This window comes from Ursus americanus, chromosome 9 (assembly GCF_024610735.1).
Source record: "Ursus americanus isolate L20-20 chromosome 9, mUrsAme1.1.p, whole genome shotgun sequence".
Lineage (NCBI taxonomy): Eukaryota > Metazoa > Chordata > Mammalia > Carnivora > Ursidae > Ursus > Ursus americanus.
In genome coordinates, this window is record NC_142135.1 from 42762290 (window position 1) to 43026947 (window position 264658).

The 264658-nt window shown below is 38.1% G+C and overlaps 1 protein-coding gene and 1 pseudogene across 2 annotated transcripts; one reads left to right on the forward strand and one right to left on the reverse strand.

Annotated features, from left to right (window-relative positions):
* The first annotated feature begins 112718 nt into the window (after positions 1 to 112718).
* Positions 112719 to 113060, forward strand: LOC123797976 (elongin-C pseudogene; annotated as a pseudogene).
* An 18752-nt stretch (positions 113061 to 131812) lies between these two features.
* Positions 131813 to 243420, reverse strand: SLC26A7 (solute carrier family 26 member 7). Of its 2 annotated transcripts, XM_045805987.2 has the most exons (19): positions 243283 to 243420; positions 242831 to 243138; positions 217699 to 217809; positions 215739 to 215911; positions 196826 to 196990; positions 184200 to 184352; positions 180414 to 180496; positions 178172 to 178319; positions 176043 to 176156; positions 167893 to 167970; positions 166787 to 166882; positions 160149 to 160255; positions 159043 to 159109; positions 155339 to 155476; positions 151026 to 151074; positions 140654 to 140754; positions 136109 to 136163; positions 135923 to 136026; positions 131813 to 134877 (listed from the first exon to the last, which is right to left on the reverse strand). In XM_045805987.2, exons 2-19 carry the CDS (start codon positions 243021 to 243023, stop codon positions 134842 to 134844), a joined length of 1971 nt encoding a protein of 656 aa, XP_045661943.1. In that variant the 5' UTR covers positions 243024 to 243138; positions 243283 to 243420; the 3' UTR covers positions 131813 to 134841. The 2 variants fall into 2 exon arrangements, with proteins under 2 accessions (XP_045661943.1, XP_045661944.1); XM_045805988.2 differs by lacking the exons at positions 131813 to 134877; positions 135923 to 136026; positions 136109 to 136163; ... (1 more) ...; positions 151026 to 151074; positions 155339 to 155476 and adding an exon at positions 155484 to 158299.
* Positions 243421 to 264658: the final 21238 nt, after the last annotated feature.

The following is a 264658-nucleotide window of genomic DNA, read 5'->3' on the forward strand; positions in this document are numbered from 1 at the left end:
AATGGAAGCAAATAACTAAGAGCTCTCTTCAAAGGCCAAGAGAAAGAAGTGGGATAATAAAGGAGAGGCAGAGAGGTTGGGAGTTTTAGGGGGGATGGTAAAGAAGAGAGATGGGGACGAGGGAAGGACTTCCCTGGACTCTGAAATTAATAAGGATCCGTAGATTTCCTGAAGGAGAAAAGTAAATTCTTTCACTTTGTTTTCTGAGGTCTTTGTGTAGGCTTGGTTATCTAACTAATGGATTGTCCCTTCCCGTCCTTCCCAAGGTGAAGGGCACAGCTAAGGGGCTTAACTTTCATGTTTAACCTCAAAGCTGTGTCATTAAAATGGCTGTCAATTTATATGGGGAATGGGATCAAAAGGAGACTAGATCTTTTGTTCTAGTCTATGCTACCATTCCTTTGCCATTTCCCTAGGCCCTAGGACAAAACGGAAACAACAACTCTGGATTTGGCATCCCAGGAGAGTGTGTTCACTTTCAGTCCTACAGATACTTGCATGTGTGCGACGACATCTGGACCTACGTAGGCAATGCTAGCAGGTCTTTACAAAAGCAGATGTGGTGTGAACCATTTTGCACTACTCACCAGTAAAAGGGGCAGGCAAGCAGAACGGTGCCATTCTTTGCCTGGCATTTGGCAAAAAAGAGAAAACAAATGCATTTTTGACATCTGTTCCTGTTCTTTTTTATAGCTTAGCTCTGCCAGCCAAGCAGGCCTGATCAGGCATAATTGATAAATTATTAAAAGCAACTTGACAAGGAGGGCAGTGAAAACTAATAAGAAGAAAAAGGAGAAATGAATTGACTCATGTTTGTCAGGTGCTTTGAAGAAAAAAACTAATAGGACAAGACCAATTTAAAAAATCAGTATTGTTTTAGGAAAAGCCCTACAGTGCCATGGTGACTAAAACATAAATAACTTTGTTCTTCTTTTTTTTACCTCCCACGAGTTATTGGGAGCAGATTAAAAAGCTAAATTCTTCTTTTCGCAAAATGATAACAGCTACAATTCACTGAATGCTCTGCAAGGCACTATGGCATCTCTAAATCCACAATAGAAATTATTCCCATTTCAGAGATTGGAAAACGAATGCCCAAGAGACTATCACACAGCTGACCAACGGGCAAGATGCCTCCGACGCGCCTTTTCAGCTGACAAACCCTCCCACGTACGTAGCTATGCACATGGCGTGGTGGCAAGAGCATGAACCTTGACACAAGAGAGTTTTGAATCCTGCCTCTGCTACATTGTAGCTGGTAGATTTGGTTTCCTCATTTAACTTCAAAATTCAGTTTCCTTGGCTGGAAATGGGCAAAAAAAAAAAATCTATCTCACTGAGCTTTAGTGTGAATCAAGAGAGGAAATATTTATCAAATACCTTAGAAGTCGTAGACACCTAGTAACCTCTGCTCTTCTTTCTTTTCTCATTGAATCGTGCCTTCTGTACCCAGCTCAAAATAGCATTCAGAGAAGACAAATAGTGGTATGTAATATATCGTGGTATAGTTTAAAAAAATATCTCAAGCTGTTGTACTTGATAGAAGATGTTTCAAATAAAAACTTTTGTCCGCACTGGTTCCATTACCCAGTCTTACCACCAGTTATAGTACCGGTCTTAATGAACGCTTCACCCATGTATCCTAAAATATCAGAATTCTAAAATTTTACCAGAATCCTAAATTTTAAAGTATCAGAATTTCCAAACTATCTTTCTAAATGAGTGCTTGAAGGTAAGATCTAGAGTAAGAGAAAGTCAGCCTCTCACTGTCCCAGCAGAGACACAACCAGCACCTGAAAGCCAGTCCATCTAGAATTTATACCTTTATTTGACAATTGAAAATTTCCATCACATGCTTTTTGCCTCTGTCTTATGGATTATCCCATAAGAGCTTTTGATTATACTCTTGTTTTTACTATAATTGCATATATCAAATGGGTGTTTAATTATTACTTGACACATAAGAAAATTAAGAAGTCTTGTTATAAATGACTTTTTAAGAAATCACTTTCTAAGTGTAAAGCCTATGAGAAATCCGGCAGAGGCGTGAGGGGAGGTTCAGGGAACGCTCTCATCTTTTAAGTTCTAAGTTGACATTTGTCCTTTAGTCTTTCTGTAGGTCCTATGGGAAACACTTTTGTAGCTCTCCCTGTTCTCCTATAATAATACCTATGATGATTAGACAAAGAACAAGGCACAGCTGTAAATGTTCAGCAAGGTTACATTTTGCAATTTGAATAGTATTAGAAAAGAAATCAAATATAAGTGGAATCAATGCATATAAGGAGACTGCAAATGAGATGCTAAGTAGTTCCCTTTCTATTTGGATTTCCACTGTTTCTAATAGTAGTGGAGTTAATTAATCAGGTGTTCAGCATTAATTTTTTGAACTCAGTGATGCTATTTTTCAAACAGACATCCTAGGGAATGAGAGCAAAAGAAGATCTAGTCCAGATGAGCTTGTGAATGATTTGAACTTTCATTGAAAAGAGAGATTGCTTCATCACCGTGGTGGCCTGAAAATATTTTCTTTATTCTAAAAGCCATGGAAACATCTTACCCATGAACTTGTAATTTCCCAATAAAGAGTTAAGTGTAAAGATCTGTAGATGAACCTGAGAGAAAGCAACTACCATCAAAGGCCAACTTTCAATTCTGTCAAATAGTTATTCAGGAACTATATATATATATATATATATATATATATATATATATATATATATACACATATATTCAGGAACACTATATGACATGTATGATATATATCATATATGTGTGTATACATATATGTATATATGTGTGTGCATGTGTGTGTGTGTATATATATGTGTGTGTGTGTGTGTATGATATATATGTACAGAAATCGGACAGAACTAGGGGTCAAGCTCTCCCGTTTACTAGTTCTGTATCATTAGTCAAATTCCTTATTCACTATGAACTTCAGTGTCTCATCTGATGAACTTCAGTGTCTCATCTGAGAAATGGAGATAATACTTGTGCTAGATATCTATTACTGTCAAACAAATCATCCCAATCATTAATTTTGTTCAGGAATCAGCAATTTAGACAGGACCCACCAACAACCTGTCTCTGCTTCATGCAACTTCAGCTAGGGTGAGAGGCTGGGGATAACTTGCTAGCTGGGGACTAGAATCATCTGGAGGCTCACCACTCATATATGGCAGTGGCTAGCTGATGACTGGAACCTTAGCTGGAAATGTGGGGTGTGCACATGGGTTCTTTACCACATATGGTGCTTGAGCTTCCTCATGGCATGGAGGCTACGTTTCAAGAGTAATCTCCATAAAACTATGCAGAAGTTGGAAGCTATATACCCATATTATGAGTAGCCTTGAAGTTGATATACTGTAAATTCCATCACAATCAAGAGCCTACTCAGATACAAGGGGAGAAAAAGTAGACCCACCTCTCATTGGGGGCTTTCTGGAAAGAAGAACAAGTAGCATTGGAGATATTGTTGTGCTATGTTTGGAATATAAGGTCTACCACAATAATAAAATCTACCATCTAACATATATTCTGTTCCACTTCTTTCAACAAACTTTTTACAAACCTTTGCATATATTTCACAATTTTTATCAATTTCTCAAAATAAAAAAAAAATAAAACTTAACACTGAACTTAATTTCTAATTTTACATCTTTCTCCCTCCGATAATGGCTTCTTGAGTGAGGATGCATGGTAGCTTCAGTACCGATAAGACAGAGAGGAGGGCCACATGTAAAGCAGCCCCTTTGTTGTTATCTTGAATTGTAAGAGCATGCTTTGAATAAACTTTGTTAGTGGAACAAACAGAACCACACCTTGATCAAGACTATGCTTGCTTTATGAAAATGTCCTTTATATCTAATATCCATGTGTTAGACACCTCTCCTTCTTGTGCCTTTTTGTTTTTTATGAAGTAAGAGCGTTAAGAAAGGGCTGTGTTACTTACTCTCTTGCCTAAGTGTTGTCGTAGGTATTACATGCTACGATACAAAGTATATTAGGGCTTTTACCCTTCTAACCCCCTGATTGAATAAGCAGCTCTTTCAAAAGAAGTAAAAAAAACAAATCTCGTGCAACAATCAGAAGAACCAAGTTTACTGATGGGCAAATTAACAATACAGTATTAATTTTGAGTCTCAGCATCCTCAATTCTTATCAAAAGAATTACTTATAAGGCCAGTTGGGAGACATAAAAACTAGAAAATTTCCCCAAATGTCCCCCAAATGTTTCCCAAATGTTGCAGAGAACCCACAAAGAGAACTCCTTAAATATTTGTCTTCCCATCAGAAAGCTGTTATAATACTCAATGCCAAATATTCAAACAAAATAGCCCCCCCAAATTATTTATAATTCTACATTTTCCTAATTCCCACATCTTTAACATCACAAAGATTCAATTAAAATCTGTTTACCTCCAAGTTTTATTTTGGCATTGATTTATTAAACAAGAAACTGAGAAAGTCTTTGAGAATAGTAGCAAAATGAAGTGCATTACTGAACTGTCAGCAAAACTGCCAGTTTTCTAATTTGTGGGGGAAAGCGAAAAAAATAATGTAGTAGACAGAGTTTTCATTACTTCCATTAAACTGTTGCTTTCGTTGTTGCCAAATCATACTATCTGGATGCAGCGCGTGAAGGCGGAGTAGACACCAAAGATCCACATTAGCAGCCAATACTTCGCCCCAGGTGTTTCCACCCTCTTCTATTCATGGCTGTGTGTGCAATTGCCATCTTCACAGTCATAAGATCAGTGCTGGATTTTCTGTTGCTGTCAACAGGAATAGCCCCGGAGGTTTATGTTGGAACCTGGAAATCAATGTTGGCTTTGAAAAAGATGCATTTTAGACAATGTGGGGAGGGGGGGGGAGTCAGTTATATCCTAGGTATGTGTTGTCCAGTTTAAATCACTGGGCACACTTTACCAGTGCAAATATAACAATCAGGTTTCACTAGTGATGACAAGGTAATTACTTAATCCTTATGAATATCTTAAATCACTAGACTGAAGAGGCCACTTTAGTGAACAGACACTTTATCTGGAAAGAAAATGACATAACATAAAGTAGCCTTAAGAAGTGCAGTATCTATACTTTTATGCAATTTCTTTGTTCTGCCATGCTCTCAAATCTGTGACTACACTCCAGGCCTAAGTTAAAGATGTAAGACTATTGCTTCAGTTAACTCTTAGTTATTCTTGAACATAGGAGAGTATGGGTAAATAAAAACCACAGATAATGCAAAATGTCTCTCACAGTCCTGCCTTTGAGGAAAAAGCTGATGGATGGATTGTTACAAGGGCTCATTTTAAGTCTGAACTGGGCTGTGCTAATTGGTGAGTCAGGCTGCTGGGATTTGATTGACAAGCAGAACAGGGATTTTGGAAGTACCCCACTGGGAAGTATTACCATAATCTACTACTATGTAACAAACTTCACAAATTGAGTGGCTAAAAACAGTACTCATGTATTACCTCACAGTTGCTGTGGGTCAGAAATTTGGGCACAAATTTCTGGGTCCTCTGCTTCAGTTTCCACAAACCTGCAATTAAATTGTCAGCCAGGGCTGAGGTTTCATCTGAAGGCTCAAAAGAAGAAAGATCTGTTTCCCAATTCAGTAGTCATTGGCAGGATTCAGTTCCTCGAGGGATGATAGACCCTTGAGGATCTTAGTTCTTTGCATGCTGTCAGACTGAGGGTCTTAGTCCTTCACTGGCTATCTGCCAGAGGTCATCCTAATTTCTTGCCATGTGGGCCTCTCCACATGGCAACTCATTTCATCAAAGTTGCAAGTCAAGAAGACAATAAAATCCGCTAGAAAAATGGAGGTCACAACATTTTATAGCCTCATGATGGAATTGACTTCCCATTACATTTATGGTGTTCTATTGGTTAGACACGGGCCATTATATCTAGCCTTCCCTCAAGGGGCAAGTAGGACACTTCGGCATGAATAACAGGAGGCAGACCTTATTGGGGCCAATCTTATCTGCCTACATCAGGGTGGTTGAGGACAAAAGGAATGGGATAGAAGGAGAACCATGTGTCTATCCTGGATAGCGGTTTCCGGACCTGTTCCCACATTCCATGCTGAGATCCTCAGCAGGCTGAAGTTGGAGGGATTGTTTTCACCTGGAAGGATTCCAAGCAACCCGAGAAGTGTGGCCTTCCTTACTATGTGACAGCATGTGACACTGGATGGGTATAAAGTATATGCTCCTCTCTTCTGCATGTGCCACAGCATTGTTTTGTCCTTATAGAACCTGTGTTCTTTACAGTAAGAACTCCAGTAGTGGAGCTTTACTGCCTCAAGAGTTTGAATTATGACAAGTGCTGGGAGATTGTGTCCTTGGGGTTTTATGCAACCATAAAAGGAAATGTTAAGCATTACAGGATTGGATGACTCTTGTCTGAGCAACTTTGTGCACACTGGATCTGGATACGTAGCTGAACACTTAATTATTTTAAGGAATATATATGCTCTATTTTGCAGTTCTTTTTTTTTTTTTTTAACCTTTCTTCCTTTGACTCAGTGACCACATTTTCTCAAGGCCTTAAGCATCCTAATTTGTATGTAAAATAATAAGGGATGCCAAACATAAGTTAATTCTCTAGGTTTCACAGCGGAAGGCTGAGGGGGTGGGCGGGCAGGTGATAGCTGCTTAATCCGACCTCTACCCTATATCCAGAGGTATGCTTTAACTTGATATTCTCATATTATTTTGGATAGGTAAGTGCTTATCTCAGCATACCAATTTTATACGTTGTGAACAATATTCCGGCCATGAAATGTATCTACCTATCTGTCCACATGCTAGATGCACAGAGAGGATATACGTGTTGATACTGAGCAAGTAATAATAGGCTAAAGAAGAATATAAAAAAGAAAAAGGAAGAGGTGGAAGCAGAGGAAGAGAAATGTGAAGCAAGTAGGGTTTTTTTATATATAATCTTTATCAGATCTCTCCTGAAAGATATACTCCAAAAGCCACTACAAAATGTTCATACAGTTTGTTTTTCTCGAACAAAGCACCTCAGACTCTTCATGGAATGAAGGGAAGGACAACAGGAGACTGAAATCTCAGATGTGTCTATCGAATTGGCTCTATATTTATTTTGTAAATAGTTTTGTAATGAGCTTATGATGGACTATTTTCTTTGAAATCCTAGAGATTTCAGGATGCTGTTTCAGTACCACCTTATGTCTAATATTTATCAAAACAGGAGAGACTAAAGGATTAAAATGTCTAAACTTTATCACACATTTGTGTCTGCTGGCAAGACTATAGAACAGTTGTTAATATTGAAAATGAGATGAAAGATGTTCTAAATTTATCTTATCAGCACTGTCTTTCAACATAATGATAGTTACTTGACACTATCACATTGCTTTTCAGCCAGTTGAAACCAAGTCTGCAAAGACACACATTCATTCAGAAGGCATGGCTCAGAAATATAGAGTGATGCCAAATGAAACAGATAAGTGTTCATTCACCTGGGAACCATATTTTGACTGCGTTATGGTGCAAGTTGAAAAAAAAAGCAATGTTCACATCAGTTTAAAACTCATACTTAAAAGACCTCAGATGGAAACCATATATTTTTCCAATATCCATATATAAATTAATATGTACCATCTGGGTTACATCTGGCAACATAAAAATGTTGTCTTAAGAACACTAAAGGTGTGAGAACCATCAAGCTGATCCAAGTTGATTTGGCACATTTGTTCACGAAAGGAGGCAGTTCTTTATGTGGTAAGATTTAACCTAGAAAGTAAGTAGAAGTTGAAGAACTCATCTCGACATAACAGTTTTATCAAAGATATAAAGAGATGAATTACATTAATAGTCATAAGATAATCAGATTGCATTCTACATTAGAAGATCATAAAAAAGAGGAGTGAATGTTGGAGAATAAATCTGCATTTGGATCTTTTATCAAGGCTAGTTTGCACCCATTTTAGAAATACAATTTTGGGGGCGCCTGGGTGGCACAGCAGTTAAGCGTCTGCCTTCGGCTCAGGGCGTGATCCCGGCGTTACGGGATCGAGCCCCACATCAGGCTCCTCTGCTGGGAGCCTGCTTCTTCCTCTCCCACTCCCCCTGCTTGTGTTCCCTCTCTCGCTGGCTGTCTCTATCTCTGTCGAATAAATAAATAAAAAAAAAAAAGAAAAAAAAGAAAAAAAGAAATACAATTTTGTATATAGAAATTGTGACTCTCCTAAGAAGGAAAACCAAGATTTAGCCCTCATTCCGTCTGTCTGCAGGTCTGTGCCCTATGCTATATGAAAGTTCAAAGCTCACCAATATATCGTGTATGCTGACCATCACACGGAAAGTCTCAACTTCAACTCTTACCTTTATACTCTAATACCAACATTAAGAAGAGTGTTTGATAAGCTGCCTATGCCTTATTGTTGTTTGGAAAAGAATATTTATGAATAGGTTGCTAAAACGAAAACAAAATTCTTTCCAAATTAACATATTGCTCCCATTTATTAGGAGATATCCAGGCAAAAAGCTAATATGTTTAATTAAGAGCCCTTATTCAATATGAACAACAGATAGATAAAATAAGGGTAAGCAGGTGTATGATTTAATATACAAAGGATGAAGTTAAATAATCCTGATTATTCCACAGGTGCTGAAATTATGAATGGAAATATACTAAATTACAAACGGGGTAACAATCGTGCCCATACTTACAATTGGAAGCACTTATTCCACGGAACCGGCAAAGGCAATACAATCAAGTAATCCAATACGCTCAGTTTTTTTTCAGTCTGAGGGCTGGAAGAAAATCTTGTTAATCTGTGCCTTCGTATCTGCCCTGGGACATGGCCCTGGGTGGTCAGCTGGATCTGTGCAGTTCTGGCAGGTAGAGAGCAGGGCAGAGAGAGAGTAAGAAGCAGGGGGGCATCTGGGAAGGCCTGAGAACATAGCTCCTGGGCTTCCCTGAGCCTGTGGGCTATATTTCTGGGACTCTCAGCAGAGTGCTCAAGCCAAGCCAGCCTAGTGGGGAGGTTCACAGATCACCTCCATGAACTTCCATTAACTTGGTCTGCATAATTTTATGCAGGTGAAATCAATTCAAGTTTAGAGCCAAGGGAAATAGTAAAGGAAAAAGAAGTAAAAAAGGGTATCACGGGAGTATCAAAAAGTTAACAGAGACTGTTCCCTGGCAAGACGAAACCTCCCAGGGGCCTCACAGGCGGGCAGCACTATGAGAAAATCACTAGAATCAAAAGCATGCCTGCCAGAGCCATGCAGACTCAGAAACCCAGCTTTGGCCACACCTTAAAAAGAACTGTCTTCTGAGGCAGATTCACATTAACTAAATCCATGAGCCTGATGAGGACAGCAGGAAGGCCGTGTTAGGTCTTCAACGGTCAACAAGGCTCAGCCTGTCTGCATTCCTCCATATCACATTTCTGAGTGAACATCCTTCTACCCTACCTTTTGCACACTGTGCACGGGCCACTCTGACCCCCATGATCTTCCTCAGACACACCAGACGAGCTTCCTTCTCCCAGGGCCCTTTTCCTTACTTATCTTCCCAACTTGCTCCCTCAGCTCTTATGGACCATTTCACAAATGCCAGCTTCACTCGTGTCCTTGTTTAAAATTCAGTATCTCCCCATACCCTACACCATTCTCACTGCTTTCCCTTCTCTGCTTTTTTTCATAGCATCATCTGATGCAATTTTATATTTTACTTATTCATTATGTTTATTTTTTTATTTACTAGAACATAAATTCTGCATATTTACCAGAAGGTTAACATGAAGGCAGGGGCTTTTGTCTCTTTTATTCACTGCTGTAACCTCAGAATCTAGAACATTTGCTGGAGCATAATAGGTTTTCTATTAAAAATACAATTAATAAACCTAAAATGGGGGACCTCCCTCAACAATCACTCACCAAAGCAGTTTCCCTTCTTTAATCCTATTGTAAAGCTGGTGGCGGGGAAGTGAAGTATTGGTGAGTTTCAAAGAACTCCTGATGGGACAGGATTTAGAGCTTTATTTTTAAAACACAGCTTGGCATGTGAATATGTTTGTGTGTGTAAATTTTAAAAAAAGGAAAAAATATGTTTAATTAGTTAACTAACTTATGCAGAAAAATATAACTAAAACTGTGTGTATTAGGGTTCTCCAGAGAAACAAAACAGAGTAGTAGATTTAACATGTGTGTGTGTGTGTGTCTGTGTGTGTGTGTGTGTGTGTGTAGGTTCTTACCAATTGCATGTATGTATATATATATATATATACATATATATATATACATACACATGTACATTGGTTCTTACCAATTGCATGTGTGTGTATATATATATATGTATATGCATGTATATCTATGGAGAGAGAGAGGAATTTAGTATAAGAATTGGCTCATGCAGTTATGTGGGTAGAGATGTCCCGCCATCTGCCATCTGCAAACTGGAGAGCAAGAAAAGCTGGTGGTGTTATTCGGTCTGAGTCCAACAGCCTGAGAATGGGGGAGTGGGCAATGACATGAGTCTGGGTCCAAGGTCAAAGCCTGAGTACCAGGAGCACTGATGTCCAGGGACAAGAGAAGACGAATGTCCCAGCTAAAGCGAAGAGAGTGAATTTGCCCTTCCCCCACCTTTTTGTTCTGTTCGGGCCCTCAAGGATGAAATGATGCCCACCCATCTCAGTGAGGGTGATCTTCCTTACTCAGTCTACAGATTCAAATGTTCATCTCTTCCAGAGACAGTCTCACAGACACACCCAGAAATAATGTCTTACCTGTTATCTGTGCATCCCTTAGTTATTATCCCTTAAAATTACCCTCATAATATTATCAGTCACATTGACACATAAAATTAACCATCATGCTATGTAAAAATATAAATGTGAAAACTTATGTTACATGATATATGGCATGATAAATATGGTGTTTTCTTATATACAAAATATAAATATTATACATATGTACAGTTTGACTACTGTATTTACTCACAGTAGACAGTGGAGCATGGCAAGAAAATTAAAAATTTAAAATTGTTTGGGGAGTATGTAACCAGACCAAGACAACTGATTATACCCATTGTGGCTACTAAGTCTCAACCCGTAATCTTGGGTATGCTCCTCAAAATAATTGTATTTAATTGCACTCAATTTTTAGCTTGAGTTCCATTCCATCTGGTAGCAGAATCACCTAATTTCTAACAATTCCGAGTAAACAATTCAAGGGAGTCTCAGTCAATCCAGAATTGTTCTTTCTCTTTTGTTTATTTCTAAGTCTCGGGGAGTTTACTTAGCACCGCTGGTCTGAGGCGCGAGGCTATCTGGTCCTCACTCGTCTTTTGCTACCTTGCTGGCATCTGCTCAGACTGCCACCTTCCCACACCCCAACCCCTTGTATGGCTCATGGTAGCATTCCCTGTCTTCCCTTTATCCCACCCTCAGGACCTCTTCACAACTGCCAGCCTTTTTCCATTACCTTTGTGCTCTTTTGGAAGAGGCTCTGGGGGTACCCAAGAAAATTTCCTATGCTCTCCCCTACCACTCTGGAGGCATAAGGGACTTCCAAGGAGGGTACTGATGAGGGTGGTGATGGGTAGGGGATGACTTTGAACTTCCCTGACTCAAGATGGACTGCTTCTTGACTGCTACCTCATCATTCTAGTGTGTGGAATCGTCTCAAATCTTGCCACTTTGCAGAACCACAGATGGGAAATGGGGTCCCTGTTGATTTTGTCTTAGACCCCAAACCTACATGATAACTAGTGGCAGAGATGACCAGCTTTCCACCAAAATGTCATGCTTCTCCTTCCATAGTATGGAGTTATGGCTGGGTCTAGGCTGTGTGGCCAGGGGCTATATGTCCAAGTTCTCCTTGCATCAGGTTGTGGGTATATAATTCAGTTCTTGCCAATTGAATAAGAGTAGATATGATGTGTATCGTGTCTATACCAGGGTTTATAAAAAGCAGGTGTGGCTTTCTTGTCTTCTATTTTTTTTCTTTCGCCTGCTGGATGCCGAGGTTCTAGGGACCGAGGAACTACAACCTGGGAGGAGCCCGAGTACATGAGTCTTCACAATGAGAACAGCTGCCTACCAATCAGACCAAACTGCTTGGACCATTGCATAAAAAAAAAAATACTATTGTGGTAAGCCTTCAAAATGTGGTTACAGCAGCCAACATTACTTCCTCAAACAGAGAGTTCCGTGGTCTTCCAGAACAAAGTCTGGAGATGGAAGGTAGACCCTTTCATAGCACACTCGGGGGCATCTGTCTTGTTTTCTCTCATATCCGTCTTTCTCTTCCATACAGGATAACCCTGGCCCATGGGATCTCCATCTCATCTGAATTCACAGGAAAAATTGTTGTTCCTGGCTGATATTTATTCTTTTATGAATATTACTTAGCACAGGGCCAGCCCTGTTCTATGAAGAAATCACAGTCTTTTCCTTGTGCTTCAAGAGTAAGCTTTGAAATTTAAAGTTGAGTTTTGCTTGAAACTTTGTCTTTGCATTTCATTGCCCTACTACCTCTGAGGCCCTGGAAGCTTCTGGCTGGATGCAAGTCGGAGAGGATAGCTGCTAGTTGGGGTAGTTTGCGTAGAGGAGGCAAACTTCAGTCAAGGTCATCTCTTCTTACCTCCTGTAATTTATGCCACAGCATGAACATCAGGGGGACTTCCCATGGAAATGTACAGAAAGTACATAAAATATAAGAATTAATATTCACTTTTCCCTGGAGAGTACTTAGATGAGCTTTGCCAATACTTGCCTTGATGACCTTCCTTCATCTGCATTTTCTGGGCCAATCCTCTCTGCTGACCAACACAGGATTTCTTTAGACAGTTCATCTTTTCAATCAGAGTATCTTCAGTGCTGAGGGTTAGGAATCATTTGAATCCTTCAGGTGACTGCAGTTATCTTTGTTTTTACCAATTGCACATTTATTTTATATAGCATATATCAGAGAATTATCAGATATTCCTTAATTCTAAGATTTGGGGCACAGCAACTGTCTACTCATACTCCACATTTTTAAACACCGGGTTTTGGGGGAGGCATTTCTTCTCTTGTCATTTGGCGACAAAACCACACTTTCTGGGAGGCCAACTAAATCTGCTCCCCTAACCTGAATACGAGGCACAGTCCAAAGTTACAGAAGTTACAGAAGAAGGTCGTCCAAATGGGAATGGATTGAAGAGTTGTGGTTATATGCACTTTACCAATGCACTCCTTACCAACACACTTTTGGTAAGGAAAGAAAAAAGCCCTGACAGTAGATACAGGGAACTGAGATCACATGCTGAGAACCCCAGCTGTTTCAAAGCTGGGTCAATACAAATATGACTGCTGTCACTCAGTGCAAGGATTCTGTTAGGACAGTGAGAATCCAATGTTTGCACGATGAAAGATACTTGTATTTGATTTTTGAGTTCAGACTGTGAAATTTTGGATAATGAGGGTTATCTTTATTTCAGGATTCTTCTTTATAGGGAAAAAAGTTCTACTAGATTCTCTAAAAGGGCATTCTACTAGATTCTTCTCCTTGTTATGTCAACAAATGTCCTCCTATTCATTTTGGAGATAAAGCAATTAACTTAATAAATATCAGTATTAGGAATTGTTCAAATGTCTGCATGATTAACAGGAACTTAAACATCATTGACCTTAGGAAAATGGATATATCTCTTCTAGAAGTGGAAGGCATTGCCTCATGTTTTCCCTGTACTTCTCAGATAACAAACTGAGATTCAGAAAGGGAACACGCTTGCCTAAAGTTATCCTTCTTTGTACAGAATGAAAAAGAACTGTGAAGAAATGCACACTAGCTAGGAAGGATAAGAGGCATGGGAACATTGTCAATAACCGGGGATGTGTTTGTAACACACCAAATAAGATACACACACACGCACTGGGTGGATATAGCACTCGCCCTCTCTTTCTCTCTCTTTCTCTCTCTTTACATACAGACACGCGCGCACACACACACACACACACACACACACACACACACATTTGCTTCATTAGGCAAGAAGCATGGAATACCAGCATATTAAAATGCAAGAAACAGCACACAATTTTTCTCTATTTTTGGAACGGTGTTATTTGTTAGGGACACATGTTCAGAGGCCTTGGCAGCTGAACCACCTTCTAAATTGAAAACAAGTAAATAAATGAGGTGCTCAAATATGCACACCAAAGCAGTTTGAATATTCAAGGGAAAAGTTGTAGTAACGATGAACTAAATTATAATAGCTGCTAATATGCTAATCTTGATGTTCATTGAATTCTTGTAACAACCTCATGACTAGTATAAGGATTGCCATTTTAAAGATGCAGAGACTGAGAGGCTAAGTGGGACTAATGGCCCCTTCTACACACCAACTAAACAGCAGGGCAAAATTTGAACACAATTTGTCTCACTCCAGACTCTCCCCTCCCACTACAACACGTTGCCTTCTTAACCATCCAAAGAAAAGCAAGTTTAGCCTTTTTCTAACTTTCTTTCCCCCTTTTTGTCTAAACCTACCTCTTACTGTAATGGCAGCTTTACTGATGCACTTGTCCCAATGTTTGTTAGGACCCCGTACACATTCAAGGAGTCACTGCCCTCTAGTGCACATCAGAGGCACTCAAATACATGGGAAATCAGTTCCTCTTGTAAACTACAAGTTCAATACCCAGACTGAGGGAATTTTCCTTTGGAAAAAAACTTTCAAGATCAAGCAGTCCATAAAAATTAAAAAATAATAATAATAACCTGTCTCAACAATCTTCTTACTGATCCCCAAAGAGCCACAGAGTGAAAAGGTGTGGCCATCAATAAAATACAGTGGTAATTTGAACACTATGTTCCGAAATACAGATCATTGGTGATGTTATTGCTGCTACTCCTTCTTTGTTCCATTCGTGTGGTATGCACAGCTATGTGAATGGTACTAGAATTTGAGGTTGGGCTCACAAGAGAAACCCCTGTCTGAGCAGAACGAAGGCTTCCCAGCCTTGCTTTCACACACTCCTCTTTAGCAATCTTCTCAGACAACGCTCCTCAGGCTCAATCTGCATCTAGATGTTTTCACTAAAAGGCAGGTGGAGTTGGAAGAAGACATGGAGGGATACATGCCCTTTTCATTCAGACCTGGAGCACTCAGTTACAGCGTACCAGCTAGGCGCCATGCCCCTTGTCCAGGCAAGGAGCACCAGCAAGAATCGGACAAGGCTGCTGCACTCACGGACCTTACAGTCCAGTGCTCTTTTATGCTCTTTTTCTTATTTACATTCCAATGGTTGAATTGGCATCTCCAAGGTGGGCTCAGCATTATAAACTAGGGTGGCTAGCTCTGTGAAAGAGATGGCAGCGTGGAAATTCTAAGTCAGACCCCGAGGACCATGAACCCACGCAAAATAAATTTCCTAGCCCGGGTACATTGGCATCTCAAGAATCACACACTAATAGCCAATTGCACATTTCACGATAAACATTAGACTGCCTTCTAGATGCTGGTGTGCGCTGGAGGATAGAGTCAGACTTTTATCATGATGACACATTTGCGCAGAGACTCTTCCAGACAAGTAAACACTCCCAAGTTTACTTTGGTCCCTTCACTGACCATCCGCTCTAATTATGCCTCTAGACCATTTGCATGGTGCGTTTCATGCAAATACCCTTATTAGAAAATGAGGTGTCGCTTCAAGAATCGATCCAGTTTCCTTCCCTGCCTGTAGCCTATAGCTTTAGACTTCAGCCCACAAACTCTGTTCTCCACCCACATGTCACATCCCCCCATCGCAGTGAAATAGAATCTCTGAGCGCAGGAATGTCAAAACAATGTGCTAATGTGGAATGCAGCCACCCAAGTTTGCTCTGAGCACTGCTATTGCGAAATCCAATCTATTTTATCACTCTGTCTTCGTGCTGGATTTAGCAGCTTCATAATTCCACACCTCTGTCAACGAGACCCTCATTATGCAGGCTTCTAAACATTTTACTTGGGGAAAGAATAAACAACATATTTAGTACTAATGAGGTGAGATATTGCTTTTTTATTTGCATTACTGTTTAATGATTGTGATATCTCCAGCACTTTGAGCTCTGGGAGCTCGTTTTGATTGATGCGATTTTTCAGCGAGCAGCTCTTGCAGACAACCAGCTACTTGCACAGCACAGCGTGTCACACGTTCTGGGTGTGTGGCCACAGGATTGCGGCAAAATGGAGCACCTGCCTTCCGCTCCAGGGGTTGCTCTACAGGTAATAATGCTCCTCACGTTGTTTATGTTTCAGCATAAACATTTAAAATGGGGTGTCCGCCAACCACGGCAATTTAATCATAACATTTTTTTCTGGTATGTTTCTCCTTCTTCTCTATGCTGTGCAATGACTGTGAAAGGCCAACAAGTTCGAATGTTTTCTCTGATCCTAATTCATCCTAATTCTTCCTGTTTCAGTGTGCCTTTCAAAGATCATTTACTTGAACAAACTTCGTTTGGGCTCTCTTGTAGAATGAGGCGAAATACTCCATCCTCGCTCCAAACAAAGCATGACCTATAGCAGCAACGTTGGGTCTCTAAATGGCAAGGGTTTGGGAGCAATTAGAATAATGATGAAACTTCAGCACAGGTCAAATGCTCAGGCAAAATGGAGAGAAGAGGGGCTTTGTGGGCAGGCAGTGCTGAGTTCGAATCCCAGCTGTGCCACCTGGCAGCCTGTGCTAGCTACTTAATATGACCCTCAGGTTCTTGATCAATAAGTGGGGATTTACAAATACTGCCCTCGTTGAGTCCTACAGATTCATGAGATAATGTATGTAAAATTCCAGTGTGCACAGGCCTGATGCATATGAGACACTCAAAATATTTTTTTCTTATTATTATTAAGACATTCAGGTGCGTGGGTAATCGATGCAGAAAACGGCGGTGGTGCTGGAGCTGAGTGTTCTCAGGGAGACCAAGGAAAAGTAGCTTTTCTTTCACTGGGTTTAATCCCTGAACTTTGAAAGCATAGGCTATTCTCCATTTATACCCAAACTTTACTATGCCTAAGAGACATTAAAGAGTTTCCCAATTACTCCCCTACCAGGAGGCAAAGGGTCTGTTCTATTTACTGGAGGCAGGCCTCCAATAAGCCAGACAGTCAGTGCCTTGCAACAGACCCTTGCATCCCAACGGAAGCCATATGAGCCTGGCAGAGACCCTTATCCAAAGGAAGAGGTAAGAAAGGCCTAGAATTAAGCCGGGAAACTCTTCATTCAACAGATCCTTTTTCTGCCTCTATGCATGGAGTCTGAAGACCTGGATCAAATTCTGATTTTATCACTCCCCAGTCTATAAAAGGGAGCTCTGTCCTATTGACACTAAATAAGTGAGGTCCTGTCATGGAGGCCGCTTAGCAAATTCTAAGACACTTTCTGTACGCCGAGTACCGTATTCACTAGCAGAGATGGATAAAATAAGATGCTGTTTAATGAAAAATTCTATTTAAATGTATTTGTGGTTTCACTTAATTAGTAAATGTAAGTCTTAGGAGTACTCAATTTGTTTTTGCTTTCCCAAATGCCAGCGGTGAGATGTCAGTGCTGACATCACGAGACCAAATGCCTCTAGGGCAGACCACACTCTTGTATCCGTGGATCTCTTCATTACAATCTTTATCCAGAACACCTCTGTGGCCCATGAGGTGTTACAATAGAGAAAAGAGGATGCTAGGAATTGAGTTAAAAGAAGGTTTCACAATGGATGAGCAGAGTTTTGGAAATGTTTTAAATCCTACATGGATAAGAATTTTGGGTTTGACCTCAAGAGGACATCCGAATTCCTTCAGGAAAAAAATTGACGACCCACTAGTGCCTAAAAGAAATAATTTTTATTTACTGCTTAGAATCATTCTCTTTCTCTTTATTTGTGAAAAGCATCTTTGCTATGTCATGTCATGCAGCAAAATACACTCATCAACGTAGCTGGCATAGAATTAAAACATGATCATCAGTTTTTTCTACTTCCTCAACCCTTCTACATCTTACCTTTTCTTCAAATTTGTCTGTGTAAACACATGAATCACAGTCATGTCTCATGAAGCATCGTCTAATTTCATTTTAAAATTAGCATTGGAAACCATTATTCTGGAGTGCAACAAAAAGTTCTTACCAAAAAAAAAAAAGTTTTTTTTTATTTTAATGTTTTTTTATTATATTATGTTAGTCACCATACAGTACATCGCTGGTTTCTGATGTAAAGGTCGATGATTCATTAGTTGCGTATAACACCCAGTGCACCATGCAATACGTGCCCTCCTTACTACCCATCACCAGCCTATCCCATTCCCCCACCACCCTCAACTCTGAAGCCCTCAGTTTGTTTCTGTCCATAGTCTCATGCTACATTCCCCCTTCTGATTACCCCCCTTTCTTTATCCCTTTCTTCCCCTACTGATCATCCTAGTTCTTATGTTCCATAGATGAGAGAAATCATATGATAATTGTCTTTCTCTGCTTGACTTATTTCACTTAGCATTATCTCCTCCAGTGCCGTCCATGTTGCAGCAAATGTTGAGAACTCGTTCTTTCTGATAGCTGAGTAATATTCCATTGTATATATGGACCACAACTTCTTAATCCAGTCATCTGTTGAAGGGCATCTCGGTTCCTTCCACGATTTAGCTATTGTGGACATTGCTGCTATGAACATTGGGGTGCACATGGCCCTTCTCTTCACTACGTCTGTATCTTTGGGGTAAATACCAGTAGTGCAATGGCTGGGTCATAGGGTAGCTCAATTTTTAACTTTTTAAGGGACCTCCACACTGTTTTCCAGAGTGGCTGTACCAACTTTCTTGATTTGGGGCTAGTTTTGAGAAATCCCCAAATATAGTTTAGGTTCTTTCTCTGATTTGAATGGTATATTTATTTATTCCCGTGTATACAGGGAATTCCTTCTGTGCTCCAGGCACCGTGCTGGGCCCTGGGGTACTGAGGTGATAGGAGTCAGGCGCCACGCTGCTTGCGCACAGGTTGGCCCGATGAAACCGTGGCCTGGGGAGCACCGTCAGAACCCTGACCCGTGGCATGAAGAGGAAGCAGGAAGTAGAAGCAGGAAGATTTGAGAACAGATTTGGGAAGGCATGTAATAGAAAGAGTGGCTGAGAGAAGAAACAGCAGAGGTTTGAGGCCTTTCAAAACTCTCACTGAAAAAGAATTTCAGATGTCACTGACTTTCCATAAATAACTGTTTATAGGTGAGTTTTAAATTTTTATAGCTCCAAGGAAATGCCAAGTTCAATGTTTTGTATTATAGAATACACAGTGAATTGCTTCATTAAAATAAGGATTGGCTAGAGATTTGAAGTTGTGAGAGTCTGTTTTTATGCCTTTATAATGTTTTGGTGTACAGTAATCAGGCTCTGCAGTGAAAATAGAGTAAAACAAACCTTTCATAAAGGGAGAATTAAATAAAAATTTTGGTACTGAGAACTATAATTACAAAGCATTAGGTAGGTATTTGAACTTGGACACGATGGAGAATTATTTTTACATATGCTTGGTTAAATGCACACAACACTCCTGCAATTTATTGTGATTATAACCAACCTGGTTGGCATCCCATAAGCTAGAAATATGGGTTGAAGCACCACTTAACTTAAATCTTTTCCAAGTCAGTGGCAATGAGTTGCCAATTCTTACTTAAAGAAAAGGCAGGGAATTAGTTGAAAGAGATTACTCACAATTCATCTGAATGTTATTGTGTTAAAAATACATCTTGGAAATTTACACATTTTATGGAATGCGTTTCTTTCCCTACAATATTAATAAGTAACAGATACAGAATCTGGGTTCCTTTAATAAAATATCATGTGTGTACCTATAAAGGCATGGAGAAGGCAGGAAAATCAACTTTTCTGAGAATTAGTTCCTGTCACCCCCTCCAGCTTCCATGCATTGTGCTTTTATGAGCCATCTTTGTGCCCCCGCCTGAGGCAGGGTCACAGGGAGATGGTGACACTCTCATGCCGAGAATAGCAGCACTGCTGTTAGGCAGAACATTTTTCATCTCACACATGAATCTTGACAAATATAGCTACTTACTGGTCTAGTGTCTCTTGATTCTCCACCCGCTGCCCATTTCTTTTGATGCCTACACGCAGCCAACCTTTCTTCTTTTCACCAGCAGTACCCACTGGGGCTTACTTAAAAATGCCCACATTTGAACCCAAGCCTGAGAGGCAAGTTTCCGTTCATCCTATTTTCTCTGTGATTCTCTGAATACCTGGGTAGGAATTATTACATGTTGCTTTTTGGAGAAATAAACGGTGAAAGGCTCATACAGAAATTACAGGCTCCCATGGAAGTTAATACAAAGCCTGTTTTCTGTAGACAAATGGAGCGCCATACCATTCATGGTGAGGAAAGGAACAGATCGGATGAGAGTAACTAGCAGTCTTTGAAATATACTAAATGCACCATGGATGCATTTCCACAACTCAACGTAATGTGTTTCAAGTAAATGGGCAGAGCACTGCCCATTTTGTTTTGGTTTAAAAAAATCAATTTGTCCAGGGACAACAACTCGTCAGAAGTAAACTATGAGAGAAGAAGAAAGAGGAGAGAAATGGAGAGGAAGGGCCCCTTTTGGTCCTAACTCAGTAGAAGTCAATATTTACAGTGGGCATTCATTTCCTGTTGACTTTTGGGATTTAGGAAAGGTATCTACACAGCAAATGTGCCTAAAAGCTGAATGTGAATTTCTGTTTGATTTTTATTTTATTAATATGCATCAGTAGACTCAACTCTAGTTTGCATTTTGAGACTTGACATTGAGCTCAGTGGGTAATAGTTATCCATCATTCTATGCTGTTTCCTTCTTTCCACCAGCCCTGTGTATCTCCCATGTATTTTCATTTTCTGCTGGTGTATAAGGATTGCGTGGGCAGGAGGGTTACCCATCATGGCTCTGCGGTCAGACCTGGCTGGAAGTGGGGGTGAAGTTGGGATGGAGTATTCCTACTCTAGACAACATCACTTGTTAACAGTTAGTCATAGACGAGATCCGCCAAGAAGTGTCAACATCTAAATATCAACATGACAGAGTCGAAATGCTAGCAGACACAGGGATCAGAGTAAAAAATCTAGTCTATTATTACTGAACCAACAGTTCCTACCAGGTGAAGAAGGCTCACATCACGATTAGGACAGGAGTAAACAGAGAAGCTTCCTAAGTAAATGACCCTAACACGTGTGAGTATTCATAATTTATCTTTAGGTCTCAGGAGGTGAGATCCAGAGAGGTAAAGAGTTATTAAGACAGAGCAAATACACCTGTTAAGCATATGCTGATACTACTGGCATCTCTTAGCAGCTAAAACTGTAGCTATTATTCCCTTCATATTGTTAACTTGTTTTTCTTACCCATAACCAACATAGTTAAAAGTCAGAATTAGAAAAATTCTTGGAATGATCTAGTTTAGATTAGATTGGGGTGAAGCCATGCAACAAAAAAGTTGGTGAGTTTCCAGAGCATTTATGGAAGTCTAATCCCCTGGCTGTACATTAGATTCCCCTGGAGAGCTCAGTTTTTGTTGTCATCATTGTTGTTTGTTTGTTTGTTTTAGTTTGATTTGACTTGGCTTTTAAAGTCTCTGAGTCCTGGGCTCCATGCAAACCAATTTAATAGAATATCTGGAGGGTGGTCTCAGGCATCAATATTCATTTAAAAGTTTTCCTGGTGATCCAAATTTCCAGGCAAAGTTGAGAACCACTAACCTAATTCTATCAGTCCTGAAAGTCAAGTTCAGCCTTTTAGGGAAAACTGAGACAAGTCATTGACTGAACGTTCAAGTGTAAAATATGAAATGAGGGAAGAATAATTCCTATTTATAGTTACTATACATGTCCTTCATTATGTTAATTAATTCATCCAATAAGCATTTATTGAATGGCTACTCTATACCAAGCACAGGTAGTAAGGAGATGAGCAAACACAAAATCACAAGCAGAGACGAGTCCTCTGTCTTTTACGGAAACCCAAAACACATGACACCTCTCTACCCAGTCAGGATCAATTCAAGGTCATTTCAGGAATTTCCCTGGACCTCATTGTTTGCTTGCATCCTGGTCTTTCACAGATCTTTGTCTACTTGGCTTGAGATCTTCTGCTCTGTGACCCCAATTCTTCCTGTGGAACTGTGACCCTGGTATTTAGATATGATCTCTCCATTTCATTTTTAGATTCCTCTAGTACCTTCGGTCTTCACATGGCTTCTGATTCTTCCTACTCCAGGCTGCCTTCGATTGGTTTTTACTCTTCAAAGAATAATATTTTCTATAGTCCTAGTTCTCTAGTAAAATGGGAGAATTCCAATTCACACATATTTACTCCTATATCCCAGGAAATAAGAAGTTAAGTTAAAATTACTTAAAAAAAAAAAAACACCAGCATTTTCTTTGTTACCAGTGTAAGAGATAACTCGGTGGCAAGCATCACCAAGTCCTAACTGATCAATTAAGTGTACATGAAATGCCACAAAGTTTCAGTCTCTTGAGTGATTCCCAAATGTGGCTCTTTGTCAGGATCGACTAGTATTGAGTGTGTGTGGGCGGGTGGGGTTGAAAGTAGCATTCTTAGGTACCACTCAGAGCAAACGAATCAGAAACTTACAGGGATGGTGATGGAGGATGGACACCTTGTTTTTTAAGTTTGCCAGATAACTTTGAGGCATGATGAGCGTTAAGAACCACAGCTCTAAAAGAACATACGAAGGTGGAAGGAAACCCCATCTCCAGAAGCTTTTGTTAGCTCACCAGGAACCCTTATAAACTATAGGACTTTTTCTCTTTGGGGCCTACAGGAAGCTAATAAAATGAATTCCATTGACCTTTCATAGAGAGGAGGAAGAAAAGGAAATTCAGCTAAAGTACACTGATTTTGCAAGGGGGCCATGGCTTAGGTTAGTACCTCAAAGTTTCCTTTGGGCATGTACTTTGCCCAAGGGTTTTTATCTTTTAATGACATACTTTTGACTATATTATTTTAAAGATACTTTATTCTCCAAGACCATCACCATAGCTCTCCCTTCAAAAACAGCTGTTCTCCCCAAACTTATGTGGCTTTTGGAAAGCAAAAGAAAACAAGGTAATATCAAAAACAGATCAAGCGACAGTCAATAATGGATCAGCACTTTTAGTGTGAAAAGAAAAATAAGTGTCATCTACTTCTAAAGATTAACAGGTACCCTTTAATTTATTTTGAAAACCTGGTGACTGGTTGTATAACTCCATCACATCTCCCTAAAAGTATTTGTGTTCTCTGTGGACACAGTATGGGGCTTCTCAATCTTTCTAACATCTCTCTTTAATTACACAGCAGGCCGTTGTGTACTTCCCTCTCATACGCAGGCTCCCCAACTAGTGGTACCATTGTGCTGAACACAGTATGGGGCCTCTCCATTTCTGCAAAATAGCTTTCTCATAGAAATTTCATCCATAGACTAATGGTTTCACTACAGATTGTCTTTCCCCAAGTGGAAATGCCACATTTTTGTTGTTAGACTCTTTCTTCTTCCTTTTACCTAAATCACAAATCCCTTCCTCTGCAGGGAAGTCCATGAAAAAAACAAGTGCATTAATGGACCAATATCCTCTTTTTGTGAGAAAAGCCTTAAGATATGTTAATCCTTTATGTATCAGAAATTCCAGATCATTTTTCTTATCTCCACATAAAAATTTCATATTTTGTTCCTCTAAAATTCTTTTTTTATTTAAAAACTAGGAAGTCTTCTAGGATTTTCCTAATTTGCACATGGCTTTAAATTTAGACGTATTCATGTTTGGAATCAAGTCTGAGTCAGTATTTTTATCCTGAAATTATAGAAGGGAAACACTTTTTTAAAAAAGCAATGAACAGGCTGGCTTGTCTAAAAACTCATTTTCAAATTTTCACTCAAATCACCAATGCACATGGCCTCAATTTATTAGCAGGAAAGGTATGGCCGCGTCAGAAAGTACACTAGAACTCCTGTGTTTTTCATTCATTCTTTTCTTTTGTCATTAATCACCTACTGTTACACGGTATTTTGCTACAATTGCATGTAGACAATACAAACACAAGTAGCACATTGTTTCTGTCCTCGGAAATCTTGAAATTTAAGTGGTGTGAAAGGGATGGAGGAACTAAATAAAATACTGCTATCAGAATTTGATGAATGTCGCAAGATGTACAAAGTGCTATGCAGTTTCACAGAAGAAAGAATAAACACCTTTCACTGGGGTACATAGATCAGGAAAGTCTATTTCTCATTCACTGAAGATTGTCAACTCCACCATCCTTCATGGATATAGTGAACAAAATATCTTTAAGATGCAGAAGTATTCCTCAGGTGTAACCCGTGTTTGTTTTACAACAAAAGGGAGTTACCATTTCCCACAAAAGATCCAGGCACACGTAAACATGGCTGCCCCTAGTCTCTCCTTAGGTCCCTGAAGGTAGGGCATGGATGGCTGAGGGCAGCCTACCCTGCTGGCATAGATGTGCCCCCTTTAGGTCACACCAATCATCAACCCACTTAGCATACTGCCAGTTACCTTCACAGACTGGGAGGGACAGGCCAAATTATTCTTACCCAAATTGAATCTTAGCCTTATTAGAAAGGAGGCCAGTTTATCTTCAGAATTTCAGACTGTCCTTTCTGGATCTTTTTCACTCCTATTTAATACACTCATTTCTATCAACTTGCCTCAGAAACCCAGGGATATAACCTATTAAAATATACCTTTAGGTCACTCCGCATCACATAAATATACGAATGACTGATAGTATGCAAATGTATGCTATGAGTAATTAAAAGAAATTACCAATGATAATGAGAATAACTCATTAGTCTTGCATATATTTTATACTTTGCAGAACCCTTTGGCCTTTGTTTTGTAATTTGCTCCTTGCACGAGCTCTGCAAAGTAGTCATGCATTTATTATTGTCTACATTTTACAGGTGGTGAAAATAAAGCTAAACGAGATTATCTGGTTTTTCTGAGCCACACGATCATCCAGTGCCATTGCCATTTCTCAAGCACCAGCTCTCTGACTCGAAATTCATTGCTAGGGACACAGGGAAAAGTGCAGGCACCCATTCTGTTCTGAGGGAAATATTTAGAAGCTTTACCAGTTCCCGAGACAATAGACCACAAAGACAAGTCATTTATTTTGCCTTCCTATTTGACAAACCCTGGTTATATTACCAGGGACAATAAGCTTTCTGGTAATTTTCACTTTTTCCATGAACTTAAGTCTACTATTTGTCATTCAGAGTGCATTAAACCAGGAGGAAAAAACCCACAGGAAATCAACGTTTAAAATTCAAGACTGGAGCGTGATTTGGACAAACTAAGGATGCCACGTGGTATCTGCTGATACCGTAGCTGTCACTCAGCAACTTTCTCAGGATTCTCCTCCAGCAGCAAAACACAAAGTGTCTAAGCTTAGCCAAAGTAGGACCAATGATGATAGGAAGTGACAGAGCTTTCACTGCACGGGAGACAGTTTAGCTAGCTCTTGCATTGGACTCCTGAAAGATGCATATGGAACACTCAGTCTATGAATGAAGCATGTGTGATCTTCGGGGAGAGCCGGCCAAAGCGCTAAAGTGCATGGATTTTAGAGAAGTCAGTGTGAACATGTGGCACTGTGTGAATAAAATGTGCTAGTGCCGATCAGAATGAGCCTGTGTCGTATTCTTACTTGACACATTAAGCAAAGCGTTTAGTTCTGGGTGTACTGATGATGGAATTTTGTTCACAATTGTCTCATGATAGCTTGTTCAGGGATTTTAAAACCAAAGGCTCTTTATCTTCCCATCGGGAGAGACTTCAAGGGAGCACCGTACACTTAATAGTATGTACTCCGTGCCTCCAAGGTCGAGAACTCATTTGTTCTCGTCTTTACCCAAAGAGCTCAGCCTGTTGAGTCCTCCAGCCAATGTTATACTTTACATAGAGAACCTTTTCTTGCCACTGCCCAGTCAAAAGCACTGGACCAAGAATTGCATATTTGAGTTGCAACACCACATTCTTCCACTGCAATCCTTTGGTCTGATATAATAAAGGGATAATTGTGTGTGTGTGTGTGTGTGTGTGTGTGTGTGTGTGTGTGTGTGTGTGTGTTCTCCAATATATTTGTTCATATGTACTGAGCTAAACAAATGGGGGTGGTACCTATGTTTGTGTTTATTTGTTTCCATCTTATTTTGAAACCTTGAATTTATACTAATATAATTCTTCACTATATTATTCATGGATCATTTTAAGGTCAGGGTGTCCTAGACTGGGTTCCCCAGAAATCAGGACCTAAAACAAAATGGAGGTGCTTTACTGGGAGATGGGATCCAGGAAGAAGAAATGAGAGATGGGGGAGTGAAGAAGGGAAGAAGGAAGAACCAATGCAAAGACACCTCACTGCAATGGCCGTTGCTGTGGTGTAAATGGTTCTTCAATACCGTAAGACCTCTTGAAGAACTTTATAAAGCACACTTTAGGACTCTCTTTAGAGTAGGAAAGAAGGAAGCTCCTATCCATGTGCTCCTGTCTCCCATCAGTCAAAGGTCTGTCCTTCAAAGCACTTCCAGATGGCCCGTGATAAGTGTTCAGAGGATCGTCTCACTCTAAAGCTGTACCACATGGAAAGCTTGCAATGCTATGAGGATATACCCGGATGCAACTCGCTTGAGCCAAAGGAGAACTGGTTGTTCCCATGGCTGCAAAAAGAAGGAATCTGTGGTGGTACCTAAGAGGTGTCTGATACAAGAAGGCTTCATGATTTATGAATAGGCTGGATTCCAAAAGTTTATTTGGAAGTCTGTTATATGACTATTTTTTTCTTCATACTAACTATTAAATCTCTATATCCTGCTCTTCCTATGGACATATATAAAGAAATTCTCAAGGTAATCTATAGAGGCCCATTTAACCCATATAGGTAAAAATATTCACCTTTTTTCAATGAAAAAAAATGTGCTGACAATACTAGCATAACTCTCTAGCACACTGTTTTAGCTAAACACGCTATAAGACATCCAGTAGCTCTTGGGAAATGGCTAACAGTCTCAGCCAAACCAGGCTGACTTCTGAAATTCATTCTCACCAGAGTCATGGTGAATGATATCAGATCAGTAAGACTTAGGGGAAAGGAAGAAAAAAACATGAGAGTGAAGTCTTGAGGGAGAAAATTGGCAAAGGTGAAAGTTTCCTACATTGCTTTTGGCCACCTGACTGCTTCCCAGCCTCCCTGCCTCTCCCTTCATTGTGTCCCATACATGGCTTGTATATCATTTCCACTCTGACCACAATCTTTGAGTCTGGGTCTGCAGGGCCACTCAAAAAAGCGTGCATAGCACTGTGAATCAACAATGAGTCTTTTATTTTTCATTCATTAATTGTCAAGTCATTATTTGAATGGCTAGAGGAGAAAAAAATGGCAGACAGTACCAATTCATTCTGTGTTTTTATGATGTTTGTAAATCAAGCTGTTGAAAATTGGGGAATGCATCTATTTTTATTATGGCCAAATTTTATTCTTTAATTCTATGTCTTCTTGTTTTTATTTGTAGAATGGGAAAAAATTCTGGTTTATTATTTTGAAATCCTTCTCTAAAAATTCTTTTAAGAAGAGATGCTTTCCTTAGGAATTTATCCACAGTTATCCCAAGAGGAGAGACTATCCCTTTGATATTTTGACTCCATGCTTAATCATTAGATTATGAACAAGCAATAAAAACTATTTAAAAACTAATTGAAGAGTGATGTCAGTGCAAATCATGGAGGAAGGAATTCCAAAAGTCCATCCCTCCCTAAAAGCAATGAATGGCCAGAAAATGGCAAAAATGGCCAGAATCAACTTTTTTTGGAAACTCTAGAAACTAATCAAAAGCCTTTCATAAAGGGTAAAAACTCTATCAAGAAAAATGAGGTAAATCTTGCTAAGAAAAGTGAGAGTTGTGGCATTTTAATTTACCAAGCCCGTCTCCCACTCCCCAGGGCAGTGGTAGTCTTGGAGAGAACAGCCCGCATTTCTAGTGCCTGGAGGGAGCAGAAGGGATCACATTTACAAGAACCTCCCTCCAGTTGTTTCTTTTGACCTGTCCTGTGGCTCTGTGGAGGACCAGCTCAAAGGGGCTTCCTTAATCTCACCTAACTCAGGACTCTATAATGCGGAGGGGGTACTTGTCAAAACATTTATAGGCTGTGCGTTAGCTGTTGCTATATATGGCAATGGATACCAGTTGGGGTAAACACCAGACTAACCAAACCTTAGGAGGAAAGGCTGGGGAATTAGACACTTTGAGGATAAGGATATGAAAAGCTCTGACATATTCCTGGAAATCTAGAAGTTCCTACACATGCCCAGGGCTAAGTGCATGCTCAGAAAAAAAAAACAAAAAAAACCCCAACAAAGCCCATGCTTCACCTCCAGTTGACCTTCGAGCTTAGCACAAGCAGGAAATGAAGGCTAAAGCAGAGTTGTAAGTGGCTTAGCTGTGGGTTGAAGGTGTATTGCAAACCACGCACAGAGCCCGTCTGCCAAGCCTGGAAGATATTTTTTGTTGCTTGGTGCCTGAGATAGTATCTGTTCAGTCACTAGCTATCCACTAAGCTAACAAAATAGAGATTTCAGTCACCCCACACACCAAAGAATATAGACATTAAAAAACTGCTCAGAAAAGTCAGTAAACAAATACATAACTACAAAGGCAAAGCAAAAAATAAACCCTGGGGGAATAAAATAAAAGATAAAAGGAAGAAAAATTTTAAAAAGGAAACCCTGAGTAGGATGTAAAATATGTTTCCCAGAATTGGTACATGATAATATTCAGAATTTCCAGCTTTATACAAGATAAAATATGAAGTATACAATCAAATAAGAGGATACAACCTGTACATAGGGGGTCGAAAGTAAGTAAGAGAAATTTTTTCTGAGGAAGCCCAACATTAGATTTACTAGACAATGACTTTAAATCACATATATTTTTTTTTAGTCTAAGATTTTATTTATTTATTTGACAGAGAGAGAGAGCACAAGCAGGGGGAGTGGCAGGCAGAGGGAGAGGGAGAAGCAGGCTCCCCGCAAGGAAGGGGAGCCCAGTGTGAGACTTGATCCCTGGCCCCTGGGATCACGACCCGGTCCGAAGGCAGTTGCTTAACCAACTAAGCCACCCAGGTGTCCCAAATAACATATTTTAAATATCTTCCAAGGGCTAAAGGAAGCCATGACCAAAGAACTCAAGGAAACTGTGAGAACAATGTGTCACCAAATAATGTTACTAAAGAGACAGAAAGTCAATTATTGATTGCCAGAGTCTGAGAAGAGAGGGGATCCCAGAGTAATCACTAGATATGAGTTTTCTTTGGGAGTGATGAGATGTTCTGGAATTAGATAGTGGTGATGTTCGCACAAAATTATAAATATAAAAAAATCACTGAATTATATACCTTAAAATGGTTAAAATGATGCATGTTAATTGTGTAAATTTCATCTCAATAAGAAAATTTTGAATTTATTAAAGAAAATGTGTCAAATATTTATTTTTGTACTCTTAATTATCAGAATTAAAATATTATGTTGTTATAATACATATAATAAACATTTAAATTCCCATGAGTAAAGTAAATGGCATAGTTCTTAATTTTGCAACACCTAGGTTATTTTTCTCATTAAATATAAAGAAATGGATTGTAAGGTTATTTGAAAATCCCTGTTAGGCAGCTGCCTGAAGAGAAAGAAGTAGGCTTTTCTGTTTAGTATGAGAACCAGGCTATTCCTTTGAATTAAACAAATGTAAACATTTTTATCTCAAATCATTGGATTCCCAGGAATAATGGACTTTAACTATAGCTTCCAGTTATATTCATTTAAATTCAAATTTGGGACTAAAATCAAAACTCTTTCAAGTAAATTAAATAGACACACAAATTTATGTGTATGTCTCTAGTACTGGAGGTAGAGCTCCTTGTTGTAATTAAATCCTTCATCATTTGGAGCCATTCTAAGAGTGCACTAATTGTTCTCACACTGAAACTTTCTGGCAATAAATCATGAGCGAGGGTTCTCTTCCCGCAGTCTGACTACAGCCCTGCATCAGCGCCAGTGTGCTTTCTCTCCGGGCTCGCGAAAGCCTTCAGTGCTTGCAGGGTATCAAACGCCTTCTGAACCAAATCATACTGGAATACATGGCGCATCCTTCAAGATGTATTTGTTTCAAGGTATTTAGGAGAGGCTGGATAAAACAACATTGATAAAATAAACACTAAAACTGATTGTGTCAATATTAACCGTTTTTCACTACGATTCATTCATTCACTCGACGAACACTTACTTAGCGATGATTCATTCGTTAGCTAGGCGCTGCTTTTGATAAGGAATTAAAGTTTAACATTCACTGCTTTCAAGGAGACCATAGTATCTTGGGGGATATAGAGACGAAAATAGAAATAATGATAATTCAATGTGGCAAGGACGATGACAGAAACCCAGAGGAGGACCACGTAGCATAAGCCGGACGGCAAGGGAAAGGCTTCCAAGGGAAGTAAAGTCTATTTCCGTGCCTAACACTGATGATTGGAGGAAGAGGAAAAAAAAGGAAAGGAATTCTAGGATAATCATTCATGAAGACACACAGGTAAGAAACAATATGGAGTGCAAGTAAACTGCGAGATGTTTTGCCTAGAAAGGGTCTGATCAAGAAAGGCTTTGTATGCCATGTGAAGGAGTTTAGATCCCACCGTGTTGGTAGCAAAAAGCTACTAACGATTTTGAAACAGCAGCAAAGTACAGATTGACTTGTATTTTACACAGTCCGCTCCTGAAGGAATGTGGAATTTCAGGGGGTGTACTAGAAAATGTTTGAATGAATCATCTGTATGACACGTATTGTATGCATCATAATAAAAAGCTTACAAACTCATGATATACCTTTACTGAAAATTAAAGAGGACTTTTTGGCATAAATGGGTATGGGTTTAGAAACTGAGGGAGAATGCCATTTGTAAATCTGAGCGCTATTTCCTCAAAAGGAATTTTTCCTAAGGCAAGAGCAGATATCAAGCCGGTGGTTAGAGTTTAAGCCTACGATCAGGGTTTGGGTTCGACCACTGCTATCATGAAAATACTGATCTTCGGTCTTCGATCTTCGGAAAAAAGAAAAGCAAGGATCCCTAAACCTCACATATTAGGTCGCTGATACTTGGCTTTAGTGGTATCTAGAGATCCCTCAATTCCAAAACAATGCCCAACCCAAAAAGTAACATTTGATTGGATATTTTCTAGTAAATTTAAAAAGTTTAATAAAAAAGTAAAACCGAACAATCAGATGACCACAAAATCCAATCAACACGATAGTTTTTGTTTTGCTTTGTTTCTAGACGGATTTTAGTGACTGCATCAGATTGGCCATCAATGTGGTTATCGCAAACATTGTAAAGATGACAATGCGTTGTAAAGACCACAGTGCACAACCATTTGGCAATGCCATCAATTGCTCTGCAGTAAATTGTGAATATGGATATGGCCAGAGGACAAAGCAGAAAAGAGTTGAGACAAATCCCAGATAAAGCATAAAAGCAGAGACTCCTCTTTTTTTTTCTCCTTCTCTCTCTGAAAACTTTCATCTCATAAATTGAAACAGTGTCTTATTGTCCTGAACAAAATCCCTCCTTTCTCAGAGGAAAACACCATGAAAATTAACGTCCACTAACATCAATGTTTGTTTGAAGTAAAGACTCTATTATAACTCCATTAGAAGAGAATTGCTTGTGGCATCAAATTACTGTGGGAAACCAGCCCATGCTCCGCCTTCCCATACACACATTGCTAAGACCCCGTAGAGAATCCATTAGTGGGACCCAGAGTCACACTAGCATATAATTTTTCTTTGCCTTAGGAAAACAGTAGCCTGTAATTTTTCTTTGCCTGAGGTTTTAAAAAGGCCGTCCCCGGCTGTCTCGTGCATGCTGTCAGAGTCCTGAGTCCAACCCATGTCCTAGTCTGGACACCTTCTCAAGAGAAGAAGACTCAGTGGAAACAACTTTTCTTGTTTTATGGTTTATCTAGTGAGGAAAGAATTCCTTTGAGTTGAGCTCTTTTACATGATTTTCCACTGTAAATTTGATTTTAATTTTATAAATAAATATTCTCAAATATTTGGTTTTAGTTTAATATTAGATATAGTCTATCATCAAAAGTTTGCATTTGACTTTCTAAGCTTTACACCAATGATATGAAAACTTAACTATGTTGTGTTAAAACAGACTCTTTGTAGTTATGGAAGGCTATATTTTTACGAGCATACTATAATGCTTAAGTACATTCTACTGAAGTATCTCAGCCTAACGTTACTTTAAAAGATGGCATTTATCTCGATAAGGACACAAAACGTTAAAGTAATTGTTAGAGTAGGTCAAACATGGACTATGTTTACTCAAAGAGACAGTAATTTCTTAATTACTTAGGTGAATGGAGAAAAAAGAGACATAAATCTTAGATAAGGACAGTCTATATATTTAAAAGACATAATTTTGATTCAGTAATTTTTTTTAAAGATTTTATTTATTTATTCGACAGAGATAGAGACAGCCAGCGAGAGAGGGAACACAAGCAGGGGGAGTGGGAGAGGAAGAAGCAGGCTCATAGTGGAAGAGCCTGATGTGGGGCTCGATCCCACAACGCCGGGATCATGCCCTGAGCCGAAGGCAGACACTTAACCGCTGTGCCACCCAGGTGCCCCTAATTCAGTAATTTTTAAAAAACTTCCCCCAAATCTCAAACATGTTATAGTTCCTGAGCAGAATTATCTGAATCTTCTCTAGGCTAGTTCATCTAGGGCCCTGGACTAATGATAAAGCAGCAATGTCTTCCCAAGAGGGTCTTCTGTCACATTTTTAGATACTTTAATATGACACAATGTTGCTTTTTCTGTCTCTCATGATTCTGACATATTTTGTGGGCTAGGAGTTTGGTGAAACAAAGGAGAAACTATCACCAGACACATTGCTTTGGGTGTGGGAGTATTACTCACCACGTACATAAGACTTCACCTCCTGTGACCTTTGAACCTTGGAAACCGGCTCCTTTTGACCATATGATCTTGTTATCCAGGATGGAGGTACTGATTACATAGTGATAGATTATAATGATACACCAACAATGAAAAGAAGAATTCTAGATTATTTAGATACTACTACATATTCAGCCCATGAATAGTTAGGATCAGAAGCATTTGGCAGAGCTCATCACTCCATTCTTCCTGAACTGTATCTTTCACCTGATTCTTTAGGTTCTCCTCCTACTTTATTGCTTATCTAATCTCCACTTTCTCTCCTGTCTCCAACTTGACTTTCCAAACTCTGAACAAGGGAACATTTAGGACTCAGTCGTGGTATCATTTTTGTAATCTACACACCAACAAACTCTTGGTGGCCTCATCTTGTCCCATGGTTTTAAGTGTCACCTTTATGCTAATAACCCTCAGGTTCATAAAGCCACTCCGATCTCTCCTTGAAATGTGTCCATCTATTCATCTCCAATTCAGTTTTCGACACAAATTCTTAAAAGTATAAAAGGCATCTCAAAGTTAACTCTTCTAAAACTCAACTCCTGATTCTTCTCCCCCTTAAACTTACTTTTCCCTCATTTGCCCTGCATCAATAAACAGCAATTCCATTCTTACAACTACTCAGGCCAAAAATGTTTTAGTCTTCCTTGTTCCCTCTCTTTTCACAGCCCAGATCTGATCCATTAACAAATCCTACTGGTTTTTCTTTAAAATATTTCCAGAATCCAACCATTCCTCACCAATACCACTATTAGCCAAGCCACCATTCTATTTTGCCGGGATGTCACAGTAGCCTGCAATTGTCATTGCTGCTAACTCTACTCTTGTCTGTTCCTTACGAAGCAATCAGAATCGGTCTTTTTCCCAACAAGCTCACGTTCTCACTCTTCAGCTCAAATTTTCCCGTGTCGTTTCATCTTATTCAGAATAAATTCCCCAGTTTGGTTACTGCTTACCAGTGCCTACATGACCTGGCCTGTTCAACTCTCTCTGGCCTCTTCTCCCACCACTCTCTTCCTCTCTCTGCCCTGCTACCTCACTGTGTTGTCTTTCCAGCCACTCCTGGAATGTGCCAAGCACATTCTCACTTCCCAGTCTTGGCCTGGAACCTCTCTGCCTGGACCATTAGCTATATCTGTGTGTTTGTGGATTCATAAATATCACTGTGTCACTTCATATGATTTTTGTTCACATGTTACCTAAAAGGGGACCTTCCCTGACCACTCTGAATGGAAGAGCGCACTCAACCATTCCCTGTTCATATCTGTTGTCCTTGCTCATTTACCTACTAGTACTTCAGAGCACTAACATTACACAGGTTCATTTCTTTATTGTCTACCGTCCCTTACCCAGATGTACATTTCTTGAAGGCAGAGATAGTTTTATTCTCTAAAGAATCTTCACCAACTAGGACAGTATGTAGTAGGTCCTTCAACAACATGTGAGAGTCAATAAATTTGTTATGCCTTATACTAGGGAACATGTTTTACTGACTTCATGTTAAAAGTAATTTAAAAAGTTTTCTCTGTTTTGAAGAAAGAAGTGTCAGCTTCCCAAGCTGTCTTTCAATTTCTCAAAAACCTGCTTAAAATATAAATGATTACATAAGCTTTAAAAACAAGCCTGCTACTTTGGCAAAGAGACAGCCACGGAATCTCTTGCCATTTATGTGCTAGTGCTGAATTTCTCTTCTTCAAACTATTAACTCCTTTGCTGGTAAAAATATTCTCATAGAATCCCTCTCAGTCTTCAAACATTTGTTCCGTGATCTGGTCTGTGATTGCAGCCATGTACACAACTTCGTACTTGCTCTTGAATTAAAAAATCTTCAATCTTCATTAACTGGCCAGGCTATTTAGCAGCAATATTTAAGCATCAGACATATGTATATGAAATAAATATATTGCTTCTATGATTTTTAGGTAATAACTTAGTTGGGTGGGCATTAAAATTTAACAGAGATGAGTTTTCACGCCATGCATAGTCTTTGGATTAAAGGTTTCAACACTATGCATTTCACCTAAGGCCAATTATATCCCTTACTGCAACCAAACAAGACAAGTAATAGACATCTCCTTTAAGATACACATTCCACAAGAATTAAACTTGCAAGAATTTCCCAAATCCTTCCAGAAGGTAAAAGGGATAAAAATATGTGAAAGAGTTTTACATTATCACACACACACAAAAATATTCTGTAAAGCATTTGGGATTTTCTTATAAGGAAATTCAAGGAAACTCTCCTAGAATTCTCTGTCCCTTGGACATTCTTAGTTACAGATACCTTTTTTACCATTAATGACACCTTCCTGGCATTCGTCACATTGCTAGAACTCTGTTCTCCCCCACTTTTGTTAAGTGTGGGAAAAGCAAAATTTGACTTCCTTTTCAGGGTTCAAATATTATGTCACTGTTTATCAAATATCCAGATTAAGCACATATATTCCCCCAGGTATGTTTCAGTCAAACCTAATATATCTGCTTAGTGTCATCTATCACCACAATAATATACTTGGGGTTTTTCCCATATATACATTTCAGAATCAAACATAATTTGAATTTGGCAAATGGTGAGTGGTATATGGTCCAGATTCTTTAGAGTACTTCCTTCTTTCTGGTGTCAGAGAACTAAGAAATCCTTCATATAGAGTATTTCCCATTAATAATATCTTTTTGGAAATGCCCATTTGGGGATATACTTTTCTGGACTCATTTCTTTGGCATGCTATGGACTCATGTATAACATATTACAACGGTACACTGCAATCTATTTTTCTGCCTTCCTGATCTTTGTCCTATTTTGGTCAATAATTTACTTCCACATATGTTATATACCCCACTACACATTGTAACTCACTTTGTTTTAATCAAATATATTATAATGAAGTTTTGAGAAAAGAAGCAATCTTTTATGTTTACCCACTATGTTACCATTTCAGGCTATTCCTTCCTTTGGGCAGGTAAGAGTATCTATCTGCAATCTTTTTCCTTTAGCCTGAAGAAATTTTTTGAGTTCTTTTAATGCAGGCCCCATTGTGACAAATTCTCTCAGATTTTGTTAATCTGAAAAGGTCTTATTTTACTTTCATTTTTGAAGGTTATTTTTGCAGGATATAGAATTCTAAATCAACTTTTTTTTCTATCTTCAACTCATTAAAAATATCGGCCCATTTTTTCTGGCTTGCAGATAAGTCATGAGAAGTCAGTTTCTTTCCTTTGTTCCCTTGTATGTAATGCATCATTTTCCTCTGAAGACTTTCTCCTCATTACTAGTTCTTAATAGTTAGATTATGATGTGTCTATGTGTGCTTTTACTCATACGTTTCCAGTTTTGGTTTCATTGAGTTTCTTGAATTTGTAAAGTTATGTATTTTACCAAATTCAGGAAATTTTCAACCTGATTCGTTCAGAATTGTTTTATGCCTTATCTTCTTCTCCATCAACAACTTCAATTACATGTGTGCTAGAGAGCTTATTATTGGTCAACAGGCCATTGAGTCTCTGTTCACTTTTCCTGTTATCATTTTTCCTCTCTGTACTTCAGTTTTGAAAATTTCTAGTGCCCTGATTCATTGCATGAAACATTTTCTTCTGTGGTATCTCATATGTAGTCAAACACAGCCAATGATTTTTTGCCCCCCAAATTCTGTTTTTTATCTCAAGAAGGTTCATGTTCTTATTTTGTTAATAGGCTTCATTTTGTCTCCTAATTATGTTTATATTTTCTTTTAAATTGTTGAGCATATTAAACCTATTTTAATTTTTTTTTCATTCCATCTCTCTATATACGTGCTCAGAAACTCTAGCCCATGGGATTGTTTTATAAGTTCCATGAGCTGAGAATGGTTTATATATTTATAAAGAATTGTAAAAACACATATGCATAAATACGCAATGCAACTTTGCAAAGAAAAACATATGACAGAAACTATATGAATACTTCAAAGCCTAGGGGTGCCTGGGTGGCTCAGTCATTAAGCATCTGCCTTCGGCTCAGGGCGTGATCCTTGCGTTCTGGGATCCAGCCCCACATCGGGCTCCTCCCCTGGGAGCCTGCTTCTTCCTCTCCCACTCCCCCTGCTTGTGTTCCCTCTCTCACTGGCTGTCTCATTCTCTGTCAAATAAATAAATAAAACCTTTAAAAAAAATAAAAAGAAGAAGAAGACTTCAAAGCCTAAAATGTTTCTTTTCTGGCCCTTTACAGGAAAACATTGTTGACTCAATCTGTATTGTTTCTGCCGATCGACTTATCTTCTGGCTATGGGCATCATTACTTCTTCACATGTATAGTAATTTTTGGTTGAATGCTGGATTTACTTGATTGGTTGGTTGTCTGAATTTTGGAGTTTTTTTTAAAAGAATGTTGAGTTTTATTCTGAAAGGTACTATGTTTATTTGTGAACCATATGATCATTTTGAGAATTATTTCACAACTTCTTAGGGCAGATTTAGAGTAACCTTCATTTTAGAAGTAGTTTAGCTCTACTCCCAAGGTGTGGTCTTCTGAAGTCTCTCCTCAATATCCCAGTTACTCAATAAGTTCTCTCTACTCTGGAGAGTCAAATTTTGAATGTTTTCCAACTCATTGTGATCTCTGATAGGTTTTTTTTGTTTGTTTGTTTGTTTGTTTTTGTAATCTTATTCTCTATGTGGTTGTTCTTTGCTCAGTCTGATTAATACCACCGTAGTATTTAGTCAAAGACTTTGCCCAACTTATGCACATCGACTTAGTATTTAGCTAAAGTTAAGGGACCATACTGATTTCTATCATTCTTCACTGACATAGCTTTCTCTTGACTCATACGGTGCAATTATAAACCCATCTTATGTTAATATGAATGATGCATTTTCGTGAAAACATCTGTATTGTTCAAAACAAATTTCTTTAAAAACACATATTTATACCCTTAAACTACTATCTTAGATAATTCTAAAAAACAGGAATATGCAAGTACATATTCCATTAAGCATCGTTACAAAGATGTAACCACATACACTATAGTCTCTACATTTTCGAGAGAATAAGGTCAAAGGTTAACAGAGTACTAATTTTTTTCTTCACGTTTTATTGAGATTTAATTCACTGACTATACAGTTCATCCATTTACAGTGTACAGTACAATGCTTTTAGTATATTCACAGAGTAGTATATCCATCACCACGATTAATTTTATATTATTTTTATTACTCTAAAAAGAAACTCCACACTCCTTAGCCACCACACCCCAAGCTCCCATCCCCTACAACCCTAGGCAGCCATTAATCTACCTCCTGACTCTATAAGATTTGCCTATTATGGACATTTCATCAAAATGTAATCATATAATATATAGCCCTTTGTGACCGGCTCCTTTCACTTAGCATAATGTTTTTAAAGTTTATCCATGTTACAGTATGTATAAATATTTCATTCCTTTCTATGGCCAAATACCACATTTGTATGGCTAGACCACATTTCATTTTTTTCATTCATCTGGACATTTGGGCTATTTTTACTTGTTGTCAATTATGAATAATGTTGATATAAACATTTCTATATAAGTTTTGTGCATACATATGTTTTCATTTCTCTTGGGTATATACCTAGGAGTAGAATTGCTGGGTTATATAGTTACTATATGTTTAACCATTTTCAAAGCTACCAGACTGTTTTCCATGATGGTTACATAAATCTACATTTCTATTACCAGTGTCTGAGAGTTTTAATTTCTCTATAACTTTGACAGGACTTGTTATTATCTTTCTTTTTTATTATGGGTATGCTATCAGGTGTGAAGTGGTATTACACTGCAGTTTGGGTTTACATTTCCCTTACGGTTAATGATGTTGAGCATCTTTTCTTGTGCTTACTGGTCATTTGTGTATCTTTTTTGAATAACTATCCAGATCCTTAGCTCATTTTTTAATTGGGTTGTTTGTCATTTTATTATTGAATTTTAATACTTGTTTATATATTCTAGGTACAAATCCCTTATCAGATATAAGATTCGCAAAAGTTTTCTCCTGGGGACCTTGGGTGGCTCAGTCCTTTAAGCATCTGTCCTCAGCTCAGGTCTTGATCTCAGGGTCCTGGGATGGAGCACTACGTCAGGCTCTCTGCTCAGAAGGGAGTCTGCTTCTCCCTCTCCCTTTGTGATCTCTCTCATTCTGACTCTCTCTCAAATAAATAAATAAAATCTTAAAAAAAAAAAAGTTTTCTCCCATGCTGTGAGTTGGTTTTTCACTTTCTCCATGGTGTCCCCTGAGGCACAAAAATTTTTAATTTTGATGATGTCCAGTTTATCTATTTTTCTTTTTTTGGTATGTGTGGTTTTAGTGTCATATTTAAGAAACCATTAGCTAATCACAGGTCATGAAGATTTACATCATTATTTTTTTCTAAGAACTTAATAGTTTTACACTTAGGAATTTAATCCATTTGGAATTAATTTTGTATATGGCATAAGGTAGGGTTCACATTTGGATATCCAGTTGCTCTATTACTATTTGTTGAGAAAACTATTCTTTCCTCCACTGAATTGTCTTGATACCCTAAAATTCTTATTTTTTTATTTTGGATCCCAAGAAATTATCTCAGTATTTCTATGACTCTCCAGAAAACACTGGGAAGTGCTATAGAAAATAGACAATAGAAATTGAAAATACAGAATTCTCTCAGAAGCCATTTTAAAAAGTAAGCTTTCAATGTGTCCTAACTCCTCCTCCTGAGATAAAATGTTTACATAGAGTAACATCGTTATAATATAAAACTGAACAAAATATAGTTTCTAGCCTATTGAATGGCCCCTGGCTTCTTTAAAATATTTAAACCTATCTTCATCACCCATTGCCTATCTCAAGTAGGATAAGACCCAAATACCCTTCCATACAGTTTAGGTTTCACTCACCCAAAAAAGATAAATTTAAAGCTTTACAGTAGTCCCCCGCTTATCTGTGGTTCCAACTTTCCACCATTTCAGTTACCAGCAGTAAACAACAGTTTGAAAGCAGATGATTCTCCTTCCGATGAATTGCCAGAAAGTCAATAGCAGCCTAATGCTATGTCACAGTGCCTGCATCATTCACCTCACTTCATCTCATCATGCAGGCATTCGATCATTTCACATCACAAGGAGGGTGAGTACAGTGCAATAAGACATTTTGAGAGATTACATCTGCATAATTTAATATAGTATATTATACTTTTTCTATTTTGTTATTAGTTATTGTTGTTAATATCTTACCTAGTTAAGTGTTAATATCTAGTTAATATCTTACCCAGTGCCTAGTTTATAAGTTAAACTTTATCATAGGCATGCATGTATAGGAAAAAAACAAAGTATGTATAGAATTCAGTACTTTTTATGATTTCAGGAATCTATTGGGGATCTTGGAATGTACCCCCTGTGGATAAGGGGGACTAACTGTATTATAAAATCCTGAAAGTTATGAGTTTAGGTTCTCAGGATAGATAAATCTCTGCAGTTGAATTTTGTCCCACAACTTACTGTGTGTCCTCAGCGTATTTCTAAAACTCTTTAAGTCTCAATCTAAATGAAGATAATAATTATAATCTATAAAATGAAGAAAATAATAAAGCTTCATAGGATTAGTGTAAGCACTTGGCACAGATTTGGACTTATAGTAAGGACTCAATACATGTTAATTATAATTAATCAATAAATATTCACTGATTATGGAAGGCACTATTAAGCACTGGAAATAATAAGATAAATAAGAACCAGTCCTTGATTCCAAAGCAAGGACTGATACATGTTGTCTTTACCAGCTTCTTATATATTTGCTTAAAGATTCCCTTTTTGGGTATGTTTTTACACTTTGAGTCATCCTCTTTGGTCTTCAGATACTCAATGGCTTCTTTGTTTTAATCTACCCTTCCAAAATACAACCCCCAAAATAAAACACAAGGTAATCAAATATCATCACTTACATTTTGACTTAAACTCATTTACACCAAAGTGTGTTAAGGTTCATTCAATCATTAATTTCCTCATTTATTCACCAATCAAATCATCAAAATTGATTGAGCACTTACTAGGCACTGAGCAAGATACTGGGGAAATCAATAAGACATGATTCCTAAACCAAAAGAAAGAATATAGGTTATGAATATGAACAAGAATATAAGACAATATGATAATTACTTAATAATAATTATAATAAACGCTATAAATGTTCAAAGAAAGATGAGGCAAATATGTTTGAAGGTACCATGTCAGCCATCCATGCGTAGAGATATCACAGTCTGTATCTCACTAAAGAGGTTATCTGCTTACAAGATTAAGAAAAAATAGGAGAAACTTGACCACTAATTCATAGTTGAGACTATATTCCAACTTTGTACTATCTTGCTTAATGGATCAGACAAATGTTTTTATTTTCAATTTCTTTCACTCAAATAGACTGTGATTCTTGTTTAACATGTCATGTTTTTGAATCATTATAGTCTCTTAAAAACAATTAAATACTCATGTCATATAGACAAAGTCTGAATTAGTTTCTGTTGATTGCCAATAGATTAATGATCTCTCCAGCATATTGATTAGGTTCATAAAACTTAACCAGATAACCTGCAATTTTATGCCTTAACTTCTTATAACAAGCACCCGTGTTTATTGTAATATCTTCTTTAGCACTGCTGTTCTCACAGTTATTCATTGTTTGAGTATAAGTTGAGTAAGGCCAAGTTGCTTCCTGAAAGCAGAACTGATTCTACTTTGTCCAACAAGAATAAAAAAAAAAAAAAACTCAGAATATAAATAGTTTAAAGATACTTTTTTTCTACTGTAAATGGCACACAGATGGTGCTTAACTGTTCTCTGAATCAATTCCAAAAATGTGCAACATCCTTAATAGAACTGAAGATGGTTGAGGTTCTATGAAAATCTTTAGAACTTGTAACATTTTTCTAGATTTTAGATTGAAATTTTATTACTTGTAAAGTTGTTTGGAGGAAAAACCATTTTCACAGGAAATGACTTTGAATGATATTTAACAATGTCTGTCTAATAAAATATTTTAATTTGCCTTGTACATTATTGCATGGATAGTTAAGACTCTAAAAACCCAAATACTTCCGACTTCACCCCCACCCTCTGGCTAGCTTGTATGCTCACAGATGGAGCTTTTAACAATTTTATTTGGATTTCACTCTTCTTTGAAAGATGTATCATTCTGTTTCCAGAACTCTATCTCTACATGTTTTATTTTCTTGCATTTAATTATTCTTTCTTCTCTTTCATATTCCTTCTTTTATTTCATGCCTTATCTTTCTTCTTATCCTTATAATAGGAAGTGATAAAAGCAAGGGAAAAGCAGGTAAATGAGAGAAAGAGAAAAGAATAAAAGGAGGAAGCACAAGCTCTATAAATCACATGATTCCTGCAGAAGGCCTGGCACACCCCCAATGACTCTCATACACAAGCTCACGTCCACATTTATGAAATGACCTATAGGATATGCCATTTTCCCATCATGGAGTCAAGGAGGACTTGAAAACAGTCCTGGAAAGTCTTGGGCTCAAGGAAACATAGAAGTACGTATCACTCAAGTAGAATAGTACATTGTTAGAGAGCATCCCCATTCTCAAATGAATGCCCAGAATCTAAGTGTCTCATGCATCCAACATTAAAAAAATTCACAGACCAGCATAATTGAAGGTGGTGTTTCTATTTGAATCATCTCTCTAAGAGCCCTGAAAGAATGAGTATGTTTCTGTTCAATACTACTATGTGCCAGTCATTTGCCTTGGTCTTACCTTGCAGAGACAAATGGCAAATGGTCCCTGATTACAAAAACATACAGCACAGAGGCAAGTGCATAGAAAGTAACAAAGAATCTATAGGGTCCAATAAACAAAGAGTTATTTATTCTGCCTGTGGGCTGAGATGCAAACGGGCCAGAACAGATTGGTAGACTCAGAATATCTGAAAGGGGCTTACAGATTGAAGACTGCCACCCTACCAACAATTACTATGGATAATAATCACAATGAATTGGTTTGACTTCAGGATCTTATGTACAGTAAGAATCAACTCAAGTCTGAGTGTTAACTTTTTCTTCTGGCAAGACAGAATTGTGCAACCTTAAGCTATGTCTGAAGATGCTCTGATGGAATCTTTCAAAGAAAAAGAAAACATAATTATAGGCTAGATGTTTTACTCCATAATTTTACTTGTGGCAGGGCTGGCACATTCAAATACCCATAAGGGCCAAACAGAAAGTGTAAATGAGTGAATGGAACAGGGTAGAGATTAAACACATATGAATAGAGTTCATTTCCATAAAGAAAAACACAAAGCTATTTAGGCCTCTTATTTTTTTTTCACTTTTGATAAATACACAGGTTCAGAGAAATAATTCTCTGACATTTGCTCTCAACTTGGGGGAACAATAGGCATTGTTGGGAAATGGGGCAAACTGGAGAGCCCTTGAACTGCCTAAAGAGGGTAGTTGCTCCTTAGTTTCAGGAAATTTTTGCTATTCCAGAATATGGGGCAAATATTAACAGATATTTGAGTTTTTGAGAATGGGAAATATTAATTTTTATGTGAAGAATCTTAATTTTTATAAGGCATAATTTACGTAAAATGTAATTCACTCTTTTCAACTGTGCAATTCACTCAGTGTTGGCTACTTTATGCGGGCACGTTCCCGGCGTCACAGTCAAGATACAGAGCATTTCCACTACACCTGGCCCTTGACAATTGCTCATGTTTCTTCTAGCCTTATCGTTTTCCCTTTAAAATTCTTTCATATAAAAGAAATCATACAGTATGAAGTTTTATGTGACTTGCTTCTTTCACTTAGCACCATGATTTCAATTACTTTACCCATTTTGTTTCATGTGTAAGTATAGACGTTAATTTTTATTTCTGAGTGGTATTCCATTGTAAGGTCATACCACAACTTGTTCATTCATCAGTTGCTGGATATCAGAGTTGTTTCCAATATTAGGTATTATGAATAAAGCTGCATTTTTCTACAGGTCTTTGTATCATTCATTTACATTTATATCTAGAAGTGGAATTGCTGAATTTTGTGTGTGTGCTTAATAGGAAACTATCCAACTGTTTTCTATAGTGGCTGAGACATTTTGCATTCTCTCACCAGCAATACTTCTTGTTGCCCCACAACCTCTCCAACTTCTGGTATATTTATTCTTTTTTGTTTTAAATTTTAATTATTCTAATGCATTTGTATTGGTATATGATTATGACTTAAATTTTTTTTTCTAATGACTAATGATGGTGAGCATCCTTTTATGTGCTTATACTACTGATGTATCTTCTTTAATGAAGTTTTGGTTCAGAGCTTGTGCCCATATTTTGGGTTGATTATCTCATTATTGAGTTGTAAAATTTTCTTATAAATTCTGTATATAAATCTTTTATCAGAATGTGACTTGAAAATATTTTTCCCACTTTGTTGCTTTTGTTTTGAGTGTCTTTTGAAGAGCAGAATCTTTTAATTATCATGAAGTCGTATTTGCCATCTTATTTCTTTCATGATTCATGCCTTTATATCTTAACTAGGAAATTATTGGTTAACCCAAAGTCACGAAAAGTTTCTCTTATGTTTTCTTTTAATGGTTTTGGTTCTTATGTTCAGGTCCATGGTCATAATACTAATATTTTTATATTGTCAAAGTTCATTTTTTTTCCATATAGATATCAAATTTACCAACAGTTACTGTTAAATAGATTATCCTTTTTATTGGATTATCTTGTCGAGTTAGTCTAAAGATAATTAACAACATACATGTGAATCTATTTCTGGACTCTTATCTGTTCTATTGATCTTATGCCAATTGATTGTTCTCATGCCAACACCTCACTGAGTAATGTAGCTTTGTAAGTATTTAAATCAGGCAGCATACGTGTTCAGACTTTTTCTTCTTTCTCTACATTGTATCAGCCATTCTAAATCCTTGGTATTTCCACATCAATGTGAGAATAAAGTTCTTAATTTCTACAAAATACTTCTGATTTGACTTTAAGGAAGATTGCACTGCATCTACAGATGGAGTTGGGAAGAAGTAACATTTTTAACATTTTAACATTTTCATTCTGTGTCTTTCAAACACACAAACACATGATATATTTTCACTACTCAGAAATGTTTGTAATGTTCACTATATACATCTTACATATGTTTTGTTAAATTAATAAGAGGAATGTCATTGTTTTGATACTATCTATACTGCAGTTTTTTTAAAATTACCATTTCTAATTATTCATTTCTAGTACAGAAATTCAATTTTTTATATTCACTTTATATCTTGTGACTTTGCTAACTTATCATTTCTTGGTTTTAGCAGCTTTTTTGTAAATTTATATTTAGGACTTTCTATATTGACAACCATGTCAGCTATGAATAAAGAAAGGTTTTTATATTTCTTTATGGTAAGTACGCTTTTCTTCCTTCTTACCTCTTTGTTTCCTTTCTTAATTATTCATCTGTATTTGATAATATGCATCTTTAACTTATCATAGTTTTCCTTCAAATTATAGTATATCACTTTTTGCACACTGTAAGAACCTTATAACAGCATGTTTCTATTTCCTCCCTCCTACCATTTGTACTATTATTGTCATATATTTTACTTCTACATATGTCATAAAAACCATAATATTTTGCTATTCCTTTTGTTATAGAATGTCAATGATCTTTGAAAAAGATCAAAACTAAGAGAAAATGTCTTTTATGTTTGCTCATATTTTTTTACCATTTCTGGTACTAATTCATTCCTTTGTATAGAAACAGGTTTCCAACTGGCTCACATTCTTTATGCCTATACAATTTATTTTTACATTTCTTGTGGTAGAGGTGTGCTGCTGATAAACGTTTTCTGTTTTTTGTTTTTAATCTGAAAAATTATCTTACCTTTATTTTTTAAAGGGATTTTTGTTGGGTATAGCATTCTCTGTTGACAATTTGTTTTGTTTCTTTACTGAGCCAAGATGTCACTTCAATGCTTTTCAGCTTACTTAGGTTCTAATAAGAAGTCTACTGTCATTATTAGCTGTGCTCTTCTTTATGTTTCGTTTTTTCTTTTTTTTTAAACACCTTTATTAAGAAATCATATATCATACAGCTCACCCACTTAAAGTATACAATTCAGTGGTTTATGGTACAATTACAGAGTTGGGCAACCATGATTACAATCTAATATTAGGATATGTTTATCACCCCAGAAAGGAACCCCACGCCCAGTAGCAACCACTGCTCATCCTGCCCAGCTCTCAAGCCCTTGGCAACAATTAATCTGATTTCTGTCTTTATAGATCTGCCTATTCTAGACATTACGTATCAATGGAATCATACAATATGTGGTCTTATGTTTCTTTTTTTCTGAGTGCTTTGCAATTTTTTTCTTTACTTTTGGTTTTCAGCAGGTTGACAATGATGTGCCCAGGTCTACTAAACATGCTTAGGGTTATTGGTGAAGGGTAGCATAATATATCACTGTAAAATATAGTATTTGATATATTAATTATTTTAAGCTGTAGACACTTGAAAAATAGCAAATTCAGGGAGATGCTTTCTCTCAGATCCTCCAAAAGGAACTCAATTGTCATAGATCCCTTCCCTGAAAGTTTCATCAACCAGGGAGGACTGACTCATCACAAGGGAGAACAGTAGAAGTCCACACCACACCCAGACAAACTTCATCACAAAGGATCATACCTACCGTCTATTCTTCTAAGGGCTCACTCATCTTTCCTAAAAATCATTTACTCTCCCCTAAGAGCCCTACAACCCCTTCCCTATTAAGATGGTATTTAATCTTAATTCTAAAGCCACCTCTTTGAGTTACTCATTTTTCCTGGGTATTTCCCACATATACGTGAAGTATACAAGTTAATAAACTTCTGCATGTTTTTCTCTTGTCTTTTATTAAGGGGTCTCAGCTACAAACTCGGAAGGGTAGAGGGAAAATTATTTTCCTCTCCTACATTGGCTTCAGTCGATTTTGGAAAATTCTTGGCCAGTATCTCTACATATTATACTGTACTCCCACTCCTCCCTCTTTTCATTCTGGAATACCATCCAGGTATTTTAAAGAGTTTGGTAATGTCCCACATATGCCATAAATGCCCCGGTAGATATTTTATAGAAATAAAATAATTTTATTTCTTTAATGTAAATAGGCTCTATGTCCAGAAATTACTCCACTAAATATTTTGTTAAGTTTACCAATATACAATTTAAGTCTAGGGGGAAAAAACAGAATTTCACCTTCACTTTATGTAGGGGCTGAAATAATTATCTTTCATACATTCTGTGAAGGGGAATATTATCTTTCGAGATTTGCACAAATTTCCTGATTATAGACAGTGTCACAAGGAATATCCAGACTGGATTGCAGCCAAATACATGGAAATATATTTTTCCATACAGGGTTTTCTGACCCAAATGACTCTAATTTGCTTTTAGACATTTGGTGTTTTAACAAACAAAATGTCCATTAATTTAGGCCATCTGGGAAGTACTTCTGTGTTTGGGCCATAAAGTCAGGGATCTCTCTGCCCTGCTATCTTTAACCAGATTATTTGTGACAATGAGGTTCACACACTCAACATTAAGCAAGATAGTCCCAACATATGACTGTCCAATCTTTTTGATAGCAGATCTTCCAGATGGTCTTTTAGATACATACAAGTTTATAGTAAACCCCATTTTTTCCCCTTTCCTCTTTCTTTCCTCTTCATTTTTTCATTTGTTGTCCACTGTAGATTCGTGTCAAACAACTCTTCTTACATTCCTACCCAGGAGAGCACGATTTTTAAACTTCAGTAATTCAAATGCTGTCTTCGTGATATCTGTCACCTACCACTTAGAGCAGAATTTATTTTTAAATTAAATTTAAATAGATTTTTTTACTTAGCCTTATCCTAAGTACTTAGAGTGATAGAATCAGTGGTTCTCAAACTTAAGTACACATTGGAATCACCTAAAGAGATTGTTGAAACAGATTGCTGGGCCTCACCCTGAAGTCTCTGATTCAGTAAGCCTAGGGATGGGGCTTGATAAGATGCGTTTCTTACAAGTTCCCAGGTGATGCTGTGCTGTTTGTCTGGGAACCACACATTAAATTGTGGTTTTGTTGGGCTAATTATGCGCAAACATAAACATAAATGTTTTCTAATATAATAATGGACATTCAATATGTAACCATTAAAATCAGTTTGCTTTGTGAACCACCAAGAAATTTTCTCACCTATTGCACTTTCTTAAGAAGAATATTCTAGCAGATCCGACTTGATTCTCCTGATGAATCATCCTCTGTCTAGTTAGTCTTCTCAATTTTTTTACTTTGATTGTAAAACTCTGGATGCCTATAATGTTATCTGACTGCAGATAAAACATCACCTGGCATACCCCATACTTCCAGCATAAATATATAGTGGCTATCAGGTGCCCATTAGTTGTTGCAGTGGGGGGGAGGTTTGTCTCAAGAAACCAAGGGAAAATTGCCCACCCAACATTCACTAGCCTGGTGTTCATAGTATGACTTCGAACAACTCCAGACCCTCCTTTGACTCCCGAACTTTTCCCCTAAATCTGGTGGAATTGCATCATTATTCTGGCTCCCAGAAGGCCATGTTCTCTTCATCATGTTACATGTAAACTACTACTTAAGTAGTAAGTAATGGATTTGGAGAACTGCATTTAAGCATGGTTGTTTATTGACATACGTTGACACTGATGAATATTAAGTGCGGATTAGACAAATAATATGACAAGCAGATTACTGAGATATCATCATTATTATTTTTGTTATGGTCTACATGAACATTACTGCCACTAATGCTCTTAACAAGTCAACAGTGACAAGGTCAGCAAATCAGAAAGAGACGGAAATTCAAGACATTTTCTAAAGCCATCTCTCAGCCATTCGGGTTAAGGCACTCACATTATATTTTCACAAACAAAATGAAAATGCACACCTTGCTTACTTTCACCCTTAGGATTTCCCTTACAATGCCGTTCTCATCTGGAATGCCTTCCTTTCTCACCTCTATCAATTCAAACTTGACCTTTGCTTTAAGGCTCAGCTGGAACACCGACCCTCTAACAGAGCCTTCATCAATCTTTTATTCTTGGGAACACCTAAAGCAATTATGGAATGTACAGTCGCACTTGTATGCTGTTATGTATTTTTCAACATTGCTTAATAAATATTTTTTCCCTCAACTGAAGAGAAAATGGTATCCTTTCTAGTCCTTATAACTGTACTAAGTATTTTCCCATTGACTCCTCTTTGACTGTGTTTATATATTCTAGCGACTCCTAAAAAATGTCTAATTATACTGCTTTTCTTGTTACTTAAATCCATTTCTTGTTTTACTCATAGTTGAAAATAGTCTGAGCCAAAATTCTGCTTTTAATTTATTGTGCATTCATAAAGTTTATATATGTGTATATTTTACCTATTGTCTTCTTAATAATTTTCGTTTAATTTACTAGAGCCAACACGACATAGTTTTATAGAGAATTGGTATTTTAACTCAAAGCCTTTAATATGGAGTCTTATTTTTAGATTAGTTGCCTAAATGAATAAATAGGCTCTTAATACTGACTACTTCAAAAGTGAAGAAAGTCACCCCCAATTTTATATCCATAAGAAAGAAATTACAAAGCATGGTATAATTTTCCTGCTTCGGGAAAAAAAAACACACACTAGCTAGCATCAGGAAAATTAAAGTTATGGCTATACAACACCATATAACTAGTTTATTTGCATTTCTCTTTTGTCAACAGCCGTTTGGCATCATCTAGACAATGCTAATGTCTAGATGATGCCAAAATATTTACCATAACAGTCCTGACATGTGAGGGAAAAGCATGATTTCTTTCATATACTTGATGCTAAACCACTGGCTCGACTTATTTTTCTAAACAGAAACAGCTATATTAACTGGAAGTTTATATCCTAGTCCCTCCAGTTTCGGCTAAGAGTGGGGAAAACATGGGTATCTCTTTTGTCTTTGCCAGGAGGCCCCTTGCCGCGCTATAAAACCCACAGAGGAATCCTGGCTTCAGGGAGATGGGTCAGGTCGGGTGTAGAGGCAGCCTGCTGAGGACGAGGGGGAAATGCTTTATCGATCACACACAGATATTGTCTCAAGAAGCTTCTGCCCTCACCCATAAAAGCTCAGCTGAAGACTGTTGTGCTACTGAAAGCATGGTAAATTGATTCAGAGGAGGGAACAAACCACTTTTTGATCAAAAAAGGCCACCATTCAGCATTTTCCCTTTACTTAAAGGTACAGAAAAAGAGTATTAAACCAAGCAATCCTAAATTAGGTCCTGCCATATTCTAATTACACACCACAGTTTGTTTTGGGGGTTGTTTTCTTTCTTTCTTTCTTTCTTTCTTTCTTTCTTTCTTTCTTTCTTTCTTTCTTTCTTTCTTTCCTTCTTTCTTTTTTCTTTCTTTCTTTCTTTTTGTCCTTGCACTTGACAAGAATTCAGATTCTGATGGTTTCCACTGAGGTGTAAGAACATTAAATTGCGAACTGTAAAACCTATTTCCCAAAAATGTTCTGAGGTAAAACCAGTACCTAAATCAAAAGGGAAATAAACTGTGGAGCCAGAAGGCTTGGATTCTAGTCTCCTTCCTTATTAACCAGTTCTGCTTTACCCTTAACTAATTATGTCAGCTTCGTCGAGCTGCTTTAACTACCTGAACCTAATTCTCTCATCTGTAAGATGAAATTACTAATACCTGCTTTACCATTCTGTGGTGAGATTAAATGAAATAGAACATAGAAATATTCTTTGTAAACCATAAAAAAACAAAATAAAATGAAATAAAATAAAATAAAATAAACCAGTAGCCCAGATCACTAACTTCTTTGTTGTTATTCATACCATCAGGGAACAAATGGGCTGTAGGGCTGTCACTCTCTGTCATATACTCATCATAGGTGCATCAATTCTATCAGTGTCCCCTAAAAATTTGGGTGCTTCAAGTCCCACCCTCTTGTGAATATTTAGTGTCAATTTAAATAAAGTATCTGCATGATGAATTTAATTTGTATTTTCTTTTGAAAGTTAGTAATGTGTGAGCCCCAAAAGAAAAGTTGTTTTGTTTCTGTTTTTTAATGCACTAGAAGGGGCAGCTGGGTGGCTCAGAGGGTTAAGCGACAGATTTTGGCTCAGGTAGTGATCTCCAGTCCTGAGATCAAGCCCCAGGCCAGACTCCACACTCAGCGAGGAGTTGGCTTACAATTCTCTCTCTCCCTCACCTTCTGCCCCTCCCCCCCAAAATAAAATCTTTTTAAAAAATGCACAAGAAATAAAGGGTGCTAAGTAAAGGTGGCAATCACATTAAGAGCTAAACAAACAAATAAACCTACCCCAGTGTAATTCAACCTGCGGTGGTGGATGAGATTGTGAAATCCATAGAATCTTGAGAGTTGGAAGACAGTTCAGAAATCAAATCCTCCCCCTCCTCCCTCATGAGAGAATCCACCCTATGGTTTTAGGACCAGCCAGATCCTCTTCATTCCATCCCTAGTCAGGAATTTTCTTCTCTCCCCTATAGCTAATGTGTCAGCTGATCTCACAGCAGTCCCTTAAAGGACATGACAATTTTTCTAGATTCCTTCTGAAATTTTTCTGGAAGTTGTCCCAGATGATGATGTCTGCTCCTGACATGAGACATCAGAGAATCTTTTAGGGGTGGAAGGACTGGGTAACATGAAGACAATCTCCTTTGCCCGCTATCTAGATGACGTTGAAAGTGCTAAATATTTTCAAAAGTGATTTCAATCTGATGGAGATTTACACAGTCCTAAATTCATTTCATTTCTATTTTTTAATATTTCCATGCCTCCATACAATTTTTTTTAACTAAATGGGATTTTTTAGTAGATATTCTGATGGTTTCCCTATACTAGGTATTTTTAAACTGTATCTGTTTAGTAAGGTTGTGATATTGTAAATATAGTTTGGTTTGTTTTACACATGAAATTAATGCATATGTAACACATTACCTTAGATTCAGAAATTAATTTATAAAAATAACGTATTTTCAATTTTAAGTTAGTGCGCCAACATCATTGTTCTTCTTCTCCTTTTTCTCAAATGTAATCGAGGACTTTACCAGAAATATAAAACTGTAAGTGTTTCCACCTACAGGTGGAAAATTTAAGACATTTGTTTTATCAGGAATTGAATTAAGAACAAGAGGAATTGAAAGGAGAAAAAGAGAAAAATTGAAAATATGTTTTACCTCATAGTCTCCAGGCCTCAGAAGACTATGACTTCAAAGTAAAGTACTTCCTTTTTTTACTGATTTGTTTTGGTAAGGCACTCATCCTGTTCGACTCAGGGATGCTAGTCTTTTTTATTAGGTTTCCTTCTCCCAGGGACCTCTGGGAATCCTGAGAGCCTCGAAATCTTTTCAGGAACTCACCAGTCACTTAGAAAACCCAACATCTTACTTGGACCTGTTCCTTACTTCTGAGTTTAGCTTCATTTCACGTGTAGGGTGAGGGTGGTTCTCCCTCTTCTTCAGCTTCGCCCTAAGCATAGTGGTGAGCTCATCCCTCAAGTCTCTGAAGTGCAGCAAGACTATATAATTCTTAACAAGACTACTCCGAAAAGCAACCAGAGAAGAGAACTGTAATACAGAAGACTTAGAATTGGTGGTACTTGTTTTCAGAACCTATAATTCCAAGCCATAGTCAAGGGTCTCCTGGCACCATTTTTCTTTTCCCTTTGATTTTAGCCTGCCTCACGGTAATAAAAAATCAAACTCCCTGCCATGTCTTTTCTATTTTATAGAGTCCTGCTTGACTCCTGGTGGATAGGCAAGGTGAATTTCCTAAATGCACCTCTTCTCCCGTAATCTACATGCCAACCTGCTGAGACCAGAGAACAGAAATGGCTTTTCCTTACCCTTAACTCCCCCAGGCGTCCTCAATTTCTGCCCTTGACTGAGCTCTCCTCAGCCTGATTCATGGCGAACACGGATTCTCTTCAGGGAGAATGCTATCCCCTACCCACAGGTGTTGGTGTCCCCGGGCTTCCTTCCAGATAATTCCACAATACAGAGTTCTCTGTGTATTTCCCAAAGTGTAAAATGCTAAGCATTGAAAAAACGTCAGTGGAGTCAAGGAAGTTAGGATTAGGCAGTAAAGCTTTAGCTTCTGTTACTAGCATTTTGTGAGCAAATGCTTGCATAAGAAAACCCACAAACACATACATCCCATAAGAACAAATGAAGACACCGTAATGCTAACAAAGACCGATCTAGTCAGAATCATATAGACAACAAGAACATTTGCTATTTAAGTCCTAAGTGTCTGCATGTGGATTATTTTTCTGATTTCAGGATTTTCTCAAGAAGAAAACGTAGGTACCTTGCTGTGTGTCTGAATAACTTTAAAATTCCCACAGTGGTAAACCTGCCCAGAGTAGAGAGAAGGATCATCAAAAGACGATACGGGGGAAAAAAAAAAAAGCCCACCCTAGAAAGTAGAAATTAGGTTCTAGCAACTTTTCTAAGACAAATTGTTTGGAGCAGTTTTAGGATCACAACAAAATTATGAATAAGGCACAGAAATTTCTCTCATACCTTCCGCCTCCACACGTGCATAACTTCCCCCATTATCAGCATCTCCACCAGAGTGGGTACATTTGTTATAAGTGATAACTCTATGCTGATGTTATAATCACCCCAAAACCACAATTTACATCAGGGTTTATGTTTGATGCTGTCTATTCTATGGGTTTGGACAAATGTATAATGACATATATCCATCATAATAGTATCATACAGTTTTCCCACCGCCCTAAAAATCCTCTGCCTATTCATCTTTCTCCTCTCCACAATCCCTGGCAACCACCGATCTGTTTATTGTCTCCATCACTTTTCCAGAATGTCATATAGTTGGAATCATACAGTATACAGCCTTTTCGCATTGGCTTCTTTGACTTAGGAATATGCATTTAAGGTTCTTCCATGGACTGTTAATTATAACTTAGTAAAATTTTTATCTTATAATTTTCCTAAAGTGGTGTGAATAGGTTTCTCTATAAATATGTGTATATGTTGTGTTATACTTACTCCAAATCCATAAAAAATAGGACAGTTTAATATTTATTTTACCACTTGTTTAAAGTTTTACTAATTCCTTTTTTGGGGGATGGGGGCTAGAGAGGGAAGGCAAGAGGGGCAAAGGGAGAGGAAGACTCTAAAGCAGGATTCCTGCCCAGCACAGAGTCTTACATGGGGCTCGATCTCACAACCCTGAGATCATGACCTGAGCTAAAATCAAGTCAGACGTTTATCCGACTGAACCACCCAGGTGCCCCAAGTTTTACTAATTTCTTAATATCACTTTCTAAATCTAAACCTTTAAAGTCACTAAAGATATATCATACTAAACTTCTAGGCAGTCACCAACTCCATTTTCAAATAATGTTATGTAGCTGTCTTTTAAAGTATAAGCATATTTTCAATTTTTGTCCTTTGTGATAGACAGAATTCTTAGTAACATCTAATGAGTAACACTCTTGTATAGTTACCTCCCCATGAGTGTGGGCAGGACTTATAATTGGCTTCTAACCAATGGGATATGGAAAAGATGATGGGATAGTCATGGCCTTGGTTAGGTTACATTTTATAACAAGAGTGGATGAATATTTTGGATGTAATTAGGTCTATAATTAGTTGACTATAAATTAATAAAATGAAAGACTGTATTGGGTGGGCCTGACCTAATCAGCTGAGGGTTTTGAAAGCGGGTCTAGAAGTAAAAAACTCTTTCCTTTTAACTTTGAACAAACCAGCTACCATGAGTTTTACTATTGCAAGGGCCACATAAGTTTGGAAGAGGACACTGAGACTCAGATGAAACTCCAGCCACAGGTAGCACCTCAATCACAAAACTTCATGGGATCTTGAGCAGAAGGCATAGCTATAGTGGTCATTCCCAGATTCCTGACCCACGGAAACTGTGAGATAATAAGTGTGTGTTGCTTAAGCTACCAAGTTTGTAGCAATTTGTTATGCAGCAATAGAAAACTAATACATCTTTAAAGAACAAATATTTATTAAGCACCTACTATGTGCCAGGAACTCTTCAAGCATGGGGGGTACAACACTGAAAAAAGACAGGAAAAGTCCTTGCCCTCAAGAAAATTCTATTATTCACTGACGGAGTGGATCACTGCTATAGTCTATTTAATACAGCCAGCCTTTTCTCTTTTTCTCCGGGTCATGTCAGTTATTCAGGTGTTTTCTGTTTCATTAAGGTAACACTAGCTGCTACAACAGATAAATCTCCATATTTCAGTGTTTTAATGTAATACAAGTGTGTTTTTTTTTTTTTTCTTGCACAACAATTCAGTGAGAATGTCTGGCACATAGCCTTCTGCCTGATGATTCAGGACAAAAAATCTTTCCATGTTGCAGCACCACCGTCCCCTAAGAGTCTCCTGGTGTTTTGCTTACAGTTTAAGCAACACACACTTCTCTTTCTCATGGAGAAAGGGAAAGTGAAAGTGGAGAAGGCACATCCTCTTCCTTATCAGTTTGGCTTGGAAGTGGTATACCTCCACGCATATTCCATTTACAGAGTTACTCTCATGTAGTCAGCTACACAGCAGCTTCTTAGCAAATACTCTCCTTCATGGAAGGGGAACATGGGTATTTACTAGACAGCTGGTTGTGTCTGCCGCAATTCTTAACAGCTTGCCATTTGGCTTCCGGTAGACAAAACCATATTGTGGTCAGTGAGTGGATAAATAAAGGTGCTTATGTACACATTTGGGGATATATTATATTAATTGAGCCCATAGAGGGTAGAGTGAACATCAGTTGTTTTGGTTTGTGCAATATTCCTTCCCACTTCTGGTAACACATTCTTTATGCTTTGGCTAAAGCCACAGAACCCACTGCCAACCCCCAGTTGGGGGACACATTGACCAGGCCTAGTCATTCAGAGTGGACTGGACCACTCCTGCAGCAGCAATAATTGGCTCATGAACCAATACGGGCCAGTCAGTGTTCTCCAGGGGGCTTAACAGCTGGAAGGATGCAGATCCAGGATGAGTAGTGGCTGTCATGCCCTTCATAAGAAGAGAATCTATAAGAAAGAAAGCCTCAGAGATTGCTAGAGAAGACCCAGCGCAATGTTATCTTTATTTTCTCATTTTCATTTATCACACATCGTTCGTACTTATACTTTCCCTGATCTGGTTCCGAAAGAATGGGCAGCAAGAAGAGAAAGGAACTAACTAACAACGAAGACAAGTGTGTGAAGAATGGAGGGGAGCATGGGCAGAAGACGCTGGCCTGGCTGGATGACGGGGAGGACGGAGGCCTAAAGGAACATGCAGTTGCTCCGGAAGGTGGGACGATACCAGAAAATGTCTTTAAAGCTGGAAAACCTTGTGTAAGGTTGGTTTCTTCTGTGGGCAGTAGGTGAACATTAAAATTTGGGGGGAAAAAAGTTATATGGGATCGTAAACCTAAATTAAGAATCTATGAAACTTCAGAATTGGAAAGACAGAGATCGTTGTATCAAACACTTTTATTCTCTCTATAATTAAGTTCAGGTTCAAAGTTGACAGTTGGATAATTGGAAATTTACCTTGTGGGAAAATGAAAAATGGAATGGTGCAGGATGAAGTCACAGTAGGCTTAGGCTAAGAAAGTGGTCCTGAAAGAGTAGGGATGATTATTAAAAGCATTCCACAGAGAGTTCCAGAGTAAGGAAAGTGACATGCACGGAGATTGTAAGTGAAGAAGTGGAGAGACATGATACCACCAACTGAAACACGGAGGTTGAGTGAGAATGCCAGTTCTAGGGAAATACCAGCAATTCTATTTTTGAGATACACATTGGGAGTATGTTGAGTTTCTGAATATGGCATATCACCCAGGAAAACTTTCCAGTAGAACAAGTTATAGAGCATATATTATGGGCTAAGCACTATGATAAGTGATTTACAGACATTATCAAATTTGATCCTCATAACACTTCCTCGGGTGTTTAACAAGATGGTTTAGCAGCTTTGCCTAAAGTCCCCCAACCACAAAGGGCCAGGGCTGGGAGTAAAGCCAATATTCAGCTGTTTCCCAGGCTCATATTCTCAATAATGATGTCTCCCATATTCCATCCTCCTGAAGTTAACCAACACCATTCAGTGGCTGCCTACATACAGGCGTACAGGATCTGAAGAAGGTGAAAGGGACAGATACTTCCAAAGCAGCGGTGGACGTATAGGGGTTTAAATTATTCATATAGAGGTAATGTGGTTGCTTTGAAAAGGACATGAGCCAGTTCTCAAGTTGTGATAATGAAATGAGAAAAGGAGTATGGAACAAAGACAAGGTCTTAAACATCCATACTCACAATAAAGTCCTCAACCAAAAGAAGAGCTAGTAACAGGGCAAAAAAGGAAACTCAGAAAAATAGAAGACTTAGAAATGCCAGGTTTAAAAATATGCAATAGCTTAAAACCAAGGAAGAAAAAGGTTTAAAGAAGATGGATCTGATTACTTAGGTCAAAAAAAAAAAAATCAAGCTAAAATTGTGAAAAATAGGTTTGGCCATTACCATACCACAGTGATCTTAGAGGGTGTAGTTCCCTAGTAAAGGGGAACTAGTTTGTGGTGGTTAAATAGAGTTAGGGATATGGAAATAAGAATAGTAGGTCGAACCCTGCTTTCACGTGGATTTTTTCTTCATCTGTCTCAGTATCATATAATCATAACTGCGTATAATCTATATTTCTACATTTGACGCTCTGTCAAAATATCTATTTCATTTAGACTCTGATCCTTTGCTGTTTGGTTCCCTCAAAAATTCTCGGGTCAGCCATTAGTTCACAGACTTCTACATGCTCTAAAAAGAACAGGTATTGCTGTCTGTGTTCTAAATCACGGTGACTTAGAACAGGCAGAAATCCATTACAGGGGAAACCAGTGGGAAAGAGCTGTGTAGCGATAAAGGAAAGAGGACAGATTTGATAAAGCTTTCTAAGGAATTCCTTCCTTTCCCTACTGTTACCTGTCTGGCTGCAAATCACTCACAGCCAGATGGAGTGAGGCTTGCAAGAGCTGACTTCCTGGCAGAGACCACAATTGTGTCACTTCTCAAAGCGGAGGTAGCCAGTCCTCTTGCAGAAGCAGTCCTCCTTCTAGATCTCAACATGGAATTTTTATGCAGCTGTGCTTGCTCCTCTTTGGTGTTATAAAACAGTCAAGCAAGATGAATATGGCTGGTAATTTATACTAGAAACTTGCATTGAATTATACTTGGATGACTTATTAAATGAAGGATATTATCAATATTACATCTGTCATAAATGAAAAACTCCACGTTTGAATGGATCTAATCCATTCATTGTTTTATGAGCACACTGGCCTCCAGAGAGAATCACAAATTCAAATGATGTTCCTGAGTGATGGGTTTTATGTTCTCTTCTCAGGCATGGCTGAAAAATGTGTGAAATCCTTATGTAGAATGAGGGTTCCCCTCTGGCCAAGCATCGAAAGAGTCTTTTATAGAAAACTGCAAAGATTATGAAAGGCAAGGTGGTAAATGGCATATGGGTAGATATGGCCGCAGACAAGCAGGACTGCATAAGACCTCTTGTTTACTTACTAGTCCCTATAAAGTCATTTGATAAAAGAGGCTGGATTTGGAAGTCTAGGCTTCCTCCACTCAGTGATTATTGTTTAATTCACCCATCGTGTTTTGCAACAAAACCCAGGAAATTAAAAACTGCAACAGTTTCCTCATTTCCTTAAGCAAATTCCCTATCATATATGATATTTTGCTCTGATTTGTCATGCTTAATCTCTCTTTGGTGAACTGCAATATCTTCCATACAAGGCACAATCCATTTTGTGTAAACTCAAGTCTAAAATAAAAAATGGATGATTGACAATGTTCTAGACGCTTTACACATTCTCTCTTATTTAATCCTATAAGACCTCTATGAGATAGGTTATATTATACTAATTTTTAGATAAGAAAACTGAGGAACAGAGAAAGATTTAAAAATTGCCTAATGTTAAACACTATGCTTCAGAACTCTGGAACTCTCTCTCATAACCATTAAATATAAATTCCTCATGAAAACACTTTAGAAGAAAATTTCCCAGTGTGAATATACATTTCTCTACTGATTGAAAGGGTGCATCAAGTTCCCAGTGCAACAGAGGAAAAAGGGATCTCAGCAAAGCATATCTTTTTGAGATTTCATAGTAGAAGTGAGGAGTAGTAACTAAAATCTTCGGAATAAATAAACATCAGCTACACAGGAATGGAGAATCATATGACATCAGGCATCTTAAAGCAGGTTTCATTGCTCGAAGAGCGTAGAGAACATGATCAGATTTTAGAGAAGTAAATTTTAGCCTTGAATTTTATACCCTGCCAGACTCTTAACTAGTAGTAATTAGAAGGAAAAGGTTTATGAACAAGTATGGTCTCTGAAAATTTACCTGCTATGTATTCTTTTTCAGAGTGAACTGCAGCAAAAGCAAATGAGCACATCAAGAGAGAAAGAGACCCTGAATTTGGGAAACCATGACTGAATATAAGAGAGCAATAGTGGGCCTTCCCAGAATGATGTCCAGGCCCGATGCCCTGAGATCCCCGAGTCAGTATTGAAGCCAGAAAAAGGAAGAGCTTCAGAGCAAGGTCATTAAGGGAAAAGGTTAACTCATTAAAATTTTTTAAATGATGGCAAGTTTGTAAAGAAAAAAAGAAAGAGGACTCTTTTAAGTCATTGACAGGGGGAATGGAAGAGAAGGGATATTTCAGAGGGAGGAATTAATAGTATGATGATGAATACATGGGAGAAAGAATCAGGAATGGGCAGAAGACAGGAAAAAGTTATTTTGAAACAGAAGTAATTACCAGATGAGAGAATTTATGTTATTTTCTAAGATGACGAGGTTAGAAATTTATTTTATCTTTCTGATTAGGCCACCTCCGAAATGTCTTTTTGCTAATCACAATTTTCTGCCTGGGAAGGCTTTTTTGTGGGTGATGCAGAGGAGGAAGGATACTAAAAGGGCTTTCTCTCCCCATCCCCATCTCCACCCTTATGGAGTCACCAGGGAAGTCAACTGGATGAGAAAGAGACTAGATCTGTAATCTGTTTACAAACAGGCCAGGATCTAAAGAAACTTTTTCTGCAAGTTTCCAAGTCTAATAATGCTGGTACTGTGGGTGGGAACTGGAGAAAGAGGAACGAGGAGAGATACCTTTAACAAAGGAATCAACATTGAAGCCTGGAGTAGGAATTAGTCAAGTTAGTCAAGCCAAAGTGAGCAGTAGGGAAAACTTTCCAGGCTGAGGGAACAGTTTGGCAAGAAGTGAGAAGACCATTATCACATTCTGGAAACTGATAAAAAGTTGTTCTGTGTGAAAGATTGTGAAAGATCTCAATTCATGTTTGAAAAACACACCAAAAAGGAGGAGAGCAGTTCAGAAAATCCTTGCAGAGGGATGGACCTTTCAAACCTGAGCTGTTCAATGAGAAACAGTTCTGAATCCATGCCCAAACATGGGGAATTTATGTTCCAATACAAATATATTTTAAAAAATAAGAAAACAGAACAAACCCATGTGAATAGAGAAGTACAATTTTACATATAAATTCACAAAGCAAGAAAAATGGTAGAAAGCAAATGTGATCAGACTGAGTAAAGATAATTTCCATAATGCTCAGACAGGATGAAGAATTAGCTATAGACGTGGAAGACTGCAGTAACAGCAAGAGCATTTATCAACTATTTTCTCATTTTGAAAGTCATGAATGTTGGATGTTCATATTCAACCTGTAGGATTGGTTCCCCCCCGGGTGCATGGGGCTATGGCTCTAGGTAATGCTTAGCGGGAAGAGTGTGTACCAGGACCGAGTCAGGAAAGGAATGGCCCTTTCACGGTCTCAATTCATGCCAAGGTAGCTGGGCCAGTAGACAGAGACCTGAAGTGAGGTTCACTAAGCTAGAGAAGATCATTTGAAGTCTAGTCAATGTAACTATCACTCAAAGAGAATAACTGCCCTCTGAAATTTGAACAGTGAGAGCCAGGAAACAAAATCAGTTTAGGACATTTTCTGATCCATACCAGTATTACGTCAAAAGAACTGTGTTTCTTACTCTAATGGTATGCGAGCATGTGTGTCTTTCACACAAAGGTTGTATTGCTGCTTATGTTTTTCTTATTAACCACGTTCCACATATTTTGGCTGCCTTTATACTCTGCTACCATTCCATAACCATGAGATGAGAGAAGAGAAGAAATTATTCAGGAAGTGAGTCAGCTATCATTTTTGACAGAGTACACTTAAACGTCTTATGGGAGCCCTTCCACCCTCCAGAAGGAGGCACAGTCGACTTTAATATCAAAGTCACAGTTGTGGGGAGTATAGCTTTTAGTAAGAAGAAAAGGCTAAGACCTAGAAAAAAAGAAGGCCAGGGGGAAGCAATGTGGAGTTTTTAGGAGAACAGGAAGCTTTTGAGAAGCACATATGGGCAATGGATTTCCCTGGGTTAGGAGTTTGGGGACAAACATTAGTATGAAAAATAACATGAGCATTTATCTGTAATGCAATCTCTGCACATATCCCCTGAAAAGCCAAGTGGTTGGGGATTCTGTGACTCCAGGCCTCAGTCATTTCTCTTTCCCTCAGGGACATAATTAACACTCATTATCACTAAGATAAAACAACCAATAAATACTTTTAAAGTACTCACTTGATATCTACGTACAATGGCTCCAAGATAGAATATATCTCTTTGAAATCACAGAATTTAAAAAAAGAGTAGAATAAGAGGTAATTATTTCATAAAAATAAAAAAGGGAAGACAAACACACAAACTCTACTACATTTTTTTTCTTATTACAAAGATTATGAATTCCTTTTACAAAATTAAGGAAGTACAGATTAACAAAACTATATACAGATTTTCTTACAAATTTGAATCACATCCTATATTGCTTTATAATCTGCTTTTTTGCTTAATGCATGCCATGAATATACTTATTTGTCAATAACTGGTCCTCCACAAAGTCATTTTTAATGATTGCTTAATACTCTGTTCTATGAATATCTTGTAATTTATATTATCAATTATTAATAGCTGGATATTTGGCTTCCTTTTGCTCCCTCCTCCTCTTAATTTATTGCTTTTATAACCACTAAGGCTGGTTTCTGATATTTTCTAGCCTTTTTTTTAATTTATCAAAGCTCAAATGATAGCAAGGGAAAAACACTGTATCTATATACATCTGTGTCCACAATCTACGTACATCAACAATGAAAAACTAAAATTAAAACTGCCCTTAAAAAAATTACCCTTGCTTTGGCCAAGAATTAAAACACTTAAAATGATTATGAAAAGAAACATAAACACTTCTTTTGGTTAAAATGCTAATCAATGTGCAATTATCTAGGGGAGGGGGATGGAAGTTGGGTGTGATGAGCAATATCCCAACTGTGTTTTATATTAAGACCTATTAGACACCTACAAAGGAAAAGAAGACTGGACATCCTCTCTTATCCCACATTCAGATTTATGTTATGAAAATAAATAGATTACTTAGGGTAGAGAAGATGCTGTCATGTTTTTCTAAATTCAGTCTGACAGAGAGGTGTTAAGCCTAGGAGTTTATTAGGAAACCTTTAAAAATAAACTTATTCTCATTTCTGCTTGAATAAAACATTATTTTGAAATAAATCTCTTAGAGCTGCAATTGTCTAATTGTACCAGCCTTAAGCTTATTTATTTATTTATTTATTTATTTATTTATTTATTTATTTAGAGTATATCCTGAACTGGGCGGTTCTTCACGGCCTGAGGTTGATGAACTTTCATGGGTGAAATTGCTGACTCAGTGAGCAACTGGGCTTCTGGAATATGAACTCAAACCCTCTCACTTTACTCTGTCAGCCTACGGTGCTTACATATATGAATACATCTGCCATTGCCCTAAGAGTGTATTATACTCTCCTGCTTATCCTTCTTTCTCATTAGACTGGAAGCTCCTTGAGGACTGGGACCTCATCTTTCACATCTTTGTGTCTCACTTCTTATCAAAATGTAGCAAAGCAGAACAAATATTTGCTAAACAAATTAATCACCAAATTACCTTTTTGTTGAGTTGGCAGGTGTGCACCTTCAAACACATTCAGTAGAAAGAACACCAGCTTCTGAAAAGATATGCAGCTATTCTAAATGTTCAATTTTATACTTTATCACCACCTTATATATCTCAAGGACTTATGGCTAAGGCATTTTAGGCAAGAAAATAAAACATGACAGGACAATGAAAATAGTTTGAGATTTAACTGACCCTCACACTTACCCCATGCAAAATCAGATCGAGCACTCCATCTTTGATCTAGTTATTGAAATGGATGGTACATAATTCCACAGTAAGATGATACTAATAAATAAATTTTAGGCTCCCATGATGAGGGAGGAAGATTTTTCTGTATTTCTCTCAATCTCTTTTCTGGTGTTTTTAGAACTTACCTTCTATATTTGGGTCCATTAAGTTGGAAAGACTCAATGACCCTCAAGAATAAAGAAGCAAATAATAGGGTGGTTGTGAGACTTGGTAGACCATAATTGAAACCCTTACTTTTTAACGGGAAAATTATTTTTGCCCACATTTTCCCTTAGGTCTAAACAGACTATTAAACCGTATTTGAACCCCTCATTTTAAAATAAGTATCAATACTATACACATCAGGCCCTTGCTAAGAAGTCTGTACTATGCGCGTATCAAAGATGACGTGCAGGCCTGGGTTGAAATGTGCATCAAAATGTGATTCTTTGTAGACAGCACATTGTGCAGGTTGCGTTACCCGTACACAAGGAACTTGTTTACTTCATTTCTATTCATTTAAAGTATCTAAGAAACCATTTGATGGCAAACCATTTTCACTAAAAGGGAAATAGTGACATCTGGTGGAATAATCCAAATTTATCCCAAAGTCCTGTCATTAGCCTTTCTACTCTCTCAAAGTAGGTGTTTAAAATACACATTCTCTTTCTGGAGAACAAATATGCCTTCATGATGGAACTGACACCTGCCATATATCATGATGTGACTTTACGGTACCAATACCAGTAACAAATTCCCTTCTTAAAATAAAAATATGGTGATTCTTCAGTAGCTGTCCAGAACATAAATCTTAAAAAAAAAAAAAAAGAAAGAGAAAAAGAGAAAAAGGAAAAACACCCTGATTATAAAGATTTGAATCTTCTACCTTACTAGTTATTTGGAAATGCAACCTGAAAGCAGCAAGCAATATGCTATGTATAAAAGTATGGAAACGTACAAATATAGTTTCCATATATGTAGGTACATGTACAAACGTAGGTACATATATACCTTCATAACATATGGACATGTGCATATGTACATATGTATATACATGTACCTACGTATATGGAAACTATTTATATGCAGATCTTCCTCAATTTAATGATGAGGTTTTGTCCCCATAAATTCATGGTAAGTTGAAGAGGTATTTAATACACCCAACCTAGTGAACATCATAGCTTAGCCTAGCCCAGTGTTTAAATGCTCAGAACACTTACATTAGCGTACAGTCGGGGAAAACCATTGAACACAAAGCTTATTTTATAATAAAGTGCTGACTATCTCATGTAATTTACTGAATACTGCACTGAAAGTATAAAACAGAATGGTTATATAGGTATAGAATGGTTGTAAGTATACTGGACGTTTATCCTTGTGATCACGTGGCTGACAGGGGGCTGCTGCCCGCATCACGAGAGTTTTGTACCACATACTGGTAGCCCAGGAAATGATCCAAATTCAACACTTGAAGTATGGTTTGTACTGAATGCATATTGCTTTCACACCATCATAAAGTCAAAAATTCGTAAGCCGAACTATCATTAAGTCAGACACTGTCTGTATTATATATTTAATTATATATGTAATTATATATAATGTAATTATGTATGTATAATATATAAACGTAATTTGTGAGGTCAGGCAATATGGAGGAAAGTGCAATGCGGGTTTATAATGTTCAAGAGGGCTTGACCCAGACCATCATAAATTTACAGATCTTCAAATGCCTGTGTAGTGTATATTTTTTTAATTAAATTGTAAATGAATACGAATAGTGAACCACAAAATAGCCATAAATTACAGTGCCCAGCGCCCACACAGCAGCCTCAAAGGGTTAACGTTTCCACGATTTCTAATCGTACTAGATGTCCTGGAATGTGAGTTATTTACAACTATTGTATACTACAGTTTCTAAGCCAAATAAATGCAGTGGTCTCCCCTAGGTTCAGTGGAAAGCAGTTTTGAAAGACAGCTACAATCTTCCCACAGACCTGGGCTATAATCCTGGTTCCACTAGAGGTATAAAATTAGGCAAGTTATTTAATTTCTCTGTATCTTAGTATCTCCACCAGTAAAATGGGGACGCAAATCAATTAATTAAAAAACACAGGTAAGATATTTTAGCAGAGTAACTAGAAAATAGTGCTATTTGTCATAGGTATGGCTATTACATTAATCCCTTTCTGTGTCACTTATTGGTGTGTAATATACTGTATGACGTATTATGCTATGTCACAAATCTATTGTTGCGTAAAAGTTTCTTGGAAGGTACTGTTTCTTGTTAATAAGAAATGTCAGAGCTACACAGTATTTTAGAGCCTGGAGTCTAGAGTCAGATCAGAATGTGGTTCAAATCCTGGCTGTGTCACTAACTGTGTGATCTTGAGCAAGTTACTTAATTTCTCTCTGACCCAGTTTTATCAGCTATAAAATGCAAATAAAACTTTATCTCATATAGTCTTATCATGAAGATTTATTACAAAATTTTATTGTGAGGATTAAATATGTTTATGCATATAAAGCTTTAGAGTACTGCCCGGCCCAAGGTAAGAGCTGTATAAATGTTAGCTCTTAGTATTGCATTATCTAAAATCTGATAGAAAGAAAGAAAGAAAGAAAGAAAGAAAGAAAGAAAGAAAGAAAGAAAGAAAGAAAGAAAAAGAAAGAAAATGCTAGTCTACTTTTCCAAATACTTTCAGAGGGTGTGGGTAGGGAAGTTTATCTAAGTTTGACTCCTAAAGTATAAATAATCTAAAAGAGGTAATTCCATGGCCACTGATCACTTTGGCTCCCCTGTCCATTTATGACTACATATACTCAACCAGAATATGTAATTCATTTTTCCTTCCTATATAAATATGACCCCAGCTGGAGCCTGAATTGTGTTCTCTATTGGGATTCAGACATGGTTGGGTATCGCTGGCTGACTGGAAGAACAGGATGAGCTTGAGTCTATTTGTGTAAAAAATTGAAAAGTTTCTTAGGAAATAACCCATTCTTAGAGAAAAAGAAATTTACACAGATAAATATGCCCAATGACAAAGCCTGGGTTCTCAAAAGGAGCAGGTAAGACTTGAGTTTGCCCCACTCCACATCTTAAGGACTTACGTGACTTTTGTTTGACTCCCGTGAAAAAGGGTGGTGGTCAGTAATATTTTAAAACTCCAGGAGCCAACAGGATTCAATTGGTTTTAGAACCAACAGGATAATGTGTAACACAAAGCAAGGAGAAATGTTAAGAGATAATAGCCTTGTCACGGACATTGGAATTCTCATGCCAATTCCTACCATCAGGACAGTAATAAGTAATGAAATACCTGGAAAAGCAATGGAGACACAAGCAAAGGACCACCAAAGGAGCTGCGATGATGAAAATGGGAGATAAACAATAGGAATGGAAAAGATTTAATATTGAGTGAACATGAGACAATGAATGGGTTCTTAGAAATAATTGATGAAGCTTTGAGAAAGACTGGAAATCTGTAACAGAAAAATAACGTTAGAGCCAGAAAATGGAAGTATGTGTTGATATTAGCACAAGAAAGTTTCTTAATAATTGTTGAGTGAAGTAGAGAGAGAGGAAAAAGAGGAAAGGAGTTGAAAAAAGAAAGAGAGACCAATCATCCCATGCTTTAATATGCTGATAAAAAAATACATAAGCTTATGTGATTAAAAGAATGTTTTAATGAAAATTTTAAAACTCTTCTTGTGTTTCCAACTAATTTTGCTGCTGATCACCTATGGGCTCTTGGACAAGTCACTTGAACTTTTTCAGACCTGAGTTCCTTATCCATTCATTATTCATGCATTAATTCAGCAAAGATCTATTGAGCTTTTACCATTTACTAAGTACTGTGCTGGGCACAAAAGCTCAGATGACATATTCCCTATGTCCAAGATCATTACAGTCTAGTCAAGAAAATACAGAAAAGAAGTAACTAAATAATATTGGAGGTAGGCACTGAAGGAAGGTTTTGTGTAGGAGGACACTCTTAGGCTAAGATTTTGAAAGATTCATAAGAGTAGTCTTGACAAAAAAAAAGAGAGAGACAAGCACTCTAGGTGTGAGAAGCACATGTGAAGGCATTGCAGCATAAAATACCGTGATACATTTGGGAATCTACCAGAAATTCTGTATAACTGAATCCAAGAGTAAGTTGAGGAAATACTGTGAGTTGTAACTAGAGTGGAGGATAGAAGCCAATTCAAAAAAGGCCTTGAGTATTAACCAATCTATCAAATAGAGAGTTGTGTTACATAGTCACCTTTTTTCTGGCTTCATGGAGCTTTGCCTCTCATGGAAATAAAGCCCTTTCTCCTACCTCATATGGAACCATAACGGTTCAGGCTTGGGTGACACTAGCTCCTGATTCCAATCTCAGGCAGGAATCCTGTCAACATTCCCCTTGAGTGATTGTCTATTCTCGGCTTGAACACTTCCATTGACTGAGACTTCATTACCTCTTGAGACGGTACGTTCTGCCTTTAAGAAAGTAATTACTAGGACTTAAAGTCAAACATGAAAGATTGAACAAACCATTTATCCAAAAGTAAAATAAGTAAAGAATTGCTAAAAAATGCCATAAGAACAAAAAGCCAGGAATCTCAATGAAACTTTGGAAGCTGATTTGGCAGAATAGAGAACTTGAAACTTACCCCAGCAAGGGGAAAGACATGGAAAATCTCGGGTATATCTGAGGGGTGGTGTGGGGTTGAAAATGGGAGAATTTCTTGAAAGGCTGTATAAGAAGAATCAGAAACCCAGATTCTCTCCCTCATCTCATGAAGCCAGGAAACTGCCCTCCTTCCCACCCAGACATGTTGGTTTACTTTCTGAAGATGTTGAACCATAAGATTGTTCACACTTGGACACCTGCAGAGTGGAGGGTGAAGGTGAAGCTCTTCTTGAAAGAGAGGGTGAAGTATAAGTTTGCACATTGAACACTGAGCCCCTCTACTGGCCTTCCAGCACACTACCCAACTCCTTCCCCAATTAAATGTACCAGCCAAAGAGAAATATCTCTAATACTGACATTTGAGGTCTCTTTTCCTAAGTGATCTCCCTCCCAAAATGACCACCTTGTGAGGTCTACCATTTTCCTAACCTCTCCATATCACAGCATTTTAGCACCTTCTTATAGCGGATGCTATAGTGTATCACCCAGATTCCCCCCTCAGGACCATAAGCTAGTACTCCCAACTGCTGGAAGTGTTAGTGGCTAATGGATCATAGCTGATTCACTCTCAGAGAATTGCCCTCAAGCAAGAAGGGTTGCATTGCCCAAGGTCACACCCCTTCCCAGGGAGCAGCCCAAATCCAATGACTTGTAGATGTGAGGTAAATAGGTCAGTTTGGTACATCTCTGAGGAGTCATCCCAGCCCCAGAGCTTTCCATATGATTGCATGATAACTAGCTTAAGCCATTCTCCTATCCAATTTCTCCCTCTCCCTCTCAGGTATTGATCCCAAGAAAATCCACAGTAAACCTGCTGTACAGAGTCTATTTCCCTGGGAACCCAATCTAACACACATAATGCAGAATATGAAATGATATCCCAGCATTTATTTCTTAGGAAAGGCACTAACAGGAAGAACTGAGTTCCAATCAATGCACATTGGGGGAAGGAAGGAGCTTGGAGAAGATAATGCAGAGAATATTAATACTAAATTATTCTCAAAGAGATGACACCTCATTCATAAAATAAAAAACAGAATGCTATAAGAACAGAATTTTTAAAGAATAAGGAATAGCTCTTGGGAATTCAAAATACATTAATGGAAATGAAATTTTCAATAGACAAATTGAATGATAACATTGTGGAACACTCCAGAATATAGAAAAAAATACAAAAAAATGAAGATAAGAAAGACAAGATAAGAAAATTTGAAGATCCAGGAACAACATTTGACTAATAAGAGTTCAAAAAAGGAAATAAAACAAAACAAAACAAAACAAAATGGAAGCCACAAAATTAGTTTTCAAAAAAAAGTAATAAAGAACATGAAAATTTCCCAGAATTGAAGGCTAATTGAATTTGCTAAAGTCTCCCATACAATAAGTTTTAAAAGTCCATATTAACGCATATTAATGCATTAATGCAGTCTGAGAAATTTCAGACTAATAAGAATAAAAAGAATTTATTGAAACCTTCCCAGAAGGAAAATAAACAAATATAGCTTATATGCAAAGAACAACCTCAGACTTCTTAATAGCAGTCATGGAAATTAGAAAACAATAGTGTAATCCATGCCTTGTCACATTCAAAAAAACAAAGCAAAACAAACAAACAAACAAAACCCCCCTGAGGCTATCAGCAGTTTTCTCAGCAGAAACTTTGCAAGCCAGGCTAGAGTGACATGACATATTCAACGTGCTGAAAGGAACTTCTTCCAACCAAGAATACCCTACCCAGCAAAGTTATCATTTATATTTGAAGGAAAGATAAAGTGTTTTCCAGACAAGAAAAAAACTAATGGAGTTCATCACTACAAAAATGTCCTTACTATGTGGAAGGGATGTCTTTCAGCTAAAAAAAAAAAAAAAAGGCACTCATTAATAACAAGAAAACACACAAAAGTAAAAATCTTGCTAGGAAAGGTAAATGTATAGTAAAGGTAGTGGATTAATTACTTGTAAAGTTACTAAGAAGGTTAAAAGACAAAAGTAGTAAAATTAACTAAAACTACAATAATTAGTTAAGAGGGGGCGCCTGGGTGGCACAGAGGTTAAGCGTCTGCCTTCGGCTCAGGGCGTGATCCCAGCATCGTGGGATCGAGCCCCACAACAGGCTCCTCCGCTATGAGCCTGCTTCTCCCTCTCCCACTCCCCCTGCTTGTGTTCCTTCACTTGCTGGCTGTCTCTATCTCTGTCGAATAAATAAATAAAATCTTTAAAAAAAATAAAATAAAATAAAAATAGTTAAGAGATACATAAAATAAAAAGATACAGAAAGTAACATCAGAAAAACAATGTAAGCAGGGGAGTAGGAATGTAGAGTCCTGGAATATGTTTAAATTTAAGTTTCTATAAACTTAAAATAGACCGTTATAAATATAGAATGAAAACATGTGAACCTTACCATAACCACAAAGCAAAAACTTATAGTAAATACACAAAAGAAAATGAGGAAGTCATCTAAACATAACACAAAGAAAGTCATCAAAGCACAAAGGAAGAGAGAAAGAGAAGAAAGGAATAGAGAGGAACTATAAAAACAGCCAGAAAACAATTAACAAAATAGCAGTAAATACATACCTATCAATAATTACTATAATTTAAATGGACTAAATTCTCTAATCAAAAGACATAGAGTGTCTGAATGGCTTAAAAAAAACCAAAACAGGACACATCTATATACTATCTATAAGAGACTCACTTCAAGAGTAAGGATACAAGGATGAAAAAAATTATCCCAAGCAATGGAAATGAAAAGAAAGCTGTCATAGCCATATTCAAATCAGACAAAATAGACTTTAAAGCAAAGACTCTAATAAGAGACAAAGAAGGACATTGCATAATGATAAAGGGGTTGATCCAGCAAGAAAATAAAATATTTATAAATACATAGGCCCCCAACATAAGGGCACTAAAATATATAAATCAAATATTAACAGCCCTAATGGGAGAAACTGTTAGCAATTCAAACATTTTTTTTTTTTTTGCCACAGTGAGATAAAACTAGATCTGAATAGTAAGAAGAAAAATGGAAAAAGTTCAAATACATGAAGATTAAACAACATGTTCCTGAACAACTACTGGGTTGTAAAATAAATCAAGGGAAAAATCAAAAAATACCTAAGACAGATGAAAACAGAGATATGACATAGTAAAATCCACGGGATGCAGCAAAAGCAGTTATAAGAGAGAAGCTCATAGAAATACAGACCTACCTCAAGAAACAAGAGAAATTTCAAATAAGTAACTTAACTTTGGAACTAGAAACAGAAGAACAAGAAAGCCCAACTTTATTAGAAGGAAGAAAATAATAAAGATCAAAGCAAAAATAAATAAAATACAGACTAAAAAGACAATAAAAATGGTCAATGAAACTGAGAGCTGTTTCTTCAAAAAGATAAACAATATTGGTAAACATCAACCAAGAAAAAAGAGAGAGAGGGCTCAAATAAATCAGAAATGAAAGAGAATGTACCACTGATACCACAGAAATATAAAAGGATCATGAGACTGCTATGAATATGCCAAAAAATTGAATCATCTAAAAGAAGTGAGCAAATTACAGAAACTTAAATCTCAGACTAAATCATGAAGAAATAGAGAATCTGAATAGACCAATTACTAGTAAGGAGATTGATCCAGTAATCAAATATCTCCCAACAAACAAAACTCTAGGATGAGATGGCTTCCCACTGGGGAGTTCTACCAAACATTCTAAGATTTAGCGGCTACCCTTCTTAAACTCTTCCAAAACTTTCAAGAGGAGGGAAGTTCCCAAATTCATTTTACAAGACCAGCATTACCCTGATACCAAAACCAGAAAAGGACACCAGAAGAGAGAGAGAGAGAGAAGGGAAGGAAGGAAGGAAGGAAGGAAGGAAGGAAGGAAGGAAGGAAGGAAGGAAAGAAAGGAGGGAGGGAAGGAGGGAGGGAGGAAGGAAGGAAGGAAGGAAAGAAGGAAGGAAGGAAGGAAGGAAGGAAGGAAGGAAGGAAGGAAGGAAGGAAAGAAGGAAGGAAGGAAATGACAGGCCAATATTTTTTATTAGCATAGACGCAAAAATCTTCACCACTATATTAGCAAACCAAATTCAACAATGCATTAAAAGGATCATACAAAGTGATTAAGTGTGATTTACTCTAGGGATGCAGGGATGGTTCAACATCTGCAAATCAATCAATGTGATATACCATTAACAAAGTAAAAGTTAAAAATTATATGATCATCTCAACAGATATAGCAGACGCATTTGACAAAATTCAATATCCATTTATGATAAAATTCTCAACAAAGTGGGGATAGAGGGAACATTCCCCAGCACAATATATGACAAGCCCATACTCAACAATGAAAAGCTTTTCCTCTGAAATCAATAACAAAACAAGGAGGCCCACTATTACTTTTATTCAACTTAACATTGGATGTCCTAGACACAACAATTAGGCAAGAAAAAGAAATAAAAGGCATACAAATTGGAAAGAAAGAAAGAAAGAATACTGTCACTATTTGCAGATCACATAATACTACATATAGAAAACCCTAGAGTTCACCACAAAACCATTAGAACTAATAAATGAATTCAGTAAAGTTGCAGGATACAAAATTAATATCAAAAATCTGTTGTATTTCTCTAAGTAACAAAAAAGTATCAGAAAGAGAAATCAAGAAAACAATTATATTTCAATTGCATCAAAAAAAAAAAAAACCTAGGAATAAATTTAATGAAAGAGATGAAAGATCCATACACTGAAAACTTTAAGACGTTAATGAAAGAAATTGAAGACACAAATAAATGGAAAGATATTTTATGCTCATGGATTGGAAGAATTAGTATTGTTAAAAGTTTATACTATACAAAGGAATCTACAGATTAGATGTAATCATTATCAAAATTCCAGTGGCATTTTTTCCAATGGCATTGTTCACAGAACTAGAACAGATAATTCTAAAATTTATATGGAACCACAAAAGACCCTGAATCATCTAAACTATATTAAGAAGGAAGAACAAAGATGTATCATGCTCTCTGATTTCAAATTATACTACAAAGGTGTAGTAATCAAAACAGTATGGCAAAAAAAGCAAACACATACATCAATGGAACAGAATAAAGAGCCCAGAAATACACCCACATATATATGGTCAACTGTTTTACTGCAAAAGAGGTGAGCATATGCAATGGGGAAAGGGTAGTCTCTTCAATAAATGGTGTTGGGTAAACTGGACAGCTACAGGCAAAAAGAAGGAAGGAAGGAGAGAAGAAATTGGACCACTATCTTACCCCATATACACAAATTAATACTCAAAATGGATTAAAGATTTGAATGTAAGACCTGAAACCATATAACCCTAAGAGAAAACATGGGTGGTAAACTCTTTAACTTTGATATTAGCAATGTTTGTTTTGGACTTGACTCCAAAGGCAAGGGAAACAAAAGCAAAGGTTAACTATTGGGAGTTCATCAAACTAAAAACCAGTGAGGGAAACAATCAACAAAATGAAAGGGCAACCTACTAAATGGGAGAGGATATTTGCCAATCATATATCCAATAAGAGGTTAATATCCAAAATATATAAAAAGCTCATACTAGTCAATAACAAAAAAATCCATTTGAAGAATGGGCAGAGGATCTAAATAGATATTTTCCAAAGTAAGCATACAGATGGCCAACAGGCACATGAAAAGATGTTCAACATCACCCATCATCAGGGAAATGCAACTCAAAACCACCATGAAATAACACCTTGCACCTCTCAGAACAGGTACCATAAAAAGACAAAAAACAACAGGTGTTGGCAAGGATGTGGAGAAAAGGGAACCCTTGTGCACGGTTGGTGGTAATATAAATTGGTACAATCACTATGAAAAACAGTGTGGAGTTGCCTTAAAAAATTAAAAATAGAACTAACATATAATTCAGTAATTTCACTACTGGGCATCTATTTGAAGAAAATTGAAACACTAATTTGAAAATATATGTGCATTCCTATGTTTATTGTAGCACCATTTACAATAGCCATGACATGGAAACAACTTAAATGTACAATAGATCAATGGATAAAGAAGATGTGGCACATATACAGTGGAGTACTACTCCGTCATAAAAAAGAATGACATCTTGCCATTTGTGATAATACTTTGAGGGTAATTCTTTTAAAAAGCAGAATGTGCATGGCATTTTGAAATAGAGGGAAAAACCAGAAGAATAAGTGAAAATAGTCCCAAGAGGTTGCCTCTAGCAAGCAAGGAGTAGGGTGGGGAGTGGGAAGATAACTGTAATTTGTAATTACATGCTTCATAGTATATTTACCTCTGTAAACTGTGTGTGTGTTTATCACACTACTGTGATAAATATATATATATATTTTTTTAAGAAAATGTTTTTCTTTTGCTGACCTAACATCTGCCTTTTAACTTCTGGTCCTAATTATACTCTCCAGCAAAAAAAAAATAATAATAGTTTCTCTCCACCATGGCTATCTTTCAAGTACTTTAAACCACAGCTTATGTTCTTCCTTCAACTTTCATTTATAAGGACTAAAATTGCTCAGTTCATTCAAGCACACCTCATCTGAAATCCCTCCCCTCCCCAACCTGATTTCTTCCCTCTACTCAAGAGAGGGGTGTCCAGAACTGAAGCTGATACTCTAGATAGAGTGTGGCTAATTTACAGCAAGTATCGCTGTTCTCATTCTGGATATTATACTCCATTAAGGCAACAAAGACACATTCACTTTCAAAGAAGCTAAACCACATGAATGCTTCGTATTGAAGTCTTAGAGCCTTCTCTGCACATGTGATTTTTAAGTCACCTGTCATACGTGGAATTTGTTTTGTGAGTCTTTTTTTTCACCTTGGTAGAAGACTTTACATTTATATCTATTAAAGTGGAACTTACTAAAGTCATCTTATTGTCAAACTGAAAAGAAAACGTATCTGACTCTTCATTTATTCACAAAAGATATTAGCTATTTCTTCCAAATCTGTGTCACTTGCAAATTTGATAACTGTACTTTCATTCAGGTCTTGAGTAAAATTGGTGAACACCAGCGAAGCACAAAGGCCAAGCCCTTCAGCCACCAGAACATGCGTTTCAGGTTAGCCACCATCTGTTAGTGAGCTGTACGTTGCAAGTTATCCAACCATTAGAGGTTCATCAGATCTGGCCAAGGGCCAGATGCACCGAGTAGATGACAGTCCTCTGTGGTAGCCATTTATTAACTTGGTCATTAAAAAGATAAATTAAGGGGCGTCTGGGTGGCTCAGTGGGTTAAGCCTCTGCCTTCAGCTCAGGTCACGATCCCAGGGTCCTGGGAGCGAGCCCTGCATTGGGCTCCTTGCTCAGCGGGAAGCCTGCTTCTCCCTCTCCCTCTGCCTGCCTCTCCCCCTGCTTGTGCTCTCTCTCTGTCGAATAAATAAATAAAATCTTTAAAAAAAATAAAAATTTAAAAAATAAAAATAAAAAGATAATATAATTAAATTATTACTTTTTTCAGACGTGCATTATTATGAAAAAAGTAGAAGCAGCTACTACGCTTCCTATTTCACTAGGTACTCAGAACAGAGGTGTCGTTTGACCTATCTAGGTCTTATAGTGACGGACCTGGGATGCAGCCTTTGATCTGGCTCCTGACTTCTAGCCCTATTCCTGGAAGTGGGCCAGTGTCTTGGGAAACATTACTGTTGGTGTCGTTGTTATCTTAGGGTCAGGTTTTCAACCTAAAATTCGGGGCTTTATTTTTATACCCTGGAATCAAAGCCGGATAGGGAATAGTTCAGTCCTGGAAGTCATGCCACAGATATTTAAATTATAATGGGCAAACCCTGCCCCCACCAGACCCAGCTATTCCCATTGCTTTCTGCCAACTGACTGAGGATACAGCTTTAAGCCTTTAAATATTCCTAGGCAAAGAGTCTGTGCTTTGACATTTGCATTTATCTCATTATGTTTGATTGGCATATTGAGATCCATAAGCTTGTGGTTAATATATTGCCAAGGATTCTTAATTAAGCTGGTTGTGCAAAAAAGGCATCAGAGTCTCCCGAGAAATGTATAATCTTTGCCAGTCATTCACTTTGAATTTGCCTTACTGCCCTGGTGGCACAGCAGTAGCACTACCGGGAGGATTGGAGGCTTGACATAACAACCACAGGCTTTCCGAACGTGCTGCTGCCATTTGAGTTTGGAGGAAAGGGAGAATGTGACCACAGAGAGAGGAGGCAAGCAGGGTATCCGAGTCCATAGCCCCAGCAGACAAACAAAGCAGAACGAAATATAGGACAGGCATACTGCCAGTTGTCACACCCCAAGGAATTATTAAACATTAATATGTTTACTTTCTCCTTACTTTCTCCTACTAGTCTTTTCATGAAATTGATCATTGGGGAAGCCCAGGCAGGAAAACAAACCTCTTCTGAATCAAAACCACCTGGAAACACTTCCCAGGCCCCTGTGTGCTGGAAGGTAGTGGGTCTCAAAGCTTGTTGCCCAGACCAGCAGGATCTGGACAGCCTGGCAACTGCAAAATGCAAATTCTCAAGTCCCAACCAGTCCTGTTTAATCAGAAGCTTTAGCAAGCAAACTGGGGTCAACAGGTACAAATTTCTAGTGATAAATCAGTCCTGGGGATGTCATGTTCAGCATGGTGACTGCAGGTAAGAATACAGTATGGCATATGGGCGAGCTGCTAAGAGGCGATCTTAAATGTCCATGTTAAAAGAAAAAAAAACTGTAACTCTGCACAGTGATGGATGTTAGGTAGACTTATGGTGGTGAACACTTCACAATACATAGAAATATCAAATCATTACGTTGCACACCTGAAACTGCTATAAGGTTATATGTCAACTATATTCAGGAAAGAAAAGACAAGCAAAAAAACCCAAGCCATCCATGTCATTCTGATGCACATCAGTTTGAGAACCGCTGTTGTAAAGGAACGACTCAGATTTTCCAAGGTGGGAACCCCTCAAAGGAGATGAGTGAGTTTTTCTGAGCAAAGCAAGAACAACTCGGGTCACGCAGTCCAACGCTACTCGTTGGCTCGCTTTTCCCCTTTCTGCCTGCTTGGCTGTCATCGCATTGGCATCTCCCATGGGGCAAATGCCCCAGGGACCCCGGTGACCATGCAGTGTTTTCAGGAGTTCCTTTCCGGCAGCTGCATTCCTACAAAAGCATGACACATCTCTCCCTGTGACCCGTTACCTGCCAAGGTAACTTCGCCTTTGCCTTCAGCCTTCTTTGCCCTGCGCCGTGACCAGGAGCCTGGCAAGAAAATTTTGTTGACTTCGGACATTATGCATTCATCTCTTTCCCACCTTCCCTCTCCTTCCTGCTCAGGATTCCTCCAGGCATCCCCTTCATGGCCTGACCTCAGCACGATGCTACGGTTTAAATGGGGGTCACGCCATGAGCGGTGTGCCGCTGGAAGCTAGCGTGCTCTGCTTTCCACCTACCCTGTTGATTTCAAATGATCCCACCTGCAATTTTATTCCAAACCTCTAGCTGATGCTTCCCTGGCACACAACGGCTGAGACATCTCAACACTGCTGTGCCCCCTGAGCATCTGTGAAATACAGAGAATATTTATTGGGCTTTTGTCCGAGAAGGGTTTGGTGAAATTTCCTACTTGTTATAGACACAAAGTATCCCTATGGCAGCTGCCCCTGCACATGGCATTGCTCCATTAGGAGGCATTTGGGGGCACCTGCTGTAACAAACCCATTTAAATTTTTTTGATCTGTGGATTCTTAGATTGTTTTTCTTCTGCTATTCACTCGGTGCACCTAGCCTTTGTCAAACAATTGCAGAGCTCTGTCCTGACCACAGGTTTCATTTGCTGCCCTGAGTCATTTTCGATTCCTTAGCAGAAGCAAATACAAGGGTAAAAGTCAATGGAAAGTAGGTTTAGGTAAGCTCCATTCCGTGCATACCTCTTGCCAAGAATCCCTGCATGCACTTGAGGCAAGGAAGGAGTTTCGGTTCTGATTTGGAACACCATAAATCAAATAACTGCAGCTCAACCACCCCTAAGACTGCTGACACGCCCTCCCCCCCAGTATTTATTGCCAAATGTAAGGGCTTACAAATGCCAGCAGGAGTACACTGCCTGCACCTGGCAAATTATTTCTGGTTTGTCAGAAAAATCCAGGGGCGACTTTAGTCTGAGGTTAGCATTGTTCAGTGACTATTTCGGGGACGTTTGCCTGACAGTCATCTCACGGCCTCAGAGAGGGTGGGAATCACCTGGAGAACCTCCAGGCCTCCCGTTGCATAGTTCTTTTCTGCATAAACACACACTGACAAGCCTCTCTTCCTCTGTGCCAACGGTTAAACATTTCCAAGACAGAGGTGGAAGGTGAGAAAGTGTTTTCATGGCTCTCTGGTATAGTTAGTGGAGTTATTATTTCCATGGGCGAGAAAAGGATGGATGTGTTTGGTGACCATTTCACGAGGGTCCCGTATGTGTCAGCCACTCTGCTGGGGACTGCGGACACAGACCCCGCCCACAGGAAGCGTACAGCCTCTAGCACCCTTTAGGAAGACAAAGGGAGATTGTTATTAATCCACAGTCACATTCCAGTGGCCAAGTGGCTTTCTCCTGTCTTGTTTATAAACCCACTTGTGTACTCAGGTCTGAGAAGTTCTAAGCTGTTCTCCTTTGCACTGAGCTCTGTGGAAAGGCGTCAGTCATACTGTCCTTGTCGCCCAGCTAGTGACAAGGCACTTGGAACTCTTAACTGACAGTGTCTGATAGCATAACCAAAGTTAACTAGGATAGAGTTTTCAGAAGACAAAGATTTTTATGAAAAATCTGTGGTAAACAATAGATTATCTACTTAGAAAAATATGACTATTAATGTAGAACCACATGATATCTCTCTCCCCAGAAAGAAGCTGTGCCATTTGTTATCACTGTATAAATATACCTATTTATAAACATGGAATATGGATGGAAATGAGCATACAATTTGGAATCTGGTTTCTTCCTCTGAGTGTTTTGCGTATTATTGAAGTTATAATGGTTGGTAATATTCTATTATTTGGACATGCCATGACGTTTTTAAACCATTCTCTTATTGTAGTACATGTAATCTTTCTGATTTTCAACAGTTCTTTTTTTTTTATGTTTTTTTATTATATTATGTTAGTCACCATACAGTACATCCCTGGTTTCTGATGTAAAGTTCTATGATTCATTACTTGCGTATAACACCCAGTGCACCATGCAATATGTGCCCTCCTTACTACCCATCACCAGCCTATCCCATTCCCCCACCACCCTCAACTCTGAAGCCCTCAGTTTGTTTCTGTCCATAGTCTCTTATGCTTCATTCCCCCTTCTGATCACCCCCCTTTCTTTATCCCTTTCTTCCCCTACTGATCTTCCTAGTTCTTATGTTCCATAGATGAGAGAAATCATATGATAACTGTCTTTCTCTGCTTGACTTATTTCACTTAGCATTATCTCCTCCAGTGCTGTCCATGTTGCAGCAAATGTTGAGAAATCGTTCTTTCTGATAGCTGAGTAATATTCCATTGTATATATGGACCACAACTTCTTAATCCAGTCATCTGTTGAAGGGCATCTCAGTTCCTTCCACAATTAGCTATTGTGGACAATGCTGCTATGAACTTTGGGGTGCACATGGCCCGTCTCTTCACTACGTCTGTATCTTTGGGGTAAATACCCAATAGTGCAGTGGCTGGGTCATAGGGTAGCTCAATTTTTAACTTTTTAAGGGACCTCCACACCGTTTTCCAGAGTGGCTGTACCAACTTGCATTCCCACCAACAATGTAGGAGGGATCCCCTTTCTCCACATCCTCTCCAGCAATTGTTGTTTCTTGCCTTGTCAATTTTTGCCATTCTAAGTGGCATAAGGTGGTATCTTAGTGTGGTTTTGATTTGAATTTCCCTGATGGCTAATGATTTTGAACATTTTTTTCATGTGTCTGTTAGCCATTTGTATGTCATCATTGGAAAAGTGTCTGTTCATATTTTCTGCCCATTTTATGATTTATTTGTTTCTCGTATATTGAGTTTGAGAAGTTCTTTGTAGATCTTGGATACCAGTCTTTTATCTGTAGTATCACTTGTAAATAGATTCTCCCATTCCGTAGGCTGCCTCTTAGTTTTTCTGACTGTTTCCTTGGCTGTGCAGAAACTTTTAATCTTGATGAAGTCCCATAAATTCATTTTATCTTTTGTTTCTCTTGCCTTTGGGGATGTGTCATGAAAAAGGTTGCTTTGGCCAAAGTAGAGGTTGCTGCCTATGTTCTCATCTAGGATTTTGATGGATTCCTGTCTCACATCGAGGTCTTTCATCCATTTGGAGTTTACCTTTGTGTATGGTGTGAGAGAGTGGTCAAGTTTCATTCTTTTGCATGTAGCTGTCCAATTTTCCCAGCACCATTTATTGAAGAGACTGTCTTTTTTCCACCAGGTGTTTTTTCCTGCTTTATCAGAGATTAGTTGCCCAAAGAGCCAAGGGTCCATTTCTGGGTTCTCTATTCTGTTCCATTGGTCTATGTGTCTGTTTTTGTGCCAGTACCATGCTGTCTTTGTGATCACAGCTTTGTAGTACAGCTCGAAATCCGGCATTGTGATGCCCCCAGCTTTGTTTTTCCGTTTCAACAATTCCTTGGCGATTCAGGGCCTTTTCTGGTTCCATACAAATTTAAGGACTATTTGTTCCAGTTCTTTGAAAAATGTCACTGGTATTTTGATCGGGATAGCATTGAAAGTGTAGATTGCTCTGGGTAGCATGGACATTTTAACTATGTTAATTCTTCCGATCCATGAGCATGGAATATTTTTCCATCTTTTTGTGTCTTCTTCAATGTCTTTCAAGAGTGATTTATAGTTTCTAGAATATAGGTCCTTTACATCTCTGGTTAAGTTAATTCCAAGGTAACGTATGGTTTTTGGTGCTATTGTAAATGGGATGGATTCCCTAATTTCTCTTTCTTCAGTCTCATTATTCGTGTATAGAAATGCAACTGATTTCTCAGCATTGATTTTGTATCCCGCCACATTACTGAATTGCTTTATAACTTCTAATAGTTTGGGAGTGGATTCTTTTGGGTTTTCCATATAGAGTATCATGTCATCTGCGAAGAGAGACAGTTTGACTTCTTCTTTGCCGATTTGGATACCTTTTATGCCTTTTTGTTGTCTGATTGCTGTTGCAAGGACTTCTAGTACTATGTTGAATAATAGTGGCGAGAGTGGGCATCCTTGTCGTGTTCCTGATCTTAAGGGAAAGGCTTCCAGCTTTTCCCCATTGAGAATGACATTTGCTGTAGGCTTTTCATAGATGCTTTTTATGAAATTGAGGAATGTACCCTCTATCCCTACACTCTGAAGGGTTTTAATCAGGAAAGGATGCTGTATTTTGTCAAATGCTTTTTCGGCATCGATTGAGAGAATCATATGCTTTTTTAATTTTTCTTTCTGGATAAAATCTATGACACTGATTGATTTGCGAATGTTGAACCACCCTTGCATCCCAGGGATGAATCCCACTTGGTCATGATGGATAATCCTTTTAATGTACTGTTGGATTCTACTAGCCAGGATCTTGTTGAGGATTTTTGGCATCCATATTCATTAGGGAAATCAGTCTGTAATTCTCCTTTTTGATGGGGTCTTTGCCTGGTTTGGGGATCAAGGTAATATTGGCCTCATAGAATGAGTTTGGTAGCTTTCCTTCTGTTTCTATTTTTTGAAATAGCTTTAGGAGAATAGGTATTATTTCTTCTTTGAATGTTTGGTAGAATTCCCCAGGAAAACCGTCCGGGCCTGGAGTTTTGTTATTTGGAAGGTTGTTTATCACTGTTTCAATCTCTTCATAATTAATTGGCCTGTTTAAAAAAACAATTTCTTCCTGTTTCAGTCTTGGTAGTTTATAGGTTTCCAGGAAGGCCTCCATCTCTTCCAGATTGCTTAATTTATTGGCATAGCTGTTGATAAAAGTTTCTAATAATCCTTCCAATTTCATTGGTGTTGGTCATGACCTCTCCTTTTTCATTCATAATTTTATTAATTTGGGTCCTTTCTCTATTCTTTTGGATAAGTCTTGCCAGTGGTCTGTCAATTTTATTGATTCTCTCAAAGAACCAGCTTCTAGTTCTGTTGATCTGCTCTACTGTACTCCTGGTTTCTAATTCATTGATTTCTGCTCTAATCTTGGTCAACTGCTTCCTCGTGCGTGGATTAGCCCTGTCCCTCTGTTGCTGTTTCATCTTCTTGAGGTGAGAATATAAAAACTGCATTTTAGATTTTTCTATTCTTTTGAGTGAGGCTTGGATGGCTGTGTATTTTCCCCTTAGGACTGCCTTTGCAGTATCCCATAGATTTTGGACTGTTGTGTTTTCATTCTCGTTGGTCTCCAAAATTGTTTAAATTGATTTTTGATGTCCTAGTTTATCGAATCATTCCTGAGCAGGATGGTTCTTAGTCTCCAAGTGTTTGAGTTTCTTCCAAATTTTTCCTTGTGGTTGAGTTCCAATTTCAAAGCGTTGTGGTCTGAGAATATGCAGGGAATAATTTCAGTCTTTCGGTATTGGTTGAGACCTGTTTTGTGACCCAGAACATGGTCTATTCTTGAGAATGTTCCATGGGCATTAGAATAGAATGAGTATTGTTTGGTTCTGGGGTGTAGTGTTCTATATATATCTGTGAGATCCAACTCATTGAGTATGGCATTCAAAGCCCTTGTTTCTTTGTCAATTTTCTGCATGGGTGCTCTGTCTATTTCTGATAGTGGAGTGTTGAGGTCCCCTACTATTAACATATTTTTATCTATATGTCTCTTTATTGTGGTTAAGAGTTGGCTTGTGTATCTTGCTGCTCCCCTGTTGGGGGCATATATATTTATAATTGTCATATTCACTTGTTGGATACATCCTTTAAGAATAATATAGTGCCCTTCTGCGTCTCTAACTATAGTCTTTAGTTTAAAATCCAATCTGTCTGATATGAGAATTGCTACCCCGCTTTCTTTTGAGGTCCATTGGCGTGAAAAATGGTATTCCATCCCTTTACTTTCAGTCTGAATGTATCTTTATGTTCAAAATGAGTCTCTTGTAGACAGCAAATGGATGGATCATGTGTTTTTACCCAATCTGCACCCTGTGGCATCTTATGGGAGCATTAAGGCCATTTACATTGAGACTGATTATTTAGAGATATGATTTTAATGATGCCGTGTTGCCAGTAAAGTCTTTTTTTCTATAGATTGTGACTTTCTGTTCTGTATCACTCTTGGGGCATTTTTACTTTTATAGAACCCCCCTTAATATCTCCTGTAGGGCTGGTTTCGTGGTTACGAAATTGGTCAGTGACTGGTGATTCTGGAAGGTCTTTATTTCTCCATCAATTCTGAATGACAGCATTGCTGGATAAAGGATCCTTGGCTGCATGTTTTTCTCTGAAAGAGCTTTAAAAATGCCCCCCCAACCCTTTCTCTCATTCCAGGTCTGTGTAGACAGGTCTGACGTAATTCTGATACCTTTGCCTTGGTACGTGAGAAATTTCTTTGCCCTGGCCGCTTTCAATACTGTATCCTTGGATCTAATATTTGCGAATTGCACTATGACGTGACGTGGTGTAGGTTTGTCGTGGTTGAGCTTGGGAGGGGTCCTCTCTGCCTCTTGGACATGAATGTTTGTTTCCTTTGCTAGATTAGGGAAGTTTTCAGCTACAATTTGCTCAAATATCTCTTCTAGACCTCTGTTTTTCTCCAACCCCTTGGAGATGCTGATGATTCTGACATTGGAACGTTTCATTGAGTCAGTAATCTCCCATAACCTACATTCCTGAGCGTGGATTTTTTTGAGTCCAGATTCTATTTTAGCTTTCTCTTCTACTAACCCATCCTCCAATTCGCTGATATGTTCTTCTGCCTCGTTCACCCTGGCCGTCAGAGTCTCTAGTTTTGACTGCATTTGGCTCATAGAATTTTTAATTTCTGCCAGATTCGCTCTCATTTCCACCCTTAGAGATTCTATATTCTCATTAACATTTTCGTTAATAGTTTTTTCAAGTCTACACATCATCTTGACCATTATTACTCTGAATTCCATTTCTGATAATTTGGTTATATCCATATCCATTAGTTCTGTGGCAGAGGCCACAGACTCATTGTCTTTTCTTTGCTGTGGGGGATTTCTCCTTCTCGTCATTCTGATGAGGAGAGGTTGCAGGGTTGTCCAGAGCCCAAATTATTGGCCGGACACAGGCCGTGCGCACTTGTTTTATAGGGATCTTAGGGATGTGGGCTTCTTGATTTTTCCGCCTGCCTTCTGGGGGAGGGGCCTGCTGCGCTGATACTCAGGCAACCCTGTTTGGGTAGAGTCTCCGTATCCACTGCGAGGGGAGATGGAGATGGGCACGCTGTGAGCCGGTATTTCCAGGCTTTTGTTCTCTGGCGGCTTTCCCTGGTGGTTTGCTGTGCCTCTTCTGAGAGTCAGAGCAGCAGTGGCCGAATCTCAGCCTCTGTCTCAGAACAGATGGATCGCGGACTGTTCTCCACTGATGTTCTGGCCACTTTAACTCTGTTTCTGTTGGTGCTGCTCAACCCTGCAGCGTCCGGGGATGTGCGCCCCACACCCAGTGTCCCAGCCCTCACTTCCAGGGCTGGCACGTCTCTGTCCTGTGTGTCTAACACCGCCAACCACCAGCCACCAGCCGCCCCCGCGTGCTCCCGGAGCTCCCGGTCCCAGTCTGGTTCCAGTGAGCACACTAGAGCTCCAGAGCTCCGTTTCAGTCAGTTCACGCGCATTCCCCAGCTCACGGTCTCAGTCTGCTCTCTCATGGGTGCCATCCGCGAATCCGCCCGCTCCCCCGTGCAGGTGGCTACTGTTTCCCAGCACCCCTGATTTTCATCAGTTCTGATATTCCTGTGACAAACATTCTTACATGTTCTTTCATGTATAATAATTGCCAATTATTTCCTTAGGATGCACACTTAGAAGCAGATAAACACCTAGGTTAAACCCTATGAGTTCTTTTAAGTCTCTTGGTTACAGAATGACAAAATTATTTTCCAGAAACGTTATACCAAATTAAATTTCCATTAGAAAATTTTAGGAGCACCTGAGACCAAGATGGTTTTTGTTTTTGTTTTCAAAATCTTATATAAAACAATAAAACATCTTACAAGTCAAAAAGTGTATTCTTTTCTAAACAATCTTCCTTCCAACTGAATATTTTTAATATTATTCTTTGTATATTTCTTTGCATGATATATAAGCTGCACTACAAGAAGACAATGTTTTCTGGAAGAGTAGTCTTGACCCTGTAATTGACTCTGAAAGCTATGATGTTTGCTATTACAGTGTGTCTCCTGCTCCCCTGCTTGGCTTACCGCACCCTGTTTTTCCTTCAGAGAATAATGTCTCTCTTATCCCTGTGGTCCCAGTGGGCTTTCATTCAAACTACCATACCTTTCTCTAGACACAAAAAGGGGAGAACTACACCCAAGGCTGGCCACTCCAATATAATCACATGATTCTATTCCAGCCAATCTGTATTTCCTAAGGCTTTTCACTTGAGCTAACAGGGACTCCAGTCCCGTGACTGCCACATGGAGAGAGCGTGCGTGGAGAATGAAGTCAAGCAGAGATAAGCAGAACACCAAGAAATATACCTAATGATACTCTCTGATTTCTAGGATCCAGCTATGGCTGAAGTTGGCTTTATTCCTAGAATTCTAAGTTTCATGAGATGATAATTACTATTTAGCACAAATTGGCTCTAGAATTTTTTGACACTTTCAAGCAAAAAGAATCCATTTGAATATACAACTCCAAAGTATCCCATAGAGCTAAAGGATATATAAAATCTTAGGCCAAGTCAGGGCCACATTGAATAAAATATGGTTCAGGGAGCTGGTAGAAGAATGTATCAGTTTGAACAGAACTACCTATCTAAAGAATAGAAACAATTCTCAGGTTAAAGTAAATGAAAAGGCACATAGAAATGTCCTCATTCAATCTTACACAGTACATGCCTGCTTTTCTATAAATATTCCACATTATGATAGTCACTGGAGAGGGAAGAATGTAAGTGGAAAACATGGCCTTTATGTACAAGAATTACTAATTGAATTTGACAAAATTCACATATGCATTTTTCTCTTGCTGGACTACAACCTAAAAGAAAAGTGATCAAAGTAGCCTGCCCCTCGTAAGCATGGTCAGAACGTTTTAGAATATAAATTATATATAAAACTACATAGGATCCACACTTGCTCCCATTTTGACTCCAGTTGAGGCTAGCATCATTCTCTGAAGGTATATAGTATGTAAAATCTACATAAAATATCGTGGAGTGATAGAAATAGCCCTGAACCGACAGCCCAGAGGTGTGTGTGGCCCAGGCCCCTAGTGTCATGGGAGCTTGTGTTGATCATTTCTCCGAGTCCCAGTTTATTTACATATATAACAAGTGATTTCAACTTCCTTAGGCTCTAGCACTGAGTCAAAGATTCAATGTCAAAATATAATACCTGAGAATAGAAGTTAGAGTGGTCCCCAAGAACCACGTTTTCTTCCACACTCCGCTCCTGTCACCACCTTGGTGAACCCCTTGAGCTCCCTAGACAGAGCTATAACACATCGGAGCATTCAAGACGGTTGAAAGTAAAGAATGAAAAAGATAAAAATAGGCAAACACTGAACCGCGAGCTGGTGTAGCCATGTTAATAACACTATTAAACAAGCATATATAATTTGGCAAATTACTATGAAGTACACATCTTGTACCCGCCATCCAGATCAAGGAGAGGGTATGGCTGGTACAACACACCCCCATCTGAAATCACTGCGCGTCTCTTACTGATCACAATGGTTTCCTTCCCTCCTGGAGATGTGATGGTGACTTTATGGCAATTATGCTCTTGCTATATTTCATATATTTACCACCATTGTTTTTCAACTTAATATAAAATAGAATCATAGTATATCCATCCTTTGCAATTTGCTTCTTTAAGGTAACAATGTATTTGAAAGATGTTATGGCCAGTTGCAATTTGTTTACTTTTATTGCCATATAATGGTCCATGCATGCCAGTTATTGGTTGATTGTATCTCTTGCCCTTCCTCGTCCTTGCTCTGTGATACCAAAGCTGCACCGTGCTCATAACTCTCTTTTGTCACCGGCACAGCGTTAAACTTTGTGAGTAGAGAGCCCTGGGGGGCACTGCAGGAAGAAGGGCCTTTTCTTCCTGGTTCCAGTGTTTTTTTTGTCTTGCTCCTATGGCTTACAGCCTCCAGCAGCCGCAGGGATGCCTGATGATGCACACCCGACAGTGAGTCGTGGTGGCGGCTGTTCAGGGAGATCCACAGCACCCCGCAGTCAGCTTCTTCCTGAGTTTCACGGGCACTTCAAGGGCTGGTTTCCTGTTTGCCCACTTTGGCCGATGTATGGCCCCTCAGCAAATTTCTCTGACATGAGTGGGCCATGGCCACACCATCTCCCTGAGGTGTGAGCCTCATCCTTGCAGGAGGACCCTCTTCCAAAGCCCCTTCTTCCTTGGGTGACTTCTCTCAGCTCGGAGCTGTCCCTGTACTGGTTAGAGTTCTCTTTACCTCTCTTAGTAGTTTATACCCCACCACTAGGTAATCTTTTCTATTAAATCTTCAAATTACTGATATGGTTTTTGTCCCCTGACTGACACACTTTATATATGCTAAATATTTGTTAATCGTACTAATTTTTTCAAAGAACCAACTCTTGTTCTTGTTGATTTTCGCCATTGCTATGTTCCTATTCTGTATCGCTATTTTCCAATCTTTATTAGAATCTTTTTTCTGTTTTGTTTGGGTTTGTTTTGCTGTCTATTTTCTAACTTCTGAGATGGGTACTTGTTTTATTTGTTTTAACCTTTCTTATTTTCTAATATAAATGTTCAAGGCTTTAAACTGCACTCTAAGTACCACTGTAGGCCCAGTATGCATGTTTCTCCATGTTATGGTTTTATCATTTAGTGCAAAATATGTTATTTCCATTTTTATTTCTTCTTAACTCATGGAAGATTTATTCTCAAATATTTAGGAATTGTCTGGTTCTCTTTTTTATATTGACTTTTACCTTTATTTGCCTTTTTATCAGATAATAGTCCTTACATGATGTGAATTCTTTGAAATTGTTATGGCTCAGTAAATGGAAAATTTTTGCTTTATATATCTAGAGGTTATATTATTAGATGCATACAAATTTAAAATTGGTATATTTTCTTAATTAATTTAATCCTCTCATCAGTATGAAGTGATCCTCTTTATTTCCCCTTAATGTTTTTGTCTAAAATCTAATTTGTGTATTATTAACGTAGCGACAAAAATTTTCCATTGGTAAGTATTTGCCTAGTATATAAATTCTCACTTTCGGGTTTTCAATCTTTCCATACCCTTAGGTTTTAAGTGTCTTTCTGTTAAGTCATATCATTGAATTTTTTAAAAATTCATTCAGAACATCCTATCTTTTAACTTTTTTTCTTTTTTGCATTTTTATGAATACTGATATATTTGGGTTTATATCTACCATGCATTTGATCTGCTTGATAATTATTCTTTTTTCCTCATCTCTATTGCTTACTTTTGTATTGCTAAAAATTTGTACCATTTGCCTTTTTTTTCCCTTTTAGGTTCTCGTGATTATCTTAGGAATTAAAACTTGCTTATTTAGAACAACTAATCAAAACATTTGCCCTCCTTGCAGATAATACAAGGGCCTAAGAATATTTTAGCTCCACTTCAGTCTTCTTGACCGGTATTTTATAGTTTTCCAGGTATTTTTAACACAATACATTTTAACTCAAACATTATTCTAACTGTTCTGTACAATGTTGATCTTTGTTTGCCCACATATTTAACCTGTTCTCCATTAATTCACTTTTGCATTTTACCCCGTCCATCTGGGGTCACCTTCATTCCTCCTTAAGCATCTTTTTTTTTTTTTTTTAAGATTTTATTTATTTATTCGACAGAGAGAGAGACAGCCAGCGAGAGAGGGAACACAAGCAGAGGGAGTGGGAAAGGAAGAAGCAGGCTCCCAGCGGAGGAGCCTGATGTGGGGCTCGATCCCAGAACGCTGGGATCACGCCCTGAGCCGAAGGCAGATGCTCAACGACTGAGCCACCCAGGCGCCCCTTTTCCTTAAGCGTTTTAAGAATATCTTATTGAGGTACTGCTATTAGTAAGTTCTTTCAGATTTATTTCTTTGAAGATATTTTATTTTTATCCTTAAAAAGTATTTTTTTTAAGATTTTATTTTTTTATTATTTATTCGACAGAGATAGAGACAGCCAGCGAGAGAGGGAACACAAGCAGGGGGAGTGGGAGAGGAAGAAGCAGGCTCCCAGCGGAGGAGCCTGATGTGGGGCTCAATCCCAGAATGCCGGGATCACGCCCTGAGCCGAAGGCAGACGCTTAACCGCTGTGCCACCCAGGTGCCCCCTTAAAAAGTATTTTTTATGGGGCACCTGAGTATCTCAGGCTTGGCGGACCATCTGCCTTTGGCTCAGGTCATGATCCCAGCGTCCTGGGATCGAGTCCTGCATCAAGCTCCCTGCTCAGAGGAAAGCCTGCTTCTCCCTCTCCCTCTGCCACTCCTCCTGCTTGTGCATGCTCTCCCTCTCTCCCTCTGTCAAATAAATAAATAAAATCTTAAAAAAATATTTTTTATGGGTGCAAAATTTTAAGTGGGGACAGTTTTTCCCTAGCAAATTGAAAATATGATTTCACCGTGTAAGTTTGATATGAGTCCATATGTGTAAGTTGGGTAAATTTTTCTGATCAATTTTTCAGTTCACACATCCTCTTTTTCTTTGTCCTGTCTGCTGCTAAACACTTCCATTGAGTTTTCTTTGTTAATTTTAATTATTTATATAGAAATAGATACAATAATACAGTAAACTTAATATTCACACAGGTTCAACCAATCTTGCTTTATTTATATCTTCCTTCACTTATCCCATACCTGTAACATTTTGAAGCAATTCTTAGAGAACATTTCACTTCATCTGTGAGTATTATAGTGTGTGTTTTTCTAAAAGAAATAATTTTTCAAAAATAATTGTAATAATATTACCACAGATTAAACTTTGTGAGTCTTTACCATGATCAAATATCCAGAGTTAAATTTCCCATTGTCTTGTAGGTACACTTTATTTTGGTACTTTTTTATTGTTTTCTTTTAAATCCTTGAGGTTACTGAGCTTATTTATAAGAAGTCTTTTAAAATCCTTGTCTGCAAATTTCATCATCTCTGTCATTTGTAGCTCTTTTTCTGTTGACTGCTTTTTCTCCTAGTTAATAGGCCTTTTTTTCCTTCCTGCTTCTTCACATGTCTAGTAACTTTTATTAGATCCCAGACATCTTAAATCTTATTCTTCAATACTGGATTTTGTTGTATTCCTTTAGAGTTATGGGTTTTGTTCTAATAAGGAGTTATAGTATTTGTGAACTAGCTTGATCTTTTCTAGGGCTTTTTTAAAACTTTTGTAGAACCGAGTTAGAGACTAATATATTCTACAAGGTCTCTCCACTATAATTAGTGGAAACTCAAGTGACTCCCAGTCTTCGTGGACTTTTTTTTTTTTTTTAAGATTTTATTTATTTATTTGACAGAGAGAATGAGAGAGCACCAGCAGAGGGAACAGCAGAGAGAGAGGGAGAAGCAGGCTCCCCGCCGGGCAGGGAGCCTGATGCGGGGCTCCATCCCAGAACCCTGGGATCATGACCCGAGCTGAAGGCAGACACTTACCATCTGAGCCACCCAGGCGCCCCCTTTGTGGACTTTTAACACTGTTCAGTTTACTATTCCATAGTAGTTGTTCCTTTTATACCTTTTTTGTTGTTGTTGTATAATCTTTGGAGTTTCACCTTACATGTGCACAAATGACTATTAAGACAAAGGCTGAAGGAAATCTCTGTGCAGATTTCTACAGCTCTTTCTTGTGTAGCTCCCTCCTCCATGGTACTTTCTACTTGCAAGTTCTCTGTTTCAACTAAGTAAATTCGCTGAACTCCGTTTGGGTTCCCTAGCTTTGTATCAATTCGGAATTGCTATCAGACATGTAGCTGCTGAGATTGTAGGGCTCACTACCTTTGCTTCCCTCCTTGCAGAGCACATAGTTCTGAACTATTGTTCAATGTCTGAAAACAACTGTGTCATATTTTTTTCCAGTTCTCTAGTGGTTTACAATGATGAAGTAAATCTTACAGAAGTTAAACTGTCATAATCAGAAACAGAGTTCTATTTGTTATTTTTTTAACATAGAAAATATAGATGCTTTATAACCTTTGGATAAGTTTAATACATGAGATCTCTTTCTCTGCTTGTTCTCACTTATAGTGCTTTGTTTCCTTTTAATTATCTTCGGCAGGATGATGAACAATGCTTTTGTTTGTTTATTTTCATTACCTGGAGATTTCCTAAATCCTAGGATGAATGTGTCCTCTATTAGAAATATCTGACAGTATTACCCATTAAGAATCACCTCAAACCTGGGGCAAATAATAATGATGATGATGACGATGATAATAATAAGGAAGATTCACTTAAGTTCTTAGATATTTTCCCCTTTCTTTTCATATTCTCCCATTTCACTGCTCCCTAGAGCAGATTTTTCTGTGTCTAGGAAGAAAGAAAAGATAGTTTCAATTATGGGTTGCCTTTATCTCCTCAGACTGAGACTTTTTAGGTCCTAACCTAATGTAGGAGAGAAAGTTGTAAATTATGGAAAGATCTTTAAAAAAACAAAAACAAAAATTTGATTTTAACTTCTGTTTTCCTTGCCCCGAAAAGCCCAAGAATGTGTCATTCTCACATATTCTCACAACGCAAAACAAATAAGCAAACAGCTTTAGTGCTCTGATAGTCTGTTTACCTGCTTGCTTCTCTAGGTTTAGACTTTTCTAAAATATTTCTTATTTGATGTGCAGTTTCCCACTAATACATATTACATATAAGTTAATAATTATAAAAAACATATAATCAACAATGCATAATCAATAATGTGTATGGTCTACATAATACAAATTATATAAAATATATACAATATATATGGAATGAGCATATCATTTAACTCTATCTTACTGTTTTCAGCAAGAGAAGGTAATCTAAGTAATCTAACTCACTACTCCCAGAAATAGAATTCTTTCAACTAATTTCTTAAAAACCTGAAATCAGGGGGCACCTGTGTGGCTCAGTCGGTTAAGCGTCTGCCTTTCGCTCAGGTCATGACCTCAGGGTCCTAGGATGGAGACCACCAATGGTCTCCCTGCTCGGCGGGGAGTCTGCTTCTCCCTCTCTCTCTGCCTCTGCCCTGACTCATGCACTCTCTCTCAAATAAATACATAAAATCTTTAAAAAAAAAACAAAAACAAAAAAACCCTGAAATCATAAAGGGTGAGAGGACTGTTCTCATCTTCCTTCTCGGCCGTAGTCCGGTAAGAGGCAGTGATTTGGGTATGCGTGTCTGCTCTAACGATCAAACTCTCCCTCATGTGGGCTGTTCTAGGTCCAGGCTTAGGGGAAGAGATAGTATTAACAGGTTGATTTATTTGCAGATCTACAGCCATACTCTTCACTCAGGTTTCTCGGTAATAAAGTTTATATTTGACTCTAATTCTCTGTTTCCTATGTCTTATTTCTCAATTGCTTCCCAAACTTGGAAAACAAGAATAGTTACCCATCCTACCCCCCCTGACCCCCACGCTGGCCCAAGAGAAAAAAGAAAAACACAACAGTATGTATTAAAAAATAGTTTTCCATTTAGTTCCTGGCTAAATTTATAGGAAGAGTTGTGAAAAGATAGATAAGAAAGAGGCAACCAAGGAAACGCAAACAAATCCTGTTTGCTGCTACGGTAGTTGAGATGGGAAAGAGGACTAGTTAGTTCTTTTTACTCCTCTGCAGCCCAGAGAATAACTTGACGGTCCCTACTACCCTGTCAAATGGTGCCCCAAAGCGTCTTGCTGCAGTTTGTGGTTTTACAGTTTGCGGGTCCACCAGATAAATGTGTTACATTGTTTTATTTCCAAGGACAACTAGGTCATTACACACGTCCGTGTCTCCTTCTAGCGCTTTTTCATTCAATGACCGCTCTACCCCTCACCAGTTAAGTACTCATTTGAGGGGCCTTTGCATTTCTTTAACTTCTCCAGCCAGACAATTAATAACAAAGAAACAAAAACACTTAAGAAATAACTAAAGACATTTCAGTGAGGTGAGAATTCAAGAAAACTGTGTAGTCCTTAAATACATCTAAAATTATTAGCCGCAGAATGTCTGCTCTCTGCGCGCTCTTCAAATCTCGGGTGTCCGGTGCCTGGGCCCGGCTGAGAGCCGCCCGCGCTGTGAGTCGGTAATCAGGCCGCTAGCATCAGTTACGTACTATGGGACAACATCGTATCGGATGACTACAGAGTCTGCGCTGGAGTGTAAAAAGTTAAAAGGTCAGAAAGGTAAACAGAATCAGGGCTATTGAGAGCTTTATAGGTCATTAAAAGGATTTTAAAAACCATATGCCGTCTAGGAGGCAGCCAAGATAGAGACTGTAAGATGGGAGAAATACGATCTGTAGATCAAGTCCTGGTAACAACGTTGGCAGCGGCAGCATTCAAAGCCATCTGCAGCCAGTTTAGCAAACAATCTGGAATGCCACCAGGAACAAATTAAAATAGTCAATCCTGGAAGAAATGAAAGCCTAGCATGGATGAGTGAAACACTGCTTGCTGGAGAATGCAGAGCCTGTAATCTTACAATATTCTAGAAACCATAAAAAGAATTTTTCACCACCAAAGTAATATGGAGATTGAAAGTTAAATTGAAGACCATAAAAAGAAACATGCATGGCAGAACTGCCACTCCGAGCAATGAAAGTGAATCCCAATCCCAGTGGTCCTGCTAGTGTAAGGATCGACCAGGAAGGAATGAGTTGAACTCTGCTACACTCTGTAAGGGACATTGCTCACCTGGCCAGCCCCAGAAGCGCAATAATGTTGAGGTTGATTGTTGCTTTTAGAGCCAGCAATTTGAATAATATCCCTTGATGATACCTGAAGTGGACTCTTGGGTCAGAACTATAGAATGATCACAACATGATTTGTTAACATTTGTTGAGAACAAACTCATGTCATTCGGTAAAGTTAGGTTGATTCTTAAATAGCAATTAAAAACGAACAATATGATCACTAACATTTATTAAATGTTATTACATGCCAACACAATTGTATGTGCTTTGTATAAAGTCTAAGGTAATTCTTTTTTTAAATTTTTTTTTATAGTTTAAATTTATTTTATTTTTTATTTATTTTTAAATTGCTATGTTCAGTTAGCCAGCATATATAGTACATCATTAGTTTTTGATGTAGCGTTCAATGATTCATTAGTTGCATATAACACCCAGTGCTCATCACCACATGTGACCTCCTTAATACCCATCACCTGGTTACCCCAGCCCCCCACCCCCCTCCCTTCTGTAACCCTCAGTTTGGTTCCTGGAGTCCAGATGTAATTCTAACACCATGAATTATTGTTATGTTTTATATTGTTTCATTTAAGCTGAGTGCCAAGGTGTCCTATAACTCTTCTTTCTAACCCCTTAAAGATGCTACTCAGAAAGAAAGTTCATGTCCTGCCTATTGCAATCATTGGAGCAGGCAACTTTTAAGAATGAGCATGGGAATTCTAGCATTGCAGGTGTATGTGTGGAAACTGATGGGACCAAATATCTCAAATAACATAACGTTATTGGTGAAGTAATGTTATCATCCCCATTTTACAGATAAGAAAGCCAAGGCACCATAAAATGTCGTAGTTTGCACTTTCATATGTGGAAGAGCCAGAATTTGAACTCTGCTGCTTTGAAATGTTATCAAACAAATCTAACCACACTGTGGTTCTGGATTTAATCTCAGAATCTGTCCCATATCACTGCAGCAATGACAAAACGTGAGACAGGAACAGCTGAAAGATTTCACCCATCCTGAGCCTTGCCTAGGTTCCTCCTGAGTTCACCAAATTCTATACTAGTCACTGAATACCTCTTGTGCCAACCCTATTCTCAGCCTCTCTTTCTCTTTTTCTGTCCTCCATTACTCACTTTTATCAGGATACATGTAGAAACCAAGGTGCATTTGGATATCTACCTGAAATTGTTCACAATCCAGAACTTTTAAAGACAAGGTCTTCCACAGGAAGATTGAAACATCTCCACTTCTTTGTCCCATCTTTTTCTGCAATGTTAGAACTCCCATATTCTAGTGGAGAAGTTGTCTGCTCCAGTGGCCTGCAAAGAGCCAAGTGGAGCCTCTTTTCTCTCTTGGCAATGTGACTAGGGCGTTAAGCAGAGAAGTTACAGAATAAACTTGGCAGTGATAACTTTCTGTTTGAGCTCTGCCTCCAGAAGTTATACCCCATTGCAGTGACTTTTCAAAAGCTGTATGGATACTTTCTGTGTTATGGTCATAAAGCCTATTCCCCTTTATTGCAGGAAGGAGTTACAAGTGTTAACCCGCAGTACCATCCTGCTATTTAAGATTTCATGCTCACTGTGCTGGATTTACTTGCAGGCCTCAAAAGAATATTAACTATGAAGGATTGGAGATTTGGAAGTGGGCTTAAATCTCTTCAGAAATAACACCCACCCAAGCATGAAGGGGCAGAAATACATATTACAAAATAGCAATATCTGGTTAAACCACACAGCAATCATGAAAGGTTAGATGAATGTTTAAAGGTTTTTATTTGTTTTATCATGATTCTCAAAAGAGGAACAGTAACAGAAATAACCCACTTGCAAGAAAGACAAATCTAATATGTAAATTTTGAGAATGATTCAAAAGTCAGTTAAGCATTATATATGATTTTGATATTTTAAGTAGGTGCTTTGTAATTTTGCTCTAAAATACGGTACAAAGATTATTCTAATTTTGAAGAGTGCTATTAGAACTGCATTTGGAGCCAAATTTATGAACATTGAAAGACATTTTGGATTCTCAAAAATGTAGAGTATCAAATTTACATATAGAGATGTCATTACTGACATTGACAGCAATTGATTTGGGAAATAAAATTTACAAGAGTCATGACATTATTTTTGTCTTTATTGCCTCTGTACATATGAGACATATTAGGGATTAGAATTAAGTGTTTTAATAGCTAATTCAATAGAATGCCTTTGATGATTATTTCATTTAAACTAAGTACCAAGTGTTGGTTCCATAATTTAACAGAATTTCACAGCAAAGAAAGAAACTCGGGCATGAGACTGAAAGATACTGAAGAAAAAGAGATGTCATGTACTCAAAGCTTAAAATTTGTTAGCCACATCCTAAATTCTTTACATTCAGTGTCCATCTGATCAATCCTGCTCAATAAAAAATGTTTTAGAGATGAAAACTCCAACTATAGTAGCCAATGGGTAACAAGAAGTTACCATTTAAAAGTATAAAAATAGACAAATACAATAAATGTCTAAGTCAATACTTCGTAATCCAGGATTTTGACATATTCCGTAGATGGCATTGTTGTCCTGATGCAATGTCTAAATATTTATTTCAGTATTTTTTTTCAAGAAATATTTTCACACTCTTCAAAGCTAAAGATTCTATTATAAATGCACGTTCATGTATACACACACACACACACAAATACACATATACTACACTCTGAAAATAACTGACATTAATCATGCAGAAATTTGGGCAAATTTCCTTTTCCATGATCCAGTGAATCCACTCCCAGCTATAGTACGAAAACATACACCCATATAAAACTTGTGCATACACGTGCATGCCAGTATTAATCATAGTAGAAAAAAATGGAAACAACCCAAGTGTCTATCAACTTATGAATCGATAAACAAAATACAGCATGCTCGTGCAATAGAATGTTATGCAGCAATAAAAATGAGGAAGTACTGGTATATGCTACAACATAAATGACCCTTGAAAACATCAAGATAAGTGAAAGAAGCCAGTCACAAAAACATGCTGTGTATTTTCATTTATATGAAATGCAGAAGAAGAAAATCCATGGAGACACAAGGTAGCTTAGTGATTCCAGACACTAGGGAATAAGGAGTGACCACTAAGGGGTACTGCTGTGATAAAATGTTCTCATATTAGATATTGGTGATGGTTACATATTTCTGTAAATATACTAAAAACCTCTGAATTGAACATTTTCAAAAAGCAAATTTTATGGTAAATGAATTAAATCTCAGTGAAGCTATAAAAATATATAACTATGATCACATTTAGAATAATATAAGTTCATGAACTTATGAAAGCAACATATGTCAAGAGAAAAACATTGGTCAGAGGTGTGTGGCAAATAAAATTAGACAATTCCAATGCAATTCCAGTCTAGAGGTTATTAACTTTTAAGGGTAGATAACTAGTTACCAAAAAAGAGAATATGTGAAATTAGTTTTCATAGGCAAATGATTACAAATCTAGTTTGAAATTTGAAGGTTACTTTAGTAAGCAATTTTTAAATATTATGCAGTATCGTTAGTAAATATGATCAGTCTGAAGTAGTAAATAAACCAAAACGAAGCTAATATATGTTCTACCTTTTATGAGAAGATGTCATTATTTTGACTCTCACATTTAAGACTATTTAAAAGAGGTCCATATAATATTGTGTGTGACTCTTTAGAATAGGTTATGGTACACGAGAAGAAGACTGATACTTAGCTGGACCACTGGTATGACAATACCAGTTGTTAAAATAGTGAAATAGTCCATACTGGCTGGTAAATAGCCTCTGCCTCTAGTTTGTTAGTGCCTCCCTGCCTTCCAGTTGACCTAAACTCTACCCTAGACCCCAACCCCAGACCTGTATACGAAGCAGCTATAGGGTTGAAACACTGGCATGGTTCATGCCAAGCTCCCAAGCAACCTTCCTCCTAAGACCATTGGATATAGAAACCGTGTGATGCTGTACACCTCAAGGATTTAAATGTATTGAAAAGTAGATAAATGAAAGTGGAAGGGGGAAATATTGGAAGGAAATTACCTCAACATAATAAAGACCATATGTGACAAACCCACAGCTAACATCACACTCAATGATGAGACTAAAATCTTTTCCTCTAAAAACAGAATAAGACAGGGATGCCCACTTTTGCCATTTCTACTTAACATAGTCCTAGAAGTCCTAGCCAGAGCAAACAGCTAAGAAATAGAAGGAGCCCAAAATGGAAAGAAAAAAGTAAAATCATCTCCATTCATAGATGGTATGATCTTACATACAGAAACTCCACAGGTTCACAAAAAGTGTTCGAAATAGTAAATGAATTCAGCATTTACTTATAAACATACAAAAATCAAAATCAATACACAAAAATCAGTTGTGTTTCTATACAGTAACAGTGAACAATCTGAAAAGGGAATTAAGAGAACAATTACATTTATAGTAGCATCGAAGAGAATAAAATGCTTAAAAATTTACTTAAAAAGACAGAAGACTCGTACACTGAAAACTATAAAGTATTTCTGAAGGAAATGAAGACAGAAAAGGAAAGATATCCTGTGTTTATAGATTGGAAGACTTAATATTGTTAAGATGTCAATACTACCCAAAATTATCTACAAGTTCAATGTAATCCTTATCAAAATGTCAATTAGGTTTTTTTTTTTTTTTGCAGAACTTGAAAAATTCATTCTAAAATTTATATGGAATATTAAAGGACCCTTAATAGCCAAAACAACCTTGAAAAAAAGCAAAGCTGGGGGCTTCACAATCCTGATTTCAAAAATTACTGCAAACCTAAGTAATCAAAAGACTGGTACTGGCAATGAGACAGACATATGGACCGATGGAATAGAATAGAGATCCCAGAAATAAACCCTCACTCATGGTTAAAAGATTTTCAGTGAGATTGCCAAACCCCTCAAATGGGGAAAGGACAGTCTTAAACAAATGGTATTGGGAAAGCTGGATATCCACATGCAGAAGAATAAAGTTGGACTTCTCTTATACCATATATAAATATTAACTCAAAATGGCTCAAAAACCCAAAAGTAAGACCTGAAATTATAAAATTTTAAAGAAAACATAAGGGAAAAGCCTTATGACTGTGGATTTCGTGATGATTTATCAGTCATGAAACTCAAAGCATAAGCAACAACAAAAAATAAATTGGACTAAGTTAAAATCCTTTGTACATCAAAAGACATTATAAACAAAGTAAAAATACAGCCCACAGAATGGAAGTGAGTTTTGCAAACCATATATCTGATAAAGCACTGGTATCCACAGTGTATAAAGAACTCCTATAACTCAACCATAAGCAAGCAATCCAATGGAAAAAACTGGGTAAAGGACTTGAGTAGACATTTCTCCAAAGAGGATATACAAATTCTCAGCCAGTGTATGAAAAGATGCTCAATATCACTAAAAATTAAGAAAATGTAAATAAAAACCATAATGAGATATTACTCTATACCCATTAGGATAGATATTATAAAAAAAATAAGAAAACAACAAACATTGTTTAGGATATGTTGAAATTTGGATCCTTGTGCATTGTTGGTGGGAATGTAAAATGGTACGGGCATTGTGGAAAACAGTATGATGGCTCCTCAAAAAAATCAAAATATAATTACTATATGATCCAGTAATTCTACTTCTGAATATGTATGCAAAAGAACTGAAAGCAGGGACTTGAACAGATATTTGTTCATTATTCATAGCAGTACTATTCATAGTATTCATAGCAGTATTATTCACAATTGTCAAAAGGTGGAAGCAACCTAGTATCTATGGAAGGATGAATAGTTAAGCATAATATATTATATACAATATATTTTATTTTACTATATTATATATAAAACACACACATATATAAGATGATATATATACACAATGGAATATTATTCAGCCTTATAACAGAGGAATCTGATACATGCTATAGCATAGATGGGCCTTGAAGACATTATACTAAGTGAAATAAGCCATCACAAAATGATGAATATTGAATGATTCCACTGATATGAGATACCTAGAATAGTCAAATTCATAAAGAGAGGCAACAGAATGATGTTTCCTAAGGGGTGAGGGGACAGAGAATGTAGGAGTTATAGAGTTTCAGTCAGAAAAAATGAAAAAGTTCTGGAGACAGATGGTAGTATGGTGGGGATGGTTGTGTAAGTAATGGTTGTACAACAGTGTGGATATATGTAATGCCATAAAATTGTACACTTAGAAATAGCTCAAATGGTAAAATTTATATTATGCATATTTTACCACAATAAAAATTTTTTTATGTTTATTGTGGTAGCAAGCATGGAATTTACTAAATCAAAGATGGCGTCACTAGAAAACAGAGCTCAAGAAGCTCAAGAAGGTTATCCTTGTGGTAAGTCCAGAACTAGGTACTCAGGGAAACCAAGAAGAGTTGAAGCTGTAGGCAACACCCTGAAGTTGATATCTCATAAGACCCCATGCAGCAGTTTACGAAGGCTACCATAACAGAATACCATAGACTTGGTGACTTAAACAACAGAAATTTATTTTCTCACAGTTCTGGAGGCTGGAAGTACAAGATCAAGTTGCCAACAGGGTTGGTTTCTGGTGAGCCCTCTATTCCTGGTTTGCAGATGGCTGCCTTCTCACTGCCTTTCCTCCATGCATGCACACTCCTGGTGTCTTTTTGCCTTCTTTTATGAACACAGTTCTTTGGATTAGGGCCCCACCCTTATGACCTCATTATTTCTTAATTACTTCCTTAAAGGACCTATCTCCAAACACAGTCATCTTGGGGGTTAGGGCTCCAACATAAAAATTTTGGAGGACACAATCCAGTAGATAACAGATCCCTATGTACTCTCACATGGCACCATCATCATAGACAAACTGCTGACAAATTCTATTATTATGCTACCAATTATACAAAATTATTTATTTGATAATAAAGTAACTGATTATGTTGCCAACTAAATAGATATTTTCAAGATAGTAAATTAGTTGAAAATGCAGTGTCTAGTTATTCTCTCGGGGAAAATTCAAGTTCAATTATTCAATAAGAAAGCACAGAGCATTGCACCTTTGCGAGACCACATCCATCAGACCAGATAACCGCATCTTCATCCATCATCTGGTACAGTCAAAATAACATTGTTATAACAGAACATCAATGTAGACTGCTTTGAAACTAAATACTTCATTTCAATAAATGTCTTGGCTGCTCCTACGATTCCATCTTACAACGCATTAACATTATCTGCGGTCGACATCCCATCCCTCTCCTATTCTCTGTTAATTAAAGTTTAAGAACATTTGATTAGATAGACAAAACAGAAGCTTCTTCAAACCCAGAGGCTGTATACTAAAAGCATATTTTCTGTCTTGGACAGTTTTTTACTGTCCAGCTTTCAGAAAGCGGTAGGTTGCTATCTCGCAAGTCACGGATCCATGCCACATAGTCTGCCTCGTCTTAGCCGCATAAACCTGAGGTCCAAAAACACGGACTCACTCTTGTCACTTAGGACCTATCCAGTTTTTTTAGTTCATCCCAAATATTTAAAGATCCTAAAGTTATTCTCTATCATATCCAACATTATAATATTTTTAAATCAGGATTTGCCAGTCGAGTGTGGATAATTATTTATATTAATAAAGCAATTTTTAAAATTTACTTATAGGAAGAAATAAAATACAGGAAATGCTTCATTTCACAACTGACTTCTCACTACTGCAGCAAACTTAAAATATTTCTTTCTGGATAGTTAGGTTTTTGGGGGAAAACTTTTAAATGCTTTTTCTGTAGCTATGTTATTTAAAATAAGTTTATTTTGCAAACAAAACTAACATTACCACTAATATGACATCATTATGTTATCAAATTTTGGAGTACTGATAACAGATGCTTGCTGATCATTCACTTTTTTCCTAAGAAATTAACTGAGACTTCTGGAAAGCCCTATTATTATGAAGAAATACCCAGTAATATATGCACATTACAATGCACATTACAATTACAAATTGAAGGCACACTTGATAATTATAATAAAATAATTATTATTATATTGCTCTTTCATTCTGTTCTGTGACTAAGATTCAAGTAAAACATTATTTTTTATATAATATATATATATAGATATAGATACAGTTCCTGTCTTCAATAAGAAATCATTCGACATAAAATTACTGGGCGTCCACTATGAGCTAGTCTTAGCAATGACCCCTGAGAATAAATCAGTACATAAAACAACAGCTTTGGAAATGGCTAAGAAAAAAAAAAAAAAAAAAACAAGATTCATTTTTCTATTTACAGATCCTTTGGAACCCTCTTTGCCCTCATACAACTTAAAGCCAATCTGCATGACTCACAACATAATATTCTGAGTGGGATTTTTCCCTCAGTACTCCATCACCTTCACTAGTACAAAATTACTACCAGTATCTATTTCTTTATCATGTGGTTCTATCACTGCTGGAAAATATTAAAGACATAAAGATCTGGTCTCCGTTTCTTCTTGAGGGCTCTTAAATTTGACTCACTCTTCTTCAACTCCTCCAGCACTTCCTGAAAGAGAAAAATAGAAGTGGTTGGCCAAAGGCAAGAATATCAAATGAAGAAATTGTGCTCGCTCAACTCTTTTTAGCTCACTGACATTTCACATACATTAAAAAAAAAAAAAAAGAGGAGAAAAGAAAAGTGATAAGAGAGAAAGAAAGAAAAAACCACCTCTTCTGAGCTGCAGTAGCCCAGTTAAAAAGCGTAAGAACAGTCAGCTCTGCTATAGTTCTCTTCTGAGAATTTGTAGTTGGAGAAAAGGAAGATCAGAAAGGAAGAAGTCCTCCTCCAACATTATGTTTTGTAAAGAATTTCCCAATAAGATTTCCAGCTTTCCTATAGAAAAGAATCAGGGTTCATTGATTCAACTGGTCATCTCTGCCTTTGGGATTAAAATCTGAAGAACCTAGATCTTTATTTTAGCTAAAAACCTTAAAAGGTGGTGGTTGACTACAGATGAGAGGGGGGTACTGGTTTGATTCAGGGCTTTTCTGCAGTTCAATGAGAAAAGTTTTCTATTATAATTCCATTGAACTCAGCACTGTATTGTATTACCAGGCCAAAAATATCTTCAGGCATGCTTTAAAATGTAAGAATGTTGTTATTAGAGTTAAATTATATAGTTTATTAGTATTTAATCTCAATCTAGTTGACTAAAATTATACACATTTATCAATTTGGAGATTAATTAATCTCAAGTACAATAAATAGCATTAAATCACCAAAATGATTTCTTTGGATCTATTGCAGTGAACAGTACGACAGAATTTGAAAATAAAATACAGAGGCTGTCTGATGCAATTTCACATGGACTAACTTAGAGTTTTGTTTTAAATATCAGGAAACTGACCAAAATTGGGATGCTACAGAGCTTTCTTTGAACGATTGCGCAGAGGTATGCTTACTTATCATTGTTAATCTTTGAGAAAAATGAATGTGAAGCTTAACTCTTAGGCATTTATACATACCTTGTGAAGCTGATAATCACAAGGGTATTTATTCTGAAAACTTTGCCTCAAGACTTGGCTGAGTCTCCGCTGGATTGCTGCATGTTAATATCAATCTTCCTTTACAGTGCCCAGAAATCCAAGTCCTAAAGGAGATCTCCTTTCAGTTTTAGTCCCATTTCTTTTGTTAACTTATATTTTTGAAAAATTCTATAAACTGATTTATTTATACCTTTTATAAAATAGGAACAATAGCATTTGGTTTTTTTCTTTGCTCAGATAGAGCATAAATGAAATGATAAAATAGGGAGTTTCAAAAAGTACTATCCCAAAATCAGTAAGACTTTTCTCTGAGCACAAAAATGATCCCTCTCCAAAATAGTGAGCATAAATCATGAAATCATCCATCATTTAACAAATATGAGTTGAACACTTTCTCTATCTCATTGTGATTGATGACATATTATACAAAATGAATAAGGCAAGGTCCCTTTCCTAAAAATGTCACCACCTAAAAAGGGAAATACATAAATAAATACAGGGTGGTAAATTCTATAGCTAAATTTAGGCCCTCAGAGCTTAATGGTAAGCTTAATCTGAAGGGATCAAGAGAGAATTTGGTAAGAAGTGATGTTCAGAGTCTTGAAGGATAATCCTCCAGTTCATCCACAAAACACGAGGAGGAACGTTGTGTGCAAAGGCACAGAGACACGGGGCATTGTGAATGCGGTGTGGTATGACTAAACATTAAGTGTGTGTGGGGGGATTGTATGAGTCAGTGCTCCTTTTTTGCAAGAGACAGAAATATAGCTCAAATGAACTTAAACATAAAAAGGAAACCTGTTGACTTAAAAGCAAAGGTAACCTTTGGGACAATGGGATCCAGGGACAGAACTTCTATTAGGATTCTGTTTCTCCATCTTTCTTTCTTTCGGTCTCTAATCTCTGCTTTGTTTTACATTTTGTGAGTCTTTTTCACTATACAGGGGGTTTCCCAAAGGGTAGAGAATGCAACCACGGGGAGTTAAAGGCTCACATCCTACCCATTCCACTAACAGAGAAGAAAGCCAGGTCCAGAAAAAGAATTTCCACAGAAGGACTCATAAAATAGGCCCAGTTTTGAGTCTTATAGAAGGGAGCAAACATAAGAGCTACAGCAGGATAATAGAAAACAGAATTCCAAAGGTAAGCCATGATCAGATCTTCGAGAATCTTTTATGCTACACAAAGTTTGGATTTCATCCTCTAGGTTAAAGGGAACAAGTGAAGGATTTTAAACAAGGGAGTAATATGATCAGATTTCCAGACTTAGAGCATGGAGGATGATAGGGGATGGGGAGAGGGTATTGGGTGATGAGAGATGGTTGCAATGATTTATGTGTGAGATGATAATGGCTTGAACTGAGAAATAGGAGTAGTAATGTAAAATACATAGAACACATGGAAATGAGTATTTACTAGTCATAGGTATCTAAGAGGGAAAGCTATATAGAATGACTAAAAGATTTCTGATTTGGGTGCTAGGTAATTAATGGTACCCTTAATCGGAATGAGAAATATGCAAAGAGGAGGGAGATGAATTCATTTTGAACAAGCTGAGAGTCATGTGAAATATCAAGGTGATGTCCAGGGTCATCTTGCATGTCGAAGCGTATAGCTCAAAAGACAAGTCAGCTAAGTTGGGTGTATAAAATTGGGGAATATTCACTTAGAAGTCAAGGAGAAGGATGAGGTACCAGAAGAATATGTAAGTTGAGAAAAGAAGAGAACAAACTATGTAACTCTATAGACTTAAAAGATGAGTGTGATGAGCCCTCTTGACTAGACTGAACTTTATTTTCCAGAATTCCTTTCTCTCGTGTATTTCCAGTTGGAGTGGACTGGAGATTCTCCCGCTGTAGCTACGGGGCAGAAAAGAGGTGGTAATTATTTTATTTTTGTGGCTGAATGTGTGATCTATCATGGATAATATTCTCTATGTGCTTGAGAAGAATATTCTGCTCTCGTTAGGTGGGATGTTGTACTTGTCTATTAGGACCAATTGGTCTATAGTGTTGTTCAAGTCCTCTGTTTCCTTATTGATCTGTCTGACTAATCTACCCACTATTAAAAGTAGAGCATTGAAGTCTCCTACTGTTATTTGTTGCTCTCTCTACCCCCCTTCAATTCTGTCAGTATTTGCTTCATTCATTTGGGCACTCTGCTGCGAGGTGTAAATATATTTACATGTGTTTTATCTTCCTCGTGAGTTGATTATATATGATTATATAAAGTCCTATTTTGTCTCTTGTAAAAGCTTTTGACTGATTTTGTCTGATATAAGTACATCCATCCCTACTTTGTTTTGGTTACTATTTGCATGGAATATCTTTTTCCATTCTTTCACTGTCAGCCTGTGAATGTCATTATACCTAAAGTGAGTCTCTCAGACAGCATATGGCGGGAACTTATTTTTTCATCCATTCATCTATTCTATGTTCTTCATTTGAAGAGTTTAAACTGTTTATATTTAAAGTAGTTAGTGGCAGGAAAGGACCTTATATTGCTATTCTGTTCATTGGTTTCTGTAATTTCTAGTTATTTTATGCTTTTCCTCTCTCTTGTTGCCTCCCTTTGTGTTTTATTGATTTTTTTTGTAATGACATATTAAATTCCTTTCTCATTTTCTTTTGCATGACATCTAAAGGTGTTTTCTTTGTGGCTACCATGCAGATTATGCAAAATATCTTGTAGTTATAACAATCTATTTTAAATTGACAACAACTTAACTTCAGTCACATGAAAACTCACTCCTTTTCATCTCCCTCCACCATAGTATGTTATCGTCACAAATTATAGCTATTTAATGTTTTGTATCCATTAACATAGTTTTATAGTTACATATTTGTGTTTTTTAACCTTTAAATTCTATACCTAAATTGAAAATGATTATGCAGCACCATTGGTGTTACGGGAGTCTTCTGTATTTGTCTATAAATGCACCTTTACTAGAGAGCTTTATATTTCATACCCTTTCATGTTGCTGCCTAGCATCCTTTCATTTCAACTTGGAGGACTCCCTGTAGCAATTCTTGTAAGGCACGCCTAGTGGGGTGATGAACTCACTCAGCTTTTTTCTTTTTTTTTTTTTAATCTGGGAAGATCTTTAATTGTCCTTCATTTTTTGAAGGACAATTTTGCCCAATAGAGTGTTCTTGGTTGACAGGTTTGTTGTTATTATTGGGATTTTTTCTTTTTCTTTTACACTTTGAATATATCATCCCACTCCCTCCTGGCTTGCAATGTCTTCTCAGAGAAGTCTTCTGAGAATCTTATGGGAGCGCCCTTGTATGTGATGAGTCACTTTCCTTTTGCTGCTTTCAAGATTCTTTTTCTTTCTTTCTTTCTTTCTTTCTTTCTTTCTTTCTTTCTTTCTTTCTTTCTTTCTTTCTTTCGTTATGATATGTCTCATGCATTTGTCCTCCTGAGTCGCATTACCTATGGATACACTGAAAAATAGAATTCCTGGACTTACAAACCCAAGAACCAGACCTACATTCCTCATCAGTTTACTTTCCTGAGTGGCTCTTTCCAAACAGCAACCTGTGAGCATCTTGAGGGTCTTCCTTCCTTTTACTCGCCTCCTTACTTCTCAGGCGATGTTTGTTAAATAAGGGAATGAATGAATGGCCAGACAGCATCTTTAAATGATTGTTCTGTAGTCCAATTCAACAATATGGATTATATTTGTAGGATTTTGAGCTTCTTTGAAAGAAGAATCATTTGAAACCAAGGGAGTGTAATGAAACAGGGCATAAATAATATTGTCCTAGAAATATTTTTCTAACATCTTGCTTTCTTTATGAAGACAGTTCTCGCAAAAATAGTTCAGGCACTGACAATACTGTTGCTCTTCTACACTATTCTCAGAGAGAAGCACTGAACCAGAAGATGGTTTTAGCAGTTGTACGGCATGATGGTATCCTCCCCAAGTTCTGAGGTCTCATGTCCTGACGGGTTTTGCGTACAGTCATGGACTTAACAGGTTTGGCTCACCTAGGTATAGATGTTCTCCCAAGCTTTCCTTTTGTAGGAGGTTGCTTGATTTCTAAAAAACAAGATCTTATCATTTTCATCATATGCAAATAATACCGGTTGCCAAGTATTTGTTCAAAATATGTCCTCCGAAATACTTACCCTGGCTCTACAGTTCATTTCAGAGTAATATCAGGTTATATCTATGAGTAGATCAAGTGATCCACATAGTGATTTTCCTTAAGTATCATGACCATAGATAAGAAAATCTCTTATTTAAGTTTTAAAAATAAAATAACAGAAAACAGTGGTTTCTTGGTGATATAATCTACTTAATATCCTCAATCTTCAATACAAAACCCGTATTTACCAGGATATGGATAAATTTTCTATTTAGAAAAAAGTCAAGTGCACATATTTTAGAAATCTCAGTCAATTTGTATTAAATGAAATAAATATAGAGATCAGGCTATCTAAACTCCTCTGGTTTAGTTAGTGTATGCAAAGTAAGTTGATGCAGCTGAATTAATCACAAACTCAAGCTAATTCTTTTTGCATCCTTATTAATCAAGTTAGGGTTTCTGTTCTACGAATGTAAACACAGAAAGGTCAACAATTTTGCTAGGGGCATGTTGCAGGGCATGGGAATTAAGTGAAAAGTCATCTTTCATTCCCTTGCTCGACTAAAAACAGCCTCAAACCTCAATACTGAATTTTAGATAATATGGAATGTGCTGTATTCACAGAGCATATAAGTTTCTGAGCAACAATGAAGATAATTTATTAGAGGATTGTCAGCCAAGTCCGCAATGATTCTTTGATTAGTGGAAAGTGGTTTTGCATGTTATGCCCTGGGATATTTCTTTAAATATTTTTTTTCCTCCAAGAGGATTCTGTGGATTGTACTAATGCTCCACAAGCTGATTTTAGTATAAGATTTGCTACATGATGTGCCAAAGGTGATGAACAATAAAGCTTAAATTAATTTGGAAAGTTTGTGTTTTTCTCTAAGGGAGAAAATATTATTTTAGAAGCCCTCATAAAAGACAGCAGTGGGAAAATTGTCTAAAACAGAGATCTTTTTAACTCTTAAAGTTTTAGAATGTGACCATTTTGAAAAAATTATAATACAGGGGGTAAGTTTCTTCATTTTAAACTTCTGCCACCTGCACCTTTATATACCATAAACCCATATTGCTCTCTTAGATCCATCAAACAACAGCTTCGCTTCTTCATTGTGGGGAATACAAGGCTTCATCAGATCAGACAAAAGAATTTCAAGTGAAAACACTCCTCAGCTCCAAATCTGTGCAGTAGCTTTAGACAACCTATTACTTTGGGTCAAATAATTAAGTATGGCTTCTAAGAAATACTGTCTGCCTTTTGGGTTGGGTTGCAATTCCCCTCTAATTTCTACAACATTATGGTTTTGTCCAATTTTCTGATATTCTAGTTATTTAATAGATCCCTGAACGGATAACCTGCAGTTAAAGTCCCCCAGGGCATTTGAAAACCAATATATTAGGGGTGCCTGGGTGGCTCAGTTGGTTAAGTGTCCAACTCTTGCTTTAAGCTCAGGTCTTGATCCCAGGGTCATAAAATCGAACCCCACATCGGGTTCCACACTCAGCATGGAGTCTGCCTGAGATTCGCTCTCTCCCTCTCTCTTTACTCCTCCCCCGCTCACATGCACATTCTAAATAAATAAATAAATAGAATCTCAGAAACGTAGTAATGCTTGAAAATGATCCTTAGTCTATTGGACCCTTCATCAAGCTAGTCACCATACTAGGTATTTGAGGTATGCCTATGGATGTAGAGTCAAAGGAGGCATTATCCCTATTTTCTTGAAGTTTATAAATTAACGGGCTTACTAGTGAACATGTATTTTCCCAAAGACCTTCAGAATGCTCTTCCATGGGAAGTCTCAGTTCTATGTGACCCAAGTGGTTCCCTCAGTTTTGCCAAACACATGTTTCTCTAGAATCCTCAACACTGGTGAGCACAACTCAACAAGGACAATTGCTGCTGTGCAGTTGAAATAAGCTGTCTTATCACTGTTGTTACATTGCTTACCCAATTCCCCCTTGAGATCCAAAATAGTTCCCACAACTGAGCCAAAGGACATTCCCTTTATCTAAACAAATCTGTGGAGTCCTGTGTCTTTACTGTGCCCAATGAGCCATGAAGCCAAACGTCTGTCCAATGAGAGTTAGAGCCTCTTCCTTCCCCAGCTTCTAAAAGACACTTGCTAGCTGAGCTTCCACCAGCATCAGTACTAGTGAGGAACTATTGCTGTCTTGGGATGGAATCTGCTACTGCTGAGACAGATATCACAACTTCTGCCCTAGTGGGTCTTATAGCTCAGTTCAGGACTTCAGTGTCACTACCACTGCCCCTGCTTTAGGACTTTCTCTCATATCTATGTCTAGAGCTTCCTGATACCCTGATTGGCACTCCCTCTTGGATCTGATCACTGGAATATGGACACTTTATCCCAGGGTTCTGTTTTGGGAGCAGACCTGATCTCAGACACTTGACATCCAGATTGGCAATATGGAATAGATAGACCTATGGGCAATTGGTCAAAAGGGATCTTTGCAGGCCTTGCACTAAGGCGTCCGAGTAACTGGCTCACTTGTCATGGCTCTAGGAGTGGTACATGACCCCTCAGCTTTACTAGGCTGAAGGCAGTTCATCTGTATCACCCTGTAACCTACAGCAAATGTAGAGTGCTCACCTATTCAATGCCTACCAGGAGCCAGGCTCAGTGCTAGGAATTCAGCATTCATTAGTAATAATCTTCATTTAAAAATTCTTTTTTTTTTTTTAAGATTTTATTTATTTATTCGACAGAGATAGAGGCAGCCAGTGAGAGAAGGAACACAAGCAGGGGGAGTGGGAGAGGAAGAAGCAGGCTCATAGCGGAGGAGCCTGATGTGGGGCTCGATCCCATAACGCCGGGATCACGCCCTGAGCCAAAGTCAGACGCTTAACTGCTATGCCACCCAGGTGCCCCTCATTTAAAAATTCTTATACAGGATAGATACAGAGAAGCATTTGTTGCCCAAAGACACAAACCCAAGATTCAAACCGGCTTCAGTTTTCTGGTTGTGGTTCTAATTCCCTGGTGGGGACAATGTGCTATCAAGAAACCAGCCCATTTGCTCAGACATGTTTAACTTTCCTGGTTCTTGCCAGTTCCTTTCCCCAAGACTGAAACCTGTTCTCTAGTACCCCCAAGACATTCTCAAAGATCCTGCTTTCATTTGTAAAGACTCAATTGAGTCCTGGTGCTGCAATTTACCTGGCTGAATTTACCACCATCAGCTGGCAACTGCTGCTGAGTCCACCGCCCACCCTCTGCCGGATCTGACTCTTTGGATAATGTAAACGTGGGTGATATTGATGAGAGTCACTGGTGTTGTAAGTATCAGACTCTACACTTTACATTTAGGATCTTTACAATTAGTAGGTAATCAATTCCTCACAAAACTTCTAGATTATAGTCATTGTTATCTCCGGTTTACAAATGAGGCCCAAAAATGTTAAGCCATTAGCCCAAGACTTATGACTAGAAACTGGATTCAAACTCGGTTTAGCTTTCTCCACAACCCATGTTCTGACCGTTAGGGATTATTGTGATACAGGACTCGATGTAGGATTTAGGGTGGCAAATCATCCTTATTCTCCTAGGACTTTCCTGATTTTAACTGAGACCTACATCTTGGGAAACCTCCCAGTCTCAGGAAAGCCAGGCCTGCTGGCCACCCTGGCCTGTGTTAGAAACCTTAATTCTGGCCCATTCTCTCCTCTCGGTGGTACAACAGGGCCAGGCCTGTGGTAAGCCCAATGCAGCAGTGGGCATTTGAGGGCAGAAGTTACTCCTTCTGGGGGTAATTGAGAGAAGATTAGAGGCTTCTAGGCCTCTGGCCTTGAGAGTCACCAGATTTTGAGTAGTAATCTTCAGGCTGCCATGGCAAGGAACTCGGGGAGCGTTGAGAAGAAATGTCTCTTTACTCACATATTTGTTCTTTGCACTATTGGTTTATTTCTTCAGTAGTGAACAGAAGGGACAACAGTCTCCAGCTGAGCCCAAGTTGTCACTCTTGCCAGTCTTCAAATCTGAACCAGTCCTTAGTGAAATGGCCTAACTTACCTTCCTTTTCTCCCTTTCTCTGTCCCATGCAAGGTTAAGAAGGTTCTGGAATGTATTATCATGGACGCCACCTACAACTTCAGAGCCCGTATGCTCTTTGGATTGCTCATGGCTAGATCCATGCTCAGGTGGGTAGCAGATGACCATTTACCAAGAAGCTATTGTACCTGCAAGAGTCCTTTCAAAGTCCCCGAGAAAGACTTTGGTAATGTGTTGACGTGATGGAAGTTTGGGGTTCAACAATGACAAAAGTAAGATATATTAACCTCAGCTGATGAAGACTGGTGTCTCTTTCGTGCCTACTACCCCTTCATCACACTTCACCTTTAGTAGTTCACTTCATCATGGCTGTGACTATCTTTTGGGACCTGGATACAGAGAAATTAAGTTGGGAATAAACCATATTAAATGAAATATGGAAGGATGTTTTGGAAAGTTTCAATAAAACAAATGGAAAGTTCAGATAATTTGGCTTTCTTTTTTTTCTGTTTTAAAATTTATGTACAAAGTCAGTTTTAAAAACTCAGATAAAAATCAGTGGTGTAAGACAGAGAATCAAAAATATGTGCAAGGAAATCAAGAGCAACATCCTACGATGAAAACTGAGTTGCAGCACGCAAAAATTCACAAATATCAAAAACCGTATTTTTTATATGAAGAGATCATTTCCAAATAGAAATAATAAGTAGGCACTTGGTTTGTTTGAGAATCCAATTAACTAAAAGAAGTAAATCATAATAAAACATTTTTTAAAAGCTGTGTGAAGTCTGTTATAACCAATGTGAACACAGCGACAAAGATAATAAAGTACTCAGACTTTCCGTAGATGGAAATGGGTGACAGACTCAGCGCGCCCCCACCTCACTTAGAAACTACTAAAGTTCCATGGAAGGGAAGTGGAATTTCTTAAGAACATAACGGGTGGAGAAGAGAAAACTTACTGTGGCTGTGAAGGCCCTGATGCCATGTCTGTCAAATCGATACCTTTGGATGGTCATGAATTTATTATAAAAAGACGACATGCACTAACATCCGGAACAATAAAAGCCATGTTGAGTGGCCCAGATCGGTTTGCTGAGAGTGAAATTAACGAAGTCAATTTTAGAGACATCCCTTCACACGTGCTGTCAAAAGTACGCATGTATTTTACCTACGAGGTTCACTACACGAAGAGCTCCATGAAGATTCCGGGATTCCCAACTGCACCTGAAATTGTAGGGGGATGGCTGATGGCCGCCAACTTCCTAGATTGTTACACAAGATAAATTATAATAAACTGTTATCTTCTTTCAGTACTTAATACCTACAATTCAGTTAGTAATTTTTTCCTACCTAGCATGTTGCCTGTGTGCAGTTGAACCTTAAAGTTCATGGCAAAGCAGATTATCCTCTGTTCTTTTGCAGAGCAATCGAGTTGAAATTTGTTTGCTAAGTTCATTTTCACAAATTGGGAAATAAACCAATATGCCAATTTATTAAACAAAGATAATAAAACACTCAGAATATTACACTACAACAAGAGCGCCAATAACATAGTAGTTAATGCTAATTGTCAATTCAAAGACTGCTTAAGAGTAGTCATTGCACCAGAAAACTTGAAATGCCCTGAAATAGTTCAGCTGACACAAGAAAGAAATTTTGATAGATATTTTCACAACTTTGACAACTATACTAAATATCCACATGACATTTCTAGTATCATATTGGGAATCTGAAGTATTCTAAATATTATTAACACAAAAATACAAATTTTACTCAACCATGCTGAAGGAAATAATGAATTTTCTTTTTTTCTCTTTAAAACAGGTTACATGACTGCTGTCATATGAGAAGGTAATCAAAGGGTACAGCAAAAAAAAAAAAAAGTGTTGTAAAAAATAGTATGGACATCAATCCAGAAGTGAATTAATTAAAAATAATATTATTTTTCCGGTTCTGAAGGTATTTGTAGTTGTCAGTTTTGTAATATTTTAAAAATGTGATTTATTTTTTTCGTCATTCTAAATATCTATGTTCACACCTAATTTTGTAATCTTTTCTGAATTAAAGAGAACAGTTCCAACAGTGTCGGCTTCAGATCTCTTGGCGCCTAGACCTGCCGTCTCCCCGCGCAGCGCCTGAGCGCTGCAGACCCAAGCACGCAGGCAGGCAGGGGCTATTTTTGCATGCGGAGTCAGAATCCATCTTATGTAACTGGAACTCCCACGTCTCTTTTTTTTCAGGCACTGGCTTGAGAATTGCAAGTGCTCAAAACTTTCCAATTTTAAGACAGTGCTTCTCCAAAGCCACAGTTTCCAAGTATCCTTATTTGTTCGCAGGAGCGCACCGCCGCTGCTATGTCCCACAGTACATTTTAGAGTCCGTTGTTATTTCATAAAGTTTTGGCCTAAATACTACAGAGCCCCAGTAGAGGCTCAATCATGTATTAATTATTTGCATGCAGTTAGAAAATGTGATAGTAAGCAAAGTTCTAAAATGTAATCAGATTGACTTAGTGGAATCAGCTGGTTTTGCTTTATTTATTGTAACTATGCTATTGTAGCAGTTCCAGCCAGGGGCTTTAGAAATGGGGGGGAAAAAAAGGCACAAAACCCTAAACATAAGATATCAAATATGCCCAACAGGACTCCTCCTCCCCATCCGCCTCAGGCCATCTGGTCCCTTGCTTGGCCTGGCTTCTACCCATTTATCTATAGCGTCGAACAGTCTGGCAAAACTAAATACTATTGTATGGAAAAATAAAGCAAATTAAATACACCATGATTCAGTTTATTTAAAATAATGTCAACCTTTTTGGGCTATCTAGTTATTTACTAGTATGAACAATCAAGTTTATTTGAAACACCTTATCTTTTTCATTAGAAACAGCCCAGGTCCCATGATACCCAAGGAAGGCTCAAATGATGACTTAAAATCCTGATTTTACTCCAAGTGTCTGACTTATGATTTCAGAACAACCATGCAGCAGAGTGAAAAGTGTGAAAGAGCCACCCCTGGAGGTAAAAGACTATACTTCTAAGAACAAATGTTTTAGCACATAAAATTTATATCAGGAAATAAAACTAACACTAAAATACTGACAGCAGTTATTGGTCTTAAGGTAGCTGAATTGGGACACTGGATTTAGGACCAAACAGACCTGGGTTCAAAAGCCATCTAATACAGGCAGGTTAGTGCATGAGCTAAGCCTAATTTCCCTGGTGTGCAAAAACAGCATAATAACACAGATCGTATAAGGCTGCTGAGACAATAAATGAGACAAATGTGCTCAACCGATTCCAGTAAATGGGAGTTATTTTTAACGCTGCTCTAACAAGTTGATAATAATTTCTCATAATAAGGGCAGTGTCTGTATTATCTATTTTAGAATACATTCCATTGTTTATTATACTTTGCCAATCTACAATTTTTAAATGTTTCGAATCAAAACAATTTTTTTGGAGGATCTTTCTAAACTTATTTGTCAGGGAAGAATCCCAACCTTATGGAAGAAGGGAGGGAACAAATCTGAGACCATTCCTTAGATGTTAAATGTAGATGAGACAGTGTATTGCTCACAGCACAGCACATAGAGGGAGCATCAGCATCACCGTGCCAGGTCCTGGGTCTCCAAGTCCCATGGGTGACACCGTGGGGCCAGATGGATGCTACGCATGTAGTTGGTTGTACAGCAGCTGAGCGACCGGGAGCCAAGGGACCCGCAATTCCTGAGCAAGCAGCCAACAAGCCTGTCCCCTCCATAGGTGACGTGGAGGCCATGCTGTGGTCATCTGCACCTGCGTCGTGGCCCATGTGGCTAACTATGAGGACTGCTCAGTATCAAGCGATCGCTATACCTTGCCGTTTATGTACAAGAACACACACGGATGATCACGGCTCAGGATGAACTGCTTCCCCTAACAATGTTAGTTTCAAGAAACCACAATCTTCCTTTGAACTTAAACACTAACTTGAGATGCTATTGTTTACATAATCTGATTCCGATTCAATGATCTTAACTGTCTTGAAAATCTAAATCATTTCACCTTTGTACAAATTAAAATTTGTGAAATAATGAAGAACCTTCTTCTTCCATTCCCACTTATCCAGAATTCTCTAGCTAATTAGCCTTTACAGTGTAGTGCCATATTTCAAACTATGCTATTTGTAATACAAAGTAACCATTTCACTTTGGCTATTGTGTTACTCTGTAACATCTACACCTGTTTTTTCCAGATCAGTTTCTGCCTCCGTCCTCTACTCAGCCACAGAAGGGCATCATACCAGATGACACAAAAATACAAAAATCTAGTAAAAATCTACAAAACATTAACAGCCCCAAAACAAGTAGGTTGATTCTAGGTTTTCTCATTGCTCCTGTTCCATACCTTAGTAAACTGTTGACAACCAGAAAACACATTTTTTCCTCCAAAGTTGCTGGAAGACTCAGCGCCATTTTTAACTTCTACAAAGCAAAAGATGGAAAGACTATGTAAGATTATGCTAAATATCATTTAACACCATAGATTTTCAAAAGATCAACCGCCTGATATGATGTTAAATATAGTTGAATGTGGTCCCACATCTCTGTGCCACTTTGCCAAGTTTCCGTCGGATGCAATTTGCAACAAGCAACATATTAAACCCCCATAAATAGTCATTATAACGTAAACACTGAACACTCCTTATTGTAGCAGTGAAAGCAGCCTCTCCAAAATATAAAAAACAGAAAACAAATCCTTGAATTTCATCTCAGGGCAGAAGGTGGATTTGAATTTGAAGACATGCCAAATGGTAATTTTGGGCACAAATATTTCAGACAAAGCTGATCTATTATGAGTAATAACAGCATATGTTAGTTTCTAAGTCAGTTTGCATATGTCACAGGAAGCACACCCAATTAGCATGTGAGGCCGGTTACACTTCAGCAAAGTTACTAACAGTAAATCATAACAAAGTAGGTATGATCAAATTATACATTCTATTTTAAATATGCATGAAAGTCTGACACAAAAACAGCAAAATAGAGACAGGTAGAATCTTAAATGTATTAAATCAGCATATTAGCTTTTTTCATATTATTATTGATGATTATTATTATTATTTTCACATAGCTGGTTGCTGTAGCTCTTGACAGTTGCCTTTTAGCTAGCTAAGCCTCGGAGGATTAAAGAAGACATTTGGCCTTTATGGTTTTCTGTGTCTGAATGTGTATGTCCGGAGGAGAAAAAGAGCTGTGCAAGAAGCTATTAAGCACCAATGAGCGAGCATGGATGTGGAAAGCCTGAGTTATGTTCACTGAAACAGATGTCGCGTCCCACAATTCCCTGAGCTGCCTCAGGCTTTTGCTGGTGTCAACCCTGTGGTAAATGGGTTTTCATAATGAATTTACTGTGAATTCTCACACACACACAAACCATTAGAATCACATTAAAGGGCTGACTAAATGCCACCAAGACTCTGAGCAGGCCTGTCTTTTGTTCATTTGGAAGAAGCTCTGAAGAATCCAGAATCTCAAATCAATCATTCATGAGAGTGTGGAGAGAGTAACAGGCCTCTCTGTGCCTGGAGTGGGACAAACACATGTTTTAGGAGGAGGAGGGCTCTTGAACCCCACTCAGTGCAGGGCTCCCAATTCCTTCTTCCCAGATAGCCACAGGAATGGTTACTACTCTCAATACCAACGGCGAGTATTTGATCAAACTAACCTGAGTTTTGAATTATTTTCTTTGGTCGCTTCTCTTTTAAAAAAATGTTTTAGTAAATAAAACGAAGAACTTTGCAATAAATGATGCAAATATGTTGGAGAAACAAATCTTCCAAAGGGGCTCCCAACCATGCGTGGACTGTCTAGAGGTTATGACAGCTTCATCGCGGTGCTCTGAAGGGATGGATAAAAAGCTCCAGGAAGAGTCGGAGATTATGACGAAACAAAGATACATAAGAGCGTGATCAAAAGGAGAAACTTGAAGTGTGATCTGTTTTTCAGAAAATAACCAAGCTACATGTACTGCTAAAAATAATAACCCAAACAACAATATTCTCTATTGGTTGAGCACCTGTTATGTCTCAAGCGGCATACTCTATGTTTTAAATACATTGTCTTGTTTTTTCCTCATAAACACGTCAAGAATAAAAACTAAAAGCATTTGTAGACGCTTCCTTCCTGCCAGGCTTTGTTCTGGGGGCCTCCACTGATGAGGAAACAGAAAGCTGGCTGAAGACAAAGCCGAATCTGACACTCCCCCCCCTTGGGATATGTGTGACATTCCTCAGGCACTCCTGGCTGCCCTAAAGCTAAGGAAGGGAAAAACGAAGAGTTAATTTATAGAGATCACAATCCTGCAAGACGTGAGTCTCCCTCAGTTTACAAATGTGTTAGCAATCTACAAGGACAAAGCATTTCTATCAATTACCTAGCTTCCAGAAGGAAATGCAGATACAATTAAATGTCCTTATAATCTGCAGCCTTTGACAGATACTTGAAGCAGGCAGAGTGTAATGTTTCTCCAGGAAGTTCCCAACTATCTTCATGTTAATGCCTTGCTAGAGGGAAAAACAACCTTAACTTGACAATGGCAAGGCCTCCAGTATCCTGTGAGTCTTCTTTAAAGTTCGAAAGTACTTTCTCAACCTCCCTTTTTCCTTACCTCCCCCAATCCCACAGTATATAATCAGCAACCCCTCCCAACCCTGGGGCAGCAGCTCTTTCTGCCCACGGGTCCTGTTCCTGCACTTTAATAAACCACCATTTTGCACCAAAGAAGTCTCAAGATTTCTTTCTTGGTCATAGGTTCTGGACTCCACCCCACTGAACCTCACCTATATTCCAAAACCACATCACCACCATCACCCCCGGGCTATACTGTTGTTCTCTCAGCCTTTTAACACTTGAGCTCTTTCCTCCTGCTGAGAGTTTGTGCCTCAGTTTTCCTCTTTTGGAATCCTCTCAGTCTGCTTCCCTTGCCCTAACCTTGCTTTATGTTTGGGTGTCATCCTTTCCTCCATAATGTCCCACTTAAAAATTGTCTCCTCCAGGAAGCCTTCCTGGAGTGCCTTAGTAGGAGTCGGTTCCCAAGTGTTTCACCTAATCCCTCCTTTACCCTCTTCCTTCCTGGTTGTGTTCTTCTCTACCTTGGCCATGCATTGCTTAGATCTCCAGGGCATTTTCTCAATTGGCAAGTATTTATTTGCCTGTTGACTTGCCTGATTTTTGTCTCTTCCTTACTAGGGTAAAGCACCACAAAGTCAAGTTCCAGCTCCTTTTTATTCGCTGATCTATACCTAGCCCATAAGCAAGAATTTGGCTTATGGCGGGCACTCAAGAAACATTCATTAGATGGAAAAAAATGTGCTAAATGCCTTGAATTAATTCTTTCACTTAATGAGTGATCCTCCTGTTAGCTTACTGAGGGCAATGCACCCTAAGCCTCACAAAGAGTAAATGCCTACGTGAGACCCAAAACCAGTTCTGCAGGACTTCAGACCATGACTCTAACCATCATATGCCCATTTGACCGGTCTCACAGACTTGCAGTATCAGTTTGATACAGACCTTTAGAATTGGTGTGTGTGTGTGTGTGTGTGTGTGTGTGTGTTTGTGTGTGGGTGTGTATGTATTTTTAAGTCTCTTTCACCATCACAGTCTTGGCCAATGCACAAGCCTTTCAGTGTTGCTTAATACCACTGCTCTTGGGCAGCCATCGGCTACAGTCAGCCCAGTAGCGCTTCAGCAGCTGGTGGTCAGGCGGCTCAAGCAAGGAAAACGCAAAAGCCTCCCACCAGATCTGCAGCTCTAGTTGTACACACGGCCAAGCAAGAAAGACTTCACCCTGCGCTAACACCTTGCGTTGGCTTAAAGCCACATGAGTGGTAAGGGGGGCTTTGTTAGGTGGGGCCTTGGTTGGATCTTAAAGGAATCATCATTCCATTTTGCTGGGGCTTCTAACTAACTTTCAGCTACCATGATATATGGAGAAAGAAAGGAAGGAAGAAAACAAGGAAAGGAAGGAAGGAAGGAAGGAAGGAAGGAAGGAAGGAAGGAAGGAAAGAAGGAAGTTTCTGCTATGGACTGAATCGTGTCTCCCCCCAAACTCATACGTTGAAGGCCCTAACCTCCAATGTGCAGATATCTGAAAGCAAAGCCTTTAGGAGGTAATTAGGTTTACAGGAGGTCATAGGGTGGGGCCTTAAGATGGGATTAGTGCCCTTACAAGAAAAGACAGCAGAGAGCTTGCTTCCCACATCTCTCTCACCCCCTTTGTGCACTAAGGAAAGGGCATGTGGGGGCATAAGGAAGCAGTCACCAATAGCCCAAGGAGAGAGCTGTCACAAGACACAGACCCTGCCTGCACACTGATCTTGGACGTCCAGTCTCCAGAACTCTGAGAAACAAATTCCTGTTGTTTAAGTCACTCAGACAATGGTATTTTGTGATAGTACCTCAAGTGACTAAGGCAGTTCGTCTACCAAAAGTAAAACCCAGTAAGTGTGATTACTAGCTTTCGCTTCCCATTACATCATTTCTCTGTGACTTTGGGTCATGTCTTTATGGTGGTACATTTTCCTTCTAGTCATTGACCTTTGAGATATTGGGGAAATTTAAAGAAACCCTTAGACTACTTGTACATTGGCTTCTAAATATTTGTTTGGTAACAGAGCATTATCCATGTCACTGGACCCAAGCATATTTCTATGCTAGGAAATACCACATACAAAATTTCCACAGAAAAGTTGATATACCACAATATTATAATACTATCTCTTTTTTTTCCCCCCAACCCCATCTTTATTTCACCACTAATGGGAGAAATGAGCAGAAGGAAAGATTTTTTTTTAAAAGATTTTATTTATTTATTTGACAGAGAGAGAGAGACAGCCAGCGAGAGAGGGAACACAAGCAGGGGGAGTAGGAAAGGAAGAAGCAGGCTCCCAGCGGAAGAGCCTGATGCGAGGCTCGATCCCAGAATGCTGGGATCACGCCCTGAGCCGAAGGCAGATGCTTAATGACTGAGCCACCCAGGCGCCCCAGAAGGAAAGCTTCTTAAATACACTCTTATCTCCCCTAACAGTCCAAGATTTTTATCTCTGAATTTGTACATTATGCTTTGAAAACTAATGGTTTCAAGCTCTGTAAATCCATAACTTAGAAATTGGCCTCAGGTATAAACCAATTACATAGAAAGAGAAAAAGCAAAAACTAAAGCAAAATCATGTGCAAAGTCCAGCTAATTTTGCCCTTAGGGTAAATAGATACATAGACACAAGTACAGACAAGAAAACGTGGATCTTCTTGAAATGTTTACAGATGAATGTTCAGATTTTTGGACATCTTAACCAGGGTTTAAAAAGATAAACTCCAAATAAGATTTCTACCTCACGGAGTTGCTTTACAACTCTATGCTATATAATTTATTAAATCATATAATACTCGCCAAGTATTTAAGACAATGCTGCCACAGCGAGTCATCAATAAATGATCATTTATATTTCACTTTTAAACATTTTAGACATTGTCCTATAAGATGAATCACTTAGGTTTACCTCATAACCTAAGAATATATCCAACTCTTTGTATCTTCCACCAGGTTAGGCACTTTCAGTGTCTATTTTGCCTCCTCTTGGAGATGGAGGTGAAGGAGAGAATAATCTCTGGACAAGTTTTATTGCCCTTTGACAGTGGCTTAAGTTAGGGCTATTATTATTATTATTATTATTATTATTAGTTTTTCTTTGATGTGCCTTTTCATTCTTTGTCAAGGAAGGAAGTGGGATACAATGCAGATTTCCTGGCCAAAGAATTTTGCTTAGAAATTCATGAGATGGGGCAGTGGCAACTAATTGTTTATGTCAAAGATTGGAGAGTGGGAGTTAGCAGGTGGAGAGGAAGGAGGGGACCGAGGGGGCGGGAAGGTAGCTTTTTAGTGGCCGCTGGAGGAGCGGTGAGGAAGCACAGTCAGAGCCTGGTAAAAAGGCAACTCAGTTATACGGAGGCAAACAACTGAGACAATCTTGCCTGCGGAAACTTGGAATGTAGAAAATGAATTTATGGTCTGTCTAAGGGGAGTGTCAGGCATTATTGAAAGTGCCATTTGGTTTTTTGTTTTTGTTTTTTGTTTTAGCTGCTTCGGATAAGGTTGGGGGAGAGAAAGATGAACTAAGAGAAAGCTTAGCAGTTGGAAAGTAGAATTTAGAGGAAATGTGGAAGAGCTAGGAAGTGCTGGGTTGAAATATAACAGATTCACATTTCCATCCCATAGAAGGTTCTTTGTAAGAAATGATCTTTGCACAAAGACCTGTTTAAGTCTTTATAACTATACTTACAAGACCCTTTGTTAAGATCGCAGACAGACTTCAGTTGGTGACTAGTAGACTTCTCATCAGTCAAAAAGGTTTCTAAAGTTTGAAAATATTGTCCCACAGCACTTCTGTATTCCCAAAGTTGATAGAGGTTGTCCACAAAAGAATCATGGATGTCACCTTTGGGGCATGGCATCAACCCTGGTAAGACTGATGAAAATTTTAAGGAAATGGTACTGACACAAACCCTGCCTCCTTGGACCAAAAGAAACAAAAATGGGGAAGAAAATTTAAATCATAAGAAAAAAAAAGTCCTCTGGATCTTCTACGAAAGAAGCAGGCTGAGAGAGCTACCTAGCTGCAAACACCAGCCACTTTTGATCAAAAAGAGAAGGCATCTTGGAGAGCAGAACCAAAAAGCCAGAGCATGGAGCCAAGATCTGAGAACAGTGGATTGATTCATGAGTCGTTCGCAGACTACAGGGCTGGACCCTGACCGAGGAGCAAGTCTTAGCCGCACAGAAGGGAAAACTGGTGATGTGTACCCAACGGCTTTTCCGAATGACTGCAAAATCCTGACTACTATATGCTTCTCACTCTTCACTTTTATTTATTTTTTTTAGGATTTTATTTATTTATTTGAGAGAGTGAGAGAGACAGCGAGCATCAGAGAGCATGGCGCGGGGCGGTGGCGGGGGGGGGGGGGGTTGTTTGAGAGCCGGAGGGAAAGGGAGAAGCAGATTCCCTGCTGAGCAGAGAGCCCAATGGAGGGCTTGATCCCAGGACCCAGGGATCATGACCTGAGCGGAAGGCAGATGCTTAATCCACTGAGTCGCCCAGGCACCCTTCCCATTCTTACTTTTTGTCTATTTTTTTTTTTTTTTTGGTTTTAGTATTTCCTGGGAAAATTCAAAGATGATACAGAGTTCCCACATACTCCTCATCCATTTTCCCAAACTGTTAACATCTTACAAAACCATGAAGCATTTGTCTCAACTAAGGAACCACTGTTGGTACATTACCATTAATTAAAGTCTACAGTTTATTCAAGTTCCACTACTTTCTCCCTTGTGTCCTAATTTCCCTACTCTCCTAAGGCTCTATTTCAAGATACTCCGCAGGGTCCCACAATACATTTCAATGACACCTGTCCTTCGCTTCCTCGGCTGTGACAGTATCTTAATCTTTCTTTGCATCAGATACCCTTGACAGTTTTGAGGTGTGTTTTGAAGGTATTTTGAAGACCAATTAGAGGTCTCTGACCCTCAACTTGGGCTTTTATGATGTCTGGCTTGTTTGTTTGTTTTTTACGCTTAGCCTGCTCCAGCCCTAACCAGATTCTCTAATGGAGAATCACCCATTTCTCCAAGGAGCGCTGGTTCCCTCTCCTGGATGGTGGTCTTTGAACCCAAGACCTGGGTACTGGGTGTTCTCCTTGCTCCATTCTTACTGTTTTTGTGCACAGGTGTCTATCGTGGTTACTCTGCCCCTGTCTTACCATTGTATCTTGAGTGTATAGCTGGACGGTCACTTGTGTTTCTAGTTGGCGTCTCTCAGCATCGGAAGAAGCTGCCTCTGAGGAGCTTCCCCCATACCGAACTAGACACCGGTCATGAGATCCTGGACCTCAAGCCTGTGCAATAAGTGGTGTGAGCCTTGGAGTCCCTGCATGAGAGTGAGCGTAGTTTTCATATTGAAGGAATGTGCGTAATTGGTGTCATCAGAAGTGGACTCTGAAAAGACTTTGGTTTTAGAAAATAAACTAAAAGTAGGCATATTATTTCATGGCGACAACACTATCCACAGCCCTCTCTGCAGAGTGGTTTTGCTGCCCCTTCCACCCAGAGGTGGAGTCTGTTTCTCCTTTTGCTTGAAACTGGGCTAGATTTGTGGTGCACGTGACATGTTTTGAGTTCTTGAGCTGAAGCCTCAAGAGGGCTTACAGCTGCTGCCTTCCTTCTCGTAGAATCCTGAGACCACAGGCTGATGAGGAAGCCCAAGTGCAGACCACGTGGGTGAGCGAGCCCACCCCTCCGGCACCCCAGCTGAGTGCAGCGACCTGGGTGAGCCCAGGGGAGACCAGCAGAGTCCAGCCACTCGCACAGTCATGAGAAATGATAACTCACTATGTTTTGGAGTAATTTGTTAAAAAGAAATGGATAATTAATACGATACAATTGACTGCTAAAAAGTTCATCTTTCTATTGATCCCAAATCTACTACCCGATAGGTTCCAATGACCCAGGTCAGGGTTGTTAGTAGGTAATGAAATATAGTAAATTGTAATGGTGAGTTAATACCTTGATTTTCTCTTTTTATATGACAAGTCACCCTTTATCTGTGGTTTTGCTTTCCCTGGTTTCAGTTACCAGTGGTCAAAGTCAAAGGCTGTCCAGAAGCAGATGCTCCTCCTTCAGAAAGTCAATCCTTAGCCTAACACTATGGCTAAGTGTTGCCAGAATGCCTGGGTCGTTCACTTCTCTTCATCTTATCATGGTGGTGTTTTGCCATCTCGTGTCGTCTCAAGAAGGGTGTGAGTCCAGTACCAGGAGATATTTTGAGAGAAGGACCACATTCATATAACTTTTATAGAGTATATTGTTATAATTGTTCTATTTTATTATGTGTTGTTAATCTCTTACTGTGCCTACTTTTTAAATTAAACCTTATTATGGGCATTATGTACAGCAAAAAAAAAAAAAAACAAAACCAAGGTATACAGGATGCGGTGCTATCTGTGGTTCCAGGTGTCCACTGTGGGTGTTGGAACAGATCCCCCCATGGATTCAGGGGGGTGGCTTCTGTATAGTATTTTTACTGAAGACATATGGAATTAGTGCTTTACTAGAAAAGAGTTTTATCAGTAGACATGTTGAGAACCGTCACAAATTGGCAAAGTATTTGAAGAATTGAAGCTTCTGATTCCCACTCAGATGGCACCTTAGAGATAACTACTGACTCCACCTGAAAGTAGAGATTAGTTCTCTAGGAGGTAAGGTTAGCAAACTGCAATGTAATTGTGATTAAAAACTGGCAAGCTTAAATTGCTCAACAGAGATAGCAACTTTCTCATGAGGAAATTTCTATTTCCGTCTCCAGATTTACCTCAAGGCACTGACCTTGTTCAGCCTATCCTACATACACTGACCTTGAGTTTTCTTTTTTTTTTTTTTTAAGATTTTATTCATTTATTTGACAGAAAGAGAGACAGCCAGTGAGAGGGAACACAGGCAGGGGGAGTGGGAGAGGAAGAAGCAGTCTCCCGGCGGAGGAGCCTGATGTTGGGCTCCATCCCAGGATTCTGAGATCACGCCCTGAGCCAAAGGCAGACGCTTAACGACTGAGCCACCCAGGCGCCCCTGACCTTGAGTTTTCTAAAGAGACATGTCAACCTCTTTTCTTTAGTTGATTCCTAGGTTTTTAATATCTTCATATAGTTTTAGTTTTGATAGATTGACCATTTCATTCATTCATTCAACAAACACATATTAACCATCACATTTAATGGGCAGGGAATACAATAATAATTCCTACATAGCTGATGCCTTTAAAAGCATATAAATGACCAGTTCGGTAAAATATTATCAGTGTAACATTAGAGGAAAGAACAGGAGGGCATCTAATGTAAATTGGGTGAATTGTAATAAAGAATCTAAATCCATTTTTGATGTCTGCCTACTGCTGACAGCTTTTAGGCCCCATACCTCACTCTCCCTTCTGCCCCACATCTGGGAAAGCTGATAAGAAAGCCTGGTGTTTCTTCCTTTGTTGTGGGAAGTTTAACCTTTTCCCCAGCCACACCCCCTAACCACCGTAAAAATCTCGGGCTAGTCTTCTTCGCTTGATCTCTTCAATCATTTCTGACCAGCTTGGGAGGCCTGCCCTGCTCTCTTCAGGAAGCTGATTATGTAAGTAATAAACCTTTCCAAACCCTTTTGGTGCCTGTGTGACCTCATCATTCTTTAACCAAATTTTGGATAAGGGTAGCCATCTCGTCTCTAGAGAATGATGACAAAACAGGTGCTCATAAAGGGTAGGATTATAATTAGGATTTTAAGAAGGCGATCATGGTTGAGTATGAGAAACAGAAAATCAGTAAGAGGAGGGTTGAAAAGTAGTCACTAAGTTTGGGAATTTGGAAATGAATGATAATTTTTTCCAGAATCTTTTAAAAGTGTGATGGGGAACAAGACCAGATTGCAAAGGTCAGAGATGAGCAAGTCAAGGGAGCAAATGTTGACTCGTTTCAACAAACTGGAAATTATTGGAGTGGAAATTATTCAGCAGAAGCTGAAGATGAGTGGAGGGAAAAGGCAGAGAAGGAAGCAATAAGACAGCAAAGATTTCTTTATAGTCCAAGGTTACATTCAATCAAGTAAAAGAGGTTGAAGACACCGGAAAGAGGGATTGATAGAACAAGATGGAAAAGCAAGGTGAAAGTTTTGATTTAACAAAAAAACAAAATCAACTATCAAAGCAAGGCGGGGAGGAGAAAAACTCCATGTGGCAGATTTAATCTTGATTAGAAGAAAGAAAATTCACTGGGTGTTATACACAAACAATGAATCATGGAACACTACATCAAAAACTAATGATGTACTGTATGGTCACCAAGATATTATAATAAAAAAAAAATTCACCCAGTGATACTCAAATAATACAAGTGTATAAGGCCTTGGATGTATGTATCTTTGGGTGGCCAGGATCAGTAGGAAATTGATGGAGAAAAATGCATAACAGCTTCCTAAAGGTGGAGGCATGGTTACCTCTGGAAGACCCTTAGGAATGGGATTTAGAAGGGGGTTAAGGATGTGGTGAGGGTTGGAAATACTGGAAAACAGGGATGGTGGAATGAGCAGAGAGAAGGGAAAGCATTGACAGACAGCTCTAAGGCCCACCTCAGGCTAGAGACGGGGGATTTTCAGACACCAATCTGCAGAAATGTGATCATTTAACTATAGGGAACAAACTGAGGTTGCTGGCGGGGAGGTGGATGGGGGGATGGGGTAAGTGGCTTAATGGGCATTACGGAGGGCACTTGCTGGGATGAGCACTGGGTGTTGTATGCAACTGATGAATCACTGAATTCTACCCCTGAAACTAATAATACACTATATGTTAACTTGAATTTAAATTTAAAAAAAATATAAAAACAATTTAAAAAAGAAAGAAAGAAAGAAAGAAATGTGACCATCTTCCAGCTACTTCATCTGGATACCAAACAATCTGGTGGTCTGTGTATACCCCAGGGTTGGGATCCAGGATGTCAGGACCACACAGATAAGATACCCCTCCAGTCCGCAAGCCATTTTTCTAACAATTATTATGTCGTTTTATTTTACTCTCTCTCTCCCTCACACTGGCATCAGCCTGGATGGTTGGCCCGGGGCAAGAGAGGCAGCTGAAGTTGTGCAGTGGGGCCCTCCTCACAGCTCCTCCGGGACGCGGGTTGCAGGACATTGTTACATAACATTTACTTTAGAACAATTTCTGATTTCTTTCCTTTTTTTTTTTTTTTTTTTTGATTGTGAGATGGAGTCCAAATACGTATCCTATTAATTTTTGATCTTCGGCATATGGAGGGCAATTAAATCTATTACCCGTAGAAAGAGAATCACTTAAAAAGTAGATAAGGAATACACTACAATAAGCGGATTCCAGAAAAATGGAACCCGAAGACATACATTCACACATCTGGCAGTGATTCATAATTGAATATTATTTTCTCTCTAGTTATGATGGTTTACATCAGCCTCAATCCCCAAACTGAAAGTAGCTGAGTAATATTGCTGGCACCATCTCTTTATCCCCGTTCCATATGTGCAGAATAAAAGGTTTAACTATAATTCACTCTGGTAGCATTACACAGGGAATTTCAATGAAGGTGTTGAAAGAAAATAATTACCCACGGAGCCCGAGGCTAGAAGGGAAATCTCTCTCGCTCTCTTTTACAATATGTTTCTAATGGCTAATGTGTGAGCAGCAACCTGGACGAGGGGACCATTTTCTTACGTGACTGCAACAGTACCTGCCAGAAACAGTATAAATTTGTGAAACGAGAAGGAGACTAAAATTTTCCATGATGAAAGGTATTAAATACAAACTTCCAGTCTTGGGAAACTCAGCCAAGAATATATGAATAGGAATAGTATGTTTCTGATACTTTATGAGTCTCACGGTGAATTTGACACGGTCCTCTGCCACGTGACGAAACGGTACACCCAGTTCTGCTTCCTTAAGAATGACACCACAGATGCCTGGGTGGCTCAGTCGGTTAAGCGTCTGCCTTCAGCTCAGATCATGATCCCAGTGTCCTGGGATCGAGTCCCTGCTCAGTGAGAAGTCTGCTTCTCCCTCTCCCTCTGCCTGCCACTCCGCTTGCTTGTGCTATCTCTAATAAATGAATAAAATCTTAAAAAAAAAACACAAAAGAATAGCACCACAGATCCGCTATATATCTAGAACACATAGTGACCAGAGCACAGTCCCAAATAAAGCCTACCAGAGTACAGGGTTTCTTTCAAATACCAGACTAAAGACAGCCTTTGTGACTAGGATTACAAACTGTAGGGTGCGAAACTAAAGCAGATGATTGTTAAAAATCCTTACTCCCAAGCCCAGCTCAAAGAAATTCTGATTCACGAGATCTGGGGTTCTGTGCTTGAATCGGCATATTTAGCAAACACCCATGGTGATTCTGGTGCAGATATCATCAGGATCACATTTCAACTAAGATTTAGGAGAAATCTGGCACCATCGTTGGATTGGTTTTAATTGATAAAACCTCTACTCTGTTGAGCGAGACCCTTACTACTTCAATATTTTCATTGGCAGTATGAAGAGAGGCAACTGAAAAAAAGAAAAGGTTTACACAAGACAAGAATGGTATGTCAATCCGGTTTTTGGCAGCCACACTGCTATTCTCAAATTTTGATTCCAGAGCCAAAGCAGAAGGCATAGGTCCAAGCCCCAGGAAAAGCTGCTATGTGGGAAGAATTGTTTGGCTTCGTGAACTCTGCTTCCACTGTGTCTGCGTCTTTGGGGTGAGGGACAAGGAGGGCCCTGATTATCCCCAAACGCCAGGGGCATAAGGCTCAGCCTGCCTCCCAACATCACCCTCGGGGCCCCCTTGCCACACCGCCTGCATCCTAACACCACACCAGTACTCCTAACCCTGCCCTCAGCAGCACCCTGAGCTCCAAATTTTCAAACCAGCCTTCCTCATCGAAATTATGACAGTCTTATAAGCTGATAAGATGAACTAGTCCTTCCTGGGGCTCACACAATCGGTGGCAAAATGGCTTGCATGTGTTTTTCCTTTCTTATAATATTTACTCCAGCTTAAATAAATGACTCATGATGAGAACTTCAGACCCCTTAAAAGACTGGTAAAGCAAATAACTAGACTCAGGAGACATCTAGATACAGCTGAAATCATACCCCTGTAGAGTCAATCATGTCAGCCAACCTCCTCCTCACAGACACACTCCCCTCTGCAAACCTGCCTGATCCTCCATCTTTCTTTCTCCTCCAAACCCATCTCGTGCACTGTGTTCCCTGCCCTCCCTTCCCCGCACGCTCTCAGGCTTTGTTAGCCTAAGTAAAGTCACCTTTATTTAAATAGTAACTCCCTTACTACAAATATAAGAAAAGAGGGAGCTTGGGAACCCTGGCAGGATGTAAATCAAAGTGTAAGGAAGTATAGAAACAGGGGCCTTAACTGTGGAAGTTGACCTGGAAAACACATTATAGCCCAAAGAGGCTCTCTCTCTTTCCTCACTTTTCTATCCTCGCAAGGGCAGAACTTACTTCAAAACCAAGAAGGAAAAAAATAACTCTAGAAGCAAAGGAAATAAAGATAGAACTCTAGTTTTATTTTCATTTATTTTACTATTGAAGCATTTTTTTTTTTACTGTAGCAATTAATAAGTATAAATTCTTACTGGGTTTATTAATTAGCCAATTTCTAAATGTGGCCATAAGAACCAGAGGCTCAAAATAGGAAAAAAATACTACAAAGCTTCCTATACTTAATAGAGAGAATGGTCCTTTATAATTTAGGACCAAAAAAAGGTACATTTGAACAAAGTGACCTTCCTGTTGCTAAATCCAGAGAAAATGAGTAAGCGTTTGTATGTAACACTTACTCTGAAGGAGATCATTTCAGAGCACTTCGCTAGTTTGTAGTCACCTAGCATCCTTTCCTTCTTAAAAAGAATAAACAACAACAAAAAACTCAAAGCAAAGAAACAAACAAACAAAAAAGTGGAGCCTCTCACTGCAGTTAGCATCCAAACTCTGTTCTGTGCCAGTCTCTCTGACAATGGGTAGAATTAAGCATGTCTCTCTTGGTATTTTCTTTAAAACAATATGATAGCTGAAAGAAAATTAACTAATTCAATTCTATCTTCTTTAATTAGATGGCTAATCATTAGGAACCATCACCAAAATATATGGCTCAACTTCTGAATAGCCATTGGTGTATTACAACCCATTTCTGACCGCTTCACTCAGAACCTTCTCTAAGTAGCAGATATGGCTAGCAATGTCTATGCTACCCTGCTGTCTCTAGTATTGGAATGCTTTAACCACATAGTTCTGATTATCACGGTTTTGATGCAAAACCATTACATTTTATTAAACATAAAATTCTAGTCAGCCTGTTTTTTGGACATCAAAAAGAAAAATTTTTAAATGTATAAGAAATTTTTAATTCCTTACTACGGACTGAACTGTGCCCCCCCACACACACACAAAGTTCCTATGTTGAAGCCCTACCCCCCAATGTGTGATAAGGGTATCTGGAGATAAGGCCTTTAAGGAGGTAATAACAGTTAAATGAGGTCAGGAAAGTGAAGTCCTAAGCTGATACGATTAGTGTCCTTATACAAAGAGATAGCAGAGAGCGTTCTCTCCCCCTCCACGTGCAAGGACCCAGCAAGAAGGTGGTCATTTGCAAGCCAGTAAAAGAGCGCTCACAAAAAACCTGCACCTTCGTCCTTATCTTCTCAGCCTACAGAACCGGAAGAGAGAAATGTGTATCGTCAAAGTCCCATGGTCTGTGATGTTGTTACAGTAGCCTGAACAAACTAAGACACTCCCACTACTCACTGTTCCTGTCACCTTGTCTAGGACACCCACTTTCTGCCATTCTTCCTATCCTCTTTCCTTGCTTTATTCTTATTATTAGCACATATTATCATCTAACTTACAATAAGTGTATTTTACATTTATCCATTTACGTCCTGTTTTCCCTTGTTAGAGTGTAAGCTCCACGAGGACAGGGATTTTTGTTGTTTTATTTACTGCTGTATTTCCAACACCTAGAAGCATACCTTAGCTTCTGATCTTTGGAGCAGCAACCTTTAAAATGCTGAAGAATATGGCCTAAACACTCTGGAAAGACAAACAACACATAAATGAAGAACCCAAACAAATAGAAAATGAGTACAGACACCTTAACGACAATTAGAACGTAACGGATGGAAACCTGATGAAAGGCTTGTGTAGATGTTGTCCCGCAGCAGAAAGTGCCCTAAATATTATTAGCTGTCCATAAATGAAGGGATAATATCTTACCACCCTAGCTTGATACTTTGTAAGAACAAATTACCAAGCATAATGGATACTTCCAAGAATTTTCAACACACCCTGGTCAGTCTAGGAAAGCAATATGTATTATTTGCTTTGCAGGGGAGTAAATACTTTGAAATAATGGACGCAAATCTATTCAAGCATAATAGTTATCATATTTCAATTTATTTCCATGTAAATTGCTTGTTACATGCTGAGTTAGTACAAAGAATTATAAAAGAGATAACTGAATGCATTGAAAAATATAAAAAAATAAATGTGGCATATTAGACTACATGATTTTTAACTAAAAATCTTTGGATTGTGAAGGCATCTCTTAACTCCCTATTTGAAATCTGGCAACAAACTCACTGCCAAAGAGCATATGCTATATCGAATTAGATCATCATCCCACAGAATACAGAACGTGCATTTTTAAGGCATATGTATGTTCAACAACATACTAATATATTTTGGTAACCACTAAATGTCAAACATTATCCATACAGGGTATTAACACATTAATGTTTTCATTAAAAAAGAAAGATCTCTTTCCTCATTACATTACGCATTTATAGAATAGAGACCTGTCAAATAAATTACCGCAAAGTAGTTCAAGCTAGACCTTATAACACTTGAATCATATAATCGGGGGCAAATAACCTTTAAAATGAAAGACAAATGGTAAAATTTAAGGGCATTTAATTTGCATAAATGTAATGTTAATGGTCTTTTCCTGGTTTCATATTTTATGCTTAATTTATATATGTCACTCTATTAGGTCCTTAACAGTCTTATAGGTCAGTTTTAATTTTTTCTAATTTTATTTTACCATAATAAGTAATATGGAAGTAGTTTATCATATATAAAAATAAGGTGATCTCATAAAAATAATTTAGCATGACTAGAAACATTCTAGCATCAAGACCATATTATAGTTCCTTCGTTAATGCTTGCTTTGAAATAAATATGTGTATTTTAGAATCTCGTGTGTACAAAACTCATATTCAACTTTGGACTCTCAGAACTTAATTCCAAGGAATTCTTCCAGGGTAACAGTCATTGTGACTTTGGTATACCATAGAAGACAGAACAAAGAGCTCTACCTGGCACGTGGTTTGGTCTTCCTTTACTTTGAAAATAACATAAACATTTGACACTCAAGTTCCCGTCTTTAAAGTTTTATCTATTAAACTTCTACTTTAAACACTGAAACACATTCAAATACACCTGCTCAGACAATACTGTGTCACCCTTAACAATAAAATAGAACAAAGCATCCACTGATTAACTATAATGATTTTAAGGTCATCCATGGCCCATAATCTCTAACAAATTGCAAAATGCCCTCAGTGCATGAATTTAGCTATTGGCCAAAGTTGGACAGCAAAATATCAATTTATACACAGCAAAATATATTTTCTTTTCTTAACTTTCTTTGACTTATCTTTTTGGGCCAACATCAATGGATTCCAGATGGTAAATGTTGCCACCATCCACCACTGGAATAATTTAAATGGACAAAACAGAGTGAAATTCCTTTCTTTAAGGAAATTTTACCTCCAACTATTACCTCCACTTTTTCTTGAAACAATATTTGATGAGAATGAAAGTTGTCCTCACTCATTTCAATCCAAGTCAGTGATGAAAGGATTGAACCTTCCTTTAAGACAAAGACTTTTCTTTTTCACTTGTGTCAACCAAAATTAAAAAGGGGGGGGTAAGTTATGAGATTGAAAACCCTTATTATTCCCCTTCATTTTATTACACTGTCCTACCTATGACTTAATGTGAAAATTAAGGGCCACGTGAATGTTCACCACACATTTGCTAGGGACCGTTATATCTTGGGCAGGCAAATTCTCATACAGATGCCCACAAAAAATACCCAAATGATCATCAGTCTTTAAGTTTTATTTTCAACCTACTTTTCAAATTCGCTTTAAAGTACTTGGCTTTTTGTTACACTGGTAATTTCAAGAACAGTTCCAATACCTTCAAACTGAAACGGACCTATCTTTGAAAATGAGATTTCATCATAAGTGTATCAAATTGCCTGATAAAAATATGAAACTCTGTGTAATTGTACATAATTGAAAATACATGTACAAGCATGAAAATAATAATTTATACAGGTCACCCTGGTCTATGGTACTTGTGAATTATCCAACTGATAGTTTTACAGATAATCACATATCTAAGTTCTACTCTAGCAAAAGAAAAAGAAAAATATACTATGGACACCTATCTATCTACCTAAATGGATAGAGAGATAAATACATTATATTATATTGACTGTCTCTCTGAAACAGGAAAGTCCCAAACTACTAGAGTTCATTGTATATTAGAATAGCACACAGCTATTCTATTGGTGGTACTTATTTTCTCCTCTAAACATCATATTTGTTACAAAATTTAAAATGTGCAACTTCCATATGCTCTGGCTCCAACAAAAACTAAGGTAAAAACAGAGACTTTATGGAGTTGGAATGTAGAATTTAGGGCTAAGCATTTCCAATATTCAGAGTAAAACAGACGAATATCAAGAACTTGGTTTCACTGGAACACGGGTTATCTTGAAAATAATCTTGAAGATTTCCTTTCACGGAAGGACATGAAGAACAATGGTTTCTAGTTTGTCATTTGTTTTTGTTTGACTGAATTCTGTGAGTTTCATATCATACTGTATAAAGAAACATTTAATCTTATTGATGTTTGATGGCTCTTTTGTTTTTTGGAGGAGAACATGGCACATTTGCTAAGTTGCTTTTATGTATTAGTTACAGATGATCCTGGATTTTTACAAATGGCTTGTAAATGTTCTAAATCTCTTACAACAAAGTGTTTCTCAGTTTTGCAAGTTTACTTACAACAAAACAGAAATAAAACAACACAAAATACCTTGGCAAAGGAAATAAATTCATGTTTACCTTTCAGTACACTAAAACTAAATGCATACCAATTTTTATAAAATAACTCTACAATAACCTACGAAGTAAATCTGCTTACTAACAAAGATTAGGAAAAATTGCTGGTGAATCTTGACCAGCGGCTACATGGTTATTAAGTCACATCATCCTTATAGTTGAGGTCTTCTGTAGGATCTCAACAACAAAACAGGTTGTGCAAAACGCCAGAGTATGGCCTCTGCAGGGCAATTGCTAACGGCAAGAGCTGAACTGCAGCAAAACGGTCTCAGACTTCACTGTGATCACTGAGTTTGCTCAAATTCTAGAATAGAAGAGGAAGAAATAAGCACATGTTCAGCTCTTACATTGGTACTATAATCAAAGGACAGTAGGAACTGATGCAAGCTGTCCAGTCAAATGAAGCAGACAGACATTCTGTGAGGCATGGGAGTATGGTGGTTTAAAGCTCCAAGTCCAGGGTCAGACTGCTGACTCTGAAACCGGCTCTCCCACTTACAAATGGTATAACTTCTGTGGGCCTTAGTTTCCTCATTTCTAAAAATAGGTTAAATAGTAATACTACCTCATAAGGTTGTGGCAAGTCTAATGAATTAATATAGGTAAAGCTCTTAGGATATTTCTGCAATATGAGGAACAGTCGATAAATGTTAGGTATATAATAATAATAATATTAATAATAAATAATTAATAATAATTATTGTGTTATTCTTCTTATTATTTTGTAAATAGTGTTCTGGTTGAATATGATAGGGATGACTCTGGGAAGCACCAAATGCTGTTCTAAGGATGAGGAAAAGCAAAACGATCCAAAGTCAAAGAAAAATTGCAGGAAATCAAAGCTCTAGGAACAGCTCTAAGACTAACTCTAAAGCCCAGTATTTGGAGGATAATGGTGACACTTTATATCATGCGAGTGCTGGGCTCTGCAAATAATATTTCCAAAGACGGCAATATAAACTTAGAGGCAAGGGCATCAGAGCAGAAAAAGCTATGTAAGGCTAATATAAAGGTTAGCACTTGACAGAGGTGGATTCAAATTCCCAGGATAGTAGATCCTGGAAGAAGCATTTATTTTACAAGCAAGCGTTTGCATTTAATAGGTGATCCCCAAATCCTCTAAGCCGTGGTATCGCGAGAAGACCCAAATTATTAAGCAATGTTCACAACTGATCCAAGTAAGGAATGGAAGCATTCCTGTACTGTAGCAGAGGACTCTGGGAGGGGGAAAATTGTAGTTGATTTCAAATACCAGTGAGGTAATACGCTAATACAAAAAAAATGCAAAGCCCTTGATTCTACATTCTAATTTTTCTTATAACTCCTGCATGCCAACTTGCATGGCTCACCTTATTTGAATAGATGTTACTTAGTGCAGCAGATACTGAGTCAAAAGAAACTGGTTTCTCTGAGTCTGGGTTTCCACAGTACTTCATTGCTTTTATCAAGGAAGCTACAAGAAAACACAAGTAATGTAAGGCTAGCTGGAGCGGCAGAAGGGTCACGTTCAATGTTGGCCAGGAGTCCTCCCTTACCTGCGCAATGCGCCAATGATACATCCACACTCCTGCTCCTACAGTCATTGTAAACCTGGAGGAATGAAAATAGCATACCCGTAATTAATTCAGGAGAGCAGGCAGGAAAGAAAAAGTTGGGCTTAAGAAAGGAGCATTACTAAGTTAAAACAACAAAAAGCCAATGTTTACGATATCACACCAGCAGAGGGAGGTATTGGTACACAGTCGAGCGCACCCTGGCAAACTTGTAAAAGACTGCCTCAGCCAACCATTAATGCAGCAGGAGGGTATTTACCTTTCCTGCAACTAAGTCTGGCTGCTTATATGCTCGTTTAATAAATGAAATTTCATTTAATGGAAGTTAAAACACCACAATTCCTTCCCTGTAAGAATGATAGAAAGCTGTTCTCAAACTTCTTTTACTGGAAGTCAAGGATCCATTTATAAAAGTGATGAAAACTGCCGACCTACTGCTTAGTTTAATATTTTACGACAAGTTGTGCCTATTCATGGACTCTCAAAGCCCATCCATGGATGGTAAGCTGAGAACTAAAATAATCGAAGCCCAGTTTGATTGTCCAACTTCCATTCTTAAAGGTCCATCAAGATGAGAGATCCTAACTAACGTGCTTGGCGTATTTTAGAGTCTTGCCTCATTCACGTCCTAATAAACACCACAGAGGAACAACTTATTGAAGGCTCGGATTTTAAATTCACCCAGAAAAAAGTCAACCCATGAAACTCAGTGAAAATAAATTGAGAAGTTTTAGCAACCGTAGGACGGATTTGGTTATGTAATAGAGAAATATCTTACATATAAAATATAGAAAGCATTTACAACACATTCTCAGAGTATGCACGATAAATTCAAAATTTTTCCCTTATGTTGTTTCTGAGTAAGCAGTTATACGTTAGAAGAACTGCAGAATAATGGGAGATGTGCCACTCTGAGCAGGAATAAACAAGCAAACAAACGAACAATACACGGACTGAAACTCTGCCAAGGTAAACGGCTCCTGTTTTTATAAAGTTAAAAGGATTAATTCAAGGTGACTGGTCAGTGTTTGACTTTTTCTCAAGCTCAAAACATTGCTACAGGTGGTTTATTGATGTTGATAAACCTAATCTCCAGTTCACTGACCTTCCCAGTGTCCTAAGCAGAAGAATAAATAGAAATCATTCCATTTCCTTCAACCTATAACTCATGGGGGAATATTCCCAGCACCACAGTGACTACGGAAATAATCCAGGAATGTTAGGAAGCAAGAAGACAAGCAGGACTCAAGAGACTCTGTGGTTCTTTACTCTGGACCCTCTTTCAGGGGCTGAAACTAAACAATAATATCAATCACAATGATATTTGCATTTTAAGAAATGACATTTGCAAAATGAAAACAAATAACAAAAGCTAGAATTGTTGAGTTTTTACTAACTTCTAGAAACTTTGTTCTGTCAAAGCTTCACCATTTGATGAAGTGGGTATGTCTACTTTAAGCTTACAGAAAAGCAAATATGTAAGCCCACATCATGGAACTAGTTATGTGGCTAATATTAGGACCCGGGATTTATCTATCTTTAAAGCCAGTGTTCTTAACATACATCATAATTTACTGTAACCATGATGAAATAAACCAAATAGTAACAAGGAAACTGAAAAGGGCAAACTGACACAAAACTGCTGGTGTCCTACATACAGATAGGAAACATCAGGCCAAGAGCAAATGTTCTGTTTTGCTAATCTAAAAACAAAATGCATCGGTTGATTTATCCCATAATTCCATTGTGTAGTATTTTTTTTTTTAAGATTTTATTTATTTATTTGACAGAGAGAGAGACAGCCAGCAAGAGAAGGAACACAAGCAGGGGGAGTGGGAGAGGAAGAAGCAGGCTCCCAGGGGAGCAGGGAGCCGGATGAGGGGCTCGATCCCAGGACTCTGGGATCACACCCTGAGCCGAAGGCAGACGCTTAATGACTGAGCCGCCCAGGCACCCCATTGTGTAGTATTTTAAAACTGTGAAGATGAATGAAAAAAACAAAAACCAAAAAAACCTCTTTCTCGACATGCCTAGTACCTGAATTATTTGGATTCCTTTGAATTTTCAACTTTAGATCCTAAGCTTGGTGGGAATAGGTAACCATGTCCTCCTATTTACTAACTCTAATCCTGATCTGCAGTATCTAGAGAGAGGGACATTTGAGCAAATTCAAAATAAATTTAAAATACAATTACACAAAAGCTGTACATCCTGGTCTTTCCCAGTAAAGAAACAATCCTAAATCTAGTGTTTCTCAGAATATGATCCTGGACCACTTGCCTCAGAATCACCTGCGGTAAAGATTCCTGGACCAAAACTAGGACCCTGAAGAGTGCATTGTCGATGAGCACCCCAGGTGAGCCTTCCTTCGGCACATCCCCTGAAGACCCTGGTGACGCAGAGGAAATAGAAAGGCCGAACACAAGGAGCCCTCCAGTCAAGAACTATCTGTCTACAGTCCAGATTTGGATGCAAGAAAACATGACATACTCAGGTTGAACTATGCCAAATTGTGCAAAGTTTTTATAGTGAACAACAAGAAAACAAAAGCATATTATATGGAAAAAAGGGGTCACATACCAAAAATAGCCACTAGATTTAAGTCTAGGATATCTAAAACAACCGTTTTTGCATAATTTGCTTTCTAAATATCAGCTCCTACTAAAACAAAATCATCCCCTCGCTTTTACGAGGTGAATAAACGGCGATCCAGGAGGGTGAATGATTTCCCCCACGCCTCACACCTCATCCGTTCTAGTGGGGCAGCACTGGAACGACACCCACTAGTGTCACACACTAAGCATTCTCCTCCCCATCTTCTTACCCTTATCTTCATAGGAAAGCGATACTGAAGTTGACCTTTGCACTGTGTTTCTTGTTTTTGTTTTTGTTTTTACTTTTGCACTTTCTTGAATTTGGAAGTTCGGACATTTCAAATTTATATTTATAAATGAGTAGAGGCACAGTTATGCAACAGCACAGAAAACAACCAACACGCATAATGTGAAACCTTCTAGAAACTACTGATCTTAACTCTTTAAAATTCTATTTCCAATTTCTGCATCTCGCCCTAATGAGTAACTAACACAACACTCTCCCATCCTCCATGAATAAGTAGACAACCGAACACAAATATATGAACAACTGTTTTCAGTGGGAAGAAGGAGCACAGGACTGAACTCCCTGAGAGGAAGAAGACAGATGAGACGAGCTCTCTACGAGCTCAGCTGCCGGCACAAAGCAGCTTCTGGGCCAGAGCGTGATGGGTGCCTGAGTAAAATGCAAGAGCTTCACTGAGCTGAGCAGACGGAAGTAGAGTTCTGGAAGGATTAGGCGGGTGAAATCTGTGGGGAAGAGAAATGGAAAAGAGAGAGATAAGCAGAGAAAGAGCCCCAGAAATTTTCACAGGATTTTTAAGTTTTTGGCAGAATACAAAGCTACCCATGGGGGAGACTATGAGGCGAGGGTAGAGAACCCCCGGGGGGCAGACACCCAGAGACAGGCAAGCTGAGCTCCATGCAGCAGAAGCTGGTGCAGGACAAAGGACAGTTGAAAAACAGATGTTGCTCCATCCTCAAGACCCTTGCCCAACAAATTTGAGACACTAAGGGAGAGAGCAAATGAAGAAAGGAGGTAACTTCCCTGTTGACACAGTATTTACTAAAAAAAAAAAAAAAAAAAAAAAAAGGGACACCTGGGTGGCTCAGTCAGTTAAGCGTCTGCCCTTGGCTCAGGTCATGATCCCAGAGTCCTGGGATTGAGTCCTGCATCGGGCTCATTGCCCAGCTAGGAGTCTGCTTCCCCCTCTGCCTGCCACTCCCCCTGCTCATGCTCTCTCTCTCTCTGACAAATAAATAAACAAAATCTTTAAAAAGTAAGTGGAGGAAAAAAATTCCAGAAGTGTCTGAGTTTTCCTTGAATTGGAAAAATTAGGTGTTTGTCTTTCTGTGGAAACGTCCTGTGAGCCATGTTCATTTTAAGGAAATAAGCAGTTTTATTTTTTGCACACCAGGACCATGGAGACACCACGAAGATTATGGGGTAGAGAAGTAAGCACCACCATCAGATAGAATGGAGAAAAGCCCCTGCACTGGGGACTGCCTGAGAGGTCAGATATGGTATCTGGTGAGACTACACCCATCCATGAGGGCAAGAGAAAACATCCTGCCATCACCAGGGCCACTTTCTCATGGAGGGGACTTTTCTTTCTAGAAGCCTGTGAGCTGACTGCCCAGCAGGCACTATGCTCACTACATCTCAACCCTGTGTTCTGTTCTCTCTGACTACCTGATGTGACTACCCCCACCGCGCCCCCACACATACACACACCAGAAGCTTGACAGGATCTCCTGAAGACAACTCTATGGCAGTGGGAAGGGTCAAGTTCTATGTCCTTTGGGGAGAATGGGTGAGACGAGTATTGAAACAAGGGGCATCAAGACCCCAGGGCTGAGAGAGTAGCTGGTGAAAACCCCTGCTACTACAGAAAAGGGAAAGAATCAGTCCAAACACAAGCTATGCAAATACCTCAACAAGCATGGAGACTCCAGAATAGTCAAAAAAAGTCACTCCACTGCAATCCAGGATTAAAAAGCACTTCTCATTTGGGCATGGCTGGGAAGCTTCCTCTGCAGGAGAAACAGACTCGAGTTAGGGAGATTCTTAGAAATTTCTGCTGCTGACTGTGTTGAATGTGGAAAGGTAACAGTGGCCTCCCGTGTAAGAAGACTGATTCCAAACACTTCCATTTTTATATTTTTCACTTAATTACAGATTACTTCTGAACTCTTTAACTTTTAATTATTCAGACATGATTTCAGGTAATTATGACAGAACTCAGAGAGGAAGATGGGATGGGTTAATTACGTCTCATTTCACAGGGAGACAGACTGAAACTCAGCAATCATTTTAAAGGATTTTGAAAGAATAGTGGCAAGTCTGTGCCAAAGACAGGCTAGAATCGAGACCTCCAGGCATTCTGAATAGCACTCTTTCCACACAATCACATCATTTGCTTCATGGGAATGCCCAGAGGTAGAGCCCTGCTTTGTGGTGTCTGAGCTTATATAGTTTGGCGGTCACATTTTAAGGAAAAGATTCATTGCAGGGGCTTGTCTATTGGCCTTGGAAGGGATCTGTGTGAGAGACTCTAAAAACTAAGCTTTATTTGGTTCACAGTAAATCTGCCTCTGAATGTACCCAAGGGGGAAACATTTACTCAGGACATCATGGATCATGACCTCTTATTTGCTGATGTCTTCATGGCCACAGTTCCCTCAAGTGAAATGACTTCTTTCTAAAGAATGACAGGCCATGTCCGAAGTCCCTCTAAGGAGTGATATGGCTCTCAGAACAGACCATGTAAGGTAAGATTCCTCCACTGTTAATAGGCAAAATCTGTCATATAAACTCCAAATCATTAATGATTATGAAATTCTCTGAAGAAATAAATTCTTAACTGGAATAGTGTAGATATTTAAAATACCCATGATTTTCCTCTATAATGGCTACAAAAATGTGGGAATATCGTTGTTTCTCAGTTAGCACCGGAGGGAAGTGTAAGGGAAATTATGTATTTTTTAAACCTGCTGCTTAAAGGTAAAAAGAAGTGGAAAATACAGAATACATACTGAACATTTAGTTATAGCAGTAACTGTTAGCACAAAGAGAACTGCTACAGAGTAATTTTAATGTATTTGAAAAATGGTATTCAAGTAGAGCATTTGCTTCCAAATTTCACCTTTTGATCTATATTTACATTTATCATTTGAAATAATAACTATAGAGCAGGTACGCCTTCAGGGAATATTTTTGAACATAGTTGCTCAACCCTAGTTCCAACTTCGAGGTTTCAACATTGTAGCAGGGGATACAAATGTAAGCAAAATACTACCCCTTTCTTCGAGGAGCTCATCCTTGAATGCCAAGAATAGCACTGGTATGTACATGACATGATAAATGAAGACGAACGGGAATTTACAAGGAGAAGTCTCTGGAGTGATCACTCAAGGCTTCGTGCAAACGTAGACTCGTAGGATGTGTATGATTCCAAAAAGTAGAAATGATGCACTGTGAGTATGCCATACAGACAGCTGTAATTGAACACTAAGGATAGTTTGAGATTCCAAGCTCCTCCTTCTCCCAGTCAGCCAGCATATACTGAGGACCTACTGTGTGCCAGGCACTCCAGGGGTGCCTTCTGTTTTCCTGCTTCTCTCATAGAAAGGAGGGCTAAGAAGTAAGTGTAGGTTCAGGCTATGCTTCCATTAGCCTAAAACAGCAAATTAGAACTTTAAACGAAATTGAAGGTAATAACTTAGCTCATCCATGGACTGCTCAGTAGTAATCATTATCATTCGCCATTTGCTTAATTAAACATAGGACCTACCTCTACTAATGCTCTTATTTATATCCTCAGATATAACGTGCCCTGCTTGTTATCAGAGATAGTAAGGGATTTCCTGTAAGAGCACAGGAAAAAGAAAAATACATATCTGAAGCAAAGGTAAATAGTGGCATGTTGATTGACATTTATTCCTTCTATCTCCTAGTCCCATAAATAGACACACACACACACGCATATGTTGGCACTATAATAACTGGTGTACATATAGTGTTATTTCATTTTGCTCAGAGTTACAGAGACAGAATTACTAGATTAATATTAAAAGAGTTGCTAAGACATTTGGCTCATTATTTGATCCATGACATGTATTTCCTTGAATATTTTTTAAGATTCATAAGCACACTTTTATCCAATTTGAACATTTTACTGAATTTCCAGAGGATAAAAATTTCCTTCTAACAATTAAATTATCAGATAAGCTTTCTTCCAAATGTTCGATAATTCAGATATACAAATATAAAATATATACACTAGATGAGATATTTTCTTACGAAGGTAGATATGAAAAGTTTTAGTAAGACTAATGTTTGCAATGTACCGTGGAATTCAATATTTAAATGGTTCCTATGCAGATACTTTTGAGTATATCTGTCTTAGAAAATAAAATTTATGTGGGGCGCCTGAGTGGCTCAGTCGTTAAGCGTCTGCCTTCGGCTCAGGGCGTGATCCCAGAGCTCTGGGATTGAGCCCCACTTCTGGCTCTTCCGCTGGGAGCCTGCTTCTTTCTCTCCCACTCCCCCTGCTTGTGTTCCCTCTCTCGCTGGCTGTCTCGCTCTCTGTTAAATAAATAAATAAAATCTTAAAAGAAAAAAAAAGCCTCTGGCCAGGCCAAAAAAAAAAAAAAAAAAATTATGTGATTTCCTTAAAGGCTGTAGTGGGGCGGAGCCAGCTCATACCAGCTCCTTTGACATCTCTTCAATATGTCAATGTGTACCTATCTCCTCAATTCCATGATTAGGGACAGCATGTTGGTAGTTTGGAATCAGTCATGGTAGAAATATTTACACCATGGAAATGGGCAAATACTACACATCAGTACTTTTCCACTAACTTACCTCATTGCCCCCTGTTCCAAGAGTTGCTTGTTAAAGATTTACTAGCGCATCACTGTTTAAAGGTAGAGATTCTTGTTAAATTAAGAAATACAATCAATAATTTTTAAAAAACCCAATGGCTTTGACTAAATACATTTCTTAAACCACTGCCATCTTTAGCAAGAAATCTTAAAACGACAATGACACAATTTGATATCAAAATTTCGATAGCCCATTTTCCATCCATTTATACAGCACCATTCTTAACAAATGCCATACATCTTTTACAAAATAGTATATATTTCAAAATAAGCTACAATTTAAATTCTTAGTTCAAAAAATTCTGTTGAAAAAATATCATTAATATTTAATCCCAAAAATTAAAAATTAAAAAAAATGAATTTTTCTGAGATTTTTAAGACTCATTCTTTACTAGAAAACTTAATTGTCGTTGGTACTCTCTACAAAGAGGCTTGAAAAAAGTAATTATAATCGGAAAAAATATTAGCAATCATTGTATTGAGAAATGTCCAAAAAATGTCAATGCCTTGCTTTTCCTGAAAGAAGCCACATAAATCATAATCTATAACTATTACTACATGGCATGAGTTCTATCATCCACATTCCTTAGCCAGACAGACATGGCTAATCAATCACGGTACTTTTTCCACTGAGTTCAAAGATCTTAGAATTTTTATCAACTCACTGCTTCAGAAGGCCACTAGCTAGTTCACAAGAAACATACCTGTCAATCTGATCTCAATACTACTGTGAAAAAACAATCTATTTAGATATTTAGAGGGACTGAGTATTGGATCTAAATGACCAGAAAATGGTGGTAAAAGGTACAGAAAATTCTTTAAGAAACAAGTATTTCTTCTTCCCTAACCTATCACACTTACTTCACTTGTAAATTGCACCTGTCATTCTCTATATTTTCCTATAGTTATTTCATAATTTAAGTGGTGATAGGCTGTTAAGTATAAAAATGTTTGCGTTTTATCAATAGCAGTACAAAAATTTTCCTTCTATTGTCTCAATATGCTTGCTTTGTCTTTCATTTTTATACCCAGTTTCCTCTTTCCTTTCATCAAAATAGGGCATATTTTCAGGCCATTCAAAATGAAACAAAATAAAATAAGAGAATTGTGCCATGTAGTTGTAGATAATAATTTAAGTAAGCTATTTTAAGAGAAGCAATTCATGATGCCTCTTCCAAATAAAAAAGACATCTTAAGTGGTAAAGTTACCAATTCACTCAAATGAAAATTTAAATACAATGGACACTTCTGAAATCTTTCCACAAATAAGTGATGTTTTCTTTTACACAGCACCCTCTCAGTTCTGCCATTGTACTGATTTTATGGCTATAACCTTGTGTTCTAAGCTTCTAAGTAAATCAACCGGTGCAATAAAAATCACATCATCGTAGAAAAGAGTAAAGTGAATTCACAGCTAATATCCTGCCTTAAGCAAAATGAGGTAAGCTTGGAGCATGTGCAAAGGAGACAACTAATCTATACCCATGTGGGATGTGGTAAATGATGGGCTTTATCTACAAAAAACAACATTTCAGAAAGAAATTAACCATCAGGTGTGGGTGGGCAATTAACTCCAGACTGTGGAAGCCAGCTCTTTCCTGTAGAATATTCATTAACTCCTTTAATTAAAAAGTATTCATAGTTGCATAATTTAGGAGTGCTTTTCATATACTTCAAAAGGTTCTTGACAGTCTGTGAGTCACCCATAATTTTTTAGGAGAAGGAATTTTCTGTTGATATCAATTAACTATTGAGAAGCAGATTTACATCTCTAATTTCTCAAGAAAACAAGGAACTATGAAATATGTAAAAAAACCACAACATTCTCTTTGGAAAACATGTGCACATATTATCAAGCATCTCATTTGTTCATTCATTCATTCAAGCAGTCAGTCAATACAGACATAGTTGGGGCTCTGAGTGCTGTCCTAAGTAAGGCAAGTAGAATGGTAAACAAGAGAGATGATGTTCTCTGCCCTCATTGGACTCACAACCAAGCCAGCAAATCAGCTGATTGAACTAGTAATTTGAAATATTCTGAAGGCTGGAAAAATTAGGCACAAAGTGCTAAGGAGATATAGGAATGACCTGGTGTGGGGGACAGAATAATGGCCCCCAAAGATGTCCACATCTTAATGCCCAGACCGTAAATAGGTTGTATTATGGCAAAAAGAATTCTGTGGATTTAAGTTAAGGACCTTAACATAGAGATGTTATCTTAGATTATCCAGGGGGTCCCATGTAATCACAAGGGTCCTTATGACAGGAAGGTGGGAGGGTGGGAATCAGAGAAGATGTGGTGGTGGACGAAGGGGTCAAAGAGAAATTTGATGATGCCCCCACGAAGCTGGTTTGAAGGAGGAAGGGGCCAGGAGTCAAAGAATGCAGATGGCTTCTAGAAGTTGGGAAGAGAAAGGAAATAAATGGACTTTCCTCTAGAGCCTCCAGAAGAATATAACCCTGCCAAAACTTTGATTTTCTCCTGTTGGATTCATTTCAGCCTTTGTCCTCTAAAGATAATATATGTGTGTTGTTTTAAGCCACTAAGCCTGTGGTAATTTGTTACAGCAGCAATAGGAAACCAATATAGCTGGGTTGCTGGTTTGGGGAATGGGGAGTGGAGGTGACTGCAGGGAACTTGTTTTAGACAAGTTTTAGGATCTGTGATAGCAGAAATCACGCCTGCTTTCTTCAGCCTTGAACACGTAGCCCCTGTCATGGTGCCCAGGACTTAGTAGATGTTCAGTAAATACAAGAAACATTTGCTGAGGGAACAGGACATGAAACAATTAATGCAGGAAAGAAGAGAAGAACAGAACATGTGAGCGGAGATCTGGAGGATAAGTAGAAGTTAAGCAGGTGAGAAGGAAGTGAAGGTACAGCTGGCAAACCAGAACCCTAAGAGAGACATGCACAGGAGTGCCTCTTGGGAATGGCATAACGTGACTACAATGTCTTGGGGACACAAACCTCCACATGATAATGGAAGATTTCTTCACATTTGAGTAATTTTTGTTTTCATTCAGATAAATATGATGACTGTGATCTTATCATTTATATAGCTTGTTTCACATATTTTGATTATCAATCATGTGCTCAACTATAAATCTTCCCCTTCTGTGAAAATTATTATGGGGGGATGGATTTTTTTATTCTCTTCTCTGTTTCCTATTCCCTTACTCAGCTATGTCTCCCTTTGATTTAGTTACTTGCAGATCTCTTTGGTGTTCCCCCCAAACCCGCTGGATGTCTCTTGTATGACCTCCCAGCATCTTATATTCACCATCCTCCAAAGTAAACTTATCTTCCCTTTTCCTTCCCCCCATGTTCCACGTCATCCCAGTATGAGAAGTTCAAAGCTTCAGAATCATTTTTTGTTGTGCCCTCTCCCCTCCTCCAACACCCAAACAGAGCCAGCTGTGTTCATGACATGTTGAAATCTCTTTCAAGTTCATCCTCTCCCTCCATTTTCTTAGCCTTGTGACCAAAGTAGAGGGATTCACAGTGCTTGTCTCCCTGCAGACTGCTTTCAGACCAGGCTCTCCTGTCCCAGCTCTGAGTATCCCTTCCTATGCCTGCCCACCTGCAACAGGGACCTGAGTCCTGCCTCTGTTCCTAACTAACTGCATGATTCAGAGCAAGTTAGTCATCCCCTATGGGCCCCATCTTCTTCATCAGTAAAATGAAGAGTATCCTATCACCTGTTTGAAAATGGAAGTATAGTATTTACTTAATACCTATTTCAGAGTTATCAAGAAGAATGTCTTTTGAAAACTGTCAAGTGCTGTACAAATATCATCTATCATTATAATTTTCACTCAGTGACCAAGTGTTCATTGGACAATGAAGGATAATGTGGTGAAAATTCAAAATGTATTTCTTGCCTTAAAAATCTAATTAGAAGGAAAATTTGCAGAAAAAGAACCACCCTATAACCATATAAGACATTATGTGACTGAGTGAAGCATGTGGTATCTCTGCTTTTCTATTACTATGATCTCCATTTCACAGCTGAAGATACTGAATTTCAGGCTGTGCTGACAGCATGTTCCCCTGCATGGGTCTGGTTGACTTCTTTTTCTGCCTAATGGGATTGCCAGGCAGTGTGTCCTTCAATTTACTTTACTTCTCTATGAAATCTTGAAGACAGTATAAGGTTTGGATTGGCAGATCGAGGAGATGGTTCTATTTGGGAGAATTCAAATAAAGGCTCAGAGCCAGGGATGACTGACTTAGATACAGGGACCATGAACTGACTTATCTGACTTGGATAGAGGACTGGTATGATGTGGAATAAAAGGGAAAGCAGTTCAAGAAGAGAAGGAAGGGCTTTGCTGAGGAGGAGGGGGCACTTGATCTACAGAAAGGAAACTTTATGATGAATCGTAAGACAGATTTTAAAGTACAGGTGATTTAAGATTAATCTGTCATTACATCACAAAACAGAGTACAACCAGGATGGCAATTACATCTCACCTTGCATGTCAACACCCACCATCTGCAGTAGCTTCCTGCAGCCCCCGGCTGAGAAGATTCTCAGGCGACCCTGGCTCGTAGGAGGAAGTGCCTTGATCTGCTAGTTCTGTCTGAAGTGAGCATAGGACACTGGATATTTCTCTATCCATGGATTAGAACCAAGAATGTCTCATAGCAGAAAAAAAAAAAGGACTAATTCATTTTGCACACGATTAAAGACAGACTCAGTCACGGAAGTGAAAATATAAAGGTAATAAGACCAAGAGTTATAGGTTTTAGTAATTAAATGGGAGGAAAAAAATCAAGAACATGAACAGTAAACACATCCTTAGCATTTAAAGTTCAGGGAGGGGAGAGGAAGATGGTGTTTCTGAACAAGAAGGAGAGATGGGAGGACCCAGGGCTGTCAAAAGAGGGAGAGGAGGAGGATACTGGAAGAAACATTCTTTCTACTAGTTCTAGTAGAAGAGGATTAACTACTGAGCCAGACAGAAGGGACCCAGCAAAGGTGATGGTGCCCATCAGTCACTGCTCTGTGAAAAGGGGGCCTGGTCTAGTGAGGCAGAAGTGAGGACACCCTTAAAAAGTTTCCAGTGAGCAGAAGAATAAGACATTCAAGAAATGATCATTAAATCAGTACTATACCAGTGTTACGCAAGCGTTCTTTGAGAGGATAAGGCAGGAGAAAGTCAATTTGCCACAAAAAGTCAGAGAAGACCAGAAAATGACATCTGAGCTGCATCCATGTCAATATGGGTCAATGCCGTTGATTCATGTATTTATATAACATTTACTTTATATGTGATATATTCATTAAGAATAAACTTGGGATGTACTGTATGGTGACTAACATAATAAAAATTATTATAAAATATATTTTATACAGTAATACAATAAGTATTATAATATGTTACCTCTTATATAAACATTCCACACATTCTTTATCCATTGTACTGGTAATGGCTATTTCAGTTGTTTCCAGATTTGGGGGAATTATAAAGAAAGCTACTATGAACAATCTTGTAAATGTTTTCAGGCATAAATATTAACAGATTCCTATTTTATTTGTCTTTAGAAATACAAAAATTAATATGTCAGAATTTTCTAAGTTTATGTAAGTGGACTTGGAATTTTATAATACGCTTTCTTTTGTCTTGCTTTTTTTCGCCCTATTATGTTTTATATAAGACTTTTTCAATTTTCTTTATTGTAGAAGTATATCAAATAATAAATATATCAAATAAAAACTCAAGAGCATAATATACCATCATTTACATGTATATTTGCTACCTTTTTTGGAAATATAAGTTGTTTTCAGCTTTGGACAGTTTTACAAATAATACTGTTGTGAATATTCTTGTTTGTATAATTCGCTATACACAAGCTCTCATTTCTGCAGGTTGCATAAGTAGGAGTGGAATTGTTGATCATAGGGTATGTATATCTTTAACTTTAAACAATTCTGCCAAACTGTTTTTCAAGGTAGTTGTAACAGTTTACACCCCCACCAGCATTGTAGGAGACTTCTTGTCCTACATTCTCACTAACCTTTGGCATTGTCAGACTTTGAAATCTTTACCAATTATACACACACACACACATACACACACACACAGTACTGCAGCAATATATATATATATATATATATAATTTGCATTGCTCCAGTAACTACTGTAATAGGTGAGCATATTCTCATATGTTTACTGGTAAATTTGAAAATGCCTGCTCATGTCTTTTACCCATTTCTATTGGGTCATCTCCCTTTTTTTATTCTTTGATTTGTAGAGGAGTACAGTCCTTTCTTGTTATATATTATATCTATCTTCTCCCACTCTGGCTTATCTTCTCATGCTTTATATGGTAGCTTTCATTAAACAAAAACTCTTAATAATGATCTAGTAAAACTTAATGATCATTGTCTCTATGCTTAATGCTTTGCATTTCTTGTGCATTTTCTCCTACATTCTCTTCTAACTTTATATTTTGTTTACCACTCTTAGGATTTCGATTCACCCAGTACTGATTTGGTGGTATGGTGTGTGAATTACAATGAATAATTTCATTCATTGTAGACACATGATTTTCTCAACATTGTATATTAGTAAGACTGTCCTTTCCTCATTGCTCTGCAGTGTCAGTTTTGTCACAAATCGAACACCAATATGTGTGAGAGTTTTCTCCCCTTCTGGGCCCCCTACTTTGTCCTATTTATCTGTTCATTTATCTTGGAACCAATACTATACTGCACTGATTATGAGAGCATTATACTATATCTTGACAGTTAAGAAGACATTCGCTCCCCCTTGTTCACATATTTCAAGAGTGTCTTGGCCTATTCTCTGTCTTTTGAATTTCTATACAAAATTTAGAATCAGCTTGTCAATTGACATTAAAATGTCCTATTGGAATTTTAATAGGGATTAAATTTATATTTACAAATCAATTCAACATAAATAAAACTGGCACCTTTTCAATATTGAGTATTCTAATCAAATGGACATTGTAATCTCCTTCCATTTATTTATAAATACCATTTCCTTAAGTGTTGCAAGTATTTTTTTGTTATAAGTATTTTTAATATCTTGTAATAAAGTTTTACACTTCATCCTGTGTAGGTCTATACATCTTTACTTAAATTTACTTGTAAAAGAGAGCATGAGGTAAGATAAAAGGAGGAGGAGGACGAAGGGAAGGAGGAAAAGAGGAAGGGCGAGGAGAAGGAGGAGTGAGTGAGGAGAGAGAAGACAGAGGAGGAAGAGAGAAGTAGAAATAGGAGGAGTGGGGAGAAGGGCAGAACAGGGAAGGGAGAGGAGATGGAGCGGAGAGAACGAAGATGAGGAGGACAGTACAGGGAGGCAGAATGGCAGGAGAAGGAGAGAAGACTTATCCTCTGGTCTACATTCAAGTCAGGACACTTAGAGGTTTTTTTTACACTAACTCACCATTGCAGTTGCCGTTGGATAGAGAATTGAGCAACGTGTTTTGTTCACACTGAAATGAAAATGAATATAGAGAAGAATAACATTATAACGATTCACTTCTGTCCCTGAAAACAGCACACCTTTCTTTTCTCCATAAATATAAAAAATTAGGCTCGAAATATCATTTTTCACTAGTCTTTTTTTTTAGAATGATAAATACAACACATTGAAATAATAAAATGACCATTGGTTCTAAGTATTTATTTATTCAATTTTATTACGCTATGTTAGTTTTTGAGGTAGTGCTCCATGGTTCATTGTTTGCGTACAACACCCAGTGCTCCATACAATACGTTCTAAGTATTTATTAGCTCAGTAAATAACGTACATTACCAAGTCAGACTATCTTGTTTAGAACATTTTCTGCAAGACCTAGCTTGTTTTGACTTTTGATCAGGAATTAAACATTTGCTTCTGTTTTCATGTAGTGTATCCAATCAGAAATTAACCTCATCCACACCACATTCTCTGAGAGAGAGCCACTAACCATGTATTTCATATTACATGGAAGTGAACTGTTCATCTGCAGCTCCATGGAAACGCCTGAGAAACAGTCCCGATTTATGGAAATGCTGGAAAGTGAAAATAACCTGTATCCTACAATCAAAGTTCTTTGAAATTGACAATAATTGATGCCTCTAATGAGATCACATGCTATCTACCTCTCAAATGTTGATGATGAGAGTAATTGATATTTCTGACTACTTGCTACATACTAAGGACTCTATATTAATTATTTGATCCTCAGAAAAATCCTACGAAGATACTAATCTCATTTTTCATAAGAGGGAGCTAAAGATTGGAAAGGTTAAATAACTTGACAGAAGTCACAAAGCTAGTAAGAACCTCGGCTCAAACCCACGCTCATGCTTTTTCATTCAGAACTTCATGCTCCCAAGCACCACATTATACCACTTCTCTGAGACATCACATCAGTTTCATCTTCAAGGCTGACTAGAGAACATCTATTTTCTCTTCTTGATACCCAGTGTGCAGCTTATATACTTTAATTCTGGGTCTGACAGTTATCAGCTGTATTTCCACCAGGTAATTTTACATTTCTAAGTCTCAATCTTCCTTTTTTGTAGCAGTCAGGTTAATACCACTTACATCATGGGGCTGGTGATGATTAAGTTGGCCTAGTTAAAGGGACTAGTCCTTGAGAGACATTCAATGCATGTGAGTTCCTTTTCCCTCCTCTTATTTTTAATCTGTGCAAAAGAATTTTCAATAATTTATGTAGATACTGCACCCTCAAGGAGGTGAAGCATAACTCCACACTCTTTACGTGTGGGCTGCTACACCCTGATCTTACCACGCTAAATTCCAAGAGAAGGATATTCTACAAAACACCTGACGAATACTACTCAAAACTGTCAAGGTCAACAAAAAAGAAAAGTCTGGGACATTGTCACAGTGAAGCAGAATCTAAGGAGACCAAACATAACGTGATATCCTGGATGGAATCCTGGAACAGAAAAAGGACACTGAATAAAGCATGAAGTTTAGTTAATGACAATGTATCAATATAGGTTCACTGATTGTAACAAATATGTCACACTAACCCAAAATGCTAATAACAGCAAAAACTGTATTGTGCGGGGTGTATAGGAACTCTCTGTACTAACACTTTCCCATTTTTTTGTGTGTCTAAAACTGTTCCAAAAAATAAAATCTATTTTAAAAAAATACCTGGTCTGAGCAAAAGAAAATTTTGGATAAACAGCAGACTGAAACTTCCTTTGTAAAGTGAAGTCACAAAATGGTGATTATTATATGAGTATCCATCTGTATATAACCTACGTAATAATGAACATGAATCCACTAAACACTAGCACCCTGAGATCATCACCCAGAAGCTTCTACATTCAGGAAGATATTTAACGATGACATGTAGGAAATATATTGTCACAGTATAACAAAGCAGGAAATCCTTTATCAGTTTGAGTTTTGAATACAGTATGATTCTTCTTGCCCTAGGGTGTTTTAAATGCCCTTCCATCACTGCCATCTGTTGAAAATACAGCTGGGAGAGAAGACCAAGGCCCCAGCAGAGCACCCCAGTTTAAGATGGTACTGTGGACCACTGTACAAAGTGCAGTGAAAGGAGGTAAAGCTGTGGTAGACGTTAACTGATGCAGACTTGTTACTCTAAAACTGAAATTGGAACAAGCAGGGGCCTTAGAACAAGAAGTAGATATCTCAGACAGACAGTGTATGGTAAGAATAATAGGAGATGTCCCAAAGAGCATCCACACTGCTCAATCCACCCATTTAATCATTCTGAATAAAGGTTTATCTCTGATTCCTCAGACAGAAGAGCTTCCAGATTACCATGTGAATCCTTAGTGTATCCTTTAAAACTCACAGTCTGTAAATACACACAATATTTGCATTATTCTCATTATAGCGAAACATACTCTCAAGAAATCCTTTCTCACCACCATAGAGTTCTGAGTTAAAGAATCCCTTTGGATGTCATTATGTACCAATAACCTAGATTCATGAACACTCCTTGATTATTAGACTCAAAGTTCCTAAGTCCCAAGTAGGTGGAATCATATATGTGGAACCTCCTCCCAGAAGGCTCCATTAATGAGATTTATTTCTGACTTGATATGCTATGAGAGAAACCATATGCCAATTTTCAATTTCTGAACACACGTTGGAATAACCTTAGTCTTGCAGGAAAATGCTAAGGAAAATACTATCAGCTATCAATAAATAACTGCTTATAAGAATATTCAAGTCGGATACTCTACTAGACATGATAAAGCCTACAAAGAAGCATATCATTTCAAGAAGTAAACTTATATTTTGGTAAAATAAGACTACACATTTCTTACTGGTTAATTCGGTTATTTGGAACTGTGGACAAATTTTCCCACAATATTATTGTGCATGGTAGTTGTGAGTTTACGTCAGCCACAAGAACCTGCCTATCTCACAACAGAGCTAAACACTACTATGAATTAAGCATGGCTTTGTAAAAGAAAGAAGACTTGCATCCAACTTGAACAACTAGGAATGTATGTCCATCTTTGGCATGAGTGCAAGTTCTTCTCAACCCAAAATCGCAGGTGGGGTTCCTAATAATCTGCTGAAAATGACACCCTAAAGAGTGAGGGGAAAAGGCAGAGCTGGAGATATACAGGCAGGACCAGTCTTGTAGGCATGCAACCTGTGTAGTCATACAGGTTCCCATGCTTGGAAGGGTCCCCTACTTGGTTTAATGCTCTGTGAATGCCATCTTGAAATTCTCAATAATTGTTAAACAGGGGACCTCACATTTTCATTTTTCACTGTGCCCAGTAAATAATATATCTGATCCTGGGTTTAGGGCCTCTATAGTGTGGATATGAGGCCCTAAGATAGAAGCATAAAGCTGCAAGGAACAGGAATGTGTTACTGGACAGCTCCTGAGATGCTAGAAATGAGAGAGTCAATACTTCCTATGTACTTGAGCGACTGGGGATAATATACACTCAAGGATACAAGAGAAAGAGACCTTTGTAATCTGAAGTAGTCACAGAAAGCTTCATGGAGAGGGTACTACTTGCACTCAATCAAACTAACAATATTAGTTAAGATTTTATAGTATTGAGTAGGACAGACAATATTCTGACTGCCTTGCATATTTTAACTCATTTAATCATCCTGATTATAGATCAGGAAATCGAATCACAAGAGGTTTAAAATCTCAGTTAAGTTGCCACAGATCATCAACAGCAAACCCAGGCAGCTTAGCTCCAAAGTCCATGCTTATGGGCTTAAGGATTCAGATAATCACAGAGAGCTTATTTACATAAAATCAACCCGAAGCACATTTGATGTCTCTGTTAATGAAGATAACTTGTGGAGATAAAGAATGCTAGTCTTTTTATATAATAATGTTATAATGATGGCAACAGTTTATGCTTCTCTGAAGTCATTTATCAGATTCTATGTCTTTTAGATTTGGATCTGACTCTTCTTTCTCTTGGTAAAAAGGTCCTTTAAGCTAAATGATTTGTCTTATTTATTCTTTTCAGGGTTATAGTACCTAGTACATATGTCCACTAGATAAATGCTGAATGAATGAATGAATGAATGAGTGATTACCTAAAAACTAATTACAAGAACCAAATGAAAAGTATAATACAATAGAAGGCTTTGCGGAGGGAGACGTTCCTAAGCACTCTTATAATGTATTATATTTCATGATTCATACCTTAGTATCATGATATAAGGGTATTTGTAGTACATTATTGTAATCATGAACTAGCTGATCCTACCTTGCTGACATCATCCAGTAGCTGGTTGCTTGCATTGTCCTTTTGGATTATGTTCATTAGATCAGTATGAAACTTCTTTGCATTCAGGAAAACAAGTGGATTGTTTATTGAGATAATTTTCACCTGCTGCAGGGTTTCCTTTTGGAGGAGAATAGGAATTAATTCAGAGTTCTGAATGAAATAAAAGAGGATAACTCTATCTAAAGAGTCTAAATCTTACAAATCCAAATGTCACTCAATGATGAAGCAATCTCTTAGCCAAGGTTGTCATTATTAAAACTTATTTGGAGAACTTACTATACTATCATGCTTCTTGGGAAAAATACGTACTTCCTCTTTACTACGAAACATTAACAACTATGAGATGAGTCTGCATCTTTTCAGAAAGTGGCCCTTATTCTTACTGATTTGGAGAGGGTAACACTCTAGGATATCCAAAAAGTACCAGGAAGCCCTGTCCTCCCAAAAGTACCTCTTTCATACAATCTAGAAATCAAAAATTTATTCACTGGGTCATCAGTATTTTTTCAATGAAAATATGTCCTAAAGGGTCAACTCTCAGTCATTTACCTCATAATGACATAGCTTTCTTTTGGCTAGAATTATAACCTTACAAGTGACTGATAGTTCTAAATAGGAGAAAGAAACCAAGAGGTAGTATGGGGAATGTGGTTTCACTTTGGGCAGGCCTAGGTTACACTGGATTGCCAGGATGCAGGTAAGAGATGCAGGAAAGGACAAGAAAACGCTTCCAAACAAAAGTGACTGCTTTGGCCACCACCCAGGTCTTCCTGGCACCAATTGTTGGTGTGCAACTGAAATCATGTTCTCCATGATCTTTGGGACAAGGGTCTGACCTAGAAATGGAAAAGATGGGAAGTTCTATGAAATAACTCCTTACCAACTAAATAAAGCATACTCCTTCAGGTTTTAGTACTTGCATAGAAGAGGAAACTCAGGGAATAGTGAAGCATACAGTCAGAGAAAGAAAGATAAAAGAAAGAAAATATTATGTATTACTCTCAGCTTCCTCATCTTTTTTTTTTTTTAACATTTTATTTATTTGACAGACAGAGAGAGCACAAGCAGAGGGAGAAGCAGACTCCCCGCTGAGCAGGGAGCCTGATGCGGGGCTTGATCCTGGGATCATGACCTGAGCCAAAGGCAGGCACTTAACTGAGCCACCCAGGCTCCCCCAGCTTCCTCATCTCTTAAAGTAGACATATATTTTTTAAACTACATAATCTCAAAATGTTTCTATGGCTATACAACTAATTAAACTCTAGAAAGTGAGATTTGCTATGAATAAACAATTCCAGAAAACAAAAACCTTAAGTTATCAAATTAACTTTTAATCAAGAGTAAACTTCTTACAGAGAAAGACAAATCAAGAAACAGACTCTTAATTATAGAGAAGAAACTGATGGTTACCAGAGGGGAGGAGGGTGGGGGTTGGGTTAAATAGGTGATGGGGATTACGGAGGGCACTTGTGATGAACACCAGGTGATGTATGGAATTGCTGAATCACTATATTGTACACCTGAAACTAATATAACACTGTATGTTAACTCACTGGAATTAAACTTTTTAAAGAAGAATAAATCTCTTACAAACAAAAAATGAAACAATTCTTGGACCTGTCATATTTAGTTATCATAAAGCCCCACATCAGGAGCAGGTGGCTCAGTTGGTTAAGCATCTGCCTTCGGCTCAAGTCATGATCCCAGGGTCCTGGGATGGAGACCCACATTGGGCTCCCCACTCAGTGGAAAGCCTGCTTCTCCCCTACCTCTGGTACTCCCCCTGCATGTTCTCTCTCTCTCTCTCTCATGAGCTCTCTCTCTCTCTGTTCTGTCAAATAAAAAAATAAAATCCTAAAAAAAAAAAAGAAGCCCACATCTAAGACCAACCCACCAATCATACCACATGATTGGGCCAACGTGTTGTTTAAAAGTTAATTTTTTTTTAAACAAACAGGCATTTGTTTAGGAATAAAGATTCAAATTGTGTCAGAAAAGAAATTCTCAATGGGGTTGAATTCACCCCAAAAGAGGTCTCCCACACTGAGGACGTGTGTTTCATGTGAAGAAGGTGGAAGGGCATGAACTGAGGAGGGAAGTGGCGGACCCCTGCCATGCTTAAAGTTGGCTAAAAACTCCACCTGACAGCTCATGTTCAAATCTTGCTCTGAGCTTTCTTTCCCTTTATTTTTAATACAAAACATTAAATGATTAGTGAAGTGTAATGTTCTAATAAAATTAAGATTTCCATGTGACGCGGTTATTATTCAGGTATGTGACTAAACCAGAACCAGTGTTTAAAGACATGGAAGAATTCTAGCATTTCTATCTTCCCTCATTCACATGCCCACATGTTTAGCCTGAAGAGAAAGAACAGATTAGATAGAATTTATCTTCTGAATAGTCTTTAAGCTGGAAAATGGTCAAAGTGGAATTCTCTTTCAAAGCTACGAATGTCGAGGCTAATGTGCATAACTGTTTGTGTAGGGTGGATACAGAGAGGCCTTGAGGGGCTCAAGAGCCAGCCTGGGACTTTGTGTGAGCACTTAATTCTCATGGAAAATTTAAAGAAAGAAATGAAAGGCATCACTGGTGGAAAACTTGAGTCTGGGACACTCTTGGGGTTCTGGATTCTAGTAGCTCTCTATGAAGCAAACTTTTTCACACTTATTAAAAACACAAGTGATAATGTATATAATATTGAATCGCTATGTTGTTTACCTGAATCTAATACAGTAGCATATGCTAATTATTCTTCAATTTAAACACATACACACAGGCACACACAGGTGCATGTGTAAACACGTGCGCCATTTCCCTGGGTGTCACAGAAAGACTCCTGGTGCTACTTCCTACTCCCAATCTACTCAGAAATACCCTGACAACAGGTCCTTCTGGTGGGAGGCCAGTTCTCTTTGTTCTGAAGGCAATCATGAGGTACTGAAACAAGTAAATATCATTAAATAGAGAAAAAAATGGTTAGCCAAACATTTACAAAGCAGGTTCAAAGTGAAGCCAATTTTTTTAAATTGGTAAGATATTTAAGTCAATTATTTTTTTCCCTCACTTTAAACTTGTTTTGGTCATTCTTCAGAATAAGAAACTAGAACTGGCCTGTCTAAGCATGGACAGGGCAAGACAATTTCCATAAGCTGTTTCCTTAAAAAGGTGCCCACTGTGCAAGAAACGAATCCTATTGGCATTCCATAACCAGTGGACTTAATTACCCTCTGCTAATAATACAATCTCATTGACTCTGTTAAAAAAAAATAAAAGCATACCATGATCCAACCTTGCTTTATTCCTTTCCCTATTCCCTGTCTTCTTCCATCATTTAATTCAGAATAGACTATTTGTTTAGTTTGACTATTTTATGCAACTTAGTGAATGGAAAAGAGGTTTCCAAATGCCTGAAGTAATCTGGACCACGATTCCACTGTGAGCTGTAGTTCTATGAACCATGCTATCATCTTAGCTGAATGCTAACATAAGATTTTTGTTGTTGTGCTGTTTATTTTGTTGCATGTCCACTGCACATGGATGGTGGTTACATATACCACTGAAAGTTCATGCTAATTAAAAATAAAATTATTATGTCTTTAAAAACATACCTTATCTACTTATGATACCTTAAAACTAGCTGAATTATAAGAATTACACAAAGGAAAAGAAACTAAACTTACGCCATCGGTTTCTATCTTCACCCTCAATTCCATTTCTTTCATGTTTTTTATACTCAGAGTCTTTGCCCTAGAATTCAATCAGATAAAAAATAAAGTGGCATTTCCTAATCACTACAGTAACAAAGAAATGTAAAAAGGATGTTATTTTATTTTAACAATTAGAACATATCCATAATGGTTAAAATCCTATATTCCATTTGTTCATAAAACATTGGTAAATCTGTGTTTCTCTGGGATCCTTGGGAATAGAAAGTAACACTGGAGACATCTAAGAGATTAATAAATATAACTTACCTCATCTTGGTTCCCAGAGCCCCATATGTCCAAGCCACAAGAGGTAGATTGACAAAAAGAGTTATAAGAAAATATATAGTGTTTGGGAAAATCTTGTTTTAGGATAAAAAGAAGTAAAGAGGGAATCAATGGCAAGATAGGACCAGACACTGATGATCTACACAGGTAGATTTCTACGGAAATCTCTTTGTAGAATCTATAGAAGTGAAACTTAAAATTTTTTGAAGTATGTTATTTCACAGACAATTTCAAGGGAAGAATGAGAAATGAATAGAACCATTATCAGATGATGAACACTCAGAAAGTAGAGAAAGCACTGGTCAAAATAGGGGAATGGTTTACAGACGTACAGTAGAAATCTTCGATAAATTATCTAGAGTTCTTCAAAAAATTATCTAGAAGAAATTTATATAGATATATAAATCTGGCTTCTGAAAAATTAAATATACTGGTTATTTAATTTTCTAAATGATTAGATTTTATGTAGCGATTGGAAAATATATCCCCATCACTTGATTAAAAAAAAAAAAACAAACCAACTCTGTGACACAGTGTATAGCTATAGGTTAATTTATTTACTTTGATAGAGTTTATATATTATACTTTATAGTGTGGACAAGGTATTTCTCCTCATTAAGACCAATACTGTTATAGATCATATGTTGATAAACCTTTTCTTTTTCATCTCTAATTCTCTGATTCCAACTAAAACATGAGCGTAGCACTAAATATTCCACAGAAATAAAAGTAACTGGCAATACCATTTACGTTTCTGCTGTGTCAAAACAGACAGCATTTAAGTTAGATCTTACCTTGGGAAGCGACCGATTACGATAGCTATGGTACAGACCACACCGAACAGCAGCCCCACATTGGCAGCAAAGCATATTGTAAATACATATGTACTGACCCAGATGCCCTGGAAGAGAAACAGGAAACAAGATGCGAGCCCTCTGATAATTCTCATCTTTGTCATGATTGTTAAAGTCCTCACAATCTTATTCTACAACATTCCTGTGACCAAATCTCTCGCCAAGAATAGATTATTTAAAAAGTGGTAAACAGAAGCCCGGGAACGGAGAAACAAATCCTGGTCCCTTTGGACTCCCAGCGCCAAAGGTGGGGAAAAGACACATTCTTTCATTTCTAGAAACTGCCAGCCCTTAGTTCAATCCCCAACAACACTTTCTTTCAGATCTGCAAATAGTTAGTTGATGTGTATGGTTCAAAAGCATGCCATCATTTTCCACTGTTTTCTCATTTAACGTAATAACATTACAAGCAATTGTAATTGGTCATTCCCCACAATTTCTAGGATTGCTATACAAAGAACTAATGTAGTTTATTACTACATAAGACCCTCAAAGCCTAATGGTTAAAATGACCGAATCTAACACTACCAATGCCACTCTTAGATCAGCCACTATAGAGATTGTTGTAATTTTATTTGGAAGGGACAACTTCTTACGAAATTGTGAAAGCTGAAAAGTCTGGGCCAATTTAGGCCTTGGGAATATTTCAAAAGATGGCAAGGAAATTCTTTTTCTCCTTTAGTTGGGATTCCAACATTATTACAGTTTTGTCCACCACCTGAAATGACAATCTATCTTAAAATATTGTATTATAGTTGACATTTCTAAGTTTATTACTGGCAAAAAAAAAAAAAGATCTTTAAAAGTAAAATAATTTGTGAAATCCAGAAGGTCATATTTTCTAAACACAATATCCTGCATTTATCAAATGCAGACCAACAAAATGTTTAAGCTCTCTTTTCCCCAAATTATTTGCACTACTTTACCTATGCATACAATTCTAAGTTGATTTCTTTCTGTCCCGATGGCTATATTAGAGCTTTAAAACATCTTCAACAAACTAATTCAATTTCATATGCAAATGAAAAAGTTAGAAACTTCTCTATAATCTGATGATAGCACAGATTTTTGTGGGGCGGGGTGAGACAAGTTTGAAGTGAAAGTTTCTAAATAGCATTTTTTACTCAAAATGCTTCTCCTTTGTATTATTTATCTAAATGGAGCTTGAGTGGTTCTTCATGATGGGCTATTTTGAAAAGCTAAGCTCTTGGAAGCAAATGGAGGGATTTTTATCTATAAAATTCCTTTTGATACAGAAGAAACAAACATTCTGGAGTAAAAAGAGAAAATATATTTTAAGTGTTCTCGTGTTCAGATCCATCACCAAGAAATGTAATGCTAAGTTAGGACTTATTATGACATCATCCTCAGCCTGTCATCTCATAGGTTAGACACAGAGATGCTTTTCCTCTATTCAGGTGAAAAGACAATCATTCGAGTCTTTTATATGTATACAGTGTAATTTTTCTTCCCTAATGTATTACATTATGCTCCATCACATACAAAATAAGGCTGCAAGTTTTTGATCATTACTTCAACTTGCCATGATTGCTTTGTTTCTTACTCATCTCTTAATGCTGACTGACCCGCCTGGGTGTGGCAGGATAAGACCTCACCAAAAGCTTAAAAGTCCAATTCTTAATGGCCGACCTCCATGATTCAATATAGCATAGAGAACTGAGGATCCTGGTCCCTGCCATTTAAAAAAAACCCACAGAGCCCAGAGGCCATGATTCATCAGAGCAACCAAAAATTTTGGTACCATCTGGTTCTATTTTTAAAGCATATTTACTCTCCCACAGCATCATCTATTGTAAGTTGGGTTCACAATGCTTAGTTATTTCCTGGGGCTATATTTATAGCTTTGAAAAAAATATCAAATGTAAATTATAACAACATAGACCAGTAAACAGTTACATTGGTTAAAGTAAGTCCCAACACTATTCTGTAACAATTTCTATTAAAGATCCAAATGTTGGTTGTCACAGTTATAAGAAATTAGTTAACTCCCAGGCTCCTATTTTTTTCATTATGTGTTCCCACTTGATCCCTCCTCTATTAACACGCACAGCCCCTAAACACAAGCTAACCCCAAAGCTGACCTCAAGTAGGAAATACATAAACATATAAACCCTTACACAGCTGTGCAGCCACTCAATCACTTCACCTCTTCCCGATCTGTTCTGGTGATTGATATATATTATTATATTTCTGTAGATGTGAATTCTAACTCCACTGTTCAGTGACTCAAACTCAGCTCTGAGCCCGTGGCCTCCCTTTTGGATTCCTATTTCCTCATTACCTCAGACAGGGTTTTTATCTATAGCTCAAAGTGGAATCATTATTAAACTATAAACCATTTAAAGAAATAAAAATTTCTAACTTTTCATGTGATGACTGCTCACATAATTTTTTTAGACTTTCAACTTTCAAATTATTTTACATATATACACATCTTTGGTAACTTCACTTCCGTGATATTTTAGGTATATTCTATCTATTGAGTAATCTGGACATATTCTGTCTACTGGGTAATATAACCTATACCCAAAAAAGTCTGTGCAATATTCTTACTATAAATGCTATCCCCAGCTTGTATCTCAATCATCCATGGCTTCTCACTGTTGAATTCCTTAGCAACTAAGAAACACCTGTCCACTTCAACCTTAGGAAGCTTTGCCAAGCTAAATGAATGAATGTCTCATTCAACCATCATGCATCTGTTACATTCGTGTCACCTTACTCAACCATAGTTTTTGCCAACAATGTACTATTTCCTCCAAAATTTTAACTACCATCTGTATATAGGAGACTACCAATTCTGAGCTATTAAACCACTTTTCAAACTGTCTATCAATACCTTCAAACTCAAATGCAAACTTACTAACTTCACCCCAAAGTCTCCCATTCCTTCAATGTTCTCTTTCAGTTATAATACTAATATTCTTTAAGACACTACAATCAGAAACTGTGGGATCATATTTATTATTTCTCTTTTCTCACCTACTTGTCCAATCATTTCCTATCAATTTTTAATAAAAAAAAAATCTCAAACCATACCCTCTTCTTTACTATGGCTTGCTCAAACTATTCTGACAGCCTCCTACTCAATTACCTGCTGTTGTTATCAGCACTGCAAGCCATTTGCTATACTGCTGCCAGGATTATCTTTTTAAGTATAGATTTAGACGGGATAGTAAAGGCACTTTTACTCTACTACCTTCTGTTGAAATCCATCCAAAACAATACAAAAAATGAATATATAGGGAGGAAAACCCAGCTTCAATGAAACAAGAACATGGTCACAACTCCTAACTACAAAATATGGTGTAGATTTGCCAAATACTGTGAAAATCTGTAAGAGATCAAGGAGGACACTGGAAGCCAACACATTTACCCTCAAATTTCAATCAATTACAGATTTCTTCATGAATGTCACAGTTTTAAGAATTCTATATAATAATTTTCCGATAAGAGTTCTAAGTTCTTGGGGCAATGGTGGACCACCAGAGAAGAAGGAAATGTACCCATATGATATCTATTTTATACCATAGAAAGAAAAGCAGTAAAATGAAATGCCAGTTGTATCACTTACAACCTAACTTCCTAACCAAAGGAGACTGACAGGGGTGAAGCAACAGGAAGAAGGGAGAGAAGACAGTAAGTGTCAGGTCACAAAAGAGCCTGTGATTGTGAGGCTTTGTTTCAACAAGGGACAAATCTTCTGATGATATACCTAAATCAGAGCTGTGGGCTGCTCTGCCTTACTTCCTACCTTCTGCCCTCCCCACATTACTTTTCAGCAAATAGCTGGGTCCACTAAAAATGCATTATAATCATAGAAGAATCATCAAGCGACTTATTTATAGAAATGGGGAGGGAAACAAAAGAACAAAACAGAGACAGAGGGTAGGTTTAGACATGTAATAGGCAATATAACCCCCCCACATACACACAAACCCTCAAAAATAGATGTGAAGATTCAAAGAAGAAAAAATATATTTAAAAAAAGGAAAACTGAAAGAGATTTTTCAAAATAAGCTGGAAGAATTTAGGAAAGGACATGGATGGAAATAAAAACATTATAGAGATAAAAAAGCCATCTTTCTTCATCAGAAAGATGAAGAGAGAGAGATAGAGCTAGAAAGAAAGAGAGAGAGAGATAATCATAACTAGAAATCCGTAACAGAGATACAGTAAATAGTTCAGAAAAACCACACACATGCTCCCAAAAATAAGCATGGGAAAATGTATAGATACAAAGAAAGACAAAATAAAGTCAACAAATACATAATTCATTAAAAGAACATACAGATTTGAAAAAATATAAAGAGATGTATTAGAAGAAATTTTGTATATAATCCTTAATTCTGAGATCAAAAGGATACATCACTCTCATAGAAACTTGATACTGGGTGTTCGACCACAAGAAATATTCTGATAATATTACCAGACATCACAGGCATGAAAGAACTTCACTGAACATCCATGCAGAAAAACTAATTCACATAAAATAACAAAAAAATCATGTTGACCTGTGATTTCTGTCTCATCCCTCAATACCTGAAGATAGTGCCAAGTCTAAAAAGTCCTGTGGGAAAGCATTTTAGACTCAGCCAGTAACCTCCTTCTAGTATGGGAAAAAAAAAAAAAAAGACATGTAGATATTTTTACCATCAGCAGCTCAGGGAATATAAAACATATAAGCCTTTCTTGAAAAACTACTTGATGATGACATACAGAAAACAAAGGGATGAATTGAAATAAGTAACTCAGGAATGAGAACCTGTATTTAAGAGAGAAAAAAAAACTAACTAAAGCTAACGACTAAATACACTTAAACAATCTTCTATGTTCTATAACTGAATGACATCATCTTCCTTCAGTGATATTCCTAACCAGAAACTTAAAAGTAGTTCTAGACTGATGCACTTTATATGATGAATTGGTGGTGAGGACAAATTAATGCAATCTCTTAAATATTTTTCAACTCTATTTCTTCCTCTTGAACCTCCTGGTCTCAGTTGTGTTCCAGGCCTTCCTCACTTACTTAGCTGACTTACTAAAGCAGTTTCATCCATCTTCCCCAAATTACTCAAGCGACTCTTCTAATACATAAATCTTATTCCTATTTCTCCCTTTGGTGATGTCTCACTGCCTTCAGGATAAAGTCTCGTCTTCTTTACAGGACATGAGCAGCCTTTCTGAGTCCCACTCATTCTAAACTTTTGCAACCCCATCTGTTACTACTCCCACCCTCACACTACATGTTGTACCCATCATTTCCTGGAAGAAGCCTTCCCTGACATCACACCCCTTCCAATATGGTAACATGCTCCCTCTTATGTAACTAGTGAGTTCTTAGAAATACCTTAATCATAGGGTTATCAAATAGCTTGTTCAGTAAGTCTGCATCCTCTAATTTCCCTATTTCCATGTGTTACCTCACATATATCACCTTAAAAAAGTCATGATCTTCCATGAGTCTGGCTAATTTTAACCCTTTGGCCTGCCTATCAAATACTGTTCCTTCAACTCTCAGTTCACATTTCAGCTCTGCTGTCAGACTCTTTCATATGGACCCAGTCCAAATTAAATGCTCCAGCCTCCATTTTCTTCCCCCAGAGCTAAGTTTGTACTTCTGCTTCTAGGTCATATTGTGTCATGCCTTGCATAATAAGTTGATGTTTCTATGTCTGCTTCCTACACAAATATAAGTGTCTGGAGGGGACAAGTAGTTCTTTATTTATCTCTGCATTCCCCATGGCACCCAGCCTTGTACTTTGGTAAAGTAATACTGAGCCTTGGGAGAAGTATTATGAAAATAGGCACCAGCACAAATAATCCCCCCAAAGTCTCTCTGAGCAAAGAATCTGAAGGAAAGAAAATATATAGATAACTGCGTTTCAATATGGGGAATGTCATAATAGAGCTAAACAGAGGGTACTTATGAAATACTTTACCCATATTGGAAAGCAAAAGTATTTTTGATGCTCCTGCATAGATCGATTCCTATAGAATAAGTATGTTACACATTTCTGTTAGTAGAAGCCACATTTAATCATCGCCCAGTAAAATTTAATCTCTTGCTGGCAACATCCTATTAACAGAATGCTCCGCTCAGTGTAACCCCTTTAAAACTAAATTCATGAGACTTTATATTTAGAAGGAATATGATCGCTGTTAAGATGTTCAACCTATATTAATGCAACACATTTCTTAGCAATTAATGGTGGTTTTTCATATGTGTTCTATTAGTGTGTACTGCCTTGATGAGCTTCATTTCCAGAATCAATGCATAATGGATACTGAGAATCCCCAATCCATTCAAGTTAGCTAGCATTTCATTAAAAGTTCTCAATCAACACCAGTCAAAAGTTGACAAATTTCCATTTGTTTCTTATAAAGACATTTTATATTTTAATGCCTTTATTACGAGCTTGAAAAAAAATGGTAGTTTATGAAGGGCACAAGTCTCAAATGGCAAAAACTATTTTCTGCAAATAAAAATATTAAAGTTGATTTTGCAATACATGTTAAAGCCAAAGAGGGAAATTCCAGGTCAAATTTCTACTTACCCAGTCGATTTTATCCACTTTCCAATATTTTTTTAGGTCCCGAAACTGTATTAGCATTCCCTTCAGTCCCACGACAATAATACTTGCAAGAACACACTGCAAATAAGAAATAAGTTGATGAAGAAGATAAAGATTTTAATCTGAATTTAAAAGGACCAAGGTATTTTTAAGTCTTTGTTTGTTTTTCAAGTACTTACTAGAGAAAAGCAATCATCATTTAAAAGACTAAAGTAATATTCAATTTGTTTAGAACTAACATATTATTGTACTTTAGGAATATAATATCAATTCTAGAAAATCACAGTGTAAAATTTATGCCATTGTAAAACACAAGAAAGAAAAAAAGAAAAGTAATGAATTATAAGGGTGCATTTTATAAAGCTGGATGTCCTCTTAACTTTATAATAATTATCCACTGCCATTTGAAGTTTGTTACAAAAAATTAAATATTTACATTATATATTTCTTCATAATTGCCTTTGACACCAATTATCTGGTTTCACATGAGGATATTTATAACTCTCTTGAAAAGTGAACTTGATTATTACAAGATCCTGCTGTGGAAATGACTGATTTGTCACTATATGAATGAAGAATTAGAACAGGACAGGATTGAGATGGTCTCTGACTCTCTGAAGACCAGGATCTTACTTGGGTCACTTTGGTGCCCCAGGTTTATGAAAAGCACACTGGTGTTCTGAGTCACTTTGTATAGAGATATCAAGGATGGCAAGATGTATTTTGTTCCCTACTCTTTTGCTCTACACACATTTTTCTAACAGTCCAAGTTCTGACAACATTCTTCCAAAGTCTGCTTTTTATATCAGAGATTGCCCAGTTCCACCCTCCAAACAAGCACAGACTAATTCTAATTCCACAATGCCATTTTTACACATGAGCCTAAGAACAGAAAACAGCCATGGTCCCTTCCCAGTCCTCCCTCATCAAATGTGGTCTCTGTCCAGCACCCTCCATTCAATCATTACTTCTGTCACATGGTTTTCAGATGTCGAGCCATTGAGGCTACTCTTCTAAGACATTTTAATATACAATGATTTCATTAAAAGTAAAGTTAAAAAGTAGATAATGAAAAAGTACTACTGTACCATGGGCAGCCAGTAAAGCAAAGGTCCTACTGCATAGATGACTATCAGGACAAGAATGCAAGATATTAAACAAGCCACCTGTAAAATACAAGACAGATGAAAAAGGAAGACTTGAACTTTACTATTCCAAAGTTATAGGGGGAAATAAAATTCTTAGTTCATCTTGATTATAAGAGACCAAATGTCGGTGCATGATTGCTAAATTGCATAGACTACCATTACCTATATTTTGCAGGTCAGGGAACCCAAACATGACAGACTGACAGCTGACAAACTGGTGCAATCAGATTAAGTCAGTGATGGGAGAAAAGGAATTCCACACAAAGAAATAGGACACTACCAACTTGTATCACACATCACAGCAATGGCTTTTTGTTCAATAGTGAAAGTGACATTTCAATTAGAAGTCCGTTAGCCTGTTGTCGTTCAGCTTGACTCTCCTCATTTCCTAGCGAGTTTGAATAATAACTGAATATGCAGCTTGGGGTTTTTCTCCACTGATGAAAAATTTCCACTGAAGCATTTACTCTCTTTGGAGTTCTTTGTTTGGAAGGGTTCTAGGATGAAGCAGTTATATGGGATTATAGGAGCAGTCTCCGCAGTGAAGTAGACTTAACTTTATTAATCCTGAAGAGTCACTAGTATCATGTTCCAACCAAGTCAACCTGCTGACAAAAGGCAATTCAGAACACCTGACTCCTAGCTGGGCTCCACTTGATGGAGAACCTGATTCCACATAAGCAAATGTGCATGACTTAGTAAAAACATTTGGCTAAACTGTCAGCCTCACAAGAGAAAGAGGGCTTTCACAGGACCACAAAGATGCCCAGAATATCATTATGGAGATAGCAAGGGAATCAGGATCTAGTAGGTGGCTAAAGTTAAAAATAAGTATATGAACAATCAATACCAAGGATTGGCATGGACACAAAGCAACGGGAGTGACATTGCTGGGGGGGGGGGGTGCAGTAGAGTACCACCACTTTGAAAGGAGTTTGACAGTTTCTCATGAAGTTATGCATACACCTATATGTGTCCCAGAACCATCTAAGAGAATGGAAAACATATGCCCATGCAAATACCTATATGTAAATAGCTACAGCATCTTTATTCATAAACACCAAAAACTATAACTGAAATGTCCACCACTTGGTGAATAAATAAGCAAATTGTGGTACATCCATACAAGAGACTATCACTCAGCAATAAAAATAAAAGAACAGACTATTGATATATGCAACAGCATAGATGAAACTCAAAACCATTAAGCTGAGTGAAAGTAAGCACAGGTTCCTTTCATATTTAGTGGAACTCATCTCCAGTACTCCCCAGCATATAAGAAAAAAATCCTTCTGTGGGAAACAAGTCATTAGGGAACAAAAATCACTCATAAAACAAGTCATAGTATACCAAACTGTTACGGTGATCATTTAGGAATAACTGGTGATTTTACGTGAGAATTTTTAAACAACAAACTATGTCTGACATTCCACTGGGTAGTGTCAGAGAGCAGCTGATCGTAGGATTCATTCAGACAGCTCAGTTAAAAGTGAAGTATGTTTATGGAAAGAAAAGGATACCGAATGCTAAGGTTTATTTATTCCATGACAAAGGATAATGAATGGCATGTACCCCCTTTTGTGGGACTCTTCAGTCAATACACTTACTGTACTTGAAAATAAGACTCTGAATCTTAGCTGCAGATATGAACTTTGGACAGCTACAGCTAAACTCCTTTGGAAGGGTTTGAGGCACAGGGAGGCAAAGTGACTTGCCCAAGGTTGTAGAGCTTGGGAATTAGAAATCATACGGAGTATGAGCCAAACTGGGATCCATAAAGCCAAATGTCTTTTAAGGTTCCTAAATATCTTATAATACATTGAAACTGTTATAGAAATTACAACCAAAGTAAATAATTCTATTTAATTTTTTAATGATTTTTTATTATATTATGTTAGTCACCATACAGTACATCCCCGGTTTCCGATGTAAAGTTCGATGATTCATTAGTTGCGTATAACACCCAGTGCACCATGCAATATGTGCCCTCCTTACTACCCATCACCGGCCTATCCCATTCCCCCACCCCCCTCCCCTCTGAGGCCCTCAGTTTGTTTCTCAGAGTCCATAGTCTCTCATGTTTATTTCAAAACAGTAAATTACAACTACCTTTGGGCTTTTCTCTAATATTTAATATTAATTTGTTATTATTTTATTAATTATTAATAATTAATTTTCTCTAATATTTACCTTCGATCTATAATGATATAGACCATATAAGCAAATGGCTTAAATCTTTTAATGCACTTGCATCAATCCTGCTGATGCCCTAGGTCTAAAGATAAGTGTATCTGATTGGACAAGAAATCTTTATCAGTTCTGCCCAGTGTATTTACTCCTCAGGCATAGAAATCAAGAATATAATAGTTTCTGCCCTCAAAGCTCTCAAAATACTGACATTCACTGTGTCCACAATCAACACCCCCAGATGCTGAAATGTAGATTTGTAAAAAAAAAATCTTTGAGACCATGCAGTCCAAGTCATTATTCATAGATGGCCAACTCAGTAACTGTGCAAAGAGGTTGAACAGAGATCAGATATTTGCAGTGCTATCACAGACTTCTCTAACTTCAGCTTTCTGGAATAACACAAACTATATTGTCAAGTATTACCCAGTTTCTGAATATCTGTTACTTTGCATATGAAATGCTGCTTTTTATATATTTCTGATCTACCAAGAGAAACATTTTAAAGGCAAGCTGCCACCAAGAGAGAACCTTGTTCCTTTTTTTTTTTTTTTAAGATTTATTTATTTGAGAGAGAGTGAGAGAATGGGGGCAGGGGGTGGTGCACAGGGAGAGAGAGAGAGAGAGAGAGAGAGAAAGAAAGAGAATCTCAAGCAGACTCTCCGCTAAGTGCAGAGCCTGATGCAGGGATCAATCTTGTGACCCTGAGATCAGGACCCAAGCCAAAACCAAGAGCTGGATGCTCAACCAACTGTGCCACCCAGGTGCCCCCCCCCTTGTTACTTTCTTTCAAACCTCAGAAAACAAATGCCACTGAAGCGTCCTCTTCTTAATAAGTTTCAGGTTGGCTTATATTGTTAACCAGTAGCGAAAAGTGTTCACACCCCTGGTTATGCACAGGGCAAACACTGTCTAGGTATTTTATTCTTCTTCAACTCTTTCCACATCATACTAGCTAAATGGCTAGAGACATTTTTTTTTTTGCTCTAAAATCTAACTACCCATATCGAGTTAATTCTGCATAAAGGATAATGAAATCTACATTTTCTTCTTGCTACATTATTAACATATTGTATATGTTGTAGGTTGCTTACAAAGATGATTCTGCAGGCATTCCTGTTACCCATAGCTATATAAACGGCTGGAGGATGGGTGAGATGCCAGCCATTTCCTCCCTAAATAGTTGCTAAAAATGCAAACTCGGTCAAGAGCTCACTGTGTGCACAGCTTTGTGGAAAGTGGTGGAATGGCAAAAGTGATAAGAAAGGGCACTAGGGAGAAAGAGGATACTGGGTAACTAAAGCTAGATTTTAAAAGCTTTAAAGAAGTTGGAAGCAATAAGCCAAATTTGAAAGAATAAAAGAATATAGCTTGGCAAATTAGAACCTGGAGGCAATCTCAGTGTTGCAGAAAAACACACCAGCTGTCATTTCCGGCAGTGATCACGCTTTGCCTGCAGCCAATGCTGCCTCTCATCCTTCATGGTTCAGTTATGCCTCCCAAACTGCCCACAGAGCACCAGTATATCTACTCTGTTGGAAGCAAAGGGAAAGGTGTAGGGGAGAGAGCCAAGGCATACTGTGCTCCCTCCCATAATTACCATTCCTTAGACGGAAGGATGGAAGGAAGACTTGTAACACTTCTTTGTGCTGTATGTCTAGGCAGGACCAAGACTTTCTTATTCCTAGATAGCCATGCTCAGCATGTCACATCTCAAGGGAATCACTCTAAAAATGTTTTCTACATGTGGAGGACGGAAATGTATTGGCCTCTTGGGTGCCTGGGTGGCTCAGTCAGTTAAGCTTCCAACTCTTGATTTCTGCTCAGGTCATGGTCTCAGGGTTCTGGGATCAAGCCCCAGGCATGGGTTCCATTCTCAGCAGGGAGCCTGCTTGAGATTCTCTCTCCCTCTCCTTCTGCCCCTCCCCACCCAACTCTCTCTAGCTTGTGGGCTCTCTCTTGCTCTCAAATAAATAAATAAAATCTTAAAAAAAAAAAAAGAAATGTGCTGTTTCTCTGACCATGGCTCTTGGTATTAAATGATTAGTATCTTTTCTCATTTCAATTCAAATATTTTAATTTAATTTTTGAAAGCACTGAAAGGTTTTACCACCAACTCTCTTGTATGTAAAATGTTCCTAGATACACTAATATAGCCACATGTAGCTCTTGGGCATTTGAGATGTGGATAGGCCATATTAAGATAGGCTGAAAATGTAAAATACACACCAGATTTTGAAGTCTTAGTACAAAAAGAAAATAATGTAAAATACATCATTGGCAATTCTTAGATTCTTCATTGAAACAATATTTTGACTATATTGGGTAAATCAAATGTATTATTAAATTAATTTTAGCAGCTTCTTCTACTTTTTAAAATGTAACAACTAAAAAATTTAAATTACCTATGTGGCTCCTGTTACTGTTTCTATTGAACAGCACTTTCCTAAAGTCTGTGATCCTAAGCCTGGTTTCCAGTGGGATTTTCCTGACTTCAAACATGCTGTATTAAGTCCCAATAAAAACTGCATGGCTTCACTTGTCCCTCTTTAATGTCAGCAAAACCAACTAGCTTTAACATTATCAGATACTTTTATTTTTCATTCATTCTTATCACACATAGTTACCAAACACCTACTATGTGCTGAGTCCTGGGCTAGACACTGAGGATGTAGTGAACCAAAGCAGACACAGACCCTGTTTTCTAGGAGCTTCAGTCAGGGGTAGAAGGCAGGCATCCATCATATAAATCACAGTGATGAACGTTTAATGTGCAAAAGAGCTTAGGACCCTGAAGATAAGAACAGTTGTGCCAGAAGTGGCAGTGGGATCTGAAGGACGGGAGAAGTTATCTTAGAGGGGAAGGGGAGGCAGCCACAGCAGAGGACACAGACACTTGTGGCCCACAGGAATGAAGAAGGGTCACAGGCCCGAGAGCTGGGAAAGAGGAAGAGAAGAGTCCAAGATGAGGCTGTAGAAGAAAGCACTCAGAACCTTGTAGGTAACATAAAGGTGCGAATTCTAAGACCTATGCAAAGCCTTTTAAGGGCTTTAGGAGAAAATAAGTTCATATTTACATTTGAAAATGGTAACTTTCTACAGATATACCAGGAATATTTCCAAATAAGAGTCTGTTGGTGAAATAATTAATAATGGAAGGTGGTTCCATTGTTCCTTTAATTAGTTGTCATTAGCCTGAAAGTTAAGAGTTTTTAGGTCTTCTAGATTAATTTACTGGGGATAACTCTAGTTCCTAAAAGAGACAGAACCATTTAAGGGGTTGTTTTGTGAAGTCTTGTCACACAGAAAATGGGTTTCACAAATAGCCTATTTAAAACAAAACTTTTAAGACTTGGCTTCCCCAACTGCCTTTTTCAAGTCATGTCAGTTACCAGTTATACCCACATGTTGAAGGACTAAAACGACTTCAATGGGAAAGCATCCTCAATCTGGGTATGCCCATTAAATCAGATTCCTTCTCTGTGCAATTTAATGGGAATTGTTGAACAGATTAGTGACCATCTCAACAAGCAGAACAGCATGAAAATACTCTCCTGCTGAGCTTCGTTTCTCTGAACTTGCGTTTTGTTAGATTTCTTTCATTTCTTCTGAAGTCTAGACACCATGAGAAAATAACCCTGAAAAGTAGTTAGAAAAGTTCTGTTGCTCTTATCATTCAAACATGTGGCCCTCAGAGCAGAGAAAGTGCCTCTCCATCCCCACCCTATTAGTCGAACACATGTACGTCCAACTAAAATGAAAAAAAAATCCAAGACTTAAAAATAACTACGTTTTCTCAATGTATTACCTCCTTAGACATTCAATATTTAAAGTTACAAAGATTAATGAGACAGTTTTGTTATTACTAAAACAGCAATTGGAAAAGTAGTAAATGCCTAAGGAAACTCCAGGTGTGATACAGATTCAGGTGGAAGACATTTCACACATTCTATTCCAACCTTCTCTTGTCCATGTGATGGATGAAGATGCTAACCCGTCCAACATCTCCAGCAAGTTAGAAGGACAACTTGGAATAGAAACTGCCTTACTGCACCACCACCAAACCAGGATGTTTTAATATTAAATGTCAAATGAAAGGTTCTGGAAAGATTTTATTATAATAAAAATATTTAACAATAATAATAATGCAATCAATGATCACTGTTAACATTGAAGGAGTATTTATTTAGCGCTCAGGCTTTGGACAAACTAAGCACATATGAACTCGTGTAATCCCTATAACAAATACTTTACCAGCCAAGTCCAATTAGGCTAGAAAGGTCAAGTTAGTTGTGTTAAATCACTCCACTACTAAAGGTGGACCTAGAACACAAGCCCAGGCTCTAGAATCCATGCGCTTAGCCACTTATTTTTATCTAGCCTGAACATGAAGAGAGCAAATTGAGTATACTTCCCCCTGGTGGGAAACCAGGTGGAAATTACGATAGAATTCTAGAATTTTATCGGGAAGAAGTGTCCTCAGAGTCTGGGATGGTACTTGAGTACACTACATATTAAACATTCACATCTAGCCCCAAACACTTGAGAGTCCTGTTTGCAAGTGTTCATGCCAGTGCTCGTGATAAACCTAGGCTTGAAGTCTCTAGTTGCATAAAAGCCAATCAAATTGTCATGTAAAACAAGGTTGAATGAGAACGTCACATCTCAGCTCATGAGTTGCGGCAATTATCTCTGAAATTATTATACATTTTGAATTTGTTGCTGCTTCTTCTCCACTCTGTAGTACATTCATCAGTAATTTTATTAGTTACTTGTATGCTGTATTTTAATTTCTATTTAACCATCTTTCTCTTGCCACTTGCCCCCAAGGTCAAGAACCATATCTTTTTCAAATTTATTCTTCTACGACCCCCCAAAATGACTAAATATAAGGTAGATCCCTAATAAATGTTTGAATCATCACATAAAAAGTTTTACAAATTCTCATCCAACTCCAATGTTAATAAACGTGAATTATTTTAATAATGGTTAGCTGTTAATATTAATTTCTTGTAGTAACATGTGCCTAAATTTTCATATATGAAACAGTACTTTCAAGTGAAAGATAGGAGGTTGATCTATCTGGGTTCAAATCCCAGCTCTGCCACTAACGAGCTCTGTGACCTGCGTAAGTTATTTTAACCCTCCTTTCCTCATCTCTCTCATGTGGAAGCTGAGGATAATAATTATACCTCCTTCATAGAGTCGCCTAAACGTTAAAAGAGTTCATTTATATAAAAAGTATGACATATACATATGACATATACATTTATATAGAAAGTATGACATATTCAATATATGTTTCCACCAACACTCCCACCATCATCATCATCATCAAAACAGCATCTTCATTATCACCACCGTCTGCCTACCAGTACCTAACATAATGCCTGGTATATAGCAGACCCTCAACAAATGTTGAATTGATGTAAGTTCCTAAAAATATATAATTGTTTCTTTAACCTAAAATGTGCACAGACGAGTTATCACTGGTTTATATACTTGTACATCTCTACAGACAGAAATTTCAGCATCAAGGACAGATTTTGCATATAATTGATTTCATTTTATACAAAGGAAATGAACAAGAACGGAAAATTTTCAAGTTGACTGGTTAGATTAGCAAAACACAAAACCAGCAGCACCACTAGAGGGAGCATTCTTCAAACGCTGCAAACAATAACGCGGGCGCTAGTAGGACTTCTGTCTGCTCACTGAGTCACTGGGCTTCTGGAAGGATCATTCATAAGAAAGTGAGAGAGATGACCTTCTCGAAACTAGTTAGAAAAAAACTGAAGGAGTGAAAATATTTTCAGGACTTTAGAGAGAAGCTCAATTCTCCCCCCTTTCCGAAAAGGAGAGTAACCAGCAGTTTTCTGGTCCATTCTAAAAAATGAAGTTACCTGCGTCTTCGCCCCTGTGCTGTACAGGCCCGCAGTCCTTCCCATGGCAGCAGCACTGGGTATGCAGAAGAAAAATGAAGGAATCACATTGCTGAGGCCATGGGCCAAAAATTCCTACAAGATTGATAATAAAAGAATATATTACTTAATCACAATGAACTTCTGGAGACCACAAGGACATCTTGTCAAAGGATGAGGTTTGTTTGTATTCAACTTCTGTTCTCCCCATTTGTTGTGACTTAACCATTATGAAAAAAAAAAAAAAAAAGCTAACTTTTATTGAGTGCTTACAATAAGCCGGAAACTGTTCTAAGCATTTAATGCTCATAGCCACCTTCTAGGGAAGAACTCCCACCACTCCACCAATGACCCCCACAATGCTAACTCCAGTGGTTATTTCCTACCTATCTGGCCTAAAAGTGGCCTTTGAGATAGTTAGTTGCTCACATCCTCCTCCTTAAAGGTTCCTTCTAGGTCCTTCTAGGACCTCACACCCTCCTGTTTTCCTCCTACTTCCCTGGCCACTACTTCTCCACTTTCTTATGGTTCCTTCTCATATAACCAATCACAAATACTGGACCACTTCTCTCTCTCTGATCCTAGCTACCCAAATACACGTTGACAACTCTCAAATTTACATCTCTAGCCTGGGTCACTCTTCCGTACTTCAGACTCATATGGCCAACCTGCTACTTAGCATCTCCATTTGGATGGCTGACAGGTATCCCAAACTTAACCAAATCGGGCTATTGCTCTCTACCATTCCTAACCAGGTCCTCCCACATTCTTCCCCACCAAGTTCCGACTGCTTAGACCAAAAGCATTAGAGATATTTTTGACTCCTCCCCCTTTTCCCAGATGTCATCCACATGCAACCTAGAATCTGTCTTCTTCTCATCTCCTGCATTGCTACATCCAGGGCCAAGTCTTCAAATGTCACCTGGATTATTGCAAAAGCCTCCTGATGTTTTCCTGCTTCTGCTGTTGCCAGTAAACAAAACAGACAAATATCCCTGCCCTCAGAGAGCTGGCACTCTAGTGAGTGAATGCTGACAGGAAACAAGATTAATACAAAAAGCAAAGCAGAGGAGGGAATGGAAAAATTTAGAGTTTAGGATTTTAGTTTACCAAGGAAGGCCTCCCCAAGAAGGGAACATTAGAATAAAAGAGGCATGCAGATGTCTGAGGGAACAGAGTTCCTGGCGAACAGGAGCAGCAAGTACAAATGTCCTGAGCCAGAAACATGATTAGTGGGACCAAGGTAAAGCAAGGCAGTAAGTGTGGCTAAAACAGAGTGTAAAAGGGATATGAGATCAGAGAGGAAAGGGGAAGTGGCAGGTCACGTAGGGCCCTGAAAGCCTTGCAAAAGAGGCATTTCGTCTGCACATGATGGCAAGTCACTGGGAGGGTTTGAGATGAGGAACGACATGGTCTGTACTGTAGACCATTGCATCCCTTGTTCCCAGACCAGTGTCTGGCTCATGGTAGAGTTCAATACACATCTGTTAAATGAATAAATCTGGTTTTTGTTTTGTTTTTGTTTTTTACAGATGACAAAACTGGGACACAGAACCGATTAAGGGCACATAGTGTCAGAGTGAGATTTAGACACAGGTAATATGCTGCTCATAACCCCCATTCCACAGCTGCCTCTGCAGACCTGTGCAGGAATGTAGGTCCACAAGGACTGAAACAAGAAACTAGCAGAAGTAGATTCAGAAACATGATCAGTAAAACCTTCATTCTTTGGTGTTCTTAGAATGAACCCTTGCACCCTTTAGTTTTTTGCTAACAAGACTAAGTAATATTAGTGTTATTTTTACTTTGAAATCCATGATTTTTGAAAGTCAGCATGCAATGATAAATATATATAGATTCTATCCTAAAATCAAAAAGGACATCAAGATGTCCTTCTCTCCAAGGGAAAAAAAAAATGTATATTATAAACCAAACCATAAAAGCCAGATTTTCAGCTTTCTATGAATGATTTAAAGATTTTTGTTTTGTTCTACCCATTCTTGCTATACACTTTGGAAAGTTATATTTTTCCTAAGTTCAACATTCTCAGGGTCTGGGGTACAGAGTACCATGACACAACAGTCATGGAGGGGGGCTGGGTCATACTCCACCTGGTTGTCATCAACTGAATATTTGTATTTTTTGGCAGATCCTTGAGCCAGAGCCAGGGAAGCCACATAGCCGACCAGCGCTACTCCAAAAGCTTCAGTAATTACTGCAGAGAGGACATTCATCGGGGGAGCTCTAGGTGAAGGGATTCTGTGGAAAGAAGGACCATACTGAAGTCATCAATTTTCATGTAATTTCTGTAACAACTTGCACTGAATTCAACTCTGGTCATGATCATGAAGCTTACACAGAAAAAGTGAAACACTCATGGGAAAACCAAGCAGCCTTGCAGTTTGAAGCCCTTTGTTTTCAATATTATTTAGCAGAAAGGCAAAATAACAAGGATCGCCACGGTGATGGGCTTCATGAGTCCATCAGCATTGATGCCCAGGTTACCTTACAGAAACTCCGACTTGACAAAAATTTCCTGTATCAGAACAAAAGCAAGTCTGGAGTGTTCTTTCATTCGAACCTTTCCAAATATGTAATTGGCAGGCATTAAAAACTGTACTTCCTGCCCTGAGTACTGCAGTGTTGTAGGCAAACAATGGTTTACTGTGAGCTACAATTCTTGAGCTACTCCCTAAATTTGCCATTGAGTTCATAATCTTAATTACGTTTTTAACTCAATCCTTTCGTAATACACTTAACTATGCATCACATATGTTAAGAAAAATGTGTCTAAAGGCTCCATCTACCCTCTGTTGCAAAATACAGTTCCCCGCTTTTAAAGAAGTGTTTTAAAATATTTCTTTCAATACCCAGCCATTGTCTCCTTGTCTTTTGAAAACCACTTGAGCCAAGGGATCACTGTTTATTTATTCCTGATGATGCTTTGGAGGACGACTTCCTTCTCCTCTAAAAACAAACAAATGAAAAATCCCTCTGGGGAAAAAGTAGAAAAGGGAAGATAGATCATGTTGGCTTAATATCTAGCAAGAAAGTGGAATGTTCAGCCCTCTCAATTAGCTGTTTCATTTAATCGTCCACACAACCCTACACTGAGTGCCGCTCATGCACTCTATGGTGGAGAAAACATTTTAAGAGAGTTTAGAGAAAGCATTCAGATCAAAAGGTGAATGGCAGAGCTGGGGTTCACTGTCTCTTTTCAATGCCATGCTCTTTCTATAATTTCTTCAGAGAATGGGTCTGGAAAGGTCACTCGAAATAAAGGAGAATTAAAGCAGGTGGGGGAGAGGCATGATTTCTTTTATCCACTTACTAAAGTTTACACCCAAGAGCAACTGATTCATAACATTACAGGCCTTAACATAACTTAATATGATATACAAGAGTGCTGCCATTTCAAAGTATAAGAACTTCTGTGTCATAAAAATTGAGCTTGCCTAATTATTAACAATAAGCTGACCCAGAAACAATAAATTGACTTTTGAAGGTGGAAACATAGAGAACCCTGCAGAAAACCCAAGTTGATTTAAATAATAACCATTAGCCTGCATCTACATAAAGGTTGAAGACAGGATTTTTTTTTTTAATTATCTTTTAACTTCTGAGAATTTTTCTACTGTTGCTCCATTTGCATATAATTAGAAACCAAAATTTGGGACTGGAAGATAAAAACATAGAGGAAACAACTGTAACTTTGCCCCACATTTATAAATACCAGTGTATATACAGCCCATTAAGACGGAATAACCCTAGGACACCCCTCTCTTCCCTAAGATGTCTTTGTGTTCCTTCAGGCTATATTTGGCTCAACGTTTTGCCCTTTTAGGGTGAACACTTTTGTTAACCTTCCTCTTAGGGTCCAGAGGAAGGCTTTGAGAAACCATTCCCTCTTCTCTGCTTCTACCCTCTCTCACCATTATACACCACCCAGGCCGATGGGGTTGCTATTTCAGATGACGCTTGTGTGCTTTTACTATGTTTTAAGTGAAATAAAATAGGGAACAATAAATCCCAGAGCATGACTGTAATTTGGAAATTCCATGCCCTCCTTTTTTTCCCAAATAATATCTTTGTAAACAACCTCCAAATCTTTTACCTGAAGCAATGCTGTATAAAATAGTTGTCAACTTCCCTAGTAATAGGCAAACAGTTTAAGAAGTTACTCTTTCTCCATATGTGTATTGTTTGTTTCTATCATCTTCAAATAGAAATTAATTAGAATTTGTCCTACAGAGGGCCTTTGAAAGAAATGAAACCCATAGCCGCCTACGCCAAGACCTTTCCTCCATCAAAAACAAACAAACAAAAGAGAAAGAAAGAAGAAGACTACATTACCCTTTTGGAATATGACCAACTACTTCTAATCCATATGTGATTTCCATATTGGTACAGTAACAAGCAAAAGATGCAGCGATAATCTGTGGGGTTCCATTTGAAAAAAGAAAAAGAAAATTATTACTGGCCTCTCACACCCCTTGAAACTATTTCTAAAAGTAAACATTGTTTATGTGTCCCATGATTGTCAAGAGGAATGTAGTAGTTGCACAGACTTTTAAAAAATTAAGAACATTCTAAAAATCAGAAAAATGCCTCTAAAATTTGAAAACACTTGATTTACAGTCTCAAAAATCAAATGGCATCCCAATAATAGGACTTTTCTAATATCCTTCCCAACATGTCAATCCAATTATGACTGATTTTGAAGGGGCGTGGAACAGAATATGGGAGTGTACGTGTGTGTGTATACAGATACCACAACCAACCTAAATCCTCGTGTCTCAGAACACGAAGGAAAGCTTTATAACACAGCATGATTTCCCTCCATGACACCAACTTTTCAAGAGTTTGAGATACTGCATTAATATACCTATATAGCTTAGTAACCAATGATGATGTACAGTCTCCTTGAATAATTTTGAGTTTTGAGCTTTTCCTATTTCTTGAAGTAAATTACACTAGTTAATAACATACTGGACTCACTGTTTTTAAAATAATCTCCATGGAGTCTCAGGTTCCCTATGCTCTGTTAAATAACCTATGAGAGGCAAGGTCAAGGGTTCTTCTGCCTGGAAGCATAATCACCTTTAAAATCTATGTTCAGAACCCACTTCAATCTCTGTTATTCTACCATGCCACCCCCATGTTTTCCAGCCATTTTCACATTCTCTTTTCATTCTTTTTTTTTTTCTCATTCTTCTGATAATTTTAATAGATACCGGAAATTTCACATGGTTATGGCAGTTTGGTATTGGCTTGGAACTACTGATATACTATACTTTTTGTTAAAAAGAGACATACCAATTACCTATTTAAAATACAAATTTACCATGCACATGGCCAGAAAACAGGTATAACAAAATCACACTAGCAAATTAAGACATATTTAACAATTAATGCCCAATAATATGATTTTGTAGAGATTTTTCCTGTGTATTTCCGTACTCTGTAATGATATTTAACTGAATTTGCAGAGGGTTTTAAAACATCAAATACACTTAAAAAGCAAGATAGCCTTGAGGATTTTTTAAAAAGGCAACAAAACTGTACAGGTTATACTGTTAAACTTAAAAAATATTGTGATGTAACAGTGTTTTTAAAGAAGAGAGTAGTAGTTAAAAATTCAGGCTATTAGGTTAGAATCAGAAGCATTAACATATTCAAAAATTTCTAAGATGATTAATAAATTTTAATTGCTAATAATTTCCATGAAATATTTATATCAGGTAAGAAAATGTGAGCTGTAAAAGAAAAACCATAGCCACAAAATATTGGTTCCTTATTGAAAATGGAAGAATACATGATGTTCAATACCTACAGCCAATATTAAAATTAAGTAATTCAAGCCACTGAATTGGATTTCAGACAATGTCTTATTGCCTCACTCTATCTCTTTGACAAAATTAAACTTCTTTTATCAGCAGAATCATTGGTCCCTCTTCAATATGATTTTAATATTATATGTGTATATAAGACCAGCACTGCCCTTAGACTTGGGCAACAGGGTATCTCAGTCCAGGCAGGCCCAATGCTTTAGGTGGTTCTAATCTGGCCCTCCCCTAACTGTAGCCCTCCTCTAACTGTAGCCCACCCCATAAAATGAGAGCTTTGCAGGGTCAAGGGGATGTGCCTAATTCACCTGTACTCGTCTTTCTGAACCACACTTTGGGTACTCAGGAATCTACAATTTCCTGCTCCAATGGCCCCAAGCCTGCTCCCCCAGGTTCATCCTCCCTGTGTGGCCCATGAAAAGGCCAGGGGACAGTTTTGGTGATGAAAGAGTGGGGATGTGTTTGGAGCATGGATACTGGGGCTGGAATAGCCACACATATACATACAAATCCCCTTGTGGGTGGGACAGAGCTGGTGTAGGAAGAGAAGGGCCAGGCCAAAGAACCCGCTCTCCCCATGCTGCCTCATTCTGGCAGAACTCAAAGGAGAGGGAGAATTCTCTATTCTGACCTTTCAAGGTAATCACTATGGTGTTTTAGTCAAAATAGGAAAATAGAACCTGTTTTTTTGTTTTGTTTTGTTTTTTAAGAGAGAGAGAGCGTGCAAGCGGCGGGGGGGGGGGGGGAGAAGCAGGGGGAGAGGGAGAAAGAGAATCTTAGGTAGGCTCCACACCCAACATGGAGCCCTACATGGGGCTCGATCTCACAACCCTGGGATCATGACCTGAGCTGAAATCAGGAGTCTGCTACTTAACCAACTGAACCACCCAGGCACCCCAGAACATGTTTTCTTTAACACTTTGATTTATAACTTTCAAGTATTGGGGCCTGCATTAGTACTTTTACCTTGGATCTTGCAAATATTAGGGGCAACCTTGTGTAAGAATTACCTCTCCTTTTTTTTATAAGGATAAAGGATAATTCTTACTATTTTTGCATTGAATAAGTAATTTTTTTATTACTAGTTCAAGGGCCTTGTTACCTAAGGAGATTTTCAATTTTTGGTTTCATGTAACTTACATAATAAAGCTTCCCAAGATATAATAAGATTTCTTAATACCTATAGGATTTTGGAATAAAATGGTATATTTCACAGTTGTTGCTGTGAAAACTACTAATAATCACAGCACCCTCCACTTTTATGGCTTATTTGAAATACACACAAACACACACACATTGTGACATATGTAACATAAGTTACATGGATCTCCATAAATTCTCAGGAGTACAGAATCATACAAGGTCTAGCTATGGAGAACAACCATCCGTCTTAGTTCTTCAGAAGTAAGTCACAGTCCTCAGAGATAGTTTCCAACGTGCTAGGCTTATCTATTTCTGTGAACCTATACCATTGCAGCAATATGACTGAATATTTCAAGAGGTGAAATTATTTTGACACCACTTGTTCTGTACATGTGTAACCCAAAGACCATTAAAAAACTAAAGCCAATTAATGATTGGGTTAGTAGACTGTGGTTGTGTTAACATTTCATTCTCTACTTAATGCTTTGTTTAATTAAGAGTGCCCATTAGAGGCTCTTAAAATTTCAAAATGTGTTTTTTAAATCATAATCCATAAACCTTAAACCATAAACCTTACTCCTTAATGCAAAGTATAATTCATTGTTTTGCTAGGTATAGCAACAAAAATATCTTAGAGAATCTGCCCTGGCCAGTGAAAACCATGAGTATCACTTCAATAAAGCAAAATTAGTTTAGTAAAAAAGTGTTAATAACTTTACCAATTATTAATGCACATTTGTCAACTGATAATACTTCTGTGCATATCATACAGATGCCACCTCAATAGGATATGATATCCCTTTTTATTGCTTCACAGAGAATCATTCCAGAAATCTTTTGAGTCTCACCCTCAGAAATGTCTCCTTATTTAAAATCTGAAGCTATAGGTTCTATTATTTATGTAAAAAAATTACAAGCGCATGAGAAATGCTGTGCAAATTGAAAACATGTGTTTCTCCTTTTTAAAATTATTGACTCACAATGTTTCCTGTTCTTACATTAATGTATAGCCACGCAAAATTAGCCCTCCTTTAATGAGAGACAGGAATAGCTGTGGGTTACTGCAGACAATAGAGTGAGCCTCTGCAGGTTACCCCAACAACTGGCAAGCGTTGTAAGGCAGAATGCTAAATGCTGATTTCATACTTACCAAAACTAAATCAACAGGAAGAACAACTTTAATTTTCCTTTTAAACTGTTGGTTCAGCTCTTTAACCAGAATGAGCACGACGATACTCAACAAGGATAACAGCAGTGCTTCCAGTCGCACAGACTTGATGTTTCCAAAGACGTATGCGTAGGTCTACAGCGACGAGGAGACATACAAACAGAGCTCAGGGTCATCCACGACAGACCAACACCGAAATCCGGCTCCAGATGAGCTCAGTGATGTTTTGCAAGAATATGTTAAGGGGTGAGGTGTGAAGGGTGGGGCGTCAATGGTGGTCAGTGCTAATGCGGAGCAAGCTATAATTGATTTGCATGCACAAAATTGCTTTGTCGTTGACTCTTCCACTAAAGTCAGTGTTTGCTCCTTCCTACGTAAGGACGCTGCTAGAGAGAAGACTCCTCCAGGTCCTTCAATGGACAGAGATGCTAAAACTCATTACCTACATGCAGAGTCATCAGTAAGAACAGTGAGGACACGATAGGCTCTTCCTCAAACTCCAGGATCAAACATGCACATGCACTTTAAATATCTACGGATGCATCTGGAAAGTTAAGAGCTCTGCATAAGGAGATATTTGCATTTATCTCTATCTTCCAAATTCTCTCTTGCGAAGATATATCACTTGTATAATTTTAAAGGTTTTAAATAGGCCCTAAATGCTTATCTTCAACATGTCCCTTAACTCCTCCTTCTGTTCGATCATCCTGACTCTGAGTTTTATAAGCTCATTTCTATTTGTCCACAACGGATTCTTCAAGTCATTTCAGGTGATAAAAAACTAGCTTTTACTCCTGCTCACAGGCCTCTCTGTGACCTCTCTTTTTAGTATCTCAAATATAAGTTGACCGCAACTAAAAATACTGGATCAAAATATTGCATACACCATAGATCAAAAGAGCTCATATAGACTAGGTTCTTTAGCATCTCCTAAAATTCTGCTCATGAGGTTTCCTAATCAAAGTACTTAACCTGTCTGGTCCAGAGATCTGGTCCAGAGATGGTGTAAGAAGGTACATCAGGCTGTCTGAGCCTGAATTCTGGATGTTAAATGTTATCATTAACACTGTAACTCTTTCAAACAAACAAACTAAATAAACTCAGTTAAAATGGAGCCTCACCGAGTGAAAGGGACCAGAGTATAATGTAGGTAATCCAGAATTCCTTTTGTCCACACAGTTTAAAAACAAAACAACAACAAAAACCAAAGCAAACAAAACAAAAACAAAAATAAACAAACAAAACCTCCCCACTACTTGTGTGTCAGACACATTAAGGAATAATTAGGGATCAGAATAGCTTTACCTGTTATCTTTTTTTCGCAGTATTCTATTTTATCTCACACTACCAGGAAAGAAAATTAGGTACTACAATATCATAGTTATCTGAGGCGTAGACAATATTTTTTTCTGTCTATGTTGTGGATGATAATTGTCCACAGAATTCCTGCAGCAAATGAAGAAGTCACCCCTTACTCAAAGCCAAGGACTAAAATCCGAAATGCTAGTCCGTGAAATATATTCTATAGGGGATGGGGTTAGAGGAATGTCAAGAAAATTTTGTCCAAATACATAGCTTTCTGGTGATTTAAGGACAAAAATGAGAATATCGTTCGGATGATTTGTCAAGAAAAAACACAAACATCCAAATGTTTTTAAGCATTTAGAGGATTATTCCTTCTGTTTTATCCATGGTATTAAAAGTATGCCATGAGAGTGTCTGTATAAGAAAGGGGGGGACTATGCTCAATTGCCAAGCCATACCAAATTTGCTGTAATGTGCATTTTGAGAACATGTGTTTGCAGTAATAAAAATGACCACCCCAGAATGAAAGGAATGAGAAAAGCCCCCTAGGGTTTTTATTGTCTGTCTGGGTTAAACAACAACTTGTAGAGCAAAGCACGTCCCACAAGATGCTCCAGAAGAACATGGGGGTGGGCAAAGGCTTGTTAAAACCAGCATGAAGAACACAACAGAAAAGCAGGCTGAAGAGAAGTGCCATCCTAATGCCTGCCATGTGGTCCCATGTCGAGAAGTCACAGCTAAAGTCAGCTTGTAGGCCATGAGTGGCATATGGAGACAGAGATGGGAACAGGGATAGGGATACAAACACGCATACACATGTACATGCCCGTTTAATGCAGGTCTAGGCATCCTAAGCACACATTAAAATTTCTCATTTCTCATATAAATCCAGTCATCTGAGAATGCTATCGCACACTAAAAATTCCTCCTGAAGAACATCTCTTACTTCTCGGACCTCAGAAGTGCAGAGGCAGTGTATATGTGTATGGATAAATAAATAAGCTGCTTCATCAGAACTGACCAATCCATTTAATAAAATAGGAGTTTAGCTCATTTTGAAACTATAATACTAGTTCTTTAAACTGACCATTACCATAACTTGACATAAAATGAAAAATATCGATATGTATAAAGAGATCCATTTGAGATATTTCAAAGAAAAAAAGTAGCCGATTCATAATACACAGTTTCTTATTATTTTCTTTACAGAATAGACTTTTCTGAAGCACTTAACCGACATTTGCACCCCACACACAATTTTTTTAAAAGATTTTATTTATTTATTTATTTGAGAGAGACTGTGTGTGAGTGAGACAGCACAAGCAGGGGGAGCAGGAGAGGGAGAGAGAGAAGCAGGCTCCCCCACTGAGCAGGGAGCCCAATGCGGAACTTGATCTCAGGACGGTGGGATCATGACCTGAGCCACAGGCAGCTGCTTAACGGACTGAACCACCCAGGTGCCCCAACAAGTTTATTTATATAATGTGTTCTTATCTGAGTTGGCCATTCCTGTTTTTTTTTTCCTTCGATGAATTCTCAACTTTTAGAACAGTGTCTGGCAGATGGACACTCAATAAATATTGCTAAATGAATAAATACTTTGGCCTAATGTAGTAAAAATAATAATAAATCTGTAAATAGGAGACTTTAACTTGAATAAGCAGAATGAAGAAGAGAGGCAGGACCCAGATTCTTCTTTTCTCACTATCAATCCTTGAGCTATACCACATTAAGGGCATTTGTAGTTATCATTTATTAATTCACTCAGCATGTTTATTGAGGTTTTATTATGTGCAAGGTCTTGAACTAAATATTAAAGCTACTATTGCAGGGATGCCTGGGTGGCTCAGTCGTTAAGTGTCTGCCTTCAGCTCAGGGTGTGATCCCAGAGTCCTGGGATCAAGCCCCACCTCAGGCTCCTCCGATGGGAGCCTGCTTCTTCCTCTCTCACTCCCCCTGCCTGTGTTCCCTCTCTCGCTGGCTGTCTCTCTCTCTGTCAAATAAATAAATAAATAAAATCTTTAAAAATAAATAAATAAATAAATAAATAAATAAAGCTACTATTGCAGTAAATTTCAAGTAATCAATTTTTTATATCTTCTATCATCCAAATCATCAGATTTTCAATAACTCCACTTTTATAAGAATGAAGCAAAATCCAAAGCTAAAAAAACTCATATTCAGGATTTAGTTAAGGGAAAAAAAACAAGCAAAGGAGGTCATACCCTTTCAATAGTTACTGAGGTCAGATCCATTCAATAGTTTCTCATTATGTAACTGAAAAAGCTAAATTATGTCCATTTTGTTAAACTTCATAACACGAAGAGAAAGATCTTAAGTTTAGAAATATTAATAAGTATTAAAAATGAATGGATTTTCTGCCCAATACTCAATTAACCAGAAATTTCTATCAACCAAATATCCTTTTCACCAGCATTCTTTTTGCTTTAGGTTTTGCTATCATGAAATCTCCATGACAGAAAAAAAAATGAATTTAATATTTTAAGTATGTAATCATTGACAATTCTTCATAGCAACGATGAGTATATTTCTGAACTATCTATATTTCTGAACTATATAATATGCTAACATATGTTTTATGCCAAAAAGAACATATAAACCCTTTTGTATTATTATTAATCGTTCCTGTGCTATTTCTGTATTAGGAATCTGTCATAAATCACTTTATGTTTCACTAGAGAAACAACAGAGTGATGGCACAATCAGCAAACCTTAATAAAGCTGTCAGCATGCTCCTTTATAGTAGGTATAAAGTACTAATCTGTGATCCACGAGTCTTAATTCCCAATATACGACTTTGAGTCTGTTATCAAACACAAAACCAGGAATATCTCCAGAAAAAAAATCGTCACATTGATAAACGCTTGCTACCACGTGTTCAGACTGTGGTCTGAAAACACTTGCGGCATCATCTGTGCGCAGACGTGTGTCTCAGATTCAACAAGTGTGTCTATGAGAGACAGAAGAGGAGGGGACAGGAACACAGAGCAGAGGGCCCTTTGTGGTGACAGAGGCACCGTTCAGTTGACGTAGCCACTAGCCAAGGAATGCCTGGAGCCACCAGAAGCTGGAAGACAAGGAAGGGTTCCCCTAGAACCTCCAGAGAGATCATGGCCCTGCTCATACCTTGATTTTTGGACTTCTGGACTCCAGAAACATGAGAATAAATTTGTGTGTGTGAAGTCACCAGGTTTCTGGTAATTTGTAACAGTAGCCACAGGACACTAACATAGTTACCAAGTCAAGTGCTTCTCCTTGCTGAGACAACTCAAAGAGGGTGTTAGAACTCAATTGTATTCCCCTAGAATTCATATGCTAAGGCCCTCATTAAGGTGACTGTATTTGGAGAGAGGGGCTTTAAAGAGGTAATTAAATTAAAATGAGGCCATTAGAGTGGGCCCTAATCCAATCTGACTGGTGTCCTTATAAAAAGAGGAGATAAGGACATACAGAGACACAGGGTTGTGCATGGCCAGAGGGAAGACCACGTGAAGAGGCAGGAGGGTGGCCATCGCAAGCCAAGGAGAGAGGCTCCAGAGGAAACTCCCGGTGCTGGCACCTGGATGATTGATGTCCAGCCTCCAGAACTGTGAGAAGATCCACTTCTGTTGTTGGATCCACCTAACCTGTGGCCCTTTGTTACAGCAACCCTGGCAAATGAACACAGAAGGTATAGGCGACTCAGACCTTTCGCCTTTGGGATGTCATATATACTAGGAAATTCCGCCCCCCCACTTCAAGTTAACTAAGACATAAGTCTTTTTAAAACACAAAGTGAAACTAAACAGAAAGCTTTTAATGACTGTCACTAAATGATTAGCACCATTAAGAGAGAAGCCAGCTGATGGAAGCATCTATCCCAGACAAACAGGTCTGGTGGACAGCTGTGGTAAGGATCTCAACAAAAGTGCCTAATAAAGGCAGTATTTAGAGGACACATGTCAGAGCCTAAAAGGCCTCAGAAATCAAGCTGTTGAACACACTCATTCTATTGATGTAGAAATCAAGGCTCCAAAGACTAGGGACTTATTCCAGGTGACTTGGCTTGCAAGTGACAGAGTCAGGACTGCGGCACAGCTTCCCCGAACAATAGACCAACACATTCACCATTTTACCAATGCCTCCCTCACTGTTCTCTTCTTTCAGTCCAGCAAGCAATTGTTCCAAACTTCCCTGGTGCTTCCAGTTTGCCTTGGAATGTGGGGGGAGGGAGACGTCACCCCTTTGAAGGGGAAACCACGTTGCAGCATGCAGTCTTCGATTCTGGTTGTTAGTGGTGGGATTTGGTGGCACGGGGCACTTCTCAGGCAAGCCAACTCTTCTCGCCCTTGGCTTTGCATCTTCAACATCAGGAGCGGAATCATGCAAGGCAAAAAAGCCTTCTAACTTGATTTTAAAGCTGTGAGGACTGGGACCACGGCTGTTTTTTCTTCACATATTCATATTTGGCGAAAGTCTCCTTGCATCCAGTGCGTTCATCTTAACCCCTTCTCTCCACACTGAACAGAGAGCAATTTCCATATTTTTACTACCACATGCAGATGTGGGGAGGGCAGCTTGTGGTCGAAAGAATGGGAGAGGCTGTTTCGATATCATCACTCTCTAGAAGAGTAGGGGGACTAACATTTCTAGGCACTAGGCTATCTTATATGCAGTGACTCATTTAATTCCCAATTAATACAAGGTGAGTATTATTGTTTCTCTTTTGCTCTATCCCATTTCCCACCTTCAATTACACGACCTGGCTTCCTTCATTAACATTATCTGGGATGATCTTGTCCACCAATCTCTCTCCTCTTGCTGTATTTCATGCCCTCCTCAGTATTTCGATAAAACTCCACAGGAACGGGGATATTATTTTTCAACCACATCCGCAATGCCTAAGAGGCAGTCAGTTAATATTTGCTGAGTGAATCTATTCTAGTGGTTTTTGAACCAAGGATGCATGCATACTAATCTCTTCCCATCCATGTGTAGTTCCTAACATCTCCCCAGATTAGTCTGTTGAAGATTTCTGGTTTTGAAGCCTCACACTTAGTCCAACTCTCCCACCTGGCAGGTGGGGAGACAAGCCCGCTCAGCCCTGGCTTTTATTCTTAAAGGCAGCTTTCACATCCTTGGGCCCTTTAAACAAATGCCCAGACATGCCCTCTTCCTGCCCCAACTCACTTTCAATTTCATTATATTTGAATCCCACCTCTAAGCAGACATAGATTCTGCTTGGAGATCCCTAAAGCCATATCCAATCCCTGCAAAATTGATGTTGGTACGAGTTCTCTCTGTTCTTAAGAATTTGATGTCTCCTATAAACTTTGCCTACATATCATTGTATCATTAAACATTTTAGGATACGAATTGTTAAATCAAACTCCTCAAATCCCTCTACTTCTTACAGTAATGCAAACAGAAAAACAAGAGAAATATATTAAGCTGAAAGCTTAACCCTAGGCTGTGTTTTCATGAATACAAACAAAACCTCCAAAGGTAGAAAAAAAAACATTCTATTATTTTTTTTTTACACAATTATATGCAAACTTCTGATCAACAAGTGCTTGTCACACTGGGAATAAAGCCATTCACTATTGCTTTAAGTGATAAATTAAGTCTGCAACCAAAATGTGAACTAGGCGAAGTATGGTATGTTAGACACTAGAAACAACACAGCACATAAAACTCATGACACGTACAACCAAGCTCGCACGGCCTTGGTGGCACCCAGCCATCCCTTGTTTAGAATACAAAGTTTAATTTGAATTACTTGAGCATGGATTTTGTAGTGCTGCATTTTTCAGTGAATTGTGGGGCATAGAGAGACTCAGCCCAAGATGGTTGAGTTGCAAAAACGTCTGCCCTCTGATTTAGAATTTTAAAGTAACCTTTGTTACAAATTCCCATATAATTGTTCCATATCCAAATTAAACCTGCCACATTTTCTAAACCCAGCATCACTGATTGAATCAAGCTGCAGACAAACATTCCTTTCCTCTCCTCTTCAATTTATTCTGTCCACTTTTCAGGGTATATTGAACATCCCTGCAATTCACAATAGACATGTTACAGTAACTGCAGAGAAAACATAGGCTTTCATAAACCACCAAAGCGTGTTCTTGATTCAGAATTCCCAGAGGACCTAGGTCTTCAAAGTAGATTTATTCTCCACATATAAACCTCATTTGTACATATTTAATTGTGATCTCATTCGCTGTTAAAAAAATGTTTCATTGGCTCTGATTTCCTTCTGACGTTTCTATCCCATTTTATTAACATTCTTCGTTCCTGCTCTGCAGCCTTCAGGGATGTGCAGACTAGAAAAGCGCTTTGCTTGTACTTCAGGGATGGGGTGGGAATGAAACTATTTTTCAGGCCTGAAACTCCTCAGATTTAAGGAAGGAAATAAAAACTTCCAAGAAGGGTAATTGAATATATTGCCAAGCTTGCCTTGTGCTCTTGGGTTGAATGTACAGAACTGTACATAATGATTGAGAACCGTACTCATATAAAGCCATGCCAGTGAGGCTGACTCTGCCAAATTTATCACATGTTGCTACAGCCTGACACACTGGCGCCATCGCAAAGAAACCCACATGTGCTAATAGGAACTAGGAATTTTTGTAATTTTTATTGTGCCTTTCAGGGAAACATCCTTTCTAATAAAAGATACATCATCATTTCTCAACTTAAAAAAAATATTCTATGGAAGAATTAAACTTTTCCCTCTTCTCTGTGTGGGGAACCAACTATCAGTCAAATATTTGAATCTTAAGAATGACAGGAATAAAACAGTGTTAACTGGTGAGCCCGAGTCCCAAGACAGAATGTTATTGCTTCTGCTTAGTGTGAAATGTATGCCGGCACTGTTTATCATTTGTTAAGTGAGTTTTTAACTATTGGGGTGGTGAGCTGAATAGATGGAAATATTTTTAAATAAAAATAAAACTAAAAAACATAGCGTTTCTTCAATTCCGATGACTAACCCTTTTATGAACAGCAGATATAGTAATTTTTTTTAAGTTTTATAAATTTTGAAGTCATCTTTCTAAGTTGCAAAAAGAGGTATAAGTTTGTTTTACTGTTTAGCTTTGGTTATCTGGTGGAGTCCTCTATAGATTACAGCAAAAGCATCTATTACTATCTTATTATTATTAATAGATAAAAGTATCTCTTACATAAGTAGCACTTTAAAACATCTTAAATTTGTTACATCCAACTATACATTACTAGTACAAAGATAATGGGTTCTATTTAATGAACACTTATTATGTTCCAGGCATTTCATTTAGCCAATGAATCCCAATAAGTATAATTATCACCAATTTATGGAACGGGCAACCAGAAGTCAAAGATAGTTGGTGGTTTGGTCAAGGCCAGAGTTATGACCTGAATTTGGGCTTCTAAGATTCTCAAGTTCTTTCCCCTGTTGCCTCTTTCTAAGGAAAAGAAAAGATCAATTAGTGTCTACCTGATTGTGTGGGCCCTAATAAAATCACCAGAGCTAAAAGTCAACTCAGAGAAAAAAACTGATTTTTACCCAATAAGTAACTAAAAAAGAATGTGCAATACTTCAAAGATCATTAAGAAATGGCCATAATTTAAAATTCATTAGAGCCATATGAATTTAGAGATAAAACTTGCAGAACAAAGGGAAAAGTAAAACATGATGTGTGAAGGGATTTAGGAAGGTTAAATAAAAAGATGAATTTGACCTAATTCTATCCACTTTTCTTGGGAATCAAGGAGCATAAGGGTGTACCCAGGGATCTATCTGCATATGAAGACCCTAGGAATTCTGAGAGAGGCGCTCAAAGGACCAGGGGCTGAAAGCTTTAGCAGGCTTTAACACTTATGGAAGATCCCTCATCTGGTGAAGCTCCTTAACAGGTAGAAGAGAAGTGGCCCAACTCTCTGATCTTAGCGGGCGTGGTGGCAAATGATCTACATGCCAGCTGTAGAAAGGGGAGAAGCATTAGGGCACAGCTACTTCTAAAGACCTATCAGAGGTCTGTTCTATAACCTGACAGGGCAGAACCTGCCACCACCTGTATCTGACTCAAACTGCCCTCTACAAATGTTCTGCCAAGGCAAGAACACCCAACAGCCCAGAGCATCCAAAGGGATGGAGATTTTAGATATTCAAACCAGAGAATCAGATTCTTCTAGTAGCACAGCATCAGGCATTCCCCAAGTAGAAGACACTGAAGAAACCATCCCAGTGGCAAAAAGGAGAGACCCCAACCTCCAGTGACCTCAGAACAGGATAAAGGCAGAAGGCTGTGTTTTCTCTCCCAGTTGACAATAAGGATAGCAACTATCAAAAGATATCAATACACATTTTGATTGGCCAAACTTGAATTCTTTTAAGAAAAATGAGTGTTCTGGCTGAGAAAATGAGGAGTGATCACTGGCTTATTGTGCAAGAGTCTCAAATAGTCTAGATATTAATTTATGTTCCAAAGATGATCAGCTAACATATCTTTATCTCCCACCAGCCTGAGTAGCTTTCAAAAAGGACAGAACAGTTGGGAAACCTCAGAGGTAGGAAGCATTATCGAGAAGTGAAAAATCCCCGAATGTGTTAATTCGCTCTCCTCTGGCTTCTCTGGTCTAATGGCCAAGGCCTCCATTTTTCCTCTGTTCTATACCTCAGTGCTGAGCTCAGCTCTGCTTCTGCACACCCCCCCCAAAACGATCCAGGGTCAAGTTAACATTTACATTATCATCATCAGGTTCTTCAGCCTAACTACCCCAAAGCTCACTTTGCAAATGCCCCAGTGCAACCTATGCATGATGCAAAATTTATTTCTTAATCTAAAGCTCAGATCACCACAGTTTTTGACATTAAAACATCCGCATTCGTTTTGAAACCCTGGCAAAGAATCAAAGCACCATTCCAACCCAGCAGCCTAAACAGCACAGGTCTCTGTGACGCTGAAAAGCAAAAGCAACTTTCTTCATTTTCAATCAGCACAAATAATAGCGATTTCCACCAACTGCATACTGTGAATTTCAAGCCAGCCATCTATAAATATTTTAAAATCTGATTTGGTTTCACTGTGAGAACTTAACCCCTGTCCCCAAAAGCTACACAGTATTTGACAGACAAGGTAAAGATTAAGTAGCTTGCAGTTTTCCTCACAAGAAAACAAAATGGAAAAAAACAAAAAAAGTCATACACAAAACACTTTAACATGGCATTTTATACACCTTACCACAAGAGAAACAAGCTGAAAGACTTAATGTCATTCTATCAGGCTACCCTGCTTCTTTTAACAGAACTAGAAAAAGGAGGAATGATTATTTGTGTGTGAATATTACTGAAAAGGCTAATTTGTAACCCGCTCACATTTCCTTACACTACACATGCACAGATGACCCCACCATTCAAGGAGGTCAAGACAGAATCCAATGCTGGTATGGTTCTCTGGTGTAGACCTGGTGTCACCAAAAGTCTTAACCGGACCAGTCACCTGAGGACTTACAGCTACTTTGGTCTGCTTTTGTTTGATCTGGAGCTTGGAATTATGTTGCCTCCAGGCTCAGTTCCAGGGTTCTTGTTTAGTTTAAAGCTCTCTATAATGAATGAATCATTGAGCAGGATATTACCTAAATAACAAAAATTCAGAACCAGCTTCCAGCTCCATGTTGCCAATTGCTGTCTTTATTGACTGCTTTATCAGTTACTCAGAGAAACACACATTTACGCAGATAAATAACACTACTTTTCACATACCAAAATGACAAATTCTAAAAAACAGTAATAATTAGAGTTGACAATGATACGGTGAGAGTGCAGTATTAATTAGCACAACTTTTCAGATTGAAATTTGGCAAAAATCTTACACCCTTTTGATCTGGTAATTCCATTACTAGGAATTGATCCTAATGAAATAATTAGTGATGCAGAAAATAACATACAAATAACAAAGACCTCACGAAGCCATGTATACTAGTGAAACACCGCAAACCACCTCAGCATCAGGCATTAGATGAAGAAATTCTTGTACTTATGTGTTAAGCTAATATTTAGCCTTGAAGATCAAGAAAATTGAGGGGAGGAGTACTCTCATTATAAAACATTACTGTTATTTAGAATGCAGCATTACATTGTGGGAGCTCAGAATGTGCCATCCCAAAATATGCCGCTTCGACATAAAGATGATCTTTAGTTTATTTTTTTGAGAAACAGCAGACACAAGGAAGCCCTGGACACAGCATATAAGTGACTCTTTTGTAAGAGGAATTTACACTCATAAAGGAAATCTCCCCTTGTAAGTGTCTCCCTCTCTGTACCAAGAAGGAAAGGATGACTCTAAGTCAAAAAGACTCTGATCAATGAAGAAGGAGCAACTTCCATCACGATAGCAAACCTTACCCTTGTTTACAGTACTTTTCCTGGTCACCTTCCCATAACCTGGCTCCCCACACCCTTGCCTCCTTTGTGTTAGATGAAGATGGTATTTACGCCCCAATTCGAGCCCCCTCTTTCAAGTTACTCATCTCTGAGTTTCTCCCTTGTATATACAATATACACGTTAATAAACTGTTGGTTGTCTCTTGTTAGAATCTGTTTTTTTGTGAGAGGGTCCACAGCTCAGAACCTAGAAGAGTAGAACGAAAATCTTTTTTTCCTCCTCTACTACATAAAATTAAGTAAAATGAATCTTGCTTGCCCTCCAGTTAGTTTATTAACAAAACATGCATTTTCTTATAAAGCTCCATAGGATGTGACTCCCTGTGCAGTCCAAGAGTTTAGGTCAGCTTTAGAAAGAGACAAAAACAATGAAATATTATCAGGGTAATATTTTGAAACTGGCCACAGGTTCCTCCCTCAGGTTCAAGTGCCTTTTAATAACTGATTGTTGGCTATTGGGGCCCCAGCCACCAACTGTGACCAGGCCTGTGACTGGAGCCAAACCAGAGCTCACAATCCTGAATGAATGTGGTAGAATGTACTGTAGTTAAATTGGGCACAGTCCCAGTAGATGGCTTCCATTAGAAGTTGGCAACATTATCTGGCTCTCAAAAAAAATTCCAGTTATTTTTTTTTCTAATCATGACCCCAAATTATATCATACTCAATTTTTATCAAGAATTGCTTCCAAAATTAGTAGATAGAACTCATTAAGCTAGTTTCACATCCAAAATTACATTAAAAGTATCCAAAAGGTTGTATTTAAACCCACGCTCCCTTCATACCGAAAAATCTCAGTATTAGAATTCACCAAAATTCTACTTTGTGAAACACACTCCCAAAATATACGAACAAAGACATATGGAAAGCTCACGTAAAAGAATCCAAGTGGTCCAGATATATATGGCATTTTCATTCCCAAGAGATACTTGACTTGTGAAGTCACGACGTGGGTGGCAGCCCCGGTTGTCATCGCACTGATCACGGGCTCCGTAAGCAGGAATGTGGCACTGCCCAGTTGCAGCACAAACATGGCCACCTGAGAGGACAAAGGAAAATGACATTTCCCAGGGTCCCTAGAGGAATTAACATCTGACACATTTTCATTTTCATTCCATACAGACATAAAGAACTACGCGAAATGGGATTCTTAAATCTTATATATTCAATATCTTGAGTTTTCTTGAAAACATAATTAGGTTCCAAGACTTACCCAATGTTATTGGGTACAACGTAAGTGCTCCAGTTAAAAGGAACACATTGTCCCCCCTGAAAACTGACTTCTTTTTTTTCTCTCTTCCTAATCACATAAGTCACAAAAAGGGGAAATAAGCTCAAATCAGTTCACATATGGGGCTCTGTGGAGAAAAATTAAATTTGCATTATCATATTTTAATTTAAGAAAAACTCAGAAGGACATGATTCATGGCTCCACACCCAGTAGGCTTAAAACCTCAAAAGCACTGCAGAAAAAAAGCTATTTCTTGAGTTTCTCCCAGGTTCTGAGAAATGGAAATACTTTTTTGACTAGAAACTCTGTCAAGTAGCTCTAAATGGCCAATACTAATAAGAAGATATGAGGACTTGTTATGTGGAAAAGAGCAAAAGACAGAGACAGATTAAAGGGATGTGAATTTAGAAACCCAGGAATCAGGAGAAAACTCATTTTCCTTAAACAGTCCCTTGCTACTCATAGCATCACGCTCCATGGCAAAACCACGTCATGACCAGACAAAACGATTAAGTCTGAACAGAAGCTGTGCATTGAGTTCTGCTGGGCACAAGACGACCGGAAGAATCAAAACTCTCCTCTCTCACTATTAACACAGCAGCAGTTAGTGTTCTTCCTTCACCGGAGAGAAAGCTTTCAGAAGATGGCCCATCCTTTCACTGAATGCAACTGTGTAAACTCAGAGAAACTACAAAACATAAAATTTAGTATTTTGAAAGTAACATTAAATTACATCCATGAGTATCCCCACACTGGAAAAGGGACATCAAGTGGGTCATGTTGATAGAGGCTCTCAACGTGTTAATTATAATATTTAGGTCAGGTCTTAAAATTCCTGCTGGAAAATAAGATTGATTACTAAAAATCAGAGGAAAGACTAGCAATGAGATCTCATTCCCTGAAAAGCTCACCGTGATGACAAAGAGAAGTATAAAGTGCTGATAACCCTAGAGAATAAATTGCAAAATACATCACTGTTATCATGTTGCAAGGGGCTTTGACCAAAAGGGATCGTGCTCTAAACTGCACCAGAGTACAGCTTCCCAGGCTCAAATCGGAAAACCTAAGTCCTAATCCTGGCTCCTAGCCTGACAGCCTAGCTGTGTGACTATAGAAAACCTCCTGAAATTTTCTGGACCTCCTCACCAACTATAAATCATCCCAGCAATGTCTATGCTGTCTTGTAGAATCATTATAAAATGAATATGAAAGAATCTAAGAAAGGGCTTCCAAACTGTAAAATGTGCACCAGGAACACCAGGAGGTGCCGTGCATGTTTACCCAGTATGGAAAACCAGCCACAGTTTTGAAAACATACAAGGGGCCACACCACCCTTCCCAACTCTGGAAAACTTGAGAGAATTTATCAGTGCAGAAGGACATGTATTCAAACTGTTTGCAGTTTAGCACCCCCCTTTTATTCAATATGCAATAGAAAAAAATAATACGGATCGCCAACACAGGAATCAGGCAACGTGCTTCTGCCAACATAGGAGACCAGAGTAGCAGCTTCTGCTACTAACATTTTTTTTCCAGAAACTATGTGTGTGTTTGTCAAAGCAGAATTGTCCTGAGGGAAATATGCAATCAGTGATATAGGTACAAATGGAACCCACTGATCTTCCTGGCGACTCTTGATTCATAGTCTGTTGATTTTCATCCTGAAAACATAATCAGTTAAGAAAAACATTGAACCAATTTTCCCCAAGCGTCTATCTACTAGTAAGTAAATTCCAACTTATGACATTAACTCTTACAGGCCCTAAGGATAAAATTAGCATATTATTGGGGTAAGATGAACACCAGAGAGATGGATTTTCAATCCGGCTAAATGCAGCCTACAAGCAATCCAGATCTTTGAAATTGTGAAAACTGTTTGCATATATGGAATTTTATGCATATGTGGAATGTTGGAAAGCTCTTATCTGGATGACAAGAAATCTTATCTCCATTTATTTTGAGAAGCAAGCTCTTTTGGGAGGCCTTGTATAAACCATCACCATTTTACCTTCTGTTTATTGTTTCCTAAATTCTAGCACCTTTCTAGAGGAGATAATGAGTTTTCACGGCTGAGAAACAAAGGTCACTTAACCTGAAGCTCCACTTGACCACTTCCAGCAGCCACTGGCCGTTAGTAGCAGCTTCTTAGTCATCTCCACGGCCTGAATGTTACAAATGGAAGGGCCCAGGAAAGTACAAGATATAAAGAGTTCAGCCTTTTCACACACTGAAAATGCATACACCTGCCTTACAAGAGAAACTAGAAAAGATGGAATACCCTCCTTTAAAACTTAGTCAAAGATTCAAAATGTTTCTGTAATATTCTACTTGTACACATTTTTATGCTTTAAAAAAAAAATCTTCCCAGCAAGAGATAAATCCCTAAAATGGAGAATTCTTGACTCCGAAAGGTCAACAAGCCCCTTAAGAGCTCATTTCTGATACAAACCATTGGGTATGTGAAGGATGACTGCAAACATGTGAGCTTTAACTGAAGAAAAATTACTCTTTTCTGGATGACCTTCTCCATAACCCAAGACAATGGCAGATATTTTAAGGACAAAGAGGAAGAGGAAGAGGAAAAAGGAAAGAGAAGGATCAGAAAGAGAAGAGGAGAAATTTAAGAACTCTTCTTTTCCCACTACCCAAATTTGAAGTTTATTCACATCAAAATTAGGGGTCTAGCATATAGCGGCTGATGTACGTCAGCTTGAAGATGGCAAGCACCCATGCAACGCAGGTTTCTACGAATCTAAGAAGATTATTTTAGAACTTAAGTATATGAAATGAGGATCCTTCTAGACTATTTTGCTTGGAGGCCCCGTATTTAAATTTTATACCAATGTTAAGCATTTTTTTTAAGCTCATGACTTAATAAACAGCCACCTCAGCTCCTTTTACTAATAATATAGATGACAATAATTCTAAGCTGGCTGGCCAACTCCCAAAATTGGCCATGTGATGCTTTATGAGAAAATGATTTTATGCAATCAATATATTTCAGCTGTTTGTAGTAAAGCTGATGATCTGGGCTAACGCTGAAAACCTCTGACACACATTATCAAGGTTCACTGCGTGATACTATTGGGTAATGTTTCTATAAACACCATGTGTTCTATATAAATTGAATGCATCTCAGATTTCAGGCCATTTTTTGCAAGTGGCCTTCAACTAGTGAAAAAAGAAAAGAGTACATAGTAAACAACTGTCCTACCCAAGCGGATGGAATACAGCATGCATTTCAGGTTTTGTCAGTTCCTTTGCAATCTGGTTTTTACATTATACGAAGTCATTTATTTGTCTGCTCAATAAATATTTACTGAATACCTACTAGGGGCTAGCCGCAGCATTGCTGCAGAATACAATGATAAAGATACAGTTCATACTGTAAAGAACCATACAAGGAGAGGGGAAATGAAAATGTTGAGAGGGGGCACTATTAACCAAACATATAAAGAACTGTAATGGAGGTGGACTAGGAAAGTAAAGTCTGAGAAGCTCTTTGGGTGGGAGCTAAAATGCTAAGAGCTGGGGCACCTGGGTGGCTCAGTCGTTAAGCGTCTGCCTTCGGCTCAGGGCGTGATCCCAGAGTCCTGGGATCAAGCCCCACATCAGGCTCCTCTGCTGGCAGCCTGTTTCTTCCTCTCCCACTCCCCCTGCTTGTGTTCCCTCTCTCGCTGGCTGTCTCTCTCTCTCTGTCAAATAAATAAATAAAATCTTTAAAAAAATAAAAATAAATAAAATGCTAAGAGCTGTGTTCTTTACTGAGCAGTGTGTGCAGGTCTGGGGAAGAGAGCTACATTGCTCATGACAATAGGAAAACAACTGAGTGCTGCAGAGGGATAGGGCAAAAAACCCCGCGTGGTGAGAAAACTTGAGAATCAAAAATGTCAAATGGATACCTATGGTTATACGCTATGGATTTGAGAATATAAAACCCTCCTCCATACTGTTCAGTGCTAAAAGGGAAGGAGCTATCAAGCCATGCAAAGACATGGATATATCTTAAGTGAATGTTGTAAGTGAATGGGGACAGTCTGAAAAAGCTATACACTGCACGATTCCATTTACATGATATTCTAGAAAAGGTAAACTATGGAGACAGTAAGCAGATCAGTAGTTGCCAGGGCCTTGGGAGTGCGAGAATGTGTAATAGGTACACTACAAGGAACTCATTAGGATGGTGGAACTATTCTGTATAAGACTGTAATGGTGGATACGTTAACAGGCATTTGTCAAAATCTGTAGATCTTTACAGCACAAGAGTGAGCCTTAATGTATGAAAATTTTAAAAAGAAATCATTTGGAGGTCAGGAGATCCCAGAATGGAATGCAGAAGATGACAAAGAATCTGCAACCACTGCTGTGTTTTCTATTTCTATAAATTTTGCCTTTTCCAGAGTGTCATTCAAATGGCATCACATAATATACAGACTTTTCAGACTAGTTAAATGGATGAAATAACCTCACTGAAAGGGGTGGCAAAAAAAAAACTGCTCATGTGAAAAACTCTGGAAATGAGTAAAGTCTGTAAAACCAATGATGAAAAAGAAACACTGTAGTCCAGCTGATAATGTTGTTTCCCATGGGAAGAGGCGTTAACAATTCTGAAACCACTATACATATATACTGGAATTTAAAAATTAAGTAGATGGATGGTGAATGGTGGGAGCCAGGTTTCTCACTGTTGGAGAAGTTACAGAGCAGCAAGGGGAAAAGGCTAGGTTGATCACTGTGGTAAGGGATTAGACTTGGGGATATCTGGGAACTCATGTTTAAAGACAGATACAGGTAGTCTGCCTCTAATTTTTTTACATTTAGCAGACTGTGCAATACATTTCCTCTTTGTATTACTTTTAAAAGCTAACAAGCCTGGGAAAATGCGCACTTCAAGTTCTGAAATATAAACTCAGCGTGGTAGGCAGTTATTCTCCAAATTTCCACTCCTGGTTATTCAATAAAACACTAATTTATGGGGGTGCCTGGGTGGCTCAGTCGGTTAAATATCTGCCTTCAGCACAGATCAAGATCCCAGGGTCCTGAGATCAAGCCCCACATCAGGCTCCCTGCTCAGAGGGGACCGTGCTTCTCCCTCTCCCTCTGCTGTTCCCCCTGCTTGTGCTCTCTCACTCTCTGTCAAATAAATAAATAAAATCTTTTTAAAAACCCACTAATTTATGAAGGGATTTTGCAGATGACATTAAGGTTATGGCCTTTACAACAGGGAGAGTATCTTAGGGAAAAAATAAAAATAGATACAGAAAGATACATATAGAAATATATATAGATATGTCCGCATACATAGGTTAATAGACATACATATATTTCCTCACTCTGTCAGCTGACAGGGCTAGAAGCAACAACACCCCAGTTGCAGTGAGCATACCTAGCACCCAGATCTTGATCTCAGATGCTATTCCCCAATAAGAAGAACCAGGGCTCCTTGGAGAAATGGTTGATTCTAGGACTGGGGAAGGAAATACACATTATGAGTCTGGATTATCTTGTAGAGTCAGAAAGAAAGGCATTCCTCCAAAAATAAACAAACAAACAAATAAATAAATGGGGGGTATGTCAAGGAGGGACATAAGAGCCATCTGAAAGATCTCCCAATGCCCAAAGCTAGAGCAATTTGAGGAATAACATAAATAAAGTAGCATTGGACTATAATCCAAAGGATAAAATAAATATCCTTGACTCTATACTGATATAAAAAATTGATTACATTTTTTAAATAGGGGAGCTGGGAGATCTCCTGTGTAAATTATTATTCCAATAATCTACATAGACATTCGCCACTCCTTATCTCAACTCCCCACTTAAGGTAACTCCCACCTCTTAAGTGTGTGCTCTGCATATTGACTTCTTTCCAAAGAATACAGTATGGAAAGGGGGGGAATAAAGAAATTTTACATTGGAGTAACCTGACAAACACTAGTTCAGCCAAGTGATTAAGGTTAACATCAAGAATAAGTTATATTGATAGTCTAAACTTCGGATATGAGGTAATCAGAATGCCACTCTAGCTGTCTTCCTCCTAAAAATCCATAACCCCAGTCTAATCATGAGAAAAATATCAGACAAATCCCAACTGAGGGACATTCTATAGAATACTGACCAGAAGTTCTTAAACTGTCAAGGTAATCAAAAACAAGAAAAGTCTCAGACATTTTCACAGTTAAGAGAAGCCTGAAGAGAGACAGGACAATTAAATGTAACATGGTGTACTGGATACGATTCTGGAACAGGGGCGCCTGGGTGGCATAGCGGTTAAGCGTCTGCCTTCGGCTCAGGGTGTGATCCCGGCGTTATGGGATCAAGCCCCACGTCAGGCTCCTCCGCTATGAGCCTGCTTCTTCCTCTCCCACTCCCCCTGCTTGTGTTCCCTCTCTCGCTGGCTGTCTCTGTCTCTGTCTAATAAATAAATAAATAATCTTTAAAAAAAAAGGTTCTGGAACAGAAGAATGACATTAGGTAAAAATTAAGTAGGGCTGAGTACTACATATGGACTCAGTTAATAGCCATGTATCAACCTGGGTCATTAACTGTGACTGATATACCACACGAACCTAAGATGTTACTAACAGGGGAAACTGTAGGTGGATGGGGGAAGTGGCAGCTCTGCTCTCTTTGCAACTTTACTGAAATCTTAAATGATTCTAAAACAAAAAGTTTTTAAGAAGGGAAAGAAAAGAACCGCCTCCACATCTTCCACAGAATCCTGAGGTAAGTCGACATTTCTCCGCAGTGTGTGTACTGCGTCTGACGAGTGCCTGAGTTCCACACACATGGGCATCGGGGAGGAGGACCTTCAGAGGGGCTTCAGACAGCTGGGCTCCAAAGGCATGACGTGTGTATAAATAACCACACCAAGACAAATGTGCACACGTATAAAAGAGAGGACTAGAAAACACGCGACAGATTTCAGAAGGAGAAGGGAATTATGCTGGATAGGGGCACGCTTGTGCCTTGACACATAAGGAGGCATCCAAGCAGGAGAAGTTATTAGAAAGCATTCCAGAAGGGGGAATGAAACATGAGAGACTATGGACTATGAGAAACAAACTGAGGGCCTCAGAGGGGAGGGGGGTGGGGGAATGGGATAGGCCGGTGATGGGTAGTAAGGAGGGCACATATTGCATGGTGCACTGGGTGTTATACACAACTAATGAATCATCGAGCCTTACATCGGAAACCGGGGATGTACTGTATGGTGACTAACATAATATAATAAAAAATCATTATAAAAAAAAAAGAAAGCATTCCAGAAAGAGGGAAGAATAGGAGTATAAAGGAGGACAGCGTGGATATATTCAGAAGACAGAGCTGCTAGTTCAAAAGGAGCACAACTTGCCTAAAGGGAGTAATAGAAAACAAAGCAAGACATTTTGAAGTCAGAATATGAAGCACCTTAAAAGTAGTGAAAAGAGAGTTTTGCAGGAGTGAGTGACATCACTCTTCCATACATTTATTAAACACCTAATTTTGCCAAGAAGTGTGTTGCATGCTGGCTCAAAAATAAGAGCTGGGCGTTGGTAGGATTAATCTGATGATAAAATGTGGAACAACTGGCCATTTAAACGTGTCAGTATACAAAGAGTAGCTGAAGGAAAAAGGACAGAAAACACCTAAACTGGACACAGCAGGAATGGAGAACAGAGATGAGCCATGTGTTGGATAATCTAGAGGTAAACTGATCATAGGCTTAGGAAACACAGTTTTATTTTTTTTTAAGATTTTATGTATTTTTTATAATTTTGTTATTATGTTATGTTAGTCACCATACAGTACATCCCAAGTTTTTGATGTAAAGTTCCATGATTCATTACTTGCATATAACGCTCAGTCCACCATGCAATACGTGCCCTCCTTATTACCCATCACCGGCCTATCCCATTCCCCCACCCCCTCCCCTCTAAAGCCCTCAGTTTGTTTCCCAGAGTCCATAGTCTCTCATGGTTCATTCCCCCTTCTGTTTACCCCCTCTCCCTTCTTCCCTTTCTTCTCCTACCGATCTTCCTACTTCTTATGTTCCATAAATGAGTGAAAGCATATAATTGTCTTTCTCTGCTTGGCTTATTTTGCTTAGCATTATCTCCTCCCGTCCCGTCCATGTTGCTGCAAATGTTGTGAAATCGTTCTTTCTGATGGCTGAGTAATATTCCATTGTATATATGGACCACATCTTCTTAATCCAGTCATCTGTTGAAGGGCATCTCAGCTCCTTCCATAATTTAGCTATTGTGGACAATGCTGCTATGAACATTGGGGCACCTATGGCCCTTCTCTTCACTATGTCTGTATCTTTGGGGAAAATACCCAGTAGTGCAATTGCTGGATCATAGGGTAACTCGATTTTTAACTTTTTAAGGGACAGTTTATTTTTCATTTGATTTTTTATTGTTGAATATATCTGAAATTCACTGGAGTTAAGAATTATTTTTATTTGGAATTACATGGTTGAAAGGGGCACCATAAACTTTTCAGTTCTCAGGCTTTTCTGGGGAAAAAAAAAAAGGCTCTCATGCAAGAGGTGATGAGAATCAGAAGTGCTGGGGGTGGACAGTGAATTGACCCTTCTGCCTTCCTTTCTGCCCCAGTTATAGAAATCAATGACATTATAGGATGGGATGATTGGAGCATGATAGTATTAAAAGACACAGGGGCACAGGAAGTGGTTGTATTTTTATTTTTCACTGGGTGGTGGCTGGGGAATAGCTGTGGGAAGAGGTGGGAGATTTCACTGACTAGGTCTTCACATTTCAGCCGGACGGATCTGACAAAATCCATAACCAAACTAGAAAATTATAATACATTTTCTTACTCCTTTTTCATTAAGAACTGTTTACAGTTTAAACAGATATAAACACATTCCCTATCTTCTGGTCAGGGATAGAGGGAGAAAATGGTAAATTAATAAAAGTTAAAAAAAATCTCAATTTAATTTTGGCTACTTAACATAAATGATATCATTAACATTTAATTGACCTTTTTCTTATTCAAGTTATTCAACTTGCATTTATTAAATACTAGCTACTGGAATTACAGAGATAAACCGTCTCCACTCTAGAGACTCAAGTGTAGAAAAGCAAGTGTAAATATGGGGGTAATATTTCCTGGTAGATAGAAAAGTCCTATCACGTGAGTCATGAGCCATGTCTTACCAAAGGAAGTAGGGGGAATCACTTATAACCATGTCCAGAGATATCAGGGAAGGCTTCTCTGAGATAATTTTATTTAAGCTGAGCCTAGAAGGACATGCAAGTGACATGGAAAAGGACCTTGAAGGCCTGGAGAATGGCTGGCACACAGTTGTACAGCCAAGGCCATTATCCCACCATTCAAGTCATGCATAGTACATAGGCTGATGCTGCTATTAAGGAGGTGAAATGTGGGAAAGAACACACAGAATGCCAGGCCTCAGAAGTTACTGGATGGAGTTTCCTTGCTTCCTGTCTTAGGATGAGTTTAGAAAGCCACGTAACTAGCATAGCAGCTAGCAGGCTGTGTACTGGAGTCAAAATCCTACTTGGCTAGTTCCTAATTATGAGATTCTAAACATAGATCGCTTCGCCTTTCAGTATCTTCATCTGTATAATGGGAAAAATAAAATGACTTATTTCATAAAATGTTGATGGGGATTGAATGTATGAATACATACATTAGGATGAGAACAGAGCTTGGCATATAGTAGGATAATAAATATCGTTATTATTTTTAATGTGAAGAATTTTCACTTTTATAATTTTAAGGATGTTATAATTCTACTTTTAAGTGTATTACTTCTCAGCTTCACCGGGTACAAATACAGCTGGAAAGACTTAGATTAAACAGAGTAATGACTTCCTGACCACAATGGTTGTGAAATAGTGAAACATCATCAAAATAAATTTTAGATTATCTTCCCCCTGCACTTCAGAAGAATGAAGTCAATGATTTTTCTGGAAGCAGTATGTATGATGTGTTGAATAGGCAGGTTAACCAAGTCTATATCTTAAATATTTCCTATATTCATGATCCCATTATTTAATATACCAAAAAATGTTTAGTACAAAACCTAAAGTAAATGAAAATCTCCTATTTGGGTCTGCAGTTGGTTTCTATTATTCTTAAAGACGTAAGCCTGTGTGTTTGCAGAATGCACTGGTACAGTAATACAAGGCTTTGCCACTTAACACCCCTGCCTGTGTCACCCCATGCTTGTGCAACTGTCAAACAAAGGCGCTGTATATCCCCATGTCCTCCAGGGCAGAAATCTTCAGAAAAGTAGAGCTTGGGAAAACTTCCGGAAGTAAATGGGCAGGGGACAATCCCAGACCCCTCACAGTTCTTGGAAAGAGGAATGGGCAAAATGCCCAACATGAGAATAATAAAAGCTACAGGGAGAAGAGAACAATGGTTTTTAAAAGTGCCTTAACTTTTATTGAGTGTTTGTTTCCCCAACAGAAATGCTTACTGATATTGGCATTTTAAACTGCTCCACCTTGCCTTGAAATTAACACCTCATTGCTATGAGTGAGCAAGCAATTCCTCTTGGATGCTACTGTTTTTTGGCTAGAAAATGTTTCCTTTTTATTTTTTTTTCTGAAAAGTAACACTAATAGCACAAAATTGCATCAGTTACAACAGAAACACTTCCTTTGCAAAATGAGACACTTAATGTACCTTAGAAATAGATGGTACAAGTGGACACAAAAAGATTCTCAGACCATAAAGTTCAGTTACAGATACTCCATGAGTTCTAATCACAGAGGTCCTTGCTATGTTACAAAACCATTTACAAAAAAAAAAAAAAAAAAAAAAACTTGAAAATCAACAACAGTGAAATTACACAGAGGGGAAGAAACCAGACAAAAAAATAATACAGTGAATATGTTTTTATGAAACTCTAGAAAATGCAAACTAATCTACAGTGATTCATGGTTGATGGGAGGTGGGAGTTCAAAAGCAGTGAGAAGGTCAAGTGTCAAGGAAAAATTTGGGGGAGTCACAGATATTTTCACTATCTTGATTGTGGTGTTGGCTTCATGCATATGTCAAAACATCAAATTGCACACTCTACATATGCTGAACTTATGTGTGGTAATTATACCTCAATAAAGTTGTTTTTAAAGGGCCCATAATCTCATCTACAGCATAGAAACCTATCACATTACATTATTATGGTTGTATAAATGCACTTTATACTAGCAATATAAAAAAAATGGTAAGGAGAAGAGAAACAGGAATTACTTCTTTGCCTAAATGACAATGAATGAGAGATATTTGAAAGCATTTATGTTTATGATGGACACATAAACAGCTTACCTAAAAGGTAATCAAACCGCTACAAGGCAAGTCTGTTTATTTGGTGAAAGCAGCCTACAGTACTGAATGCATCATTCTCAGGGCAAGAAAGACCAAGTAGACAAAAAAAATGAATAAGAATATTGAAAACTTAATAACTTAATAAGATAGAACTTACAGCTATACACTAAGAGACTATGCCTTCTTCTCCCCAAGTGCTCATGAAACATTCACAAAAATTGATCATAGATTAGGTCACAAGGAAAACATCAGTAAATTAGAAAATGTAGAAATATTACAAACAGCTCTCTCTGACCACAATGCAATAACAACAGAAATTATTGGCAAAATTAAAAAACAAAAAGGCCCATTTGTTTGAAAATATAAAACCTTTTCCTAAATAATTTTTGGGTGAAAGGGGAAATATAAACTGAAAATACTGCATTTCTAAAAAAATATTGACAGTTAAACACTATCAGAATGTATAGAAAACATTTCAAACAATGAGCATGGGAAAATTCACTAAATGCACTAAATGCTTTTAATCAATAAAAATTTTTAAATTATAATAAATGATTGAACTCAAAAACTAGAAAAAGAATAACTACACTAAAAAACAGCAAAAGATAGGAAATAAAATTAAAAGTAGAGGTAGCAATAGAAAAGAGTAGACATACTGTTTCAAAATCCTAGTTTTTTTAAAATAGAGAATTAAAATAGGCAAACCACTAGCTAACTTGATCAAGAAAAAAAAGAGCAAAGTATAAATATAAAACTAAAAATGTCAAAGCAGAAAACATTTAAACAAGAAACTGTTTAACAATCATAAGATATCAAAGACCTACATACAAGTAAATTTGAAAAGCTAGATAAAAAAGACAATATTCTAGGGAAATACAGATTACCAAATTTGACCATATGGGAGTCAGAGTGCTGCAAATGACAACTTTATAGAAGAAATAGAGAATGTTATCAAGAAATTACCACCAGGGGTGCCTGGGTGGCTCAGTCAGTTAAGCATCTGCCTTCGGCTCAGGTCATGATCATCAGGGTCATGGGATTGAGCCCCGCATCCTGCCTGCATCTCGCTCCGTGCTCAGTGGGGAGTCTGCTTCTCCTTCTCCCTATGCCCTCCGCCGCTACTTGTGCTCTCTCTGTCTCTCTCAAATAAATAAAATCTTTAAAAAAATTAATGAACAGAATCTAAAACCACATTAAGAACAAAACACACCATGATCAAGTGGGAGTTATTTGAGTGATTTAAGATTGGTTCAATGTTAGGAAATCCATTAATATAACATATAATAGACTTCATAGGAAAAAAATCACATGATTATCTCTATAGATGCTGAAAAAGCCTGCAGCAATATTCAACACTTTTTCTAATTTCTATTAAATACACAAAAATGTAAAACAATAAATAATTCCTTAACATGGTAAAATATATACACTCTATTCTGAAGGCTAGCATCTTAATGGAGATGGCTAATGGCATTTTTAGCAAGTTCAAGAAAAGCCAAAAAATACTCTACTGTTTCCACTATTATTTATCATTATAGCAGAGGTATCATCTAATGCAATTGAACAAGAGAAATCATGAGTCATATTAATTTGTAAAAAAAAAGAAAAAAAGTAAAAATACCTCCTGAAAATACTAGAAAATCAATGAATAATAAAACTCATTTAAATAGCAAAAAAACAAAAAAACAAACCAAAACTCAATAAGGTATCAGGATATATAATGAACAGACCAAGCTCCATAAGTACACGTATGCAATACTGGAGATTGCTTATTCACTTTCCTCATCCAATAAGAATACTATTCTTTCCTGATAATGGCATGCTCAGTTACTCCTCTCCCCACTAGACTATATCTTCTATGAAAAGTGACCTGAGCTGTTCATTCTCTTTCTCTGGTTTTCCCAATGTCTAGCAGATAGCTGGCTAGAGTAGAGTTCCAAAAAGTTATTTTGTGTCTGGCACTGATGTTTAATATTTCTAGCAACTATCACATTCTTTATCACTAGCAGAATCCCAATTTGTTCACTTTTCTTTTAGTGAGGTATTCAAGGAAGGAGTTCCTTTCTACATCCCAGAAGTGAATTTTAATTAGTCTAAGACAATTATGGTGACATTATCCCTCAGCCCACTGGCAGTTCATTTAAGAATGGGCACGTGATACTTCCAAGCAGCAGAAATCCACCAGGGACTTTCTAGTGTCGGTTTTTACTCCTGACAAAGAAATGCACAAGGAGAAACTGCCATTTTTCTGAGTCTTGATGTGATTGTGTGAGGACATGGTGCTTGGCACGATGGCAGCGTTCTGAAACCGTGCAGTCATGGACTGAGAGGTCAGCCGGGAAGAAAAGTAACCAGTCAAGGGTGGCATAGCAGGAAGCTATAAAAAATACAGGCTATTGAGAAAATTATAGTTACTGAATTAACAACCAGGAACTCTGCTACTACCAGAATTCTTCTTACATGAAACACTAAACTCCATCTTTTAAGCCACTTTTGTGTATAAATTATATGTTCTGCAGCTGACAGCATCTTAACAGATACATTTGTTAAATAAAGAAATGAGTGGGAAAAAATCAGTAGCTTTTATAGACAGAAGCAATAACTAGCTAGAGGACATAATGGTAAAGAAAGCTCCGTGTATAATGGCAACAAAGATGATGAAGTACTTAGAAATAAATGTGCAAAACATGTATGAGGAAACACTCCTGAAAGACTTGAAAGTCTAACAAAAGTAGACTCGAACAAAAATAAAGGCACCTGTTCTTGGATAAGATAACTCCGTGTCATAAAGATCTCAATTGAACACAATCCCAATGAAAATATCAACAAGTTTTTTTAAATGGAGCTAGACAAGTTGATGCTAAAGTTCAGGAGAAAGAAGAAACTTGCAGGCATAGCCAAAAACACACTAAGACATGAAACCTACAAAGGTGGACCGGTCCTACTAGATCAAACCACAGTACAAGTGTCCATACTTAAAACAGGATGCTACTGCCACAAGAATACACTTACAGCGCAGGAGAATAGAACAGATCAGATTTAAGTAAAAGTGGAAATGGTAAAGGTGGCATCAGAAATCGCGGAAGCAAAGGTGAACCCTTTCATGAACGTCACTGGCTCAACCGGGCAACTACTTGGAAAAAGAATACAATTAGATCCTTATTTCCCACCACACACAAAGATAAACTACCCACAGATCAGGAAAGTAAACGTTTAAAAAAACTCATATAGAAAACAATTTAATACATTAAATTTTTAAAAATATGGTGAATTCCTCTATACACTTAGTGTAAGGGAAAGCTTTCTAATATTGACAAAGTCCGGGGGCAATGAAAAAAATGACCGATAAATCTGACTACATAAATTTCTTCATTTGCATGGTAAAATAAATTGCATGTTGAATTAGACTAAAATACTTGCAGCATATATCACAGATGAAGGGCTAATATCCATACTATATAAAGAACTCTTAAAATTTGAGGGAAAAAGGACTAAAACCCTAATAGAAAAATTAGAAAAATATATGAATATAAAATATAATCCACAAAATGGATACAAAATGGTCTTAAACATAGGCAAAGATGTTATAATTTTCCATCACTCATAATTTAAGAAATGCAAATTACCCTCGAATATTATTTCTTACCTACCTAATTAATTAAAACTTAAAAGTCTGACAACACATTCTGTTGGTGAGGCTGAGGGTGTTCTCATGTATTTCTGTGGGAATGCAAACTGCTACAACCCTTTTGGAAGGGAATTTGAAAATATCTAACAAAACTACATATGCATTGGCCTTCTGATCCAGTAATCCCATTCTAGGAATTCACCCTGAACAGACACCACCAACAATATGAAAATACACATGCACATACACAGTAGCATTGTTCACAAAGGCAAAATGCTGGAATCAACTGAAATGCCCAATTACAGGACATATGTTGAACAATGGCACATCCGCCCAACCCAGCACAATGCAGCAATAAAAAAGCATGAGGGGCATCTCTAGGAGCTGACGTGGAATGATTTCCAGGATATACTACTGTTAAGTGAAGAAAAACAAACACAAAAGAATGCTACCTTTCATGTAAGAAAGAAGGGTAAATAAGAAAACACTCATTTTGCAAAAGTATAAACCAGAAATGAACAAGACAGTTTACCCATAGGAGGTGGGTGAGAATAGAGCAGAAAGGAGAGGGAGACTGGAGGTGGGCTGGGGAGAATGACAGTTCTCTGATGTACCTTTTCTCAGAGTCTCCTCCTGTTATAATAATTAAGTCTAACAAATGTCAGACTCAATTCTTTTAAAATCACAAAATTATTACCTGGCATGATGTCTGCTATTTCTTGATTTTCAGATTCTGAATAGCTCATTTTTTAATTCACCAACTTTTCTGCAAATCTACCATGTGTGGAGCGCTAGGCTAAGTGCTATGAAAGTTGGAAAACAGATTAAGATACTGTAACCTCAAAAACCTTGTGTTCCAAATAATGTCTTATGTAGAAAACACACCAGAATATTACAAATGTGCAGAAAGCTGAAAGAAAGACAAAAAAGGAGCAATCTCAAAATAAAATCAGAAATTTTATGGTTTGAAAACAGTTCGCTACAAGTATACATCTTAATTCTAATTCCTTTATTATTTTATGCCATAGTTTCCTCTAAAAATAACACAAGACATGTCAAAATTAAAGAGAAAGACATGCTAGAATCATTAAAACAATGTTAAGGAATATAAGTCTAGCAAAGAAATAGAGAAATGGTTGCATGGGAAAGGAAGTTAGATAAATAAAAGCAACAACTTAGTGGAAGAGGTTAATGATGAACTACCAGAAGAGAAGGCAAAAGAGGAAAAGCACTAAGTCACAGAGACCTTATTACCTAATAAAAAAGGCAGATCAGTTCATCAATTGAATGGGTTGCCAGACAATGAGAACCTGTTGCCTGCCATGACCTCTTGCAACACAAAATGCCAATAGATGTCTGTATAAGTAAGCCTCTGGGAGTAGGGATCTCTGTTACTTAGAGCTGAGGGCATTTCCAGCCGATACACAATCTGTGAACCAGATTGGATGTGACTGTTTCAAACACCTTAATATAATCTTATTAACCTAAATAGTTCCATCAGGTGGAATTAGAAATAAATAAAACAAGGTAAACAAACACTGTCTGTGTTTGTAGAAGCTGTAAACCTTGGGACTGCCCTCATATTCAGGAGGTTTCAGATCTGAAGGAGGAAAGGAAGAATGACCGAAAAGCTGGATCCAACAGACCCAACAGACCCTAGGGTTCTGGTTGACAATGGACAGATGAGTTTGGAGGTCAAATAAAGTCCAGCCATCTGTTCGAAAATTGGCTAAAACATAGGTCACATATCCAGGATCAGAGCAAAAGACAAAGGAAAGCAGATGTTTGATGAAGTTATAAGACAAAACATGCAACTCTCTGGATCAGATTTTACATGTAATAAAAGTCCATGAAAACCAAATTATTTTTATTATCTTTAATAATATCCTGTTGTACTCTCATGATTCTAGGGAGTTTCGTTCCGAGAAATGAGACATTTATTTTTTATGTTGTTAGAATCCTGGCTTTTACTTTTATATTTTATTATCATTTAAATTCTTAATCCAAATATGCTAGATAATAACAAAATACCTGATGACTGTTTTAAACTATGGAAAATGGTTAAAATGAGATGAAGCAGAAGGTTGCTGGGTCTTACTGTTAGTTATACACTCTCCTGGATTTTTAAAAATACTACCATACACTTAAAACTACTTGTTTCATGCTTAAAAGAATAAGAGTAAGTCTAAACCTAGTAAAAATAATAAATTCAAAGAGAGATATGAGTGGAAGATAGTGGGACCAGAAGGAGCAGTGATATTATCTTTTTGTGTTAATATAGAGATTTTTATTTTATTTTAAATGAGCAGAAATTAAGGAAAACCTACACCAAATCTATGACTACATATCCATTTTTGAATCGCCAATTCACATGGCTGATTATTTCTGAGGCGGACACAGATGACAGTTCCATTAGAGGGCTCACAGTGGCCAATCGAGGGAGAAGAGCCCACTACGCTTGCCTGCCAAATCTCAGAATACAAGAACATCATCCACGTTTGAAAAAATAAAAGGAAGGCTGCAGGGTACTCAGGCAACCAGTCTGTATTTCATGAAAGCACAGCCATCACCATACACAACACCTATTGGCCTTCTAGTCTGGTAGTCTCCTAGGCAAAGCTGTCCCTCAGAGGGTCTATTCTCTAAAGAACTGGGAAGAGTTGAATTAATATTGGTTTTACATCCTAAATTCTCCCACCCTTTTTACATCGCTGGAAGGCAATGTAATTCTAAGAATTTCTGTTTCCTTCCCTCTAGATCACATCTTTTCTTCTATCCTTCCAATTCCAGACAATCATCAGTTATTTTTCTCCCTTGTTGGCCTTTACATCATCTTTGACCTTGTAAATAATGTTAAATATTATAAAACAGAGCCTCTACCAACCCAGAAAATAGTCATCCAGGAAGAATTATAAAACAGAATAAGCCAAAAGGGCTATCGACAAATTCCGTGTCTAAGAGTCAGCACCGTCCTACATTTATTGTATATTCACTTCTGAATTATCTAATTCTGACAACTGACTAGAAACAGCAAATTACATAGTCCAATATTTTGAAGAAATAGAAAGACTAGAGCAGAGTAGACAACAAAACAGCTGCCTGAGGCTAAACGGGGCCAAGTCTGGTGCAGGTCTGAGTCGAAAGACCTCACGCTGGCCCGTCTTCAGCACAAACGAAATACCACTTGTTACTGCTGTAGGGAATTAACATCATAAACTCTGAAAATTGGGAAGGACCTGAGAAATCTAGTCACGTCTCTTCCCGTTGTAGGAACTTCTCCTACCTTATCCTACAGTGATAATCCAGTCACTGTATGAACACAAGGACTGCCTCACTGCCATATAAGGAAGCCCATTCCATTTTGTAAAATATTTTTTAGAAAGCTCATTCTTGAAAAGTCAAAAACTGCTTCTCTGTAATTTTGATTTCTTGATTCTGATTCATTTATTCAACTAGCACAGAGTACTCTATGTAGTAGACAGTGTTTCCATAAAGATAAAACACATCAGCCCTTCATCCATCTATAGAGACAAAGACATGAACACGAATAAAAGCGAAGCACCAACTGCCTTTCTTTCCATGGTCTTCTTTTCTTCATTCCCAAGTCTCAGTGCCACTTACCTGAATCACACCCCCCAAGAAGGAAACGGCTGCAGCAACACCAATCCTTCGCAGCTCGAAGTCCGATAAACCTAGTGTACTTGTGTTACTCTGTGTGGTGAAGTTCTGGCTGCTCAGAGGGACAAGCCGTTCCACTGCGTTGGCTGATATTAAGGATGTCAAGGCAAAGGTGCCTAAAAGGGCGTGGGAGTGGGGGGAATCTTCTGTTAGTAACGGACTCAATAATAATGGATGGATTCCACCATTAAGTTGACTCCATGGTGTAAAACCAAATAGATCTATTGGAAACACTCCTTTCAGCACCCCGACTTGTCCACCCTTCATTCCACTCCACAGAAGAAGCAGACACTTTCCTACATATACACATATTCCTTCAACACACAGCCACACCCACCTACTTGCTCTTCCCAGGCCATCCGTACATTTTCCCACCTCTGCAGACCTACCTGCACAGAGAATATCCTCAGGGCAGGGATTAGGATCACAGCTTAGACTTTCATGCAAGTCCTCTATTTATCAATAATATGACTTAAAGCACATTACTCTGAGTCTGCATTACTTCATCTGTAAGCTGGGGATAGTAATACCTACCTTTCAGGATTTAGGGGAAATATAAATGAGATGGTAAATATGAAAACCTCAATAGGCTCAGGGGTTAACTGGGAGCTCTTCCATTTCAATATTAGCCCCGTGCAACTCATTTCAGACTTCTGACTTCTAAAACTGTAGGATAATAAAGTTATCTTATTTCAAGCCACTAAGCTCCTGGTAACTTGTTACACATCAGAAATAGGAAACCAATGCAATCAATAACACAAACTGACCACTGAAGAAATAGACCCACACTTCGAGGCTGAGATCTTAAGTACACAAAATACATAGAAATGCCTCTATGGATAGTTCTAGTTAAAAAAATTTTTATCATTATTACCTTAATACTTAAGATGAAGGTATCATTTTTGTAATAATAGTAACTAACTTACTAAATCTTATGTAGCAAGTACTAAATTAGACACTATACATTAATTATCTCATCTAATTCTCACTACAATCATATGAATGTTTTTTTTTTATTTCACTATCCAGAAAGTAGCAAATGGGCCTTTAAAACGTTTTCCAAGGTCATACAACAAATAATACAACAAATAAGACATACACCCAGAACCACATAAGTCTACAACCCAGGGTTTTAACCAGCTTGCTCTATTATCAGACTATTTGCGATAGTTCACATTTTATTTAGTAATGCAGAGGTAGACAAGGTAAGAGATACACTAATTAAAGGGCATTATGGATTCTAGCTTCAAAGAAACCTGAAAGATCATTTAGTCCAAGTATCAATTACATAAGAAATGTTTTTCAATATTTGAGTAACTAAGTTTGATAGCTTTTTCTTTCCCTCAAAGAACTTACCTTCTCTCATTTCACTGTAAATTCAAAATATATGCCCTTCTCTCATGACCTTTTTACAACTTAAGAATGCAAAGAATCTTTAAAATAAAATTGGTTATGTAATAATACAGCAATAAGTCACAGTACATATTGAGTAACTGAGGCACAGAGAGTTAAATGCCTTGCTCTAATATTTGCTGAGGTTTTCAGAAGTAAAGTTAGAATTGCTTTGGAACTGTAATCAGTAACTAACGAGCACTTTTTTTTTTCAATATTTATTTATTTATTTTAGGAGTAGAGAGAGAGAGCCCATGCACATGTGCACACACATGAGCGTGGAGGAAGGGGCAGAGGGAGAGGGAGCGAGTGTCGTAAGCAGTCTCCGTGCTGAGTGTGGAGCCCATTGTGGGGTTTGATCTCATGACCTTGAAATCACAACCTGAGCTGAAACCTGGTTTATAAGTTAGAAGCTTAACCAACTGTACCACCCAGGCACCCCTCTAATGAGCACTTCTGAGTCCTTTTCATTAGTAACATGAGAAGCATAAAGAGAGACAGAAATTATTACCTGTGGCAACATGACGTCCCATTCCAAATATGGCGTAAATGATGGCAGGAAACAGAGACCCATATAAACCAAACACTGGGTGCACAGATGAGAGAATGGCGAAGGCCAACCCTGTCAAGCAGACCCAGGTAATTAGGACCATTTTATAACTCCAAGATACAGTCTACTACAAAGCAGATTGGATATTGGTTTTTTTAATGACAAAAGGAACTATGACTTAATTATTCTACTTGCTCAATGAGATTCGAGTGTTACTATCCTAAATAACAGGAAATTCCCTCAATTAGCTCACATTTAAATTTCAATTCTAAAAACCATTATTTTTGGACCACTGTCTTTCCCTTGATTACAGAGATGTCTACAAGAAAACATTGGTTCAGAAAGTCCTCCTGGTAAAAGTGATAACATCATAAGCAAAATATCTCCACACACACTTCGAAAAGCGTTTCTACATTTTTTGTGTCATCATTGGCATGGTAGCATCTGTGGGACAGGCAGGCTAGCAGCATTACTGCTGGCAGAGGAGAAGATCAGGAAGGCTGGGGCAAGAAGGATGTGCACTCAAGGCTGATGGCTGGCAGCTGGTTGGCCGGCCTTACACTGTGTCACAGCGGCGGGGCAACGTGTGAACCCACGCACTTGCCATCCTGGACCCCAACCTATTTCAGATATAGTTTCTTAGAGTGAAAAAAAATCAACTTTGTTTATTCAAAGAGTAGGTAAGGAGTAACCCATAACTGTTCATTTTTCTTCCTCACAGATACCACTGCCTACATAGTTTGTATGTTACACACACATTGAAACTTTACTTAGACACGTCGAAATGACCACCAGTGGTTTACATGTGACCAAAATACATGTGAGTATGAGCTCATTAAAGTGATCTTGCTGGTGGCTGGTCCTTGGCATTAAACGGCTAGTTAAGCTAGGTGCTGATAGAGCCATTCAAGTCTACACAACTTCCTGATAGGCATTTGATTGAACATAATGCACTTCCGAAGGTACAAAGACACTTGAGGAAGGAGGCAGCATTAGAATCTAGATTACCTGAATATGAGGTTAATTCATTATTCACACGAAGGAGCCTGACAATATGGCTCCAAGATCAATATTTTTTACCGTTTAACTTTTACTGTTTTAAAATTAAGTTTAATTTCTTTCTAAATAAATAAATGGTACTTATACATCAAATATTTTTTCAAACACTACAAGACATTTTAGCTTTAATTAAAATACATAAAATGTCTACCAATGTCCGTCCCTTCTTTATTTTTAAAAACCTATCTGGATTGCTATTTGCTTACCATGTATTCCTAAATGGTGAAAATGAATAAAAAATGGTTCTAGAAGGGGCAGTGGTAGAGGCTGCTCCAGGATTTCATACACGCAGGATGAGAGGCAGCATTCTGGTTGTTAGGAAGGATGACGTTAAGTATTCCCCCACCCCACCAACAAGCCCCTCCTGGCATTTATAGCTTATGCAACGTTGTAAAAATTGTACATTATATCTGCCACACAGAAACCTAGAAAATAACTTTTCCCTTTCATTCTCAGAATGAGTTACCTGAAAATATTACCTAGCAAAACACAGAATGCTGAGCGTGTCCAGGTAAGAAAAAATGTGGCCCACATTTCAGAAGATCACCCAGACCTACTAAATCAATGATGGGGGCAAAGGGCAATTGCATGCAGCACCTTTAACAAAAGCATCTTGTATGAATTACATGCACACTAAATTTTGATAAATGTGATAAATATCAACAGGGTAGGAGTTGCCCTACTTGGCTGCATTTTTATTCTGTCTGCAACAGGAAACATATAGACAGAGCTAGAAACAGTGAGATCCTCACCTTTTGCCCAGTGAATAGCTACCTGTTTATCTGTTTGCTTTATTATAATACTCCTCTCTCTCTCTCCCTCTCTCCCCCCTTACTCTTTCCCTTTTTCCTCTCCCTCCAATTTCCCTCTCCCTCTCTCCTTCTCCGTCTCTCTTTAATCCCATGCAAAATCTATGTATGGCAAAATCCGTTCAAAAACAGAATTTCTTCAGATCTCATACTCTTATCAAATTAAAATGGGAATAATCATGTAAAACATGTTTAACCCAAATCTTTAAGAGATCTCGGAACCTAAAAATGTAAAATATTACTTCAGTAGATTCTACAAAAACAACCTCAAAGACCAGAAATCTGTAGACACTTCCTTCATCTCATCCGACACTGATGCTGAGCTTTCCCTTTGAGCAACAATGTGTTTCACCCTCAGCCAGAATCTGCTTCTCTGCTAAGCTGGCAATGAGCAATGGCCAAAATTAAAGAGGAGTGGATGGATGCAGACAAACGGTGCTTTACAATGTCAAATACTCTTTCCACAAATAAGAACCATAAAACCCAAGCCATCCTCCCATACAAAGCACGGGGGGCTGGATAAAGTTTTCTTATTCTGATTCATTTATTATTCTGGGTCACAAAATAAGCCACATATATATTTTCATACCCGCACAATCACCCAGCTAAAATATGGTAAAGACGCCAAAAATGATAAAAATATCAACTAGTTCGAGTCACTTACAAATTACCAGAATTACCTACACTCTCCTCCATGTTTATGAAACAGGGTTAAGAGCAAGATTACAACTCTCCAATTCTATTATTTGGGGAGGAAATAATGCAAATGCTAATAAATATATGTATTACCTAATCTAACTTAGATTAGAAGAGAAACAAGACAACAAAAAGAAGGATCAAGAAACAAAAACAAAGTAAGTATCAGGCCAAAGGATTCCAAAAGGGGATAGGGAGGAAACAGAGAGCAAAGGGGAAGTGGGGGGGGGTGGAGAGACAGGTTGGAGGAGGGAGCCCAAACCTTAAGGTCTTTAGATGGCTGATTATTTTTAAAGATAAAAAATCATATATTGGTAATGCAAGTCTGATATGACCACAAAAGAATGGTCACTTTCTGAAGGGTTTGAAAGATGCGATTTTTAGGAAAACATGTTTTGTGGGTGTAGTAATGGCTATTATAGTACAGAAACAGAACAGACTCCTTATTCCCACATCAACACCATTAGTAGCTTCAGGGCTTGTGAACACTACCATACTTTGGAGGGGCCCTGAGCATGAAGTCAAACATTTCCCACCATTCCCCTTGCCCCTCCACCCCAGGCGGGCTGCAGTGCGGATGGTTTCCCTAAACACAGTACCTGACCCCTGAGCAAGAAGAAGCACTGAGGCGGGTAGGTCGCTCTTGAGTCTCTGCCTCTGCTCCTATTATAATCTCTTGGTTGAAGTGGCTAGAAAGCCACACAGTCGCTACTGATGAGAAAGAGAACTGTTTATCACAGAGAAGATGATGTTTAATACTTTAAGATACAGTTTTTTAATTCTGTTTCAGCCCTTTTAGCTGGATTTACATGACAGCAATTGTTCAGAAAAATCAAAGAAACCTGGAATTGCAAAAGATCCTGTCTAGAAATTAAGTAATGTGTTGGAAGTTGGGGATCGGGTGCTGGGGTTACACGTGGAGAGCCACTCTGTTGGAGACTCCGTGTTCTGTTGGCTTAGTGACCTCACCTGTTTATTCTAAGGTCAGGCAGCTAGGACTCAGAAGCCCTGGTTTTACTCCCCTTAGAACTGTGGTCAGTCTTTCAAAACTCTGTGAATTTCTATAGGAAGTAATACAATTGAATTGTCTCATTAATCTCTCCAATTTCTAGTACACACAAAAGAAAATATTCACAAAAATATCAAGAAGGCTGAACCCAGGCTGACTGCCTCATGCAAACACCCTGGCCTCTGTCCAGCCTGCAGCTAACTGAACGGAGCTGGTGCAACCTCACTCAGTGCTCTATGCAAATTAGAAAAGGGTGCCCCCTACTGGATGATCAACCCCGTCCTTATTTGTGACCTGTGACTGAGGAACGACCCCTCAGAAAAGTATAGATAGCTTTCCCTTATCTTCTGTAAAAATGGGAAGCTTTTAGTCTGGTCAATCTCAAAAATATTCATTTCTCAAAATCATGTAAAAGCACTGTATTCAATTTAAGTTGCCAAGCAGAAAACAAACATTACTTTTCAGTTCTAAATGCTGGGCCCACAGATGAATCGTTGCATTTGGATATGATAGAGGAGCAACTCTAAGATTTGAGATAGAAGCTAATAATCTATTCAACCAGGGGGCAGGTGGTGTTTGTCACCTGCCCCCCTAACCCCTGGTTTTATTTTAAAACCAAAGCCGAGATTCTTATCCAAATAAGTCTTACCACTTAATAAATAATAGCATTATCCAAATGACACCCGCTCAGTAAAGATACTTCATAGGAGTAAAAGCCAATAACAAAAGCTTTATTATTTCTTATAAATGCCTAGGGGCTGGCAAGTGGAGGTGGCAGAGTGATGTCATGAATATTGAGGATCAGAAGTATTTTTGTGTGCATTTCAGAACTTATTCTGAGCCCAGAATTGCTAAAGATAGAAGCACTTAAAAGTTCTCATTCCGAAGAGTAGGACTAAGCACCGATAATCCCAAGAGAGTAAGAGAAAGTGTTCGGAATTTAGAGAAAGCACTAACAATAAGACTCAAAGGAAGGAAGTAAAGGATCCAGTCCTGTGCTGCATTCCTTAATCACCGACTTAAGGTTCTTATGACTAGCCTTGTTAATGAAAATGAAAGGGCAGCTTGTATGGACAAAGGAAATGGAAGTCAAGGTGATCCTGAGGTACTTTTCCAGGTTAGCAGTTTAAAAGGAGAAAATGCTACCTAATAAGGTGTTGTATGGTTCTGCTCTCCCCACCTTCCTCCCTTGCTGTCTCTCTCTCCCTCCTTCTCTCTTGCTCTATTTTCATAGCATCTTTTAAAGATTATATTTATTTATTTGAGAGAGAGAGAGACAGAAAGAGCAAGAACCAGGTAGAGGGACAGAGGGAGAAGCAGGGTCCTTACAGAGCAGGGAGCCCGATGCGTGCTGAATCCCAGGACCCTGAGATCATGACCTGAAGGCAGACACTTAACCAACTGAGGCGCCCAGGTGCCCCTCTCTTTCTCTGTTTTTAAAATAATCTCATATTTTCTGATTCAGAGAAGGTGGCAGAAATATCTAGAATCAAGACATTGGGACAGTGGGAAGACAACAATATTGAATCCCTACAACTGGCCTATTAGCTACACATTTTATTTCCTGTTCAAATGAAGAGTCATTTGTCTCAAGAGTAAAAGCAGAATTGGTCTGTTTATAAATGGAAAAATAAAAACTAACTTAAAATATGTGGCCATACACACATGCAAAGTCAGGACTCACACACAGTGTGGAATGTTTCTGGGCAGGTTACTGGCAACATGAAAAAAGGGAATTTTTCATATCACAAAGACCACCAACAATTAGGACCTCAAGAGAAGCAAAGCCTAGACATGCCCTCTCTTCATCCATGGATTCTAGCAGGAAAAACTCTGGGTCCTTATACATCTCAGTTGATTAGTTACCACTGACTCCTATATATCGCTGAGAATATTCACTTCTCAATTTTAGATAAGGCATATAGCCTCCATTTGTAGAGCAAACAACATGGACAAGTACCCCCAAGTTGACCAAAGCCACCACCACAGCTTCAAGCCAACTGAATTCTTCCCAAGTCAGACGTCATTGCCAAGGAGATAATATGGAACACTTCAAAGTATTTCTGTTCCTCCTCCACTCCCATAGGATGGAATCCCTGCCCACAACATGGGAATCACCACCTGCCCCCAGCTGAATAGGTCATTAGCTTCTGTGGTAAAACATTTGCTGTTTTTAGCCACCCATCTCCAGTCTCCCTTCCTTTGGTAGTAAGACACCAATTTCCTTCAGAAAATCCCTCCTGCCACCCAAAGAGCATGGGCTGAGAAAGGGCAGTTGACCCCTGCCTGCCCCAAGCTCTAGGCGGGGACCCACGGCTTAGACTGGCCAGTCAGAGATTTGCATTCCCTTCACCAAAGCATCTGGTTTAGAGAAGGACATGGGATGCATGTATGTTTTATGAAATTCTAGTACACTTTTATTGGAATTGTTTAATGAATACATAATCACTTAAGAATGAATATTTAATCCTATGTATTAAAATACCTTACATAGTAATTAAAGATGAGAAGACCTGAATATTCTTCAATATGGAGACCATTAGATGAATTGTGGTATAACAGAACTTCTATGGAATATTATGCAGCTATCAAAAAGAATGAATTAGACCCATATCCATTAACCTGGAGATATGTCCATTATATATTGTTAGACATGACAAACAAGTTATAGGGGTATATTTTTTTATGTAATACTTTATGTAAAAATCCGAGAAAGAGATTATACATCTTTTTATACATCTTTGAAATCTTTTCACCTTTTACGTTAAGTTTATAAACCTATACGACTTATACATTTTTGCTACTTTTGAAAGCAACCTTAACATTATCCTGAATGTTAGAGAAGTCATTAGATGGAAGCAAGGTGATGTGATTTGCTTTTTAAAAGCGATCACTCTGGCAGTTATGTGGAAGACACACAAGATCAGTGGAAAGAAAACCATTACGGAGCTCCTGCAGATACCCAGGTATTTGCAGTAGAGAAAGGAAATGCGGTTCCATCCCATATAAAGAGGCATTACACACAGTCAAAAAACAAATCAGTTCCTTGGCCTGTGGCTTTAACACAGAGCATTTTCTTCCTAGAACATGTCACAGGGCCAAAGGTGACTGACTGAATGTGAGTGGATGTAGCAGGAACCAGCTAACATCCTGGTTAGCAGGTTAGCATAAGAAGGCTGAAGGTGTGATCAACAGATCAACACCGAAATTAGAGGAGTGAAGGAACTGCCGGATGCATAGGAAGAGAATTAGGGGAAGAGGGCGTAAAGAACCAAAGCCAAAGTCTGTGGCAATATGCATGACAAAGACCAGAAATGTCCTTTGAATTGGATAACAGAAGAGCCGCTGATGACCTGACTGAGCACTCTTGGCGAATAGTAAGCTGGGGGGGGGGGGGGGGGAGTGTTAAGGAATGGACTTGAGTGAAGGGAGAAGAGGCAGGAAACATGAACCAACCCCTGAAAAACCTTATTAGTGAAGAGAAGAGAAAAAGGCTTGGGGCCAAATGGAGACATGGGATCAAGGAAAGCAGAGTTTATTTTCTTATTAGTTTTAAGACAGGATACACATGAGCCCTTGGGCAGTCAGATTTTTTGTTTTTAGAGAGGGAGGGAGAGAGAAAGGAGAGGCGCAGAGGAAGCGGGAGAGAGAGAGTCCCAAGCAGGCTCCATGACCAGTGCAGAGCCCAATGCAGGGCTTGATCCTACAACCCTGAGATCATGAACCGAGCCGAAATCAAAAGTTGGATGCCTAACCAACTGAGCCATCCAGGCGCCCCCCAGGCAGTCAGGTTTTATGAGCCCTAAATCTTATACATTTTGAAAGGCTTCCTAGAAAAAAGATAAAGTTACAACACAAAATTAGTTACAAAGGTGAATATTTATTTACACTGAGAAATTACACTAAATTATAAATTCTAAAAAGCCGACAAGCTCCATGACCAAATATCCATAAAAAATAATATGCTATTTTTATTAATTAACTGCCTGATGTAACTCTATACATCTTTATCCCCCTTATAATTTTAGGCTGGATATTCTTTGAACACTTCTTTATCTGACAATGATATTTGTAATTGTTACTATAGAGAGAATGGAAAGATAAATATGGCTTTCCTCTTGCACATCAGAGATTTTTAATATATCATTTCAGGTGTTCTTGGCCTCGGCCGTCTCTCATAGCTCTGCAGGGGCTGTCAGACTCCACGCAGTGCAATTTGACAGTTTCTCTTTTTCTCACCCTGCCGTTTCTCTGTTGACACCTGCTCTGCGATTCTGTTAATGCCCAGACTCCCACATGTCAGCTCAGAGGAGCACCCAAGGGGTGTGACTTTGACCAGTGACAGAGTAAACTAGTGAATACACGTTTCCTCATTTCTCCCAACTGAAAGATGGTCTGGAGGTGCAGTCGATAACTTTGGGGGCACGGCCCCCATGCCAGTCCATGTGACACCCTTGGAGAGAGCCAACCCCATTACAGGCATCCTCCTGTTGTCTTCCCTTCACAGTCCCTCCCCCTGCCCTCTGGGCTTAACATTCCCTAATTACAAAGTTGCACAGAAGCTCTCTGACTCAGGCTCCAGTTTCTGAGGAATCAGACTAAAGTAATCATTGTGTATTTAAGTTTGTTTTTTATTACTGATAGATCAGAAATTTTTATTTTAGCTGTATAACTAGTTATTAATATCACTTGCAATTCAAACTGTCAAATTGAGAAAGCCTCTTTTGAGATTTTGGATAGCTGTAAGATTTCAGGGCATTTCAAGTTTTCTTGTGCAGAAACAAATATTATTTGAGAACTGCTGACATTAATTATCCAGTTTCTTGATAATGCCCTTGTTATATTACTGTCTGATTAGTGTTATTTCATCTCTGTCCGTGTCAGCCACTTGTGGCAACTTCCTCTTAGCCAGATCCCAAAAATATCCACAGTCATGCCAATGCCTCCCGACAGAAGAGGCATGACCCAAGGGCAGCTGAGTTGTGAAGAGGCAGTGTTCTTAATCAACTTCTACTAAAAATACCTCACTTTGGAAATTTTACGAATATACATGACCATGGAAGACAATTGACCTTGAAGGGGCACAAACAAATGGAGATGCAGTACTGAAGATGATGGATTCAGCATGGAGCTACAAGTATGATGTGTTTTCTATGTGAATTACCAAAGGCTATGGGAGGACGATGAGCCTCTCCTTGAGAGGAGTGTCCGGGGGATAATGCCCTTGAATGAGACAGCAAGCTTTTAAGAAAGACGAACAGGTTGAGAGAATAACTTGTGAACATTTTGCAAGCGTGTATTATTATTCCCTAAGGAAGAGGGGTTCCTAAGGGTGCACTGGGAAAGGCTGGCTGCAAAGCTCTCCCTGGAAATAACTAGCCAGGGTGTATTAGAAGAAGGGAAAGGGAAAGGGGAGGAGAAATGATAAAGGAAGGGTCTGATTTTGTGCGGCGTTCAAGGATCACAGGAGCCAGAGTCAAGTGTGCAAGTATAAACTCAAATATACACAACATACGCCGCCGCTTCGTTTCTTCTTACGGTATTTACTTGGGACTCTGAGACCCCCTAATTAGGAAGAGAAAGAGACTGCAACAGGGGTCCCTGGTTTCCGGGTCTTGAACTAGGTCAGTTTGAAGGACTTTCTCCGGGTCACTTCCATCCTTTAATATTTTTAATACTAGAGTTGTTACCTAACTATATTCAAAACGTAATTTTCAGAGGGAAAAAAAGAAGTAATCCCTTAGCCTTAGTGACATAATTATGTAAGTAAATATCAGACCATGCGTGTGAGATTATATCACTTTTCTGGCTGTGATGGCTTCAATCATTTCAAAAATGGAGTATGTGTGGCCACCATGCTCGGGAAGGATTAATTTACTCTTAAACATAACCCAGCTACTTCCTGAATGGATTCATTAGCTCACCAGTTTCAAGCGCCTACGTGTGTTAAGAGCAAACAGAAAGGCCCATATGAAAACGAGGAACTGTTTGAGCAGAGGAAAGGCGCACTTCACTAATCTCTGACTCCCGACAAAACTGAGAAGCCCTTGTCTGTGCAGACCAGCGCGTACAGCCACAGTGGGGCTGCCGCTCCCTCCTCACACGATGCAGCCTCAGAGCCAGGCGGCTTGGCCACACTGATCCTACCAAAGCAAGAACGAGCCTCCTGTCTGCCCAGTGCCGTCCTCCAGCAACACCCCCAGTTTACACACAACAAGCTAAATGACAGTGATCATGAACCCATGGGGTACAAATAGTCATTAAAACGTTCTTTGACCCAGTCATGGATGTAAGTGCTGACTCACAGGCCTTGAGACCCAAACAGAATGATACAATGAGCCTAAAATGCTAATTCGGTTATTTGGCACCTCTTCCCATTCCCTTTTGGATTTGTTTTCATTTCTGTTTCTGTTTTTTAACGGGGCAGGCAGGGGAGGGAAGGGAAGTGGGAGAGAGACAGAATACGTGCACATTCATGCACTGAGTGCCTGCAGGTGTTCAATGATATCTGTCTAGCAATTGCTATCAGTAATAGTTAGAAGTAAGATTTCAAGTACCCATCCTAGAGAATTTGGGAGAGCCCCTTAACATTTTGTAAGATGCCTAGAATTTCTCTAACTTAATCGTTTTGGAAGATTTCAGGTAAAAACTGGTATTTTCCATCTTCTTACCTTCTTTTTACCTTTAGTTAGCAGAGCTAAAACCTAGACGTAGGAAGACATCTGTCTTAAATGAAACCCGTACTATGTGCCAAGCACTTGACGTATATCGATTAACAACCCAGATAAAAATCCCCACCTTTCTGGAGTTTACGTTCTCATGGGAAATAGAAGACAGCAATCATAGCATTAAAATAACATTTATTAAGCACTTCTTTTGTACCAGATTCCGTCCTGAGCACTTTATTTTCTCTCATTTAATCCCCAAAGTAACTCTATGTACTGGGTGTTATTATTCCAATTGTACATACAGGAAGCAGCTAAAAAAGTTGAACAAGTGATGTAGCTGGAATTCAAAATTGAGGTCTTTCTGACAGTTACTCTGTAAGTACTTAAACCTTTTACTGTGTACCCAAATCCACATTCAATTTCATTAGAGATACAAAGGAACATGAGATATGAACTCTACGGTTCTTGCCTGAAACAAACAATTATACGTGCAGTTTATAGAATCATCAGCATGGTCAGAGTTCAGAGAAGATAGAGAAATATGGGAGCCATAGTCACAGAAAGTTATATTGAAAGATAAGAATTGAAGTGGTGGTTGAGGATAGAGAGAATTTTTTTCCACAAGTTGCCCTCATTCCTAAAGAGCTGTGAAGCACTTTGTTCTGGTACATCTGAGTTTATCATTAAAAATATTTTCCAGGGCTCTTGTCGAATTTCACATTCGGTTCATTCTTTATGTCCTGGGAACTCTATGTTTCATACATACATTCTACCATGTCAACCACACTCTTCCTAGAACTCTGACCTACTGATCCCAGGGCACCATGATGCTTAGGGGCCATGTGTTATTATTCCCCTTTGCTAGCTACTCAGCCCCTGAAATGTCAGTGTTCCCCGAAGTTGCTTCCATTCTGGTTTCTCTTTCTGTTCTACAAACTAATCAAGAATTAACCCATCCAACCCCATGACTATACTCTTTCCTATTTAGAATTTCTCCTAACTAGTCTTTCCTAACTAGTCTCTTGCCTCTGCCAACTATGTAATAGAAGCTGCTGCTAGAGTGATTATTCAGTAACACAAACCTTTGTCACACCCTGGCATCCCTCAAGATTCACCAATGTTCTCCATCACCTTGGAAAATAAGCCCAAACACTTTGTCCATGTTGTTTGAGCCTTTTACGATGTGGGCCCTGCTACCCTCTCCAGCTACAACTCCCATCAAATGAGATTACCAATGAGTATTTCAACAAACTGTGTTCTTTCATTCTTCTTACCCTTGCATATGTTTTTTTCTCCTGTCCATAGGGCCTTCATCTATGGACTACCTGGGAAACTATTATTTAGCCTTCAAGAGCCAGTCAAAGTATAATTTCCTCTTGAACTTTCCCTAACTACAAACTTCAACCCCACTCCAGCAAGACTTGATCGTGCTATCAATGTAATTACCATACCTTGTATATCCCTCATTTATACTACCTCCAAAATTATTATAATTATCTGCTTTTGTGTCTCGGTCTTCAATTAGATTGTGAGATCTACTGTTAAGGAAGATAAGAAAAATTCTTTCCATTTATAAGTAAACTATTATGTGTCAAGCAAAGTACTGGGATCTTTTTCACGGGGCCCTAATAAAGACAGAAAGGGTCCTAGAAATAACACGATACATTTACCCAGATTTGTCAGATATCCATTTACCCAGGATATGAGGAGAGAAACAAAGGGTCAAAGCAAAGAAAGGTACTGGTTATCTGTTGGATGGAGGCATAAGCGAGGTCAGGTAGTCAAGAAACTGTAAATAGTTCAGGAAATGAGGTTAATAAGCAGTTCATTGCAGAGGCCAGTATCAACCCAACGGTGCTGAAAGCCAGTTTTCTGAGAGGTGCTAACCACATTGGACCGAGAATGCCTGGGAGCTTTAAGACTTCTCATAGGTCCTGATGTTCTTTCCCCTTGAACATTCTACCTGAGTAAATCTGAACAGGAATTGCCCCATGGCATCTTTCAGTGTTTTTTCTGAGGACCACATTTCCATAACACCCATCTAGACAAAACACTAGACCACGGAGCAACAGAGGGCAAGAACTTTCGTCCCTCTTTATGTTAACTGCTGGCTAATGCTTCTTCCCTCTCTTTGCCAGCCAGGAGTATTTTCTCACTGCCTCCCATGGGCTCAAGTCCAACCACCGAAATTTGAAGCCTGCTCATATACTGGGTAGAAAATTAGAAAAGACATTGAGATCTGTCCATGCTGCTGGTTTCCTAGACTATAACTCAGACCCTTTTTATCCAGAATCTTGGACCCAGGTCCTAATCCTGAGTTGTTCCTATATTTCACTTTAGCTTCTGACACTTTAGTCCCCAGTTTTACCTTTTGTGTCCTGCTCTCACTGGTGGACATCCAGGTGCTAAACTGTATACCCACCAGGCTGAATTTGTATGTCTTAGCTCACTTCCTGAACTTGACCTCAATCCTACTTTCTCAAATGGCTTGATTCTATCCCACTCTCTCCAGTTACAGCTACGACCTCAGCTCAAGCAGTGGAGCAGAAGTTCTCAGACCCCTTCTCCCCACCACCCTCCACCTCCCCCACCCAAGAGGAGGGCTGCTAATTGGAGATGTCAAAGTTGAACACTCCGATGAAGACATATTTCTCTTTTTTTTTAATTCTAATTCTAGTATATTTAACATACAGTGTTAGTTTCAGGTATGCAATATAGTGATTCAACAATTCTATACACTACTCAACATTTATTGTGATGTGTACTCTTAATCCGAGGACACATTGCTTGATGGGCAGGTATATCCACACATGTACGTTTTTCTCTCTTCTACTATTCCTTTATCCATGCTTCTAATATGATAAAAAGACCGGGGCCTGCCTCAAGGTAAGCTCTGATATATGTCTCTCTTGCTCTCTTTTCACAAGCACATACAACCCTTAGCTTTACAAGAAAGAATACCTCTTCGGTCTCAGGTCAAAGCTGTTTTTGATACAATCCAGCTTAGCTAGAGCTGTGCTTTAAACAGTAATGCAGCAGAGAAGGTGGGACACTGGTTGCCCTTCCCTAAATGTTACCTGTGTATGTAGTTCCCTTGAGAGCCTCTCCAGAGAAAGAATGATGAGCAGGACTCGATTTCTTAAAATGCCATTTCATGTAATACCATATGTCTATACTGATCAAGTCTTGCCAGCTGTTTAAGACTGCCACTTGGATCTCTATATTGGTCCAGTTTTTACCACCAACAATTCATTTCATATTATGTTATATAGATGGGCTTGTACTACTTTTCATGTTCCTAAATAAAAACACATTCCTTGGCAGCTGCCTAGGTTAAACAACCTACTCACAGCAGAAAGTGGCTGAAACCAATACTCAACAAACTTTCATTAAGAAAATGTTCCCACCCTTACATACCCACACCAGATTGAGATCTTCAAGGCTGAATAACAAGATCATATTCTCATATACTTTGTACAAATTTCTGAGGAAGGAAAAATAATAAGGCCCTTGTGGGCTGGATTGTTGTCTTATACTTCTCTGTCTCTTTCCAAGAACATAGCAAAATACTGTGTATTCTTTCAAGTATGTTTTTTAACAGAAATGAATAAAGCACCCTAGGAAGACAGATTAATATTCTTGAAAACAAAATAATTAGGTGGCAGTAGGTACTTCCAAGAACTACACATAAGAAATCAAACCCAAACTGTGTGGGGAATGATGAAAGTTTATTTCCCTCTGGTAACTGGTTTGTGGTGGTCTTAGAATCGTTATTAGCAAACCACAGTATAATCAGCTGTCTGATTCACAGCATCAGTGGGTTCAGGGCTAAGCGATATTACAAGTGGGTCTCCCAGAGTAGATTTACATATATTTAAGAACCACAACTACATGCAAACAAAATTCCTACGGACACACATTCTCTAGGTTCACAAAGACTGTTAATCAAAGATCATTGGTTCTAATCGCTAGAGGGCTTAAGACAAATCACATCATTCTTTCATACCATACATACCATACACCTGTTATACAGGTGAGAGCTCACAAGAGTGAAAATAAAAAATTACCATGACCAAGAAGCTTCAGGACCAACAGACCTAGAAGCTGATAAAGCAGAAACAGTGAGAGACTGAAAGTTTCCACGGGGAGAGTAGCCACCAAAAGGAGAGCAGACATAGGAAAATTCTGTCTTGTCATCCCAATTATGATTTTTCACTGTCAACAAACATTTGAATACCTACTAGGTACCAAACACTTTGACAGGAGTTGAAAATGTTTCCTAGGCTCAGGAACTTCGTTGCTGAAACCAGGCTGGTTGATCACCCTAGACTTTAAATAGTCCCTGTCTCAAGGAACTTATAACTTGGGGGGGGGGGGCGGGAATCAAATATAAATCAAAAACAAATGCAATAGTTAAGTGGACCAGTGAGAGTGCTATGGGAAAACAAAATACAGGTACCAAGCGTTTTGTGAAAGCCTACAATTCTCAACCCTAGCTGCTCGTTTTACTTCACTTTCTTTATTATTAGTTGAGGAAGATAACTAAGGCCCAGGAAATTAAATGATTTGCCCTAAATTCCCCAAAATTCTAATTTAATTGGTCTAGGGTTTGAGCACGGGTTTTTGTTTTGTTTTGTTTTAAGTGCCTAAAGAGATTCTAATATGCAGCCAAGGTTAAGAACCACTGAGCTAAATCCAGCTCTGATAGATGCTAAGATATAATCAGGTGAAGATATATAATCTATATAGAGTGAATGAGGGGGGACACACTCTCCATTTAAGAAGAAGCAGTATGTGCGAATGTCCTGAAGCAAAACGGGTATGATCCTTTAGAATGCTAAGCAGTTCAGTGTAAACAGAACATAGGATGACTAAGAAGAGATGTGGTGGGAAAAGTGAGATCCAAATATTGAAGGGCTTTGAAAAGATCTTCAGAAGTCCAATGCTGTCTAATGAAAGAAAAGCTGGCTATTTATAGCCATAACTACCTTCTAAATAATGTTTGCTTTTATAGTAAATATATTGTTCTTTTGAATATTGTCATGAATTTGGGAAATCACGGTGTCCGTGAGCTGAGTCTGAGAATATCCTGCCCCAGATCTAAAGAGAATGAATAACAGGAATGAGGCGGTACTGATGGAAAAGAATAGCAAGTGTTGAGGAAAATGATAATTTGCAAAGTCCACACCCACAGAAAGGGTGTAAGTACCAATAAACTTCAGCCTACACTGTCCATGGAGGAATATGAGTCATTTGTTTTTAGATGATTAGATTTAAATGAAGGGGGGGAAACCTCTTGGTTTTAAAATGAAGTCTTCTGATATTTAAATGTTGGCTCCCAACATGATACAAGTCAATAAACACACACCTGTGGTTTCAGCTCCAAGGAAGCAGTTGGAGTTCCAGGAAGCCCTGAGGCAAGGGATGAGAAGACGATAGGGGCAGTGAGAGAGAGACCACCAGATGCTGTGAAGCAAGGGTGTTCTATGGAGCGAAACACCAAAAAAGGTCCAAAAGCCACCGGCAGAGGTGTAGCTGAAGGAATTTAAGACAAAGATCCCCATGATCTAACTCAAAAATTTTTTGTTGTAGTTTGAAATAAACAATAGAGAGACAAAACTATAAACAAGAAGACATTCTAACTGGCATGGAAGGAATGACGGTGGCTTTTAATTAAGATAAGAGCATGGGTTCAGGAGCCAGAAAGACAAACATCAAAACACTCCCTCTATTAATTAATTAGTTAATTAATTAAAAAATTTAAAACTTAATAGCAAATGCCCTAGATTTGAGCAAATATGCCTTTAAACTCCTGCTGAGAGAAAACTTACATCCTTTCTCCGTCCCTTGAAGATGGAAATCTTATTATATTCTTAAAATGTAAATATCCAAGAAGATAACGTTCTCGGCTGAAACAACCACCTACAACTGCCTAGGGCTATAAAACAAAATAAAGCAAAAAAGAGGCTTTTTTGAAAAAACAAACAAAAACAAAAAAAAACACTCCCTGTGCTTTATAGAAACTGTATTACTTGACACTACAAGCAAACTAATCCACTTTCCTTCATCTGGAAAATATAGATAATCATAGTATGAAGCTCTTAGATTATTCTGAAGTTTAATTAATATAATATACAATGCATCTTTAGTACCATTTACGGCACATTTTACACATTCAGCAAATAATACAATACCTATTAAACACAAGAGTATAATATATATTAATACCAAGATCTAATACGTAATTAATATCTATTGATACCATTAATACTAGTGGTCACAAGGGCAACAGGTATCAGGTATATTTGAGAGACGTTACGAAGAAAGAATTTAGAGAACCTCCTCAACTAAATACATTTGTTAAGCGGAAACGGCAGTAGGATCATTCCCAGACTTCTGGCATAGACCATTGGGTAGACAGGGGTGACTTTCAGTACAATACAGAAAAGGGAATAAGTACTGATTTTGAGAAGGGAAAGCGATGTGTCCAGTTGTAAATATGTCCCTGGGAGATGTTAAGATGGTGCGTTCAAAAGGCAGCTGAGTATTTATATCTAGAACAAAGAAGAGAAAATTGAACTAGAAATATATTTTTACAATTCACCAGCAGAAAAGTAGCAATTGAAGCCATGGAAATGGATTGATTAGCTCATGAGAAGCAAAACATATAGAGAAAAAGATGATTGAGAGCAAAGACTAGAGAAACAGGCTATTGTGTTTTTTATTTCTAGAAATGGTGTGAAGCTGAGATGGACCTATGCTGCTGAGCTCATGGCTACAGAGGGGCGTGGAGTCTCGCCTGGCGGGCAGACATCTCCAGTGGCAGACAGGTTAGAAGAGCTCCAGGTAGGCCTTCTTCTCTTGGACTCGGAATGGCAAAGGATAGATGTGCACAGTGCTGTTGTGGGCAGGGGTGGTGAGGGTTAGAGATGGCATCTCCTGGGCTAAAGGAGAGAGCTGAGATGAAGGGGAATAAACCACGTGAAGGTGAGTAAGCCTGGTTACAGACCCATGGCCCTCTGGTTTTCACTGTATTGCACCCCAGCTTTTAGTCAAGTGTCATCCAAACATCTGATCTGTGTGCTCCCTCTGCCACGTTCACTGATGCTCAGGGCCGGTGTTCAAGCACATCTCCCCTCCCTCTCTCGTTTGAAACAAGTCTCACAGCGGGCAGTGAGAAGCTCTCAAGGAAAAGAGCAGGAGCTGCTGTAGGGGTAATTCTTCCCAGGGGCAGAGCCCTCCTTCACTCTCAACCGGAAGCTCTGGGTTTTATTTCATAGAGCAAGGTGACATGTTATCATGGGAAGGGGCACCTGAGGGGCTGATGTGAAGGGAAGTTGGGTAGGGCATTCTATCACCCACAGTCAACCCCAGTCCTACTCAGGTTATGTCTATTATAGTCAAGCAAAACTGAGGAATGGAAGGCAGTGAGGGGCTGAGGGGTAAAGCCTGAAACAGTCAGATTTGAACCCCTCTTAAGCTGCACGTCATCTAGTGTTCTGAGCCTCGAACCCCTCTTCTCATAAAAATCTAAAGTACAGTGATATTTATCTTGCTGGTTTCTGTAGAATTAGAAAAAAATTGTGCAATATATTTAAATCGTAACAACACTCAAATGTGTAGTTAAGGTGATTAGAAGTAACCCAACTTAAACCTAATTAAGCAATTTAAAAAAATGTGCTCGCACATGCAAGTAAAAAGTTGAGGGTGTGCTAGCTGTCATCAGGACTGTTTCCCTCTGCTATGCTCTTTGCTGGGCTGGCTTCACGTTCAGGCTGTGGAGGCCCTGGGAAGCTACAGAGGCACGTCTTCCTCCCTGCCAGCGGTCCCAGTACAAACAAAGGTGTCTCTCAAAAGGTCCGCATAGACCCTGGGATCCAGACTGACTGAACCACTCAGGTCATTTGTATTACCATTGTCATTTTAAAACAAAACAAAAAAATGACTGACTTGTTGCATAGTAAATCCATGCCCTTGTGCCTACGTGGCAGATCTCATCCCTGGACCAGTCACTGGCCTGATGTATGGGATTGTACCAACTACCAAGACTTGGCCACAAGCCCTCCCCTGGACTAATTACTGTGTCTGCATCCAGTTCTCAACACTGTTGCACAACAGAATCTGGGACAACTTAAAGAAGAAAAAACATAATGCCTCAATGTCTGGGAACTCCACACAGGAAATCTGAAAATTGCTTGATAATGGGACCCAGGTATCAGTATTCTTTTAAGCCCTAAGGTGGTTCCAAAGGTTCTGCAAGGTTGAGAACCTGGTTGAGGGGGACTTGGCCCATTAAATAGCCTTGACGTCATCACTAGAGCCAAAATTACCACCTCATATACACATATACTAAACCACATAACTGAAAATGGATATAGTCACTAACAGAAGTAAGGATGGATCCTAGCTGGCAAAAATAGAAGTCTACTCGTAGATAGGCCACACACCTTATCCTCACACCACTGCCAATCTATTTTGTTGCTAACCTTGGTAAGGTCTGACACCCTAAAGGAAGGTCATGATTCTTCCATTGAACAACTCTAAGCATTATGAAAAGCATTACTCTAAGAGCAGAAGTACATAAATGGCCCTTTATTTTTTTTTTTTAAAGATTTTATTTATTTATGTGACATAGAGACAGCCAGCGAGAGAGGGAACACAGCAGGCGAGTGAGAGAGGAAGAAGCAGGCTCCCAGCGGAGGAGCCCGATGTGGGACTCGATCCTGGCACGCCGGGATCACGCCCTGAGCCGAAGGCAGACGCTTTAACGACTGCGCTACCCAGGCGCCCCATAAATGGCCCTTTAATATACAGATCATCATCTTTTTATATTTAAGAGAAATAAAAAGAAAACCTAAAGTATCGAATGAAGCCTGGAGTTATAATGTGAGGATGCGTCACAGGATAAAGGGAAACGGAGGAGAAAAGCCCACGAAGAGTTACTAGCTTGTGGGCATACTTGTGTAAGGATCAAGGCAAGTATGCTTTAGACTTACTTAGCAATATTTTGCTGCCCTTGTTTCTGGAGAAGAGAAAAGTTACCAGCAGGAAGAAATAGTCTAAGGGGGTTAGGTTAGAGTTATGTAGCTAATGCTAGGATTCTGAATCTTCAAGGCTGAGACCATGCAGGGAAAAATTCCCAGACAAGCCTTTCATCTTCACGAGGCAGTATGCTTCAGGAATTTCCACACAGTGTTCCACATGTCCCGAAGCTGCCCTCAGGAGTGCAACGAAGCTCAGCTTCCACACAGATGTTTCGGTGCCAGTAATGCCACACATTCTGCATAATTATAAGGAATATCCATCTTTTGTCTGCGGCCCAAAACACTGTGGTTTGAACATCAGGCAACCCTATGGCAGCATAAAATTTTCATGGTTTGGGAACACAATTTCTAGGTGATCCCTTGGAATGCAAGGCAAAACATTCTCATATTCCTTCTCCATGGATTAGCTTCTTACATGGCAAGTCATGCATTTTAGGGCTCCGCCCTGTCTCGGTGCTTGAGTTTTCAGGTTGGAAACAAAGAAACTACTTCCCCCAAGTGCCTGTTCAGGCTAGAATGTGGACCAAATACCCTAGAGACCAGAGTCTTGTAGTGCTTAGGTCGCCCACCATGTTTGTGACATGTTTTAAGTCAATGACTTTCTCTACAATGTTTGCTCATCTTCTAAACACATTCCGTAGTGAAGTCCTACAAAATGTCAGTGAAAGCATATTGTGGTAGATGCAAACTCTAATGGCTTATACCTGATGGTAGTGATAAGAGCCTCCAGATTTATTAAATATTTTTAAAAATACAAGTTGTTTCCAAGAAATATTTGAACACGCTGAAAGAGGGTCTAAGATTTTTCTTCCTTTGAAACAAGGACATCCATACTTTTATTTATTTACTTTGGGGAATTGCAATCTCCCCTTTTAGCAGTCTGGCAAAGCCTAGGGACACCTTCCTAGAATACTTTTTTAAAAAAATAATTAACAGAAAATACAAAGGATTATAAAGAAATGAAGTCTATTGGAATACATTAATCCAGGTACGTAGACCTAAAGGTTCTGTGGATCTAAGTTAATAAGGAAGGGAAGAATGAAGGGGGGTAAACAGAAGGGGGAATGAACCATGAGAGACTGTGGACCCTGGGAAACAAACTGAGGGCTTCAGAGGGGATGGGGGTGGGGGATTGGGATAGGCCAGTGATGGGTATTAAGGAGGGCACATATTGCATGGTGCACTGGGTGTTATATGCAAATAATGAATCATGGAACATTGCATCAAAAACTGGGGATGTGCTGTATGGTGACTAATATAACAAAATAAAAATTATTTTTAAAAAATAAGCTAATTTATGTAATCTCTCTGTAAAGGTTTTATTTAGGGGTGAGTTTGAGGCCATTTGATAAAACATATTAATGAGTGTCTTGGCAAGGGAAACAAATTCAGACATTCATAGGCCTGGGCAGGTAACAGGAACACTAGCAGGAAGGGAGGCAATGCACAGGTGAGTGATGAAGAGTGTGGCAAAATGCAAAGTGCGTGCCCTGTCTAAAGGGGGAAGCCTCTCTGAAGTCCAGCAGATTTTTGCCAAATGGAAATGTGGGCCCTGTATGGCCATGTATTCCCCTTTTTCAAGAGAAGCCAGGCATCTGGATTTACATAAGAACTCTTCATATTTGTTGATGTTGGCTGGAGAAAAAATTAATTAACACTGTTTGGGGACAAAGGAACTCTTTTACCAGATTTGTCTGGAGGGCTGCAAGTTTGTAACTTCAGGAAAGTAAGAGGAATTGGAAGAAATTAATTACTCATATTTATGATGTATTTTTTTCTATTAGTATCTCTGTTGCATTTATTCTGAAAAATCTAAGAACTTAAATTTAATTTCCTCCCTCGAGTGGCAACATGCTACAATGGAACAATCAGAGGCTGCAGGAGCTAAAGTGTTGCTCATACTTCTAACAGATACGTATTGAAAACCTACCTCTACGCAACAGGGAATATGCAAGTTGGTAATAATATGAAGAGTAGAACATTATCTTTGTTTCCAGAGCCTACAGACCAGTGTGGAAAGAGTTGTATCGAAATATTGTAATACAATCTGTTAAGGCCTATCATAGAGATACCTAAAAAGCACAGAGGGAGTAGGAGGGAAGAAAACATACATCTGCCCAGGAGACTGAGAGGGATTCGCAGAGGAGAGATCTCTTTGAGTAGACCTTAGTATCAAGGGGCCCAGATTATTAATGATCTAATAAATTATTCTGAAGAATTGGGTTTTTACCCTAGAGGAAAGAGAGCATTGAAGATTTCTGAACAGAGAAGTGGTATGTTCTGCTTTTTACAATCATTCCGACTGCAGTACAGAATATGGCCTACAGAAGGAGACAGGAGAGAAGGAAGGCCCACAGAATGATGACTGCGATAGTTCAGACAGTGAACTAGGGCCGCAGCAGGAGGCATGAGGAAGACTACCTGGTTGGAAAGATAATCAGGGACTGGAAATAACAGAACCTAGGGTCTGATGGTGTGCTAGTGGGCGAAGTGGCAAAAGACAGGGAAGAGTTGGAAATGACTCTTGGGAGTCCCTGTGAGACACAGTCTAGTCTAAAATGACAGCATAGTCCCTGGAGCCCGACTACTTGCGTGCAAATCCTAACTCTTTTGCTGTGTGACTTTAAGCAAGTGACTTATTCTCTCTGAACTTCAGCTTCGTATATAACGTCAAATGTTCTTATAACAGTGTCTACATTTGTGCCTGAAAACTACTGTTATTATTATTACTAATTATTATAATTCTGGTTAGGATGGTGGTGTTATTCAGTTTGTTTGTTTTTGAAGACTAAATGTTGCATTTGAAGTTCTTTTAGAAGATTCCAGGTTTGCACAACTGAATATGTGGATATCATAGAGATACCTAAAGTTTCATTCGAAGGATGTTTGAGAAGAAAGTTTCATTTGAAGGATGACGGTAGTTAAAACCTCTTATGCTGATTAAATAGCCTCCGGCATTCTTGGAGAAGAAGGCCAGGGTTTGAGTCTCTAGGTCACGGATGCTTAATGGGTAGACAGCATAGGAGTCAAAATTAGCAGAGACTCACAAGAAGAGAAGGCCAGAGAGGTAGGAGGAAAAAATGAAAGAGCAATGTCTCAAACCAAGACAAGAAAGTTTTAGAAAGAGTACAGTCAATACAGAAAATGTTGTACATGAGTTAAATATGATAACTGACAATCATCTATATGTAACAATTGGGAAATCTTTAATAAAGTAATTTAAAATACATAATTTAAAATATCTGACATATAGAATACATTCAAAGGTTAGTTTCTATTATTCTTCTTAATTTTAAATGCATTTCTAGAGAGAGAAGAATGAAAAACTACTGGACTGAACCATATAACCTTCCATCCTTATAGGTAAAAAATGCTGAATTTCATATAATTCAACTATGTTGCGTAACTGAAAAGCTGCTTCAAAGCTCAGTAGAGTGAAAACAGGTATTTGTTTTTCTTGCATTATGATGCAAGAGCAAAAATTACCCCTTTCTTCTGATTTTCCTAAAGAAATAGGGCTGATAATGATTGCCTATATTCACATAAATAGAAGCTAATGATATCTAAATACCATTCTTACTTTATATTCTATGGTAGTTATTTCCCTCATCACTCACCTTTGATTCTAAAAACTCCAGGGATGAAACCTAAATGCAAAAGTAATTTGAAGGGAAGGATATTCATACCTGTCCCAAGAAATGTCTTCTATTACTAATAACATTGGTATAATGAAAAAGTCTAGTTATCTTGGCAGGGTAGTGCATAAAGCATAAAATGTTAAAAGTGTTGGCTTTGGAATCAAGTCCTAACTCCACCACTTATCAGGTATGAGGTCCAGGAAAAGTTACTTGCTTTTCTAAGCCTCCATCTTCTCACATGGAAAATAGAGAAGAGACTGCTGTCTCTTGGGATTTTGTTAGGAAAGGGGAAGATAATGAATAGGGGAGTTTAGCACAGTGCCCCTTACAACAATGGTAATGTATTTATATTTCACTTTGTATCCCTCCACAGTGCGTAAGCATGAGAAAGTTTGAGAGAATTGTCTTTAAAAGAATAGGTACTTTTAGGAGATTAGTCTTTTCATACATCAACGAAAACCCTAAAGTTCTTTCTAGCGGTGTAGTCTTGTCCAATCACTGGTAGCTCTCCAAGAGAACCAGCCGCCAGATCCATCACTCCAAGACACAGGGCTGAGTAAGCTTTGTGTTTCCCCTCAGTCAGGGGCTGGCCAATGTGTTTCTTTGTAACCAATGAAATATAGGACTCATAAAACAAAATCCCTCAAAATCTACATCCAAGTGAAAGCCGTACAATTAACTACCAAGGACTTATACATAAATACTATTGCTAAGGGTGTATCACAAGCATCTTTATCACATCCCCAGATTGTCCTATTAACTTGATATTTCACAGAGATGAGCCAACAAATTGTTTTAAAAATATACTTCTCTTTCACTCTACATTAAATTAAAGCGAAATAAACATAAAATATACTGAAACTATGTGGGGGAAAAGCCCTTGGAAGTCAATCACCCAAGATTCAAAGTACATAGTAGTGCCTCATTTTGAATTTAAATTTGAATAAAAACAAGGTTGAAAATGTCCTAACCTGTTATTTACTTTGCATTTTTATTAAAGATTATCATGCTTCACTATTGGCAAAATGGTCATTAAAAATGTAATATAAGACTATTCAGGGAAACAGAATCCCATAAAGTAGGATAATAGTATGGATCTGAAAGTGAAGCCACCAGTGCAGATGTTCCTAATCATACTAAAAACACAAATACACAAACCAGTTTGTTCCAGCTACAGAATAATTCAATTAAAAGAGTGCTTATAATTTAACAGTATGAATAATAGTTCAAGCCAGAGATGTAGTGAACTACAAGGAAATCTAAATCTACAGGGTCTATGCCAAGGAAAGCGTTCCAAATTCTCAAGGTGGAGAGACTGGTTCCTTTCCTTGCTACAGGTAGGAAATTATTACTTGAATTAGCAGAAAAGCAAACAAACAAACAAACAAAAAAGCTAATAAGAATTCAACAAATATGTCTTTAAGGAAAGCACATAAGTACCCACACATGACACACACGTACGTACTACTTAACTTACAGCTTTCACCAAGAGAAACACCTATCTAAATCCAGAATATCACTTAGAATCTGCTTTGGGAAAGTTAAACTCAGACTTCTCACCAGTTTAAATTTCTTATTGAGAAATAAATACAGTACGTAATGTGATACAGAATTAAATCAGCATGCACAGTAAAACATAAGCTCTAAGGACATACAGGATTCTCTTTGCAAATAATGATCTTGGCAAAGAGCCTCCTTTATGTACAGAAAGCTCTGTTCCTTGCTTATAGCAACTCTCAAGGCTACAACAGGTAATTGTGTGCTGCTAATTAGGTTTATAAACGATACGTACAAGCCAGGAGATATTTTATAGCTTGATTCCATGAAAGTAAGAAACTATATCAGTAAGGTCAAGCTATAAAAACTCATTCTCCCACAATTACTAATCTTTTACTCTTACATAGTATGAATTTTAACATTGTAAATACATAATAATGCCATTCAAAAATTGGTTCAGTACTTAATAGCTTCCAAAAATAGCAAAAAAAAAAAAAAAAAGACAACTAGGAAAGCCTTTGTATACAGATATTCAATGTGCTTATTTCCCCCAGAGTTAATTAACTATCCGTTTCACTAGCTAAATTAGAGATCTTGGGTCATAATACTCTTCCAAGAAAGCGAAGTGACATCTATTCTGCATAGAACAGGAAAATCAAATGCAGTACATTACCTTGTGTCACCTGTTGAACTGCCAACATTATCCCAGACACGGTGTCTGGAAGCAAGTTTTCTTTCAGATTGTAACGTGGTGCCCATTCCAGAATAGGCAGACGCCTTCTACACCACTGTTTAAAGTCTTCGCAATGGGGGGTATGGATCTTGCTCCACAGCACGCCTTTCTTTTTCCTCTTTGCCCCTGTCATTTTTCAGATTCCCTCTTGTAGAAGTAAACTTCTTTAGACAAGAAAAAAAAAATTGTTGCAGAACACCTCCTTTCAATGCCAGGCTCCAATTCGTCTGTGGTTTTCAATGTCAAAGCTATCCAGAAAATAAATCAATGAGAGAGAGAGAGAGAGAGAGAGAGAGAGAGATATTAACAGCAGCACTTAAACATATACAGCCAGGCTGTATGCCTTATTATGGCGAAGCTAATTATTCTAGATTAAAGGTATAGATTAAAACCTTGAATCCTTGTCTGAACAAGACGGGGAAATGGTTCCTGTTAGTGTATAATTTTTCTGATCTTGGAAAAGTAATGGGTTCAGTGTTAAGCTGGTCTAGAGCTCTTTCGCCAGTAATTCCCCTTATATTCACTGTAGTCTTATGTTTTTGGCTCCGATCCCAATGGCTAATGAGGTAGTTCTGGGCGTGTGTTGGAAGTGGGCTGGGTTATGCTAATACAACCAGGAAGCTAGTCCAGTCTCTACCCTACAAGCTGTGCGAAAACATGAAACTGCCAGAGGGGGTCTATCCTGCAAAATGTATTCAGACAATCTAGCCTTACTTTTTGAGGAAGTATATATTTTCAATATATCAGATGACTGCCAGCTCTACAAAACTCAGAAAAAGAAGAGGGTATTGCTAAATATCCTTATCTTTTTTATTCCCTGGGAGATGAGCTTTTAATTCATACAGAAACATTCAGATAGCCGCTGCCCAGTCAGAGAACGGAATAGCCAGTTCTCATACACAACCTGAAATTTCATCTCATGGGCTGAGAAAATAAGCATCACTATGAACAAATATTTGTGGCAACAGTTCTTCCCTGTCTCTGAAATTGTTCATTCAGTGTTCTCTATTTCTCCAAATCATCTAATTCGCACACTCATGCTATTGTAACTGGAATTTCTCAGGGAATAATGTATGGTTCAAACTATTGTTTGAAGTGTCCCCAAGTCTTTTTGTGGTGCTGCCCTCTTTTCACACGACCTTTGGGGGGGTTATCTTTTTTAGATAGGGTGTCACATTTTATAATAGAACAGACAGGCCGTCAAAGATTTTTATTTTATGATTGTTTCCACCTACCCCAGAAGAAAAACCCTGCATTTATGAGCTCTGCCATTGGAATTAAACCAAAAAGCCAATATATTAACTAAAATTGTGAAACCAAGAAAAAGAATATCATGTACAAGTTTGCTGCAGCCCCTTTAATACCTATTTATCCAGAGAGCAGAAATCCAGTTTCTGAAAACGTTCAGAGTAACAAAGCCCTTGGAGCCCTTGGCTACATCCAAGGGCCTCTGCTGTACCATCTTCCATTGTTCTTAAATTAAGGTGGAGAACTATTCTCTCAGCTTTCCAAAAAGGACATGGCTTTCTATCTGTGCAAAAATAACTTCCTTTATAAATCCAATAAATGCCAAATATGTAGGGATGCAGGTACATTTTGTTTGTATGTACAGGATAGAATTTGCTTCACGTTTTTCCGATTGTTTACATCATGTTAAATTTACAAACTTTTCCTTAGTTTAGATTTTGAGTCCCATTAGAGACTGAGTTGTAATATTTTAACCCTATTATTTGGTATGAAAGGTAAAACTACCAGAAAATTAAATTCACTCTTTTTTTTCTTTTTAAGATTGTGTTTTATTTTTGCAAGAGAGAGAGAGAATGCACAGGAGCAGGGGGAGGGGGAGGAGCAGAGTGAGAAGCAGGCTCCCCGCTGAGCAGGGAGCCTGATGCAGGACTGGATCCCAGGACCCAGGCATCATGACCTGAGCCAAAGGCAGGCACCCGACCAACTGAGCCACCCAGCTGCCCAGTAAATCCACTCTTAATAGTGATGCTACATTGCTTTTCCTTCACAAATGGCAATTTTTAACTTTGTTTTACATACTACATTCAGTATATAAACAAAGAAATATATATGTATATATGTATTACTGCTATAAACAAAATTAACACTAAAGATATTTTTTCAAAACATAACTAGATCATAAATTCAAATCTATACTGCCAAATTTTTTTTAAAAGTTTGACTGAAATCACCAAACAACAGCTATGATTTGTGTAATTTCAATCATTTTTTTAAAACCTTTATGTTTAATGTTAGTAACAAAGAATTCACATGAATGGACTTTTAGAATTGAAGATGAATCTGTATAGAGGTACCTAAATACATTAGTGCCAGCAAATGTTCTAAAACATCTAAAACCAGGAAGGAGGGGAAATTAGTTTGATAAAATAGTTCTGTTGCCTTTCTAGCAAAAAGCTCTTAAAAAATACAATAAATCTTCCCCAAAAATCTTTTTTAAGTATAAATCTGGAATTCCAATATCCAGACTTTTTTCCAATTCGATATGCTTGCACATTATTTAAAACACACCAAAATCTCACTCCAAAGCATGGTATCACTCCTATCTATAATCAACAATACCAAAAAACCCCATGAAGAAATTTATTCACACCCACAAGATTCTCAGAGTACTTTGATCCAGCCCATAAAATTCAAGAAGACTTTATTTATTCAAAAGTTTTGATGACTAAAATTAGCTTACAGTGCAGTACTATGTATTATCTATATGAGACATCTCTTCCCAAATGTCCAGGCAACACTTATACAATTAAAAATATGACCATACCTTCTACCTCCTAGGCAGAATGACAGAAAAAAATTCTTCCCCCTAAAATAACATTTTGATCACATTCCTGACATGTTTGAACTTCCAGTGATGTCCAATAACAAAACTTAAACTCATTAGCACAAGCATGTGACCCTATTCCACTCCCCTACCCACCTCTGACTAGCTTCTCATCAACTCCATTTAATTAAGTATTTATTAAGCAACAACTATTTGCTAGATTCTGCGTGAAGTGCTATAGAAGTGGATTGGGGGGGGCAGACTGTCTCCACTTTCTAGGAGTTAACATTTAATGAAGGAAATAGAAAATGTATAACTAACTAACTCAAAGCAGAATGAGATAAATTAATAAAAGGTCACACAAGAAATGTTATGGTTGCCCAGAGAAGGGAGAATTGCATTCGCACTGAGAAAAAAGACTTCCCACCTAACTTAGACCCTCCGTTCCAGCAATTAAGTATACTCACTGTTTGCTGCACATTACTTGACGCTTTAGTAGATCTCTGTACTCATTTTCCTTGTTCCACGGTCTTTTTCCTCATCTAACAGTTTACTCAATACTACCTCTTCCATGAAGTCTTCCCTGGCTTCCCCACAGTTGTGTTGATACTATACAGCCAACACCCAAGTAGCCCTGAAGCTATTCATGGATGTACAGCTGTAGTCATTTTCACTGTCTATTGGTTTTCTTCCTTGAAATCTATTTCATTTGATTTTATTCAGTTTGGCTCATGAGATTGTAAATTCCTTGTGAGTAGGGATTATTCACATAACTTGTTTTGACTCTTTTCCTTAGGAGCTAATAGAAAGTTCAGCATAGGGGCACCTGGGTGGGTCAGTCAGTTAAGCGTCTGCCTTTGGCTCAGGTCATGATGCCAGCCAGGGTCTTGGGATCGAGTCCCACGTTGGGCTCCCTAGTAAGCGGGAAGCCTGCTTCTCCCTCTCTCTCTCTGCTGCTTCCCCTGCTTGTGTTCTCGGTCTCTGTCTCTTAAAGAAAGAAAGAAAGAAAGAAAGAAAGAAAGAAAGAAAGAAAGAAAGAAAGAAAGAAAGAAAGAAAAAGAAAGAAAAAGAAATTTAAAAAAAAAGAAAAGAAAAAAAAGTTCAGCATGCATAGGATCCACTCAAAAAAGTATTAACACATGAATGTCCCTACTCCTGAAATTATGCAAGAATTATTTAGTCTTTCTCTACCTGGTTCCAGGCTGTGATGTTAAAGAATTAAGAAAACAGGTATAGAGAAAAAGAAAGTAAGAGACAGTGGGAAAAATAGAGATTTTATCTTTACTTGCTCAACTTCTCCCCACTGTCTCACAATCTAAGTTCTATGTTTTTCAGTACAATTCCTTTCCCTTGTATTAAAGAGTCTAGAAAATGGAAAAAGGAAAAACAAGATAGTAAATGGAAGAGAAAGGGAGGAGACAAAACAAAACCTCATGCACTTGGGTTTCTGAGAGAGTTTTGGAGGGTTAGACTGTGAGAGCCTCTGAAAAAAATGTGAAATATGAGGAAATTGAGTCAGGCTCAAATGAGAGAAGAGTCTTTTAAAAAATGTTGTACAGGTTATAAATTGGACCACATTCAATGGATTTTGAGAGACCCTAGTAAAGATTGAAAATCTTGTGTTACTTTTTATAGTGGCATTATTCTTCTTTGAATGTGATCTATCTGAAGACCGGGCCACGTTATTCTTGGAAATGTAGACTCATAAATTTCAGAGAGCATCACTCCAAACTCATACCTACTTCAAGAAGTTGATCTCCAGCATTTCTAACAAGAGGATACTACAAAAGGTTCCCATCTGTGAAGGACAGTAGAGGCTGTGAAACTAAGGCCATGTTCTGCTCACTAAGCCATGTAACTAGCCTGGAGATACAGCCACACAAAGGGAGCAACTCCCATTAAGTCATCTACCAGGAAGGGTACCTTCTCCTAATTCACCCAAAATTTATATAGGCTGGTACAGACCTGAATCCAACCCCTGTTTTAATTCCTCTAATGACTAAAATTAACAGACTTAGAAAAAGAGCCCATTCCAATGGTTAGACATTCTAATTGTTAAACATCTTTTTTCCAATTATTGTGCCAAGATCTGCTACTGAAAATGTTCACTCTTTAGTATTTATCCTCATCCTTGTGATACTTATTACCCATCGGCTTTAGGACTAATTCATTTAGTTCTATCTCAAATAAGCTCTGGGTTTTTTGGTTTGGTGTTTTGTTTTGTTTTGTTTTTTTGGTGCTGCTCATTTCAGAAATACTGTTAGATTTAAATGTTTAAATGTGGATGCATACATACAAGTCAATTACAGTCCTGAACAGTACAGTTAATATTTTACTCATGACAGACAAGCCACTATAGTAGAGTGAGCAAAATCCTGTCCTTTCAGTGCTGATTGCTAATATGCCTTACTTTGCTTTCTTTGGATTAAGCAGCACTTCCCAGTTTGTTTGGTTTTGTTACCATGTTTTTTTCTTTCTGCCATTATTTTGTGTCCTGTGATTTGTTTTGACTTATAATGGGGACCAAAAAGAAACAGCTCTGGTGAAATAAAAAAAAATACCTGGGGGAAAAAAATCAAATGTGCATTCCACAATGATTCAAGGGATTTTCAAATGCATAGGGAAGGAGAAAGAGAAAGAGAGAGAAATAGAGACGAGAGAAAGGAGGGAGGAAGGTATTATGGACTACACGCTTGTGTCCCTCCAATAGTCTTATGTTGAAACCTTAACAGTAAATCGAATAGTATTAGGAGGTGAGAACTTTGGGAAATGATTAGGTTTATATGATGTCATGAGGGTAGAGACTCCATGATAGGATTAGAGTCCTTTTAAGGAGGAAAAAAGACAAGAATTCTTTCCCTCAGCCATGTAAGATACAATGAGAGGGTGGCTATCTACAAGCCAGGAAGAGAGCCCTCACCAGACATCTAATCTTTGGGTGCCTTGTTCTTAGACTTCCCAGACTCCAGAACTGTGAGAAATAAATCTTTAAGCCACACAGTCCATGGTATTTCTGTTACGGCATTCTGAGCTGAAAAAGAAAGAATGGAAGGAGGGAAGGAAGGAAAGAAGGGAGGAAGGAAGGAAAAATGAAGGAAACAAACAGTAAAAATAGTAGTTCATTGAGAATTAGTAAAAGCCCTTTCTCATTTCTGACCAACAATTGATACACAATAAGTGAAATATACTATGGCTGGGGACATATCATGATTTAAGATTTGAAAATGCCAAAAGAGGGAATTACCCAGTATGGTGCTAGAAATCTACCCTTCTAAGGGCTGCATGATTGGGAATCTATAACCGCTGCTTTAGCTGTCCTATTTTTAAGAACAGTAACATTAAACACTATACATGTTAAAGGAAATATGTGTAAATTGGAAAATCGTGAATGTGCTTCTCTTATGTAGCCTCATTTTCCAGCTACATGTCCTAAGTACCTTCAGTTATTGGCATATATTGTAATTCTTTGAATTATTTGAACCATTTAAATTTATGTGATTATTGATATGATTGGGTTTAAAACTACCATTTTACTATCTTATACTTATTCCATCAGCTCTTTATTTTTCCTCTCTTATTACCATCTTTTGGATTATTTTCTATGATTCCATTTTATTTCATTTGTTGTTTTATTTGCTAAACTCTTAATTTGTTGACCACTTTAGGACTTATATCGCACATCTTCAACTTATTGAAGTCTATTTTCAAGTGATAGCATATCACCTCACATTTAGTATAAGGACTTACAGCTGTATACTTCCACTTTCCTTTGTGCTATTATTGTCATAGGCTTATATCTTCATTATTACTTTCTGTCTTAAAGTTGCTTATCTTTTAAAACAGTTAAATACTTTAAAAATTCTTTTATATTTACCCATGAAGTTACCATTCCATTGGTCTTATTTTTCCTTGGGTAGTTCCAGATTTTCATCTGATATTATTCTCTAGCCTATCTTTAGCATATCTTCTTTTGCAGATTTGCTAAATAAATTCTTTCAGGTTTTATATATCTGAAAAAGGTTTTATTTTGGCTTTTTAAAAAGATTTTATTTGAGGGAAAGAGAGAGAGAGAGAGAGAGAGAGAGCGCGCACACATGCGCACAAAGGGAGGAGGGGCAGAGGGACAACAAGTAGACTCCCCACTGAGCAGGAAGCCTGATTCAGGGCTCTATCTCAGGACCCTGCGATCATGACCTGAGCCTAAGTCAGACTCTTAACCAACTGAGCCACCCAGGAACCCCTATTTTGCTTTTGTTTTTGAAAGATATTTCCATTTACGTGTAGAATTCTAGATTGGCAGACGTTTTCTTTGTTGTTGTTGTCCCGTTGTGTTCTTTTTGTTCATTTTAGTACTTTAAAAGACATTGTTCCACTGTCTAGCTTTTTCCAACAAGAAATTTTTTGTTGGAATGCCTGGGTGGCTCAGTCGGTTAAGCATCTGCCTTTGGCTTGGGTCATGATCCCAGTAGTTTCTAATCTACTGTTAATTTCATCTAGTGTGTTTCATCTCAGAGATTAAAAGCAAGACCTGAAAGCATTATACTAGTAGGTGGGACCAGAGGAACATTTATTCCCACTATTAAGGTAAAACCAAAGTTGAGTAGGTGGGACCAGAGGAACATTTATTCCCACTATTAAGGTAAAACCAAAGTTGCTACCTGATGTTCTGTGGACCATGAGATTTTCACTCAGGCTGATGGAAGCATGAACTATTCTTGACACCGTATGAGTCCCTAAGATTGTCCTTCTAACCATTTCCCTAGTGTCTGTAGATTACTCATACTCTTGTGTTGATCTTTATTTAGCTGAATACTCTGCATGTGCAGATTTCTGAGACTGTCTCTGTGTCACTCTTTTCTCTCATACTCTGTGTGAAATCTATCTGCCTAGGCCTCCCAGACTCCAGGGTTCTTCTCTTCAAGTTAGGGAGACTACCAGTTTTCTGAGCTCTCATCTACCCTTATGCTCTCATCTACCCTTACCCCTGACCTGGAAATTTTCCTAGCAGTAAGCTGGGATAATCAGTGGACTCACCTAGTTTGTTTCCAATCTTTCCAAGATTACTGTCCTTTGTTGCCTGATGTCCAAAGTCTTGACAGTATTGTTTCACATACTTGTCAGGTTTTTATTTGTTTCAGGCAGAAGGATAAGTTTAGTCCCTGTTACTCCATTCTGGCTGGAAATTAAAGTTATTCATCATATAATATATGGCTTTCCAACAGTCCACCATTATGATCACTTCCTTACGATTTGCTATACCTTGCCAATTTTTCTTTTAGAATATGTTACCAAAATTTAATAGTGATTAGCTGTGTTCTGACTTGGAAAGTGTAAACAATACCATACAATGAAATTCTAATTTTTTCCAAACCACTCTGTTAAATGATTTGTTCTCCATTCTTTTAATATAGGAGCTTTTTATAAAAATCTAAGCATTAAGTTTTATATTAAACCTTATCTGACATATTGAATCTGGTTAATTAATTCATTGGGCCTGAGACAGTCAATAATACTGATAATTATATACATCACTTCAACATTTTAGTTATTCCTCCAAACATTGTGTTACCTGTATTAATTAGCTCGGATTGCCATACAAAATACCATAGATTCAGTAGTTTAAACCTCAGGAATTTATTTCTCACAGTTCTGGAGGCTGGGAAGTCCAAGATTAAGGTATGGTCGATTGGGTTCCGGGTGAGGACCCTCTTCCTAACTTGCAGACATCCATTTTCTCACTGTGTCCTCACTCTGTCACACAGCAGGGAAAGAAAGAAGAAGCAAGCTTTGATATCTCTTCTTATAAGGGCAGTAATCCCATCAGAAAGCCCCCATCCTCATGACCTAATATAAGCTTAATTATCTCCTGAAGGCCCATCTCCAAATTTCATCATATTGAAGGTTAGGGTTCTAACATAAATTTAAGGATACAATTCAGTCCATTGAATTGGAAAAAAATGATGCATGTTATATGTCCTTATTCAAATCAATAAATAAGAAAAACCAGACACATCTCCTAGAATGTCCTTCAGATTAAAATTTATTCTTTAGTAGGAATTATTTGAGAACAGTCAAATAGAATTACTCTCATTTTGTCTAAAAATGTATCATAAGAGTTTATATCAAACTTATTCCTGAAATCAAATATTCTGTGTCTTCAACAGTCATGTAGCTTTGTAACCTTTCAGTCTAGTACTTCTATTAAAAGAGATAATGGAGTTTGTCTAATAGCCTCATTAGACTCTCCCTCTGGGCATGGAGTCCTCATCTAGAAGGAATCATAATATCAGAGAAAAAATGGACTCTTTGGAACTGTTGTGTAACTCAGAAGAAAAATAGCTAAAATAGTTCATATAGTCTATATTGCTGCATAAGAATCAGCCTAAAAAAAATTTCCCCAACATTATCAATATTATTCTCCAATATTGTTAGTGTTTAATTTATTAAATTACTTTTAGTGAAAATTCAATACTAGAATGGATCTTACACTGTTAGCCTTATTCAATTGTAAGTCTTAAAGGTGAAATAGTACCTAGAGATGATCCCTAATGAAGAAGATCCAAGCAGCGTGGAAATAATTTTTATAGCATTTCTAAGATGGTCACTCAGCTTTTAATGCATGAATCAGGGGGCTATTCTAAGATGCAGGACTGAAAACTACTTTGGGTTCTCACTTACTTGCAACAAGAAGTATTTTTCTTTTAAGTTTATTTGTTATGTTTTTAGTAATCTCTACACACAACATGGGGCTCGAACTCATGACCCTGAGATCAAAAGCCATGTGCTCTTCTGACTGAGCCAGCCAGGCACCCCCAAGAAGTATTTTTATCAAAAGACAATTATTGCATACATGAAAAATGAGTAAACTTACGAAAGTGAAAAATAACCAAACTACTACTCTCATAAATATATATGTATTAAAATGTCAAAAATTAAAACTCAAGGTCCTACTCATTTCATTGCTTTTACTTTCCATGGTTAACCTCATGTTGTGTTAAAGATCAATAGAGCAAACTGCAGAACACTTACACTTCAACAAGTATTCAGAAGTCATTTATTTTTCTAAATATTTTTCTTCATTTTTCTGGTTATTAGATAACCAAATTACTATCACAAAATAGAAATTTTTGTAAAGTATAGAAATGTGTTAAAAAATAGAAAAATATGTTCCAGAATCACACTGATGATTGAAATTTAGGTACATTTGTCCTAGTTTTTTTTTTCCATGAAAAGTTTTTCTTTAAATAGTTGAGACATTACTGTACATACAATTTTTCATTTCACCGAGTAGTATATCATCAGCCTTTATCATTTCATAGAAAAGTCTTAGGGAACACCATTTTTTAAATGACTGCACAATATTCCTTCATAAAGATGATTTGGTTTACATACCCACTCCCCTAGGAGTAAATACTTTGGTTCTTCTAGTTTTGGGGATTTTTTTAAAAATTACGGATAACACTGGGATACACATCTTTGGACATAAATCTTAAACCAGATCTGGGACTATTTCCTTAGAAGTAGAATTATTAGGGTCTAACTGGCAAAGAATCATTACTAATGATGTCATTTTTATTGGTGGATATTTTTCCCATGCTCCAAGGCACTTTTTTGGGTTAACATCGTACACAGCCCTGGTTCATAATAAATTCATCTTTTGAGTGGTCTCACTGGGACATTCTTCGACCTGTCACATGTTGATTTCCACAACACTTAATGATGTCTAGTTTTCTGGATCAATTGACTTTCCAGTAAAAATTTAAAGCACCATGCTTAGAATTTCTTGGGACCTTGAAGCCACGAACATATTTTTCTTTTGAGATAGTTTTTACTTGCTGGTTTACATTCCATATCTGACAACATAATTCTAATGTGGGCTACCACTAATGTCCTGTTACCAAAAAGTACATAATACTATTCAGACAGCACAGGGAATATAGTCAATAATATTATAATACACTTATTGTAGTGAACATTTCATAATATATATAAATGTTAAACTACTATGTTGTACACTTGAAACTAATTTAACATTATATGTCAACTATACTTCAATTAAAAATAAAAATTTTTAAGAATAATAATATTCAGAAGTTCTCAGTGCTCAAGTTTGTCTTTAGGAAGTCAAATTGGGTGACTACATATAACTCTGGCAGTGGAGCCAAATAGAAAAAGAAACAGTTAATAATTATAAATGTATAATTTATTGGAAGATGTAAACAAATACCCAAGCCAGTTTAGTTTATTGAAAATTCAAATTTTTAAAGGACTTTTTAGACCTTCCATAAAGCACTTCTCTTGCTTCAAGAAGTAGCATATAGGGAATAGTACCAGAGTTCTCATTCTCCCAATTATTGGCATTACTGAAATTTACACTAGAAATTGCATGGTTTACATTGCACATAGATTGCAATGATATTTTGCACCAAATGCACTAGATTATTCACAGTAAAAACTATATATACTAGAGTAGATATGCCAAACCCTAGAGAACATTACTTCTTATTCATGTCAAAAGGAGAACAACAAAAAAAGAAATATTTGAACTGTTATACTATGGAGCCAGACAACCAACCAACACATTGGCAAGCAAAGCTGAAATTCTATGCTAACTTTTCAAGGTCTTTGAGGGGAGGATTTAGATAAGTAGAGTACCAAGGACAATGCCTGGCACATGGGAGAGGCACTGATAAATGTTAGTTGTTAACTTCTATAAATTTCTTTCATTAGTTGCTGAGATGATTTGAACAATGTGTATGAGTATTTCAACAGTTTTGAATTGAGTTCTTAATATGCCTTAATGCATTAAAAGCATAGAAGAACACCATATATGTCTTACTTCCCATCATTATTCAATTAGAATGGAATGTTTTCTTCTTCTGGAGTGGATACGCTTATCCAGTTTGTAATTTTTTGCAAACCAGTCTACTTAGCCTCCAAATTGAGTAACAACCCAAATCTATTTCCATCGGCCTTGCTTGCATCTGAAACTCTGACTGGGACTACAACATTATTTATCCTCAAAACATGGTCATGTACTCCTGTCTGTCTAGTCTGGAGATCTGCACATCAACTCCACTCGCTCTGCTCAGACCCTAAACATTGTCATGTCCTCAAAGTTGTCCTGAAATTCCTAAACTCTTGACTTTATCTTCCGGTATTTATCCTCTACATTCTGAGTGTAATTAACAAAAGGGCCATCCATATCCTATGTCAATAGAGATAAATTCATTCCTCAGTTGAATTACTGAAATTTGAAGTTGAGGAAAATTCTAAAGCAGTGCCTCATGCTCAGCAAGAAAGTCTGCACAGATCTGTTACTGATGTCTTCCACGGGCGTTGGCAGGAGTGACCACCCATACTGTGTACACTTACCATTACTGTTCTAAGAATTTTTCATCTAAGGCAATCCTTTAAGAGAGCTAGCAGAAACATTTTCTCATATTTTTATCTATAAATCACTTTTAACGAATTGACTGTCTCAACCCAATCTATAAAAAAACAAGGGTTTCTTGTACTTCGTGCAAAGTAAAAAGTGATGAATATGCTTAGCAGCACTAGTAATTAATACCTATCAATTCTTTTAGAGAAGAAATTATTTTTGATGAACAGTATACTAAACTGTACTTAAAAGAAAATATCCACCTAATTAAATATATATTCCCAAAGTCTCTAATCCAATGAACATTCTTATTATTTGAAACCACTGTTCTAATGGGTTGCTTAAAAAATTATGCAGAATGATCAGCATGTTTTCTGACATATCCCCGTGGATTACCCATCCCCCAGGAAGTCTAAGGTAAGGAAGCATTATACTTTAGGAGACCTAACATAACTAGGGTTGTAAAACCAAGGCAAAGGATTTAAGAGTTCAAGGTACAAACTGCCCTTCTGGAATTGGTTCTTGAGATTAGAAATGAGGCAAATTGTACATATGATCTTTCCCACATTCTAGACCACATCTTGAGTAGATAAAGCTCAAAACAGTGAATGTAATGAAAACGCCTACATCATATTTATCAATAAAGCAATTTCTGAACCTGTTGACCTACATCAGGTACAAGATAAGAAAAGTAGTTCATCTCCCACCTCCATTTTCATGGGCCAGGGGATCACTGCCCAAAAGCAGCCAGCAGAAAGCAGAGAGCTCATCAACTTATCCATAAGTTCAGAAAAATAGAGACCCCAGCACAAGAATACACCTTTTGTTCCTGTCACCCCAGGATAATCACCAGCTAAGGAGACTAAGGTGGGGAATAATGGAAGACAATTCCTTTCCTGTTAATCTTAAATTTTGAAAAATCTCCTTCCTTTGTTTGATTAATGTAATCAGATTAAAAATCAAAAGGAATGGAGGGATGCAAGAATGTAGGAGAGGCAGAAGCTACATAATTAAGCAAAAAAAAGGGGGGGCAAAGAATGTCAAAGACAAATCTATGTAGTATCTGTGTCTATGGTGATGCCATTATTACAATAGGGATTAAGACAATGAGAATCTCAGAACACACCCCAAGAACATGACGATGCAACCATGGGAAATAGTATGGAGAACTGAAATAAGGGAGATGGAACACCATCAAATAGAAGGAAAAAAGAAAGATGAGGGCTTAGAAAAGCATGGGATTTAGCAATTAGAAAGTTGTTCAATGCCTTTCAGGAGAGGACAGGTAAAGACACCAAACTGCAACTATTTGAAGAATGAATGGATCATAAGAAAATATGGGCTACTTTTTCAAAAAGTATAAGCAAACAGGATGCAGAGGAAGCTTGAGGTTCTTTGAGGTAGAAATATCTAATCACTTTTATAGATGGAAAAAAGACATAGTAGGAGGGGGGGGAAAGTGAAAATGAGACATGCATGATGATACCAGATGGAGCAAGTCTGGAAAAAGGCAGGAAGCAAAAGGATGAGGGGTACAGAACACAGGATCATCCTCTAAAACGACAAATGTCTACTCCTCGGATAGGAATGGAGGGAGAGATACAGAGAAAAGGGAGAAAATCCAAGATAGAGAGAAAGGAAACTGAGTGAGTTTTTGATGAACTGCCTTACATTAACTGGAATAATAGGTAAGATAATGTTGCCAGATCTAGCAGACTAAAATACAGGACACCTAGTTAAATTTGAATTTCAGATAAACAAGGAATGATTTTTATTTTCTTAAATACAGATAGGCTCCATGCAATATTTGAAACAGACTTATTCAAGAAATAAATGTATCTGTCGTTTGTCGGAAATTGAGATTCATGCACAGGACATACTTACACTAAAACGTCATTTATCTGAAACACAAATTTAAATGGGGATCCTGTGTTTTATCCAGCAATCCTAAATTCAGGTTATCTACTGTGAATAAAAATATTAATAGATATATCAAATAGACACAGAGGTTGGTTTGTTTTTTTTTCCACAATATGAGTTCCCAAAAATACCTTTTAAAAGTAATGTAAAGGAAACCATATTATGTTTATGTTAAACCTGCTCTGCTATTTTTGCCCTAGACCCTGTTATTTTGATATAGAGAACTGGGTTGGAAATACCATTAACTAGTGGTAATACCACTAGTGTCCATCTGCCATCAGCCTAGCAGGTGACCGGCCACCACATTATCAATGAAGGGGCTGGAGTAGCAGCCAGATGGGATCTGAATTCCTGTCCTGCTGCTTGTTGGCTGTGTCATCGTTAGCAAGCTTGACTGACAGAAGGATCCAATAAAATTTACCTAAAAGACTAAGCACAAGGATCGTCCAAGACCAAGCTGTTGATAAACACTAGACATTGGTGTGGCAACACCAGTAGTAATAGTTCTCTTTATTCTTAGCACGTGTAAACTTTAAATAGTAAATAGTATTGTCAAAACTACTTCAAATATACTGACAATCAGTATTAGGTCAATTTCAGGCCAGGAAATCACCTACGCTTATTTAAACATTAGAAATATGTTTATAACAAACATAAACAACAGCACTTCCTCTAGAACTTAATGGTTAGTGGAATGCCCTGCACCAACTCTGTGAGGCAACAGTGCCACCTAGTGGTTGTCAAGTCAATAATGAACAATTAAGTACACCTAGATAAAGATCGTAAGGGCTTGTATCCGCACAGAACTTAACCTAATTTATCTCAGTGATGACTACAGAGCCTAGTTGATACTTTCCATAATATGATACATCAATTCTTCTCACTTTGTCTTATTAAAATGATGTGCGCCCCACCATCGAGAGGGTTTTGGCTATTTGATGCTTTTACCTCTTTCATCTGACAGTCTAACATACTTTGTTAAAGAATTTAACTTGAAATGATTCAAATGGATTTTGGACTTCTCACAGCTTCTTCTAACTATTACTCCCTGAAACCTTGGCAGAAGGGGAAGGAGAAATGGTGAGAGCTGGAAATTTGAAGCTTGAGGCTTACTCAATTACCAGCTTCAATTTTTCCCCTTCTATTTAGGTTAGAGGTTTCTCTTTTCTTTCTCATGCAGTCAAGAGGATCTATGTTTTCTTTGGGAAAAGAAAAGATACGATTTTCCCAAAAGTCAAATTGAGATATAAATAGACTACTGCAAATTTTGTTTCTGTATTAATTGGAACTAATGTCTACTCCAGTTATAGTCTGCCACTTCTGTCCTGAGGGCCTCTCAAAAAGATCAGAGATTTATAGCTCACAGGGTTATGCATGTAAGTAAAATGTTCAAAAAGTAATGAATAGTGCAAGGTTTTTTTTTTTCACTTCCAGAAATGTCAAGAGAAATTAAGTTAAGAATTCCAAGTAGCTTTTGGGGGAGATTTTACTCTGACTCTATTTAATCTATTTCTTCTATGAGAATATTACAGAAGTTCCAAACCAAAATCCTAGTGGTCAGGAGATGGTTAAGTAAACTTGGCATTTAAACTGGTAATATATCAATTCAAATATGACTTGAGAGTTATTAGTCAATGGCTGTTAGAAATTCTTCCTGTGTTTGTGAGAAATACATATATTTTAAACATCCATTAGGAACCAGTCCTTTTAAAGAACGAATCTTTTTTTAGCTGTATTTTTAAAATCCCTAGACAATGATTCTTGATCACCAAAATATTTGTGTCTCCCAGACCTTTCACAGTCCTTTCTTCCCCCAGACTCTGCTTCATCTGGAATCTTTCATAAATATTTCATGGCTGACATTGTTTCACAATGTTTCTAGACTGGTAGGAATTTTGGTTTTTTCTTTTTCTCCTGATAGGAATGAGTAAGGATAGGCACATGGATAATTTATTAGAAAGTGCATGCCAGTGTCCCAAAAGTCAGCTCTAAACATGAGGAAGAATATATCTCTTGCAATATTTCCTTCCATCTCCTCTAGTTGCTTCCTCTTCTCTGGAGGTTTATTTTTCAGAACGTGGGGACTAAGCTCTCGATGACCAGAGGTAGACAACTCAGACAGAACTGTACCTTGCAGAAATCCCAGGTATAGCAACAGAGCCAGACCACTGAATCCTCTTAGGATCTCCAACTCCTGCACACATGGGAAACCTGCTCACTAATTCATGGCATGTCTGTTTGTAGGGCATGAATGATTGCTCTTAGTAGAAAAGGCAAACTTGAAGTAACAGGTAATACTGCACAGTCCCTTTGAACCCATCCATGTGAGTCAGGTGAGGAAAGGAATGACATGTTCTTCCTTGAGTGTACTGCTTATCTGGAAATGTCTGAGAAAACCAAGAAACAATACAATAATAGCAGGGTCATAATATGTTTATTCATTGAATGGGAAGATTGTTTTCAATCATGATCATTTGCTATCTGAAAAAATACAGAGTTCTCATTCAGGTTTGGCTGTCTTATTTAAGAGCATTGTACACTTCAAATTTGGTTTCTCAACTCCCTCGTTAGAATTGAGAATGAGCCAGTATTTTATGCAAGTGAAAAATAGGCAAAGATATATGCCCTTTGCTGCCAAGTCTTTCTGCACCATTTTTATAAATAATAACAGAGGAGCCACCTAAATTTAATCCATGCAAGGACCAATATACATATATCTGCTTTGCTTTAGTAATAACTTAATGGTAAGCAACTTCTCTACTTCCTAATCTACTTCTTAAGAAATCTAGAAGAATTTCCTAATACACAAACCAAATATAAAGGCTTTGGGAAACCACTCTAAAAAATAATGGGTCTAACACTTTAAGCAAGAATTAAAAAGAAAATTTGTGTTATGACCAACAGACTTGATTAAAACCAATTAGGTTATAAAGCTAGTAATCTCCAAAATATATTCCTGATCAACATTCCACCCCTAGAGGTGGTCATGCTTTGAAGAGTAAGAAAAAAACAGAAACTGAGACTTTCAGAGAATTGAGAATTATACTTGTTGAAAAGATATTAAACTAAGTTTTAAATATGAAAATTAATTCCAGATTCATGGCAAACAAATTAAAGCCACTCTTCTTATTGCCCTGGTCTTCTACATCTGCTCTCTGATCTATCTGAAATAAGCAAATGCTTCCGAGAACTCAAAGTTGAAATGTCATCTTTAAGGGTGTTGGAGAAGAGAAGAGATGAAAGAGGGAAGGACAGTGACAGGGGCTGGAAGGCAATAATTACATTTAAGGGTCTAAAGAATAGCACAAAGAATGGCCTTGTGTAGCAATAAGAAAGTTTACATGATATGTTATAGGAAGTCTGGTTCTCTGGAAGACTCTGTGGGCAAGGCATAGGCATATTTAAAAAAACATTGAACTAAGCAGGAAGCTAAGAGTTTAGGCTTTTCACTGACATACTGAGTGATTCTGGACAAGTTATTTTACCTTTTTGGATTTCAGGAACATATTTATTTCAAAAGTGAGATGATGTCAGGTTATGTACCCCTCCCCACATTTTCTGAGGGGAAATCAGCCTACTGCATTCCACACTGTCTCTTCAAAAACCAACTTTTTTCTCTTCAGATTTCCTCTTCTCCCCTTTTGGGTTCATCCTGCTTTCTATCTTGCAAGAGTCAAGCTGATGCATCTTAACTAGGCTGAAAGAAATGATCCTTAGGGTTTCAAAAGGATACCAAAAAAGCACACAAATTAACTACAATCAGGCAAGACCACGGAAGCATCTTGCAAACCCAAGGCATTCTCCACCAACTTAGAAATATTCCCAATATACTTCAGTTCTCCCAATGAACAATGAGCAGCATTCTTGGCTAGAGCTGTCAAACCTTAATTTGTCAGTAATCACCAGCTTCAGAAATGCATAGACTTTCTTAGAATCACGGGACTAGAAAGCTCAACATTCTGTTTAGATTGAGGCTTCACATGACTATATCATAAGCCTCCTAAACATAGGCAAGGACCGATTCCTTTATACAATACTTTGCATCCCGTGCATGTTTTGTCAACGAACACCAGCACCACAAAACAGGCCCATTTAGCATGCGTGGAGACATCTTCACTGGTTCTGTCCTCCTGTCACCTACACAAGCACTCTGGCACTCTGGTTTCCCCACGCCAAACCACTGTGCTTTGCTTAGATGTTTCTGAAATTCAGCAAGGCGTGTTCAACCAGAAGAACTGATTCTGGGTCATGTGCCCTGGAAAATCTATGAGTATTAAGCTAATGGGAATACCCTTAGCACAATAAGAATCATAGTACAGTGGAAAAGTATTTCTCTAACAATAAATAATTCCTTTCATGAAATGAGATGTTCAGAATCAGCGGTAAGATACCTGGTGTCTATGACATGAAAGATTCTCTCAGTTTCTCTAAATAACTCTTTAAAACCATAATGGATCAGAACTCTGGTTCACTATACAAAGCCTTGTATGAACACAAATGTAAATAACCTATTGTGAGTAGATTCACTTGGTTAGATAAATAACCCCTAGAAATGCTTAGATTGAAACAATTTGATTCCATGACTGTTTCTATCAGGAAGTCAGCACTTTATTGCTGTGTATTTCTAAAATACATCCAGAGAAAAAAATTTAACTCAGATCGGTTTTTTTCTTAATGAGTAATTCTGCCCTAAAAGGACTTTTCGGTTCAGAAATCTTGGGTAATTTTTGTTACAATACACTCTATAAAAATTGTATAGAGTAATGGATAAAAATTGCATACACCTAATTCTCTAAAAAGTGACACAAAGCCCCAGCACTATGACTAGGAAGTTTTTATTAGATCAAAGGAAGGCCACAATAGCAGTGCCAGATGCTTCTCTGATCTCCAGTTCCTGCCTAGCAGTGGAAAAGAATCAAAACAAGGACTAGACAACACACACACACACACACACACACACAGAGGCACACGTGTGCGTGCGCACACACACACACACACACACTCTTCCCTGTTTCATGTACTACTGGCCTCTTGCCTTCAAATCAGGAATCTAACGGCTACCTACCGACTTCATCTTTTTCTTCTCAGTTTTTGGATTTAAAATAATCCACCCTAAGCTGCAAATTGGAACACAGTGATTCAAAGTGCCAAAGTCTTAATCCTTCAGAAGAAAGAAAAAAAGAAGAAAGAAGAAAAGAATCCCAGCCAGAGCCAGACCTTATTAAGCGGTTCCCTTCAAACACTGCTGCTTCTGACTTTTACACAGGCTCCTCAGGTGAGCCCTTGGCCCTCTCCCACTAAAAGAGCCTTGTCCACCTGTCCCTGTATCTTTGTTACCTGAGACTGAGTTGTCTACTTATTAGAATCCTATCCAGGGTGAGTCTAAAAGAGGAAGGAGATTTATAGAACAGCAATAAAAGTATCACCGTTTTATTTCCTTGAAGACAAAGTCCTCAGATGGTACAAGGATATAATTCAAAATCCATGCTTTTGATTGTATTTTCCTCTCCAGTGTTCTGATGGACATTTCCACCAATGTCCAGTGAGCATCCTTAATTGATCATGTCTAAAATCATACTTATTTTTCACCAAATCCAGTCCCTCTACCTGAATCCCTTATCTCGTTACTTGGCACCAACCTTGTCACAGATAACCAAGACAGAAAGCTCAGAGGACTCTGTCTCCACCATCTACTTCATTCTTTGACATTCAGTCGGTTCTGTCTCCAAAATAAAGGGCTTCTGAATCTCTCACATTTTCGATTCCTACTGCCATTACCTCAATTCCCTCTGAGTCTACGCACATGGACTATTACTATAAACTCCCATCTGGTCTTCCCCCTGTGTTGGTTTGTTGTCCCGAATTTCTCTTCCACTCTGCTGACATCCCCTTCCATCATTCCCCATTCACTCATGCTCAGTATATGTAAAGCATAAGCTTCTAAAAATTCAAGTTCTCCACGACATGGAGTACTAACACTGAACACTTACTGTGTTGCCTGGCTCAGTACTTTCCGTATGTTGATTCATTCATCCTCATACCAACCCTTTGAGAAAGGAACTATTATCACTCTAGGACTCTGATAAAGGGTTACAGATCGCGGCCCACAGGGGTGAGGAAACTTGCCTACAGTCGCACTGCAGTAAGTGAAGGACCCTGGGCACGATGTGCCAGGCAGCCTGCAGGAAGCAGGGGCACTGCAGTTGGACGGAACTGCATGTAAAAGGCCCAACGTGGAAGCAGCGTAGAAGCTGCAGGGCACTGAAAGGAAGAGGACTGGAGAGGAGTGAACCTGAGAAAAGAACAGTGAGAGGTAAGACCAGGGAAGAGGTCAGGAAAGCTAAAGGAGAAAGTGCCTGCAAGGCATTGAAAGGAGTTTCTACTTGGTCTGGAACTCAGCTGGCAGCCACTGGATGTTTCCAAGCATGGTTTGGTTCGTAGCAGATTATTTGTAATAGACAGAGGCTGGGGAAAAAAGCCCAAGGTGAAGAACAGGTGAACCAACAGTATTAAACTTATATTACAGAATACCATTCAGCAATAAAAAGGGACAAACTTGTGAAATACATACACAATATGGATGGATCTCAAAACCATCATGGCTGAGTGAAAAAAGTCTTATAGAAAAGAATATGTATCGTACGACTCCTTTTATATATGCTAAATCTATGGTGGAAAAAAAATTAGAACAATGGTTCCTCTGGGGGTTGAGGTAGGAATTTACTAAAAAATAGGGTTGCTAGATAAAATACAGGATTCCCAGTTAAACTTGAATTTCAAATAGGCAACAAAGTCTTTTTTAGTATAAGTATGTCCTATGCAGTATTTGAGACATGTTATACTAAAAGTGTGTTCATTGTAATTAAGAAAACAATCCCATTCACAGTTGTACCAAAAATAATAAAATATCTGGGAATAAACTCAGCCAAGGAAGTGAAAGACCTGTACTATGAAAACTATTAAACACTGATGAAATACACTGAAGATGACACAAACACATGGAAAGAGAGTCCATGCTCATGGATTGGGAGAACAAATATTGTTAAAATGGCCATACTATCCAAAGCAACCTACAGATTTAATGCAATTCCTATCAAAATACCAATAGTGTCTTCCACAGAGCTAGAACAAATAATCCTAAAATTTGTATAGAATCACAAAAGACCCCAAGTAGCCAAAGCAATCTTAAAAAAGAAGAACAAAACTGGAGGAATCTCCATCCCAGATCTCAAGATATCCTACAAAGCTGTAGCAATTAAAACAGTATGGTACCAGCACAAAAACAGATACACAGATCAATGGAACATAATAGAGAGTCCATAAATAAACCCACGATTATATGGTCAATTAATTTAAGACAAGGGAGGCAAGAATGTATAATGGGAAAAACATAATCTCTTTAACAAATGGTGTTGGGAAAACTAGACAGCTAATTCTTAAAAAACAATGAAACTGGACCACTTTCTTACACTGTATACACAAAAATAAACTCAAAAATGGATTGAAGACCTAAATGTGAGACCTGAAACTACAAAATTCCTTGAAGAAAACAAAGGCAATAATCTCTCTGACATCAGTTATAGAAACACTTTTCCAGATATGTCTCCAAAAGCAAAATTAAATTATTGGGATTACATCAAAATCAAAAGATTTTGCACAGTGAAGGAAACCATCA

Bases quoted from the DNA above. Each gene is read 5' to 3' on its own strand.
- SLC26A7 (XM_045805987.2), bottom strand. From the start codon at position 243,023: ATGACAGGGGCAAAGAGGAAAAAGAAAGGCGTGCTGTGGAGCAAGATC. The intron at 160,256-166,786 runs GTAAGTAGAAAT...TTTCTCTTCCAG, and splicing joins AAGTGGATAAAATCGACTGG to GGCATCTGGGTCAGTACATA. The intron at 140,755-151,025 runs GTGAGTTAGTGT...TTTCTCCTGCAG, and splicing joins ATCCAACGGCAACTGCAATG to AGGAAGCTTCCCAGCCATGC.